The sequence below is a fragment of the Mesoplodon densirostris genome, chromosome 17 (assembly GCF_025265405.1).
Source record: "Mesoplodon densirostris isolate mMesDen1 chromosome 17, mMesDen1 primary haplotype, whole genome shotgun sequence".
Taxonomy (NCBI): domain Eukaryota; kingdom Metazoa; phylum Chordata; class Mammalia; order Artiodactyla; family Ziphiidae; genus Mesoplodon; species Mesoplodon densirostris.
Genome location: NC_082677.1, coordinates 8,870,523 through 9,156,768, shown reverse-complemented (window position 1 = coordinate 9,156,768; position 286,246 = coordinate 8,870,523). Strand labels below are relative to the sequence as shown.

Genomic DNA, 286,246 nt, shown 5'->3' with positions numbered 1-286,246 from the left:
ATGAGTGTCTCGACGCTGAAGAGGGGATCTGCGTGGTGCATCACAGCATCCTCTATAGACCGCGAGAATTAATAAAAGCAAACAAATTTGCAAGCCTAACAGCCAACTGGAACAGTAACTGACCATAAACAACACTAATGGAAGAAGTCTTGGAAAGTTTTTTAAAATTTATATTTTTTAAACAGTTCAAATTAATTATGAGGGAATGTTACTTATGCCCAGTCAAAAAGGTCTAAAATGTCCAAATTATCTTCCTTGTATAACCAGAAAGGAAACAAACCTTCTAAATATTATCAGAGATATGAGTTTCAAAATCTCAATACACTCATGTCTCAATAAATATCACAAACAGATAATTACATCTTATAGAGTATGTCAGAAAAGAGATAAGTGTTCGGAGAAAGGCCATGTGACCACACAGCTAGAACGTGTGTCTGTCTGTCTAAAAGCCAATATGTAGGCTCTTACCAGGACCTAAATCTGTCAGCACCTTGATCTTGGACTTGCCTGCCTCCAGAACTGTGAGAAATAAATGTCTGTTGTCTAAGCCACCCAGTCTATGGAACTTTGTAATAGCAGCCCAAGCAGGCAAAGACACTTATATTGCTGCAATTATTTGTGTAATGACAGAGTCCTTCACTTATATTAAAGGTCTCCAAGAGCTAGTCTTATTCACCTTTGCCCCTCATGGTGAATACCACAGGCACCTGACTGTATAGATGCTTATTAAATGTTTGTTAAACCTTAAAAAAGAGACAGAGAGATAAGTGCTATTAAAAAGAAAAAAACAGAGCAGGGTAAGGGCATTCCAGAGTTAGGGGACAGGAGTGCAGGGCAGTTTGAAGATTAAATAAGATGGTCTTGGTAGACCTCATTATGAAAATAAATTTTCAGACAAAGACTGGAGATTAAGTGAGGGAGTGAGCCATGATGAGATCTAAGGTAAGAGCATTCCAGGCGGAGGGAGCAGCCAGCGCAAAGGCCCTAGGACAGGAGCACGCCTTGGTGTTTCAGTTGCAATAAAAATGCCAGTGTGGCATACATCTGAATTCAGTAATTTGTACCCTCTCTCTCTGAATATATATATATATAAAATTAGGTGTTTATCAATTTTATTAATCTCAAAGAACAGGATTTTGTTCTCTTTTTTTCTATTTATTTCCATTCTTATCTTTATTATGTCCTTATTTCTACTTTCTTTGTATTCAATTTTCTTTTCTTAATAAATGCCTAAAATGGAAACTAAAATTGACTTAAAATCCTTTTCTAATATAAGCATTTAATGCTATAAATTTCCCTCTAAGCACTGCTTTATTTGCAGTCTATAATTTTGATATGTTGCAGTATTGTTATCATTCAACTCAAAATATTTTTAAATGTTTTTTGTAATTACTTCTTTGACCCATGTTAGTTAGAACTGTGTTGTTTGGTCTCCAAATGTTTGGAGGTTTTCTAGATATCTTTTTGTTCTTGATTTGTAACTTAATTCCGTTGTGATCAGGGGACATACTCTGTTAAATTGTCATCCTTTGAAATATATTGAGCCTTATTTTATGGTCCATTTTGGTGAAAATTCCATATGCACCCAACAGGATATGTATTCTGCAGTTGTTGAGTGTAAGGTTCTATAAATATTCATTAGTAGACTATAGAAGTCTATATTCCTATTTACGTTTTTGCTTAGTTCTACTGATTATTAAGAAAGAGGTATTAAAATCTTCAGCTATCTTTATGGTTTGGTCTGTTTTATCCTTTATTTTTTGCAGTTTTTGCCTCATGCATTTTGAAGTTCTCTGAATAGATGCATAAACCTATGTATTTATGATAAATTGACCCTCATCATTATGAAATGTTCCTTTTCATCTTTGATAATACTCCTTTCCATCCCTTTACATTCAATCTATCTTTGTCTTTATATTTAAAGTGCATCATTTGTACACAGCATATAGTTTAATCTTATTTTTCATGTAGTCTGACAATATCTTCCCTTAATTGAAATTAGCTATAGACATTTAGTGCAATTATTGATAGGATTGGTTTTAAGCCCACCACCTTGCTATTTGTTTCCTATTTTTGCTGTCTGTTTTTTGTTCCTCTGATCTTCCTTTCCTACCTTAGGTAACTGCATATTTTTAGTATTTCATTTTAATTCCTCTACTGGCTTTTTAGATATACCTTTTTTAGTGATCACTCTAGAGATTACGATATTTATCCTTAACTTAGTTCAGTTTAGTTAGAGTTAAAATTTTACCACTTCAGGTAAATGTATAAAAACCTTATAGTTGGGAGGAAGGTCCCTTTATAGCCTGTTCTTTGTGCTATTGTTGTTACATGTTTTTACATCTACATGTGTTATAAACCCCATAACACAATGTCATATTTTGTTTTAAACTGAGTTGTCTTTGAAAGAAACTTAAAGAAGAAAAAAAGTAGTCTTCTATATTTACCTACATAATTTCTTTTTTTTCATTCATTCATTCATTCATTCATTTATTTATGGCTGCATTGGGTCTTCGTTGCTGCGCAGGCTTTCTCTAGTTGCGGAGAGTGGGAGCTACTCTTCATTGCGGTTCGCAGGCTTCTCACTGCAGTGGCTTCTCTTCTAGCGGAGCACGGGCTCTAGGCGCGCAGGCTTCAGTAGGTGGCTCGCAGGCTCAGTAGTTGTGGCTCGCAGGCTCCGTAGTTGTGGCTCGCAGGCTCAGTAGTTGTGGTTCGCAGGCTCTAGAGCACAGGCTCAGTAGTTGTGGTGCGGCTCACGGGCTTAGTTGCTCCGTGGCATGTGGGATCTTCCCAGACCAGGGCTCAAATCCGTGTCCCCTGCATTGGCAGGCGGATTCTCAACCACTGTGCCACCAGAGAAGCCCTACCTACATAATTTCTTTTTCAGGTTGTCTACATTACTTTCTCTAGCTCCCAGTTCTGTTGGGTGCCACTTTACTTCAGCCTGAAAATACCTTCCTTTAACATTTCTTATGCAGGTCTTCTGGTGATGACTTTTCTCAGCTTTTGTTTCTCTGAAAATGTTTTTATTTCACAGACATTTAAGGATATTTTCTTTGGATATACAATTCTACGTTGACAGTTGTTTTTTTTGTTTGTTTTTTTCCCCAGTACTTTAAAGACACCAGTCGCACTGTCTTCTGGCCTCCATTGTTTCTGAAGAGAAGATAATTAGTCTTTTTATTGCTTTCCCTGGATGACTTTAAGATTTTCTCTTTATCTTTGGTTTCAGCTCTTTTACTTTAATGCACTTAAGTGTGATTTTCTGTGTATTTATCCTGACTGGGTTTTACTGAGCTTCTTGGATCTACAGGTTGAGCTTTTTCACTAAATTTGGGAACTTTTCAGCCATTGTTTCTTCAAATATTTTTTCTTCCTCATCTTTCTCTTTTCTACTTCTGGGGCCCCAATTACATGCACATTAGACCACTCAAAATATCATTGTGTGGGGCACTGAGACTGTGGGTCTTTTTTTAAATCCCTTTTCTCTATGTTCTTAAGATTAAATAATTCCTGTTGATGTGTCTTTTAGTATGACGACTAATATTTGGGCTATACCCCCAGAGATTTAATCTGCCTTGGGCAGGGCTGATGTTTAAGGACTTTTGAAAACTCTTTCTATAATTCTAATGTGCTGCCGGGGTTGAAAACCATCGGGGAAGACTCTGCGTACTACAGAAGGGACAATGAATCCAGTCTGGAGATGGTTTAGCTTTGGGATGCAGGCCCGAGTCCTATCATCACAAGGCAGTAGTGGTCTTCTTGCTGTAAAGATCCTAACTTGAGGTCCTTCTATCCCTTCTCAAGGACATTCAACTCCTGATTCTATTGGACCTATTGTTGCAGCTTTACCATGGCTAAGGGTCCAGCTACTATAACTTTATCAGCTCTTCTATAATTCTCTCTCAGTTCCCTTAGCACACTCCTGCTTATCCTCTGGCCTTCCAGTTTTATTTCATTTGTCTTTGTTTACTTTCAGGGATCCCATCTTCACGTGCTTCCTGCTCATTATCTCTCAACTCTGGATTCTTTGGACTCCAGCTATCACCCTCATTTTAACAGTTCATTTATCAGCCAAAAATGCTTTGGCGGTTCCCTCCATGGAAGTTCTCTGATACTGGCCCACAGAAACCTGTTCCTGCTCTGAAATAACTTATGTCTGACCCTTTATATTAAACTATTCCTCTTAAAAATGCTAATTATATAAATAAAAATTCATAAGGAACTGAGCATGAAAAGTAAAGATGGATCATCACGATTTCTAAAAGAACCTACAGACACCATTGCTTAGCCGAGGCCCTTTTAGAAATTTGATAGAAGGGTAAAGCATGACTTAGGCCACCAGAGAGATCTGGGTTCAAATCAAAACTCCACCACTTATGAGTTGTGCAATCTTGGTCAAATTATTTGTGATTTATGAGAATCAATTTCCTCATCTTTAAAGTAAGTAGGATAATACCTATTTCACATGGCTGTAAATATTTTAAAATTTAAATACATGCGAAAAGGAGATATTTATTTCTGGCCACAACAGAGTAATTGGTACTGAGCTTTACCCTCCTACCATAAACAACTATAAAACCAGATAAAACACACAAGGCAATTACTTTCAAGCACTGGACAGAGGTAAAGCAGGACTATAATCCTTGAGAGAAAGGAAGTACATAAAGTGAGCCCCACATTTATCCTGGCTCTCTGACTGGGAGCCATTTAAAAAAGTCAAGTAGAAATTATAATATTAAAAAGAAAATGGGGACTTCCCTGGTGGCACAGTGCTTAAGAATCCACCTGCCAATGCAGGGGACACGGGTTCAATCCCTGGTCCGGGAAGATCCCACATGCCACGCAGCAACTAAGCCCGTGTGCCACAACTACTGAGCCCGCATGCCACAACTACTGAAGCCCACGCTCCTAGAGCCCATGCTCTGCAACAAGAGAAGCCACTGCAATGAGAAGCCCGTGCACCACAACAAAGAGCAGCCCCTGCTTGCCTCAATTAGAGAAAGCCTGTGCGCAGCAAGGAAGACCCAACACAGCCCAAAAGGTTAATTAAAAAATAAATTTTAAAAAAATGAAAGGAAAATATCTAAAGTAAAAAATTAACTCTGTGAGCTCAATAGGTGACTGGAGACTGAGTGATTAAGTACAAAGTTCTAGGTTAGTACTTTCTCATATATTATCTCATTTGATCTTGAGGTCATCCATGAAAGTTGGTGTTATTATTTCTATATTTTTAGATTCACTCAGCCATTTACTTCGAATAGAAATAATTTTATCAGAACCAAACATCTGACTTAGGGTATGACATTTATCAACCCACTGTTTTAACACAGGGATAAATGTCTTTGTAGTTTCTTCATCAACATGCAGGACTTCACCAAACAGCAAATGGTGAAAAGCATAGTGCAGCTTGAGGCCACACATGCAGCCAGTACGTGCACTAAAGAAAGGCACTTCTGTACATTTTGAGCTGTTTCCTTAAAGTCTTCATATATTGCCAGGGTTTGCTCTCTAATTATGAGAAAGCATGATCCTGATTTCTAGAAAACAATAGCATGCCGAGAAAAATCACAGGGATCATCACAATTTCTGTGTTATACTGAAATTATTCCCCATTTCCAGTCACACTTGATGAAATTCTTATTAAAGAAATCAGCATTGAGGTAGAGTGGGCTATATCAACAAAATTCTATGAACATCCTAAAAAGGAGGCAATGGCTTGTCAGGAAACCAAAAAGGCTTCCCTAAAAGGAAGATATGACATCTCACTTAAACCTGGAAGAATAAACAGCAATTCAACAGCTGAGCTTACGTGGAAGTCCTTCCCCAACAACAGGGGAAAACAGGGGAGAGCCAGCCATGAGCCCAGAAACTAGAGTGAAGCCAGAGAGAGGAAATATCTGGACACTTTGTGGAATTTGGACTTTGTCCTGTGTGAAATGAGGAGTTTTCAGTGATTTGGGGGCAGGGAGTGACATGATTAGAAAAGCAACAGAAGCATGGAGAACTGACCAGAGAGCAGAGAAGTTAGAAACATGAAGAATTCTCCGGAAGGCATTACAAACTGATTTGATAGAGCGCCATTAAGTCAAGGCAAAAGATGTCAAGACTTGCACCTCTTTTACTCATACCCATTTTCCAGTGGGATTCAAACTATCTGCATGTGAACTTGAACTCGACACAAAGCTGCTGGTATGGGTTCAAAGGAACCCTCGTCAGCCTGACATTTATTCTTTTCTCTTACACCCCAGAAATATCAGATTAGAGTGTGGGATGGAAAATCCATTTTCTCAGTGACAGTCCATAAAGTATAAATACTCTCCAATACTTTGCATAATGTCCCGCATGGCCAGTCCTGAGCCTTTGGCACAGAGCATATTCTGGAATCCAGAAGTGCCCTGGAAGCAGTGGGGCATTTAATCAGGGAGCCACTAATACCCTTTGCTTTTCCACAGATGGTAGGCAGAGACAAGGGTTGCCAACTCCTTCACTTTGGGCACCCCACATTTTGGCCCCTACCTCTAAACTTAGTGTAAAATTTCACCAATTCTGGAAGGCATCTCAGAAATATGATCCAGTGACCTGGTATCAAAGGATCTTTACTCGGTAAGTATTAAGCACCTACCTTTCAGACTCCATCCTGAATGCAAAAAAATAAAAAGATCTGGTTGTCCCTGTCCTCAAGGAAGCTCAATGTCTAGTGGGGAAAAAACTGCAAACAAGTAATTACTATCCAGTATTACACATGTTCTGGTGCAGGTGTATACTGAAGGATGTGAGCCTGTGAGAAGAACACGTCTAACTTTTCCTAGGGCTGCCATAACAAAGTACCACAAACAGGGTGACTTAAATCAACAGAATTTTTTTTTAAATTTTTATTGGAGTATAGTTGATTTACAATGTTGTGTTAGTTTCTGCTGTACAGCAAAGTGAATCAGTTATACAGATACATATATCCATTCTTTTCTGGATTCTTTTCCTATATAGGTCAATACAGAGTATTGAGAAGAGTTCCCTGTGCTATACAGCAGGTCCTTATTAGTTATCTATTCTATATATAGTAGTGTGTACATGTCAATCCCAACCTCCCAATTTATCCCCCTTCACCCTCCCCCCACTTTCCCCCAAATCAATGGACTTTTAATGTCTCATAGTTCTGGAAGCTAGAAGTCCAAAATCAAGGTGTCAACAGGGCCATCCTCTCCCTAAAGGCTCTAGGGAAGAAACTTGTCTTTACCCCTAGCTGACACCACTCACAAAAATAAACTCGCACATAAGGCCCGACACTATAAAACTCCTAGAAGAAAACGTAGGAAAAAGCTCCTTGACATTGATCTCAGCAGCAATTTCCTGGACATAACACCAAAAGCACAAGCAACAAAAGCAAAAATAAATGAGGCTACATCAAACTAAAAAGCTTCTGCACAGCAGGAAAAAAAGTAATCAAAAATAAATAAATAAAAAGGCAACCTACAGAACAGGAGAACGTATTTGCAAATCATACAGATGATAATATGATCAGGGGTTAATAGACAAAATATATAAAGAACTCATACAACTCGGTAGCAAAAAACAAACAATCCAATTAAAAAAGAAGACATATAAATGGCAAACAGGTACAGGAAAAGGTGTTCAACATCACTAATCATCAGGGAAATGAAATCAAAAGCACAATGAGATATCACCTCAAACCTGTTAGAACAGCTATCATCAAAAAGACAAGGGACTAAAAGTGTTGATGACGTGGAGGAAAGGAACGCTTGTGAGCTGTTGGTGGGAATGTAAGTTGGTTCATCTACTATGGAAAACAGTATGGAGGTTCCTCAAAAAATTAAAAATAGAATTACCATATGATCCAGTAATTTAGCAAAATATTCAAAGGAAATGAAAACAGGATCTCAAAAAGATATCTACACCTCCATGTTCATTGCAGCATTATTCACAATGGCCAAGATATGGAAACAACCATCAATAGATGAACAGATAAAGAAAATGTGAGATAAATACACACACACACAATGAATATTATTCAGACATGAGAAAGAAGGAAACTTTGTGTTTGTGACAACTTGGATGAATCTTGAGGGCATCATGCTAAGTGAAATAAGTCAGAGAAAGACAAATACTGTATGATTTCACTTAAACATGGAATCCTAAAAAGCCAGTAGAGTAGTGGCAACCAGGGGCTTCAGGGTGGGGGAAATGGGAAGATATTGGTCAAAGGGTACAAACTTCCAGTTGTAAGATTAACAATTTCTGGGGATCTAATGTACAGTATATAATAATGCTGTATTTCATACTTTAAGGTGCTAAGAGAGTAGATCTTAAATGTCCTCACCACAAAATAGAAATGGTAATTATGTGATGGGATGGAGGTGTTAGCTAACGCTGTGGTGGTAATCATTTTGCAATATATAAATGTATCAAATCAACACATTGTAGACCTTAAACATACACAATTTGTATGTCAATTATAGCTCAATAAAGCTGGAAAATAAAAATAAAATAAAATAAAGCAAAGGCAACAAAGCCTTTTTGTTGCTCCATGCCCTTTGGTGCCAGAGGTGCTCTCCTACGGGGCCTCATGCTCAAGAGAGAGCAGCCTGGCACATGCCCAGGGGCAGCCGGCTCTGCTCTGAGCTGCTCCTTTAAAGAGCCAGCGGTGGAGAAGAAGGACAAACACTCAGGCTCCTGATGCTGGGACCCTACCAGTCATCCTGTCGTCAGAAGGAACAGGAGAAAGGCAAAATCGTGTGTGTCCTTCCTATTGAAAGAAGCAAACAAAAACCCGGTGGGCCCACCCAATACCCTCTGTAAATAATTCCTTACAGACATCCTAGCTTCCACCTAAACCAGCCCCGCGCAGTGCCCTGCCCCGTGGGATCTCCTGCAGGCCCCCCTCCCAGGCCTGGTCCGCAGCATCCCCACCTCCCGCTCGGTGTGCGGTGGGGGTTCACTACAGAGATCACATGGAGCCCTGTCTCATCCCTCTCAGGCCGCGTCACCTGTATTTTTTTGTTTTTTAGGCTATTTATAGATTGATTAATTAATAATAAAAATTCCATCATTTTATAATTCTCAGCGATGGCTTGTACCTAATTTCCATAATAAATTGTTTCACTGGAGCTTTGGAAAAAGAGCCACGTGAAGAATAGGTTATTTATTTATGAGAACAGTAGAAACTGTTCCTTCCTGCGGCTCCTAAAGGAGTCTTGATTGCTTGGCCAAGAGAAAGGTGTATTTAAATGACACAGGTGGGGAGCGCTGGGGCACCCTTGACATTTTGTCCGCGATGGTGAGCCGGCTGCCTTCTCAGGCAGGCGCGGAAGGAGAATGATGCCGCCGCAGAAACCCAACCCAAGGGCAGGAAAATGAAAGAGAATCCCATTTAGAATTACAAGGTCACCGACATCAACAAATAACTCTCAGCTGCCTCCCACTCTTTTCAAAAACTAATCTAGTTTCCTTAAGCTTTGATGAAAAAGTTGTCTTCCCAGAGGCCCTGCATGACTGATGGGGAAGCCTCATCCTCTCTACCAGCAGTGGAATAAAATTGGCTCTCCCCAGACAAAGGAGGGCCTGGCAGTTTGGACAGGCTCTGGCTTGTGTGGCCTCCCCTTGGAGGGGCTGAGGGTGGTTGGCCCTCCTGGGAGCGGTTCCACGAGCCGGCACAGAGTCTTGCATCTGGAAAGTGCTCAGAGTAGTTGCAGCATTGACCTCATTAAGTTCCCGTGTCTTCCTCTAAGATCACCAAAGACCATCCAACTCAAAGGCAAGCCTCAGGACTTCAAGCCTCACCACTCACAGTGTGGTCCTTGAACCTGCTACTTGCCTTGGGAGTTTGTCAGACATGCAGAATCTTAGGCCCTTCCCAGAGCCTGAGAGTCAGAATCTGCGTTCTAAAAGGAGGCCAGGTGATCTGCATGTGCTCAATGTGTGAGAAGCACTAGTACTTTAGAAAGCCTGCCCTTGACCTCTGAGTCACAGGTCAAAGGCCTTCACATTCCTTTACTGACTCAGAAGATATCTATGAAGCACTACATCCATTTGCTAGAGCTGCCACAACAAAACCCCAAGACTGGGGGGCTTAAACAACAGACATTTATTTCCTCACAGTCCTGGAGGCTGCAAGTCCAAGATCACATGTCAGCAGGTTTGGTTTCTCCTTGGCTGGTTACAGATGGCTGTCTTCTTGCTGTGAGCTTACATGGTCTTTCCTCTGTGCACATGAGCCCCTGGTGTCTCTCTGTGTGTCCTAATTTCCTCCTCTCATAAGGACACTGGTCATACTGGATTAGGGCCCACCCTAACGGCCTCATTAAAGGCCCTATCTCCAAATACAGTTGCATTCTGAAGTACTGGAGGGTTAAAGATTCAACGTATGAATGCTTGTTCAACTTCTAACAAGCATTACCATGTCTAGGCACTGTGCTAAGCCTGGGGTTACAACCATGAAGGAGACAGACTTGGTCCCTGTCCTCAAGCAGCTTATAATTCCTCACTGGTCACATCTCCACTCTCATCTTGGCTACTCTGACCGTAGGGTCCAACTGGCCTCTGGTCCACTGTTAGGTCCCACAGGTCTGAGAGGCCTACACTGTCAGCACTGACCACTCGCCCATCCCACCAGGAAGAACTGCTGGTTCCCTCACTCCTCAGCTGGAGAGAGTGGGTAAGCCCTGTATGGACACCAGCCATGAGGAAACCCCCCCCACCCCCCGCAAAACCAAAAATTATCTATAGATGCTAAAATATGTGGGCAAAGTATGTGGAGAAACAGGATATTTACAGAATCTAATTCCTTTTCAGGTAATCCATCTTTGTTCTCTAGTTTCTTTGACTATTTTTCTTGTGTTTGGAATCCTGAATCTTCAATATAATTTGTCTCAAAGTGGAATTATTCTTGTTTTATTTTTCTTCAGGCATCATTGTGCTTCTCGAAACTAAGGACTCATATGTTTTACCAATAATAACTTTCAAAGTTATTAGCTCTTCTAATATTGCTTATCCTTTTATTCCACTTCCCCTGTGAGAACCCTTGGTAGACATAGTTTATATATTCTCATTCTATCATCCATGCTTCTTAACATCACTTACATATTTTTCGATCTGTTTATCTCTCACTGTGCTGCATTCTTGGAAATCTCTTCAGATCTGTCTTCCTGTTGACTATTTCTCTATTCAACTATGTCTACTCTGCTGTTTAAACCATTCACTACATTTTTTCCAATAACATTTTTCTAAAAGTTCTATGCCCCTTTCAAATCTGACAATTACTTCCTCATGTCATCTTGCTCTATAGCTTTAAATCCTTCTTTTACATATTTAATCACTTAAATATGTTTATTTTAGGGCTTCCCTGGTGGTGCAGTGGTTGAGAATCTGCCTGCCAGTGCAGGGGACACGGGTTCGAGCCCTGGTCTGGGAAGATCCCACATGCCGCAGAGCAACTGGGCCTGTGAGCCACAACTACTGAGCCTGCGTGTCTGGAGCCTGTGCTCCGCAACAAGAGACGCCCGTGCACTGCGATGAAGAGTGGCCCCCGCTCTCTGCAACTAGAGAAAGCCCTCGCACAGAAACGAAGATCCAACACAGACAAAAATAAATAAATAAATTTATAAAAAATATATATATATATATTTATTTTATATTATCTTTCATATATTGCCATTCAATTATCCAAAGTTCTTAGGGGTCTAACTTGATTTTTGTTGACTCCACTATACAAATCTTTTATGTCCCAGGTTGGGAATACATCTCCCTTTCAGAACATTTTTGCATTCTTTCCTGCAGAGTCCTGGCTCTTTGTATCCCCAATCTGGGGACAGTTTTTATTAAAAAAAAAAAAAATGTGGTTTGGCTATTGCCAAACCATATGGATAGTATAAACTCACTACCCAAAACTCAGATCAAGCACAGCACAGTGGTTATGAATTTGGGCAAGGAGAGGGAGGAGGGATCTCTTTTTTCCCACCCAAAGACAGTCAAGCTTCCTGTTCTCTTCTGTGCCAGCGCACAGATTTTCCTAGTCCACCCTCTCACTAGGGTATAGCCATTTGAGCATGTGGGTTGAAGGAAGAGTTTAGTTCAGTTCCAGCTCTGTCTTTTTCATCAGCTCATGGCCTCATGTCCTATCGCCATGTGGGCATTAAAATCCGAGGTCCTGGGCTTCAGAGACTGACAGACGTCTTTGTGCTCTCTCCTAACCCAGGAGCTTACCACTCTGATTTTTAGTTTCCTGTTTCTAGAACTATGAGATTTCCTCTTTCTCTCAAAGGTAGCTAGTCATTCAAAATGATCTTTGCTATTCTTTTTTTTTTAATTAAAAAAATTTTTTTGACTGTGTTGGGTCTTCATTGCTGTGCGTGGGCTTTCTCTAGTTGTGGGAAGCGGGGGCTACTCTTCATTGCGGCACACGGGCTTCTCTTGTGGAGCACAGGCTCTAGGCGCACAGGCTTCAGTAGTTGTGGCACACGGGCTCAATAGTTGTGGCTCACGGGCTCTAGAGCACAGGCTCAGTAGTTGTGGTGCACGGGCTTAGTTGCTCCGTGGTATGTGGGATCTTCCCGGACCAGGGCTCGAACCCGTGTCCCCTACATTGGCAGGCAGCTTCTTAACCACTGTGTCACCAGGGAAGTCCAGATCCTTGCTATTCTTTGTCCAGAATTTCTGGGTATTTGAAGAAGGATTTGAGATTACCCAGTTCTACCTATTTCCAGAACCAGCATGGTCAGTGAAACAGGCGTGTTCACTCCCTGCCTGGTCCTCCTCCAGTTCCATTCAGTTCCTAACTATAACAATCTGGCTTTTGCTCCCATCTCTCTAAAGCACTCCATTCTAATAACACAAAAAATGCACACACCAAAGTGATCGCTCAACCTCAAATGCCCCTATACCCTTCTTGTTTACTTAACTCTTAGTTATCCAGTAACCTGGAGGGCACATTTCATCTTCTCTAAGAAGATTTTCCTTTGAACCACTGGAGTCCCACAGATGCTGGTGCTTATTTCTATCCCTCTCACTACATTACAATGAAAGTATATTTTAGTGTCTCCCTCCGCATTTAAGATCCTTGAAGTCTGGGACCATGATTTACTCGTTGTATCCCCAGAACCTAGTATCTGACACATAGAAGGTGTTTAATATATTAGTTAACTGAATAAATGAATACAGACCAGTTCCATAATTATTGCCTTTAAAAGGTTTTGTAGCAGTCCCCCCAGACCTGGAAAACTTCCAGTTTCCTACAAAACATTTATGCAAGACAATCACCGGAGGAAGAAGAGGGAAGTATGTAAAGCTCAGAACACTATACCCCAGGGATAGATGGCACATTGTGCTCCCTCGCCTCACAGGGGCAGCCTGAGATCTGAAAGATGTGAAATCCAATTAACTGAACGTTCATGTCTCTCCAATGACTTGCCATAAAATGTAGTACAAAGCTTCAGCCTGTCATTCAAGGTTATCCAAGATCTAACACCTAGGTGGCTTTTCCAGTGTTTTCTGCTTCATAAACCTTCACTTATTTCCCCCAAATCATTATGCATCTCGTATTATCACCCCTTGACCCAAACCCCTTAGTCATGCTACGTACAAGAGTTCAAAAAGAGACAATTTTGTTGCAAGCACAGTTTATCTTTGTTTTTCACTGCTGGCTTACTTTATGCCTTTTAGATACATATCAAAGGAAACAGAAAATATTTAATGGTGTTACTCTTGGCTGTAATAAAACCCTCTGCACCTTTTGCTACCCCACCATAAATTTCATATCAGAGTCTGGGAGCGACCCTCCCACACCGCACTCCTACAGCTCAGTTCCGAAGGAGAAAGAGCAGGGAGGGAAAAGAGGCGGATGTTTCAGGTCTACTGTGGCTCCAAATTGCAGAGTCATCTCTGTCTCTCTCCACCAACCCTAAGGACAAGGGTATTGATTGGTGAGCTCCCTGATGTGCGACACCCTGGAAGAACGCTGTTCTTAAGATGTCACTTTTCCCAGTGAAATCTGCTTTCCTGTTGAAAAGGATTCAGATGACCGGATTACTCCAGAATAGTACGTCATTATTTTTGTGGTCAACTGAGACAACATCGCATAGGAAATTAGAACAGATGTTGCCCAAAAAGGAATTCAGTTTGGCAGATGGAGAAACATGGTGGGGAGAGAACTTCCTCTGACTCCCTGGCTAAGAAACTGCACAAAGCTGGTCTGCACAAAGCTTAGACTGAGAGAACGTCCCAGCAGGAAGGAGCATTCGTGCTCCACGGGCCCCACCTTCTCCTGGAACAGATGAGGAGACTGAGGCCACAGAGAAAGTAGGGTCAGAAACCTCATCTCCTTCTTTCATTCTAGGATTTATTTTTCTGGAAAATGCAGGAAGAACTGATAGCCCAAAGAATTGTTTTCTTTGGATTTTCCTATATGAAGAGTCATAATGAAGCATTTTCAAATATTTTTAGGTTAGTGAGAAGCCGGCGAACTCCAAGAGTGATTGACAACCCAGAGTAGCTTCTGTCCTCAAGTGTGGCTTCTGCTCACTACACAGCTATGTGAATGTAGAGTGCTAAGTACTGAGCTCTGAGCACTGAGCTCTAGGCACCAAGCACTGAGTTTTGAGCATTGAGAACCAAGCACCGAACTGAGCTCTGAGCACTGAGGACTGAGCAAGCCCTCCTAAGCTCTCAAGCTCATTAGCCGTCCTGTGAAAGGAAAGCAATCATTCAGTGGATCCTGCCAGCTCTAATGGAACATGACCCAATGCTGGGAAAGCATATGGGTTTCCTCTATATTCAAAAAATATTCTGAATATCATTTCTACTCTCTATCACCAAATGGCAACAGTATACTGAATTTATTTCAGGCCCCTGGCGCATTCCAAAAAGAGTTCTGTTTCTCAAGGCCTCCCCCGCTTTGCCCTCTCAGAGGAGAGAGCGGGCATGGGCGACAGCCTCCTGCAAGAACTTGCCTCCCCTCTCCTCCTGCGTCTCTTTCTCCTCCTACTGCTTCTCCTCCTCCATGACGTCTTCCCTTCTGGTCCCGATACCATTACTCCTTCCTTCCTCTGGTTTCCCAAAGCACTTTCTAAAACCTCTATCATAACACAGCAGTTGTGTGTTCAAGAATTGGTGTCTTTGTCCACTCCCCAACGAGACTCTGAAATCCAGGCGGGAGGGACTGAGTCACCGACTGTTATATCCCACAGAGCCCAGCACATCACCGGTGCCTTCAAGATACTCAATAATAAAAAAGGCGTAGGTGAACACATGAGTCATCGTCTTTCTCCTCCCCCTCCTCTTTCTCCTCATCCTCACACCTTCCTCCCGAGACTCTGAAAGCAGGAGTTTAAGGACTGTAAAGAGCACAGCACTCCTGTAGGTGACCTGAGCCTGCGTTTCAAGTACTCATTTCCTTTCCAACCTTGGCTGTGACCCTGACCCACTGGAGATTTTTTAAATGATTTGCACAGATAGTTAACGATACTGTATTGCATACTTGAAATCTGCTAAGAGAGTAAATCTTAATTGTTCTCACACAAAAAAAGGTAAATATGTGAGGCGATGGATGTGTTAATTAACACTTGATTATAGCAAACATTACATTGTATATGTATATCAATACATCACATTGCACACCTTAAATGTATACCATTTTTATTGCCAATTTTTCCTCAAATAAAACTGGGGAAAAAAGAGATATTATTTGTACAGTTGATGAGAAAAATAATCATCCTCATGCTCTATTCTGTTCTGAATGTTTATGGACTAACAGATAGAGGTTTGGACCCTTCATAAAGCTCTTTGAAATTCAAATCTAGGGCCTCTGGAAGGTTCTTAGAAAGCAAACTCTGGGGTGAGCAGTCTCTCACAGCAGAGGGGAGCAACTGTTTTGCATAAGGGCCAATTTAGGGAAAACAAACATATTTAAGGGCTGCATTTTTCTCCCTTGGTGGGAAGTGCATAGTTGTACAACTTAGATTTATCTCCTTTATTAATTAGAAGAATGTCTAGGAAGTAACTGCCACTGTTTTTCTGCCACAGCCACCTACAAATGGTAATAACTGGGCTGATTTTAGGAATGACACCATAGACTAAGCTTTCTAACTTTCCTGCCAGCCCCTGGCTGTAGGCTGCTCAGCCCTGCTGCAGACAGGCTTCTAAATCCCAGCAAGCTACAGTCTGCATGGAAAATGGCTCTTCCTCATGCTGTCTGTTCCAGCTGTTACTTACTCTTTAGATACTAGTAGTTAGGGACTCCAGAATTCTGCTAAGAGCAAAATCCTACAGTCATTTGGCAGGTGTTAAAGAGCACAATGAATCAGAAACCTTTTGTCAGAGGCGATGTTCAAAGAGGCTGGTACACCCATTTCACCTGAAGTTCTAATCCTTTATCACCAAATTATCCCAGAGCTCAAGGCCCCAGGGTTCACATCCTGCCAGGGCTATGCCTCCTTTATAAGTATGCTCCACTGAGAGACAGGGGAGGGGGAGGGGGAAGGGGGAGGGGAAAGGGGGAGGGGGAGGGGGACGGGGAAAGGGGGAGGGGAAGGGGGAGGGGAAAGGGGGAGGGGAGGAGGAAAGGGGGAGGGAGAAGGGAGAGGGGAGATGGAAAGGAGAAGGGAGAGGGGAGATGGAAAGGGGGAGGAGGGAAGAGGCCACATTTGTGGTGCTTACCTTGACTGTTAGTTCTGGTGATAATCAAGGCATAAACATTCCAAACAACCAACTCAATGTTCATCTCTACCTCATGTGCACACACACTCACAAGCCTAGTGTCTTAACTGGAATACAGTTACAACAAGGGAACTTTCAAACGGTCTCTGCTCTTATTTGCATTTCTGGAGCTTTTCTTTCTACATAGGTATTGTTGAGAAGCAAATCATTTGTCAGGTGAGCCCTTTAAGTTAGGCAATTGTTACCTGATGTACACATTACACAAGGACAGACCCCGTGCTGCTGTCCGAGCTCTGGAACTGAGAAAGGCTTGGTGCTGAAGCGGTGATGCAGAGGAAAAAGAAGGAAGGAGGTTGTACCCATTCGAGAGGGACAGCCTCTGATCAAAGCCTCAACCGGCTGTTGAGTTGGGACTGTGGGATGCTGAGTGCTTCTCACTTAGTGCGCGGTGTTCCTCTCTGAGTACTACTGGGCAGCGTTAAGTACTGGGTTCATCCTGTACTGCTGCCCTCACCTAATGGTCACTCATTGCCTGACAGGATGTGCACCGAATACAACCATACAATCTGACATTCTCCTTCTCTCTCCCTGCTGTTTCCCTTAGATCAGGGTTGTCGGAAGGCTTCTGCTTCTGTGTCTGCTCCTGCCTCTGGCTCTGCCCCCAGAGACTTCCTGTGAGCAGCAGGAAACCTAGAAGACAGCAGAACTGAACTGGCCCCTCCCCAGGGATCAAAGCTAACTGGTGTCTCCTGCTCCCCAGAGAAACCTGCCTGTCAGGCCCTGGAAGTGAGTTTACAGACCAAAGGAGACTCGCTCTGTGAGGGCTTTGCCCTTGGTTCTTAGCCCTCCTGTCCTGTGCTTGTGGTAAGGACTCAGTAAATATTTCAGCTCAAGGTGCTGATAAAGGAGCAGACCCCATGCTCCATAATGTGGTCAGAACCAGAAGATTCTTGAAAGAGAAAATAAATCAGATTGTTCCTATAGCTCGCCCTTGATTAGCCACAAATGTGACTGATTATTTCATGAGTCAGACTCAGGCAAGGGTGAGAGCACTTGAATTTGGATCTGAAGTGTCCTCATAAACAAGGGGAGATGGACATTGTCTGCCCACTCTCAAGTGTCCCCTGAACTGTGAGCTGTCACTGAATCAGTCACAGATGATTTGAGTTATACTTAGCAAAAGGCTGCAAGAAAATCGTGAGTCAAGAGTTCAGCAAAGGAATTACAAAAAGACTAAGGCTGTCAGTAAAATCATATCCTGAGATTCAAGGTGATAAAGGGAAAGGGGAGGACTCTGCAGATGTGTTGTTGACAAGCACAGTTTACGTGAGCGGGAATATCCCCTCTGCACCGGGAGGTCTAATGGAACCATGGGGACCATGAAGGAGGTCCCCCACCTTCACCCCAGGGGGTAGCTACTCTCATGAAGGTGGGAACTGTCTGCCCCGCTGTGTATTTGCATCTCCACCTGCAGCCGGCCCAGTGCCCACACGCAGTGCCCTCCATCCACGGCACTGAATTGAGACCCACACTGGGTGGCTCCAAGGGACATGCAACCTTGGACGTCAGTCCAAGCAGCCGATGCCTTTTTACTTTAATCCACTGTGTCCTTAGCATTGTGCTTTGGTGCCCTAAAGAAAGAATAATTATGAGATTTGAGCCCAGCTTCTAGTTTAATTGAGAAGACAAGGTTAGTCGGTGAGATGTCAGAGAATGATATTCGGCCATGTTTAATTAATTGCTAAATTGTGTGGCACAGGGTTGACTGGCAAGGGAATCAGGAGATGGAGGTGAGAACTGAGAAACTCTGCTGGCTCCCACCTTAGAGCGTTCACCTGTGCGGTTCCCTCCGCCTGGTCCACTCTTCCACCTCTTCACCTAGTTAACTCCTATTCCTCCTCAGAGGTAGCCTTTTTTTTTTTTTTTTTTTTGGCCGACCAGGGATCGAACCCATGCCCCCTGCAGTGGAAGCACAGAGTCTTAACCACTGGACTGCCAGGGAAGTCCCAGGGGTAGCCTTAAATGTCGACCTCCTCAAAGGAATCTTCTCTGCTCCTCCATAGAGTTTTTGGCATGATTTTTGGTACTGACTGACTTCATGGTTTGTTTACTGTCTCTCTCCTCCTGCTGGACTGTAAACTCCCTGAAAGCAGGATAGGTCTGTTTTGTTCATGGCTGAAATTTAGACCCTGAGCACAGGGTAGGAGATACTCAAATGAGACCTGTTTCTTTTTTGTTGCTGTTAATTTTTTATTGGAGTATAGTTGCTTTACAATGTTGTGTTAGTAATGAGATCTGTTTCTGAGTGAAGGCAACAGCGCTTGAGCTGGGCTCTGAAGAAAGTGTAGTAGGATTTGAACAGCAGAGGCAAGAAAAGGCAGGATCCCCCAGAGGAGATTTCCACATGGGCAGAGTCTACCTCAGTGTTGGCATAAACGGGACACACGTGAGTGGTGAGACCCGCCTGGCAGAGTAGAAGGGAGAATGGGGACCAGATCTGGAAGGACCTTAGAGACGGGCCAACATGTGACTACTGATGGAGAAGAAGAAATAGAGAGCCACTGAAGGTTTTTAATAAAAAGAATCTCCTAGGGAAAGTGATATTGAAACATTAATTTTGCATCTTGCTTGAAAGAGAAAGTATCTGGAAGCAGAGAAGCCAGGTGTTGGGGGCCTGGCCTGAGACAGGGAAGAAGCCTTGCACTTTGTAAAGGCCTCTGCTTCAGGCACTCTGCTCAGGCAGGAAGTAGGCTGCATCACCAAGGAAAATGAGCAGAACTTGAGACTTGGAAATAACAAATGAAGGGGCAGGAAGAATGAAGCAGGGCTCCCAAGTCTGGAGGCGGAATAAATAGGGACGGAGGAGACACTAACTAAGCAGGAGGAGCTGGACGGCACTGGGGAGAAGGCAAAGAGTTCAGTGTTGACACACTGGCGACAAAGGTCACGGGGTACGTATCAGTTATCTATTGCTATGTAACAAATTACGGCAAAACTCAGTGGCTGCAACAACATGCATTCATTATCTCACAATTTCTGTGGGTCAGAAATGGGGCACAGCTGAGTTCTTCTTGGGGGTGTCTGTCACAAAGCTGTGCTGGAGGAGTTGGCTGACTCGGGTGTTCATCTGAAGGCTCGGGGTCGGGGGGCACTCCCAAGCTCACTTGTGTGGCCGCATCAGGATTCAGTTCCTCTGGGCTGTTGTGTTGAAGCCCCAGGTCCTTGCTGGCTGTCGGCCAGAGGCCACTCTCGGTCCCTCGCCATGTGGGCCTCTCCAACACGGCATCTTCACCAAAGTGTATAAGCCAAGAAGGCAAGAGAGAGAGTCTGCTAATAAGGTGGAGGTCACACTGTTTTGTAACCTAGTCACGGAAGTGATGCCCCTCAACGCTGCTATATTATATGTGTTAGAAGCAAGTTACTCAAGGGGAGTACAATCATACAAGGTTGTGAGTACCAGGAGGCATGGATCTTAGAGGAATGTGGAATTGAAGTTTGGAAGCAAGGGAGGCATCATCTAAATGTAGAGGAGGGTTAGGATGATCAAAGGAAAGTGTATTTCATATATATGTGTGTGTGTGTGTATGTGTGTGTGTGTGTGTGTGTGTATATATATATATATACTATATGTGTGTATATATATATATACACACACACACACACACATATATATATGTGTGTGTGTGTATATATATACTATATATAGTATATATATATTGCCTGGAGGATCGTTCACATTTAGAAATGAGAACAGAGGGACTTCCCTGGTGGTCCGGTGGTTAAGACTCTGTGCTTCCACTGCAGGGAGTGCGAGTTCAATCCCTCGTCGGGGAACTAAGATTCCATGGTGGCAAAACAAACAAACAAAAAAAAGTGAATAAAATTCTACAAATACTAAAAAAAAAAAAAAAAAAAAAAAAAAAAGCATTTTTAAAAAGATGAGAACAGGAATGAAGATAAAGACCACCCATTTTGTAGAAGGTGGAGATGCTAGCAACAGGGAAGACCAGATCAACAGGCTTATTAGAAGGATGAACTAAAGTACCTACCATGATTATTTTTGTAATCTGGTCAGTTAATAAACAGTGACTGCTTTCAAATTGAAAATAAATTAATTAATTAAATAAAAATTTTAAAAACGATGAGAACAGAGAGGTAGAGAAACCTACAAAATGGAAGAAAGGAAAATTGAGAGGATAATTTCACTAAATCCAAGATTATCACTTTCTTCAAAACCTAGGAGGAAAGTCATCTCCTCCAGGAAGCCCTCTTAGACTGATTTGGTTCTACCTGATCCTCCACTAGATACTAGCTCATCACAGAGTCTCTAAGAAGCTTACAAGTTAGGGAGTTAAGACAAATTCATAAAGAAGTTTTTATAAGATAAAAAGCAATAGTAATGGGAGAGTGGTACACACAAGAGAAGAGAGTCACAGAACAGCATAGTGGGAGAACCTGCTTCTGCTGCGGAAATAAACTTGTGTATGTATCAGGCCAGTCTGTGGTTTTTGTTTTTCTTTTTTTTAATTCTTATTAATGTGCACCTTAGGGCCTGGGTCGCAGGACATTTTGTCTGCCTCTGGGTTGCCTTTCCAGCTGGGTCATGTAGCTTAATGAAGGGAGAGCCCACATTTTCGAGACCTTTTCTGCACTCCTTGGGGCCCAGACGATGTCCTGCATTGGTCAGTTCTCTGGAACTGCCTGCTGAAGACAAAATTTCCTCTCGTGCCATCTAACTAGCAGAAACACGGGACACAGCAGACTGCCTGAGAATAACTGAAGCATTTGAAATACACATTCAGCATTTTCGAGTCATTGGGTTCTTAGCAGACAAAGGCCTTTACTGGAAGAAATGATTTACTTTCCCTAGCAGGCCGAGTGATGCTTTTGGTTAATCATTTCTTTACTTGGTTTTAGATTGCATTTCACAAAATCACCTCAGGAGCAAATCTCTCCAAATGAAACTGTTAATAAGACTAGATAAAACCGTGGCAGGTTTTCAAACCACCCCTGAAGGTCAGCCACATCACAAGCCCAAGCTCTAACTCCATTTGTAAATCTCCTGCAACAGTTCTAAGGGGTACACACTACCCAGCTGTTCTTCCTGCCTTTCTCTGGCTGGGCCCCCAGGTGCTACTTTGAAGAGAACAGTTCCTGGAAATAAACATAAGAAGGAAAAAACCCGGACAAAAGGAAAATAGGCATCCAGGGTCAAATTTCCTCTGAGAAAGGGGTTCCTGCTGACCCAGGGCAGAATTGAAGCAAGAGTCACTCAAGGTTCCACAGCAGAGGAAGGAGGGAGTGAGCAATTTGCTCTCAGCCCCAGGCAAGGCTGAGCAGACAGCAGTGTGACTGTCCCCAGCGAAGGCAGCCTCTGAGCTGACCACTCTAATGATCTGCTCCCTCCTGGTGGCCTGGATGGATGCTAATAAGAATCGGCAAGTTGCCAGCATCCCATTTATCAATTCACTGATAATTCCTCTGGGCTGCCAGTGCATCGATTTCACTCCCAATAGATCACAAAAATCAGCACCGAGATTTCTTTACCCCTTCTAACATTTCATGAGGGAGGAGTAGAAATTCACTCTTGACGGTCTGGGGACTGACTCTGGCGACCAGGGGTTAGTTTTCTCTTTCCTCCTAATACACAGGGGCCTAGTCCACTCCAACCTGCCTCCCAGAGGTGAGCTGCTGCACTGGCTGGCTCTGCCCCCTGCTTACCTAGGGCCTCGAGTCTCAAAGTGTGGTCCCTAGACCAGCAACATCAGAATGACCTGAAGCTTATTAAAAATGCAAATTCTCAGGTCCCACCCCACACCTGTAGAATCAGGTCCTGCATTTTAACAAGACTCCCCAGATGATTCATATGCACCTTAAAAAGCACTGCTTTAAACCAGTAATTTCATTCATGAGAATTTATTCTGAGGAAATCATGAGATGCACGCATACCTGTGTTCACTGCAGCATTGCTTATAAAGACAAAAACTGGAAACCCACCAAATGTATCGAAGCAATGTTTACTGAGGGCCTACTATGTGACACTGAGGAAATAGGAGTGACAAAACAAAGTCCTAAAAATACGGTTTGCTTTTTTTTTCCAGATGAAACAATACATAGCCATTTAAAAAGTACCCTTTTAGAAAACCACCCTACTATTAGAGCCCTATTTCCTGCCTTACAGCTTGGCTCAATTATTGTCATTCTCTCCAGACAAACAGCTCATGAAGGCTGCTAGGCTGGGGACATTTCCCTTTACTAAACAAATAAGCAAACACAGAAGGGTCTCAGCTGCCGGAGCATGTTGGAATTGCATGTGAAATGAATCAAGAGCCACTTCCAGGACTTACGATGTAGGAACATGACTGTTTGCTTTCACTTTTCCCCTGATTTTCCCATCCCCCAGGACGTAATCCACTCAATCTCAGCTGCACGTGGCCCCTCCACCTTATAGCCACAATGCTCAGCAGATTTATGTCACCGTATCCATTTTTTTTTCTAGGAAGACAGCTCAAGATAAGCATGTTCAGTTTAAGCAAACATAACTTGATTCAACTACAGCCATGAAAAGGGTAATAAACCCTGAAGAGGGGATCTTCCAGAGAATATAGCAATATTATCTTGCCAGCCCAGGGCTGTGGTTTACGGCTACTCTCAATAGTTGCCCGTAAATCCCTGCTTTGCTTAGTATTATCCAAACACAGCAAAGTCTCTCAAGCAACACTTCTTATAATAAGGTAAACTGTCAGTGGCTGCCTTTAAAACAAACAAACAAAAAACTCCTGACAGTACAGTCCCCAGCCAGAGCAAAGGCCCCTTGTCTGTATCACAGCCACAGCACAGGTAGTTCTACCTGCAGGGCTCACACCTGGAGGGGCCCCTGGAGTTGGGGCCCTGCCTTGCTTCTCAGGGAACATAGCTGCTGAAAATATTAGCCCAGCTGAATTTCATCTTGTTGGTTTCTTATCTAATTCCCTTCCTTGATCACTCAAACCTGTCTGGCCTGCTAGAGTACTTCCCATCTCTTTATTCTTTCTTCATTACCCCATCCTTATTGATTAATCTCGCTCGTTGATTAATTCAACAACAAAGCCCCTTACTGTGTTGGGTGTCCACAACCTCAAATGAGCCAAGGAGCTCACTTCTCATGTGCAGAGAAAGAGACGTGAATAGAGTCAGACTTCCTAGGTGTCCACGATGCCACCAGTATTGGGAAGCCACATTTATTCTGTAGTATTTAAATTAAAATGGCCTTTCCCAGCTGGGCCCCCTGCCATCCTCAAAGCTCTGTTTTTGTCTACTACTCTTCCTTGGCTCTGAGCTTCTACACCTGCTGAATTCTCTCCCTTCATGCTCCACCTGGTCCTGCTCCTCCTGTGTGAGCTGGCCCTAGTCTGTCTGCATCCTGTGACCCGCTCTGGATGCCACCCTGCCTATGTCACTCCCCAGAGGACCTCCACCTGGCTCCCCCTCTCTCTCTGGCAGAAAAACTTGATTTTTTTCCCACTTGATCATGAAGAGTTCTTTCCCAGCCTGTCTGTCTCTCCAGGTCTTCCATTATAAATCTGAAAGCTCATTCGGCTGACTAATAACGAAGAGCCATCCAGTGGAGTACCTCCAGTGGCTAGACGTCCAGAAAAAAGCCCACAGGAGAAAGTCAAGGTTTCAGTTAAGAGAAGAAAGGAGAAAAAAAATTCATTTATATATATGATCATCTCACTAAATGCAGTAATAGCATTTGACAAAATCCAACACCCTTTTATGATAAAAATACTCATCAAATTAGGAATAGGGGGGAACTTCCTCAACCTGATAAAGAGCATCTACAAAAAACCCACAGCTAACATCGTACTTAATGGTGAAAGACTGGATAATTTCCACCTAAGATCAAGAACAAGACAAAGATATCCATTTTTGTCTCTCACCATTTTTATTCAACACTGTATGGATGATTCTACCCAGGGCAATTAGGTAAGAAAGAGAAATAAAAGGATCCAGGCCAGAATGAAAGAATCAAACCATTTAATTAGTGGTTGCTTAGGGTTGGGGAATGGGGGTAGGAGGGTGATAGCCAAAGGTTTCTTTCTGAAGTAAAGGTTGCATATATTTGTGAGTATACTGAAAACCATTGGTTTGTATAGCTATTTTTTAAAAGTGGCCAGTGAAATAACAGAACTAGAAGAAAGGACAAAGGTGGAAAATTCACAGAGAGGGTAATTAACATTAACTCACCAGAGTTAAAGTTAAGGAAAAAAAGGTTCACTGGATGTAGTGATTATCAAGACAATTGAAGACCTGGTCTCAGAGAAAAACTGCTCTTCCATTTTGCCAAAGCCAGCTGCAAACCCTATGGTCTCAATCACTTTCCTTTCTCTTTTTCCTCGATCTTCTTCCAGAAATATTTCCTCTATCTCTTACATCTTTTTTTAAAATTTTTATTTATTTATTTTTTGTCTGCCTTGGGTCTTCGTTGCTGTGCACAGGCTTTCTCTAGTTGCAGCGCACGGGCTTCTCATCACGGTGGCTTCTCTTGTTGTGGAGCACGGGCTCTAGGCACACAGACTTCAGTAACTGTGGCTCACAGGCTCTAGAGCACGGGCTCTAGAGCACAGGATCAGTAGTTGTGTTGCATGGGCTTAGTAGCTCCACAGCATGTGTGATCTTCCCAGACCAGGGCTCGAACCCGTGTCCCCTGCATTGCCAGGTGGATTCTTAACCACTGCACCACCAGGGAAGCCCCTATCTCTTACATTTTTAATCACATCATTCATACCTTTAATTCTTTCACCCAACAAATATTATAGCATCTCCATGTGCTGGGCACTCCTCTGGGCATCAGTAGACCTCTGCCTGCACCTCGTTGATAAGGACTATGTCATGTGGTCATTACTAGCTGCAAGCAAGTCTGGGAAATCAAATTTTTTCATTTTCTAGCTTCCTTGGTAGAAGAACGACAGAAGAGAAAATAGCTCGAATTAGAATTGAATGAATCAACCTGTATCTTCTTCCATACATTTACAAATAAAATTTTGAATCAAATTTGAACACAGCCTGACAGCAAGAATTGGAGAGCCCAGATACCCTCCAGTGGTTCTCTACCATTTGCTTAGTTACTCAGGTGAAAAACTTTAGAGTCACATTTGATTTCTGTCTTTTAATCATACCCTGCATCCAGTTCATGAGCTGGTCCTGTGAAGCAAGATCTTCAAAATGTATCTCTTCATCTCCACTGCTACCACCCTCGTCCAAGCATCCCTCACCTCTCATCTGACCTATTACAACTGCTTCTTAATTGGGCTCCCCATTGTCACTCCTGCCTCCCACTGTCTAGTCTTCACATCACAGCCTGACTGGTCCTCTCAAAACACAGATCTGCTTATGCCACTCCCTTGTTGGACAGGCTCGAACAGCTTCTCATGTTGCACTTAAAATTAAATCTAGTGAAGAAAGGATAATCTTTCCAATAAATGGTGCTGGGTCAAATGGCTATCCATATGTATAAACTTGCAGCCTGATCCCTACCTCACTCCATACAAGGAAAAAAAGTCTAGACAGACTGTATACCTAAACACGAAAGATAAAATAATAAAGTTGTAAGACAAAAACATAGGAGAAGATCTTCCTTAGCTTTGAATAGGAAAAGATTTCTTAAAAAGAACACTAAAATCACTAACAATAAAAGAGCTACATTAAAATTAAGAACTTTCCCCCAAGAAGACACCAATAAGAGGATGAAAAGGCAAACTACAGAGTGAGAGAAGATAAATATCCAATCAAGGACCTGTGTCCAGAATATACAAAGAACTCCACAAACTTTTTTTTTTAAAGACATTCAATTAACAGAAAAAAAAATGGGCAAAAGATTTGAACAGGTATCTCACAGAAGAAGATATCTGAATGGCTCACAAACATATGAAAATGTAACTTCATGAGTTATTAGGAAAAAGCAAAATAAAATTACAATGGCATACCATTACAGAGACACCAGAATGGCTAAAACAGAAAAGACAAACCATCTCAATTGCTGGCAAGAGTATGAAGCAACTGGAACTCTCATAAAAGGCTAGTGAGAGTGAAACGTGATACAAGCACTGTGAAAAACTGACAATATTTACTGAAGCTAAATATATATATATATATATATATATATATATATATCTCCCATAAGCCAGTAATTCCACTCTTAGATTTATAACCAACAGAAACACATACAGATATACTGAAAGACTCATACATGAATAATTATAGCAGCTGAATCTATTATAGCCAAAGCTGGAAACAACCCACATAAATAAACTGTGGAATATTCATACAATGGAATACAGTAAGTCCCCTATATACGAGCAAGTTCCGTTCCGAGACTGCATTCGCAAGTCCAGTTAGTTCATAAGTACAACAAAGTTAGCCTAGGTACCAAACTAACACAACCAGCTATATAGTACTGTATTGTAATAGGTTTTATAATCCTTTTGACACAAATAATACATAAAAAACCAACACAAGAAATAGAGAAAACATTTTTAATCTTACACACAGTACCTTGAAAAGTACAGTAGTACAGTACAACAGCTGGCATACAGGGGCTGGCATCGAGTGAACAGGCAAGAAATAAAGATACTGTACTACTCTACTCAGTACTGCACAGTAAAGTACACAAAAGCACAACCACTTGTAGAGGATGCACGGACAATATACGCCAGACACACGAACCAACTTAGGTGACTGGACATGTGAACACATGTTCCCATCTTTGAAAGTTCTCAACTTGAAGGTTCGTATGTAGGGGACTTACTGTATTATACAGCAACTAGAGTGAACAAGCAATTATAACAAACAACAACATGGAAGAGTCTCACAAGCATAATGCTAGACGAATGAAACCAGACATAAAAGACTACATACTGTATGCTTTCATTTATAGGAAATTCAAAATCATTCTATAGTTCTAGAAGTCAGATAGCAGGTCTCTGTTGGGAGGGTAGAGTGACTAGGAGGGGGCTCTAGGGTGGGGTGGGGTAAAATTCTATTTCTCAACCTGAGTGCATGTTACACAGGGATATTCAAATTTTTATGTTTCTGTGTGTTCATTATGCTTCAGTAAAAAGATTTTCTTTTTAAAAATCCGATATGCTAAAAAAATTCAAACGTAGACATTAAAATGAAAGAGGATAAAATCCAAGTCCATAAGTGGCCTCCAAGCCTTGCATCGTCTGGCCTGGCTCTTTGACCTTCACCTCCTGCAGTTCCCCACCTTGCTCACTAAGCGCGGCCACTACTTCTTGTTGCTCAGACACCTCGGGGCCTCTGCACTTGCTCCTCTCTCTGTATGGCATGTTTCTCCTCCAGGTAACTGAGGCTCACTCCCTGATTGATTCAGAATTCTACCCACATGCCCACATTCTTCCTGACCACTCATCTAAAACAGCGCACACAGACTCTGTGGTTACCTGCTTTATCTTTCTTCCTAAGATGTATCACCACCATATTATTTGTTTCCTGCCCCCACTGTGATATGAGCTCCCTGAGGGCGAGAACTTCTTCCATTTTACTCATTATGGTATTGCCAGTGCCTAGAACAGGGATTTGTTGAATAAATGAATGAATAAAACTCAAGGGCAAGGATAGCTCTTTATTCAACTTTGTATTCCCTGTGCCCAGTGCAGAGTTGCCCACTATAGATGCTCAACAGATGTGTAATTGCTTTGGTGTTGAAATTACATTGCCAATAAACCCTTCCGTGGAAGAGGACCAGGTCTTTTGTGAGCAGTATATGTATGCTACCATTTCCACGTTGGCTCTGAAAAACACGGCAAGGTTCTTAAGATTTGCAGTAAGGCCACAGATCCTGTTCTCACTTAAAAGACACAAAACCAACTATAAGCAGGCAGATCAATGCAATGATTCAATATTGATAAAACCTAAGGGAGTAAGAAAACAATCCTTCTGCTTGGTTGAAATATTCCTGCAGAGATGAATCCTGAGTGACAGGCAGTGAGAACACACTGGAATACCTATTTGCAACAAAGGCTCCCTCCCTGCGGTGCAATACTTAACTCTCCACATCTTTAGAATGACAGAAAGCCAGTTTCTCCCCAACACCCTGGTGACTCACCCATCTTTCTTTGCGTGCCATCACTGGTGTGAATAAGACTTTGTGGGGCTGTGGAAAGATGGGTACAGCAGCAACTAGGCAAAACCCAGCGCTTCCAAGTCTTATGGCTGCAAGGGCCCTGCAGTGAGCAAAGCAATCAAAGGCAAGCGTAGGCTGTCCACTGCCCATGCACCACGGGCGCTTCAGCAAGCAGGTGCTGGAGATGGAGCCTGGCCCCTCACAGTCCTCAAGTCGCCCAGCAGGGCAGCCCTTGGCCACAGGAAAACCAGAGCAGGCCTGCACCTCTGCCTCTCCCTCCTGAGCAGCTTCAGGAAGATGTGAAGGAGCCCCCTGCCCTCCCCCCTCCCCTCCCCCAGCAGTGCCCCTCTCTCTCAGGGCTTCAGTGCTGCCCCACACCCACCCTTCTAAAAGTTGCTCTCCAAGCCACATAGCACAGGGAGATCAGCTCGGTGCTTTGTGATGGCCTGGAGGGAGGAGATGGGGGGGTGGGAGGGAGGGAGACGCAAGAGGGAAGAGATATGGGAACAGATGTATATGTATAACTGATTCACTTTGTTATAAAGCAGAAACTAACACACCATTGTAAAGCAATTATACTCCAATAAAGATGTATAAATAAATAAATAAATTAAATTAAATAAAATACAAGTTGCTCTCCAGAAAGGATCCCAGACTCATTCACACTGAGGTGGACAGACTGATAACAGCTTAAAGGGCTTCTTCAATTAAAGGTACATTGGTGCAGATTTCTTTGGGGACCCAGTTGACCTCATCCTTTACTCTTAAAATCATCTCTCTACCACATTTATCTACTTTCCTTGTGATCCTCTCCTGCTTCTTCAGACTCAAACCTTTGATGCTTCTCACTCCTTTAACCTAGGACGCAGAATACCCTACTCATGTCGGTACACATCAGGGAAATGTGCTGCCAGGCATCCATTCTTCACCAGCCACTGGTGTCCCCCCTCTGCCCCACACCAGGACGCCCTGTAACTGTGAGCTGGGGGCACACTGAAGGCCCTCAGGGCCCCACCCTTCTTCCCTTTAAGTAACTGCAGTGTCCGTGTCTTCTGTAAGCTGTGACAGGAACAATTCTTTACTACTTCCCTCATTTCAGAACTTTCTCAAACGGATTCTCATAGCTAAGTAGAGTTAAAACCATATTTTCACCCTGGCATTCAAGACAACCCCCCATAATTTGGATGACCTATCTTACTTTCTCCCCATCAATCCTAAAAGTGAAAGGCTTAGCGGTAGGAGAAGGGGACTGAAAAATTCAGAAGAATAACATTTTTAAACATTTCTATTTTTCTTGAATTTTTTTTTTTTTTTTTTTTTTTTTGCGGTAGGCGGGCCTCTCACCGTTGTGGCCTCTCCCGTTGCGGAGCACAGGCTCCGGACGCGCAGGCTCAGCGGCCATGGCTCACGGGCCCAGCCGCTCCATGGCATGTGGGATCCTCCCGGACCGGGGCACGAACCCGCGTCCCCTGCATCGGCAGGCGGACTCTCAACCACTGCGCCACCAGGGAAGCCCTGAATTTTTAACCTTGAAAAAATATACGTGTGGACTTTTTAAAAAATTGTTTGTTTGTTTTGTCCCCCCAAAACACATGTCTTAGAACTGATAAAATACAGTAAGTGAGGAGATTGAAGCAGTATAGTAGGGATAAGGAAGCACAAAGGATAATTTCAGAGACACAAGCTTTATTGGCCTTTAGGACAAGGAGAATTTGCTCTGACGTTACAGGCATGAGCGAGGCAAACATCTGGGCGCCAGGTGCCCTCATATCCAGCATCCTGCCCTTGGACATTTAGAGCCAAGGAGACTGGCACTTCTGCCCTGCTTGGGCTGTGCAGCTTGACCTGCCTCTGCCCCCAGAGCCAGACTGTAGCAAGTTTCTCATGAACCCCTAAATAGGGAGAGGTGGGAAGCTCAGAAGCATCACCTGCTGTCTTCTCCAGAGCAGAGAGCCCTGGCCCTGTTGATACACTGAGAGAGAGGGCTGGCCTGTTGGGCTGTCTTGTTTCATTGTCCACAGACTATGGAAACGGAGGTGGGCAATGAGATGGTTCTTAATGATGCATTTCCTAAGGGAACCCAGGGGGCTTTTTGCCCATTTTCATCCTTATGATAAAACAAGAACCTCAGAGCTCCAGCTCTGAAGCCCAGAGAGACCTACAGATTGAATCTTTGCTAATCATCAGTAGACAGAAAGGAGGAGCAAGTGAACCTTAATTTCAGATCAGAAAACATACCACATATCACACACACACACACACACACATACACACAACACACACACACACACACACACAGTGAGATGGTGAGACATCTGCAGGAGAAAAATGGATATTATTTTTAATTCTGAGTTTCTGTCATTAGATTTTCAGACACAATCTAGAAATGGTTGGTTTTCAATTTATTTTATGCAAGTTACTGCTGGCTACACATTTGTCTACAGTGACATTAGAAGCAGCAAACTAAGGACTTACATGCATATTTCATTAGTAGGTAATTATGTTCCTTATAATTGGTTTCTAAATCAGACCATTTCACACAATTATGATGTTTTCTTTGCCCATTCAGTCAATTGAAAAGATAGTAAGAAAGTTCTTTGTTATCAAAAGGGTATATTCTTAACCTCTATTATGGAGTAAAGGACATAAACTAAAATAAAAACACAACTATTTTGCATTCACAGAATACTCCCTGTTAAAATGCATCACAGATTCAAAAGGAAGAAGAAAAAGACTATAAGGACAGATGTTTCTAAATATATCAAGAGTAACAAAATACCAAAAGGGATATTTGACAGTGGGGGAAGATTAAAAATACCAATAATGAAGTCATGCTGTTTAAATGCCAAAATCATTTTTCACCCAAATGAGAAAAGAAAACTGGGTTATAGTGAAGGCCACGAAATAACTACTAATAACAAAGGAATAACACGAGCCCTACACTCAGAAAAATCTATTTAGTCCTTAATTAAGTTAACAAACATTTCCTAAGCACTATGCTGGGGAACAAGGGCACGATAGTGGGCAAAACAAAGCCTCAGTGCTGCCGGAGCTTAACACCAATCGCCAACCCCTGGGCTCTCAAACACACACACAGACACAGACACAGACACATACACAGACACACACACACACAAAAGACTTAGTGAGGCGACACGCTGGTGGGGAGTGGGGAATGTGCAGGGCAGGTTCTCAGCAAGACTGTGTAAGGCAGCAGGTAAGAGCACAGACTGCAAATCTCACCTCTACTAATGAACCTCGGGCAACTAACTCTCTCTCTGTGCCTCCGTCTTCCCATCTGTAAAGTGGAAATAGTACAAGTACACCTGCCTCATAAGGATGCTGCAAGGATTCCATGAGTTAATATATGTAAAGCACTTAAAACAGTGCTGGAATGAATGGATAAACAAACAAACAAATAGGGCAGGAGGTGATGGATGTGTTTATGGCACTGATTATGGTGATGGTATACTCATCTCCAAACTCATCAAGTTGTATACATTAATTATATCCAGATTTTCATATCCCAATCATATCTCAAAGTGGTTTTTTTTTTTAAAAAAAATAACAGTGCTGGGTGTAGTGTAGGCATTATTATAAGTGTTAGCTATTATTATCTTTCCCAACCTCTTTACAGCTTTCCTCCAGGGTAAAAATGCAATCATGGAACATCCTAGGGACCCACTGGCCTTTTTAAATTCTCTCTAGTCCTCTGGGCCCACCTGCAATGACACCTAAATTTTACTGTAAAGCCCCCAGCAATGATCCATAGCTGGTGTTCGATGCATGTTATTCTCTCTCCTTGTCCACTCCCTCCTTAAAATACTGTCTATCCCAACTGCCCACCAACTGGCTCTGCTGCCAGAATTTCATAATTCCCCAGTCTTCATTTCGAAGAGGGAGAACTATGTTCATGGATAAAATTTTCATAATTAAAAATTTCTCAGAATACATTTTTCCTATATTACTGGTATCGTTCTTCCTCTAGTCCGCCCACTAGAGACTAGTGTGAGATAGTGTCTGCTTTAGACCCAAATTTAGTATTTAGATCCTAAAAATTAAATGAATAATATGTCATCATTTTCCACACAGGTTTGAGAAACACTACTTCAAGTTCAAGGTGTAGTTGTGGCTATCACTGGTGTCACTCCCATGGGCATTCTGTGACGCAAAGGGAAGGAAACGAGGAGCAAGAGTTAGAACGGACTCTGAGGCTATGAACTGTGGTACGTTTGAGTGTCGTTTGATGGAGTGAGTGAAACGTTAGCAATCAACAGGGCAAGTATTTGGAACGAGGTGGTCTTCCAGAGCAGGGTTCTTTGAACAGAGAGCACTGATGACCTGACCTGGCTGGCCTGGCAGGGGAGGTGGAAGTCCAAGCGTCAGGGGCCAGGGACGGATAGGCCAAGGGGACAGTGGTGTAAGGGAGGGACAGTGAAGCTGGGCAGGGATGCATGAAGCTGGAGGGTTTAATACCAACTTCCAAGATGCCTTGTCCATCCGGGGCAGCAGCCAGTGCTCAGAAAATGCCACAGGCGCTGAGCATCCCTCAACAATCTACTAGCCGACTGTGTAAGGCAGGGAGGCTGCTGCTTGAGAACCGGAGGGGACGGCCTGTCTCTGTTCAGAACACCCTCAGGGGCCCCAGAGAGACTCACTCATAGGTTCTCAGTGGCCTGCATCCACACCCATGAGGACCCACCGAGAACAAAACAGGAGCCCCCTACTGAAAGGATGAATGAGTAAAGAATAAAGTTGTCGGGCTTTCCTGGTGGCGCAGTGGTTAAGAATCTGCCTGCCAATGCAGGGGACACGGGTTCAAGCCCTGGTCCGGGAAGATCCCACATGCCGCAGAGCAACTAAGCCCGTGTGCCACAACTACTGAGCCTGCGCTCTAGAGCCCATGAGCCACAACTACTGAGCCCGTGTGCCACAACTACTGAAGCCTGTGCGCGTAGCGCCCGTGTTCCGCAACAAGAGAAGCCACTGCAATGAAAAGCCCGCACACTGCAACAAAGAGTAGCCTCCGCTCGCTGCAGCTAGAAAAAGCCTGCGCGCAGCAACGAAGACCCAACACAGCGAAAAATAAATAAATAAAATAAATTTATATTAAAAAATAAGAATAAAGTTGTCGACTTTATGACATTTTTCTCCCAGAATCCAATTTAGAGAACATTTCAGCTGTTCAAAGAGAAAGTGTGAAATACAGAGAGAATAAAGGGACCTATAGGAACTACATACAAGCCATGCTTTGAGGGCTCACTTTAGAGAATTAACGTGGTCAGGACACCGAGTGGACTTTTTAACAAGATTTTGTACTGGCTGGGGCCATTCGCTTTTGGCTTCACCTTTGCAGAAGGCACTGCTAGCTACCAGTTGCCACCACTGTCCACTGTCCCTTTAGCTACCACCCAGCTCCCTGCCAACCATAATCCCACAGTTTGCCACATCGCTGCTGCCTTTACCTGACCTGCACAACACACCTTACCGAACTTTTCCCTACTCCCACCCTTCCATCCGTATGCTCACCTTCATTTGTTTCTCGGCTCCTGTTCTAGACAAGAGTGATAGTGAGACTCTGATTTTTTTTTTTTAAAAAAAACCACACCATGCTTTGTGCACTCAGATGGGTCCTATACATCATAGCCCTTTCGAGATTATACTCATTCTAATGATGGTGCATGGGCCTAAAGCAGTGTCAGCTTTCCTCTGTGGGTTTACCTTCAAACACTCATCATTCAGGAAAGAACACTGTCTCACTGTGTTTATCATAGACATACTCACCCCAGTTGAATGCAAAAAGCTCTGATCTTGGAATCAAATGACCTGGCTTTTTATCTTAGATTCACTACCTACCAACTTTGTAAGCTCAGACTTAAACCCACAAGACTAGATGTCTTCATACCTGCTCCAGTTTATAGGAATTTGTGAGGATCAAATGAGCAACTCTGTAAGAAGGCACATTTAATGCCACAGAGCATGGTATCAGATTTTTAAGTTGTTTTTCTCTCCTCATCTCCCATTTTACTCATTGGATACCTTATCAACTGTCCTCTCACCTCTACTCTCCTGAGAAGACATCTATTCATTCATTCAAAGAAGACGTATTGCATCCTCACTGTGTGCTGGGAACACAAAGCTGAAAAACTTTAACTCTCTGTCCTCAAGGAGCCCACTGAAGAGAGAAGTAAGCAGATCCCATTGTGAGTGGATGAATAACAGTAAACGAATAAAAGTCCTAAGAAAGGCATCTACATGTGCTAGGAAGTGACTAATTGTGCAAACGCGTAGATGGGGGCTGGCGATTTTTAAAAGAAGGTAGATGATAGCTGAAGTGAATTTATTTATTCTTCAATAAATACTGATTGAGCACTGACTATGTGTCAGGACTGTCCAAGGCATCGGAGACACAGTAGAAAACAAGGCAGGCAAGACAGCTGGCCTCACTGTACGATAAACAAGTAAACAAAACCTGAAGGGAATTTCTGACTGTGACAAGAGCTAAGATGGAGATAAAAGGAAGATGTGATCGAGGAACGGCAGTACTGAGTGTATGCGGCTGCTTCTGTCCTCCTCGCCAGGTTCCCTGTCAAGCTGTATCTCTATTCTGAAGATTTGATCCTGTCAGGAACTATAATATATGGCCCTCAGACCACATGACACTGGTGCCCATCAAGTACTAAGTCAGTCACAAGGACCTCTTAGCCTACTCTCCACTGAGCAGGCAAACACATGCTGTACAGAAAACCCAGATAGATAGATTCCTTCCTTCGTTCCTTCCTCCCTCCCTCTTCCTCCCTCCCTCCCTCCCTCCCTCCTTCCCTTGTTTCTTCCACTTACTCATTTATTTATGTATTCAACAAATTATAGAGTACCTTCAAAGCCCCAGCTGTGGTATCTATGCTGTGAGGAATAGGAAAAACTGAAGGCATGGTCCCTGGGCACTGAAGTTTACAAGCCAGGAGGAGACAAGAGCCCCAGATCAGATTCAAACAAAGAGTTCCCACCTTAACAGATGTAGTACAGACTGCATGGGAGCAAGATTACCTGGAAATCTTCTTGGCAAAGTGGAGTCTTAACCCAGCTCCACAGGGGGAGGTAAATAGGGATGAGCAGGATGCATGTGAGAGTACCTGAGAGAAGGACAGAGGCAGGTGGGAGCAGGATTGATCCTAAGTCAAGGCTGGAGAGAATGCAGGGGAAGTCCTGATCTGTGCCAAGGGTTGTGAAAACCTCTTCATCTCACATAATCTTTCCAGCAACCTTCTAGAAAAAATGCATAATCTCTAATTCATAGATGAGAAAAATATGGTCCACGGGGGTTAAGTACAGTTGATCCTCATTCCTTATGGACTCCATATTTAGGAACTCACCTACACCTTAAAATTTATTTGTAGCCGAAAATCAAAGCTTGCAGCACTTGCAAGTTCATTTGTGGTCACATGCTGAGCAGCGAAAACTGTGAGTCACCTGACATGCTGCACTCAGCTGAGATTGAACAAGGCAACACTCTGCTCTCCTGTTTTAGTTCTCATAATATTGTGTCCTTTTCACAGTCTATTTACTACCATCTTTTTTGCATTTTTCTGCTTTTTGTTGGTGATTTCCCTGTTTACATGCCCCCCAAATGTAGTGCTGAGGTGCTGTCTGGTGTTTCTACGTACAAGAAGGCTGGAATGTGCTTTACATAGAAAATACGTGTTAGATAAGCTTCCTTCAGGCATGAGCTACAGCATGTTAGCTATGAGTCCAATGTTAATGAATCAACAATATATATTAAATAAGTTGTCTTTAAACAGAAACACACACAAAACAAGGGTATGTATTGATCATTTGACAAAGACGTTGTGACCAGAGGCTCACAGGAACTTAACCTTGTACTTCCCCAGGAGCAGTGTTTAGTATTTGCTAATTCAGGGTTCGCAGCAACTTTGTAGAACAGAACTGCCATGAAAAATGAGAATCAACTGGAATTTGCTCAAAATCACAAATCTCAGACTAGAAATCTGCTCTTTCTGATTCCAGCGCCAATGCCCCTTCCACCTGCTTTGGAAGATGGGGCTCCTTCCAGGTCATCCCAAACGGAATACGTTACCACCAATTTACACATATGCTAGAGACCCATTTCTAGAAAGGGCCATTTTGGCCATTTTTTGCCGGCTAAAAAATGTTACTCTTATTTAAAGCCAAAAGAATAAAAAACTGCTACCTAAGCAGGAGCTACTTCTTTTTCCCTCTGCCTTACCGTATTATCAATGCAACGTGCTCAGAATCCACAGATGGCAGAGGTGCTTTCCAGTGAGTTCAGAGGTGGTTGACTCCACTACACAGAGCAATGTTGTTTGGCACTTGCAGTACTGGATAGTCCTTTGCAAACAAATGAACATTGCAGTTGGGTTTAAGTGGCTGCCACATGGTGGTCTGCGTGGTGTTGGGACATCTGGCCTGGCCCTGATCCTCTGGATGTAAGAATGTGGGTTTCACACAGCACCAGGAGGCCCAGAAAGGCAAGCCCCATGGATTCCCAGGGGTTGTCAGTCAACTAGAAATGGCTGAGCTCCCATTCAGAGGAAAACACAGGAGTAGGAATCCAGGAGAAAGGAACCCTTTATAAAGTATCCTTCACTCCTGGACCAGCCCAAACTATTCTGGGTATTTTTGTTTTCCTTTCCTGTTTTGTTTTGTTTTCTTTTGTTTTGCTTTGAGCAACGAAACAGCTTCGTAATGTAGTCCTCAGTGGTGCAAAAGCATAACTGTGTGGTTGTGCCTGAGTGATATATATGGAAAAACCTCCAGTACAAAGAGGATATTCATTCATGTATACCCTAAGATGCAATTTTACACTTTTATAAGTTTAATGTTTTCACAATTAGGTCCAAATTTTGCTGGAGTACTTTTCTCAGAAGGGGCATTATAATGTGCTATCTAGGAGGCCATTTTCTCCCATTAGCCATTATGAGCTAATTTAACTACATTAAGATCCTGCTGGGTATGTGTCTAGAAGTATAAAAGAAAATCACGACCAGAAGCAGAAAATGCTGTCTGCTCTGGATCCCGAAGTACCATTAAACACATTGCCACCTCCCCCAGTATGCACACACAATCACACACACGGCAAAGCACTTTTACTTTTACTTAATAAATACATTGCATAATAAATTCAATATTTTCAATAAACTGAAAGTTGAATTATAACAAAGGTGGATATGTGTTCCCAAAAGGTTTGTGAGTACTGATTTCATTATGATTAATATTTTACTTAAATCCTACATTAGATTTTGGAGATTAATCCTTTGTCAGTTGCTTCATTGGCAAATATTTTCTCCCATTCTGAGGGTTGTCTTTTCATCTCGGGTATGCTGTGCAGAAGCTTTTAAGTTTCATTAGGTCCCATTTGTTTACTTTTGTTTTTATTTCCATTTCTCTAGGAGGAGGGTCAAAAAGGATCTTGCTATGAGTTATGTCATACAGTGTTCTTCCTATGTTTTCCTCTAAGAGTTTTATAGTGTCTGGACTTACATTTAGGTCTCTAATCCATCTGGAGTTTATTTTTGTGTATGGTGTTAGGGAGTGTCCTAATTTCATTCTTTTACACGTAGCTGTCCAGTTTTCCCAGCACCACTTACTGAAGAGGCTGGCTCTTCTCCACTGTATATTCCTGCCTCCTTTATCAAAAATAAGGTGACCATATGTGTGTGGGTTTATCTCTGGGCTTTCTATCCTGTTCCATTGATCTATATTTCTGGTTTTGTGCCAGTACCAGACTGTCTTGATTTTGTAGCTTTATACTATAGTCTGAAGTCCAGGAGACTGATTCCTCCAGCTCCGTTTTTCTTTCTCAAGATTGCTTTGGCTATTTGGGGGTCTTTTGTGTTTCCATACAAATTGTGAAATTTTTTGTTCTAATTCTGTGAAAAATGCCATTGGTAGTTTGACTGGGATTGCACTGAACCTGTAGATTGCTTTGGGTAGTATAGTCATTTTCACAATGTTGATTCTTCCGATCCAAGAACATGGTATATCTCTCCATCTTTTTGTAAAATCTTTAATTTCTTTCATCAGTGTCTTATAGTTTTCTGCACACAGGTCTTTTGTCTCCTTAGGTAGGTTTATTCCTAGATATTTTATTCTTTTTGTTGCAATGGTAAATGGGAGTGTTTCCTTAATTTCTCTTTCAGATTTTTCATCATTATTGTATAGGAATGCAAGAGATTTCTGTGCATTTATTTTGTATCCTGCTACTTTACCAAATCAAAACTACAATGAGGTATCACCTCACACCAGTCAGAATGGCCATGATCAAAAAATCTACAAACAATAAATGCTGGAGAGGGTGTGGAGAAAAGGGAACCATCCTGCACTGTTGGTGGGAATGTAAACTAATACAGCCACTATGGAGAACAGTATGGAGCTTCCATAAAAACTAAAAATAGAACTACCATACGACCCAGCAATCCCACTACTGGGCATATACCCTAAGAAAACCATAATTCAAAAAGAGTCATGTACCACAATGTTCATTGCAGCTCTATTTACAATAGCCAGGACATGGAAGCAACCTAAGTGTCCATTGACAGATGAAGGGATAAAGAAGATGTGGCACATATATACAATGGAATATTACTCAGCCATAAAAAGAAACAAAATTGAGTTATTTGTAGTGAGGTGGATGGACCTAGAGTCTGTCATAAAGAGTGAAGTAATTCAGAAAGAGAAAAACAAATACAGTATGCTAACACATATATATGGAATCTAAAAGAAAAAAAAAGTTCTGAAGAACCTAGGGCAGGACAGGAATAAAGATACAGACAGACGTAGGGAATGGACTTGAGGACACAGGGAGGGGGAAGGGTAAGCTGGGATGAAGTGAGAGAGTGGCATGGACATATATACACTACCAAATGTAAAACAGATAGCTAGTGGGAAGCAGCCGCATCGCACAGGGAGATCAGCTCGGTGCTTTGTGACCACCTAGAGGGGTGGGATAGGGAGGATGCAAGGGGGACGCAAGAGGGAGGGGATATGGGGATATAAGTATATGTACAGCTGATTCACTTTGTTATAAAGCAGAAACTAACACACCATTGTAAAGCAATTATACTGCAATAAAGATGTTAAAAAAATAAAAAATAAAAATTCTACATTAGAAAAATATTTAATTTAATCTATCTCTCACCCTCAATTTAATAGGATATACCTACTCTTACACTGGAATGAAGCACTGTTAACATGGCACTTTGTCCTAAATAAATAGTCAAAATTCAAAAGAAAAAAAAAATCCTGTGAGAGATCTTGTCCCATGAGATATAAATTATAAGTTAATATATCATCAAGACAGTTTTAAAATAACTGCTTTTTGGATTATAATGACATGTATTGATTGGCCTACAAAACAACAATAATAAAGATACTTTCCACATTAATCTTGTTTAAGTTCCTTATTTTTTGTGACCAAATTTCCTATTTTATAATTTTTTTTTAATTTGACCCAACAAATTGATATAGCTTATCCATCTCTGGAGGGAATTACTACTTATGACCATGTCCTTTTCTTACCAGAATGTAACTGAATATTGCCTGTGCCAAAAATTCCATTTAATTATATGTGATAGACCCACTATTAAGGAACAAAGACTACATCTTTTGATACAAGTCTTCCTAGGAAAACCTGTCTGCTCTATGATTTATGACTTTCCAGTCTCACAGAGTAAAGAATTTCATTTCCTAGCAGGCCAGGAATATTAACAAACACGGGAATCTTAGAGAAAATAGTGCTGGTAACAATGATAAAAACTCTCTCACTGAAAAAAGTAATTTACAACTCTCAAGGCTTTACAAAGCCTCCAGACAGAAGTTAATTCTAAAGCTTTACTATCATGTCGTTCTAGCTCTGCTACATACAAAAAGTAGGTATTTATATATTACTCAACACCTCTTATTATGCCTATATAAATAAACTGGTCAAATAAAACAAAGTGTCAATTAAATGAGTCATGATAATTTTATTCTCTTACCAAGTAACTGGTAAAGGTATAGGTATTGATACATTCTGGTCAATGATGTACTAGCAAAAATCTGGCTGGGAGTGGGGAGGCAGTATGGAAAAGATATCTTTGCTAACAGAAAGAGACACAAAGAAAATCCCCCCCTTCTTCTGCTGATGTTATCACAGCTAGATGTGGTGACAGGAACTGCTGCAGCCATTCTGCAACCATGAAGACAAGCCAGGATGCTGAGCAGTATTAACCTGGGTCCTTACTTTAGCCACACTTGGGTTCTTGAGCCAGACTCCCTGTTATATGTGATACATTTTCTTTTCTGTTTAAGTCAATTGAACTGGGGATTTTCTTTTTTTGCAGCCCAAACCAGACGTTCTATTAAAGACCCCAATTAACTCTCCTATTACCATCAAGATTCTGGGGCTAAAAGTAATCAAACCAGGTAAACAGTGCTAACACTATAAAGAGTCCTGGACATTATATTTGCTCTTGGAGATTTTATAATAGGAGATATGTATATAAATAGAAGAGAGTACTGCAGGGCACATATACAGCATTAAAATAGTGGGGGCCAAAAGGTAGCCACTGGATCCAGATAGAAAAGATGCTAACAACCCCAAGGAACATAAGGGAGGTGAGGTGAACTAGCAAATGATCCCAAGGATTATAGTTAAAGTTCTTCTGATGAGAAAAATCATGAGAAGCATCTTCAGAAACATGTAATGCTTTAACCTGTGCCAAGGCCATGAGTGACATGAAACTGCATCTCTGTAACCCACCACACCTTAGTAAGTCAGAAGCCTGAGTTTCCTGCATCGTATGAAAATAGCTGTACTCCTCAAGATGGCTGACGGCACACTGAGTACCAATGGCAAGAACCTTAAGTCTAGAGGTGTACAGTGATATTCACACATATATTTTTTCATCCAGTGGGGTGAAGGGCAGTGGGCAATGCAAGGGACAAGAGTGGACATCTCATTAAAAGAGCTGCCCTACGGCTTATGTCTCAACACACAAGCAATCTTGTTTTATATGATGTGGTCATTTCATGTGCCATCAGGAGCCCTAGCAGTTCTTCTGTATTTGTATATGATGAAACCTCCTCATTTTTGTGTCAGAGAAATAACGTTCCCTAATGGAAAGACACATCAAAGATTATCGGGTCTAATCAACCATTTCACACATAAGGAATTTTGATGGCTGAGGAAAGTCTTGTGACTTTTTCAGAATCTCGGGCCAGCACTAGAACCTAGATCTTGTCTCTCACCCAAAATATACTCTTGTTCCCAATAAACGTAATTTTACTTAATTTGCCAACAATTCACCTTGTCAATATTATTTTTATTTTGAATTGCATATTCTAAGGTGCTAACAACTTTACTTACAACCTACTGGGAACTGACTTGGTTTCCAAACTTTTTTTTTTTTTTTTTTGGTTCAATGGTGGAGCAAAGAATAAAGACACCGACAAATAACCACAAAGAAGCTAAACCCTACGAAAGGTATAACTACAATGAAATGTGTATACTCTTTGCTATCCTCTCATAATGCCAGGGCCTTCAAAGCAATATTTTAGAAGGTCTGAAAAGTTTCAATATTAGAAATATTCACAGCAATTATTCTTATTAATATCAGAGGTGTTCTTACCACACATGTATTATTTATGATCATATGATCAGAGCATTAATTCTCCAGATCCACAGAGATCAGACAGCAATTAATATTTATATAATGTTCACACAAACCTAATCATATTCTGATAAGTAGCTCAACGGAGCTCATGTAATTAATGAAGCTGATGCTTTCTGCTAAAATCTAAGGATGTCTACAGACTTCCGATGGCAAAAACCTGACCTTACAAAATGCCAGTTTTATACATCCAGCTGTGATTGCTCTAAGGGTGAGACTGCCGTTTTGATGTGTCAATGTATTGATCTGGCAACCTCATTACAAGTTGATCTATGAAAAATTAACTGAGAACTATGGTGCCTGTTGGATAATCCTTACATTGTAGGACGACACAACTGCAAAATCTCTAAGAAGTGTTTGGAAAGCTTCATAGTTAGACTATTGCTTGGCGTAAGTGACTATTGTTAGGGCTTGACAGCTGTTAGCTATGCTAAGATTTGAGTTGTTGAATTGGCTTGGCTCGTCATAATTTGATTTCACTTACGCTTTCGCCCTGGGAATCAATTAATACGTGCTCAGTATCTCTTGGGTTCCGGCATCCTATTATAGTCTTTTGATGCGTAAATATATTTAAGAGCAAATAACATGCAACTTCTCGGTTTCCAAATAAGCTTACTCCGTTTTTGATTAAACTTCTCAGAGCAGTTTGCCAACCTTGGCATTTACACATAAAACATGAACAATTACGTAAAGATTCTTAAGAGATTTGTTTAGAATGTTTCGAGTTAAGAAGCACAGTGCCGGAGAAAGGGCCAAATTAAAGCACTAACGCAGTTGTGTTCACATCACAGCTCTGGAAACAAAAGCAGTGCAGCAGTGCATCCCACAGAAAGGAATCCTGTTCGCTCATTAGCCCCAGGGGGAGAGAGGGAGCCACGCTGAAAGCACGGCCAGGTACCCTGGCACTTTTCCTGGGGAACTCTCCTCTTTATTTCTGGAAAAGTACTTAGAAACCCCTGTAAGAACAAACCGTCTCAACTAGGGGCCTGTGCTTAGAGCTAGCGTCACGGGCAAAGCCCATTAACAATTCCTGGGAAATTATAGAGTCTGGGTAATAAAATAAAGGCTTACCTTTTTGTTTCCTTTTCCTCTGTCTTTAGTTTCACTGGCTCACAGGGTGCTGCAAGACGGGGCCCAGCACCTGACGCGAAACGACAACACCAACACCTCAACTCACCGGGCTGCGCGCAGAGACGCCGCACACGCCACATCACTTCAAGATGGCGGCGGCGTGCCGTGCGCAGAGAGGCTGCGCGCCGGCCCTGCATCTGAGGCGGGAGCAGCACGCTCTGGGGCTTCGGGGGAATCCCGCCCCCCGCCCCGCCCCTGCCCCGCCCCACCCCGCTGGCTGTCGGGATCCCCATAAAGCAGCTCCGGCCTCGGCCTGCCTGAGAAAGCGAACGCTCTGGGGTAGAGCTTGCACCTCTCCATTCTTTGATCAAAGAACAAAACTTTCCTTTGCTTCTGAACCAAATTTGGTCTCGTTCTACTGGCACGAGTGAAACCAGGCAGGAGGACCCTTGCTGGACCCCGACTGGAAAGGTCGCTAACACTAGCACGGTATTCCTATTAGCAGGATGCAGGGATATGGGGAGGGAGGGAAGCAGAGACAGAGAGATTCGACTAATGCTGATGCTATGTTCCAAGAAACAAAAATACAGCAGCTGATAAATCTCATTCTCTTAAAGAGAAAGATCATCCGGGTTGTGGATACAGATGAGGTCAGAGGAATAACCGTCACCAGGCAGGTATTGCAAGGCATTTCCAAGGCTCTCTTCTTGCTCTTGTGGACACACAGGTCTGTTCTCACGTGGGCTCCCGGGGCACCGAGCTTCCATTCACTGGCACCTTAAGGGTCCAAGGGGCACCGCCTCGTGGAAGAGGCACCAGGCCGCCTCCCCAGACCTGCGCCCTCCTGTCTGCCATCGCCTCGGAGCCCTCGCAGTGCACTCGGGGCTCTGCAAAGACGGGGAAATGGCTTCCTTCCCTTTCTAGGTGACATTCAGTCAGAGGTGTTCCTAATCAGGGCAGCTTTCCTCCCAGGGACTTGTAGGGTTTGGGTCACAGAGCTGTTGCTGTTTACTTCCAGGCCTCTCTTTAGCACACAGACTTGCGTCAAGAGCTGATCAAGTGAGAGAAACTACAAGCCCTGCTTAGAAGGCCTCGCCTTCTGGAAACCAAGGCTCCAGGGCGAGAGGGAGCTGCTGCCTTCTTCTTCCCTGGGTTGAACGGCCTTGACTCCAACACACTGGGTTCTTGTACTGCCCCCCACCCAACCCCAATCCACCAGATACACACAGAGACATCAGAGTCCAGAATTAGGACAAGCATTTGTCGTGTGTTTCTCCTCTATATCTCATTTTAATGTCCTTACTACATAAACAAGAATAGATGTAATGTGTCACACAGCATAATAATAAATGAAATGCCTGTTATAAAACCACCCGACTTAAGAAGTAGAATAGACCCACTACTACTGTGTGTGTTCCTTTCCTATCCCAGCCTTGTGCCCCCAGCAGGTGAAACCTTTCTTGAATGTCAGGTTTCTCATTTCCTTGCTTTTTTACATATACGTATATGGTTTTATCACATATGCATATGTGTCTTATTCCTAATTTTAAAGCAAAATGCTTCTAATAATTCCTTATGGAAAATCATATTTGTGATTGGTAGATATTCTTTATCAGATTAAGGCAGTTCTCTTCTGAGTTTTTATTTAGAGTGTTTAGTTTTACCAAATGCTTTTTCTGAATCTATTGAAATGATCATGTGTTTTCTTTTTCTTTTAATCTATTAAAAGAATTCCTGGAATAAACCCAGGAATTAAAGAAACCCCATTAGTTTTTTCTTCTTTTTAAAAATATATGGCTAGGGCCTCCCTGGTGGCGCAAGTGGTTGAGAGTCCGCCTGCCGATGCAGGGGATACGGGTTCGTGCCCCGGTCTGGGAGGATCCCATATGCCGCGGAGTGGCTGGGCCCGTGAGCCATGGCCGCTGAGCCTGCGCGTCCGGAGCCTGTGCTCCGCAACGGGGGAGGCCACAACAGTGAGAGGCCCGCATACCGCAAAAAAAAAAAAAAAATATATATATATATATATATATATGGCTAGATTCAGTTGTTAATGCTTACGATTTTTAATCTACGTTCATAAATGTAATTGGCCTGGGGTTTTTCCCATGCTATCTTTGTGTTGTTTTGATATCTAACTTATAACAGTGTCATAGCTTATGTCATGATTTAGGGAGTAAACTCTTTTTCTGTTCTCTACAGAGTCTCCTGAAACTTTGATAGAACTTGCCTATAAATAATCGGGGCCTGGTTGTCTCCTTTTAGGGATATCTTTACTGATTCTCTATAATTCAAACTTTACTTTCTTCTTTCCTCAGTTTTTTTTTTAATTTGTCAATTTTATCTAGAATATCAATTTAACTGGCATAAAGTTGTGCATAGTATTCTTATCTTTAAATCTTTCTGTGTCTATACATATGTCCCCCTTTTCATTCCTAACCTTATTTGTGACTTTTCCATTACATGTATCTAATAAAATCAATAGATTCTTTATAAAGAATCAATTGTTGGCTTTGTTAAGTCTGCCATGTTTGTTTTCTATTTCTTTGATTTCTGCTCTTCTACTTTTTTTTGTTTTAAGAAGACGTTGGGGGTAGGAGTTTATTAATTAATTTATTTTTGCTGTGTTGGGTCTTCGTTTCTGTGTGAGGGCTTTCTCTAGTTGTGGCAAGCGGGGGCCACTCTTCATCGCGGTGCGCGGGCCTCTCACTATCGCGGCCTCTCTTGTTGCGGAGAGACGCGCAGGCTCCAGACGCGCAGGCTCAGTAGTTGTGGCTCACGGGCCTAGCTGCTCCGCGGCATGTGGGATCCTCCCAGACCAGGGTACGAACCCGTGTCCCCTGCATTAGCAGGCAGATTCTCAACCACTGCGCCACCAGGGAAGCCCTCTTTCTACTTTTTAAAGAATTATTTTATTTTTATTTTCTAATATCTTAAGTTAGGTGTTTCACTTACTAATTTTCAGACTTCTTTTCTAATGTAACATTTAATGCTATAAATCTCTAAGTACTGCTTTTGCTCCATCTCATAATGGTTGATATGTATTATCATCATGGATGATACTAAAATTTTAAATTTCCCTTATGATATATTCTCTCGGTCTTCAGATGTATGGAAATTTTAATCTTATCTTTATGGAATTGCAGTCAGAAAACAAAATGTGGTTCACATAATATCAGTTCTTTGAAATTTGTTGAGAATTGCTTTATTGGCTAATACATGGTCAATCTTTGTAAAGTATCCATGTGTGCTTGAGAAAAATGTGTACTATCAAAGTTTATGGCCCATCACACTAATTGACCAACATATTGTTTTGTTCAAGTATTCTGTATCTTTACTGATTTTTTGTTTAACTTAATAATTGAATGAACTGACCTATTAAAATGGATTTGTCCCTTAGTCTTTATATTTTTTATGCTATTTTATTAGTGCACAAATTTAGAATATATATTCCCAGTAAAATGATCCTTTTATTATTATGTAGTGATAATGCTTTTGGTTTTTTTTTATGTAGTGATAATGCTTTTTTGTCTTAAGGTATCTCTTCCTCATACCTTTCTCAGCTTTCATTTTGTTATTATTTGCCGGGTATATTTTTCCACCTTTTAATTTTCAACGCAGTATTTTTTAAAGCATGGGTTTCACTCTGATATCAGGGAAGAAATGAACTTTTTTAGCATTTAAATCAATCAAAATTTTAGTTTGTGGGGTTTTTTTTTTAAGAAAACATTTCCAATTATTTTTTTCTTTATCTAACATAAAGGAGTTCCTTATGGTTTTACATGTCAAATGAAGTCAAAGCTACATGGAAATTGATCCAGGACAACAGGTCCATAGCTCACTCAGCATAACACTCTTGTCTGAAAACACCTGACACTGTCTTCCAAAGTCAGTTACTCCCATCATCTCCACCTTTGCTTTGATCACTTTCCACAGACTCTTCATGTATCAGTTTTATCAATTAAAAAACTTTGTGAATTATCTGCTCAATTATTTTTAAAACCACCAATAGTAATATCTATCCCCCAAGGTTAAGATGTCGAATTTCCTTTTGAACTTTATTCCATGCATACACATATATGTACAGACAATATATGTATCTCTGTAGAAACAGAGAGAGACAGATCAGATTAGGGACCCAGACAGACCTAAATTTAGATCCAGCCTTGTCATTTTCTGTGTGGCACTTCCAAGATTAATGGGTTGTTAAATGCCTCTCTTACAGTTGTCCTGGAATTTTGTCTCGGGCTCCGCGAAAGAACAAAACAATCCGTGACACCCACGCAGAGTAGAAGATGAAAAGCGCCCACTCAGGAGGCACCCAGACGGTGATTTCACCCGCGGTTCTGCGCGCGCCCCCTGCCGGGCGGGGAAGGAACACTCAGCTCTGCAAGTCAAGTGGGGAGAGGGAAGCAGGGAGGTCGGGGGATCATGGTGTGACCCGGCGGTACCTGGAATCCGGTATCCGGGGTCCAAGGCACGGGAACTGGGCCTGCAAGGTGAAAAGGAGCCTGTCTGTGATCACCCTTAAAGGGATCCTTCCCGAAGGGCCCTTGAGGGAGGAGTGAAGTCTGGAGCCCAGGGCGTCGGGTCACCTTCTTCTGTGGTCAGGGTCCCCCATGTCCCGGGGGGCCAACACCAGAGGCCATCTGAACCAGATTATAAATTTGGTACATTTGTTATCAGAATCTCTGAGTCTCGGTGGGTTACCTCATTTGTAAATGTTGATAATAATAGTAGCGCTACCACAGTTTCCAGGAGGACTCAAGAGGTAATAATAAAGTACTCCTTCTGGGTGCTCTCCGGAGTCCCCTCCTCACCTCTGGCTCTTGGAATCCCCCCAAACTCTGACTGATGAGCAGTCCTTACCCTGGCAGGCCACTTTCTTGGACAAAATCTCTTTTTAAAAAATGACCCCAAGGGCTTCCCTGGTGGCGCAGTGGTTGAGAGTCCGCCTGCCAGTGCAGGGGACATGGGTTCGTGCCCCAGTCCGGGAAGATCCCACGTGCCGCAGAGCAGCTGGGTCCATACTGCAAAAAAAAATAAAAATAAAAAATAAAAAATGACCCCAAGCTATTCCCTTACCCAAGTTCCACATCTGGTGCCCAGGATTCTGTGCTGTGGACCAGCCAGGCCAGCAGAGCAGAGGGTATCACTTCTCAGGCACTGCCCAGGCGCCTCTGTCCAGCTGTCTTGGGCCTCTTCAGCTCCCTAGCCTGGGCTAGGACACCCAGCAAGCCCCTCACGACGGTGTGATGGGGTGGCGCTCGAAGCATGGCTTTTGATCCGAGAAAATCAATCCTCTCTCCCTCCCCACACAGCTATTTTACATCTTCCCTTATATGTAAGATCGCTTATATCTTTTCTGACCAGTTCTCAAACCGCACATTCTATTCACAGCAACACCACTTCTGGGCGGGGGCGGGGAGGGGGGCGGGGAGAGGGGGGAGTCTGTCTTTTATTTAGTCTTCCTCTGGTCGTGGCTCCACATCCTTGAGCTCTAAACAGCTCTGCACCTTACTCACTGATGTCTAAACACATCAATCTACGAAGGAAGCTCCACATTTTTTTTTTGCGGTACGCGGGCCTCTCACTGTTGTGGCCTCTCCCGTTGCGGAGCACAGGCTCCGGATGCGCAGGCTCAGCGGCCATGGCTCACGGGCCCAGCCGCTCCGCGGCATGTGGGATCCTCCCGGACCGGGGCATGAACCCGTGTCCCCTGCATCGGCAGGCGGACTCTCAACCACTGCGCCACCAGGGAAGCCCGAATCTCCACATTTGAAATCCTTCTGCCAAGAAAATAAGCCCCTTCAAATGCAAAACATTTTCTTTTAAATTAGTCACTCTGCATTTGAATGCTCTAGCTTTAGTGAGATTTGTTTTGTTTTGTTTTTGTTGTGCAGCAGAAAATTGTGTAGACTGGAGTGGAGAAGAGGGGAAATATAAAACTTTACAGGCAAAGAGGGATAATTACTTCTGTTGTATTTGGCTTTTGGATTGGATTACGGTAACTGCAAGCATTATTTCTCCTTCTTAAGCTCTACAGGCCTATCAAAGTGTCAGGGATATGTGGACCAAAGGTAGCAGTGAAGTACAAAAAGAAAGCCAAGGGGAGGAAAACTGACACGCATGGAATAGGAGCTAAGGATCAGCGGTTGGAAAGGTCAACATTTCCAAAAGCTCTAGAGCTCACAGGAAAAATGGAACTGACAACCAATGCCAAGAAATGGAGGAACCAGAAACGAAAAGAGGCAAGCACACCTGTTGCTAAGTCACTCACTGTGGCAAGTGGAATTTCCTGGAGAGCCACACCAATACATATCCCTTTCTCAGGCTCATCTTACAGTGCCACTGACACTTCTCCAACAAGAGGTGGGAGCTGTATTCAGAACAAATGACAAATGTGAATGTAGAATAAATATATTTTCAGACATTCAAATACTCAGTTTCCTTCCCATAACCCTTTGTTTCTTAGGAGTTTACTTGAAGGTGAATTCCAGCAAAGTAAGGAAATAATCTAAGAGGATGACATGAGATCTAGGAAACAGATTCTAAGAGAAGGGAAGTCCAGAATGAGAGCTGCACAGAAAGACAAAGCTCCAAGAGAGAGGTTCAGGGGAAAGCACGGGGGTGGGGCTGGGGCTGGGATTCAGGAGATTTATTATTCTGAGAGTTTGGGACATTTTATTGAAGGCCACTCCATAATACTAGACTTTCCCAACTATGTACATTATTTATAAAAATTAAAAATCATTTTAATATAAAATAACACTGATATTCTTTGTAATTTGTGGTATACACTTATGGCTGTTTCTTTGCGTAACTCAATATGAGGTTTTCTTGTTTTCTACTTATTTTAATTCTTTTCTTTTCAATGGTTGCACTGGTATGGAAAGAAAAAAAGTCTTCTGGTTTTAAACAGTGGGATAAATAAGATTCCATGAAGGTCTCAAGTTGGGCCATTTAAAAGGAAAAGCTAAAGTTTAACAAGTCATAAGCAGAAGGCACAGGGCTTAGTCTCAGATTCAGGTTTGGTTTGGATTACAGCAGAGATATAATAAATAGGAATCAAAACAGAATCAGTGGTGTGGAGAAACCAGAACCCTGTGCACTGTTGGGAATGTAAGATGGCACAGCCATTGTGGAAAACAGTATGCAGGCTGCTCAAAAAATTTTAAACAGAATTACTACATGACTCAGAGATTCCAGCTTCTGGGTATATACCCAAAAGAGCAGAAAGCAGGGTCTTGAAGAGATAATTGTAACACCCACGTTCACAGCAGCATTACTCACAATAGCTAAAATGTGGAAGCAACTCAAGAGTCCATTGATAGATGAATGGTGGTTGCCAGGGGCTGGGAGGAGGGGGAAATGGGGAATTATTGTTTAATGGGTATAGAGTTTCCGTTTTTCAAAAAAAAAAGTTTTGGAAATTGATGGTGGTGCTGGCTGCACACTATGAATGTAATTAATACCAGTGAACTATGCCCTTAAAAAATGGTTAAGATGGTAAATTTTGTTAAGTGAATTTTTCCACAATTTTTAAATATTGGAAAAAAAATCCAACAAGATCAGTGGGCAATATGAACTATAATTTGGACAATGAGCAATGGTCAGGATTTGAGAAACCACCAAAGGTGGACAAAAGATGGCAACATAGTTTGTATATTCCCTACCTCTGTTCCAAAGCAGTAAATATAATATAGATACCCTAACATACACCCACCCACCCACATATAACTCTCAGTTCCCCATGACTCTATCTTGCTTTTTCAGTTAAACATATTTTCTTTAAGGACCAACAATTACCCTCTTGTCCAAAAGTGGGTAAAGATCCCAATAACTGAATTACTGATAACTGAGGACTTTATCACCCACAGATTTTTCTTTTTTACACACACTATTTTAAATAATTTGATTGACTACACTTTGAGGGTTTTTTTTTTTTAAGCTATTTACTCCCGTTTTACAGATGAGGAAACTGCAGTGCAGACATGTAAGATAACTTGCCTAAGATCATACATCTGTTACATCTGCAGAGCCAGTAAAACGAAAGCTCTATTATAGCTATTTGTCTACACTTTCCTTTACACCTGGAGTATCACATGGAATGAACAGACCTACATCTACATAAAGTTTCAATAAATGTATTTTCCATATATGTAGTAATATCATTCAAATGTATGTAGATAGGGCTTCCCTGGTGGCGCGGTGGTTGAGAGTCCACCTGCCGATGCAGGGGACACGGGTTCGTGCCCCGGTCCGGGAGGATCCCACGTGCCACGGGGCGGCTGGGCTCGTGAGCCATGGCCACTGAGCTTGCGCGTCCGGAGCCTGTGCTCCTCAGCGGGAGAGGCCGCAGCGGTGAGAGGCCCGCGTGCCGCAAAGAAAAAAAAATTTTTTTTAATTAAAATGTATGTAGATAGGAATAAAAACTTACTGACTGTGGCAAATCTAAAGTTGCCATATAAACTTGCGTATAGCTGAAAGTACCCTTAAAAATCACTTACATCTCCCATGATTTTACATACTTAACCCCAAGCAGTGATTTCCATGCACACTAAAATTTAAGAATCAATGCCCTAAACCTATGAAAGGCACAAAAGGATGTCAGGGTATCCAAAAACCTGTGCCTTTAAGATAGCTATGAAAACACTGGTGAATGGAAAATAGGTAGATATTGCTTCTTGCAATATTTACTTCATCTTATTTAAATATTTGCATTTTATACACTTATTCAATCTTTTTTTTTTTGGCCACACCACTTGGCTTGTGGGATCTTAGCTCCCCGAACAGGGATTAAACCCGTGCCCTTGGCAGTGAAAGCATGGAGTCCTAACCACTGGACCACCGGGGAATTCCACTTATTCAACCTTATTATATTATATGCTGCTGAGGAGATTAAAGAAGCTAGTAGAGTCATATCTTTCAGGGGGAGTATGTTTTAAAATTAGTGTGTAAGTTAAATATATTTGTGATATGGCTCTACTTATGACTTCATATAAATTTTCTCAATGGATACTAAAAGTACAATTTCTACTGTGCAGAATTCAGCAAAACTGTTTTTTGCCTTTAGAAAGAGGACAGAAATTTCATAACTCTTACATTAAGTTACAATGCCAATTAAGGAGTGGGTGAAAAGAAAAACCACTAGTGAAGATAACAGACATTCAAAAGGGTAGGAAGAAAATCCTATTCTAACAGTGTCACAAGGGCCAGTCAAAAAGCAAGTGATATAGGGAAGTCCTGGAGAAAGAGGATTGAGAAGAAAGGACTGGATTTGGTGATTGGTGATCTACAATAACAATTCTGTAAAATTGGACAGCAGAAGCCCCCAAGGAACTGAAGTGATGCCAACTTACAGTGATAAGCAGCAGTAGCATAACCAGACTTGCTAAATTAAAGATAGTTTTTGTTCTGTTTTCTTTAAAGCGGCCCTGGAAGGCTCAGTCAGAGATGATGCATTAAGTATAAGCTTAAGAAACTTTCATTTCCCCAGCAAACAAAAAGAAAATGGGTAGGGACACAACATAAGTGCTGGAATGAAGATGGGATTCCACTGGATCCAGACAGAAGATTAAGTGCTGGCAACTATCTTCCCTCATAAAATGAAAGCGGATAAGAACACACACACACACACATGCACACACACTCCAGATAAAGTCACAAGAGAAAGATACATAAAATTTCGACAAATTCTGGAAAGAAAAACAAATCTTTTAAGAAGAACCATAGCCCAAAACACATGCTAGAGAATAGCATTGCAAAGGTAAAGTTTAGATGTGGAAGACAATTCTAAAAACTCTAAATATCTAAAAAGAATTCCAGAAACAGAACAGAGAAAATGAAGGGGAAAAAAACAAACAGTAAATATAGCTATATGCTGTTTTAAAATCAGATGTAAAACAAAATGACAGAGGGAAGCTTGAAAAAAGGGATATCAAATATTTATATCAGTCACACAACTTCTAAGACCCGAACTCTGAAACATATTAAGTTAAAAAAAAAAAAAAACTATCTCCTAAACTAACAGGTTTGACAGATGATAAAACCAAGATATATAAATTTAAATAACCCAATAAACAAGCTCAATCTAAAACATACACACAAGCTGGTACACAAAACACCATGAATAAACCTAAATAAACCTCCTTTTCAGGCACATATGGAAACACACAACAAAAATCTCTCAATACAGACCAAGAAGTAAAATTACAAAAGTGACATTCTTAGCCTACATTCAGTTAAATTAGAAATTAATCACAAAAAGATAACAAAATCACCACCACCATGCCCAACCCTATCTACCCAAAATTTTTTAAAACTCTGCTGGGAGAAAAAGTCCCACTAAGCTTAAGACTCAAAAGAAAAATTATAAGCTATTTAGAAATTGAATAATATTGGGGAACACTACAAAACAAAACCTTTGGAATGTAATCAAGCTGTAGTCAGAAGAGAAATATATGTATTATTAAAGACAGACTACAGGTAAATGAACTGAGTATATACCCCAAGACACTAAAAGAAGAATTAATAAATTCAAATAAATTTGAAAACATGAAGATTATTGCAGAAATTACAGAAATAACGTGCAACAACAACAAAATGCTCAATCAATAAAAACTAAAGCTGGTTCTTAGTCAAGGAAATTCAAGGATAGAGGGGAAAAAAAGATAAAAAAAATTTTTTTGAACCAAGAAAATATAAATATATAAGAGATGCTACAGAGGAGATTTACGAAATAAAGTAGCCTACTTGAACCTTTTACCAACAAATTTTTAAATCTAGACATGCACAACTGCTAGGGAAAACATGAGTTACCAAAATTTCACTTCAGGAAGACTGAAAAACTTGGATTAACTAACCATAAAGAAGCTAAAGAGATAATAAAAGTTTCAACTCCTAAAAAAGCTTTTAGGCCCCAAAGGAGGAAGGGAAAAGGAGTGAGGATAGACTGAGCCAGTGTTCCTTATCCAACAGCAACAATGAGAAAAAGTAATTTTAAAGAAAAATAGAGTTTGCAAGATTGTTGTGAAGTAAACTTTCACTTATGGATATAAAAGACACCAACCAACCCAATTCATGGATGGAAAGATTTCAATATCATAAAAATGACCATTCTCTCGAAAAAAAAAATTTTCTTTAATTCAATGCCATTCTAGTAAAAATCCTAAGGACTTCTCCCAGAATTTGGCAACCTGATTTTAAAATTCTAGTTGCAGGAGTACATAAATAAACTAATGGAACACAAAAGAGAGCCTAGAAACATTATAAACATACATATTATATTATTTTAAATACATTCTCAACATATAAAGGCACTTGGTATATTACAGCTATGGCATTTAAATCAAAGTAGAAAGAATGAACTATTTAATAAGTAATAGTGCTGAGGTGAATGGCTATGCATTGGAAAAAGATACAGTAAGACCCTAACTCACACCACACACGAAGTTAATTTCAAAGGGATTCAAATCTAAAAATTAGAAGCAAATAACAGCTCTTATACACTGCTGGTGGGAATATAAAGTAAGACAACCACTTTGGAATGTAATTTGGCAATACCTAGAAAGTAGAATACCCATATTCATTAAACTCAACATTCGCATTCAAAATAATCATTTATGAGACAGGAAGGATGCTCGCTTTGGCCCTGGTTGTAATAATGAAAGTGTAAACAATCTGATAAGAATAAAAATAAAAATATGAAAAATGATTAACTGCTATAAGAATGGATTAACTGTGGTACAGTCAAACAATAGAATACTTTACAAAAGCAATTAAGAGGAATTTACAGAACTTCATCAAATTTAATATGACATGATGATTTAAGAAGCATCCTAATTTCAGAGTTGTTAAATCGTGAAAATATAGAACAACACGTAACAAACATGGCTATACCTATACCTCAAAGACACAGTACTGAGTAAAAATAGGTTTCAAAATTATAGATACAATGGATTTTTTCCCATAAAATTTAAAAATATACAAAATACTCCTATGCACTTTTTAAAATACACATATGTAAAAGAAGGATGAAAACATGCATGGGAATGATACACATTAATATCAGGATATTTACTGCCTAGTGAAGAAGGCAGGGAAGAATGAAGAAAGGTTATAAGCTTTAACTATATCTTTTAGTATTTTATATCTTCTTAAAAAAAAAAACAGGAATGTAGTTTTTACATAAAGTGAGTTTCTCCTCCCCATGAAAGGACAGACACAAATGTAATCACTCCACATCATCTATGACACAATTATGGAACGCTTATTCTTAAAACACAATAAAGAAACACTGCTTCCTAAACATTCCTGAGAGATTTTACTGCTCACTGGCAGAGGGAGCAAAGTGTGTGTGCGCGCGCATGCGTGCTTGTGCGTGCACGTGCATGTGTGTGCGTGCATGTGTGCGTGTATACACGCGTGTTGGGGGTGGGGGGAGTTATCGAGAATTTAAACAAATATGGTGAAGTATTAACATCCTTTTTTTTTTTTTTTTTGTGGTACGTGGGCCTCTCACTGCTGTGGCCTTTCCCGTCGCGGAGCACAGGCTCTGGACGCACAGGCTCAGCGGCCATGGCTCACGGGCCCAGCCGCTCCGCGGCATGTGGGATCCTCCTGGACCGGGGCACGAACCCGTGTCCCCTGCATCGGCAGGCGGACTCTCAACGCCACCAGGGAAGCCCTTAACATCTTCTAAACTTGGAGAATGAGATCATGATGGTCTGCTACATTATTTCCCGGATGCTGGAAATATTTTTTACTTGAAAATTGAAAAAATAAACCTAAAAAAAAAAAGCACCATGTATAATGTAAAATGTGAGCTCTATCAAGATTTCAGAAAGTAACTAATTCCTACATTATATAAACTGTTTCATAGACAAATAGAGAGACCTTTCCAACTTATTCTAAAGGCTGGAAAAACCCTTCATACCAATACTGGAGTAAAGAGAGCACAACAAAGAAAATCACAAACCAATCTCAATACTCAACATGAATATAAGGATAATGAGTAAAATGTTACCACGCTGAATCTAATGGCATGACCAAGCTGGGTTAATCCTACCAAAGCAAGCAAGGATGATTCTATTTATGAAATCTATGTAATTCATTACACTGACAATTATATATTTTTTAAAACATAAACTGCCATGCAAACATGGAATTCAACACACATTCCAGATTTTATTTTTTAATAACTCTGATTAGACAGTCATAGAAATCTTCTTAAACTGAAAAAAGACAGGCTGCTTTCTATTTAACAATGCTCTGGAAGTGCCAACCAACACAATTAGACCAGAAAAACATGATAAATAAGTATCAGAACATCTGAAATACTGACAAAACTCTTTGCAGAGAGTGTTATCTATCTAACAAATCCAAGACAATTAAATGAAAAAGTCTTACAACTAATAAAAAGTTCAGCAAACTGGCTGAAAACATAACACAGTGGGTATAACCAGTTAGAAAACAGAATAACAACGTTAGCAATAACAATAAAATTCATAAAATATATTTTTAAAGATGCAAAGCCTATTCTTATGAAGAAAATAGTAAAACTATATTGAAAGGAAGGACTTTAAAAAAAATCTCAGTGGGCAGGCTCAATATTGTAAAGATGTTGATATTTTGAGTAAGAGAAAATGACAAGAATAGCCAAGAACAACAAATAAGACATTGTTAAAATTAAAATTTAGGAAAATTTCTCAGGCCAAATATAAAAACTTATTATATAGGTATAGTACTTACATTATATATTGGTTATAGGCAGAGACAAAGAGATCAATGAAACATGAGTCCAAAACCAGGTCCAGGTAGATAAAGATATTTACATCATGATACCTGTAGCATTTCAAACCAGTGGAGATAAAAGAAACTACACAATAAACTATGTTAAGAAAAGTAACTATACACTTAGGAGAAAATTAAGTTAGACCATAATTACACACAATATACAAAAGTAGTCCCCAGATAAATGATTTAATGTTAAAAAAAGTGTACATATTAGAAAACAGGAAAATAATTTCAAAATCTTGTAGTAAGCACAAAACTCAGAGGCCATAATGAAAAATACTGACAGGTTTGAGCTCACAAAGAGGAAAAACTCTCAAATTATATGACAGAAGACACCACTAAAAAAACCTTAAAGATGGGAATTCCCTGGTGGTCCAGTAGTTAGGACTTGGTGCTTTCACAGCCTTGGCCTGGGTTTAATCCCCTGTGGGGAACTAAGATCCCCCGCAAGCTGTGCGGTGTGTGGCCAAAAAACAAAAAAAAAGCTCACTGATAAGTGACTCACTAGAAGATATCTTCCACGGACTTAACAAGCAAGTGAATAATGTGAGAATATGTAAAGAGCTCATGGAAAGATCGTAAGCTCACTTTTAGCATATATGCTAGCCAAAAACTACAGTATATTTTTGTAACAAAATGTAACTTGGTGTGGCTAAAGTCCATAACCCATCCCTACCTCCTTCCTTTTTACCCAGAGATAAACAACAACAACGATAAAAAGACAAACAGCTAAATAGAAAAATGCGCAAAGAATATGAACAAGGAAATCTGGCACTTCAGCACAAAGACATTAACAGGAAAGATCATTTACTGCATCATTTGTAACAGTGAAAAATGTAAATAACCCAAATGCCCATCAACAGAACAGTGATTAAATAAAGCATGGCATACGTATACAATGAACCTTATGCAGCTGTTAAAAGGGTGCAATAAACTCATAAGTGCTGATAGCTTTATAAAAACATTTAGTAGAGGAAAAAGTTGTAGAAGGATATAGTATGGTCCCACTTACATAAAAACAAGATATACAGGTATACATACGCAAGGAAGTGAGACTGAAATCCTGATCAGGTGAAACGAAGGGTGATTTTCGTATTTTGCTCTGAATGCCTGTGTTGTTTCTACCTCCTTTCTATGGGAAAGGATTTAGGAAGTACCTGTGTAAGGTTTTAAATCAAAAAAGATGTTCAGCTGGCTGTTACTTACTGTGCACTTTGTCTGTTTATTTGAATAATGGAACTACAGAACTCAGGTCTAACAATTACTAGTTATGAACAGTTAGAGGCTTAAAGACAAGGTAATTGCTTCTTCAGAGCACACTACTAAGCTAATCTTACAGTGAACTAACTGGACTAGTTTAGTAGTCCCTTAAACTATATTATAGTCCCTTAAACTGTATTACACACCCTTCTAAAGCTGTCATGTGAAAAGTCCTAATAATTTCCTAGCTTCCTTCTTTTGCTCTAAAAATCCATCGGTAGCTCCCTTAACTGGCTTTGTAACTCAAAGCCCTAAACTATGTTCTCCCAAAATACTTCTGCAAGAGCATCTCCCCACTACCCCACCACAACGCAGATAAAGTTCTCCCCTTCAGCCAAGTTGATCTCAACTCCCAAATGAACATGTGTGGTATGCACCCAAGCTCCAAATATCCACATACTATCTATAAGGGGCTAACAGTATTATCACCTCTCCAGGATTTTTTTCATAACTAGGGTCATCCAAGGGGCATAACGCAGAAGACTACCTAGTGAACCAGTTAAACCCATCCACCAAAGAATGTAAATTATGTAAAGTAAATAAATTTACATTTTTATCCATCACCATCTAAGATTTGTCTGAAGCATTTTATATGCTTTCAATAAACAGAAAGCAGTCTGGGTTTAAATAAGTTATTTAAATTCTAGTCCAAACCAATGGCATAAGTATTACTTCAGACCATCAACTCTGGCTCTACTCTGTGACCTTTGGGCAAGTCTAGGTTTCTTTGTAAAATGTTGATAATACACATTTCTCACAATGGGAGAAAATGTAGGGAAACAGGTAACAAGAGTATCCAATAAAATGTGGCCAATGCTATGTTATCACCTTCCAACATAATCTGAGAATTATGTCACTACTTCTTTAAAACTTATTAATATTTATTCAATCAATGTTGGTTTGATGATTAATATTTGAGGTAGTACCAAAAGGGCATAGCTTTGGAGTAAAACACATGTGATCGACCCCTCGGTCATCACTTTAGAGATGAGGAATCTTGAGTAAGCCATTACAACCTCTGACCCTCAGTTCCCACATCTGTTAAAGGGCATACCATCAATGACCACAGAGCTACAGTGAGGACTACATGAGATGACAGTGTATGTAAAGCTTTTAATAAGGTTATCTGGCACAATAAATTAAGACTTCTTTGTCTAAAATTGAACAATTTTTAATGTCTTATTTATCTACATTTTAATAAAGTAAAGTTAATTTATTCAACAAACGTTTTTTAGTACTATGTACACTAGGCACTGTGCTGTGTGCTAGAGATAAACTAGTAAAAAAAAAAAAAAAACACCACCTCTGCCTTCATGTAGTTTACAATGCTGGAGGCAGTGGGACAAGCGTTAATCAAACAATTCAAATGCCAACCGTGCTAATGAGCTCTATAAAGAGGTAGACTAAGGGGGCGGATAACAGTGGGGTTTGTCCTGATCACAGAAATCTAGAAAGGTTTCCTAGGGAAAATTCTTACTTGTAGTGTGAGTACGAAACAACTAGATGCAGCAGAAAAAGGAAGAGTGCTCCAGGCATAATGAATAGACTATATTTTATCTTTTGAATGTCTATATACCTTTATATGCACCCTAATAACTTGTACCTCTGGCAACTAGGTATAAGGGGACTGAAAGAATAGCCTAGCTGACAGAGACTAAGAAGAAAAGACTGGCTAGATAGGACTGACCAAAGATGCAGAGCTTTGTAGGGCACATTATCCTAAATGCAATGGTGTAGTGTTATGGGATTGTAGGGTTTATACTGTAGGGTTTGTTGTTGTTGCTGCTGCTGACAGGATCACTGTATTTCACAATATAGTCTGGCTACACTGTGAAAATAAATTTGAGGTCAGGCAAGAGCAAATGTGAGCAGACAAGTTTGGAGGCAAAGAAATGAGAACTACTTTTTTTTAATACACTGATGAAAAAAAGAAGAAAAATTCCAGGAATAATCAGAAGGTAAAATCAACAGGACTTGATGACAGACTGGATAGGAGCATAAGGAAGAGGAGGAGTTGGGAGGTAATTTCTAGATTTCTGATCTGCATTGCTAGCTGAATGCTAGTTCTATTTTCAGATATATAAAGATGACCAGATCCAGGAAGGAAAGGTTATGCACTCAGTTTTAGACATGTTGAGTCCAAAGTATTTTTTTTTAATTAAAAAATAAGAAAGAAAAACAGGTCCAGATCTTGCCACTCTCCTACTCATCAAAGCCCTGCAGTGGGTTCCCATCAAACTCTGAACAAAAGTCCCAAGAGGCATATAGGTATGATCTGATTCTTTGCTATCTTCTGAATTTCTCTCCTACCCTTTTATCCCTTGGTCACTTTCACTCCAGAAACACTGCCTTCTTGAAATCCTTGATGTACTCTTCTTCCCTAAGGACTTTTGTACGTACTCTTCCCTCTGCCCGTAATACTTTCCCCCCCACCCATATGGCTTGATTCCCTCACTTAATGGAAGTCCATGATCAGATGTCACCTTCTGAAAGAACCTTCTTTGCCTGTCCTATGTAAAACAGTCTTCCTGCTGAGAGGCTGGGCTGGAGAGAAAAACTGAATGAAATCTCTGGTAGTCTTGCAAGGCCTGTCACATAATACAAGTCTTACTCCCAAGACTTTTGAAACAAGTTTGAGTCTAACAAAAGCTGCAGCCCAAGCCCAACTCCATGGATTGAGGTAACCAAGCCCTAAAATGCCTAATAGAAAACAAGGCAAATTCTCTCCTGGTGGAAAATGACATCAACTTCAATCTTTCGGTTCTTTTATAAACATTCTCCTGCAGAAGGGGAAAAAATTAAAAGCCCTATAAAGTGAGAGAAGGAAGTGTGACCAGGAAAAATGTGACTGGTAATAAAGAAAAAAAAAGAACTAGGCAATGGGATCAGATCCACAGATGATGCAGATGTTAGACTTAGTTATATAATTCAAATGTTTGCCAGCTGTATTCTTTTTAAATGGGAGGAAAGAGTAAAAAGACAGAGACATTGAAAAGAAAAATGAAATCTATAAAATATAACTGGACATTCTAAAACTAAAAAATACAATATATGAAGTCAACTAATTGGGTTGGTGAAATGGAAGACTGCACAGTGCAGAAGCCAGGCTTGATAAATCTGAAAGATGGGTCAACAGAAAACATCCAAACTGATGCACAGAGAGAAAAAAAAAAAAAGCAGAAAGATCAGGGAAGAAAATAAAAAGCACATGGGACACAAACAGTAAAGTATATTTATAACTGTAGTGCCAGAAAGAGAGAAGTGAGAATAGAGTAGAAGCAATATGTGAATGGATAATTTTTCGCAACTGATGGAATACATCAACCCACAGATTCAAGAGCTCAGTAAACCCCAAGCATGATAAATAAAATGAAAAACATAAGTATGCTCAGCACAGTCAAAGTGCTAAAAACAAAGAGAAGATCCTAAAAGCAGCCAGAAAAAAACCACACATTACTTACAGAGAGCAAGAAGGTTTTAAGCTGACTTACAAAAAAAATATGAAAATCAGAGGACAACAGAATGCTAACTTTTAAGTTGCCAAATAAATAAAACTGCCAATCTAGAATTCCATATCCAAGGAAAATACCTTTCAAAAATGAAGGTGTGATTAAGACCTTTCAAACAAACACTGAATGAGTTAACTGCCCCCAGGCCTGAACCATAAGCAATATTAAAAGCTCTTCAGGCTTAAGAAAAATGAATTAAGATCGAAGCACAGAACTACCAAAAAAAATAATAAAAATGAAAAAAGTGCAAAGAAAAGAGAAAATGTATGTATAAACAAGTAAGAACACTGACTATTGAAAGCATAGATATTTCCAACATTTATAACCAAAAAAAATATAACTATAGCACAAAGAGTAGAGGCGCAGCAAATGGAATTGAACTGTTTTCAAATCCTTGCATTGTTCAGAAGGTGGCAAAAACATTAATATAGCACAGACTATAATAAGTGAAATACAGATATTATAATCTGTAGGGTAACCACTGAAATAATAATACAATCGGGTGTAACTAAAAAGCTAATAAAAGAGATAAAACAGAATAGTAAGAAGTACTTTACCTAGCCAAAGGAAGGTAGAAAAAGGAGAAAATAAAGGAATAAAGAAAAAATTGGCAAAAAAATAGCAATAAAAGCTACTTTATCAGTGATTATACCAAAAATAAATAGTCTAAACACTCTAATTAAAGAACAAAGATTCTAAGATTGGATAAAAGAATAAGACCAAAGTATAAAATGTTTACATGACATGCGCTTTTAAACATCAGGACATAAACAGGTTGAAAATAATGGAACAGAAAAGGTTTTGTCATGCGAACAATAGTTAAAACAAAAGTGGTATGGCTATATCAATTATCAGACAAAGTAGGCATGAAGTATTCATACAGCTAACAAATGATGTTTTATAATTATAAAAGTGTCACTTCATCATAAAGACATGAACAATCCTAAATTTTACTGAATAACGCAGCTTCGAAGTACATAAAATAGCTTCTTCTCCAATCATCTCTACTCTCTATCCTGCTTTCCTTTTCTAATCTCCATACTTTTCACAGTATGACATTATATATTACTTATTGTTTTCCTTAGTCCGCCACCTCTTTGTGGAGAATGTAAGCTCCCCAAGGGCAGAGACTTATTCTATCGTGATCACACTATATCCCCTGTAACTAGCCTAACACATGGTAGGTACTCAATAAATATTCGTTGAACAAGTTAAAACTGTCACTACAGTAACTTATTTTCTTAGTGTTTACTTTTAAAGTTTATATGATCCATTTCTTTTCTTCAGTTATGCAACCTTTTAACTTAAATAATACTTAGTAAGTCTCTGCCAGCCAAGATGTTGCATGAGAAGTTTAAATAAGAAGTCTGAAAAATGTTACTAGGAAATATATTTCCTCTTTATGAAACAAAGCCTCCATAATTAAAAATCACTAAAATGTGCCTTCCTCCATTTAGTAAACATATTTAAATATATATAGATTCACATAAATAAAATAATACAGTTATATATTAGCTTTCATGTTTATTCAACTTCACAGAAAATCCAAAACTGTGTCTGAAAATTGGTTATCTATCTAAATACCAACTGTTCATTACGGTGACATAATACTATGTGGTAGGGGAGATATGCCTAAGTTAAACAAATTCTTAAATTCCTGACATTCTTTAAGTGGGCAAAAGGAAAATCAAAAATCAAACTTACAAGTTATAAGAAAATACAGAAAGTAATGTAACCTTTAATACCTGGAACAAGTTTTACAGCCACATTTGTAATTTACATATACAGTGGAGATCACTGAAAAAGCTTCCTGTTGCACTGCAGCAAGAAATTTTATTATAGTGTAGATTAAACGGATTTGCTACAGAGTGCAGCAAAGACAGCCTCACTGAAGAATCATAAGATCTTCATAATGGAACTTGTTACAGTGAGTTAAATATTTTCTTAATTTTTTTATACAGTATATATTTTCAAAATGAACATTATCACCGAAGAGTCTGCTAACCACTGTTAGCAATTAACGTTTTACACATACTTAATTTTACTTTAGTTACAGTATGTGGTTCTCCAAATGTTAGTACATGAAATGTTAAGTTTCAACATAATGAGATAATCCCCTAAGATGACTCAGGACATCAAAACTTTGATCATTATTGCACCTATTTTTTCTACAGAAAAATGGAAACTTTACATCATAATCCTCCCCAAAAGTGAACAGACACGTTATAAAATCACAGACTCATTGTCATTGAACAAAATCTACAATGAACATTTTTTGTGAACTGATGTACAGAATTAAATGTGCAATGAAATTTGGTTAACTATGATCATGCAAATAAAAATCCTCCACAATCATTTTTTCACTGTTTTATAAAATGGTCTTAAAGATATACTCCCATAAACATTTCCGGTGCAATTTAGTCAACGACAAAAATACAAAGCTATCCCTTATTCTTTATTTTATAGACTTAAAAACATGCCTTTGTACTGCTGAAATAGAAATAGCGTGTTTGGGAGAACTGAGCTAATGACACATTTAAAAACCAACTGTATCTTGGTCCAACATTAGCTGCCTTGATATACAGCAGCCTCCCATAATCACTGGTGTCAGTACTGTTGTAGATGAAGAATAGTTAAATATCGAGAGATTAAGACACAATTCAAAACTTTTTTTTAAAAAATAAAAGGCCGTTTCATAAACATGAAGAAATCTTCAAAAGAAAAATAATCACATCAATTGTGATATACACTGGAAAACAGTAAAATGTCACTTTCCAAAATAGTAGTTTCTTTATTATATCCCCCATCTATTATAACCAACTTGGAAATATACCTTAAACATAATGGCATATTAAATGAAAATGCTCCATTATCCATTGTGATAAATTTAATAAGTTAGAATATGATTTTCTTTTCTGATGGTAACCATGAAAAAAATGAAAGAACAGCACCTGAAATACTAAAATGAATTTAGGAAAGCATTAAGTTGTAACCTATATGTTTTGGTTGAAAATACAGTTCATAAAACTGTATAAAGGATGCTGCCTTTGTTTCTATATTTTGTAGATTACAACAAAGAAAAGAAAAAAGATATGCTCTAAATCCAAATATATTTCCACTTCTCCCAATCTGGACAAAGTGGAATTCCATTCAAAGTTCATAAGACTGTGATACCTACAGTAGCTCATATAGTTGGATATATCACTCCCACCCTGTCCCTCCCCCGCTGAAACAATTTTTGGCTCCAAAATAAAGTACAATAATAAACTCTTGATGAAAAACTATGTTATGGGGCAATCTATCATATACTATGGCTAAATACGAATTTACAGAAAAGAGCACATCCCATTTTCAGCACTTTTTTTCATAAACATGCAACTCACTATAAAATACAAAACACTTGCTTTCAAGAACAGCTTTATAAAGACACACTGCATCAATAAAATTTTTTTCTTTCTGATTAACTTTACACTGTTATGGAGAACTGAAACACTTCTAATGTGTATATATCAGATTTTATATTATAGTGTAATAATTTGCATTTTCTGAACATAATGTTCAAGAGGAAATATCTATACACAATAACATTCTAGACTATTAAAAACTAATTCAAACTGCAGAATTTTATTGATACAGTAGATTAATAAAAACTGAAAAGGGATGATAAAATGGGATAAAGAATTCAGTACATTATTTTATAACACACTCTTTAAAATTATAATATTTTAAATCTCTTTTTAAAATTTTCCTTGCCATGAAAGGCCAGAAAATTCTGGGACCAATACTGAGGTGTAAAATAATCAAACAACTTCAGGACTATTCCACAGTTTGCGTGGCGTCCTCCCATCAGAGGCATTGTTCAGGTGTAATGGCAGACAATTTAGCACCTCTGAAGATTAAGGGTGCCCAGGAGTAAACACTAGGTAAGATACACAAGGGAAAGAGATCATTTTAACTCTCCAACAAATTGTGACATCAAGAAACTGACACCATTTGTTGAAAAAAAATTTTCACAGTAAAACTGCAGAGAATACAAATTCAAACACTGACAGATTACTGCTTAAGATCTATCCTAACGAACTCTTTTCAAATCAATAGATCCAATAAACAGCTGGGTACTGTCAGTTTAAAGCCGCAGATAAAAGCTATACAAGCACTTTAGAAGTCAGAAACATTAAAAAAAAAAAAAAAAGAAGAAGAAGAAGAAAAAACATATTTACAAGTTTCTTCTTTATGTCTACATAGCCATCGCACATTAGACTTTTTCACAAGACTCCAGTCAATGTTATCACCGTGCGCGTGGCTAAAGCATGTGACCACAAATACATGAGGTCATCAGAGTAAGGTCCAACTGTCCACTCTTCAGCAGTCCCATTTTGTGCATCAAAGGCTTTACTCAGCCTGAAGCTTGACAAAAAATTATTTTTTCAAAGCTTTCACATAGAAAGTTATTAATGACATTTGTTCATCGCCTTTCTCTTTTAGAACTTCGCCGCCGTACCTTGAAAGAAATATCACCAGATGCTTAATTAAAATGGGTACATATTAATTAGACACAGCAGTAATTATTATTATTTTTTAACCAATCATTATTCTTACATGTTCTTGATTTTCTTTGCTTTTCTTTCCTCAAAACCTTTCTCCTGTGTTAACTTTCTGCCTTGACATCACATATTTAGATGTACATAATACATGAATGCCCATAAACAGCCTTTCCCAGGATAGCAAAAGAGAGAACTATCTTACTTTTCTATTTAATAATTTTAAAGAGAAATGAACAGAAGTCAATGCCAACAGCAAGAAAAACAATTGCAAATATCACCTTTTTACTTATGTTTCTGTAGTAAAAGAAAACATTTGATATGTATGAATTCAGGCTTACAGCTGTCTTTCTCAGAAAACAGCTATTGAGTTTGGATCATAACAACTATCAAATACATATAAATAATCTGAAATTCAGACATATTACCACTTACTGGCAAGTACTAATGAAAACATAAAACTTTAGTTCAAAAAAGATCAGTATTAACAAGAGGAATACAAATAGAACAGGATTTTAATTTAATTAATTTACAGTATAGTATTTCTTTGATGAAGACATCAGTCACTATGTACAACTCTTCAGCCTTATTTTTACACCCCCCTAAAACCCTTTACAAACAAGCCCAACTAGTTTGAGACCATAATTCAACATATTTTTCTGTGGTCTTAATTCATTCACATAAATGCATCCTGATGCAGACAGAAGTGCTGATTATATTAAATAGAACAGAGGGGCAGGGATCAACCCTGGGACCTGATCAAAGAACACAGGTTTCTCAAACAAAGATGGCTGGCTGAGCTGACCCAAAGATTCAGCATTAATGTTAGGAAGATGACAGCTCTTACTTAAATGTGTTAATTATATTTCTTCCAAAGGGAAAAAATCTGAGATGTAACCAACAAAACCATTCATTTCTTTTAAAAAAAAGTATCTCAGGAAGCATCACATTCCTACTTCTGTAAAAGAAGTGTCTATTACCAATGTTATGAATTCCAAAAGCTAATTTTAGTTAAAGACATGATTTTATTCTATATGACTAACTACTAGTAGCTAGTGGGAAACTCCAACAAATACTTACGAAACATAAACAAGAGTATATATAACAGATACAGGGAGAACTTAAATGCGTAAGGTGTTGACATCAGACTGCCACTTGTTCCTCTCTGCATTCAGTTTTAAACTGGGCATTTACACATTCACTAGGCTACATCTATTATTCTCACTTGGTTTCAGGTTTTCACAAAGGATATAGTCTCCACTATCTAAGCCGGTAGATGAAACAACACTATAAACTAATGAAGAAAAATATATAAATATTTAGAATTATTAAGTAACAGCAAGTGCTAAATGGATCTGACCAAATATTTACCAACTCTAAGTCTATATTCCATACTATTACACATGGCACTTTCATAAACACATACATTTACTGCAGAAACTTCTTCTTCCTCTGTTTCTTCCTGTGGATTATCATCGACAGGAGAGCTACCCTGAAACACATCTACTTCTTCACTTGAATCATTTTCTTTAGTAGCAGCTTGTTTGGAGCGTCCTACACGGCTAGAGTAAAACACATGTAAAATAAAATGAACATTCTGATCCTTAAGTGGTAGGTTACTTCATAACAGGAAATGCTTTAAATATTTCACAGGCTTTCATTTATTATCATTTTTATTCTCAATTACCTTGTAAGCCAAGAAATATTTTTCTTACATTCTGAACCCTAAACAAGCACTTAATCCTAGAATCTTATAAAAAGATCTACCAAATAATAAGTCAGTGTGACTGAGACCAATACCATAAAGGATTTTAAAACATAACCCAAAGTCTACTCTTCCTTTTACCTTTCTCAACTCAGTAAAAGGCTGAGTTGCTCAAAGCAGAAATTTTAAGAGTCTTTTGTCATAGTCTACAACTCTTTATCTGGCCCTAAGATTCTACTTATAAAGAAATCTCAAATCCATTCACTTCTCTCCATCTTCATTGTTACTACGTATTTCTAAACCATTCTCATCTCTTGCCTCTTCTCTCTACAAGTAATCTTTCAAAAATGTAAAAACAGCTGATGCCACGCCCCCTAGAGAGCCCCCTATGTACTGAGAGTAACTGCATAAACCTCCTTAATACAGTATATAAAGCCCTGCAGACGGGCCTTGCCTACCTGTCCATTCTCATCTCTTTCCACTCCCCAGTTCCCCACAACTACAATTCAGCAATATCCTTGCCTTCCTTCAGCTCTCTGAATTTGCCAGGATTTTTCCCACTTCAGAACCTTCCAAAACAGTGTTCCCTCCACCTGAAATGTTCCTCTCCCTACTCTCTATCAGTCTAACTCCTACTACCCTCAAGGAATCAGCTGGTCACCTTCCAAAGAGAAAACTTCCCCAATTCCCCAGCCCTGTCCTTACATTCTCTTACAGCACCCTAACTTTATCCTTCAGGGCACATATCACAATTTACTATTCCATATTTATGTGTGATTATTTAATGACTACATGCCCATTTAGATGGTAAGTCCTATAAGGATAAGAATCGTGCCCGTTTCGTGCCACTATATTCCCTAGCACCTAGTACTCTCTGAAACAGGAGACACTCAAAAATATGTAACAGATGCCACCATTTAATTAAATGTATCTCTCTTGATAAATATTTTTTTAATTAAGAACATAGCCTATCATTTCTATAAGCAATCGAAAATAGATATTGTTTAATCCATACTCAAACCAATTACTCAAACGTACTTGATTCAGTTTTTCAGAATTAATAGAAGAAAATACAAGGAAAATAACACAATCTTTCTCAATTCCACTGAGGTCAGAACAAGAAAACAGACAAATCATAACATATGTTATTACATTACCTCTAAAAAGGGGCTTCCCAGTGAAAGGAAGTTAGGCTGTTAAGACAGAATACAGAATCTCTTTCTGTATTGATTTTTTAACAGAAATGCTTGTTTGATTTAGAACACTCATGTGAGGAACTTGTGTAATTTTAGGAGGTAACATGATAATCATCTAAGCCCTTAATTTTATGAGGCCCAAACAGAAACAAATTAAAGTTACAAGCATTAAAGATATTCACCCCGTTATATTCTTGTTATAAAATTAACCATGGGAATTTAAGATGCCTTAAGAATATTTTTTATCAAAAAAACAATGATTTTCCATGGTTGAATACAAACACATTTATGAAGCTGCCACAAAAATGTACTTACCTTACTTTTTATCTGAGGGAAAAATTATATGGAAAAAGGCAGGAAGTACTGGCTAGACACTCAGGTAACTTTTCCTCTTCCTATGGAATACACAGGAACAGGAAAAACTTTGAAGGTAACTGAGTATTTAACCAAGGTCTGTTGGCAACTCTGAAAAGTCAAGCTACTCAAGTATGGGATTACTTTCAGAAAAACTGCAAAATTTCTAGTAGAAGACACGCTATTCTATTTCCACTTTGAGGAGAAAAAAGTGCCAATTTACAAATTACAACACTGATGCCCCCATCACTTTAATAAGTTTGGACACAGATTTGTTATTGTAACTCTCCTATAAACATGTACTTGTGTGAACATCCAAAACTATCTATAGATACAGATGTGTTAATGTGATTAGAAAACAAACAAAATCAAGACATCAAAAACTTGAGATCACCATGTGATCATTTCCACAGACGTAATTTAAGAAAAATGATGCCTGTTACTTTCCGACATGGTTCAAAGAATCAAAGCAAAAGTGTAAAAGCTATTTTTTTAAAGCTGTTGAGGAAAGACATGAAGAAAAATTGTAGCATGGAATGACAAGGTAACGTGGTCTATACTGTAATTATTTAAAAATACTTCATCATCTCTTCAGGTACCATGAAGTGTGTATTGGAAATAATAAACTATTTGGTATTCATTTACAAAGTTTTGTCTAAAACCTGTAAAAATGTACAAATGGCACCAAAGGTTGACTGGGTATCAATCACCTAGGTAAGTTTACAAAAATGTTATCTTACCTAGTGTAATGGGGCTAAATATACGGGATTTAAATATAGCCCTATGTATATTTAGAAATTTATGAACCCCTGCAAAATAATTTGAAACTGGTTTGAAATTTAATATTATTTACAACTTACACATTTTTGGGGGGTTGTGATGGTGATGGCGTTTTTGATGGTCTTCCTCGTCCTTTCTGTGGTGTGGATTGTGTGGATTCAACTGCACTAGTTTCAGGAGATTCTGCTCTGCTTTGGGGAAGACCCAAATGTGGATAGCATCAAATTATGATTTATAATATAGTAACTAAATGCATGCAGTTTAGAGTTACACGTACTTACCTCTGCTGTGCTCTCCTTGAAGTTCGGTGCTGTTTACTCTTTGACTTCTGCTCTGTGCTTCCGCTTTGTCTTTCTTCTTCTTCCTCTGCTTCTGCTGTTGAAGGTCCAGGTTTTTTTTTGCTTCCTTTTTTACAAGTTTTCATGGTTGGCTCTTCTTTGGGTGTACTTCCACCAGGAGGTTTTGGTGGTCGGCCTCTTTTACCTTTTTTTGGTGGACTATTCTGTTCATCCTCATTTTCTAATATATCTTCTTTGAGCCTCTTTTCCTCAGGCCACTGCTGTTCGTCTGATTCTGAAGCCGTATGGCCTCTCTTCCTTCCACGCTGACTGCCTTTAGGTTTCTGTTCCTGTACCAACTTAGTCAGGTCATCCATCCCTAATTTCTCCTCTGAATCTGTTACAGGTGTTTTTTTCCGGCTTCTAGGTTTGTCCAATTCAGACTAGGAATAAAAGCCACAATTTCAAATATAAAACTTAGTATGCATTGTTAGTATATGTATTTTTAAGAATCAAAAAAAAATCTGTTATCCACTTCAGTCATAAAACTGTACCTAAATAAGGTATAGAGTTCTGAAGTACATCAGAACCATAACTACTTACTTGCTTTTATTAATAATTTTCTAATTTAAAACACTATCTGGGGGTAAGAGGGTAAGTTTTTATTCTTACTCAAGCTAGAGAGCCTCAAATGAAACCCCTCAAGATCAGTATTTGATTAGATTATAAATTTTTGGTGAAGAGCTATTTCATAAAAAAGAACATTCTAAATTGAATGCTTAAATAATGGACAACTATACTAAAGTATAATGGATCTGTTTTGATAGTCAATTTAAGTAATCCTAATTTTACCACACAATATATAATAAGACATAAAATATCAACTATATTATATATATATCATGCATACACATCATAAAAGAACTATTTTTATTTTATAAAATGTAGGTTGCAAGATACAAAAGTTTAAACATATTCATCATTTATTAAAAATTCTGAAAACACTTCTGAATCAAAGATACCACTTCATCCCAGATACAACTAACAAAAAAAATAATTTAAAAATCAGTGACTTTCAAATTTAAAATAAAATACCAGTCTACATTCACAGAATTTAATCACTGACCAGCAGATGGAGACTGAGGAAATTCTTCAAAGAAACCAAGAATAGTGATATGAATTTAAAATGCTCTCCACAGATATACACATGTACATAAAACACATAATATTTATAGTACTAAGTTAATTTCCAAAAGGTTTGTTCCAGTTTACATTCTTAAAAAATCAGTGAAAAGAAAAATTATCTAATTACTTATAATTTTTTAATATGTTTAATTAGTCATTTGTGTTTCCTGCCTGTGAACTGCCTAATTATATCCTTGGTATTATGCCCTTTGTCCATCTGTTTATTAAAGTCTGAGTTTTCATCTAAATATTCTACACTTTTGTGTATATTTAAATTTTATTTCCTATTTGTTATGAACTGAATTGTGTCCCCCAAAAATTCATATGCTGAAGTGTTATGATACGATACTACTTGGAGATGTGGCCTTTGGGAGGTAATTCAGTTGAGATAAGGTCACGAGGGTGGGGCCTTCATGATGGGATTAGTGTCCTTATGAAAAGAGACATCAGAGAGATCTTGCTGTCTCTCTCTCTACCATGTTAAGAACACTGTAAGAAGGTGGCCATCTGCAAACCAGGAATAGAGCTCCCACCAGGAACTGGATTGGCCCACACTTGATCCTGGACTTCCCAACATCCAAAAATGTGAGAAAATTAATTTGTGTTGTTTAAGCCTCCCAGTCTATGATATTTTGTTATGGCAGACTGAGCAGACTAAGACATTATTGTATCTTGTTTTAGAATAGGATGCTGAGTTGAGGTTCTAAACTTTTTCCTACTTCCACTGCCAAACAGACATCTAATCAATTTCAAAATCACCGATTTGTAATGCTTCCTTTATTTTGCATTATTTTTCAAAAAATAATAATGAGGGCTTCCCTGGTGGTGCAGTGGTTGAGAGTCCGGGTTCGTGCCCCGGTCCGGGAAGATCCCACATGCCACAGAGCGCCTAGGCCCGTGAGCCATGGCCGCTGAGCCTGCGCATCCGGAGCCTGCGCTCCGCAATGGGAGAGGCCACAATAGTGAGAGGCCCACATACCGCAAAAAAAAAAAATAAAATAATAATAATAATGTTTCTGGGCTAATGTAACAACAGCGCAATATTTTACTAATTATAACTAAGTATGTTTGTGTTTGGTTGGGCTGATCTTATTACTCTTCTTTTTTGCATCCATTTTATTCTTCCACATGGACTTAAAATCACACTGGAATTTTACAATGATATCTTCATTTAGAAAGAACTGTCATCTTTTTAACTCAGTTTTTCCATGAAGGAATATGGCATGTCTTCTCTCTCTTCTGTTTCTCAGTTTTGGTATTTTCTCCACATAGGTTCCCCCTACCTCTTTTTAAGGTTATGTTTAGATCCATCTATCTAATTTCGTTGTTGTAATGGTCAGTGTTGTAAAGTAAATCCCCTTTCCCCCAAGTGTACATCTGATATAAAGTAAAATTACCAGAGTAAAATTATAGTTACATATATACATACATACATACATACGCCTACACTCTTAGTTTTTCAACTGCTTCCCTTATTTTTTTTAAGAGTACAAAAATAAAAATAAATTTGTCTCTTCTTTTTCATTGTCATACTTTTGGCTCCTATTTAATGTCTTTCAGAGCCGGTCAAATATTCTAGAACAATTTTAAATAACAGGTTGTTTTGTTCCTGATTTTTTTTTTTTTTTTTTTTTGCAGTACGTGGGCCTCTCACTGTTGTGGCCTCTCCCGTTGTGGAGCACAGGCTCCGGATGTGCAGGCTCAGCGGCCATGGCTCACGGGCCTAGCTGCTCTGCAGCATGTGGGATCCTCCCAGACCGGGGCATGAACCCGTGTCCCCTGCATCGGCAGGCGGACTCTCAGCCACTGCGCCACCAGGGAAGCCCTGTTCCTGATTTTTAATAAGAATGTTTCAAGTATTTTGCCTTTAAGAATAATAATTTTGACTAAATCACTGACTACTGATTTAAACAGATAAAACTTTTAGCATGTTAATGAAGTATCTTTCTAGTATTAATTTACAAAGAGTTCATATTTGTCAAGAATGAATTCTAAATTTTATTTATGTCTGCTTGGCATGATCTGAGATTATCTTGTTAGTATTTTTATTTGGGATGTTGATTTGCTTTTCATTCTTTTTAGCGTTTAAATTATCCTTGAAATCTAGGGGAAAATAAAGCCCTATAAATAATTGGTTTTAATTTGTTAGTATTTATCTAGAGTTTTGTACACAAATTAAAAATTAACTTTCATTACTTAGAGATGGGAAGAGAAATATTAAATTAAAACTAAACCCTCCAATTTTAAATGCTACAATTCATTCTGACACCCAAAGATCTGAAAATGAATTCATTTATGCTCTGGAAAAGGTTGCTGGCAAACCCAAAATTCAATGCCTGTTTTCCTGAGAATATCATAAAATAATCTAAGCTTCCTAAAGCACTATATTCTCTAATTTTTCATTTTGTACCATATTGTTTTCAGAACAGAGGGGGTATAAAATTGAGGTTAGAAGCAGGAAATGGGGAAAGTATGTTATTTGTAAAACTAAATATTACTGTACAAATGTATATGAAGAATAATCCCTTTGCAGTGAAATTTCAATGTGAAGCTCGTAGTATATAAAAAAGACGATACTCTTTCACCATAATCTATTGGTCTTTAAATTGAACTTCTGTCTCATAATGCTCACCTCTTTGAGAATATTTCAGTTGAAACGAGCTTATTAATAAGGTTCTTCTGAAAATGGATGCAATGTTACACAAAAGACAGCCAAAGGCCTTCATTAATTATATAAATAAATCTCAAAAGCTCAGAAATTCAAAACTGTTCTATAAAAAATAGACTTCATTCTGCATTGCTCCAAAAGGTAGAACTAGATATGGAATTTATAGGCTAGCAAAATATTAACCATGCTTCCTAATTAAGGGGGTAGTGGGGAGGGAAAGGAGGCAGTATATGTAGGTATGGGTAGCCTAGTTGAGGTTTCCAACAAATGAGAGAAATTATAAGCTCTCCACTTAAGGCATTTTCAAGCACCAACTCTCATAAATGATAATGAAGGAATTTCTGCACTAAGTGAGAAGCAGGACTAGAAGACATAAATACCTTTTCCAACTCAAGGATTCTTCCATAAATCAGGATAACAGGATTCCTTTCTGGCTAAGCAATCAATTTTTAATTCTGTTTGGGTGAAAATTTTAAACAGCCAATAAAAATCCGAATTTATAGTATAGTTAGGATTTAGTAAGAATTTTAGAATTTTAGTTTTTTTAAGTGGAAAGAGAAACAATCTGCTAAAATAAATTACTGGAGAAATCTGAAAAAAACTGAAAATAATTTAAACTTTTTGGGATATGTAAGCTTGGGCCAGTGGAAGGCAGGAGGGCAAGTTCTATGTCAGAGAAAGCAAATGTTTTTATTAATAACCTTTTGTCTCTATTAATCGAGTAGATTAAAACACATTAACTTTCATTATTATGATAATCATTAATCAAAAATATTAATCTTTATAACAAAACAGCAGCAATAACCATTCATTTGGGTTAATTCTTTAATCTGATAAACCTTACCAGCTAAGTATCCACACTTCACTGATAAAGGAACTCATTCAGGGAACCTAATGGGTTATTCAAGAAATGTTTAGAGCTAACCTCGAAAGTCAAAATATGCTCAATTAATGCCATCAGGTTGTGTTGCAATACATAACTGTATTCTGTATCTGTACTAAAAGTACCAAATTTGTCTTCAAATGACATTTATAAATTATGCCTATCACACACACATCAATATCATTGCTATTAAGATTTTAAAACTAAACAAGGACTTTATGAAAACAGTAGCATTTCCTACATTTACTAGAAACTTATTTAGTAATTAAAGGCTCAAGAAATCAACTAAAATGAAGGAAACTTTAAGGACCCTCATTCTAGCCTCCTTCTCTAAGGCTAAGCCTAAATTTACTGTGTTTAAAAAAAACACAAAAGCCAAGCAGTTCTGAGTATGGAACTGGCATGTTTGATTCCAAAGCTCTAAAGAATAAAGATTGCTTACTATAATGACAAGAAACACAAGAGGTTCAATATACTTAAATTATATGGTAGAGGATAATTATGAACTCAAATTTGTGAGTAAAATCAGATGTCAAACTTGAGAGTAAAATTAACTGGTTTCAGTGTAAAAATGACTATTTACATAGTAAAAATTATTATTATTGTACTTATTATAAAATCAAACCAAATATCTCACCCTTACAAGATCAGAGTCGTCTCTCTTGTCACTTTTTTTCCCCGGCAAAGGTGAAGACATTGTGTAATCTTCATTTTCACTGTGATCCATTTCAGAACTATCAAGCCTTTTAATACAGACATTTGTAATTGTTATTACAATCAAATAACCTTAAAAGTTTTTCCTTTTCCCTAGTATAGCTTTATAACTTTATGAGGAGAAGTTTCATTCTTTTCAAAAAGTATCCGTTTTAGTATATTTAACACCATTTGGCTATTTTCCATCATCTTCCCTTTTCATCCCTTCCCTAGATTACTATTAGCTGACTCCAAAGTGGCATTCCCTACCTCAATTCTAGTGCCTCTATTCTCCACCAATAATCTGGGCAATCTTATAAAAGCACAAATTAGACCACTAGACTCCAGAACATCTTCCAGTTTTACTTAAAATCAAACCCAAATTCCTTACATTACCCACAAAGTCCAAACATAATCTGGGTATCTCACACCTTCATCCCTGACCATTATTCTCTCATTCCTACTCTCCAACCAAATTGATCTCTCAAACACACCTAGCTCATTCCCTTAGAAAGAATCTTAGTGAACCGATGGGATTTGGAGAAAAAAAGCAACAAAGGCTGAAAGAAAGTTTAACCAAAAGTAAAGTAGGGAAACTACGAGTCATTTGTTGTGAATAACAATGGGAGATGAGGACTGGGTAAAAGTATATAATGGTCTTGAAAACAAACAAGGGAAGCCAACTAAGATTTCCAAGCAATGGAATAACCTGAAAACGTAGCATTTAAAAAAGATTATCTAGCAGTGATATGATATACAATACATAGACAGAGGAATAAGAAAGGGAAATAGCCAAATACTACAGTAATTAAAGAAAGGGAATGAATGATATGATGATAGCAGAAAAGAGGAGTATTAAATAAACACTGTAGAGAAAAATAACTGGCAAAACTTATTAGCACAGGGGAAAAATCAAAGACAATTTTGAGGTTCTTAGCCTAGATGGGTGAATTAGATCATCTTTGATTATAACCAGGAATTCAAGGAGAAAAGCCAGTAATTTAGGAAATGAGTTGGTGGAAATGTTTTTGGTCATGTTAAATATGAGGCCATCCAGTAGAAAAATGTCTAAATGACATAGGTGAAGAAGGGTCACTTAGGTATCAGCCACTAATATGCATTAAAACAGGAATCTAGAAAAAACAAGAACTTTAGATGTAATTTTTGTTTTAATTCGATTATACTATATATCATTTAATAATTTATTCATTACAAGGAAATTGATAAGACATTTTAGAATGTCTCCTCCCTTCTTTACTGATTGGTTATGAATAGTGCAAAAGACAACGTAATCTTTCATAATAACTTAGCAAAATGAATAAATGGTGGCAGTTTAGCCTTGTACAAGGCTCTGCTGCTGACAAATGGTACGCTAAGCCCCATGCTAAAATCAGTTAAAGTGTGAATTATTTTCCTTTTTTCTTAAAGAAGAAAAAAAAAATCTCCTGCAAAGCATAATTCAAAAGTACGTTTTTAAAATATTTTTTTAAACAAAAAGTTTATATGCGTACATGGTAAAAGAAATTCAAACCCTATCAGAATATAAAATCACCTCCCTCCTATACTAGATTATTGTAAACACTATTAAGACGTTGTGTACTCTTTCCAAAATTTTCTATGCATATACAAGCAAATGAAAATACAAACCCTTCTTAAAAATTCAAAAATACTTTACACTGTTCTATTCTTTGCCTTTTTCACTCAATAATATATTGTGGAAACTCTTCATATGACCTCATACCTCATCATTTTTTTAATGACTATGTATTCCATTGTATGGATGAACTAGACATTTAGTTTGGAAACTAGCTTATGTCTACCAACAATGATTGCCCCAACAACCTAAAATATGAAAGGCTGAGATGGAGTACATACCTAAAGGAGTAAGCAAATACATTTAACTTGTAAATGGCTACCAGTATTAAAATAGGAATGTTCAGATATGCACTGATTTTCATTCACTGACATTAAATGTAAATGATGTTATTTTAGGTCTCATAGCCTTGATGGAGTCCTTAAATGTTAAGTATGGTATTTCTTATGTACTTACCTTCCTTTTATTCTTCCAGGAGAGCTTGGATTTGAGCTGCTGCTTGCATTGCTTACAGTTTCCATTCGTGATGATTTTGTCTGAGATTGTTTGCCTGCTGATGAAAGCGGCTTATTAACAGCTCCTAGAACATTGGTTGTTTTAGGCTGAAATGAAAAATGCATATCTATTTGATTAAAACCAAAAGAAGTTTAGATGTAAAGAATCATAAATAACACCTGTCAAAGTATTTACATATACAAATCATGAAAAACTTGCCTATCCTTAAGCAAAATAAGAATAAGAATTATAAACTGAATATCATTGAACAAATATAAAACTATATAAACAGAATAATAGTTAAGTTTCTTAGTTACCTGCAGTAAAAGGCTTACATAGGAAGTGAAAGCACATAAAATGTATAGTCAAAAATGAAAATTGATAATTAGACTCTTGCCAGGGAAGGACATAAGAAGACGTCTTTTTACTTTAATATTTTTATCTTAATATTACAAGACAAGATATTTGAAAGAAGGTCTCCAGGGTTTTACCATAAGCTAAAAAACAAGTTCCATATCTCAGCTTGCATCTATATAGTAAATATAACTATTCCTTACTAGTAAATGGAAGATATCTAATACTTTTGATGCATCAATTTTTAAAGAAATACTAAGTAATATAATTATGCCAACAGTCACACTAAAATAAACTACCACATAAAGATTAAAACAATTTTCAAAACATACTTTTCCAGGAGTGAAAAACGATTTCATTTCTGGAGGCAGATAATTTTTGGTGTTACTGAAGTTCTACAAGCAAGGGAGAAAAATAATAGTCAATGACTACTGAAGCACTGTATCTACAAGGTGATTCAAAAGCCAACAAAGCATAGAGCAGCTTTTGTTTTAAAGTACATTATAAAATACATATTTGTTTAAACTAAATAGTCAGTTGAAACACAAAATTTTAGTCACTGATCTTAAATGCTGTAGTAAGCTTAAACTAACCTCGTACTAATTCTAGTACTAACACAACATATTTGAGCTCTAACATGCTAGAACTCTAAGAGCTCATCAGCAAACACATGCTTATGTAATAATACTCTCCAGGGAAGAGACCTCATATACTCCTATTATCTTTTTTTTTTTTTGCGTTACGCGGGCCTCTCACTGTTGTGGCTCTCCCGTTGCGGAGCACAGGCTCCGGACGCGCAGGCTCAGCGGCCATGGCTCACGGGCCCAGCCGCTCCGCGGCATGTGGCATCTTCCCAGACCGGGGCACAAACCCGTGTTCCCTGCATCGGCAGGCGGACTCTCAACCACTGCGCCACCAGGGAAGCCCACTCCTATTATCTTAATCACAAAAAGGTGAATGCTTAAAAGCAGACAGTCCCTTTTATTGGGTGAACTTACAGGACTGTTCTGATCTCTGTACACTGGGTAAGACGTTAACCGGTATTTTGCTTTAAAAAAAAGAAAAAGGTAGTGGCTGTTTCCTCTCAGTTACTTTAACAGGCTTAGATGCACTATAAAACTCCAAGAGAGATTCTAAAAAACACCTTTTTTAGTATCATACAATACTTGAGTTTTCTGAGAGTGGTTTGGGAACATCCCTGTAGTGTTCCCAGGGTCTTGGGCCTGTTTAGTGTCAGTTCTCTGCTTGTTTCCTCATACCAGTTAGAAATCTCAAGGGCTTATAACTTCAGACTATCTCTATCAGCATTCTCCTTCCCATTTTGGATCAATGGCCATTATCTCATAGATTTACAAGCTTTGATCACATTTTTGCCTGTGCTCTTAGACTAGCATAAAACTTGGAATACAAACTTTACATCATCCTAACTCATCTCGGAACCTATTTGTGTCCTCCAGTTTGGCCCATATTCTGGTCTTGAACCACACTGTTAAGACTCACGGCAACCTTTTCATGACATTAGTAGTGGGTCACTTCTTGATACTGATTCTTCGTGATCTTCCCACGACCTAGTGCTGAGAATATATTTTATTTCAACTTATACAAACAAATCCTAAAATAACTACCTTGTCAGGTTGGGTGAAAAAACGAGCTGGCAGTACTGGGTCTTTAGGAGATTCCAAACTATAGGTGGTGCTTTTTGACATGATGATATTCATGGCAACATCACACACAGTATACAGTTTCTGCAATGGTATTAAAAGAAAATTAGGTACTTAAATCAGTATCCTAGACTCTTGAGAATTAGGAGTAATTCTAGAGCATGCATTTAGTATGTAGTTTTCAGGACAAAGGTGTAAGTTAAAAGACTTACTCTATTATTTTCATTAGTTTACTAGTAACAGCATTACTACTAATTCTATATTAATTCGATGTTAGTAAGTCTAATTACTACTAATATGAATACTACTAACTATTTATTATACTACTAACAGAAAAGACTGATGTTGTCTACAGAAGTTTCATACCCTATATTCAAATGCTTGAAATCAACATGGAATCATAACTATTTACAAAGAATTACATACTTCATTCATTTTTGCATCATCTGGTCCTTGAGCATCTTTTGTTTGTTTAATATTTTCTACCATCTTTCTGATAAATGCATGACTGTTATTTTCATTTTTAGCCATTAATATTTCCAGAACAAACCAAAGACACCTAAAAAATACCAAGAAAAAAAGAAAAAATTCACTGTTAAATATAGATATAATTCTAAATATAAATACAATGAACTCCAGGAGCAGGAAAAATTAAAAAGAAACAGCTGTGCATCAATAGAGAAAAAAAAATATGTCACATACGTATCACAATGTATCGGCAATGTACCTGCGAGTTCGTAATACCCCTTCTCAAAGTCTCACTAACTTTCCTAGGGAGGCAGGTTAAAAAGAAACAGAAATGGTGCAAAGAATGAAGTGATCTTAATCCCTGGCTATGACAGGAAGGGAAGACTGCCTAAAGGAATAACTGGGCCATAGATAAAGTGAAGCCTCAAATATTCAAGACTGACTGTAGTCCTGAATGGAAGTCTTCAAGAAAATCTAACCACCTTACTCAATGGTAAGAATCTTCATCAATAAATCTGAGGAAAAAGTCATGGCTGACAACTCTACATACTGTTTTTGCTTAAAGAAAGAAAAAAATAAAAGAAAGTTTCAGTACCTCAGTTTTAAAGTTAACCACATTAAATTCTACTCAAGAAAAACCTGAAAGTGCTTTGTCTCTGTGTTATGTAGACAGAATGGGACAGAGGGATAGCCCAGAGGAGAAAATGGGAGAAGAGAGAAATGTGAAACAAGGTATCATTCTAGAAGGGAAAAAAGTAACCTTTGAGACCTCAGGCACAGGATAAGTTCTTCTGGTGTGGCTCTCTGCTGGAATGGAGATCACTCATGGCTATACTAGGGCAATTTACAAATACCGCCCAAAATCTTTAGTAAATTCCAAAGAATATTTTATCTATTTCAAAAACTAATGTGTTCTGAGAGGAGGAGTGGCTAAAAGTTGTCATTAGTTATATAATCACTCTAACACAGAATTCATTTTGGGAAAACTAACTGTTTTTTTTTTTAAAATAGAAACTGTGGCAAAAAGAGGGTAAAATCTTTTTCTCTTGTCATGAGAAAGTTATCAATAATTTAATTTTATTCTCTTGAAGCACCTCAAATATTTAACTATAAAATATTTCTATGAATCAAGAAACCAAGAGTTATTTTCCTTTAATAAGAAGCTAAAGGCATAAGAAATTAATTTATTCAAAACCACAAAGGTCATTCTTTATTGTAACAGAAACAGGGTCTCATCCATATTTTAAAGAACTCTGGTAGTCTTACAAAGACTTCTCTAAATACCGTTATATTCCCCTATCCCACACCCAGGCATATACAGTCTTCTGGCCTCTCAACAAGAATCTTTGAAAGAACTGTTAACTGTCATAAACTTTAATTAGAGAATCACCAATGAAGTAGTAAGTGGGATCAGTTGCCTGGTTATCAACTTGGCCCATTATTAAATTAGACTATTCTCTATTCCTTATAGAGGAAGATAGTAACTGCAAAGAAAATGTGCTTACTATGTGAATAAAAGAGAATATTAATTCTCCCCACATGAAAATGTATACAGTGTTTCAGAAGAAAGTAGGAAAAGATAAGAACTGGAATGGAAACTCTTAATGGGTTGCTTCAATAAAAAAGAAATGCCAGACTGGTAGAGAAATATGTCAGTAATACAGTAATTATGCAAAGTTGTTTAGGGAAATTATATAAGAAATGAAACATGAAGAGATGGCATGAAAAAAGAAAAATAAGAGAACAAATAAGGTAAAGAACCTTAAACTCCTAAGAAATGAAATAAATTTAATATACTAATTATAACTGAGATTCCATTATCAGCAAGAAAGGGAAAAAACTTTCAGAAAATATGAAAATGGGATGGAAAAAGTCTTACTCTTTAACATCTTTAAGTTGTTCAATATCCTGTACTTTGACATAATCTGGGTCATGTGCCAAAAGGTGAATTGTATATGGAACAACATACTCGGGTAGAAGAGACAATAATTTTTCTGAAAAAGAAAAAGAAAAAGAAAAAACAAAACAAAACAAAACAAAAACAGCCAGGTTAGAAAACCAAATCTTACTCATTCTCTTTCTCTCTCTCTCTGATACTATGTTTCCTGCATCCCAATAGTTTACCACAATATGACTGGAAGAAAAATATATTGAAATGTCCAGTGTTGAGGTACATCATAAATTAAAGTTTATTCATTCATCCACCATGGCCAATATTGATTTGCCTACTAAATGCACCATGTGCTGAGGCTACAAAGACAAATATTTCAATTTTCAATAGATATGGGAAAAAGTGACCCAAACTATATTCAAGACTAAGGAACATACGATCTATTTTTCTTATTATTAGTAACTCTATGTTCAACACTCCCTTGTAAGCTGCATAGCAAAATGAAAAAAACTAGTAAATTTTTCAGTTAGTATGACACAAAAACAGGAAGTAACGGTTGATACTATTTGATATTATTTGTAACATAAGAACAGATATAAAGGAATAGACATTGTTTCTAGGGCATTTTAAATAACAAACATCTTTTTAGTTTAAATTCAAATATGTTAATATTTTGACTGAGATCAGCATATTCCATTAGAGGTAGAATGGAAGTCCTAACTAGTTTTTTTTTTTTTTTTTTTTTTTTTTTTTTTGCGGTATGCGGGCCTCTCACTGTTGTGGCCTCCCCCGTTGCGGAGCACAGGCTCCGGACGCGCAGGCTCCGGACGCGCAGGCTCAGCGGCCATGGCTCACGGGCCCAGCCGCTCCGCGGCATATGGGATCCTCCCAGACCGGGGCACGAACCCGTATCCCCTGCATCGGCAGGCGGACTCTCAACCACTTGCGCCACCAGGGAGGCCCATGAAGTCCTAACTAGTTTTAATAAAGGTTACTCAAAAGACCAGGATTCACATTCTGAACAATTCTTTTTATATTTCCTACTCTCAAAATTTTAAATCAGATGTTCAATCTAGAGTATAATAATGCATGTGTCAATAAGGCACCAAGTTTTCTTTATTTCTATTGCTGAACTCAAAGAGAATAAGTTTGTGTGTAATATCATTCATTTCAAGGTAGGTATAGAAGAAAAAAGTAACAAGGTTCAAAAGTCAGTGAAAAAGTCTGTCAAACATTTATTGAGTGCTTACTCTTTTCCAGGCCTTCTATTTTTATTGGGGCTTACTATTTTAAATATAAAGATGCATAAGACTAGATAAAAACCTCACACTAAAGCATGGACACGACAGAAGCTATACTTCAATGTGGAGAGTGCCCTAAAATAAGAATACCTAACAACTACTGAGTACTTCTTTGGACCATGCATTATGCCAGGTGCTATATACACATAACTTTTTCATCATAATCATAACCACCATAAGCTATGAGTGAAACTATACCAGTCTTACAAAAAGGAAACTAAAGCTCAGATTGCACAAGTAACCCACCCAAACACAACCAGTAAACGGCAGTGGTGGGATTTGACTCCAGAGCCCTCATTTTTTCTAAGGTGAGGTAGGAACAGAAAGAAAGAGGGTCCTAGTGATGAGGCAACAGCAAAACTGTATTTTAAAGGATTCAAAAGGGGCAAACCCCTCTCCTTGGTTTTGTTTGTTTATTTGTTTGGACAGAAGGGGGACGCAGTTTCCAGACAGAGTTGACGACAGAGAAAACAGATGGCTGTACAAATTTCAAATAATCCAGAGTACAATGAGCACAGAATTTATAGTCAGGAGTAGCTAGAGAGAAAGCGTAAAACTCAGGCTGAGAGTGAACTATAAAGGGCCATGCTAATGAGCTTCAACTTGATCCTATGAGCAGTAAGGAATCGACAAGGGTTTCAAGCAAGGAAGTGATGTGATCTGATCTGTTCTAGAAAGATAATTTTGACAGTGGTGTGGCACAGCTGGAGGTGGGTCAGAGGCAGGGGAACATTTACAACAGGGAATTAGTTAGGAGTATATAAAATAATCCAAGTGAAATATAGCAGTGTAGGAGAGTTGAGGAGAAATATTCAAGATATCCAGAAGAAGAATTAAGAGGATTTAGTGACCAATGAGAGGAAAAAAGAAGGCGTGAAGAATGCCTCTGATTTCTGACTTGCATAACTGGATGGATTTTAATGCTGTTGATCAAGTCACAGAAGTCAGAGGGGCACAAAAACTAATAGTGTGGATGGGGTAAAGTGAGCAGATTTTAAAAAGGCACACAGGAACCTGCTATTAATGTCAGCTACAGGTGAGGGCAACCAATAAAGATCAAAGACCTGTACTTTTTTAAACTAAAAGATAGTACTTAGACAATCTACATAAATGTACCGCTTACTGTTTTATTTACCTCCAAAGTCACTGATTTTTTCCCCTTGGCCTTTTAGTCAGTTGCATAAAGAGCTATGGGTTGATATTTAAATACCCATGCATTTATATTTTAAAATGACCTATGAAAAGGAAAAGCTGCTACTGAAAAACAGTAACAACTTCTTATTTAATGAGGGCAAATTAGAATATAATAAATAACAGTAACATCATTTTGTGTTCTATGAAACTGAAACTGGCAGGATGGGAATGTACACTTTTCATTTTCATATACGCTTACCACTAACAGCTGCATGCTGTTTCAGATACTCGCGTCTCACATTGATATTTTTTACCAGACACTGCCTGGCATGAGCTCTTCTTTCTTTTACAGGATCTTTTGCACAAAGTGCACAAATTGCCATATACTCAAGTGGAAGCCGTAATCGGGAAAGACCTTTGTGCAGTTTCTGAGCAAACACTTGTCTTACTTGATAGCATTCATCCTGAAAGACACAATTATTCAACATATTATCCACATGGTACCAAAGAGAAACAACTTTAGATATGAAATTCGCTAGATCAAGTAACCAGAAGGGTAAACATAGCAAGTTTACCCACAATCACTGCTTCTGTTCACAAGACTGAGATGTGATAAGTTAATATCAAGGCTGGAGTGATCACTTGGACCCTAATAACTACCAGCTACCTGGTGTTAGAACATATTTGAATGTAATCTTAAAACAGATAACACTAGTAAATATTAATCCATCCTAACTTAAATAAATGAGATATGTAAAAAAAAAGTTTGAACACTATCTAATATTTAGCTTTTTCATTTGCTGAGCAAGATAAAACTGTCCAATTTATATATTTTAGTCCTATCATATAAAAAACTATTCAGATTAAAATGGACAACTCTGAAGGCAGGAGTTACTAATTTCAGAAACATCACATTACTTTTAGTTCTATAAATGAACCAATCTGTTCATTGCCACTGTGCCGGCTTTCTTCACACTACTCACTCTCCTAGACCACCCACCTCCACTCTCCTAGTCCTCATCTTTAACGACAGCTCCTGTATCTTTCAGAAATCACTGTGGAATCTGTATCCTGCATCCACTTCTGGCTCCCTTAGCACTCTGCATATTTCCACCATAGCCTTTAGTATACAGTATGAAAACGACTGGTTTATCTGTCTTACCTAGTGCTATTCCTTGAAGATGAGAACAACGCCTTTATTTTTCTTTGTGCCTCTAAACCTAGCACAATATCTGGTACACAGATTATGGGAATTTTTTCTAAACTACAGGGAAAAGCTCATATGACTTCTGAGCCATATATGAGACATACAAAGACCTTCTATGACATAAAAAGACTTTCATTATTACACCTAACACTCCACCAATGAACATAACATGTAGTATGTTTCATATTATTGCAACTTTATGTTTATTTCTTCTATTGAGAATATAAATTTTGTTTTTCTTTGAAACCTAGGTCATAACATCTTGCCCTTATCATTAAATCCCTATTTTGGGTATCTTCTTTCATTTAACTTAAACTTCAGTTTATTATAATACCAAATACCCACTTTTAAAAAAGTAGTCAAGTGCAGCCACTATGGAAAACAGTATAGAGGTTCCTCAAAAAAACTAAAAACATAGTTGCCATATGATCCAGCAATCCCACTCCTGGGAATATACCTGGACAAAACTATAATTCAAAAGGATACAGGCACCCCTTTATTCATAACAGCACTATACACAATAGCCAAGATATGGAAACAACTTAAATGTCCATCAACAGATGAATGGATAAAGATGTGGTACATATATACAATGGAATACTACTCAGCCATAAAAAGAATGATACAATAATAATTTCATTCTTTTTTATGGCTAATATTCCACTGTACATATATATATATAAAACATATCTTCTATCAGAGTTTTTATCTTTTCCGGACATATGCCCAGGAAAAAGTGGGGTGGGGGAGGGATGGAGTGGGAGCTTGGGGTTAGCAGACGTAAACTATTATATATAGAATGGAAAAACAACAAGGTCCTACTGTAGAGCACAGGGAACTATATTCAATATCCTGTGATAAACCATCATGGAAAAGAATATAAAAAAGAACATACAGACAGACACACACACACCTGAATCACTTTGCTGTACAGCATACATTACCACAACACTGCAAATCAACTATACTTCAATTAGAAAAAAGAAGTAGTCAAGCTTTCACAGAAATATTGTCTATTATCTACCCTCATAATCCACAAAAGGAAGTTAAACTTATCTCATTACTTCCTCAGTATTACTCCTATAGGGAGAGGAATTTTCATTATTCAATTATTTATTATAAAAATACCCAATTACAAACTGTGTAAGTAAAAGTCAATATATCACAAATATATTCACAAATGAACAGACCATTCATTAAAATATTAAACAAGAGGGAGAGGAACAAATTAGGAGTATGGGATTAATAGATACAAAGTACTATACATAAAATAGAAAAGCAATAAGGATTTACTGTATAGCACAGGGAATTATACCTAATATCTTGTAATAATCTATATAGTGGAATATAATCTGCAAAAGTCAACCTGAATCACTAAGCTGGTTACACCTGAAACTAACACAATATTATAAATCAAATATACTTCAATAAAGCAAACAACAAAAACACTGAATAGCACTCAAACATCCCTCCCCCATCCCTATCCCCTAGTTAGATACACTAGGGGGATAGACCATGTCATTCTCTCATTAATCATCGAGGATCCAACAGTACAATGCAAATTCATTACAAAGTCAATTGTGAATCATAGCAAAGGTAGGAGAGTTTCAAAAAGTGATGTTAGAAAAGAACTGTCAAATCATGCCTGGCAACTGACACATTTAACAACAAAAGATTAGAAAATTGACCACGATGATGATACAATATGTACATCAAAAGAGAATCATGTGAATAAAGATGAAAAGATGTGCTCCTGAGAACTGAGGAAGTCTTCCAATGTTTGTTTTTTGTTTTTGGCAAAGATTTACCCTTTTCGTTAGGTTATAAAAAAAATATGAAGGACAGATTTATCCTTTTGACTAGGTTATTAAAAAATGTGAAGTAAAGATTTACCCTTTTGACTAGGTTATAAAAGCATGTGAAGTAAAGGATAGAGTGATACAATTTTTATCAGGAAAAATACACTCTCAAAAAAGCACACTTCATACTATCATGGTTATACTTATAACCAATCATTGGTTCAACATAAAGAAGATGGTGTCTAATACTACAAAATATTTTTTGCAAGGATAAAGTTCTGATCAAAGCTTTTATTCACTACTAAGAAATTAATTTTAGCCTGCATCTTAAATTAAATTTTAATGTCCTTTTTCAAACTGAAATATAGTTGATTTACGATGTTGCATTTATTTCTGCTGTACAGCAAAGTGTACTTTTTAAGTATAAATTATCCTCAGAGCTACTTCTAGTATCTTGCAAATAGTTCAATTACTCTGTGTACTGCACTGTGTTATCAACGCTTATTTATATTTTCTGTTCTCCTAAGAGGTTATCTTCTTGAGGGCTGTAGCCATGACTCATCTTTGCATTTACAGAACCTAGAACAATGCATAGCACATAGCAGTACACAGCAAATTTTCATGAATTGCATTCAAATTCTAAAATACCTAAGTAATTATTAAATAATTTTATTATTATTGAATTTCTATTCCTCTTTATTTACTTTCTATTCAAATACATGACAAAGGTCACTGAGACACAATATTGCCTTTAAAGATCTCAACTCAAGCAAAGAGAAATAAACCATAGGTACATAACTAAGTACAATGCATGTATGTACCGGAGGACTATATATAAAATCTGTAGCTATAAGAATAAGAGCAAGTTGTGTGGAGAAGGCTGTGCCTGAGCCTTGATTTGCAGAAAGGGTTGAATTTGGATGTGTAGAAATGAGAGGGTGAAAACAAAATTAGAGGCAGCAAACCACAGGTACATAAAAGAAAAAAATGTTTGGCTTCATTGAAATAAGCATGGGTAAAGGGCAGTGTGCTAAACAGAATTTTTAAATGTATATTTGGGTCCAAATATTAGAAGGGTTTGAATGGCAATGTAAAATATATGCGATTTTTTCTTTCTTACGAGTGTAAGCGCCTAAATATTTTTGATCAGGGGAATAACATGATCAGAACTGTCACAGGGAAATTTAACCAACTACAGAGAATAGCATAGTTGAGAGCTAATGATGGGTACAGCAGTAAGAATGGTTAAGAAGATATGAATGGGGGCTTCCCTGGTGGCGCAGTGGTTGAGAGTCCGCCTGCCGATGCAGGGGACGCGGGTTCGTGCCCCGGTCTGGGAAGATCCCACATGCCTTAGAGCGGCTAGGCCCGTGAGTCATGGCCGCTGAGCAAGCGTGTCCAGAGCCTGTGCTCCGCAATGGGAGAGGCCACAACAGTGAGAAGCCCGCGTACCGCAAAAAAAAACAAAAAGATATGAATGAAAAGAGATATAATAGATATCAAAGGACAGAATTATCTGTACTTTTGCAACAAGATGTAACTACAAGCAAATAGTCAAATATAAATCATGATTTTAGGTCTAAGAAATGCCAACCAGTTTTATTTAATGCTTATTGAGGCTCTCTGCATGTCAGGAAAGAATAGATTTGGGAAAGATTCAGGCTTACGTTCACAGAACATGAAAGTCTGAAATTTCTGTTTAGCACTGGAAGTGGGACCAGAAACTTGAGAAGGGCCAGAAAACATAGTCGAGAAGCATAACAAAGATCAGGAGACAAAAAACAAAGAAGAGCGTTTCAAGAATAAAGGTGCAATGAGCTGTGTCAAATGATGCAAAAAGGACATGTATAATAAATATTAAGATCTTTGGGGCTTCCCTGGGGGCGCAGTGGTTGAGAGTCCGCCTGCCAATGCAGGGGACACGGGTTCGTGCCCCGGTCCGGGAAGATCCCACATGCCACTGAGCGGCTGGGCCTGTGAGCCATGGCCACTGAGCCTGCGCGTCCGGAGCCTGTGCTCCGCAACGGGAGAGGCCACAGCAGTGTGAGGCCCGCGTACAGAAAAAAAAAAAAAAAAAAAAATTAAGATCATTGGATTGGGGGACTTAATTAGACCATTTTTGGAAAACAGTGAAGGCAAATGGCAAAATATGAGTAGTGAGGAGTGAGAGGATCAGAGAGACAAAGATACAGATTACTCTTTCCTGAGATTTGGAGGTTTAAAAAGAAGAGACAAGCATGTGGTTTAAAGGAAAAGCAGAATTAGGAAAAAGTTTTGCATAGGATAGGGTAATTTCATGTTTGTAAGTTGTGAAAATGTGCTAATAATTAACTCTGAACCATTAACACATGTTCCACAGTCAGAATTTCAAAACAATCTTTATTTATTTATTTTTTTTTGCAGTAGCGGGCCTCTCACTGTTGTGGCCTCTCCCATTGTGGACCACAGGCTCTGGACGCGCAGGCTCAGCGGCCATGGCTCACGGGCCCAGCCGCTCCGCGGCATGTGGGATCCTCCCAGACCGTGGCATGAACCCGGGTCCCCTGCATTGGCAGGCGGACTCTCAACCACTGCGCCACCAGGGAAGCCCCAAAACAATCTTTAAACTTGGGTAATCTGAACTTGGACCTACTAGGAATCTGGTGATTGAGATAGTAACATAAAACAAATAGTGTGCTAGAAAAGAAAGTCTCTAGAAAGAAAGACGCAAGTGTGGATGCTTTTTGCACGTAGTAGACATTTAACTAATGATCTGCACATACTTACTACACACAGTGAGTTTCAAACAAAGCCCACTCTTTTAACATATTTTCATACATCCCTTTAAAAAAAAAAATTTCTACTTCACAACCGACAACACCAATAACCTAAGAAATACCAGACCAAGAATCCAACAACTCAATGGACTGCAAGTACTACCAATTTGAAAAAATAATTACATAGTTTGTTTTCTAAGTAATTTAATATATACTTTTAAACAATTTTCATTTTATTGAAAAATAAGATTATCTCCAAATTAAAGGGGGAAAACTAAACCAGGAAATTATGGGCTCCACAAAATCTCATTTCTGCTATTGTTTAGTCTAATATCTGAATAACAACAGCAAAAACTAAAACAAATCATAACAAACAGAATTTGGAATAGCTGTTTTAAACACTGAAGTACTATAAAGTGATAAAATAATTACAATTAAAAAAACAGATGACTGTTTATGTCTAAGGGTTATACATAAGCAGCAATTTTTTAAAAAGCAGTAGAAGGAAGCAGAGAATGGAGAGAAAAATTGCAAGTATCCCTACAAAGTACCAAATTCTTATACATAAGACTGCTTGGAAAAGAACAGGAAAATCAAGTGTAAAATAACCAAATTATGAAAAACTCATACTGGAATATCATATTTATTACTATAGAGGTCCTTTTTCTTTAATTTTCTCAATGATGCTGAAAACTTGTAAAGTTATAGAGTTCAAATATTATGGTACTCTAATATGAAATCTGCAAGACTGGAATATGAATTCATTAGTATCACTGTTAATAACTTGAAATTCTAATTCACTGAGTAATAAGAAATGCTTCTGCCCTAAAATTAAACTCTACCACATCTTCATAAAACTATACATTTCTATATATTTTCCTTCCTTTTAAGAACTAAATCCATTCAATCCTTATTATTCACACATTACAAATTTGTGAATTCACCTACTCACTAAAATTTATTTGTAAACCCAAATCAATACTTGCAGCACTTTTTCTTTCTCAAGATTGCTTTGGCTATTCGGGGTCTTTTGTGTTTCCATATGAGAAATGGAAATAAACACAAAAATAAACAAATGGAACCTAATGAAACTTGAAAGCTTTTGCACAGCAAAAGAAACCATAAACAAGACGAGAAGACAACCCTCAGAATGGGAGAAAATATTTGCAAATGAAGCAACTGACAAAGGATTAATCGCCAAAATTTACAAGCAGCTCATGCAGTTCAATATCAAAAAAACAAACAATCCAATCCAAAAATGGGCAGAAGACCTAAACAGACATTTCTCCAAAGAAGATATACAGACTGCCAACAAACACATGAAAGGATGCTCAACATCACTAATCATTAGAGAAATGCAAATCAAAACTACAATGAGGTATCACCTCATACCAGTCAGAACGGCCATCATTAAAAAATCTACAAACAATAAATGCTGGAGAGGGTGTGGAGAAAAGGGAACCCTCTTGCACTGTTGGTGGGAGTGTAAATTGATACAGCCACTATGGAGAACAGTATGGAGGTTCCTTAAAAAACTAAAAATAGAACTACCATATGACCCAGCAATCCCACTAGTGGGCATATACCCTGAGAAAACCATAATACCAAGAGTCAGGTACCACAATGTTCATTGCAGCTCTATTTACAATAGCCAGGACATGGAAGCAACCTAATTGTCCACTGACAGATGAATGTATAAAGAAGATGTGGCACATATATACAATGGAATATTACTCAGCCATAAAAAGAAACGAAATTGAGTTATTTGTAGTAAGGTGGATGGACCTAGAGTCTGTAATACAAAAAAAGAAAAAAAAAAGGTCCTGAAGAACCTAGGGGCAGGACAGGAATAAAGACGTAGACGTACTAGAGAATGGACTTGAGGACATGGGGAGGGGGAAGGGTAAGCTGGGACAAAGTGAGAGAATGGCATGTACATATATACACTACCAAATGTAAAACCAATAGCTAGTGGGAAGCAGCTGCATAGCACAGGGAGATCAGCTCGCATAGCACAGGGAGATCAGCTTGGTGCTTTGTGACCACCTAGTGGGGTGGGATAGGGAAGGTGGGAGGGAGGGAGACGCAAGAGGGAATTGATATGGGGATATATGTATATGTACAGCTGATTCACTTTGTTATAAAGCAGAAAATAACACACCATTGTAAAGCAATTAATACTCCAATAAAGATGTTAAAAAAATAAAAAAGAGTAAATGAACAGAGATGTCAAAAGTTTGAGTCACCTGACACACATCCAAGCAGAAGTCAAACAAAGCAACGTTCTGCCTCCCTGCTTCAGCTCTCATTATCATAAACAAATGTCTGTTTGGTGGTCTCTGTAGTGCCACATTTTTTGCATTTTTATACTTTTTATTGGTGATTTTGTTTAAAATAGCTCCCATGCATACTGCTGAAGTGCTGTTTCGTGTTCCTAAGAGCAAGAAGGCTCTATGTGTCTTATGGAGAAAATCTGTGTCACATAAGCTTCACAAGCATGAGTTACAGTGCTGTTGGCCATGAGTTCAATGTTAATTAAACAACTATACACTAAAAAAGGTGCCATTAAGCAGAACCAGACAAAAAACAAAGTTGTGTTCTAGTGCAAATAACTAGAATCAACTGTACTATGTCAGCAACCCATAATTCAAATGACAGTTTTAGAACTCTGAAATGTTTCACATACATAAATTTTCCAAGAGGAGACACAAACATTCAAGATTTTTATCTCTTTATCATAGTGGACTTTCTCCTTCCTAAAAGTCAAAGACCATAGAAAGTCATGTTCTATATAGCCATTTTCCTTACATTGATAGCTAAAGCACATAGCTGATATTGTTCTAATGTGATAATTTCATGATAACAGGGTTCCTGTGCCAGCTTCACAATAGCACTCCCAGCAGCAAGTCTCAGACGTGACATATCTGGTTTACTGAAAAATAAGCAAGAAAGAATGTGAATTAGATTTCTAAATGTCTGCACAAAAACATTCCTACTTTGAATATTTAATTTTATAAAAATTCCTCTGGCCAAGAAAAATAAAGGGCAGAAAACAATTTAGTGATACTGAACACCATATTATGTTTCCTTAACTTCTCTAAGATGGTGTGTAATGCCACAAAATTCTTCTCTTGAACATAAGTCTATGCTAGTCATTGAATTTTCTTATCCCACACAAAACAGCTTTCAGCCAAGCCTAGAACAAATATATTTGTATGTTTAGTTGTTAGGTCTTAAGTCTTCCATTACAGATTTTTTTTTTAATATGTGTTTACGTATATATTAGGCATAAAATATCCTAACTTCCTAATCAGTCAACTAAAACGATGGAGCTAAGTACAAAAGAACTGGAATGAAAGCAGGTGTAGTGGTAAAACATTACTACTTTTAGCTAGTATTCAATCTTTGAAATATCCCCAAGAGCCTATATTTAAGTTTAAGGAAAGAAAATTTTTGCTAAATGGGACATACTTAAACAATTAGGAAACTCCTGACTAGTAAATATATTTAAACAATCCTTCCTAATACAGTGACATGTTAGATGAATTACTAATGTAACTGGACTAATGTAAGGAGGGAAGCTGTAACTCCTTAATTAGGATCCCCTATGTAGTTCCATAGTAAAAGATTATTATTTAATATTCATACTGCTTTTCAGTTCATCAACAGCAATATTCCAAGTAGTTATTATAAGGTAAATCACCCAACCACTGCTAAGAAAAGTCTGATTTTTCTTGTTGGAGTTTTTTTAGTATAAATAAAAAATAAATAATTACAATACTTTACAACTACGTTTTTGAAGACCCGGTTTAAAAACGGAGACCCAGTGAGGGCTCCCGCGGCGGGGACACATCAGGTCTTAGCAGCTGCAGGCTCTGTGGGCACATACACACGGGGGCTGGGCCGGGCTAGGGTCTGAGCTGCCTCCATAGCTCCCACAGCGGGTCCAGGTGCACGACTACTGCAGTCCTGAGACCTGACTTCAGTGGATCTGCACTGGTGGCCTTGTGGAAAGAACTCCTGAGAGACATCAGGGATGACTGCTGGCATACCCACAGTTGAGGTGGGGCCAAGGGCAGTACCAACAACAGTGTATTTTGTGAGTCTGCACAACAGGTGAAAGGTGACACAAAAGAGCACACTCAGTTGACCAGCTCCAGTGGAAGAACACTCAGTGGCTCCTCTCCCAGTGGGAGCATTCCAATCCCGCCTACCTTGCACCACAGCTTTAGAAACATTATCTGGGGCTTCTACTCCAACAACTAGGGGGCAGACCCTGCCCCGACAAAGCAATGACAACCACAGAGCAAAGAGAAGGCCCTGGTCAATATCCTGTGCAGGCTCTGGTCACTACAACATCAGTCACACCTCCTATCAAGGGGATAATGGCCAGCATACACTGAGGAAAGGGGTGGCAGGCATCCATACTAAAAACAGCCCTCACACCAAAAAATATTAAACCCACGCAGGCTACACAGGGACATTCCCACATAAAAATACCCTCCAAGTTTCTCCTAAACTCATAGAGCAAGAGAAACATAAGTAAAATGAAGAAGCAGAGGAACCATTCCCAATTAAAAGATCGAGAGAATTCCCCTGAAAGAACAAACAATGAAACAGACTGCTTCAATCTAATAGACACCAAGTTCAAAAGGAGATAATGAAAATACTGAAGGAATCAAGAAAGGCGATAGACAGAGATGCAGATTACTGTAAGAAGGACCGAGAAACTATAAGGAGGAGCCAAGAAAAAATAGAGAATTCATTGGAAGAGACGAAAACTGAACTAAAGGCTATGAAGAGCAAAATGAATACTGCAGAAGAAGGAATAAGTGATGTGGAAGATGGAATAATGGAAATCACCCAGTTAGAACAGCAGACAGAAACCCAAATGAAAAAAAATGAACAATATAAAGCGTGTCAATCTACGCATAATAGGGATTCCAGAACAAGAGGAAAGAGAAAAAGGGATTGAAAATGTATTTGAAGAAATTAAGGCTGAAAACTTCCCAAGCCTAAAGAAAGAAACAGATCTCTAGATACAGGAAGCAAAGAGGGTCCCGAACAAGATAAACCCCAACAGACTTACACCAAGACATATTATAATAAAAATGGCAAATGTTAAAGATAAAGAGAGGACTCTATAGGCAGCAAGAGAAAAACAAAGTGTTAATTACAGGGAAACCCCCATAAGGCTATCAGCTGATTTCTCTACAGAAACGTTGCAGGCCGGAAGGGAATGGCAAGATACATTCAAAGTCCTGAAAGGGAAAAATCTGCAACCTAGGATACTCTACCCAGCAAGATTATCACTTAGAATAGAAGGAAAGATAAAGAATTTCTCAGACAAACAAAAGCTAAAAGAATACAGCAATACTAAACCTATCCTAAAGGAAATACTGAAAGGTCTTCTCTAAGTAGAAAAGATGTAAGAATCTATAGGAAAGAGAAAGTCATAATTGGAAAGTAAATCACTTAAATAAGCAAGTACACAGATTTAAAAAACATCAAAAAATTTCTGTGAAAGCGATGATTACCACAATGAACAGCAAAAGTGTGAACATGAAGATGTAAGAGGACATCAAAATCATAAAATGTGGCAGAGGAGAGTAAGAAAACATACATTTTTTTTTTGAATTTGTTTGAGCCTGTATGACTACCAGTCTAAAGCAAGGAGATATAGGAAAAGTGTTAACATATTTGAAAAACAGGGCAACCACAAATCAAAAACATACAATAGATTCACAAAAACAAAAAGAGACCATAAGAATAACACAAAAGAAAATCATCAAACCACAAAAGGAAAAAGGAAAAGGGACAAAGAAGAAATATAAAATCAATGGGAAAACAAGGTTTAAAATGGCAATAAATACATATCTATCAAAAATTACCTTCAATGTCGATGGACTAAATGCTCCAATCAAAAGACATAGAGTGGCAGATTGGATTAAAAAAAAACAAAAACAAGAGCCTACAATATGCTGCCTACAAGAGACCTACTATAGGGCAAAGGACACACACAGATTGAAGTGAGGGGACGGAAAAAGATATTTCATGCAAACAGAAATGACAAGAGACTGGGGGTCAAAATACTCATATCAGACAAAACAGACTTTAAAACAAAGGCTATAAAGAAAGATAAAAAAGGACACTATATAATGATAAAAGGATCAGTACAAGGAGAGAATATTACACTTGCCAACGTAAATGCACCCAATATAGGAGCACCCAAATACATAAAACAAATACTAACACACATAAAGAGAGAAACTGACAGGAATACAAAAATAGTAGGAGACTTTAACACCCCATTCACATCAATGGACAGATCTTCAAGACAGAAAATCAATAAGGCAAGATAGATCCTAAATGATACAACAGAACAGTTAGACTTAATTGATATCTTCAGTATATTACATCCAAAAAAAGCAGAATACACATTCTTTTTTTTTTTTTTTTTTCCGGTACGCGGGCCTCTCACTGTTGTGGCCTCTCCCGTTGCGGAGCACAGGCTCTGGACGCGCAGGCCCAGTGGCCACGGCTCACGGGCCCAGCCGCTCCGCGGCACATGGGATCTTCCCGGACCGGGGCACAAACCTGCGTCCCCTGCATCGGCAGGCGGACTCTCAACCACTGCGCCACCAGGGAAGCCCTACACATTCTTTTTAAGGGCACATGGAACATTCCCTAGGAGAGACCACATACTAGGGCACAAAACAAGCCTCAACAAATTTAAGAGTATAGAAATTATTTCAAGCATCTTTTCTGACCACAACGGCATGAGACTAGAAATCAACCACAGAAAAAGAATGAGAAAAAAAACAATTACATGGAGACTAAACAATATGCTACTAAAAAACCAAGGGGGCAACAATGAAATCAAAGAAGAAATTTAAAAACACTTTGAGGCAAATGACAATGAAAACACAACCATACAAAATCTACGGGATACAGCAAAAGCAGTTCTTAGAGGGAAGTTCATAGCAATACAGGCCTTCTTTAAGAAACAAGAAAAATCTCAAATAAACAACCTAACCCACCACCTAAAAGAATCAGAAAAAGAAGAACAAACAAAACCTAAAGTCAGCAGACTGAAGGAGATAATAAAGATCAGAGAGGAAATAACTAAAATAGAGATTAAAAAAACAATAGAAAAAAAAATCAATAAAACCAAGAGCTAGTTCTTTGAAAGGGTAAACAAAATTGACAAACCTCTGGCCAGGCTCACCAAGAAGAAAAGAGAGAAGACATAAATAAACAAAATAAGAAATGAAAGATGAGAAGTCCCAACTGATACCACAGAAATACAAAAAATAAAAATAAAAAAAAGAGAATACTATGAACAATACTGTGAACCTAGAAGCAGCAGACAACTTTCGAGAAACATACAGCCCATCAAAACTGAATCAAGAAGAAACAGATAACTTGAACAGGCCAACCACTAGAATGATATAGAATCTGAGAAAACAAACAAACTCCTACAAAGGGAAGTCCAGGACCAGATGGCTTCACTGGGGAATTCTATGAAACATACAAAAAAGAACTTATACTGATCCTTCTCAAACTCTTACAAAAGACTAAAGAGGGGGGCCTCCCTGGTGGCGCAAGTGGTTGAGAGTCCGCCTGCCGATGCAGGGGATACGGGTTCGTGCCCCGGTCTGGGAGGATCCCATATGCCGCGGAGCGGCTGGGCCCGTGAGCCATGGCCGCTGAGCCTGCGCGTCCGGAGCCTGCGCGTCCGGAGCCTGTGCTCCGCAACGGGGGAGGCCACAACAGTGAGAGGCCCGCATACCGCAAAAAAAAAAAAAAAAAAGACTAAAGAGGAACACTCCCAAAGACATTCTATGAAGCCACCATCACCCTGATACCAAAACCAGACAAACACACCACCATAAAGCAAATTATAGGCCAATATTTTTGATGAATAGACACAAAAATTATCAACAAAGTATCAGCAACCTGAACCTAACAACAAATAAAAAAGGTCATACACCATGATCAAGTTGGATTCATCCCAGGGTCACAAGGACGGTTCAACATACGCAAATCAATCAATGTGATACACCACATCAACAAAAGAAAGGACAAAAACCACATGATCATCTCAGTAGATGCAGAAAAAGCATTTGATAAAATTAAACATCCATTCATGATAAAAACCCTTATGAAAGTGAGTATAGAGGGAGCACAGCTCAACATAATAAAAGCTATTTATGACAAACACACAGCCAATATAATACTCAACAGTGAAAAGCTGAAAGCCTTCCTGATAAAATCTGGAACAAGACAAGGATGCCCACTCTCACCACTTCTCTTCAACACAGTATTGGAAGTCCTAGCCAAAGCAATCAGAGAAGGAAAAGAAATAAAAGCTATTCAAATTGGTAGGGAAGAGGTAAAATTATTGTTAAACACACATAATGATAATTATCAGAGAGCCCAGAAATAAATACACACACCTATGGACAATTAATCTTCAACAAAGGAGACATGATATTATTATATGTAGAAAACTCTAAGGACTCCACACAAGAAGTACTAGAACTGATAAATGAATTCAGCAAAGTAGCAGGATACAACATTAACATACAGAAATCAGTTGCATTTCTTTACACTAACAATGAAATATTAGAAAGGAAATGTGAACAAACAATCCCTTTTAAAACTGTACCCCCCAAAATAAAATACTTAGAAATAAACCTGACCAAGGAGGTTAAAGACTTATATGCTGAGTACTACTAAACATTAACAAAGGAAACAGAAGATGATTCAAACAAATGGAAAAACATCCCATGCTCTTGGATTGAAAAGAATTAATATTGTTAAAATGGCCATACCACCCAAGGCAGTCTACGGATTTAATGCGATCCCTATCAAATTACCCATGATATTTTTCACAGAACGAAAATAAATAATCCTAAAATGTATATGGAACCATAAAAGACCCAGAATTACCAACACAATCCTGAGGGAAAAGCACAAAGCAGGAAACCCTCCCAGACTTCAGATAATACTACAAGGCTACAGTAATCAAAACAGCATGATACTGGCACAAAAAGAGACATATGGATCAATAGAACAGAACAAGGAGCCCAGAAATAAACCCACACACTTAATCTTCAAGAAAGGAGGCAAGACTATACAATGGGGAAAAAGCAGTCTCTTCAGCAAGTGGTGCTGGGAAAGCTGGACAGCTGCATGTGAATCAATGAAGTTAGAACACACCCTCAGGCCATACACAAAAATAAACTCAAAATGGTTTAAAGACTTAAAGACAAGATACCATAAAAACCCCTAGAAGAGAACAAAGGTGAAACATTCTCTGACATAAATCGTACCAATGTTTTCTTAGGTCAGGCTCCCAAGGCAATAGAAACAAAAGCAAAAATAAACAAATAGGACTTAATTAAACTTAAAAGCTTTTGCACAGCAAAGGAAACCACAAACAAAATGAAAAGACAACCCAGAGGCTGGGAGAAAATATTTGCAAATAACGCAACTGACAAGGGCTTAATCTCCAAAATATACAAACAGCTCATAAAACTCCACAACAAAAAAACAAACAACCCAATCAAAAAATGTGCAGAGGACCTAAATACACATTTCTCCAAAGAAGACATACAGATGGCCAATAGGCACATGAAAAGATGCTCAACATTGCTAATTATTAGAGAAATGCAAATCAAAACTACAATGAGGTACCACCCCACACTGGTCAGAACGGCCATCATTAAAAAGTCTACAAATAACAAATGCTGGAGAGGTGTGGGGTGGTACCCTCTTATGCTATTGGTGGGAATGTAAATCGGTAAAGCCATTATGGAAAACAATATGGAGTTTCCTCAAAACACTAAAAACAGAGTTGCCATATGATCCAGCAATCCCACTCCTGGGCATATACCCAGACAAAACTATAATTTGAAAAGATACATGCACCCCTATCTTCACAGCAGCACTATTTACAATAGCCAAGACATGGAAACAAGCTAAATGTCCACCAATAGATGAATGGATAAAGAAGATGTGGTGTATATAATGGAATATTAATGGAATATTACTCGGCCATCAAAAAAGAATGAAATAATGCCATTTGCAGCAACACAAATGGACCTAGAGGTTATCATACTAAGCAAAGTAACTCAGAAAGAGAAAGACAAATACCATATGATATCACTTACATGTGGAATCTAAAATATGACATGAATCAACATTATCTATGAAACAAAAACAGACTCACAGATATAGAAAATAAACTTGTGGTTGCCAAAGGGGAGGAGGTGTAGGGGAGGGAAGGATTGGGAGTTTGGGATTAGTAGAGGCAAACTTTTATATACAAGATGGATAAACAAGGCCCTACTGTATAGCACAGGGAACTATATTCAATATCCTGTGACAAAATACAATGGAAAAGAATATGAAAAAAAATATATATATATATATATAAATGTTTACCAGAGTCACTCTGCTGTACAGCAGAAATTAACACACCACTGTAAATGAACTATACTTCAATAAAATTTTTTTAAAAAGCAGACCCAATGTAATTCAAATACATGTGCAGAATTCAAGTACACACATGATTTTATTAAAGAATACCATGGATAAAAACAGGTGAGGGACTTCCCTGGTGGCACAGTGGTTAAGAATTCACCTGCCAATGCAGGGGACATGGTTTCAAGCCCTAGTCCAGGAAGATATCACATGCCACACAGCAACTAAGCCTGTGCACACAACTACTGAGCCTGCACTCTAGAACCCACGAGCCACGACTACTGAGCCCACGTGCCACAGCTACTGAAGCCCACACGCCTAGAGCCTGTGCTCCACAACAAGAGAAGCCATTGCAATGAGAAGCTCGCGCACCGCAACGAAGAGTAGCCCCTGCTCGCCGCAACTAGAGAAAGCCCGCGCGCAGCAACGAAGACCCAACGCAACCAAAAATAGATTAAAAAAAAAACAGGTGAGATCTAAATATGCACATAAACAATGTAATTAATAAATTTAAGACAAAAACGTATTAATACTAAGGAAATTTTTCTCTAATTATTATGTAAATCTTGAACGCTAGCATGTAATTATAAGAGTAGAAGGTGAAGACAACTAATTAGACTGAAGGAAGGTAAATAAATGAGTTATACATGTGGAATGTTTTACAGTTTTCTTATTATTTGAGTTGTTTGAGAAGAATGTGCTACTGTTAATATTCTATGCAAAAAGTACAGCATGAGCAAAACATATAAGAAGAAAAGAAACAAAGATGGAAAAGTATTAAGCAGCTGGCAATCACCATTTATATTTTGTCCTAAAGACTTGAAGCTAGATACGTATGTTAAGGTGGGGGAAATTATTCTCACATGCTTTATTACCAATAAGAGACAATAAATGGCACTTGTGCTTTCACAGAGGACAAACTTCTAAATTTTAGCTAACCTTGACATAATAACCACTACCACCATCAATACTTCTAATTACTATGTGCTGGGCAGTGGTTTTTTTTTGTTTTTTGTTTTGTTTTGTTTTGTTTTTTTGCGGTATGCGGGCCTCTCACTATTGTGGCCTCTCCCGTTGCGGAGCACAGGCTCCGGAAGCGCAAGCTCAGCGGCCATGGCTCACGGGCCCAGCCGCTCCGTGGCATGAGGGATCCTCCCGGACTGGGGCACGAACCCGTGTCCCCTGCATTGGCAGGCAGACTCTCAACCACTGTGTCACCAGGGAAGCCCTGGGCAGTGTTTTAAATACATTAAATATACTAACTTATTTGATTATCGTAACAGCTAGATGAGATAGGCGTAATCATTATCTCTGTTTTATAGATGAGGAAACTGAGGTACAGAGAGGTTAAAGTAACTTGCTGAAAGGCACCTCGCTGCTAAGAGGTGGTGCCAGGATTTGAATCTGGGCTCCAGAGCTCATGTTTTCCGTCACTATACTATACATCTTTCAAACAAAACAAAATAAAACAAACAAAAGGGTATGCGTATTTTTAAAAATTTGCATCAAGTGCATTTTTTACATTTGCATATATTTATACTTCTGGAAACAGATTCAGTAAGTTGCCTTCTATCCAGTCCTTTTAGCTTTAGACATTAACAAGAATGTAAAACATCAGTTATTGATTGGTACACTAACATTTTCACATTAGATATTCAAAAAAGTAAACATCTATTTTTTAAAATACTTAAGATTGTACAGCAGTACCTTGCACTAGACATGAGACTGTCATTTTGAAATAACCATTATAGAAAAGCCTATTACAATAAAAATATATGCATACCTACAAAGCAATATTAATTATCTTTTAAAAAAGAAACCATCATTCAACAATTACACCAGACATTAAAATAGTGTGTAATCCAAAGAACTCTGAAGTTGTAATTACATACCTAATTTTCCCCTGTTCCGTCAAGTCTCCATCACTATGCAGTATTGTTGTGAGCAATCTTAAAGTAGAAGTTCCTGATTTACTGTGATTATTTTTCATTCCAAGTAGCCATCGAACCATCATTTTAATAGCCTGAATCTATTTAAAATACAAGTTGACAAATAAAACATTGCTACCATTTAAAGAAATTCTAGATCAGCCCTGAAAAAAAATGAAGAAATGTTTTTAACAGGTATTTTTTAAGAAAAGGAAAGAAAAAAATTATTTTTTTCTGCATGTGTGAAGATAACTTTGAATGTTTTAAATTAAAGATGTCTCACCCCCAGGTAGTTGACAAATGAATGATTTATCTAAAAACTGGTTCTTTTTGCTTTTTAAAAAATGTTTCCCCAACAAACACTTTACCCTTTAGAACCCACAGTAAAATTGTGCTAACTTCCCTAGTCCAGAAAGATCCCGACTGAAAATTATATTCGATCTTTTGTGTCTAAGAGTTGATACCACCTTACATTTGTACTGCATTTGACAATTATGAAGTACTTAGTACTTTAAAACCTGTTACTGCCTCTAAGGCTTGCAACAGTCCTTTCAAAGGGGTGCATATTATCTCTTTTTCACATATTATCTTAATTTTTACAGATCTGAGGCTCCGGAGCTAAATGGGTTTTGAACAGTGGCACGTGGCTAACAGTCTTAAGATCCTCTTCCTGGGCCACTCTGTAACCATGAACTTAAGCACAGGCGGCCAGCCTTCTAGTGCAGTGCTGCCCAATTATACAAAACTGCTGCTTGAGACCAATGCTGAGAAAACAGGTTTATACTGGAACTCAAAAGTTTCAAGCATCATTCAATGACGCTAAAGGAAAGACTGCCCTACAGGTCTGGAGAAATAGTATCAGAATCTGAAGCTGCAATAATGTGACAAAGTAGTTCACAATATGAAACATAAACAAATACACAACGAAATGATTTGCAGGAAATTATAATTAGAAAAACAATATTTAATATATTTGTTCCTGGCCTTTACACCTTGGGCAGTGGCTTGATATGAGGTCTACATTACAGAGTACAGACAGTTTTAGTAAAGCAATACTTTACAGCTGTGATGAGCAATCCTTTACCCATAACTCCTAATTCAAGAAATTACAGATTGAATATTTTTTAGTAAAAATAAAAAAGTATATCAAATCCCATGGAAAAGATGAATAGTCTTAAAACCTGGACGACCATCTTTGCTGAATAGGAGAATGTACATAAGAAAACCAGCACTGCCTTTTCCCATTAAAAGGTGGATATCTAAGAAGCAGCAACATGGAGAAAGTTTTCAAACTTTGTTTTCCAGACTAGATTATGTGCAGCTGCCCACAGGCCTCAAGTTTCTCATTATTGCCCTGCACTCTCACAGCACAGAGGATAATGTCATACAATAAATATAAAAACCTGAATGATTTTAATAGCCGTATCTTTATAAGAGGAACAGACATTTTAACACCTATAATAATAATAATACAGTATATTAAATATATTAAAATCAACAGATCTATGCATATCACTCACTTTGACCATTGTCTCAGGTGAAACTTCTTCATCTGGAACCCAAAGCTTAGTTGTCTTTTTTCCTGGAAGCTAAACAAAAATTAAGGACTTTAAAACACAAATACATATTCTCATGTGTAATTAATATTTAGTGAATGAATGAAATTTTTATCTTCTGCAACAACAGTCATTATACATGACTATGTTTTCTGTTACTTACTCAAAAAGGTTGAAAGACCTGTCTTCACTAGCACCACAAATGAACCTTATACATCCATCACCAGCTGGTTCTTTGTAGGTGTGAGATAGGACCAAATTTAACCACTTATATATATACTTCCTTACTCAATCCCCTTTAAGTCTACCGTTTCAATTATTTAAAGCAGTTGGCAAAGACTAAGATAAAAATCAATGGAGCCAAAAAGTATACAGATGACCCTTGAACAAGACAAGTTTCAACTGCACAGGTCCACTTATATGTAGATTTTTAAATGAACACCTGCTACAGTAATACACAATCCACAGTTGATTGAATCAGAAATGCCCTGTGGATAGGGAGGAACCACATACAGAGAGCTGACTACAGATTACATTAGGATTTTCCACGACACAAAGGGTTGGCACCTTTAACCTCCATGTTGCTCAAGGGTCAGCTATAGTTCATAAATGCTGAAGGAAAAGGTATCTGCAAAAAATCTTGAGCAAGGAACAATTATAAAGGTTTGCAGAAGTAACAGAAAACATACATTAGTGTCTTCCTATTTAAATTCCACCAAAATGGCAACACACACACACATGCATGTAAACACACACCAGTTAGCTGGGCCGGAAAACAAAAGGGGCCTCCCAAAAAACCAAAACCAAAGAAAAATTTCAAAAAACAAAATATACAGTAAAAAAAATTAACAGAGGTAAGAGGGCTTACAACTCCAGAAAAGCACAGAAGGAGACACCCTCCAAAAAGACATTTTTTTTTCCAGCACAATCATAGTATAACCCTGAGATGATAAGCTGAAGGTATTAAGAAATGTGAATTTACAGTAGCAGCCAGGAAATTAAATAAGGTGACAAAAGAGCTGAACCCAATCTTGGAACACTGGAGATCCCATTTTTACCTCGACCTGACATGAGTCATTTCCAGTTGGAAACAGAAATCAAAGAGCAACTCAGGTAACCCTTTGGCAACAGGATAGGTAGCTCAAACATCCAGAAGGCAAACTCCCCAAACACACAGAGCTATTTACAAACAGCTTAAGAATTAATTCTTCAGCTGAGAAATGCCTTCAAAGTGTGAAGTGAAAATAATGAAATAAAGATCTCATTAGAAACATACTGATGAAATTTCTGAACTAAGAATATCCAAAAAATCTCAAAGCTTGCATGGAGGAACCGACCAAAAAAGAAACAAGAACCATATCAACTTCAGATTTCTTTACACGCCAAAAAACAATATTCTGAATTTTCTGTTAGCCAAGTGACTTGAAAAATAGAATTCTAATCTTCAAAAATGAGGAGGAAAATATTTTCAGAAATCAGAGAGAAAGCTTCCAGATTACGAGCCATTCTGAACAAATTATTCAAAGATGCACTCCACTAAAATATTTAATTCACAAGAAAATTCAATCAGCATAAATTATTACAAATAGAAAATAAACAAAAAAGTTATCATAAGTAAGACCAATAGACAGGTTCAAAAATAAATGAAACCACAACAGATGCAACACAACCAAAGACAGAAAAAATCTAAAACTAATGGACAAATACACTAGTCAAGATCTAAAAGCATTTAAACAGGATATGGATTTATATGGGATACTAATATAAAAAGGATATTGTTGTACTTTTCTTTAATCTTACATAAGATATAAAATTCATGAACATCTGTAAAACTAGCAGTATAATATCAAAACAAACCAAAACAAAAATGATTTTTTAAATAAAGAACATCGAAAACTTCATCATCACAGCAGTAGACTTGAATATACCTCTTTCAAAAACTGACAGATGAAGCTGAGATGAAAAAAGGTAAGTACAGGAAATACATATAGAAATATAAGGAAATACATAGAGATAAAATATTTAAGGATAAAAAAAATCAAAACTGGCCTTTCTCATAATTATGATGAAAAGTAAAGAGAGAAGAGTTTAGCAAGACAAGATGATATGAGATTAAAAACTATAAAATAATTCCCCAAATCCACCACAAAATAATTTTAAAAACTGAAATACCTAACAAAGTTGTGTAAGAGAAATATTTAAATTTTCTTTACAGAGAAAATTATAAAACTTTAATGAAAGACAAATTGTAGATGAGCAAACAAATGGGAAAGAATAGAGGCTGTGTATGATATGAATGTTAGCACTGCAGATGACTGGAAGAAGGAGAGATCATTCCATAAATTCTGCTGGGAAAGTTGGTTACCCTAATGGAGAGTAGAAAGAAATGGAATCCTTAAGTCACAGCATACAAGAAAAAGCAAACAAATCAATTCCAGATGGATTAAAATTTTTATGTGTGAAAAGAAAACTTTAAAACTTTTAGAACATATGGAAGACTATTTTTATGACAATGGCATAGGAAATGATTTCTTAAACAAGATATAAAAGCATTAACTACAAGAGAAAAGAATGATAAATGTAGTTAAATTAAAATTAATAACTTTTGTTCAGAGGACACAAGGAAGGGAGTAAAAAGACACACCATAAATGAGATTTTATGCATTTTACGAACATACTTCAACATGTACCTGAAAAAATATTAGTGTGTGTAAAGATTATCTATGAGAAAAAGACAAACAACCCAAGAAAAAAAAGCAAAAGACATGAAAAGGAATTTCAGAAAGGAGGCAACATGCATGATGACTAGACATATAAACTTTTTTAGAAACCAGGGAAATGCAAATTAAGACTATACTGAGACACTGTTTTATATCTAATTAGATGGCAAAAATTAAGAAATCTGATGATAATGTGTGTTATACACTGCTGAGAGGAAAATAAGTTTTAACAACCATCTTCAAAAATAATTCAGCAATAAAGTGAAAAGTTAAATATGTGTATAAACTGATGTTCATCATTATATCGCTCTTGTGAATGTAACCTGGAGAAATTTGTGCTCATATGCATCAGAAGGCCTCTATAAGAAATTCACAGGAGCACTGTTCAAAAGAGGAAAGAAATGGAAATACTCCAAATGTCCATTAGAAGAATAAGAGACATTTCACACAGTGATATAATACAGAGTAATGAATGAATGAACTACAGCTAGACTTGACAACAAGGGTTATTCTAAGAAACATATCCATAATGATAATATCAAGTCACCCAAGAATATATACAGTATAACTCTTATAAACTTCAAGAACAAACAAAATTAAACAAGTACATGTTTAGAGATACATATATGGTAAAATGGTGTTTTGTTTTAGTTAGGGAATAATAAACCAAAATTCAACAAAGTGGTTACCTGGGGCAGGAAAGAAACAGGAAGAAAAGTTTGGAGAATAATAAAACCAGGTGCTAAGAATTCATGGGTGTTGAATCTTTGCAGGCAAAGTTTCAAAAGAGGAGAATAATCAAGAAATTTGAGTCTGGCATTAAAATTGCTTTTCTTACATAAATGATGGCTGATTCTGAAAGTGAAAAAGGTTAAAAGGTTGAGCAATGTTTTCATCACTGTCACAGAGGTAGAAGGAAAAAAAAGTGGAATTCTGAGTTCAATAAAGAGTAGAGTCCTTGTTAGACACCCTAGACTTGTGGGGGGATCCCAAACAAAAACATCCTAGACATAAAAGTGACCAGAAGAAGAATAAGCCTGTCAAAAACTGAAGCCTAGCCTCCAATCACTGCAATCTTGACTGAATGAATGTGATCTCACAGTAGCTCAACTGCCTGTCAGAAGCAAAAATAAATCCTGTTTGGAAGAACTATAAAATCATCCAGAGCCTCAAATTATCTCTACAATTTTTTGTTCACAAAGTCTACAGCTCAATCAAAAATAACGTGTGCAAGGTAAGACTTGACCAAAAATCAAGCAAAAAACAGACAAGAGAAAAAGAGCCCCTGGAGATCCAGATATTGAGGCTAACACACATAAACTTTAACATAATTAAAGATGTTCGAGGATTAAATGATAAGAAAAAGAATTTCGGCAGGGAACTAAAAACTATATTTAAAAACTAAAGGAAATTACAGAATAAAAATATATTAAAACTGCAATTAAGAATTCATATTTATAGGTTTAACATAAGAGTAGACAAATCTGGAGAGAGTGAGTAAACTCAAAGATGGGTCAGAAGAGAACAAAACGGAAGCATGAGCAGGCTGAAACAGGTATACCTCTGAGATACTGCACGTATGGTTCCCAACAACCACAAGAAAGCAAGTATTGCAATGAAATGAGTTACACACATTTTTTGGTTTCCCAGTGCATAGAAAAGTTATGTTTACACTATAACATGGTCTATTAAACGTGCAATAGCATCATGTCTAAAAAAACAATGAACATACCTTATCAAAATACAAAACAATACAAAAATAGAATAAGAAAAAGCTATTACAATAGCAACTATTAATAGTAATGACTATCTGGGTCTTTTGCCCATCTAAAAAAATTGGGTTGTCTTTTTGTTGAGTTGTAATCATTCCTTTATAGAGTCTAGATAAAAGTCTCTTATCAGATATATGATTCGCAAATATTTTCTCCCATTCTGTAGGTTCACTTTTCCCTTTTTTTTAAATTGATAATTCTTTTTTTAAAAAATGAGACATAATTGGCATATAACATACTAGTTCCAGATGTACAATGATTCAATATTTCCATATACTATGAAATGATCACCATAATAAGTCTAGTTTTCACCCATCACCACAGTTACAATTTCTTCTTGTTGTGATGAGAACCTTTCAAATCTACTCTCTCAGCAGAAACTTTCAAATAGACCATACAGTATTAATAGCTATAGTCACCATGCTGTACATTACATTCCTTGACTTATTATTTTATAACTGGAAGTTTGTACCTTTAGAAGACTCCCTTTACCCATTTTGCACATCAGCCATCCCCTGCCCCTGACAACTACCAATCTGTTCTGTGTATCTATGAGTTTGGGGGGTTTTGTTGTTGTTATTTGGTGTTTTTTAGATTTGATTCCATGTGTAAGAAAGATCACACAGTATTTATCTTTCTCTATTTCACTTAGCATAATGCCCTCAAGGTCCATCAGTGTTGTCACAAATGGCAAGATTTTTTCTTCTTTTTTATGGCTGAATAATATTACATTGTATATATACACCACTTTTTCTTTATCCATTCATCCAATACATGGACATTTAGGTTGCTTCTAAGTCTTGGTTATTGTAAATAATGATACAATGAACGTGGGGGTGCAGGTATCTTTTTGAGTTAGTATTTACATTTCCTTCAGAAAAATACTCAGAAGTGAAATTACTAGATCGCATGGTACTTCTATTTATAACTTCTTTTTCCTATTTTTAATTTTTGGAAGATCCTCCATACTGTTTTTCATGGTGGCTACATCAATTTACATTCCCACCACCAGCAATTTATATTCCCACATCCTTACCAACACTTGTTATTTGTCTTTTTTATATTAGCCAATCTAACAGGAGTGAGGTCCTATCTTACTGTGGTTTTGATTTGCATTTCCCTGATGATTACTGATGTTGAGCACCTTTTATATAATTGTTGATGATTTGTTTATCTTCTTTGGAAAAATGTCTCTGCCTATTTTTTAATCAAATTGTTTTTTTTGCTATTGAGTTATATGTGTCATTTATATAATACGGATATTAACCCCTTATCAGATACATGATTTGCAAATATTTTCTCTCAGTAGGTTTCCTCTTCATTTCGTTGATGGTTTCACTTTCTTGATAATGCCCTTTGATGCACAAGAGTTCTACATTTTGATGAAGTGCAATTTATCTGGTTTTGGTTTTTATTTTTTTGGTGTTTGTGCTTTTGATTTCTCATGCAGGGGTACACTGCCAAATCCAATATTAGGAGATTCTCCACGATTTTACTGTTACTTTTGTTCTAAATCATATGTATATAATCTATTATGTTTCATACTTTCTTAATTATTGTAACAAGGTATGATATCTAGTAGCTTAAGTCCTCCAAATGTCTTTAATGATGACTTCTGCTGCTGCTGTTCCTCCTACTACTACAACTACTTCATCATCATCACCATGTTCTCTTCTTCTTCAAGATGATTTTGGCCATGCCTTTTGCATATCTATTGAAATTTTACAATCAGCTTGTCTCTTCTCCCTATACCACTCTACCCCAACATATACACACACATCTGGCTAGACTTTTGATACATATTGTATTGAACTGTAAATCTGCAGATAATTTTCATCATTATAGTAGCACCATCCCATTCCATGGTATTATAATCCTGACCTTTTCATTTCATGAAGACAGTACATACCTTAGGTGGCCTTGAACTTCACTGAGGAATGTTTCTTAAACATCTGTGTAGAGGTATTGCTTACCTTTCTTAAGTATATTCCTAGGCATTTAATGCTTTCTGATGTTACTGTAAATGTAATTTTTAATATTTATTTTCTAATTTTTTATTATTGGCATAGAAATATAGTTACTTCTTTTTTACATTGACTTTGAATCCCGGGACCTTGTTAAAGGCAATTTTTAATTCTGTTAACTTTTGCATTCTTTTAGGTTTTCTCTGTTCATAGTAATAACACCTTTTTTTCCCCCTTCATTCTTAATGGTTTTTATTTCTCTTTCTTCCTCCTAGAATGGCCAGAACCTTCAAAACAACACAAGTGGTGATGGTGGATATTTTTATCCCATTCCCAATCTCAGGGGGAAAAGACAGAGTAACAGTAACAAATATAAGACTTGAAGACTTCTAAATGTCATATATAGAACTGTACACAACCCAGTTCTAACACACTTTCTGTCAACTTTGTATTTAATTAGCATATTCTGCTTACATGTTATGTAAATAGTGATTAGGATTAATTGTCACCTGAGGAACTTCCCTGGTGGTCCAGTGGTTAAGAATACACCTGCCAATGCAGGGGACACGGGTTCGAGCCCTGGTCCAGGACAATCCCACATGCCGCAGAGCAACTAAGCCCGTGTGCAACAACTACTAAGCCTGCACTCTAGAGCCTGCGAGCCACAACTACTGAGTCGCGTGCCACAACTACGGAAGCCCGCATGCCTAGAGCCCGTGCTCCGCAACAAGAGAAGCCACCACAATGAGAAGCCCACGCACCGCAACGAAGAGTGCCCCCGCTCGCCACAACTAGAGAGAGCCCGCACGCAGCAACAGACCCAAGGCAGCCAAAAATAAGTATTTTTTTTAAAAACTGGCCAAAAAATAAAATAAAATAAAAATTTGCTACCTGATGTTTTTTCAGTTTGTTCTATCAGTTGTGTTCATTTTCATCTTCTTCTTGCCTTATTTTTGGTTAAATATTTTTATTCCATTCTCCTCTTTACTGGCTTATTCATTTTATATTTTCCTATTCTTTTAGTAGTTGTCCTAGAGAGTAGTGGTCTTAACTTACTGAAGGCCAATTTCAATTATTCTGTCTTAAACTTTCAGAACAGTAGTAGGTTCAGTATTCTAAGAAAACTTAAAATACGTCAACTCCCTTTATACTCTGATGCTTACTGTGCTCTTGTTCACACAGGACCATTACTGTTCTAATTTTATGCAGTTAATATTTATTTAGATTTACCAACATATTTTCCTCTTTCTCTTGTTTTTCACTCTGTTTTGTCTCTGTGATAATTTGCTTTCTACCCAAAGAATTAAAGTAGAAATTCTTTTAGCTGGGATAACTGCTAATGAACTCTTTCAGTTTTTGTTTGTCTGAAAATGTCTTTATTTTGCCTTCCCCCTTTTTTTTTTTTTTTTTGCGGTACGTGGGCCTCTCACCTCTGTGGCCTCTGCCGCTGCAGAGCACAGGCTCCCAACACACAGGCTCAGAAGCCATGGCTCATGGGCCCAGCCGCTCTGCAGCATGTGGGATCTTCCCAGACCGGGGCGCGAACCCGTGTCCCCTGAATCGGCAGGCAGACTCTCAACCACTGCGCCACCAGGGAAGCCCTTGCTTTCCCTTTTTATTTATTATTTTTTTTATTTTTATTTTTTTCTTTTTGCGGTATGTGGGCCTCTCACTGTTGTGGCCTCTCCCGTTGCGGAGCACAGGCTCCGGATGCGCAGGCCCAGCGGCCATGGCTCACGGGCCCAGCCGCTCCGCGGCATATGGGATCCTCCCAGACCGGGGCACGAACCCGTATCCCCTGCATCGGCAGGCGGACTCTTAACCACTTGCGCCACCAGGGAGGCCCGCTTTCCCTTTTTAAAGGATACTTGATCCAGGTTTAGAATTCTAGATTGGTACATTTCTTCCACTTGATAATTTGAAGATATTATTCCATTATCTTCCATTTTCTTATCTTTTCTTTTGAAGTCAAGTGACAGTCTTGTCCCTTTGAAGGTTTTCTGTCTTTTTGCTGTGAATGCTTTTAATCTTTTCTATTTTGATTGGTTCCAGTTTTACTATGATGTATCTGGGTGTGCTTTGTGTTATATTTATCCTACTTGGGGCTTCTACATGATCTTGAATGTATAGCTTTGACGTCTTTCATAAATTTTGAAAAATTTTCTGGCATTATCACTTCAAATACCATTTCTGTTTCATATTCTCTTTCCTCTTTTGCTGTAGTTCTAATTACACTCTAAATATACAATTTTTTTTTACTGTGACCCAGCTGTCTGACATACTTTTTGTATACATACAAAAATTGTTTCATTAGGCTTCACAGATACTGCATTTTTTTACAAATTGAAGGTTTGTGTCAAGCAAGTCCATCAGTGCTATTTTTCCAACAGCATTTGCTCACTTCATGTCTGTGTCACATTTTCATAATTCTTGCAATATTCCAAATGATTTCACTAGTATTACATTTGTTATGGTGATAAGTGATCAGCAATCTTTAATGATACTATTGTAATTGTTCTGAGGTGCCATGAATCACACCCACATAACACAGCGAACTTAATTAGTAAATGTGTGTGTTCTGACTGCTCTACAGACTGGCCATTCCCCCATCTCTCTCCCTCTCCCTCAGGCCGCCCTATTCCCTGAGACACAACAATGCTGAAATTAGGCCAATTAATAACCCTACAATGGCCTCTATAAAGTGTTCAAGTGAAAGGAAGCATTGCACATCTCTCACTTTAAATCAAAAGCTAGAAATGATCAAGCTTAGTGACGAAGGCATGTCAAAAGCTGCAATCAGCTGAAAGTTGCACCACTTGTGCCAGTTAGCCAAGTTGTGAATGCAAAGGAAAAGTTCTTGAAAGAAATTAAAAGTGCTGCTCCAGTGAACACGTAATGATAAGAAAGCAAAACACCCTTATTGCTGATATGGAGAAAGTTTTAGTGAACTGGAGAGGAGATCAAACCAGCCCAACATTCCCTTAAGGCAAAGCCTAATCCAGAGCAAGGTCCTAACTCTCTTCAATTCTGTGAAGACTTGGCGAGGTGAGGAGGCTGCAGAGGAAAATCTGAGGCTAGCAGAGGTTGGTTCATAATATTTAAGGAAAGAAGCCATCTCTATGACATAGAAAGTACAAGGTGAAGCAGCAAGTACTGATGCAGAAGCTGCAGCAAGTTATCCAGAACATCTAGCTAAGGTCATTAATTAAGATGGCTATGCTAAACAACAGATTTTCAACGCAGAAAACAATCTTCTATGGGAAGAAGATGCCGTCTAGAACTTTCATAGCCAGAGAGAAGTCAATGCTTGGCTTCAAAGCTTCAAAAGGACAGGCCTACTCTCTTGTTAGGGGGCTAATGCAGCTGGTGACTTCAAACTGAAGCCAATGCCCATTTACCATTCTGAAAATCCTAGTTTTAAGGTTTTCTTTTCACACATACGTGTATATATCTAAAAACACAAAGACGTGCATAAAACTCCACGTAACTGTAAGGGGTCAATTCTCCAAGACCCAAACATGCCATGCCCTACCCCAAATACTCACATACTGGAGACAGAGAAAATCACTATTTCTTTCCCAGTGTTTTCTCCCAAGGCTCTTTTAATTCTCTCTTGTATGTATGAAATGCAACAACTACTATCATAACAACCATACTATAAACTAACCTGTCAGTCTTCACATTTTTAAAAAAAGATGTCATTATAAAAATTAAACCCTACAAAGTTGAAACAGACAGAATCAGGTGATATTCTGTATTTATGAAGGAAAATATTCCAGGTCATAGTCCTATGCTCAACTAAAGAGATGTTACAATGTTGTTTCACTTACAATGCAGATACAGCCTATTAAAAAGATAGGAAAACCTTTAAGTTAAACCTTTAAGTTTAACCTATAAGTCAGCCAAATTGAAGTGTTATTTACATCATTTCACTTCTCTTTGATGCATAAAATTTTAGAAGATAGCATTGTGAAGAACACACAACTAAAAAATAAAAATTACCCGATCATTCATGAGAAGATCTTTCACAATGAAAGTAGCTACCAAAGACTTCAAAGGAGCAGCAAACTGATCCGGTGCAAGGAGAGCAATATGACCAATAGTAACCAGCGGTGTTATGAGATGTTCCAGGTTGCTTGGATCCAGGCTCTTATGCAGAGGCTGAAAATGAGGAAAGGAAAATGATCAACTCCATAAACATGCAAATAAGCTGTTCACATATTTCACCTTCAAATTTTAAAAACTACAGAAGTTCCAATACATGGTTTAAGTAGTAGCTCAAGCTTACATTTAAACTTTTATAGGTTATTTATGTAGAAGGCATCATATTTAAATATTTTCAGTTTTGCCCAAGTTATATTTTAGAGGTTAGGTAAAGAACATTTCAGCATGAAGAATCATATTATGTATCACATATTTTATGACCACATATATAACTATGTTAGAGACTGCTAAGGCTCACCAATATCCACTTCCATTCAAGGATGCCTATATGTGCAGTTAGGTGAGGATGTGAGTAAGTTCTGGTTACCAGAATGGGAATGAAAGTGAGGTATGCCATGCCTGTACTGAGGCAGATATGAGCAATGTATCTTCTCCACATTCTCTCTCTTTACTCACTGGCTGTCTTAGTATCAAGGATCCAGTGGGACTCAAAGAGAAGCCACTAGTCAAAAAGGGTCTGTGTGCCTAAGCCACTGATTAGAATACAATCAAAGCACCCAATTAGGCTTTTTTCAGGACCAAGAAATAAGTTTTATTATGTATAGTCACATGGATTTTTGTGGATTTTTATAGCATCAAATATTAAGTACCATAACTAATAAAATTATTTTTATTATTCTAATAGGAAACCCAGCCATTAATATTCATTTTGCCATGAAAAAAGAATGAGGCTCCTTATATACTCACATAAATTGGTATCTAAAATATATTGTTAAACTTTTTAAATAGGAAAATCAGAAGAGTGACTACAGTATACTATCACTGGCATAAGGAGAGGGGGAAGGGACAAAATATGTGTGTATTTTGTGTATTTATATTACTTGCATATGAATAAAATCTCTCCAGAAAAGTACATTAGAAACTGATAACATTGGCTGCCTCTAAGAAACTGGGTGGCTGGGGATATGGGGGTGAAGCAAAAAAGAAAACTCTTTACTCTTTAGTATTTACTACTGGATATTTGTTTTGTATCTTTTGATTTTGAAGCAAGTGAATATATTACCTATTAAAAATTTTAATGACACATTTTAATGAAGAATTGATGCTCTATCCTCCTACACTGAACACCAAGAGTTCTAGGCTTGAAAAACAACACAAAACTGTTCTTCCCAACACACTGGGGCAATATGAGAGGCTTCGTTTAGTCAAAAGTATATTTAAATGAGTTTACTTCTTGCTATTCTCAATGACCTCCCTCAGTACCTCCATTGCACATCTAAGTGATAACTTGTTGTTTACATTATAAACAAATACCTGATAGTGTACTTTTTTCAATTCATTTATTATAGTGTGTGACAATTTTCCACAGTAAGATAATAAAATCATTTCTGAAAAAGCAAAATAAATGGCCAGTCCCTGGATTAACAGTAACCTCATAAAGGCCATATGTCTCTACGAAACCTTTTCTCAGAAAGCCAGCCAATCCTGTATGTCATAGTAGAAGGATTACCAGTTAGGTTCTCGTAAAGATAAGTAACAGATATCAAAAATGAAAATAAAAGTACCCTAAAAATTCAAGTTATTATCAGCATTATCCTCCTCATCATCATCACTGGAAGGAACAAAAAGGAGATTATTCAAGAAAAACAAAAGCTTTCTAGAAATCAACATTGAGTTCACTGAAGTCATCCTCTTATTAAAAAAAAAGACTATAGAAAGTATTTCCACCCCCAAATTTAAAATATATTACTATTTGCTATCTATAGCAAAGATGCTGTTTAATAAAGAAAACTTTTTTTCCTCCTTTAGGTCTTTAACATAATATATGACAAAATTAGCATAAATATTTCTAAAAGAGAGATAACAAGTCTAAGTATTTATGGTGGGTTAGTTTTCAGCATAATTTCCAAATTGTTTTGACTTCATTCAAAGCTCCTAAACTAAAATTATAAGTTAGGATTTTATAGATTTTCTGCTTAGCTTCTATTTGCAGGAAGAATGCTAAAGACAGCCCCTGATTATAACAGCTTGTAATGAAATTGCAATGCTTAGAAAGGGTAATAGTAAATCCAAGTAGAGAAAAAATAATATAAAATACATATTGAAAAGATGGTCAGTAGACATTTGGTCCTATCCAATACATCCATAAGACACTTGGTCTACACACAAAGGTCCTCGATATTTGTTCATATTTGGTCCTGTCCAAAACCATTTGGCATGGACCAAATATGCCCACAGACATTTTGGAGAGCACCAAAATATCAAGGACCTTTTGGTGTGGACCAAATGCTCTGCAAGAGAAAAGGCACATTTTAATCTGACATAAAATTATGTCAGTCATTGAAGTACAAACTTATACTTATTTACCTTACATTACAAATTAGTATGGATTTATAGAACTCCACACTTCAGTAGTATCTCACATATAGAAATCTAACTTTCAAATCTGTAAACTGATAATCATCTACTACCTACTATCAGTAAGTAGGATTTTATATGTAATTACTTACTAATGAAAAATAGTTTACTAATACTAAATGTATAAAGTAATGTCAAAAAATATTATACAACTGTTTGATTTCTGAATCTGAGTTAGCATTAAACATCTGAATAATCAGATATTTTCTGATTTTAACTGCCCATCAATACTGATTATACTAATTCAAATTCTGAAAATAAAATATAAAATGATACATTTCCAAATGTGAACATCCTATAAAATCATTCATATTTGTTTTTTAACTACAACATGAAACAAACAAAAAACTTTTCTCTTTACCTCAAATATCTGTGCAAACTGTGTCTCTTTACTAGAAAATATTGCATGGATACAATGAATAGCATATTTGGCTTGACGGGGGGGTCCTTTTTTAGATTTGTGATGTAAAACAGGAAGCAAAGCTCTAAAAAAAAAAAAAAAAAATTAAAGAAAAACAATTAACCAGAAAACACAACATGACTTCCACTAGATACTTTAATGCTTGTATTTTTTAAGTAATGTTTTGTAAGAACAAAAAAAGTCTTAACATCTACTCAGACATTTTCAATCTATAATTTCACTTTATAAATATCTATATTAAAAATATAATCCAAATACAAGTATTTTTTACTTAACAATTATAAAAACAAACAAGGATGGTGACCCATTTCTTCTTTTTAATGTCATTCCTTTAGCCTTTTCTATTTCATTCTCACTGGTACCACTTCAGCTAAGCTTCTGCCACCTTACACCTTCTTTCTCCAGGCTCTTCCTCTTCCAATTCACCTTTTACTTTGTGCCAAAACAACCTACATGAACAGAAATTTGATCATTTAATCAATGCAACTTGAGCACTTACGATAGTGCCAGGCACTATTAGAAGTCCCAAATCCTTGCCTTCATGCTACCAGCATATTAGGGATAAGACACATGGTTATACGTAAATTAGCAAAACATATGTTATGTCAAATTGTGGTAACTCCTGTAAAGGGAAAAAAAGAAGCAGAAGAAGAAAAAGAGGACAGGAATAGGGAATGGGGCTAAGTGTGTGACCGTGTTACAATTTTAAACAGGGTGCTTATAGATGTGCTTATAAAGTAACATTGGCACAGAGCTCTGAAAGAGGTAGGGAATGGGTCATCGAGCTGCCTGGAGGAACATGTATGTATCCTATCATTCCACTATATAAAGACTTAAAATCCTGAATGAAGCAGAAGCTCTTAGCTCAACTATTATGAATACATCTCACAGTGAAAGCAACTTCTGAATCCTCTTCCTTCCCCAATAACAACCCAGTGTTCCAGTAGAAAAAAAAAATTAGAGATGAAATAATTCATTCTAATAATCTCAGGGTCTCAGAAAAGACACCAACAGCAAAATATATAAAAAAATAATAAATGACAAACTGAAGGGAAACTTTGCATTTCATGTTACAGAGAAAGGGTTAATATCTCTAAAATGTAAACACCTAAAATAGAGAATGAAAAGACCAACAATATCACAGAAAAATGGGTTGGATTTAACAGAGTAGAACGCTCTTCAAAAGAAGATAAACAGATTACCCCATGATGTGTGAACAGATATTTATCTTCACTCCTTTAAAAACAGATATAAATACAAATTAAAACTATACTCAGAGGACTTCTGCTTCAGATTAGGACAGTATACCTGAGACTGGGTTTACTCTTTTACCTTAAACAAGTAGAAAACAAGATAATATGTTAATGGTTTCAGACAGTGGACAGTAGGAAGCGCAGTGCGAAAATCTGTAAAAGATGGGAAACAAACTAGAAGAGCCCTACATCTGCCCCCAATTACTGCAAGGAAGTAGTTTCCAGACTGCAGTACAAGGAGGAGTAGAGACCCAAATAGAGCCTGGTGGCTGCATGCAGTTGAGGGAGACAGGAATGAGAATTCAGGGAGGCCAAGAGAGCTATACTTTCTACAGCAAAGCACCACAGAGGAGGGAGCTACAAAGAGAGAAAGAGAGCTAGAGTTCCGTAGACCTGAAGAGGGGTATCCCTGAGTCTTTGGCTGAATAATGATCAGCGTCGTGCAAGAGCAAAAACTACCTAAGACCAGGAAAAGAATGTCAGAAAGAAGCAGGCCAAAAAACTCCCTACCACACACAGGGCTGGGAGCAATTCATGTTTCCACCAGCCACAGCAGAAAGACCTTCTAATATATAATCAGGACAAAATTAATCAACAGACACAGTCCCAGAAATGGCACAGGTGACAGAATTAGCAAAGACATAAAAACAGTTGTTATAAATATGCTCCATATGCTCATGAAGGTAAGAAGAAAACATGAACATGAGGAGGACAGAAGTGAAATGTATATATTAAAAAGACCCAAATGGAACTACTAAATATGAAAAATATAATACCTCAAATTAAAAATATATACATAGAATAAAAGCATATTATATATATTATAGAAGAAAAGATCAGTGAACTTGAAGACATAGCAATAGAAACTATGCAAAATAAAACAAAAGGGGGGGGACAGGAAAGAAATAAGAATGCACATCAGTGACCTCCAAGACAATATTAAGTAGTCAAAAATACATGCAATTGGAGTCCCAGAAACCAAGGGGGTGAGAAGGGGAAAACATTAAAAAAAAAGAAAAGAAAAGAAAGAAAGAATTACCAAAAAAACACTCCAAATATGATGAAAATAAACCCACAGTCCCAAGAATCTCAATAAACCTCAAGCAGAAGAAACATTAAGTATATACCATTCCAAGGCACATCATTATCAATTTGGTGAAAACAGCGATTAAAAAAAAACCCTCAAAACCAGTCAGAGAAGACGTATTATGTATAGAGGAACAAAGAATGAAAGATCACTTTTCATCAGAAACCATGCAGAGTCCAGAAAATAAGAGAGTGACGTCTTTCAGGTACTAAAAACCAAAAGAACTCTCAACCTAGAATTCTAGTCCGAGCAAATTTAAGAATGAAGATAAAATAAAGACTTTTTCAGACAAAGAAAAGCTAAGATAATTAATTATAAGCAAAATTATACTCTAAGGAACATTAAAGTTATTCAGGAACAAAAATGATACCAGATGAAAATATGGATAGATATCCAAAACATGAAGAATGGCACAAAAAAAGGTAAATATATGTGTACAAATCAAAGAAATATGCTATTGTTAACCTGAGATATATCAAAGTGTTTAGGGCAAAAATATCAGTAACATATTGTAGCATTTATAACACATATAGAAACAAAATGTACAACAACAAAAGCACAAAAGCCTGGAGGGGGAAGGCATGGAAGTACACTGCTGCAAGATTTTTACAATACACATTAAGGGGTATAATTTTATTTGAACACAGATAAGCCAATAAAATAAAATCATTAAAAATAGTCAACCGCCAAGAGGGCAGAAATAGAAAGAAGTGGGAACATATATTAAGATGGCAGCTTTAAACCCAACTGTATCAACAGTTACATTAAATGGTAAATGGTATAAACATTCCAATTGAAAGAAAGAGTGTGTCAAATTGGATTAAAACAACCAAAATCAAAACAAACCAACAAAAACAAAACAAAGACCAAACTCAAACTATAGGATATTTAAAAGGTATTTATTTTACATATTAAGTCCCAGGAACATTTACAGGGAAGGAACGAAGGGAGGGAGGGAAGAATGAAAGAATGAGAGAACTGGGACTTCCCTGGTGGCACAGTGGTTAAGAATCCGCCTGCCAATGCAGGGGACACGGGTTCGAGCCTTGGTCCAGGAAGATTCCACATGCTGCAGAGCAACTAAGCACGTGTGTCACAAATACTGAGCCTGCGCTCCAGAGCCCGCAAGCCACAACTACTGAGCTCGCACGCCACAACTACTGAAGCCTGCGCGCCTACAGCCCGTGCTCTGCAACAAGAGAAGCCACCGCAGTGAGAAGCCCACGCACCACAAAGAAGAGTAGCCCCCGCTCGCCACAACTAGAGAAAGCCTGCGTGCAGCAACGAAGACCCAACACAGCCATAAATAAATAAATAAATAAAATTTTAATGTTAATTAAAAAAAAAAGAATGAGAGAATAAAAGACCACAAGAAAGAGATATGCCTTGCAAACACGAATACAAATGAAAGTAGATGCTGCTCTCAAAGACTGCAGAACAAGGAAGATAACCAGGGACAAGGAGGAACATTTCATTAACAACATAGTCTGTTGACAAGGCTATGGGGAACCAAGTACATTCATACACTGCTGGAGAGAATGCAAAATGGTATAACCACTACAGAGGGAACTGTAACAATATCTAGTAAAATTATGTATGTACTTATTCTATGATATATCCACAAAATAAATATTTAAATGTGGAATAACTGCTAGTATATGTAAAGAGAAAAAAAGCAAGGTGGAGAAAGGCATGTATAGTGTACTTTATCATTCTTCTATCAAAGAGGTCATGTGAACACACATACATGTACACATATGCACTGAAACACAACTAGACTGACATGCATGAAAAGACTTCTTTTACGTTTATCTGTAGGTAAGAAGGAACAGGGGAGAGTGCTGAGGAGTACATGCTAGACTGCTTAGAATATATCTTGCTTTTTCAGCTTGTCTTTAAAACCTGTGAATACTTCATATAATTAAGAAATAAAAAATTTTAAAGTAACCTCAAAAAATAAAAAGAAACAAATGAACAAAAGTATGCATCCATTTGGTGGCATAACCACACAAAGAATCATTCCAAGTAACTTTAAAACACAAGAATTTGACTGTAAATCCTTAATGTGATACACCCTAAATACAAAAGAGAACTACATAAGGCAAACAAACAGCTGTTTTTAGGAATCACACTGGTGGTGCTACTACTATTCTGAGACCGTTCTGTATTTATTATGGGATAATTCAAATGAGTTATTATGTAATATCATAGCTTTATCATCCTGTATTATCTCAGCATAGGGGAAAAGATAAAAATGTAAAATTGAAGAGGCTCAATAAAAACCCAATTTGAACTGGAATAATCAATATAAACATACAATGCATTTTATCTTCCAAAACCCCCTTTTTTTTTTAAGCTGTATCCACAGAATTGTCCTAGAAAAGTGACCCACACATTAGTAATTAGTACACACAAGATTGACATTCTGATTTCTTAATACTATTCCCATTAAAAGGAACCAGGGCTCCTCAGAGAAATGGCTGAATCTAGGTCGGGGGCAGGACATGTACAAGATGGGTCTGGAACATTTTGTCATACCAGGTTGCAAAGACATTACAAAGATTAGTGGACTTATTCAAAAGGATTCAGAAGTCAATCTGAATAGCCTAGAGATGGGACAATGTGAGCATCGAGTGATCACTGTAATTGACTGAAACACAAATATGAGTAAATCCATCAGTTTATAATGATATTTTTAAAAGACGACAACAGAGGATACTAGTAAACTCCTCACTCTTTATTTTGAACTCTGTTCAATACATAAAAGAATCACCCATTACTTACAGATATGGAAAACAAACTTATGGTTACCAAAGGGGAAGTGTGGCGGGGAGGGATAAATGAGGCGCTTAGGATGAACATATACTCACGACTACATATGTATAAGACAGATAACCAACAAGGACCTACTGTAGACACAGGGAACTCTACTCAATATTCTGTGATAACCTATATGAGAAAAGAATCTAAAAAAAAAAGAATATATGTATATGTATAACTGAATCACTTTGCTGTACACCTGAAACTAACACAACATTGCAAAACAACTATACTCCAATAAAAAAAAGATTATTCATGATGTTTTAAATAAACTGATAAATAAATTAAATGAAAAAAAGCATTTTAATTTTTCTTTATGTGCTTTAAAGTAATGCTTATGTTTCTGCAAGTTAATTGACTTAGAGCAAAATGAATAATATTAGGTACAGAAAAAAAGCCTGAATAAATAACTTCTGATGCTAAAAAAATTAAAAAAGGAAAAAAAAAAGGATCAAGCACTTATCCTGCCGAAGAATAGATGAGAAGCTCCTCTTTATAAAAGTATTCAGCTAACAAGTGATAAAGGAATGACAGAGTATCATTACTGATTACTAAATATGACCAGCTGCTAACATCATAAAAGAGAAACAGCCGGGTATTACATTCCTCCTGACAGAAGAGCATACCACCACCTACAAAGTGGTCCTGTGACGACAAAATTGCTGAAGCAGAATCCAATCAGGCCTCTGGATTCAACTATCACTTTACAGAAAACACAGGAAAATGTTAAAGCATGCCAAAGGCATACAATTAGCAAAAATCAAAAATCAGTTTATGTGAAATTCTTCAAGATAAACAACCTGGTTTCTTCATCAAACACAAAGAGAAGAGCTAACTGGAGGGGTAACCGACGGGAAAAAAGGGACTTCAGAGACCTATCAAGCAATAACAATGTAGAAACCTCACTTGGATCCCGATTCAAAAAAAAAAAAAACAAACTATTAAAAAAATTACTATATTTTTGAGAAAATTAATTGGATATTATTATTAACTGTGTTTACAATAAAAGCATTGTGATCATTTTTTTAGAGTTCTTATCTTTTGGAGATACTGAGATGTATAGATGAAAATATAGAGTCTGGGATTTGTTTTCAAATATAAGGGGAATGCGGGGAGTGGGTAGAATTATAAACGAAGTGGCTTTTAGTTATTTATATATAAATGGGTTGGTGGATACATGGGAGTTCACTATAATATTCTACCTCTTCTTTATATGTTTGAAAACTTCAATAATAAACTATGTAAAAAAACAATTCGAGCCTCACCAAAATGCCCTCTTTTTAGTCTGTGGTTTGTGGCTTCTTTGTGAAATGAAAAATTATTATTTTCTGGTTACTTCAGTAACTGAAGTCCCCAGAGAAGACCTATCTTCTCATAAGTCAGTCTTTACAATACAAACATCCATAATCTCTTTTCTTAGTAATCAAGAGAAAAATTACACACAAGTAAGAAGCAACTATGGTGGAGACTTTCAAAGATAGCAGGAGAAATTTTAAGTTCATCCAGTATTCTGCATACTCATTTAAACAGAAAACAGAAATAAACCAAAACAATAAGGAAGGAAAAAAAAACAATTTCAAGAATTCTAAAGCCCTAGGCAGACCGAGAAGTTAATGAACGTAAATGAAGCAACTACCTTCTGACTGCTTTTTATATTAATAAGTTTCTATTAAAGGAAATCCTTTATTCCCTCATTAAATTGATTTTTCCCCTTAAAATTCAAGGGGAAACCCCCCTGCCGCCCCGGTTGCTAACAAAACTGAAAAACATATTAAAAACACTAAAGAAAAAAACTCCAAATCCTACTACCCTGAAATAATTAGTGTTAACATTTTTTAGAACTACTTCTAAAATTTCTCTGCACATACATACACATATTAAATAAGTGAGAATACAAAATATATATTATTTGGAAACGTTTTTTTTTTAAAGGTCACACAGGTCTTCAGTGGCTGGCTATACCACAATGAATCTAACCAATCTCCTACCACTGAGCATTTAGATGTTTTTGTTTTTTTAAATCTTGACAACAAAACAATGAACATCCCTGTGCTAGACCTTTATCTAGCTCTTTATCTGAGCTATATATCCTATAATCTGCTCTGAGATCCTGGAGCTGTAAATCTGCAAATTACATTTCCTAGACTCCCACAAGAGCTGGTAGGTTCTTCCAACAAGAGACACCACAGCTTCTTTAAGGCCTTCTCTGCAGTAGCTGTGCTGCCCTGCAGCAAGAGCCAGGCCACCCCTACTCTGATAGTTAGTTGGCACGATTGGACAGGCTCTTCCACCCATTGGGCAGTCCTTAACACTGCTTATTCCCAGTTGTTCCACCAGCCCTAAGGGTGGTAACTGCTTCCAGCAAATCATAATCTCTGAGCTGCCAAAGCAACTTTTTGCTCTTTCAAGCTTCAAACATCTGTATTAATTAATTTATTTACGTTTAAAATACCTGGAATGGTTTCTGTTTCTGACTGGACCTTGAACCATATACCCACTATGTAGACATATTTTCTAATTATCTCTGGGATAAATACCTCAAAGTGAAACTACAGTATTAAACACCACACACATTTTAAGTTGGTATGTATTGCCACATTACCAACTCAGAAAAGCTGCATCAGTTTATATTCCAACTGAGCACAGCACTGGCATGCTAGCTAAAACTGGTTATACAGCATGTGGGTATTGTATTTGCCTCCAGTACTCTTAGCAGGCATAAATGTCCTTTCCTAATGTGATGAAGGACTTCCTGTTTGTAAATTTCTTATTTATTCCCTATGTTAGTATTCTACTGTGAGACATGTCTGTTATTCCTTTGTTAAGAATCTTATTACAAATATTAACCTTTTCTAAAGTCATATATATTGAAAATAGCTTCCCAGCATACCAGTTCTGTTTCCAATTTATTTCATGATTTTTGCTTCTGTCTAAATAGTATTCTCTCTCACTAAAATATAAGGGCAGAGACCTAACCTGTCCTTTTCATTTTAACATCCTCAAGTACCTCATACACAATGAAGGATCTACAAATATTTTTTCAATAAATGAATTTTTAAAAATCCAATCCATCAATATTTCAATTGTGACTTGGCATCAGTGTCCCTTTCACCACAAAGTAAGAAGTTACAAAAAATGTACTGGTTACTAATATGTTTATTAATTAATTTTATATATATTTAAAATCTTAGATATATGAATAATCTTTGACTCATCTGGAATATATGTAAAAGCAAGTAAGCAGTCTACATTAATTTTTCTTTTTAAAACAGCTTGCCAATTATTTACTCAATAATCTAAGTTTTCCTAATTTCTTTGTCAAATATTATACCCCTCACTATTACAGGGTTGTACAGGGTTACAAATTTCTTATACACTTTACTTTTAAATCTTCTGATTTCTACTCGTATAATATTTTCTAAATGATTGTTAATGGTATATAAAGAAAGCTTTGGATTTTTACATACTTATTTTGCCCATCTTATTTTTTAGTATTTTACTAGTTCTGCAGTTCATTCTCGTGAATTTTTCTTAGAATATGATAACTTTGCTTCCTCCTTTCCAACGCCTGCACCTCTTATTTTCTTATGTAATTATATTGGTTAATGCTTCCAAAACAATGTTAAATCATAGCAGAGCTAGTGTATTTTCTCATCTTGCTCCTGATTTTACTGGGAATGCTTCTAATGTTTTACCATATGATGGTGCATACTGGTTTGAGAAGTATGAAAGCATTAAATTGTATTTTATTGGGTTTAATTATAAATAGTTGATTTTTTTATCAGAAACCCTTTCAGCATCTGTCAAAATGATCTATTGTGTGCCCTTTCCTTTTTACTCATTTATATAATGAATTATAACATGAATATTAGGCTTTTTAGTAGTAACCCTTTTTGTATTCCTGGAATTAACCACATTTAGCCATAGGATATTCTTGTTTTACTGTAGTAAACTCTCTTTTTGATAATATTTTATGTACAATTTCTGCATCAATATTAGTAAGATTTGTCTTAGTTTTCTTTTGGAGGGATATCTTTTATCAGGTTTTAGCATTCCTGTAGTTACACCTTGGCTTTATAAGAAGTAATCTAAATGCTTTCTTTTTCCCCCTATGCTCTGAACAATTTTAAAGAATTAGAATTCCTGTGTGGTTTTTTTTTTTTTTTTTTTTTGCGGTATGCGGGCCTCTCACTGTTGTGGCCTCCCCCGTTGCGGATCACAGGCTGCGGACGCGCAGGCTCCGGACGCGCAGGCTCAGCGGCCATGGCTCACGGGCCCAGCCGCTCCGCGGCATACGGGATCCTCCCAGACCGGGGCACGAACCCGTATCCCCTGCATCGGCAGGCGGACTCTCAACCACTTACGCCACCAGGGAGGCCCCCTGTGTGGTTTTATATATAGATAGATAGATAGATAGATAGATAGATAGATAGATAGATAGATTTGAAATACCTCCTTTAACACACACCTTTTATTGGCCCTTATTATTATTATTAGAAGGTAATTTTCTCTAATTCTTTTATAGTTATAGTCTATTAGGTTTTCTTCTTCCCTCTACTTGACCCAATTTTATTTATTTACATGACCCTTAAAAAAATTCAGGTTTTCAAATATCTAAGACATAGATATAGCCACATCTAAAATTTAAATAATGAAAGGAAAATGATGAGAAAAGACAAATCAAAGATATGCAAACAAGAAGAAAACAAAAGTTTGATTTAGGGGCATAAGCTAAACTGAATGCAAAGAGAAAAAATCACACAACTTGGTAGACAGAGTGACCTCACAATAAAAAGGGGCTAGGGCATCCCTGGTGGTGCAGTGGTTGAGAGTCCACCTGCTGATGCAGGGGACACGGGTTCGTGCCCCAGTCCGGGAAGATCCCACATGCCACAACGGGAGAGGCCACAACAGTGAGAGGCCCACGTTAAGGGGCTAATACATTCCTTAAGTCCTTGAATCCTAAATAATATCCTTCATTTCCCCTTATTTAAGCACAACTTGGCTAGTTAGGAAATGCTTTAGATACATTCTTTTTGTCCATCAAAACTCTCTACTTGTTGAATCATTAACTTTGGAAATCTTTTGTGGTTGAAAAGAAATAAGTCAGCCTCATCACCTTTCCGTTGTACATGATCTACCTTTTTTTTTTTCCCTTGATGTTTATGAAATCACTTCTGTAATCTCTGAAAATTCAGTAAATTCCATCACAGTATTTTCCTAAAACATGAGCCCTTTTAATCTCCAGATTCGTGTTTTCATTCGTTCCAAACAAGTTTACTACTATTTTTAAAAAATGTTTTCCATTTCCCATTATTCTGTTGTCTTCTCCACAGAAACTAATCATGGCTTTTCACTATCTGCAATTCTCTTTTTTAACTGCCTTCATTTCTTTGCCCACTATATCTACATTCTATGCAGTTTCCTCAAGTTCAACAGAACCCTTCCTGATTACATCTTCAATATTGTTTACTCTGCGCTCCTTGCTGTTTATAATAAATTACTTACTATAATACAAATATGTTCCTGCTCTTCTTTATCCTTAGTTCTGCCATTTCTCTTTTTATGTTATCTTATTTTTGTTCTTTTTTTCCAGATGTCATTTGCTGTTTAATTTTCTTGGCAGTTTAGAACAACTGTCTAAAATTTTCTTTTTTCCTAGAAAAATACAACTCTTCCAAAGTGCTGATCAGCTATCTTTTGAACGCTCAATTATCCCCACAGGATTCATGTTTGTTAATTTATTTGTATTCTGTTAATTCATCTTTGAGTAAGAGAAATTCTCTCTGGCTCCACCATTTAAACAAAAATGTAGATAGTGTTTCCCTGATGACTGAAGGTTGGGCACTTGTTTTAAAAAATTAACATAAGAACTCCCAACTCAAACTACACTTGCTTAATTAGCTGGATAAACAGCATGGAGGAAGAAGTTGGGACTAAAGGTATCAAGTCCTTTTTTTCTGTGTAATTTCTAAGTCTGCTTAAGCTCCTCCAATTGAGAACCAGCTCCACTTGGACTATGACCATAACTTATGCTATAGGGGACTCTCAGTTTTGGCATATCTGCCTACTTTGGGATGAGCCAGATTCCTGAGAGACTTACTGAGTCATAATGGAACCCATAATTCACCATCATTTTAGTTTAGTGGGTCAGCACATAATTTTTTCTGTTCCTGTAAAGTTGGTGAGACATTTGCTTCACAATTCTACTCTAGGCCTTACCTCACCTATAAGCTTTGCTCCTCCTGTTAAGCCCAGAGACAAATGGTATGACCGAAAAGTCTCTCCTTTAGCTCTATTCCAGCTGAAATTAGGTTTTTGCTATTTCTCTCAAAGCTGCCCATAGCTCAAACTCCTCCCTCTAAATGAGCAAATGAAAGAACACTCATTACACATTCCCTTAAACATCTGATTCAGGGATACATTTATCAACTGTCAATGTTCTCACACTCAATTCAGTCTAAATGGCTTATCTAGCACCAATTCTGTCCAGCTCGTGGTAGCTTCTACTTAGATACATTTTTCTTTTAAATTATTTTAGGGAATTCAAGGGAAGATAATTTACTAAACATTCATTTAACTCTATCGTTTTTCCTCAACATCAACTCACCCAATTTAATAATTTAAAATATAAAACCTGCATACATATTTTATCTCCTGGAAGACATATACTATGAATTACTTCATCAAGAACAGTGTGTACACACAGTAGGTATTCAATATCAGCTGAATTAATTCTCCTCATGAGAGATATCCGAAATATACTCAGCATACATATCAAATAACTCTAAGTACTTCAGTTCCATATTAAAGCAGAGTATGTTTTAAAATGCCCTCGTGTTCTAAAATGTCCACCTTTCGACCTTGTTCTCGTAGTTCTCCTACAAATATATCAAACAGTGTTTCTTTAAAATATAAAGGGTACTAGGAAAGACAGTCTAGAATGAAAACTAAAACCTCCACTGAATAAATCAAACTATAACTTGTTTAAAGCTCTAATTAAGAAAGGAACTGTGCCATAATGGATATGGTACCATAAGCACTGCAAACAAACAGGCCTATATTCAAATCTTCACTCTGCTATTTACTAGCTATGTGACCTAGAACCATTTACCTCAAGTAAACATTAGATTCCCCATTTGGAAGATTAGGATAATTCCTACAAATCACACTGAATTGTTACAAGGTTTAAGTGAGATAATACAAAAAGTGGGCATTCAGTATATGGTAGAGTTATATACAGTTTATACATATAGTGTGTGTGTATACGTATTATCTCCAAACTCTGATCTCTGGTCTGGATAGGAGAGTCGCAGCTCCATTCCAAAGGGAAGTTTATGTTCTAGGCTCCCTTAAAAATTAAGAAGCCAGTTCTAAACAATAAAGTTTCTTACCCTTGCCAAAAAGTATACTGTTACAAAATTCTTTTATGTTTCAATTATCACTTAAATAATGCTTTTGTCCTATATATCAATAGTTTCTAGAATTAAGTTCATGCAAATAGAAAGTAATAACAGAAAGTATACCTGAGCCTCTAAAAGCTAGCTTTGTCCAAATCTCTTTCTAAGGAAAAGAGCCGCAGGCAATTCTTCAACATGAAGAAGCACAGTACCCCAACCACAACTAACTAGACCAAAAGTAATGAGAGCTGGATGTAAAACCAATCACCATTGACTATGGCAATATCAAGACCAACTATCAGCTATGCTCTCCAGGAACAGGGAGGAGAGATGCATGCAGAGAAGCAAGCAGGGATTCATAAAGAATGAAGACTTATTCGTTTTGAGCTATTAGAGAATTTGAGCTATTAGAGAATCTTGAACAATAATCAACCACTATTAGAGATCACCAGGATAACCGCACAATTTCCAATTCTTGGAAATACTAGAATACACAAACACACACACATAACACACTGCTGTTAGGATGCTTATACCATTCTTCTCTGTTTCCCTGTGCCAAATAAAGCAATACTTCTGAAAATTTCCGAGCCAATACTCATAATCACCGAAGAAAGTAAAGAGTGCTATGGACAATCCTGTTGAAATGCCTTTGGAATTTCCCATTGGACCTTAAATTTTCATGAATTACTTATCCTATGCCATAATATGTCAAGGAACTGTTTTACTATAAAACTGCTTTCATTAAAATCTTTAAGGGCGGGCTTCCCTGGTGGTGCAGTGGTTGAGAGTCTGCCTGCCAATGCAGGGGACAAGGGTTCGAGCCCTGGTCCGAAAAGATCCCACATGCCACCGGGCAACTAAGCCCGTGCACCACAACTACTGAACCTGCGCTCTAGAGCCTGCGAGCCACAACTACTGAGCCCACGTGGCACAACTACTGAAGCCTGTGCGCCTAGAGTCCGTGCTCCACAACAAGAGAAGCCACCGCAATGAGAAGCCTGTGCACCGCAATGAAGAGTAGCCCCCACTCACCACAACTACGGAAAGCCCGAGTGCAGCAACGAATACCCAACGCAGCCAAAAATAAATAAATTAAATTTTAAAAAAAGAAAAGTATATATACAATTCAAAAAAAAACCTTTACGCAAAACTGATGCTTCAGAAAGAAACGCCATGCTCACCCTACATTTTCATGAATCTTCTAAAACCAATCAATGCTTTCTCCCAGGAAATGAGAATCTAAACTGAATATTTTAGACTTAAGATAACCCAGACATTATTTCCTCAAAACTTAAAAGATTCCAACTATTACATAAATCAAGAAACAGTAAGTTATTTTTCTGTCTTCCAGAATATTTATCAGAAAAATCTCAACTCACGATCTGATGTGTGGGAAATCCTCTTCAATTTTGCTTCCTGTGTTTTTGAAAATTTGGAGTGCAGCTTCTGCTACTTTTTCATCATCCATTTTCAGACAAGCCAGGAGAGATTCAAATGTTTCAGCAGAATGAAATGAGATGGGATGTGTAAATGAGAGTACCTAAAAAATGATCATAAAAAATGATCTGTAATCCTTTTCACCTTTATAAACCTGAAATGTTACATATTAGAAATACTACAAATCCAAGTAAATACAAAAATAATTATGCTAAAAAATCAATAAGAGCACTATAAATAAAATTTAAAACTTACTCAAATATATAACAGAAATGTTCTTGTGTAAGAAGACTGTACAATCTAAAGAAACAATTACCTTCAAAATTAAATTACATGTTAACATAATTCTACTCAGAATAATCTGGATTTGGTTAATGTTTAGGGAGGGGGGTGGAGGAGAATGAATGTAGGAGAAAAGGAAAATGAGAAGAGAGAATTTTTTTAAAAACCTCTATGATTCTAAACAAAGATCGTTAGAAGAGACCAGCTAATAACATTTTTGGAAAAAAGTAATCTAAGGAAGGGGGTAAAACACCAGACAATAAAAGATATTGTAAGGTTACAATAATCAAATTAACATGGTACTAACATTAGAAGCAACAAAAAAAAAAGAAAAAAGAAAGCAATGAATAGAGCTTACCATATATAAGCACTTAAGATAGGGTGTAATAGATTATAAAGATGGTAACAGAAAATAAATGAGAATGGATGGATTTTTTATTTTTAATAAATAGTCCTGGTAAAGGTGGATAGTTATTTGGAGGAAATCAAATTAGACCCTCCCCTACAATACACAATTTCAAAATAAATTCTAGCTGCGTTGTTTCAAATTTAAAAATCACAAACAATAAAAATCCCTCTGAACATGACAGGACTTTTAAGCTTAAAATAAATTAGACTCAAATGTAAAAATAAGCAAGTAGTAGAAAAATGTATTAGCATAATGCCATATTTATAAGACTGAGAAACAAGCAAAATAAGTGATGTTATTTAGAGATATACACATAGACATAAATGGAAAATCTATACAGAATAGTTAAGAGAATAATAAACTCCAAATTCAGGACAATCAGACCTGGGAGATGTGGGGCAAAAAGACACTCAGTGAACTTCAACAGTATTAATATTCTATTTAATTTGAGTTAGCATTCCTTTTACTTTCTATTAGTATTCATTTTATTACTATACTTTACAACGTACATATAACAGAATACATTTTATTTTTTTATATATCAAATACGTCCTATAGGGGCTTCCCTGGTGGCGCAGTGGTTGAGAGTCCACCTGCTGATGCAGGGAACACGGGTTCATGCCCCGGTCCAGGAGGATCCCACATGCCGCGGAGCGGCTGGGCCCGTGAGCCATGGCCGCTGAGCCTGCGCGTCCGGAGCCTGTGCTCCACAACAGAAGAGGCCACAACAGTGAGAGGCCCGCGTACCGCCAAAAAAAAAAAAAAAAAAAAAAAAAAGTCCTATAAAAAGGCCAAGGAAGTTAAAAGCTCACTTAAGTCAGTTAAAAAAACAAAAGATTGAGATGTCAGTAGAAAATGAACACAGGATAAAAGTAATGAATTCACCACAGAGAAGACACTAATGATCAACATATGAAAGGTGGATCTCACTAGCAATAATTATATAAATTAAAACATTATTTTTCGCTTATCAGATTAGTAAAACTCTTAAAATTTTATACTATTCCAAATTTGTGAAGATAGGAGATAGGCACCTTCATACACTGTTGACTGAGTTATATATACTGTATGAGTACAATTTCTCTGTAAAGGAATTTGAATATACATATATCCAAGAATTTTGAAAGTGGTCATTCTCTTTGACCTAGTAATGTCCTTCTAGTATTAAATTAAAAAAAAAAAAGAAAGACATTAGCAGGAGATCTTAGATATATTTACCTTAGCAGTAATAAAATGAGAAAAATCTAAATATCCAACAATATGAAAACAGTTGGGAACACTATGATATCCCCAAAATGAACTAATCACCATTTCAAAAAATAATGTTTATTATTATTTTTAGTATGAGCCAGACACTCTGCTAAGACATTAAGTACATGATTTAATTTAGTCCCTGTGAGAGAACTACTGTTACTAACTCCATTATAGATGAGGAAATGGAGGCAATTAAATTAAAGCATACATCTAAAATCAGATCTGTTTTTTGACACTCTTAAAAATACTGTCTTAAAAAACATTGAGAAAAATGCTTATAATTTATTATGGGAAAACAGTCAAGATACGAAATTGTATTTTCAGTCTGATCTCAACTATATAAAAGTGTACATTCTTCTAAAGATTAAAAGGAAACAAAAGATATTTATGAATGATAGGCTTCTCAATGTTTTCTTCTTTATTAGTTTATATTTTTAATGTATCAACAATTAACTGATATTTTTGTAATCAGTAAAAGGTAGTAGTATATTTTAGCTAACAGAATAACACATAAAACGGACTTTAAAATTTTGGTTCTTCCTGTGGTAGGGGTAAGCAAGTTCTTTGTTTACTAATGAAAGCTTCAAATTATAATCCTTAATATAATTAATACTAGGTTATATTATACAATTTAAACCTGAGAATATTTAGCTTACATGTTAGAATAAACATGCAATTTCAAAATTACCTAAAAATGATTAAGAAAATTTTACTTCAGGTTCTATAAACCTAAAGAAGCAAATCTCAAGTCTAAAAAATCCAAACTATATATGTTTAACAATTGTCTAATTAGGCACTTAATTTCACCTTAAGCATATTTACCTTAAGCAGTTCAAGACCTGCCCTGATGGCTTGATCAGTTGGAACACCCTCATCTTCATCATCTGCTGTTCCATCTATTGATTTGTTCACTTGCTTTATAAGAGCACTAGAGTATGAAAAAAAATTTTTTTTCATTTTTTTAACTCTTCTATTAGCAATGTCTAAGAAAAATAATCCTGAATATTTTCTATATAGACCACAACTAAACCACATAAAATTTGATACAGCTGTTCCCCAACCATTATGGCAAATCAGAAAGCTATAGTAAATATAGCTTCTTTTTGAAATGATATTTTCCTCTGTCCATTCAAATGAGGTCAAAATGTTATCTGATTTGCTGTTTATTAATGCCATATTTTTATTCTTGTATTTTCCGTGTAAAGTTTATGCCTAAACATGTGAATGATAATAGATGTTTTCTAACTATCTAAAGTTCATTATTACTCCAGTAAGTAATACTTACTGAAGATTTTTATTTGGGGTAGTTGGAGCTATGAGAATCAGTTAATCAGGGAAAATGGGCAGAAAAGGACATTATATAATTTAGTATTTATTAATGTCAAGCACAAATTTAAAAGGCAATCAAACTGTGTTACTAGCCTTACTTTATAAAGCATTCATATAATCAATAAGAAAAAGACAATTCCTCTAAGCCACTCACAGAAAAATAAAAAGAAACACAATTAGCCAAGAAACACATAGGGAAAAAAATGTTCAACTTTATTCACAATTTTTTGGGTTTTTTTAAAATAGTACCATCATTCACCTATAAAAAGGCAAAGACTGAAAAGGTTAAGTCATTATCAGGAAGAGTTAGGTGAATTGGACACTCATTGACTACTGGTAGAGAACAAGAGTGGAATCTTTCTGCAGCATGGTGGCTAAAGCAAGAGGGCGCTGGAGTCAGACTTCCTCAGTTTAAATGCCCCTAGCTATTTCCCAGCAGTGGAAAGTTACTCAAACATCTGTGTAGCTCACTGTTCCTTACCTGTAAAATGGGAATAAAAATATTTCTTGCTTAACCTTACTTTCTTCTGTGATTATGAGTATTGACTCGGAAATTTTCAGAAGTATTGCTTTATTTGGCACAGGGAAACAGAGAAGAATGGTATAAGCATCCTAACAGCAGTGTGTTATGTGTGTGTGTTTGTGTATTCTAGTATTTCCAAGAATTGGAAATTGTGCGGTTATCCTGGTGATCTCTAATAGTGGTTGATTATTGTTCAAGATTCTCTAATAGCTCAAATTCTCTAATAGCTCAAAACGAATAAGTCTTCATTCTTTATGAATCCCTGCTTGCTTCTCTGCATGCATCTCTCCTCCCTGTTCCTGGAGAGCATAGCTGATAGTTGGTCTTGATATTGCCATAGTCAATGGTGATTGGTTTTACATCCAGCTCTCATTACTTTTGGTCTAGTTAGTTGTGGTTGGGGTACTGTGCTTCTTCATGTTGAAGAATTGCCTGCGGCTCTTTTCCTTAGAAAGAGATTTGGACAAAGCTAACTTTTAGAGGCTCAGGTATACTTTCTGTTATTACTTTCTATTTGCATGAACTTAATTCTAGAAACTATTGATATATAGGACAAAAGCATTATTTAAGTGATAATTGAAACATAAAAGAATTTTGTAACAGTATACTTTTTGGCAAGGGTAAGAAACTTTATTGTTTAGAACTGGCTTCTTAATTTTTAAGGGAGCCTAGAACATAAACTTCCCTTTGGAATGGAGCTGCGACTCTCCTATCCAGACCAGAGATCAGAGTTTGGAGATATACGTATACACACACACTATATGTATAAACTGTATATAACTCTACCATATACTGAATGCCCACTTTTTGTATTATCTCACTTAAACCTTGTAACAATTCAGTGTGATTTGTAGGAATTATCCTAATCTTCCAAATGGGGAATCTAATGTTTACTTGAGGTAAATGGTTCTAGGTCACATAGCTAGTAAATAGCAGAGTGAAGATTTGAATATAGGCCTGTTTGTTTGCAGTGCTTATGGTACCATATCCATTATGGCACAGTTCCTTTCTTAATTAGAGCTTTAAACAAGTTATAGTTTGATTTATTCAGTGGAGGTTTTAGTTTTCATTCTAGACTGTCTTTCCTAGTACCCTTTATATTTTAAAGAAACACTGTTTGATATATTTGTAGGAGAACTACGAGAACAAGGTCGAAAGGTGGACATTTTAGAACACGAGGGCATTTTAAAACATACTCTGCTTTAATATGGAACTGAAGTACTTAGAGTTATTTGATATGTATGCTGAGTATATTTCGGATATCTCTCATGAGGAGAATTAATTCAGCTGATATTGAATACCTACTGTGTGTACACACTGTTCTTGATGAAGTAATTCATAGTATATGTCTTCCAGGAGATAAAATATGTATGCAGGTTTTATATTTTAAATTATTAAATTGGGTGAGTTGATGTTGAGGAAAAACGATAGAGTTAAATGAATGTTTAGTAAATTATCTTCCCTTGAATTCCCTAAAATAATTTAAAAGAAAAATGTATCTAAGTAGAAGCTACCACGAGCTGGACAGAATTGGTGCTAGATAAGCCATTTAGACTGAATTGAGTGTGAGAACATTGACAGTTGATAAATGTATCCCTGAATCAGATGTTTAAGGGAATGTGTAATGAGTGTTCTTTCATTTGCTCATTTAGAGGGAGGAGTTTGAGCTATGGGCAGCTTTGAGAGAAATAGCAAAAACCTAATTTCAGCTGGAATAGAGCTAAAGGAGAGACTTTTCGGTCATACCATTTGTCTCTTGCCTTATAAAGTTAAGAAGTGAGTTAAAACACGTAAAACACAGAGAATCAGCCCAGGCACGTTATAAGCGCTAATGGCTACTACCTGTTACTATTATTATGTTTGAACATTTCTTCTGTAACCCCATGACTTACTAACTGCTAAAGTCAAAGACCTGTTTTGGTCCTCAGTCTTTCTGTTCATCACACATATTACTGCTGGAAACTTTTTCTATCTTAAGTTTCAAAATACTGCAATAACCTGGTTTTCTTACCTTTCTGTAATTTTTCTACTGTTAAAAAAAATTCCAAGGTTCTGTCCATCATCTTTTGATCTTTTTAACTTTTTCTACATAATCTTGCTCAGGGAGCTATCTATTCTCAGTTTCACTTTAAATTCAATTTACCTTGATTAAAAAAAAATTGCGTCCAAATAAGCAGCACATCCTTTCTTACCAGCTCCTTTCATTCTTTTCATGGTAATACTATTCATCATCTGGACTTGACCCCGTATACTTGTGACTCCTCCCTTTTATTCCCCATTTCCAGTAAGATGACCCATTTTTTACGTTGTTCTTTTAAAACCTTCCTCAAATATGTTCTTTCCCTTCCATCCCACTACCACCATCCACAGACAATTATAACACCTTAGCAGTCTATCTCTTTGACTTCCCTTCCTCCTATCCATCATCAATCATTCCTGGTTCTCAACAGAGCAAAGAACAAAGTAAAAGCTCTAAAGTTAGATCTTAAAGGCTTTCCACAATCTGATCCCAAATGTTTTTTTAGAATCACCTCATAACACTTTTACACTTCTCCATATTGTACTTTAAATAGATGGCAATCATTTTCTAAATATCCTTGTTCTTTCCTATCCCAGTTAGCTTGGCTTATATTAATCTCAATACCTAGAATACTCCTCCCATTTCTGTAGAAATACAATCTTACCCCATTCTTCCTCTTAGGTGAAATACTACCCCCTTTGAGAAATCTTCTTTCAGTCCTCTGAACACTATCTGCACCAATTTTATAGAACTATAATATAACTTCCTGATTAAAACTCTTTATTCCCTTACTCAACAGAAGGTTGATGAAAAGCAGAAAATATGCTTTGCCAATACCTAACTAGCATCACTTCAAATATACTGTAGCAGGCATGGGATTATTTATTTAATTAATGAATTTCAGTCTGATTCAGATTCTTCCTTGTACTAATATAGAAGGTTCTGGTTTTTTGTTCTGTTTCCTTTTGTTTTTCAAACTGAAGGACCCTATCTTCAAATGAAAAATGATGCAAGAGGAGTCCAAAGTGACAAATGGGCATCCAAAGTAGGGTCTGTCTCCCTACTCTATGGAGGGTCACAAGTGAAAAGCTACACCCTATGCCCTCCTCAAAAAAAAAACCCCAAAGGGGCTTTACTGAGTACAGAGTGTACCATTAGTATTATTTATTTTAGATTCCAATATACCTCTGAAAGGCAGTACTGATCACTAATATATCAGTATGCTCTCTATATATTTTATAAGTACTTTCTTTTTTCAACCAGTTGAAAGATTTTAGGAAAAGCTATTAAAAAAAAAAAAGAAAAGGGGACTTCGCTGGTGGTCCAGTGGTTAAGACTCTGTACTCCCAATGCAAGGGGCACAGGTTCGATCCCTGGACAAGGAACTAAGATCCCGCATGCCACATGGTGCAGCCAAAAATAAATAAATTAATTAAAATAAAATAAAATAAAAACTAAAAATAAATAAATAAATAGAAAAGAAAAGAGCTCTTCCCACATTTTACAAAACCAAGTACAGATATAAAAAGAAAGTATTTTCCAAGATATCACAGTCAGGTGATAAAGTTTCAAACCTGAAACTTTAAATGAAGGTTGTTTTAAAAATAACATTTTCAGTTCTCAGATATCTGTGAAAATGCATCGTATGTTGTTTTACAACATATTCACTTAGTTTTCTTTTCCTGAGAACAGAACTGCAATCTGTTTCTATTAGTTAACTTATGCAAGCTAACTAACTAGTTTACTAGTAACAGACAAAAACTAGGCTTGGATTGACAAATTCTCATCCAAATTGAAAGAGTACCTAAAACAAGATAAACTAAATACATACACACATATATATACAGAGGAGTGTATGTATATATACAAACATATACATATATATGAATAGATCTATTTACAGATACCTACAGATTAGGGTATAGCCATTATGTATATACATAAACCTATACTATGAGTGCCTTACTCAATAATGAGCACAGGTACCCAATAATGATTGACTACTAAAGCATGAATGAATTAATAGTAATGAAAATTCAATATTTTAATATACAAATACCTGATAGATTCAGTATCTATGTGCACAGGTGCTATCCTCTCCAAGAGAAACTTGATCATTTCCAGAAAAGGATTTGTAGGCTGTTTGGGGTTGCCCAACTTCTTAGTTATTTCACGCTGTAATGTAGATTTTTAAAATATTAAAAAAGTATTTTAAAATAATTCATTACATTAAAACGTTAAGAACCTATAATAATTAAAACCACGTAGTATTGGTGCTGGAATAAACAAATCAATAGGAATAGACTAAGAATTTATCATAGGAGAAAGGTAATATTTCAAGTAAGTAGGAAAAGGTAGATTATTCAATATATTGTTATATTGAAATACCCGAACAGACATTTAGAATAAAAGCAGAGCTATATCCCTATCTCACACCTTACACCAAAAATATTCCAAAATGATGAAAACAAATACGAAAGAATAAAACCAAGGGTCAGTGGATACACAAACTTCAACAAGCAAAATTATTACGGAAGCTCATTAAAACTACAGATTCCTGGGTCTCGTTGTGAAGATTCTCATTTAGTCAACCTGGCGTAGAGCCAAAAATCATCTTTTTTAAAAAAGAATTTAGGATGATACATGGACAACAGATTAAGAAATACTGACATGAGGGACTTCCCTGGTGGCGCAGTGGTTAAGACTTCATGCTCCCAATGCAGGAGGCCCGGGTTCAATCCCTGCTCAGGGAACTAGATCGTACATGCATGCCACAACTAAAAGTTCGCATGCCACATCTAAGGAGCCTTCAAGCCACAACTAAGGAGCCCACTGTTGCAACTAAGACTGAGCGCAACGTAAATAAATAAATAAATAAATAAATAAATATTTTTAAAAAAAATCTGACATCAGTAAACATTTTCATTGACCTGCAATAGAATGGGATTTCATAAGCAGGACTCCAAAGGCAAAAACCTTGAGGAGACTGCTGACAGACTTAGCGAGATAACAAAACTATAGTATGTAAAGGACATCATAAACAAAATGAAAAGGGAAAACTACAACAGATAGAAAACTATATCTGCAGCTTAATTAACATACTGTGCCATGACATACTAACAAATCAGTAAGATAAAGACAAATATTCCAGAAAAATAGGCAAAGACTAAAAAACACACAATTTACAAAAGAAATAAGAATAACTAATATACTGAAGGAGAAAAAATGATCAGATGACTAGCAACCAATTTTACAAATCCTATCAAAATAATGATGTTTTTGTTTGAGTTTTGCTTGTTCCCAACAGTGATAACTGGCCAATAATGAATTTATCCTAAAGAAATGAAATCAAGACTGTGTAAAATTACTTAGCTGTAAAGATTAAGTATTCTTTACATTAATCAAAAACTGGGAACAAATTTAAATGTGTAACACAAGTGGGCTGTTCAATAAATTATGGTACACATATTCAGTGGTGTGCTATGTTGCTACTAAATATAATACTGCAAAAGACTAATTAACGAGAAAGTAAAATGTACAAAGATACATGTATAATATAAACTTACACCATAATATTAACAACTGTCTCTATAGAGGAATTACAGTATTGTATTGTTATTTTTGTGATATTTTCTAAATTTTATGTGACAAATTACAAAAGGGGACAAAAAAAGATTTGGAGGTTTCTCCAAACGTGAGCTCTTTTTAAATTTCTCTCCTTACCACACAACCTTCAGCCTGTTTGCAGGAGCACGTTGGACTAACAAGTACTTCTAACTGTTTTCTTATTTTCTCATCATCTTCTAACACCTGTGTGAATTTCTTCATGAAATCCTGAGCCTTACCAGGATCTGGCAAATTTCCTTAAATTAAATTAAAATTCAATTAAAATACAATTTTAGAAATTTCTCAAAATAATAAATGAGATCAACATTTTTCATTCTTTTTATTACTTTGATGAATAATCTTAACTTACAAATTCATTTAATTTAATGTGATAAAAATCGTAGAACACCTTCAATAATAAATTTTCACAAATAAAAATCTGTTTCCTAGAAACATAAAATAAGATCATTGTGAAGGACCATCTATGCAGAGAAAGACCAAACTGGCTATTTCTAAATAACTCCTTATAATACTTAAAGGCATTACATGTCTACCTGAGTAATACCATTTTATTACTATTCCTTGAGCTTGTTGTATACCTTGTTCTTTTGCAATTCAGAGCAAAAGATGAAGATCAATCAGTTTTACCTAGAAGAAACCATTTTCCTGTACTGCACTGTTTACTGTTCAATCATCCAGAGATAATGCACACACACACGCATGCTACTTGGCACCAACACATGCTGAGCAACACGTTTCAGGTGTTACTGCTGGGTAGGCCATTATCGCATGAGAAAGGATGAGTTCTTGTAGAATCACAGATGAGTTTTATACTACTCTCTTAATACATCATGTATCAAAACACTTATGAAAGCTAATAAAATATTCATCCTAGAATCTTTTTTTTCTGGCTACTCACAACTGTGAGGGAGAACAAGACTAGGTAGGATCCTTTTAATAACAGAAATTATAATACAAAACTATGGACTCTAATAAAAGTAGTAGAAATGTGTTGAATCTTCAAATATGAATACAGTAAATGCAGTCTTCAAGTTCATATACAACTCTGAAATTCCATTTTAAGTCTTGGCTAGATGACTGAATATAGTAAGAACAAATTTTCCTCCTAACTACTTGACTGTATGACATTTCCATATTTCTAGAATACAAAAATTCTACTGTACTGTTTGTCAACAGTTTTGGAAAATGTCACTTTACAGCCCCTCCATAACATATAGGCATCATATTTAAGGCTACAATAAAGCATACCATTTAAGAAACAAAACAAAAAGAAAGTGAAATGGGGATAGAGGGAGGAGGAGGGAGAGAGAGGAGGGAAGGACAGAGATAGAGGGAGAGAGGGAGGAAGGGAAAAACAACAACAGAAAGCCCCTTTAATTCAGGATTCTACAAACATACTAGACCATGGAACTCTTTTTTCTGATGATACTATTAACACCTGCAGTATACCGGCATTCCTCACAACAGAATTTGCGAAATACTGTACTTGTTGGAAGAAAATGGATAGGGGGTTAAAAAAAGAAAGAATATAGGGGACGATCTCCTTTAGGGGACAGTGTCTGCAGCCAAACAACTAGGGAACGTTGTTAAAAAGCAATAGCACAAAATCACTTTCTTTAAGTTATCCAAAGGGACTGAAAACTAATTTATGTTTAACTGCTCAGGACTAAAAGATATTTTGGTCTTTTTGGGAAATTTCTACTCATGCTAAAACTTCTATCACTTAGTCTAATACCCAATGAATTAGGTTACTGTTCTCTTTGGTGTCTTAGCATTACTTCCACACACATCTTGGAATATTTGTTAACATCTCAAAAATCCGTCTAAGAACTCTTCATTACTACCACATGGAAGCTCAGTAGGAGCATTCCTCCAGGTGTTCCTGATTTTCCCTCCATCCATATGCTATACACAGTGATCTTTGAGGTGAGAGGAAAAGCAAATGAGCTACAAAAACCGCTACTTTTCCCTACCCCTGCCCTGAACAAAGGTGATGTGCTACACAATCCTTTAGTATTTACTGTTAAAAGCAATTAAATAACATTTTATTTAAAATCACCGAAAGCAAAAAAGCAAATTAACTTTTTTTTCAAAGAAGCTCTTTTGTAGTTATTAGGTATATCTTTCATTGTAAATTTCGGTTCAGGATGAAATTAACTTCAGATAGATTCACATTAGACCAAGCAATACCAAAGCACAGATGCAGTTTTTAACAGCAAGGTTATGCAGTAATTTGAATGTATTCTTAAAAATAAATTTATGTAATAAAACCCCGCTTTTGCTCATATCAACACACAAAATAATCCTGTGTAGTATGCAAAATAAATGAAAATCAGAAAAGGAAAGATGAGCGTGTTGGGGGAAAAGAAATCAATCAAAAAACTTTAATATTTTCCTATATTATCATAGCCTAAAATGGAACTCCAAGAAACACTTTATATTATCCGAAAGAAATGTTTCAAATAAACCTTAAATTTTACATATAATATTTGAAATAACTTACTTGTAATAACCATCACTTTTGAAAATATGGCCTTGACACTGGCATCTGTCTGTAAATCACACAAAAAAATGCAAAATTAAAATCTCCTGTACCAAATGTACCACACTAAAACAAGATGTAAATAATAGGGGAAATGGGGAGAGGGTAGGGGTATATGTAAACTCTGTACTTTATGCTCATTTTTCTGTAAACCCAAAACTACTCTTTAAAAAAGTCTTTTAATTTTAAACAATTAGTAAATAGCAAAAAAAAAAAAAATTCCTAACAATAATCTTCATTGTATTCTTCAGAAAGTTAAGTAAACATAACCCACTCATGCTCTTGGCCCACACCCTGACCACCACGATATGCTCCTTCTTTAGCCATGTTTAAACTCCAGATGAACCAAATGAAAGGTAGAAGTGAAGTCATACTCCACTGTCGTCGCCTCTTCCCTTGTCCTGTTTTGTCAGCCTCCAAAACAAAAACAGATGACTGCTACATCAACCTTTTGGGACACAGAGACATTTTGTTTTTCTTAAGTACTCAAAGAACAGGACAACTAAGTTTAAAAAAGGAAAATAATCTGGAAATGTTGGTTTTCACATTTTTAGCCTATCTCAAACAAAAAGTTGACAATTAAGTATATAATTCTGATTGAACTGAGGTATTCCTAAAATTGTTAAGCCTGAGGATTATAAGGCATAGTCATGAAGCCACTGGGAAGACACTGGTTGAAGACAATGAAGATGCCACTGACAGGTACAAAAGTTTTCTAAGAGTGCTAGTTATTTGTTGCATCAGGGAAGTATTTCAGTGAATGAATCTGTTCATCACATCGTGCTGCATGTAATACACTCTGTAAAGTCACATGTATAAAAAATGTTTCTAAGAATACTAGTTATTCATTCCATCAGGTTAGCGTTATTAAAAAAAAAGTCACTGAGCAACTCTGCATAAAATACTGAGCTAGAAAAACACTGGGGTGAAAGCAACAAATCAAAAAATAAACAAACAAACCCTCCCTATTGAGAAGGAGCTTTCTAAAAGGAAGGAGAGGGCCTCTCTGGTGGCACAGTGGTTGAGAGTCCGCCTGCCGATGCAGGGGACACAGGTTCATGCCCCGGTCCGGGAAGATCCCACATACCGCGGGGCGGCTGGGCCCGTGAGCCATGGCCGCTGAGCCTGCGCGTCCAGAGCCTGTGCTCCACAACGGGAGAGGCCACAACAGTGAGAGGCCCGCGTACAGCAAAAAAAAAATAATAATAAATAAAAGGAAGGAGAGACAAAGAATAATAGAATAGCGTACAAGAGCTAATTCCCAAATATTTGGAACTTAATAGATCTGACTAGAAACATAAGATTTCTATTGTTGTTCAATTTTGGGGGAAAGAGGTGGTGCTGGCCTTACTAGAAGTTGATCCACATGAAAAAGAAACATCACCAACAAAGTACAATACTGCAAACTACAGAGTCACTTTGAGTGACACTGAGCAAATCAATTTAGTTACATGAAGTAGAAGGGCTACATTACTAAGAAAGAATAAAAACTACCTTAATCAGAAGGAATAATGAGGAAGCCAATGAAACATGTACTGATTATTATATCTAAGAGCCTTCCTGGTAAAATAGTCAGAATTATAAACAGCCAAAAGTTAAACACAGCTTTGTATTTTTTTTTCTAACTTTATAATATCTACTACAATTCTCAGTATAAAGTGAATATTAAGTAATGAGACTATTAATTCTCCTTTCACTAGAATTCCACTTTAGAGTACTATCCTCCTCCATTCTGCTTCTTCTTCATCCCCACCACACATGAATGGGAATTCCGTCTTTGATTTGGATAACTTGTTAATTATTTTAAGATTATTAAAGGAAAATACCATGAAGTGGAAGGGAATAAAACACTGTAATTGAATTGAGATTGTATTTTATTTCATGTAGACTGAACAGGAATGTCATGAGACCCTCCCAAGTTTTTATGAACAGGCAAAGGGAAGAAGCCCCCACTAAATAAAATTTAAAGGGACAGTGAGAGTCAAAAACAAAGTTATTTTTGGTTACCGTCTCATACATCACACTGTTCAACATATGATCTACACACTTATGCTATTCGGCTGCTAATGAATTCAATAATGCCTAAAATCAGGAATAATTTTATACACATGCAAATAAGAACATCTCACATTCTCACAACTTTACCTAGAGGAAGTAAATTAACAAGTCTCTAGGTGGCAAAAAAGGGTACTTTATCCAGAGCTTATTACCTGAAACACACCAACACTGCATTATAACACTGACTAACACACGTTTATTTGGCTGAAACACACTAACTTAACTGGGATTTTCCAATTTTCCTCCTTCGCACAGAAAGTACTGAAATAGCAGAATCTCTAAAATTAGTTTTAAGTCATTGACTATAAGGAAAAACTTTTTCTAGCAGGTTCAATATACTCAGGAATCAGAGAAGGTTAAATTATGTTCAATAAACCATAAACAAAGAGGTCATTGTTAGCCTATAAAACAAAAATACTACTCAGTTGTAAGCTTCAATCAGGCAAACAAGTGGTATGAAATGCCTTATTACTAGTGATCTAGAGGTTAAGAAAAAAGTGAGGTCACTATAAACCACTCAAACAACTACTGTTAGTTCACTGATTTTTAGGGCAAGCGGCAAGATTTACACCTAGGAAAACTGGAAATTTTCTCCCCTTAGATGAAACAACTCCATTCTGTTGACCTCTGTCCTACGAACATGAGGTGTATGTTGTGGGGGAAGGGGAGGGGGGGTCCACTGTGCTTGAAAAGGAAACAAAAAATAACACTACACTGTTTTCCCTGGACACAATTTAAAATGACCAGGCACACTGATTTTTAGATGAATTATACTTTTTATAGGCCTACATACAACATTCTCAAACATCAACTGGATGAATAACCACCATTAAATTATAATTATGAAGACCAGGTAATACATTAAAATTACCATATTAACTGTAAAAATATCATGATACTAAACTATAATTACATGATATTAAAACTTTCTATAACCACAAGACTATATAAAGATGATGGGAGTATTTTAGTGTAGCAACATTAAGTGTAATTTTACTCTGTTTTCTATGCTTTCAATAATGCTGAGTTATTGTTTTGGTTTTATTTTTTTAATTTTAAAGCTACCAAAAAAGGCTTCATTCTGTGTACACAGAAGCACATTCCCTCCCCTTCTTGTTGGGTATCACCTTTTGCAGATACAGTAAATTTAAATTTTTCTAAGCAATAAGTTTCTTAAAAATTTCAGTGTTCTAAGTTAGAGATCATAGGTTCCAGAGTCAGAAGTGTTCCACACAGAAATAGTTGTTCAACACATAGCAAAAATGGTGATAACTTACTTTGGGTTGCTTAATTAAGTCAAGCAAATCCTTTACTTGATGTCGGAGCAGATTCTGACATTTCCACATTTCATTCAGTGCTCTGAAAAACACATACATAAATTTAAATAACAAAACAGGATAAACATCCTTCCAGAATATCCCAACCATGTTAATTTTTTCTAAAAGTTCAAATTACAAATGGAGATGACAGAGAAGGGTAAAATTTACAGGACTAAGCAATTGATGATACATGAAGAGAAACAGAGAAGTCAAATATAAGAGATAATAACATTTGAGGAGATGGCTATATCAAAAGAAAGGGATTAGTGGTGGTTGTTTTTTCTTTTGTATAAAAATAGTGAAAATCTATCATTAACTGGAACATATTTGTAGGCAAGGGCAGAGCAATGAACTGCAGAGATTTCAAACTTAAGAAATAAAGCAATATTTAATGGAGTAAGGTCTTGTATTCAATAGCAGGCCGGATGAAAAGGAATAAAAGACACAAACGGAAAAGACTGAGCCCTGAGAGAATGGAGATACTTTTTCCTGAAACAAAAATATTATAATTTTACATAATATATATTATATACTTTTATTTATAAATTACATTATATGTATATAAGTGAACATTCATTTTATATGGCAAAAATTTTGATATCACCATAACACTTTTATTGTTCTCAGGCAGAAATTTAAATCTAAAAAAAATTATATAGGTACTCAAGAAAATATACATAAATCATAGACAGCAGTTAATGTTATTTAAATATTAAGTTATAGAATATCAGAACCACTCACATTTAAAATTTTAAAAAGGAAATTTTCCAAAACCAAATAATACTTCTCATTGTTTTCAATTATCTATATTTCTATTAACCTCCATTATCACACATATGAAGCACTGCCATAAGAGTAATTTAATATAGAAGCATATAAAACCATATAAAAACACACTTTTTCTTTCTTTTTGCATTACACGGGCCTCTAACTGCTGTGGCTCCTCCCGTTGCAGAGCACAGGCTCTGGACGCGCAGGCTCAGCGGCCACGGCTCATGGGCCCAGCCGCTCCGCGGCACACGGGATCCTCCCAGATCGGGGCACGAACCCGCGTCCCCCGCATCGGCAGGCGGACTCTCAACCACTGCACCACCAGGGAAGGCCCCCCGCAAAAATACACACTTTTTCTTTTGATAGACAAGGCAATTGTTTAATATTTTCACCCTCCTCAGCAGTATGTTTTTAAAATACCTTTGCATTTTTTAAAAGAGACAAATTATCTTAAATTTGGACAATTCCTTTATAGTAGTCCCTTCAACATGGTACTGGCAAAACAACAGTACTGGGGCATTTTCATCTTAAAATAGCTAAACTTTACTGTCTTCAAGTTACTAAAGTTCCATAAAGTTTAACTGGCACACTTTAAGAATGTAAACATTAAAACAAAAATGACCATTATCCAGAGGACTGTAAATAATTTTCAAAGAAACAGAGTAGTCATCTGTGAAATTACTTGTGAACTCCAAAGTCAATGAATTCTCTCCTTACCTATACATTTTATCACTACTTAAAACTTCTGAAGGCCTTGGATTTTGAAACTTGCTTTCACTTAAAGCAGAAAAATAAAGCAGAAATTATCTTATTTATTAACTTAAAGATGAAATCTTAAGCAATTCTAAAGCTTATTATAAACTATTATGGCTACAGCTTAAATCACAAAGTGACCATCACTGACTAAGAATTTGTATTATAACATTCAGGGGGAGCATCCTCTTGAGCATTTCAATTAGATTATATTAAGCAGCAAAGACAATTTGTCCTTGTGCTTTGCCTTTCTAAACAGTACTTAAGGAAAAAAAGCTGTACTAGTAGAAGCAGTATTACTACAATAGGAAGACAAATATCCATTTATTTAATATTAGCCTGAATTCCAGCTCTGTCACTAAATAAACGTGAAAAATCTGGTTAGAGCCTGGATACTCTTACATTTGTTAAGTGACATTTTAAGTAGACAACTAGTTCCCTCACTATGGCTTTTCCTTCTTTGCACCAACATACCACAAGTTTGCATCAGTTCAAAGAAAAAGACGACTACCATTGGGCTGCAGTCAGAAACCTGTCCAAATGTTGAAGAGAACCTCTCCTCCAACCTTCCGCTCCCAATTGGCAAATTACCATCAGACTCCACAGTTCAAAACTGTCTAGATGAGAGCCTGATCAATGAAAGAGAAGATCAAACCAGGACACCTGATACTACCACTTACTCTTGTCACTGACAGTTGTTCTGGGGAACTTGGGGGAGGTGGAAATACACACCATGATCAGACAGTACCCAAGCTTGCCTCTATTCTCCTTTCCAGTAATCAGTATACTTAGTTAACCTAGGGACTTACCCAAAAGTGGGTACACATCAAAAAGTCTAAAATATAGGAAGTATTTGGTCTTCCCCAAAAGAACACAGATATAGAATAAAACATATGCCTCTTTCAGTAAATAAGAAAAATCCTTACCAAACAAGTTCTTAGCAGGAACCCACCTGCCAAGCAGCTATTTTAAAATATTTTTCAAACTAATTAGAGGTCACAAAAATTCAAATGACTTTCTGGGCTAGAATGGTAATGTAAATGAATGAAGTAGGACAGGTGTTATAATACAGAGTATTATATACAGAGGACTGTGGTGAAATTAGAAACATTAAGTAAAACATCAATATTATTAGTATTCAGGACAATGAAAAAAATGAGAAAAATTTGATACCCAAAAGATTGGCAAAAAATAAGATGCCTGATAATGTTTTGGAGTAAGAGTATAAATTAGTATAATCATATTGGGAAATAATTTGACTAGTTTATAATGCTGAAAACGTGCATTCTCAGCAATTCCACTCATAGATGTATACCAGTGATCCTAAACCCTGGTTGCCCATTACAATCTCCAGAAATGCTTTCCTAAAAACCCCAATGCCCACACTACACTGCAGACAAATTAAATGACAATCTCTGAGGATGAGATACATGTGTCAGTATTTTTAAACCTCTCCACGTGATTCCAATATGCAGCCAAATTTGAGAACCATTCATAACCATACATTAGAGAAACCCTTGCATGTGTATACTAAATTGAAAAATGTTCACAGTAGTACTATTTGTATTATTAAAAAAATGGAAACACACAAATGTCCATTCTTTCCACTGACTCAGATTTGCAATGCCAAGATGATGGAGTAAAACTGTGGTTTAATGACAAAGTAATTCAGTACCACAGTGAAAATGAATGACCCACAAGCTATATATAGAGAGTAGATGAAGCTTAGGAACATAATAGAGTGGCGTGAAAAAACAAGTCACAGAAGACTATACCCACAATTATTCCGTTTTCATAAAGTTCAAAAACAAGCAAAAATTAAAAATATATTATTAAGGGATACATACATACACACGATAAAACTTTTTTAAAAGGAAATGAGAAACACAAAATTAAGGCTAGTGGTTTCCTCTGGGAGGAAGGTAGGAGGATGAAAGAGAGGAGTGTTCACAAGTTGGGTGGTAGATTCATATAGTTTTATTTTATTACTATGCTTCAAAACTCATGATTTGTGTGCATTAAATACTTCATGATAATAAGTGTAAAGACTTTTGGAGAAAATAATCACAGATAAATGTAAAGTTAAAGTGTAAGTAATAAAATGTTAAGAAGCATTAGGTGTATAGTTGGTCACTTAATTCCAAGAAGTTGATTAAAATAAAAAATAATTTTAAAACCATTCTCTCTAAGTATTTTAATTTAAAAGAGATAAATACTCATTCACCCACCAACCATTTCTGTAGAATCAATTGATCCACAGGTTGGAAATTACTTTCAACTTTTCCATGACATTATTTTCCAGTATATCTCCTATGTCACCATTTTTACTTTTTAATTCAATCTTGTCATTTAAGTGATGAATGATATCTGATAAAAATATTTAGTTTTGAAACTGCTATTTATGTTTTGTGTATTCTATTTTCAATTATTTTTTATTTTCTTTTCCACTTCTGGTATTAAAGTTTTCATTAATTTTTTGCTCCTATGAGTTTAGAAGTTATACATTCGAATTCTATTTTTTTAGGGGTGACTCAAAGTTTTAATATGCACACTTGATTCATGGTCTAATTAATCAACATGTCTGTCCTCACTCTTACATGACAAAAGAACATTAGAACACTTTACCTGCCATCTTAACATGTTGTTATCTGATAGGGTCCACCCAGGCATGGGGCGGGATATGCCAGGGACTCTCAAGAAAGTTCACATATCATTGCAGTGGTGTACACTGGCACAATATCAGCCAGGATGATAACCTACTTTTTAATCCAGACCCCAACCCCTTGTAAAGAAAACTTTATCCTATTCCTTCCTTCTGGATTCAATTTCCTTTTTTATTCTTTAGTCATTGTTTCAAGTAGGATTTATGAGTGGTGAACTCTCATTTTTTGCTTGCAAGTGTCTTTAATTCATTTTTACTCCTGAATGAGTTGAACTGAGTCAAGGCGTCCAGAGTGGGTGTGATTTAAATAGGTTGTTTCAAATGGGATATATACATATCCTATCTCATCAATTCTAAGAGGCCATCAACTGCCCCATGAAGAAAAGGATGCATTCCAATTCCACAGACGCTAGCATATGAAAATTTTATGTTTTACAATTAATTATAGAGGTAACATATTTTACTATATGCAGTGGAAAAAGAATGAGCTTTGGAACCAGGAAGAACTGAGTTCAAATTCTGGCTTTGGGGCTTCCCTGGTGGCGCAGTGGTTGAGAGTCCGCCTGCCGATGCAGGGGACATGGGTTCATGCCCCGGTCTGGGAAGATCCCACATGCCACGGAGCAGCTGGGCCCATGAGCCATGGCCACTGAGCCTGCGCATCCGGAGCCTGTGCTCCACGACGGGAGAGGCCACAACAGTGAGAGGCCCACGTACCGCCAAAAAAAAAATTTTGGCTTTGTCTCTTATTACTTGTGTAATTCTGTGCAAGTTCATTGATCTCTGTAGGATTCAGCTCATCATGTGTAAAACAGAAAAAAAAATCATTTATACTGGGAGTTGCCAAGCTTTTTCTATAAAAGGCCAGAAAGTAAATATTATAAGCTTTGTGGGTCATAAGGTCCCTGTTGGAACTACTCAACTCTGCCAATTATAGCAGAAAAGCAGCCACAGTTAACATATATTCCTGTGCCTGAAGTACAGTGGGTATCAAGAAATGTACATTTCTCCCCCTACAACCCTTTTTCTCAACATTCCTATGAAAGATATAAATAGCATATATAATAATTTCCATGTGGGAAGTGCAGTTAAAAGTCCCATTAAGCTGCGGGAGGAATGAAAATTATATACAGCTCATTAGACTTGTAATTTCTGAATATTTAATCCCCATTAGGTGGGGATTAAGTTACACATTCACTGGAATACTGATGATCTAAACTTTCTGAAACCTAGAGCATATCCATCTCTAGGCCTCAATTTCCTAAGCCTCAGTATGATTCAATTAGCAATGCCCCTCCCATGTCCAAAATGCCAATTCCCTACAAAGCCATACAAAAGTAGCTTTTGAATGAAGCATGGTCATAAAAATGTATTTGTGCTTACCTTTATATCAAACTATAACACTATGTTGAGGCTATGCAGCACAAAAATATGTATCCTACTGCCCTACACTATAATTCAAATCAGTATCAGGTGAAAATAAGAAAGTACTAATTTCACAATATGGACCTTTCTAATGCCTTAAGGAATACAAACAAAAACAAAAGGTACATCAGCATTGCTTGAGACAACAATATGAAAATCTGGAGAGAGAAAAACTAAATCCTAAAAGATTCCATGTCAATCAGCTCTGTTTTTTAATTAGTTACAAAAATCCTTGTTAATCTCATGTTAATAGCAGTACTTTCTGAAAAAATATCCTATCCAAGTATTTTATTGTGTCTGACCATTTAAACAATGTTTGCATTACATAAATTGTTGACATTTAAAAATACAGTTGTTTTGTTTTCCATAAAATCCAACATACTGCAAAAGATGGAAAGAACAGAGTTTAACATTTGAAACATACTTCACAGCATTTAAATCCAGTGTGGCATACAAATAATATAAGCATTTCATCCGTTCTGTAGTTTCCAAATTGTGGGGGACCATGTATTGAGCAAAGATCCGTTCAACAAGCAATCTAAGAAAAAACATAAAGTACTGTATTAATTTCTTTAAATGTAGGTATTAAATATAGGTAAATATAGGTAAATTAAATATAGGTAAATTAAATGTAGGTAAATTTCCAAAACACATAAAGAACACATATAAAAGAGCTTCTTCTTTCTGAGTAGAGATGAGATTTCCAAATCAAAGATTTCTTTCTATAAGAAGAAGAGCCAAAGAAAGAATTTTAGCTGGATGTACTGGAAACAGTCCTATACCTAACTAAGATTAACTACTTCTGCATGACCTTGGGCAAGTTATATACCAGGGACTCAATTTCATTGGCTAAATAATAAAGGGTTAAAAAACTACACCAGAACCTTCCAAGTGACAAATTCTAAACATCTATAAGTTAACCATAAAGAAATGTTTAAGATTCTTGACTTTTTGTAGTGATCATCATGAAAAGAGACCTAGATAAAAGTAAAAAAAGAAAAAAAGGAAAAAAAGAAAAATTAAATGGTGGGGGGTGGGCTATGAAACCATAACGCACATCTCTGTGCACTGATGCCACACACTCAAAAAGCTTAAAAATGTCAATTTTCTAAAAATAATAACTATAAAGTCTCTTAGATAATATCAACCTAAGATACTCAGTTTCTACTTCCCATACCTCTTAAAACTGTAAGATGTCCTACTGGTTCTTAATTTTCTCATTCTCACCTGTTAATAAGCAAGATCATTTGGACCCCACTAAAAATTCATCAAATCAATGCAGACTGCAAGCAGAATTTACAGTTCTACTAACTACTAAATCGCTAGGTTCCATACAAGATCTAACCTTACACACTGGAATAGAAAAATACAAAGATTATATTCAGGTAATGTGTTTTTATATAAATTTATAAACTATTTTTTTAGCCTTGAGTAGGAATTGTTTTTATTTAAAATGTCTAAATCCAAAGGGTGTATATTTATTTTAATTTTATTTGAAAAAATGAATGTGTATCCTTGTAACACAATTACCTATGAAACAAAATTTAAATCATAATTACATACACTCCTACTTGCAAATATTACTCTGTTAAAACATAGTATACGAAAATGACCATAAAAGACGTATCCATCCCTAAAGTTATATGTACATTACTACTTCCATTTATGGCTTTGGTGGGAAAGCAACTAGTCACTCACTACCTTTAATTTGCAGTAAAAACTGAGGAGGGAGTTTAAAGTTATAAAGAAAATAGTTAGCCTAAAACAACAGCTCAACAACAGTTATATAATACCAACAGCACCGAACATTTTACGTGTGGTGTCTTTAACTTACCTATCATCAATACTATTTTGGTAATATATATGTAGCAATTTGTCTTTGATCCATGAAATCTGTTTTGCAGCATCTTTCCCAGCTGCTGATTGTAAAGCGTATTTCTTATAGATCTGGGCAAGTCCCATCATGGCTTCTTTGCGCACTCTCCACTTAAAGAAAACAAGAAAATTTTTCTCGTAATTTAAAAATGCCTCCGTTATATTAATTCAGTAAAATCTAGTTTCCCAGTTTTTAAATTTACTTTACACAATTTATTTTCATCATACCTCAGTTCCTGGATGTCAATCTGTAATGACTGTATGAAAAAACACAACTATCATTTTAATATATCTACTATGTCAAGCACAGACATCTATTAACATGTATAAAGAATTTTAATGCTTTGATATCTTATACCCATTACCAATCCCTAGAAAACAAAACTCAATCACAATCTACATAATGTCACTTAGAATGAGTGAGGGAAAGCATGCTACCAAATTGTAAAAGGCAAAGACAGTTAAGTAGATAAACTGTGAGCTATTCCTTATAGATTTTTTTCCAAATTATGGTCTATATTAAGCATACCTGTATTAAAGGTATATATGACAATGGCTTTATCAGATGCTGAATGCAAAGACACATCAGTGGTTCATTTTGTATATCTGGCAAAGATGTTCAGGTATAAATGTATTCAACTATTTTCTAAAATAAATACATATCTGTTATAGTATACCTACCATTAATTATCTTGGTATGAGTTTAATCTTAAATTTTACATAAACACAGCACTATAATCAGTAGGATGTAAGTAATATTTAGAACTTCATGAATCTGCAAAGATTATTAATTTTTCCTTTGCAGTCTGTCACTCACAGCAATATTTTTCTCTTGGTTTCTCTTTCAATTAATTACAGTAAATAATAGTCCTTATTTCATCCATCTACTGCATACATATTGAAATAAAAGACTTCAAAAGCTTTACTCATAAAATAAGAATTCAATATGTTTGTAAAAACTTTATCTCCAATTCCCTATCTTATCTCTAATTCCCAAAAGTGCTACTTTAGGGAAAATTTAAAGATATAGGGCATATTCTAATACTGACAGTAACATAAATATATTTAATTATTTTTTGGTACTCAATTAATATTTATATGAATGAACCAAGCAGTCATATGATGAACACAACATGATGATCAAAACCATACATGAATTATGATCCCAATAATACACAAATACTTAGCTTAAATTCTAAGTGTAACTATGAAAAAGTTTACTTGAACAATTAGAAGGCTGTTATCCTACCATGATGCAAACCTCCTTCTCCTTCTTTATAGCTTTTGGCCTTTTCATTGTTTAATACCCTACTGAAATATTCAATAACATCAAGTCTAAATTTATCAACTAAAATAAGTTGCTCTGAATACCTATAGATTTAGAGGGAAAACCATGCAATTCCTGTCCATGTATTCTCCATCCACAACCCACATGATCAAAGAGAGAATTAAATGATGGAGATAGCACAATCGACCATACAAGTGACTTCCAAAATGTTATGAAGTTTTTACCTAGTTAGAGCTATTCATATCTACCAAGAGGCCTCCCACTTTCTTTGCTTATTAACCCCTAAATACACCAAAGGTTTTCATCCTTCACCAAAATTACTCTTAAGTCTAAGTCTGTAAAATCCATGCCATCAAGGAAAGGCAATGGGGAGGAGGGGAGAATAAATATTCACTGAAACACTTACTGAGTGCCTAATACATTCCAGGCAACATGGAATACAAATGTAAGACACAGTGCCCTCTTCAGAAGCCACTAACTAAAGAGTGGAGCTGTTCAGTGCTCTAGAAGGAAGGTTTGGGGTCATGGGAGATAGGCTCGAAGCATGCTGCTCTGCTGGGGTTAGCTTTGCCATGTTGAAAACATTTTTGGGACTTCCCTGGTGGTGCAGTGGTTAAGAATCCGCCTACCAATGCAGGGGACACAGGTTCGATCCCTGGTCCGGGAAGATCCCACATGCAACTGAGCAACTGAGCCCATGTGCCACAACTACTGAAGCCCAAGCTCCTAGAGCCCGTGCTCCACAACAAGAGAAGCTGCTGCAATGAGAAGCCTGCACACCACAACAAAGAGTAGCCCCCATTCACCACAACCAGAGAAAGCCTGCATGTAGCAACAAAGACCCAACACAGCCATTAATTAATTAATTAATTGAAAAAAGAAAACATCTTGTATTTTCTATTCCATAGAAATTATAATACAATCAGCTAGAGGACTATGAACTGATACCCATATGAAAGGAAAAAGAGAAAAGAGAAGTTGTGTTCAGAGGCCTTTTCAAAAGTCACTTACTAAAATTAGTGTACAGGTTAAATATCTGATTTAGAGCTGGCCCATTCTGAGAATGAGAACAAATAATCCTAATAAAGAAAAACTAATAAAATTTAATGTAACAAAAAGTAAAATCTTCTCATAAACATTATTTTAGATATTAAAATGCCTCCCCCAAAAAAGGGCTAATTACATTTAAATCTCAATATTTTCAAATGAAATACTATTAAACTTCAAGTATTCAAAATGCAAACCTACTAATAATTATTAATCCTACTTACCCGTTTGTCTAATGTTCTCTCTCTGACAAAATTAAGTAAGTGATCATTGACCAGAAGAATATCCTTTTTAGCAGCTGTAACTATAGACACAATAACATCATGTCTAATAGCTTCCTCAGGGTCATGTGACCTCACTTTAAGATACTCTGAAAGATAAAATTTTATTTGATTAAAATGAAACTTTGACAACTAAAATGTTTTTTTTTTTTTTTTTTTTTTTTTTTTTTTTGCGGTACGCGGGCCTCTCACCGCTGAGGCCCCTCCCGCTGCGGAGCACAGGCTCCGGACGCGCAGGCTCAGCGGCCATGGCTCACGGGCCCAGCTGCTCCGCGGCATGTGGGATCCTCCCAGACCGGGGCACGAACCCGTGTCCCCTGCATCGGCAGGCGGACTCTCAACCACTGCGCCACCAGGGAAGCCCCAACTAAAATGTTTTAAAAGATTGCATAAGACCTTTGAAAGTAAACCACAACAAAAACAAAACCTAAGTAGAAGGTTCAATATTTCAAAAACATTAGGAGTGGGTAAGAGAGAAAGGGAGAAAGAGAAGGAAGAAGGAAAGAAGGTCAGTCCTTCAGGCAGAATACAGTAGTTTACATGCAACTGAGTAGTAAATCCCCTCCCCATTTGTGGGACAGGGTAGTTAACTAAGGAGTTCCTAAACTCATTAATTCAACAAACCATATAAATGAACCAAGAAGTATATCAATGTTAAATATTTCACTTTTGTTTTTTAAATGGTTAAAATATTCAAGTCAAGTGGTTCTAATCGGAAAAGGTTAGAGAATTCAAGTTTCTATCCCTTAACTAGGTAAACCCTTAGTGAGGTTATTGAAAGAGTAAAATTAAGGTAATGGCAGCCAAGAAATAGGATTACAGGAAAGACCGTAAGGCAATTCTGTTTAACTGAACTAAAAGGAAGGCCAAAGGGAAGACAGAAGAAATGAAACATTTAACAATTACAAGTGACTAGAGGAGAATCTTAAAGTCAAAAACATGGAAGTTCAGATCTGGCACTGAGAAAGCTGAAAGAAAAAATTAACAATCTTCAGTAATGATATATTAGGTTTAAAGAAGAGGTACCACAAGTGAACATAAACTATTATTCAGCTTTTTAATTATATGACGAATAAGATAAAATTTCGTTGTTTGGATCTGGAGTAACATACATAGCCATGTCTATAAACAACAAACAGAGCTTATGATTGTGAATGGATTTACTTCTCAATAAATTAACAGTTAACAATATAATGCAAAAGCTCATAAAATCAATGCCCAGGTCCTAAGCCCCTCCACCTTGAGCATTCTCTACTAATAGGAACTATTTCAAAAAGTGTTTAAGACAATATGTCGCTAAAAAACTTCTGAAGAAATGGAAATATTATTTTATGTATCACAGAAAACAAGGTTATTTTTAGTATTGATTTCAAATGCCCCATGCTAAATATATCTCAAATTCATTTACCCATCAAGATAAAGACAGGAGTTTTATCTTTCGCTGTACTTGTTTCAAATGCAATATGTATTATTATTTCAGGTGTCACTAAAAAATGGAAAAACCAATGACACACCATCAATTTTCAGATACATCCTCATTTCACTAAAACAAATCATTCATGTTAAACAGGTATACACAAGAGCTATTAACGTATAGATATTAACTGTGCAGAGGAAGAGAAAACAGGACAAAGAAGAAATTCTCAACAGTTAGCATGATGCAGCATCTAACAATACTCTTCCCAATATGGCTACGTCCCTCAAAACTTGGCTGAAGGCACAGGATGAGGCTCACAAACACACTATGGAGAAAAGAAGATAAATATATGTTTTTAACATATTTATTTCAGCTCACTCCTGAAATCCTGAGAAAATGTCTTTTAAAAGGGACAAGTAACAAGAGAAGAGATCATAGCAGAAGAGATTTCTCACCAAAATTTTGGCAGATGGATGACTGGTAAATGCCCAGGGACAAAGGAGAAGAATGAAACCTAAAAGGGAAAGAAAAGCCATAGACAAGCTCATTTCCAGGGTAGAAGAACCCTGAAATTCAAGGCACCAAGCAATGAGAAAGGCAGAGATGAAGACAGCAGCTGAAAACATGGAGTGGAGTGGTTGAAAATCTGCATTAATAGTTAGACCCCTAGATTTTTCAAATCTGTCTTTTAGCCAACTCTAAAAATTAAAATGTGCCAGGAGGCTAGAGACTAGGAAATACATAACATAACAAGATAAATGTTTCATAAAAAATGAAACTGTACACTATCCTTTGATAAAGCAAAACATTCAAAACAATGATAAGGACTAAAAAGGTTATTGGTGAAATTATTCACATCTAAAGTATATTTCAGACAGCTATAAAAAAACAAAATATCTATTATTTAGCCAAGAGTAAACAATGCATTGAAGTTCTAACTATGGAAAAAATACTTTAAAAAGATACAGACTATGCACAGAACTACTACAAATCAACAAGAAAAAAAAAAAACAACGAACAAGCCAATTAAAAAAGGATGGGTTTAAACAGATACTTCATAAAAGAACACATGTATCGGGCCTCCCTGGTGGCGCAGTGGTTGAGAGTCCGCCTGCCGATGCAGGGGATACGGGTTCGTGCCCCGATCTGGGAGGATCCCATATGCCGCGGGGCGGCTGGGCCCGTGAGCCATGGCCGCTGGCCAGGCCTGCGCGTCCGGAGCCTGTGCTCCGCGGCGGGAGAGGCCACAGCAGTGAGAGGCCCGCATACCGCAAAAAAAGGAAAAAAAAAAAAAAAAAAAAAAAAAAAAGAACACATGTATCAATATGCACATAAAAAGATGGCTAATCTCATTAGTCATCAGGAGAGTGCAAATTAAAATCACAACAAACATCAAGACCTATGAGAACGGCTAAAACCAAAAAGACTGACAATACAAAATGTTGACAAGGATGCTGAACAACTGCACCCTCAAACATTTCTGGTGCAAGTGGGAAATAGTATAACTACTATGAAGAACTTGGTCATTTCTTATAAAGTTAAACATACGTTTACCCTATGACCAGCAATTTTACTCCTAAGTAGTTCCAAAGAGAAATAAAAACATAAATCCACAGAAACACTTACACAAGAATACTCACTGTAATCTTAATCATAATCGCCCCAGACCAAAAACAACCCAGATATCCATCAAAAGAAAAAAAAATGGATATAAGCAAATTATGGTGTATTCATACAATGAAATACTACTCTATAATAAAAAATAAAGTAATAATACTTGGTGTCCCAAAGACACAAGCAATTAAAACTAAACTCCTGGTAGGATACTCTTTTCTGGGGAATCTGAATAGCCAAAGAGAAAGTATCTAAACTAAAGGTTTTCCAACAAACAACCCACCCTGATCACCCTACAGTGAAGTTCAGAGTCAACAATCCCATCCATACGCTCAGGGCTTTCTGAACAGCTTTTAGTTTAGTCTCCCACTCTTAATAAAAGCCAACAGCCATAGATTGCCAAGCATTTGAGGAAAGCCTCTAACATGGAAAATACAGACAAAAGCAAATAAAAAGTGGGAAAAACAAGTGGGTGAAACAGACATTTTTAAGAAAAAGAAAACTCTAAAATACTATCATTAATATTCTCAGAGAATACTGCACCCATAACACAAGAAAAGGATGCTCCAGAGTAAAAGAAACATCCAGGATAAAAGAGAAGGAGGAAGAGAAAAGGAAGAAACAGACAGACATACACAGACACTCCCATGCATGCACATGCGTGCGCGTGCACACACACACACACACACTCAGGGTCACACAGAAGAAAAGGGGGGAGAAAAGAAGGGAAGGAGAGGGGGAAGGCAAAAGAGAGAGGAAGAACGGATCATCTTAAGATGAATGCTATAAAGCAGAAGCTCACACACAGCGAGCAGTCCAAGTTCAGGTGTCAGTAGGTAGACAGAGGGTTCTCCAAGCAGGATATCTCCCAGAAAAAGCAGTTTAAAATGTACTACAAGTTGGTAAAATTTTAAAAAGAGTAAATAACTAAATAATAACAAGCAATAATATGAAAGATGGGAAGGTAGTGCTCAGAGGTAAGCCATTCAAGGGTCCTGGATTGCTCAGAAAGAAGCTAGTGTTCTGATTAACTTCAGACTTTATTAATCAACTATGCAGTAAAAGCAAGAAGAATGTAACTTACAAGCCCATATGAATAAAAAAGGAAAAATGAGAAGAAAAGTAATCAGTTGAGCAGAAGAGAAGAAAAATAGAAATAAAAGAAGCAAAGAATAGGCATGCAAGAAAACACAAAATAAGATAGTAGGAGTAAGTTCAACAATATCAAATTCAAATTATTTCAATAAAATTTTCAAATCACGTAAGAATACTATATATAACTTATGTACAGATACACATGTGACATAGATAGAAAAACATGAACAGAATGCAAACAAATTTAATAGAGAGGTTACCCTCTACAGAAGTGGGAATGAGAGGAGTTTGTGAACAGCATTTCAACTGTATCTACAATTTACTGTTTTTTTAACCTCCTAAGCTAATACAGCAAAATGCTAACATTTCTGAGGAAGACAGTGGCTGCCGTATTCATCCGTATTCTCTGAACTATTTCATAACTTTAAAAACCTTAACAGAGCAGCAACAGTCAGATACACAGTATTCTCATTACTATAAAAATGCACAGTTCTGAAATACCTCATCAATATACAGATTTCAGAAAAGTTACCTCCATTAAGCATGGTTAAATTAGTTCATAAATTAATGACTCTCACCTAAGTTCTCAAAATATTAAAGACGACTGAAGTCCCATAATCTATTCAAAGTCAAGACCTGTTCAAATCCAAATGCCTGAAATACTTTTAGAATTGTTCTTAAATTAAGAAACCAATATTATCTCTGATAACGCTACTTTTTATGTAAGTGCTTCTAGCCTATGTAGGTACTAGGAGGTAAAAACTGTAGCTTCACCATGATGATGAACTGAAACAAGAAGACTTCACCGACAATAATCATAAAAAACAACCAAAAATAAAAAGGTTTTTTTTCCTATATATAAAACCAATTTTTTTCACCAAAGAGCATCCAGGAATATTTGTCATTATGGGTATACAGTACCTGTTAAGTCCTTTGCTAAATCAGGATGGTTCATGAGACAATGGCTAGCAAATTTCACACATTCCAGGCGGATTGGTACATGGATATCATTAAACCTGATAAAATATAAAGTCACAGAGTAATCTTTAAGAGAGACAGATAAGTGTTTAACCTGCACTTAATTTATATTTATTTCTTTAATTAAAAGAAAAAACAATTTATACAGGATAATTCAAAGCAGAACCAGACTATTTTAACAAAGATTTTGATATATTATATATGTAAGAATGCTTTGGAACCTCTATATTAAACTAGGTCAATCTCCTGTGAGAACTATGTACTTTTAAGGAGGATGTTTGAACAGTATACATTTGGCTCAAATACAAGAACTGGAATGACAAAATTTTTCCTATAAATAGAATACTTTCTTTTTTGTTATATATAAATTTATTTATTTTATTTTATTTATTATTATTTTTGGCTGCATTGGGTCTTTGTTGCTGCGCGCGGACTTTCTCTAGCTCAGGCGAGCGGGGGCTACTCCTTCATTGTGGCACACAGGCTTCTCATTGCAGTGCCTTCTCTTGTTGTGGAGCATTGGCTCTAGGCATGCGGGCTTCCGTAATTGTGGCATGCAAGCTCAGCAGTTGTGGCTCGCAGGCTCTAGAGCACAGGCTCAGTAGCTGTGGCGTATGGCTTAGTTTCTCCACGGCATGTGGCATCTTCCCGGACCAGGGCTCAAACCCGTGTCCCCTGCATTGGCAGGCGGATTCTTAACCACTGCTCCACCAGGGAAGCCCTATAATTTCAAATATATCTGTTTATGCAAGTGTATGTGTATACATAATGCACATATATACATTATTAAATCCCACACTGAAAAGAAAGCTTTTCCTCAAATTATTCTTTCTTAAATACAGAACATTCACAAATGTTTGGTAGATCTTGCACTAAACCCTGTATTACTTTATATGACTCTAAAACTGTGCCGAAATTACTCCTATCTATCATAATTATTTCCACTAATATCAAAGCCAATTTTTACATGTATATGTAAATACCTTAGTATGTATCTCTAAAAAGTTAAAACTCTTTGGTTGACAAGTCATTTAACTATCTTTTACTCATATTTCCCCTATCTTTTTCTTTTCCTTTGTAATCTGGTGAAGCAACTGTTTTGTGTTTGTGTGTGTAGTGTTTTTCCACAGTTTAGATTTTGATAATTTTATCATTCTGATGTCAATTAACAGGTTCCCCTCTCTCCTAAATCCTGCACATTAGGAATCAGGTCTAGAGACTTGATCATATTCAGGTTCATTTTTTAGCAAGACTACTGATAATGGCATTGTGTTCCTCCATCAGGAAGCACATGATGTCTAGTTGTCTCTAAACCATTGACGTTCAAAGTCTATATACATAAGTTCATTGTGGACTACAAAGCAGTGGGTTTGTTTTTAAATCTTAAGTAACAACAAGAACGTTAAAGTGAACCAAGAATTTTCCATTTGACATTTTCATAAGTCTTAATTCTCGAAGATCAAAAAGTCTCCAAATCTTGTATCACCTAATACCATAAGAAACAAAATTTAGCATCAAAAAGAAAAAAAGTCTTCTGAAGGAGCAACAAATTACTCATAAAAGATTATTATTAGGAAACAAACTGCTTTATGAAGTACACTCAAAAAAATCTAGTCTATAAAATCTAGTCTCTGGTCTCATATTGTTTCCTGAGTGTTCTGAATCCAAATACTCAATCCCTGTACACTTTAACCTTTCTCAACTAAACATGTACCAAATAACCATTAAAAGACATCTTTAAAAAAATACTCTAGCTCCCTAAAATTGGTAATAATGTGCAAGTTTTATGTCATTAATAAAAAAAGGAAAAATTACAATATAATCAAAAGGTAAAAAATTTAAATTAGAATTTTTCCTCCTAAAATCCTATAAAGTCTGGCTAATCCAAGTCCTGATTTAAAGATATATTAAATGTCTATATGTAAAACTGTATTTATTTTAGCACATTAAATAAAACAGATTTTTATTTTAGTTGCACAGTTTAATTAAACAAACTATTTTGCCCTCTTGCTCATTGTATTTAAGGGGAAAAAGTCTAGAAATCAAACTCAAAATGACAATGGGTTAATATTTATTAGTTTAACACACCTTGTTAAATATTATTATTGAGCTACATAAGAGATAAGAAAACAGAGTAAGAATTTAGGGCTTAACATATAAAGGCTTATATGATTTGACAAATTAGAAAAACAAGACCAGAAGAGATTATCTTTATCATAATCATTGATAGTTCTGGTAACAAAATGGAAGGAAAAGTGGTGATGACAATGCAAATATTTCAATACAAAGAAAATAACAGTAAGAATCTCAATCCTATTTACTTGTTTATTTACGACTTAATTGCATTATTTGTTATAAGCATAATTATAAAAGGGGGAAAAAAATCCTCCTCTATCCTCAGAGTCAAAGTAGGTTTCAGCCAGGGCACTTGGAAGTGGTTTTAACATATTCAAGGTCGGGATATCTTTAGAAAAGTAATAAAATAAACCCCTCTCACAGAAAAAATATAGAAACACATTCAAAATTTTGCAACCGATTTCAGGAGGTTTTTGGATCATTAAAAGCATACAAGAAGCTCAGGTTATCATTTCCTCATTATCATAAGAAATGTAGAAAGGAGGTCAGTAGGAGGAATATACATAATCATTTATTTATTCATTCTATGGATACCCTTTTATTTTTACAATGACTCCAAATAATCTAATTAAATATAATTTCTTTGTGGAGAGGCTATATCTCACCATGATGTACTTCTGGTTGGAATTAATCAATCACTGCTATGTAATAATACACTTCAATTTCAGGATTTTAATACTTTGTGAGAGTTTTTTAAATGTATCATCTTTTAAAAATTACTGAAGACAAAATAAGAAGGGGAAACTGTAAATATGGCCAATCGCCATCAGCATTCAAGAATTTCAAAATATAAAACCCCTCTTTTTATGATTTCAGAAAACAATCTTAAATGTGGGTGCTGTTTTAAAATAGTAAGTAGATATAAACACATATTACTTTTAAACAGGACACCAAAATCATATACCTGCCCAAGTAACACTGCCAAAGTGGTTTGTTTTGAGAAGCCAATTCTGAATCCTTTGCCCCAAACATTTTTGCCAGTAGTTTAACAACTTGAAGGCGTTCCTCATTATCATTGCTCTAAAACAAAACACAACCACAGCTTTAAAACCATGAGGTAGATATACTGAGAATAATTTTCCCCATGATTTCCCTTAATCTCTAATTCCACAGAAAATCTTTTATGAACTTCAGCTGAAAAATTATACATAAAAATGTTTAATATATTTTTCATAAAATTAAATGTTACCTTAAATATTCTAATCATCTCAAATTATATTAAAGGAGTACACTCCTACATGAAAATTCATCCCAAAGTCTGATTAAAATTTAGTGGCCCCTCCTACAATTGAGGCTTGTTTCCATTCAAAATCAAAATCAAAAACTAACTTGCATCAAACCTACTTGGGACCCTTGAAAAACTATTTGTGGTCTTTAAGAATAGACACTGATAGAGGCCAATCCTACAGTAAACAGAGACTTATATATGAAGGTACTTGTTAAGCCCTTTGTAGAAATAAATATGCACTAAATCTCCCAACAGGAGAGTCAGTTCATCTACATACACCAGATTCATAATGGAGTTCAACGACGTGATGAAGCCTTACACATGCAAAAACTAAAGTTTCCACTTTATATAGAAAATGGGTACTCTGGGGATAAGAACTCAAATTTTATTACTGCTTTTGGTACCTCCAACCAATGACAATATTTAAATGAATGAGCCAGCCACAATACTAGACTTGAACACAAAATGTGACAGAGATTGTTAAAAGCACTAATATTCAAAGTACTTGGATGGCACTGTACAGATTTCTTTTAAATTTTAAACCAATGCCAAAGCCCAGCATTTAAAGCCCCCATGATATGACCCGACTCATCTCTATTATTTGATTATTCCTCTAAAAAAGTACGTTTTAACCCTGGCTGCACATTAGAATGACCTATAAGGCTTTTAAGAAACAACAAACAAACAAACAAAAGCTCATGTCTAGACTCCACTGCCAGAAATTCTGATCTGGGTTAATGCCTGGACATCTGCTTGTTTATTAAGGCTCCACAGGAGAAGATTCTAATGGGCAGCCAGGAATGATTTACACTTCCTTTATGCTACCATGCAACTGTAATTCTTTGTGTTCTGCAAATTCACCCAGCACCTTCCTACCTCTATATGATTCTGCATGCTGTTTCCTTTGCTTCAATTGTATGCTGTCTGTATCTTTTATGATACTTATAATATTTGGCCTCTTATTAGATACGGATTTTTTCCTCTTCCTCCCATAATAGATGTTAAATTTGCTGAAAGCAGGGATGATAATTCTTATTTTTGGATTTCTTACAGTATTCAATATTTTTATTAGAGAAAATCAAAGCAACAAATAATTAAAGGTATAACTGCCTTTTGCCTCATCAAAATTGCTAACTACATGAAAAAAGGGGGTAGAGGAAGGCCAGTGAATCAAATGTCTCACTTGAGAAATACACCAAAAATATGCCTCAGAATAAAATGAGAATAATTATTTGCTGCATTTTGGGGGTATTTATACTACCGACATAAACTGTTTATTTTGTAGTTTTCAAAGAGACAAATTCAAATTTTTAGAAACAAGAAATACAACACAGAAATCATTTAAAAACTTTTCTGGGTGGTACAGTGGGGTTCATCAAAGAGTATTAATTATAACCAGATTTATTTAATCTTTATGTAATAACTTGAAAGAGAAAATATGCCCCAAATCTGCAAGTGAAACTCAATTTTATGGCATAATTTAATGCCAAGGCAATAGGGACGTTACCGAAAGAGTCCAGAAAAGCCGTGTGGAAAGCAAAGGAGCTTTCAAGACAGGCTAGACAAGTACAGGATAATGTTCATAAAGGGAAAATATTTCACCCTATGTAGATAATAGATCCTAAACTATTTTTATGGCACATCAAGGGGTCTTGGGAACCACTATAAACCACGCCTTAAAAACGTAAAAGTTTGATGTATAGCTATGACCTCAAAAGTTAGTCACAACCCAGAATTTATCTGGAAAATATTTGAAGGAAAATATCATCCTGCTAATCATTAATTCATCAGATTTTATCTGCTAGGCACCGTGCCAGGTACTGGAGATACACAAATATGCAAGGCACAAACATGTAAATAAATAACTAATACACCACCACATGTGTAACATCCAGTTAAAACCACTATAAGGATTAAAAAGCCACAAATAATGCGCTTTGCTAATCTGGTTGATAAAACCATAATATTTTTAGAATAGTTACCTTCAATTTAAATTCAAGCTGGGGTAAAACTGACAGCAGCAAATGACTATCAATATTATAGAGCTCCAAAATTAAGTCAAAGACATGCTCTGACAAATCGCTGATAGATGTTTTCCCAAGCATCAGAACCTGATTAAAAAACTTTTGAGAAAGAAAATTTATCATTAATAGAAACACCATAGATAAAGTGAATTTTCTGAAATTTTATTATTCAATTAAGTTCATTATCATTCTATACAAAGTCAAAACAGGCATACCAAAACATTTTCTAAGAAGGTGGGAAATCACTACTGGCTACCTAAAAACATAAAACATGGAATTCACCTCGTACATAATAAAAGACAAGTAATTTGTACTGACTCATCAATTAGCATATCAATAAATACCCTACCTACCAAATATACTTTATTCCACATTATGGTATTTACCATATTTTATCCTATAGTACACTTATTTGTACACATGTCTTAGTTTCTCTACTAGATAAATTTCTTAAGGGCAAGGGATCACATTTTGCTCACCACAGCAGTACGGGAGACAAAGCCTTACACCTTCATAGTAGAAACCAATTCCATTTTTAAAATACGTAATTTTATATTTACAAGGCAAAACAATATCTTTCTAATACTTTCTGTTTTCTTTTATATTCTGATAAACAATGTATACATACATACAAAGTTTATAGCACTAATTAAAGTCCAATTAAAAGCACATACAAACACAAGGAAAATCCAAGTGTGAACAGTTTTTTTCTATAAGCAGCCAGCACTAACTAGTTTCTGCACTCAGATCATTCATCATGTTACTACTGAAAATGGTAAAAATACGTGGCATAATGATCAAGTTCCTTTCTATTTAAAGTCTTCCAAATATGTAAAAAATTAACCCAGAGCATATCCCACATATTCTCCACAGTATCTTTTATCTCCTTGAAGAAGGAATTAAGGATTCTTTACACCGCACAAGCTGCTCTGATCTCTTCTTTCTGTGACAGTTAACAAACAACTTGGCTTAATCAGGTTTTCTATCTGGAAAGTAGAGTCAGGACTTTACATTTCAATGTCTCCTCTGCTTACTTTTAGCTCCTGTGTTGTTCTTAAGTTTTTTAGATCTATGAACCTGTACCAGCCACCTAGCCATGAAGGGAAAAAAAGAAAAAAATTCTATTCTACTATTCTCTCTTTATTGGTTTTAAAAATAACTCGTCTGTCCTCCATGTTCATCAATTTTGTGGGAAAAGAATTTCATGACATCAAAGGTTAAATTCTCATTCAAGTTGAAGATGAAGTGGCTTCATTGTTTCCATTCGAAAATTTTATCCTGTTTCAAAATGATAAATCTACCTTTCTTAACAGAAAATAATCCTTTCCAATCTGGCCATCTTGGTGATCAAACCATCCTCTTCTTCTATCAGTCTGGGGAAAACTCATTTGAAAATGGGAAAAAAACAAAACAACAACAAAAAAAACCCAGTGTAACTTCCTACAAATTCCATCAAAAACATTTATTGTACACTTATAATCTCCATCTATCTCCAAGTCAGTCTTCACTGTATAACAAGAACCAGGTACACTGCCTGACAGAGGGGTATCCAAAATAGATTCAATAAATGAATGAATGATGTGTAACAGGTACTATAATACAACTATAGGTGAAACAACCTTCCTGAGGGTATACAATTCAGTGAAGAAGCAGATATAGATTTGAATAAAGTATTTCCTACCAAAAAACATTAGTCTTTTACTTACAAATGGTAACTAATTTTCACATAACAAATTAAATTATAACAACTGCCTCCTAATGAAAGGAGTAAGAGGAGTAAGTTAAAGGTCGATAAATTCTATCTTAGATTTAAATGATCAATTTTAATTACAAAAGTGTTTTCACATCAGTTAACACATTCTCTACCATCACCCCAAGCATTATGAACTCCAATAACTAAGGCTAAGTGAGATTAAGCAAATTAACCAAATTTTACCTACATCAAGACAAGCTTGATACATTTTTTCAATCCAACAAAATACTTCTGTGCTATCCCCTAAAACTTGTGATTTAAAAGATCTGTTAAAAAATAACAACGTTACCAAGAAGTGATCCATGTAGGAAATTTTTTAAATTGTCACTACATACTTTTTGTTTTTGATACTGTTGTACCTTTTATATATATATATATATATATACACACACACACACACGTACATACACACACACACACTTTTTAGTTTCATGAGTTGTCAAGTTACAAAAAATTTTATTTTAAAAAGTAATCTATAACGCCACAGTGACTTAAGTTCTATATATGTAAACAACACTGTATATAAAGAGGAAACTTGAATGTGTCTATAGGCATGAGTGAAAAAAGACACAAGTAAAAACGAGACAGAAGTGGGGTTATTATTACCTTGACATCCTACCTCTATTTTTCCTTGCTAATTCTCTACTAGGAAGATATATGAATAATGGCTATTACATGTACAAATCCAAAAAGGCTGAGAATGATTTTTACACTGTACTAAAATCCCACAGGGAATTAAGCTCACCAGAAGGTATTTTACATGTAACTGTAGATTTATAAGGGAGAAGAGGAGAAAAAAAAAAGCAATTCTTAATGACTTCTTAGCTAACTCTCAAATAAGTCAAGGGACAAGAAAATAGGGAAAACAGAGAGAGATAAGAAAATAATGACAAAGTACCGGGAATAAATAAATATATAACTGAAAGTGTGCTCAGACTATTCTACTAATCCTGTGCCTCTTGCCCCCAGCCCCAGCTTCTGATAAAGACATAACCAAGTATGGATGGGGCTGTCTATTTCTGTAGGTAAGAACTAAGAGCAGGAAATTAACATGAGGTGTAAGTGACAGGGAAATGTTTTTACCTTGATTTACCTGGGATTGCTAGAAGTATTTCCTTCGTCCTTCTATCTTTCTTTTAACTTTTATTATAAATATTTTCAGACATACACAGATGTTGAGAGAATAGTATAATGAACCTAATCACCTCACTCTATCTTGAATTTTTTTTCTTTTATTACCCAATCAAATATTTATTTTCCCAATCCTAGAAAATATATCAACGTAGTATAGTGTTAATTTCTTATTTTTATGCCAGAAAAAGGCATCAGAAAAAGGTAAGTGTTCCCCTAAAAAACATCTGGCTCAGCAACATCAACTTAAATAAATGACCACCAGGAGGAGCTCACCTAAGTGTATCTAATGGCCACAGAAACAGTCATTCACAGGCACTTGAAGCAAAGGAAAAGGGAAGGGGCACTTAATAACAGAATGCTTAAATCTGGTTCTACAGATTTCAAGTGCCACTACGTCATAACAGAAAGAACTCAATCCACTCAGTCTAACCAATTTACTGCAGCCAATACCCAAGACTCACAAAACTTGCAGAAATCAATATTTAGAATTCCCTGGCAATCTGACTGGAGCTATTAAGATAGGTTACACAATTTAATTCTCCAGATTCTGTAAGTCCACCCTCCAAAACAATTTCTTTACAAATTAAATACATTTTTCCAAATCATCATGTGCTCACAACTATTTAAGGTCATAAGCCAGTAACAAAAACTGGAATTTACCATAGTACTGTTCCATAAAGTATGTTAATTTTCAAAGTACATCTTTTCATGATGTATTTTTATATACTAAATTAAATTTTGTATTACTTCAAGAAAAATTCTCCTTCAATAAACTTCAGGAAAATTAAGTACATAAGTAATTATAAAAGGCTTTCTTTCTCACTTTTTTCAAGAAGACAGATTTACATGTTTAGATGTGGGTAAAAGTGGAAAGCAGGTGGAGACAGACCTGCTACACAATTCCAGAGGCCAACATCAAGACTGCATTCTAGATTTGTTCCAGTAGGTACCATTCACATGGAAAACAATGTGAATGGTGCCACCTAGAGTTGTGCAACTCAACAGAACTATGGGGGAAAAATTAAAACTTATAGTAAGCTTCTATCAGTGAACCTATCAGATAAAGTACATTTCTTCTGAAAATAAATAGAAGATCGTTAACCATAAATAAGTAGATTTGAGATGATAATGAAAGGGCTCATTTCATTGCAATTCTTCCCCCTTCTCAGAAAAGGTAGATTTATATGGAATCTACCCCAGGGAGAGCAAGACAGGCAACTTTCACCACACCACTGTCATTCACACTTGCCTTCAATTTTTAAATCTTGATATTAGTTCATATCTTCTTCTTGTACAAATCAATTTAATTTCCAAAAAGCTGTAAGCAACTTCTCTGAATAATGATAAGTTCCATATGATTTATCTAATTACATTTAACTCGATTTCCAAGAATAGAAACAGTATATCTTGCTAACCAAAATAAAAACTGTTTTAGTTCCTAGGCAATTTGAAAGAGAGAAATAAATGAACAAAGAATATGAGAGCTAATTTTCTAGAAAATATTAACCAATAATAATTTTAAATAAGGAGAAAGAAAATACACTTAATTATTAAAACAATATGAAATGTTAAAGTATGTACCACTTGCTGAAATTCTGCTTCTAGCTGTCTTTAAAATTTTGGCTAATCTTTCTGACAACCAATTGGACAAGTAAAACTTACATTGGTAATATATGGTTCAATAGCTTGAGCTGTCCTCTTCAGTAAAGCCTTTGCCAAATCATATGCTTGCTTGTTTAAATTCTGAAGGAAAAAAACAAAAAACAGTACCTATATTATACACCACTAAATATGAAAAAGGAAATATTACCTGTATTCAAAAAGCTACTGTTAAGTCAATGAATGAGAAAACTGTTTAAGATTCAATTTGAATAAAAGGGCGACGGCAAAGCCACTTTTCTCCTCAGACTAACTGGTCTAGTAGATCTTAAGATTCCTTCCAAGCAAGGATAATTATATTCTCTTCATATCTTATTCATAGCATAAGGTAAATCACATAGAAAAGGTCAATAAATGTTTATTAGACAGAAAAGGAGATACTGAGTCACTGTAAAGCTAGTTGCAAAGTCAAATCAGTTCAGCTGAGTACAAATACAGGCTATTTCATTCCAAGACCAAAAGAACCAAAACATCATAAGAGAATGAACTGGGTCCTAGTGCGGGCAGAAATGAGGAATCCACAGGTGGCGAAAGACAAAAGAGTTTGGGGCAGCTATGGGAAAGCAGATTTTCCTGAACCACATCTCAGAGCATAGGGAAGTCCAAGGATAGAAACATAACAAGGGAATCCCCTGGCCGTCCAGTGATTAGGACTCAGTGCTCTCACTGCCGGGGCCCTGGGTTTGAGCCCCGGTCAAGGAACTAAGAAACCACAAGCCATGCAGCACTGCCCCCAAAAAAAAAAGAAACATAAATAGTCAAGTATGAAAAGAAAAGAAGCACAAGAAACAATACCTTAAGAAAATATGTTTCTAAGAGATTTTGATGATGGAAAGAATCATGACCAAAGATCTAAAATGGAATCACTATTCCAGTTTAAACATATTACAGAGAGCAGGAGAATTGTATATATCCTGAAACTCACATTCAGAATATTTTTAGATTTATCTGCATTGATGCTTTGTATTGTATCATTTCATTAATATCTAACTGCTGTTTAGTATTTTCATATATAATATGCTACAGCTTATTTACTCATTCTCCTATTCATAGACATTAAATGTTTTGTATTGATACATGCCTCCTTGTGCATATAAGAAATAATTTTCTATAAATACCTTTGCCATTTTTCAAATGAGCTGTTTTGTCTTGCTCTTATTTGTAGAGTTTCTCTGTACACTAAACATTTGCCAATTACATGCACAACATATCTTAGAGCCTGTACCTATGTTTTTACAATGCTTATGGTATCTTAGGACATACAAAAGTTTTCATTTTAATATAACCAAATATATCAATCTTTTCCCATTTGGCTTGTGCTCTCTCTATATTTTTTAAATTCTTTTCCATATTGAGGTTAATTTGTTGTTTTATATTTTCAAATAAAATTTCAAAGATTTGCTTTTCAGATTTAGATCTTTATTCTGCCCATAATTTATTTTCATGCATGGTGTAAAATAAGAATCTTATATTATTTTCCATATGGATATTCAAGTCCATTATTCCCTCCAATGACTTCCCTGTAATACTCACACTCTCAAGTTTCTATACAACCATGTACCCATTTGTAAATTTTCCATTACTTCCATATGTCCCTTTGTCTATTACTGCCTGATTACAGTCAAAGGGACATATGGAAATAATGTCTTAACACCAGGTAAGATAAGTACCCGCTTTCTTATTCTTCTTCAAAAACCAATTTGTCAAACTACACACACATGCACGTATACACATGCAATACACATTCACAATTTCTATTTTGATTAGGTTATCTATTAGTATATAGAGGAATGAATTTATTGTGATACTGAGTTTCCCATCACATAAACAATTATAACAAATCATGCAACATATTTAAGTCGTCTCTTACACTTCTCCAACAACTGTAATAACTTTGAACATTAAGGTCATGCACATTGTTAATAAATTTCTAAGTAGCTCAAATCTTTGTTAAAGCTACAAATAAAAATTTTTTGAAATTATACCAACAGATTTTTATATATTGATCTTATATCTAGCGACTTTGCAGAATTTTCTTATTTTTTCTAGAAACTAATCTGTACACTGTTTTGTGTTTTCTGCACAGGCAGTCATAACATCTGCAAATAATTTCAGCTTTGTTTCTTCTTTCTAATCCTTTTATCTTTTGTCTTGTTTTACTCCACTAACTTAAGGCTTGTAGTTTAATGCCGATTCGAAATAGCATACTTGACTTTTTCCTGAGTAGAAGTGACCTCTTGACAATGTTCCTAACTTCAAAGAAAATCCTTCAGCATTTCACCATTAAGTGCAGTATCATACATAACCTTATCAATTTAAGGAAGTTCCTTTCTATTTCAAATATGCTAATAATATTTTTTATCGTAAGTTATACTGAATTTTATCAAATGGTTTTCTTACACATCTATTGATTATTTTTTCTCTTTGTTCTGATAATTTCCACAAATATTTTTTAATGTTAATCCATCTTTGAATTCCTAAAATTTAGCCAATTTGCTCATTAGCAATATTACTTCGTATCATTCTGGATAGTGTCCACTATTATTTTATATTGGATTTACATAAATGTATTATAAATTAAATTAGCCTATTAACCTCCTTTCCTGAACTTGGTTTTCTCTAGTTTTCCCTATGAAAACTATATTCTGCTCATAATGTGAATTGTGGAGCATGCCTTCCCCTCTTCTATAATCTTAAAAAGGTTGCTGAATATCAGGATTATATGGCACTTAAATGATTAATAGAAATCTCCTGGTGATGTGTTTAAATTCCTTCATGCTTGGTTTGAGTTCTGCTGCTGTTGCTATTATTACTGTCATCGTTGTTTAGGAGGAAAGATTTTTGTTTGTTTTATAGCTATAGTTTTTAAAACCAATTAAATTTCTTTTATTGGTTAAAGGTTATTCAAGATTTTCTCTCTTGAGAAAAATTGGCAAGTTTTATTTTCTAGAAATTTGTTTTGTCCAACTCCAAATATGTTAGCATAAAATACTGTTCATGGGGCTTCCCTGGTGGCGCAGTGGTTGGGAGTCCACCTGCCGATGCAGGGGACGTGGGTTCGGTCTGAGGGGATCCCACGTGCTGAGGAGTGGCTGGGCCCGTGGGCCATGGCTGCTGGGCCTGCGTGTCCGGAGCCTGTGCTCCGCAGCGGGAGAGGCCCGCGTATTGCAAAAAAAATAAATAAATAAATACTGTTCATGGAATTGTTTTTTGATCTTTTTAATGCCTGCTGTTCCTCATTTCATTCTAAAACTATATACTAATACCATCTCCCTTTTTCTGATTCAAACTGCCAAGGGCATGCCTATTTAATATACTTTTCGAATTACCAACTTTAGGTTTTTCTGAAATGTCACTGTGTTTTCTATTTCATTCATTTCTGTTCTTCATGGTTTACTTTCTTGTACAGACTATATATTCTAATGATACTTTTATAATTTCTTGAACTGGACACTTTAACTATAAAGTTAGATTAAAACATTTAAGTTGAATCCCACAGGTTTTAATATGTATCATTTTAATTATCATTTCTAAATTTCTTATAACTGCCATCATGATTTACTCTTTTGACAGATTAATTATGAGTGCTAGAGGCTTGTTAGTTTTGTGTTTTAAAATCCTCAAGAACTGTTGGTCTATCTGACTTATAATCAAATGGAAATGTATTAAAATGGCCCACCAAATTGTGAGTTTGTTTCTCCTTATAATTCTTTCAATGTATGCTTTATATATTTTGAGCCTATGTGAATACAAGTTTAGGCATCTTCCTGAGAACTAAAACTTATCATTGTATAACTCCCTTCTTTACCTGGTAAAGACTATAACATCTAAAATCAAAACAAGTTACTTCAGTTTTCCTTCAGTTAGTATGTGTCTGGCATGGCAAATCTTTTTTCCATCCTTTTAGTGACAACCTTTTTGTGACAGTATTTTTGTTATCTCTTATTAACAATGACCAGTTGGATTATTTTTAATCTAATCTGACAACCTGAAGTAGTAAATTTGGGCCATTTACATTTATTGTAATTCTTCCTTGTATTGTAATCCTTAAAATTTTAACATGAATACTTCATTTAAAGTTCAAAGTAGGGCTTCCCTGGTGGCATAGCGGTTAATAACCCACCTGTCGGGGACTTGCTTGGTGGCGCAGTGGTTAAGAATCCGCCTGCCAATGCAGGGGACATGGGTTCGAGCCCTGGTCTGGGAAGCTCCCACGTGCCGCGGAGCAACTAAGCCCATGTGTCACAACTACTGAGCCTGTGCTCTAGAGCCCGTGAGCCACAACTACTGAGCCCGCATGCTACAACTACTGAAGACCGTGCACCTAGAGCCCGTGCTCCACAACAAGAGAAGCCACCACAATGAGAAGCCCACGCACTGCAATGAAGAGTAGCCCCCATTCACTGCAACTAGAGAAAGGCTGCACACAGCAATGAAGACCCAATGCAGCCAAAAATTAATTAATTAATTTTAAAAAAATAATAAAGTTCAAAGTAAATCAATAGCTCTATACTCCTGATCATCAGCAAGATCATATCACTCCTTGACTCTATTAGGCCATATAATCTTACATGTTATTTTTATCCAGTGGTTTAGGACCATTTTGTTAAAATCCCTTTAATTAATCATTATAATTATTATTGCTACTGTTTTTGTTTTATATGTCAGTTCTTACTTAGAGCATTTCATTGTTCACCAATACTTCTTACATTTCACTTCTTTCAAGTTCAATTTCCATTATTCTAAAGTACTCAAATAGTAGTTCTTTCAGGAAGGATCTATTGACAAGTTGTATATTTAAAGTCTTAATTTCACTCAAATTGGATAGCAACTGTGTGCATGCATATACAGTTATTTTATCTCAGTACTTTGGAAATATAGGTCCATTATGTTCTGGCATCTATCCTTGCTACTGAGAAGTCAGCAATCAGTTTAATGTTTATTCCTTGTTAAGGGCTATGTCTTTTCCCTCTGGATGCTTTATAGATTATTTCTATTTTGTCATTCTACAAATTCTCCAGGATATGCCTACACTGGGATTTATTTTTATTTATTCTGTTCATGACACTTCTGTTACCTAACTCATACATTTACGCTTTTCATCGGTTCTAGAAAATTTGAAGCAAATATCTACTTGAATATCATCTCTTCTCCATTCTTACTCGGTGTTCTGCATCACTTTTAAATATACTGGACCTTTTCATTCTATCGTTTATGTTTTCCTTAACTTTATCTCACTGTATCTGTACAATTTCCTCAGATCTCCTAGTTCTCTAAATGTCTTTTATAATCCAAAAAATATTTTGATTTCTATGAAAACTTTTCATTTCTACATTTTTTTCCTAACCGTACCTTCTTCTCCTTTCATATGTCTAGCTATCATACTTTTTAACTCTTATGCTTCTAGAGATTAAAACATAAAATTGTTATCTTTAATCCTTTTAAAGGTATTTAATATTTTTATCTAATAAATATATTATCTGAATTTTTACTTAGTGTCTGATTTTCAGTATTAATGGACTTCTTAAAAGTTTGGAAATTTTACATTATGAGGTCATTTTTAATGAAGCATTATTTCTGTGAATGCTGTGTAGCTATAAATTTAAGTTATATCTTTCCAGAAAGGTCTTAATTTTGCAGAGACCTTTATACTGGTGAATCACAGAACCATACTTCCAACTGCTTACTAAAGTGTTACTCATTTTCAAAGAATGAAACACACAAAAACACACACAACACACACACAACTTGATTAATATCACCCACGCAAGAAATACTTGTGTCATCACTATATCCTTTTCTCCAAGTTAGTAAAAACTTCCCCTTTTTTTTTTTTTTGCGGTACGCGGGCCTCTCACTGTTGTGGCCTCTCCCGCTGCAGAGCACAGGCTCTGGACGCGCAGGCTCAGCGGCCATGGCTCACGGGCCTAGCCGCTCTGCGGCATGTGGGATCTTCCCAGACCGGGGCACGAACCCGTGTCCCCTGCATCAGCAGGCGGACTCTCAACCACTGTGCCACCAGGGAAGCCCAAGACTTCCCTTTTAATTTCACCCCTCCCAGCCATCTACACTATCACTGTCTTTTACCTAAGGCCTATTTGGTTGTGTATCTCCCAACATATAAAGTTATATAATAGCATCAAAGTAGCTATTAATGTGTTCCTTGAAACATAATCCTATACAAAACTGAGTTATTACAGATATTTTATCACATGTACTAAATCTGTTATCTCTTCATTTAATTAGTGACTAATAAGTGTATCATGTTTTATTAAACACAAGTGATGTTCATTAATATTAATCAATAAAAGTCTCCAAAACTATAAAGCAGGATAAATTGCATTTTAAACGTAAGCAAATTCTGGACCCTAATATTAACAGGCTTTTGATACATTTCAATATATATTGTTACTTACCTTATGGGCAGGTACCAGATTTACCAAAACTGTATCCAAAAGCTCCTGAGATACTGTATCACCTTCACAAATAATAGAACTCATGAGATCCACCATATGCATATGAACTTTCTGATTGTGGCCATTGCTGAAATTCAAAATTGATATTTCATTTAAAGTATATCTGAAATTTATAAGATTTAATCATAACATAGAACATTGCACTGTATTTTAAAATGATACTCGGGCATTAATTAAATCAAATTCTACATATTCATTTAAAGCTTCCCTCTCTTCCAAATCTTACAACATCATCCAAAATATTTTTTAAATTACATTTCCAGGATTACTTTTTCCTAATTTTTACCAGTCTCACAATCAAAAGTAATTAAATCAAATGTAACTTTAGTTTTGCCTTAAATTCAGAAAATCAAACTACTTTGCGGAGGTTAATTCTAGTAAATTTAAGGAATACACAAAGAACTCAACTATTCACATGAATTAAGGAGTCAGTAGTATGTGATTTAAATAAAAGAAAATAACAAAATCCAAAAAATATTTTTATATTGGCTATAGATTACCTTATGCCACTCTTATATTATTCTCTACAGTACAGAATTAAATTGTATTCATTGTCAAGACATCTATAAAAATCATGTTAATGAGTTCTTAAGTTATAACTCTTAGCCTTCCAATATTCATCATAGTAAACACAGTTTATGCAGATTCACCTGTAAGTTAAAAATTCTTTTTTTTTAAATAGATCTTTATTGGAGTATAATTGCTTCACAATACTGTGTTAGTTTCTGTTGTACAACAGAGCGAATCAGCCATATGCATACATATGTCCCCATATCCCCTCCCTCTTGAGCCTCCCTCCCATCCTCCCTATCCCACCCCTCTAGGTCATCACAAAGCACCGAGCTGATCTCCCTGTGCTATGCGGCTGCTTCCTACTAGCTATCTATTTTACATTTGGTAGTGTATATATGTCGATGCTACTCTCATTTCGCCCCAGCTTCGTCCTCCCACACCTGTCCTCAAGTCCATTTTCTATGTCTACCTCTTTAATCCTGCCCTGCAGCTAGGTTCATCAGTACCATTTATATTTATTTATTTTAGATTCCATATATATGTGTTAGCATACAGTATTTGTTTTTCTCTTTCTGACTTACTTCACTCTGTATGACAGACTCTAGGTCCATTCCCCTCACTACAAATAATTCAACTTCATTTCTTTTTTTTTTTTAAGTGGTTTTTTTTTAATTAGTTTCTGCTTTATAACAAAGTGAATCAGTCATACATATACATCTGTTCCCACATCCCTTCCCTCTGGCGTCTCCCTCCCTCCCACCCTCCCTATCCCACCCCTCCAGGCGGTCACAAAGCACGGAGCTGATCTCCCTGTGCTATGCAGCTGCTTCCCACTATCTATCTACCTTACGTTTGGTACAGTATATATGTCCATGCCTCTCTTTCGCTGTAAGTTAAAAATTAACCTGTAAGTTAAAAATTCTTTACATTTAAAAAAAGATTATATCCTTTGTAAAGTAAACTTACTTTATAACTGAAAATAATGTTCTGTATAATTGGGTAAAAATTTCATTGCTGTCTTCCAACTCAAAGCATATGTTATATGACTTGACCCAAGCAATGTTCTAAAAATAAGACATAAAAAAGGAAAAGGGTAAAATTTTAATCAGTAAAAATATACAAGCACAAAACTCAGTTTAAAATGTCATCTCAAGATAGAATATATTGCTTACCTCAAGTAAATAAAAATACCTATTGAACTGTGGGCTCTTTGTATCCTCTAGCCCCTTCAACTGCCTTGTTATAAACATAAATATATCCTTTAAAAAAAAAAGACAGTTTTGTTTAGATTATGAAAATATCCACTAAATTCCTAAAGATAATTCAGCACTCATGTGTATCTATCATGATAAATTGTAAAGAACCAGTTTAAAAAAATTCTACTTGGCTGGAATTTTTTAAATGTGCATCATCATGAAAACACCAAATATCTTACTGCCTGTTAAAGGAAAATGGTAAATCATTTACTATGATCTTAAAGTAGAGAAAGAAAAACACCTTACTGTAGGTTAAAAAAAACAGACCTGAAAATGGAGTAAACTAAAATTTATGCTGTCATTAAAACAAACAGCTTGCAATGACTGAGAGCTGAACTGATCAGGTTTGCTGGAACAGCACTATATATGGTAATTATATAGCAGGAACATGGTTTAGGAAACTTGAAATTCCAAAGTAAAATCACCAAGTGAGAAGACAATAGATTGCAGAAGCTCCGAAATTTTAAAAAGACCCACAGAAGTTAACTCGTCAAGCTTCCTACCTTGTCATTGTAACTACTTGTTTTTCCCTACCATTTATCAATCAATCCCCATCTCTTGCTTTTGGTTTTTTACTGCACACCCCTTTATACCTGGGTAAAGATAAGTTCAATATCACTTTGAGTCAAATTTTTATGACAATAGTTTTTGAAAAATTTGGAAAAGGTTAAAATTATTAAAGCTAATTCTACAAAGGAAGCATGCTAATCAATCAAAAAGAAAAAAGAAAAAAATGTTTCCCTTACAAGTAAAATGATAAACAAGCATTTCTTAAAAGGGAAGAAACAGAATATGCAGATTACTGAGTAGCTTTTCAAGAAAAATACTATCACAAGTACATCCTTCAAAAATGGTTACTTTAAAAAAAGAAACAGTTACTTAGTTAGTAGTACTGTATAAAATATGCCCTACATGAAGGAACCCTTTCTGGTTTGACTAAGAGAGAACAACTGCTGTACTGACTCTACCTGGAGATGGAAAGACAATATTCATTGATCATCTCTCTAACAAGCACTGACCTAAACATGAAGCTGGGTATATAAAAAGGGTTTTCTGATGACAATAACTGACAGTAGAAAGGTAAGGATCAAAGTGTCACAATTTTCTATTATTACTACTGTAGACAAAGAAAAATACAAACTTGATACTAACCAAAATAGAGTGAAAACTATTCTATAAGTATTCAGAAACACCCTCAAATAATTTTTAATACTACCCCAATAAAAGGAAAAAGTGGCATTTAAAATATGAGCCAAAAAAATTGACCAGAGGGAGAAAGTGGGTGGGGGGAAGAGGGGTGGTGGGATGAATTGGAAAATTGAGATTGACATATATACATTGATATGTATAAAATGGTAACTAATGAGAATCTGCTGTATACAAATAAATAAATAAAATAAAATTCAAAAAAAAACTGACCAGAAAAAATAAAATACTTAAAAATTTTAGGTTAGATTCTAAAAACTCTAATTTAATCATATCTCTTCAATATTCTTCTCAAAAACTGTCCTATTATTAATAGAAAAGATTTGTAGCTATTCTTTTGGGAGGACTTTCATTACCCCAAAGCCTTGAGACAGATCACTGATAACGCAAACTGAGAAATCCACAAGAGAGGTAGAAGAAATCATGTAGCAGCACTCTTAAGTTAGACTTCCCTCTTCATGAGAATGCCAACAAAACACCTAGTGAGGAAGAGCCACAGCCCACAGTCAACCAAATACAATTACTCCTTAAACCAATTAAGTACCTCAAATTAAAGGTTCACAATTAGAAATCAAGATATACACCTGGGTACACAACGCCACAGGCCAGCTCATATTATCTACTTTAACTCTCTAACCATTCTCAAACCTTACAATTCAATTTTACTTTTAAATGACAAATATTATCCCCTACCTCCCCCATCCTAAGATATATGAAACAAGCACGTCCACAGCAGTTTTGGGCATTCCTTACTGGAATCTTGGCTGACTTGATCAAATGAGCAGGTTCCTCACTCCAGTTTTTAAGAAGCAACTCCCTAAGTTCAAGAACCAAGTCTGGGTTGTTTTTCACCAAGGTAAACCCAGTTCCTGACATATAACTAACATCAATATTTGTTAAATGAAATAAACCTAAATTGCCTTTTGTTCCATACTGGGTAATCTTCCTAAGGACTCATTTCCCAACCAACAGTTTCCACAATTATCTTTTATTATTCTTTGCTTTTCTAATTTTCTTCTAACTTGCCTCATTCAATAAATTTTTGCACAGCTCTACTTATTTTCATGCTTTCTACCCACTGGATTAATCATGCTATTCTTCTTTTCTCATCTTTTAAAAATTATTTCATTCACATGCCTTTACTTACAACTACAATAACCAAGTACTAAGTGTGCTTTCTACCTTTCATTAAAATTTTGTTAATTGTATTTTCTTCAAAACAATTCACATCACACCTTACATTAAGTGAATTAGGATTCATATATTATAAATTCAGACTTACACTAGATACTGTGTTTTAAATAATGAACATGGTCTTCAATATGAATTTTTAAAAAGGAAAAGCAAGTGTCCCCAACTGATAGTGAAATACCACTAATGATGACATAATATAAAAAGTATAGGGAATTCCCTAGCAGGCCAGTGGTTAAGAACTGTGGCTGAGGTTCAGTCCCTGGTCAGGGAACTCAGATCCCATAAGCTGTGTGGCATGGCCAAAAAAAAAAAAAAAAATGTATAGAAAACACTTTACTAATCAACTTCTTCTTCTGAAGATCAGAAATTGTTTTACAAAATTAAATACCAATGGGGGGGAGGAAATTCTACAGAAAACAGAAGTACAATAGTTTAACAAAAGACTGCTGCAGCTAATGTCAAAGAATCTAAAGAAATAATCTAAATACTTTAATTCCCATTTTAGTCAGAAAGATAAAGTATCAGTCAATCTTGGCAGTTCTTTTAATCAGTACTTGCCTTTAATTTATCAGGGGATGTGTAAGGAGCTTCAGGAGCATAAATCCTAAAAATATCAGCAAGGCAGCAGGCTACCAGTAATCGAACATCTTTATCAGGATGCTTGAGGAAAAAATCTGAAGCAAGATGTAAAGCTAGGTTTAAATAGAGCTCCTTTTCTTCTTCAGAGTCCTGGTCCATATCCATGAAAGTTTTCACAACCATCTATATAAAAACAAAATAATCAAATAATGAAATCCTCCATGTAAAAATATATTCATTTGAAATAAAAACCATATTAATTACAAAGGTTAACTTCCAATAAATACACTTTCATGTTTCCCCTAAAAGTATCTATCTGAGAGAACAAGACCTTTCTGAACTATAGGGTAAATACAACTTTTCTTTAAAAGACTAAATAAAATACTTTTCATTTACCCATCACACCTGCTAACCAGATTTTAAACGTTTAAAAGTACCTTAACATAGTACTTCTAGTCTCACTTTTACAACACTGAGCTAAAAAAGAATATATAAACAGATTCAAGAAGGGATGACAAAGATGAATCCCTGAACATTAAAAAGCTACCAACTACTGTAACATTCAATTAAATATTTCTTGTACCATAGTTAAAGAGAATATGACATGGACAATTCATTAGTAGGACTCAATGGCATGTATGGAGTGAGCAGAAGAAAGCAAACATTTACATAAAAGAAGTGGGATGGAAACAATAATGGTGAAAAATCATATAGTTTGAACTCTGTAAAGAGCTTTCTCTAATATTAGTATCAGCAGTCACAAGGAAGCCTCAGTCTGTACTATTCCTACTTCACACAAGACTTGACAAAATTGCTGAACTCGTCAGGGACATTTAAACACAACTCTAATACAAAGGTGACCACCTGGCATCCACTAGGTGGCGCTACAAATACTAATCAACAAGTAGGGCTGGACTTGGTCTTTGAGACATAACTGCATGGATTTCCACTCTGCTGTAGAGTTAGACTTCTGAGTAATGAATTGTCCAATGTATTACTGAATTCTCAGAGCAGCTGTGGGTAACAGTGCTCCTCACAGAGAAGACCCTCAGTTCTACTACACCAGAGGCCAGAACCATCAGTAGACTAATCTTTCCAGTCTGACACTACAATTAGTTTAAGGGTACAATGTCCAGGGCTACTCTCCTAACTTTTTAATTTTATTACTTTTAAGATATATGCTTTGATGGCTTTGATGTATTATGAAAAAAGACAAAAAAAGAGCTATATGCAAGGAACTCTTTCTTTCCCTGGAATCGCTTCACAAGAGTGAGAGATTCAATATATTTTGAATAAAATGTTATAAGAAATTCTAGAAATTACATAAACAATGACACTTTACATATTAACAAGTTTTTATAACTTATAAAACTTATACCTGTACTTGTACATATCAAAAATTACCATCATCCCACATTAAATCCTTCCTATATTTCTCCAAGACGGTTGCTAAAAACAGTGGGAAGTGTAAATCAGGAAAAAAAAAAAGAAGAAAAGTAACCAGATTATTGCTGAGCAGAAATGTCTACAAAATAATGAAAGCTTACTACAAGCACTAAATGTGAGCACTGTGGAAATCATTCCACCAAAACTATCAATAAAGTTTATTCAAGGGCTAGATAATGGGAATTCCTCAATACCGTGACCAACGCAAATGGTGTTATAAAACTCACGAATAACTCATACATGAGTCCTCTAAATTAAAAAAGATGTCTGAGAAAATAACATCCATAAAAGACACTAAATGCTAAAAGCCTGTAAGTATAGTCTCTGTTCTGTGTTTAATGTTAATTTCTTAGCAAACAATAAGGATATCATTGCTGAAATATTAACAAATCTGAGGAAATAAATGTATTCTTTCTCTAAAAACTTAATAGGTCAAGAAAATCTAAATACACAGAAATGAAAAATGTCATATCTAAAGTTTGTAGCTTAACCATTTTTTTTTTTTTTTTTTTTTGTGGTACGCGGGCCTCTCACTGCTGTGGCCTCTCCCATTGCGGAACACAGGCTCCGGACGTGCAGGCTCAGCGGCCATGGCTCACGGGTCCAGCCACTCCATGGCATGTGGGACCTTTCCGGACCAGGGCACAAACCCGTGTCCCCTGCATCGGCAGGCGGACTCTCAACCACTGCACCACCAGGGAAGCCCTGTAGCTTAACCGTTTTTAATAAAATATACACAATTCCCAACTAGATAAAATATCCACATATTGGTAAATTTAATCTGCTCAAAGATGTCTTTTGCTTTGAATAATAAACACCTTATATCTGACATTCTAATACTTTATGCACAGGATATAATACTAAGACTTTATGTGAAACTTATAATAGTATTAGGGTCTTTTTACTCTAATAAATAAACCATGCAACAATAAAGTAGTACTTCAAGGCTCCTGGGCCTTCAATGATTAATTAAGGCAAATCTTTTACACTTGAAATACAGGTAAATATTGATACTAATATAACAAGCAACATGTCTAGGTAGATACAACATTGAACTGAAAAAAATGCTCAAAAATAAAGACCATCTGAACTAATCAGCTTAACAATCTTCTTGGCCACTCTGCTCTTTTAACCATTTTAATCACGGAGACTATCACTACCTTGAAGCCAAAGATGAAATATTATTCAAACAAATATGAAGAGAGTCTAACCATACAGTGACTGCCTCACGAATGGAAGTTCACCATCAGTCTTGACTCACTGCTGCACATCAGAAGCAGAGAGCTAAAAGTAAAGCTCTTTAACCTACTTTCAAAATACAAGAAAGTAAAATACAGCCTTACTATTCAGTAGAATTAAAATTTCTTTTCTCAAATTAAAACAGCTGCTTTTATAAAATAAATGAGATATAGGAGAAGGAGACAACTTTCTACAGATAATAATGAGTATAAGCGTATTGTGGATTTGTTCTTTATACCCAAGTATAGACACCCTAGAAAATCTAAGCTTCACCTTTCTAATTGCGCTCCCATTAACAATAGCTAAGGAATCCCTAAAGTTCTTTATCTACTCCACTCTCTTAGCTCCTAATTAGAGCTAATTAGTTTTGGCCATGAGACATTTTCTGCTTTGATTTGAAGTTGCCCTAACAAGATACAGCTCTATGTGATTTCCACAGGTGTCCTCCCCCAACTCTGCTTATCCTAAACGGATGTCCAAAGGACATAACCCAATTTTACTCACCTTTAACCGTCTCACCATTTCCTCTTTAGATATTTTATCTGAGATTTCCTTGACACCAGGAGGATAGGTAATTTTTCCATCATTGGTCCTTGTCTTTGAATGAGCCATGATGGAAATATCTTTACCCCTAAAACGAGAAAACTATTAGATGCAAACCAAAAAATAAGTATCAACAACATTCATAATAAACATTAAAAGGAACCTCTCCCTACAAAAAATTATAACTACTTCCTAATTTATAATAATTCACTTATCTAATTAATGAAAATCATTTTACCGAATATTTCCCCAAGTTTTAAAATTTTATTTTTACTTTCATTTCCATTAGCGGCAAGCTAGGTTATTTGCACTGACCTTCCAACAAAAAAACTGTAAGTGACTTTATTTATTTATTTACTTATTTACATATATATAAAATACACACAGCATTTTAATAGCACCACAAATTACTTGGGCCAAAATCTAAGGGAATTCAGGAACCCAGAGAACTAAATGGAACTTTATATCCACTTACACCCTGAAGGCATCTGCCAACCCTGACAAATCTAGAGTTCAGTTTTGGTGATCTTACGGAAAAAGAAGGACAGAGCTCTGTCAAGGAAGAACATCAGAGACCCTCCTGACATTAATGTAGAATACCACCCCAACCCAAAAAAGATAATACCTGCAAAGGAGAGAATTAAACCAAGTCAACATGTGCCCATGCTGCCATTACCACCCACAAGGGACAGCAGAGAAGGCTGCCTTGGTATTAAGCAGAGCAAAGTAATAGCAGATACAAGGGAGGAACAGCTAATTAGTTTTGGCCATAAGCCTACACATTTGCTAAGGTTCACACTGCCTACGTAGTCCAGAGAACCTCAACACAAGAACTCAGTGACCCCCAACTGGTAGCACCCCCAAGCACCTAATATAAGTACATTCAAGCCCTCCTAAAGGAGGGCACCTTCATGCTACACTTCAAATAATCCCCATATGATGTTTCTAGGACAATAAGCATTATCAAGTCAAAAATAACGAAGCATCTAAGCAAGCAAGGCACAATGAGCAAGAACTAGCAGAAATACCAGACCCCCCAAAACTTCAAATATTACAATCATCAAATGGATTATAAAACTACTATACAACTGTATAGTAGCCCTTGAACAACATCGGTTTGAACTGCATGGGTCCACTTATACACAGAGCTTTTTCAATAAATACTACAATACTACACAGTCTATGGTTGGTTGAATCGTGGATGTTTGTAACAGTGAATACAAATGGTCAAGTATAAAGTTATACATGGATTTTGAACTGTGGTTGCGGGGCGGGGGTCAGCACTCCTAACCTCCATTTGTTCAAGGGTCAAATGCATTTATAATTTTAAAGAAATAAAAGATAAGTTTAAAAATCTACAAGGAATAAAAAAATTATACAGTAAATTAAAAGATATGAACAAAAAAGACCTACTAAAAATGAAAGAATACAAAAATTGAAAGTAAAAACTTAATGGATGAGTTTATTAGCAGATTAAGAAAAGCTATGAGACTTAATGAACTACAAAAGATGTCCAAAGAGGGCCTCCCTGGTGGCGCGGTGGTTGAGAGTCCGCCTGCCGATGCAGGGGACACGGGTTCGTGCCCCGATCCCGGAGGATCCCACATGCCGCGGAGCGGCTGGGCCCGCGAGCCATGGCCGCGGAGCCTGTGTGTCCGGAGCCTGTGCTCCGCAACGGGAGAGGCCACAGCAGTGAGAGGCCCGCGTACAGCAAAAAACAAAAACAAAAAAAAAAAAAAAAAAAAAAAAAGATGTCCAAAGAAATTATCCAAAAATACAGAGCTGAGAAACATAGAAATGCAATACACAAAAGAAAAAGTAAAATAGCTTAACTTATGATTCATGGGAGTACCAGAAGAAGAGGAATAAGGAAGAGGCCTCTAAGAGGTGAATATCATAAATACCAATTCACAAATTCAAGAAGCCAAACAGAATTAAGTTCAAAATAATAATTCCCAAAAAACAAACAAAACCTTATAGCAGACATATTACCTTCAAAGGAACAGTATTTAAACTAATAGTGACTTCTCACTAGCAACAATATAAACCAGAAGACAGCAAAATGTCACCCGCAATGTGGTTAAAGAATATAATTGCAAAGCTGAAGTTTACATCCAAGGAATATAAGTTTTAGGAATACAGTGAAATAAGGACAAAGAGCCAGACAAAACTTGAAATGTATAATAAGTTACTATATATCGTACTTAGAACAATATTTAACATATATCAGTATATTATAATATGGTATATATGGTATACATGATCACATTAAAAGATCAAAATTTTTAAACTTCAATATAGAGAGCTTACAAAAAAAATTTTAATAATGATATGAGATACTGAAAGTAAAAGGATGGAAAAAAAGGATGCAAACACTAAAAATAAAGCACTTAAGCTAAACATAAATTAACAAGCATAAATAAGTAGGCCCCAAGATACACTCCTTGGTATTTACTCAACAGAAACACATACCTGTGTCCACTACAAGACATAAAAATGTTCATAGCAATACCATTCATACTAGTCAAAACAGAAAACAAAAATACCTATCAACAGTGGAATGAAGATATATTGTAGTATAGTCATACAATGAAATACAACACAGTTATGAGAGTGAATAAGCTACTGCTTCACACAATATGGATTAACATTACAAAGAAAGTTATGTGAAAGAAGCCAGATATAAAACACTATACATAAAATATGACTACATTTCCAGAAGAATTCAAAAATAAGGAAACCTAGCCGATGATGTTAAAAGTCAGAATAGTGAATTCCTTTGGTGGGAGATGTAACTGAAAGAGGAGTAAGAGAATATTTCTTGGGTACAAGTAATGTTCTACTTATATATCTGGATGTGGGTCACACTATTGTTTTCACTTTGTATAAAGTTACAGAGCTAGCCATTTATAACTTTTACACTTTTCTGAATTATGCTATACTTCAACAACAAAAAAGAAAATCTCCAAACATTTAAAAATTTAAAGTGCTTTCTAAGAATCAATGAATCAGGGGTAAAGAAAAAAAAATAAGCATAAGATCAACAAAGTAAAAAATCACAGGCCCGTCTTACAATTTTTGACATAAAAACATTTAAAAATTTAGACAAACTGGAGAAAATCTATACCTTACCAAAATTTACTCAAGAAGAAAAAATGCCACTAAGAAAGAAAATCAATAATCAATAAATCTTTCCACAAGGACAAATACCCAAGGCTACATGACTTTACTAATGAGTTCTACCAAATAACTGAGGAAGAAATAATTCCAATGTCATATAAGTATTTCCAAGGACTAGAAAACAAGGGAATCCTTCCCAACTAATTTTATGTAACTAACTAGCATAACCATGATACTAAAACCCAATGAAAAACATAAGAGAAAGGAAAACAAATCACAGACCAATCTTTTCTGTGTTTACAGATACAGTATTTTTAAATAAAATATGGAGAAACCAAATGTAGCTACATATAAAAGACTGGGTTTAATCCAAGGAATGCAACGTTGAATTCACCATATTAACAGATTAAAAAAGAAAAACCATGTGATAATGTCAAAAATGAAGAGGCAATGATAAAAATTCAACATCAATTCTTGACTATAGAACAAAATAGAAGAAAAAGCTCAACAAACTAAAATTTATATGAAAGTTTCCTTTATCTGAGAAATGTAGGGTGCTATAAACACCCTACAGCATAAATCACATTTATTGATGACCTTTTGAAAGTGTTTTACTTGTTTTCAGGACCCGTAAAAACATATCTGCTATCATGACTTCTATTTCACACTGTAATAGAGACGCTAGTCAACACAGGAAGAAAAAGGTATCAAGTATAAAGATACAAAGTAAGGAACAAAACAGTCATTACTTGCAGATTACATGATTATGTACTCAGAAACTCCGAAGATTTATAGATAAAACATCAGAATTAATAAAATTGAGTTTAACAAGGTTGTAGAGTAGAAAAATCAATATGCAAACGTCAATGACCTATAGCTAACAAAATACTTCACGGCAAAAGACTGAATAATTCCTCTCAAAATCAGAAACAAGACAAGGATGTCTGCTGTCACCACTCTTATTCAACATAATACTGGAAGCCCTAGCCAGCACAACATGGCAAGGAAAAGAAAATAAAGGCATACAGATTGTAAAGGGAGAACTAAAATCATCCTTACTTCCAAATGACGTAACTGTCTATACAGACGATTCCAGGGGAATCTTAAAAAAACAAACACTAGTTCATCAAGATTACAGGATATATTGGACTTCCCTGGCAGCACAGTGGTTAAGAATCCACCTGTCAATGCAGGGGACACGGGTTCAAGCCCTGGTCTGGGAAGATCCCACATGTTGCAGAGTAACTAAGCCCGTGCGCCACAACTACTGAGCCTGCGCTCTAGAGCCTGCAAGCCACAACTACTGAGCCCATGCGCCACAACTACTGAAGCCCATGCACCTAGAGCCTGTGCTCTGCAACAAGAGAAGCCACCACAATGAGAAGCCCACGCATCGCAACGAAGAGTAGCCCCCGCTCGCTGCAACTAGAGAAAGCCCATGCACAGCAACGAAGACCCAACACAGTCAAAAATAAATAAATAAAAATTTAAAAAAAGATTACAGGATATAAAGATCAACATAAAAAATCAATTTTATTTCTATATACTCCCAAGAAACAGAAACCAAAGTTAAAAGCAAAATACTACTTTCAATCACTACCCCCCCATTAATAAAACGTTTTAGTGCAAACCTAACAAAACATATACAGAAAAAAAAACATATACAGGACTGATATGCTGAAAATTACAAACCACTGATGAAAAAAACCCACAGATCTAAATCAATGGGGATATATACTATGTTCATGGACTGAAAGACTCAAGATTCTTCCCCAGATTGATCTATAGATTTAGGGATTCTAACAACATCCCAGCAAGATTTTTCATAGAGACAAGCTTATTCTAAAGTTTACCTAGAAAGACAAAGGAACCAGAAGAGGTGAGCTAATTTTAAAATGAAGTGGGAGGAACTCATTCCACCAAACTTTAAAATTTCCTATATAGCCAGAGTAAACAAGACAATGTGAATTTGGCAGAAGAACAGACACACAGATCAATGGAACAGAACAGACAACCCAGAAAGAGATCCACACAAGCACATCCAACTGATTTTTTTTTTTACAAAGATGCAAAAACAACTGAATGGAGCAATAATAGACTTTTCCACATATAATGCTGGAGCAACTGAATGTAAAGACTAAAAAAACAAAATAAAAAAACGACCTAAATACCTCATACTTTTTTTTTTTTTTTTTTTTTTTTTGCAGTACGTGGGCCTCTCACTGTTGTGGCCTCTCCCGTTGCGGAGCACAGGCTCCGGATGTGCAGGCTCAGTGGCCATGGCTCAAGGGCCCAGCCACTCCGTGGCATGTGGGATCTTCCCGGACCGGGGCACGAACCCGCGTTCCCTGCATCAGCAGGTGGACTCTCAACCACTGCGCCACCAGGGAAGTCCCCTCATACTTTTATACAAAAATTTTAAATAGATCATGAACTTAAATATAAACTGTAAAGCAAAAACTTTTAGAAAAAAAACAGAGAAGAAAATCTTCAGTACTGAAGCCAGGCAAAGAGTTTTTAGAAATGACACCAAAAGCAAGATCCATAAAATTAAAAATTGATATATTGGACTTCAAAAATTAAAATCTTTTACTCTGTGAAAAACCGTTGAGAATGAAAAGATAAACTACAGAATGGGAAAAAATATTGAAAATACATATATGACAAAGGACTTATATCTAGAACTCTCAAAAGGATACTATAAAAAAACCAAACAACCCAATTACAGGATGGGCAAAAGACATGAACAGACATCTGAATAGGATATACAGATAGCAAATAAGCACATGAAAAGATATTCAACATCATTAATCATTAGGGAAATGCAAATTAAAACCACAATGAAATATCATTATATACTATTAGAATGGCTAAAATTAAAAATAGTGATAATATCAAACATAGGCAAGGAAGCAAAGAAAATGGATCTATCACACATTGCTGGTAGAAATGTAAAATAGTACAGCCATACTTAAAAACAGTCTGGCAGTTTTTCATAAAACTAAACATGTATTTACCATACAAACCAGAAAATGTACTCTTGGGCATTTATACCAGAGAAATGAAAGCTTCTATTCAAACAAATCTGTACAAGAATGTTTATAGCAGCTTTGCTCATATACCTTAAAACTAGAAGTAATCAAAATGCCCATCAATGGGTGAATGGTTAAACAAACTGATAGATCTGCATAATGAAATACTACTTGGCAATAAAAAAAAACTGTTTTATTGATAAATGCAATAACTTATTACTGAAAGAGCCAATCTCAAAAGGTTATATACTGCTATGCTCCCATTTATTTAACATCCTCAAAAATGACAAAACTATGGACATTGAGAACAGATTAGTGGTTGCCAGGGAGCATGGATGAGCATGACAAGTAGCACAGGGGAATTCCTTTACAGTTCTGTATGTTGACTGTAGTGGTGGTGAAATGAATCTATACACGGGATCAAACTACACAGAACTACACATACACATACAGGGAGAGAAATAGCGAGAGCAAGAGCAAGAGCAAGAGCGAGCGAGCATGCAAAAAAGTGAGAAAACTAAGGTCTGAAATCTAATCAACAATACCATGCTAATGTTAATTTCCTAATTTGATATTGTGCTACAAGTTACATAAGATGTCACCACTGGCAGAAGATGGATGAAGGGTTCATGAGACTCTAGGTAGTATTTTTGCAACTTTATGTCCATAATTATTTCAAAATAAAAAGATTTTAAATGCAAAACAATCAATTATATTTATATAATAGCAACCAAAAACTTTAAAAACACAATTCACATTGAAATGCATAAACTACACAGGAATTAATCTAACAAAAGATGTGTTTTACAGAGAAAAATCATAAAGCTTTATTGGTAGAAGTTAAAGAAAATTTAAATAAATAAAGAGATATCTTGTTCACAGAAGTCTCAAATATTATAAAGACAGCAAATCTTCCCACACTGATTATGGAGTCACTACAGTCCCAATCAAGCCCAGGTCTTGATATTTAAAGAAAGATGACAAGTTTAATTTTTTTTTTTTTTTTTTTTGCGGTATGCGGGCCTCTCACTGTTGTGGCCTCCCCCGTTGCGGAGCACAGGCTCCGGACGCGCAGGCTCCGGACGCGCAGGCCCAGCGGCCATGGCTCACGGGCCCAGCCGCTCCGCGGCATATGGGATCCTCCCAGACCGGGGCACGAACCCGTATCCCCTGCATCGGCAGGCGGACTCTCAACCACTTGCGCCACCAGGGAGGCCCGACAAGTTTAATTTTTTAAACTCGTAAATTTACATGACATGTAAATTCAAAACGCCAAGAATAGCAAGATATTGAATACTTAAGAAAAACACAGTGAATGGACTTTTCTACCAGATATCAAATCCCTTTAGAAAGCTAAAGTAATTTAGATGGTGTGCTATTGGAGTAGAAAAAGATCAATGGGAAATATTAGCCCAGAAACAGACCCACACAACGTGAAATGTAATATATGAATACAGTGGCATGGCACATCAGTGAGAATAGGAGAAAACAAAATTAGTTGCTTAATATTTTAACAATATTAAGTCTTCCAATCCATAAACACTGGATGTCTTTCCATTTATCTGTCTTCTTTTATTTCTTTCACCAATGTACTGTAGTTTCCAGTATGTAAGTCTTTTACCTCTTTGTAATTTCTACGTAATTTGTTCTTTTTGATGCTATTATGAAGGGATTGCTTTGTAAATTTCTTTTTCATATAGTTCATTGTTAGCACATAGAAATGTAACTGATTTGTTCATTTTGTATCCTGCAACTTTACTGAATTTGTTTATTAGTTCTAAGAGTTGTACTAGGGTCTTTAGAATTTTCTACATATAAGATCATATTATCTGCAAACAGATTAAATTTTACTTCCTCCTTTCCAACATGAATGCCCTTTATAGTCAGCCCTTCATACACGAGTTCCACATCCTCACAGTCAACCAACTGCAGATTTAAAATATTCCCAAAAACATTCCAGAAAGTTCCAAATGGCAAAATTTGAATTTGCCACATACAGGCAACTATTTATGTTGAATTTATGCTGTATTAGGTATCATAAGTAATCTAGAGATGATTTAAAACATATGGGAAAATCTGGTTATATGCAAATACTACACCATTTTATACAAGGGAATTAAGCATCCTTGGATTTTGGCATCCAAGGGGGATCCTGGAACCAATCCCTGACGGATACCGAGGGATGACTGTATTTCTTTTTCTTGCCTACTTGCTCTGGCTAGGGCTGCTAGTACTATAGTGAACAGAAGTGGCAAGAGTGGATATCCTTGTCCTGTTCCTGATCTAAGAGGAAAAGTTTTCCATTTTTCACCACTGAGAAAAGCAAATCAAAACCACAATGAGGTATCACTTCACACCTGTTAGGATAGCCAAAAAAACCCACAAACAAAAGATAAAAAAAGTTTTGGCAAGGATGTGGAGAAATGGGAACCCTTGTACATTGTTGGTGGGAATGTAAAATGATGCAACCACCATGGAAAAATAGTATGGAGGTTCCTTGAAAACTTAAAAATAGAACTATTATATGATCCACCAATCCTAATCCTGGTTATATATCCAAAAGAATAGAAATCAGGATCTCTAAGAGATAACTGCACACCCATGTTCACTGCAGCATTATTCAAAATAGCCAAAATGTAATGATATGTAATGAATGTAATGAATGTAATGTAATGAATGTAATGATATAATGATATTTCATTGTGGTTTTAATTTGCATTTCCCTAAATGTTCAACAGATGAATGAATAAAGAAAAAGTGGTGTATACATACAATAGAATATTATTCAGCCTTTAAAAACAAAGAAAATCCTACTATTTGCAACAACATGGATGGACCTGGAAGACATGCTGAGTGAATTAAGTCAGACACAGGACAAATACTGCATGATTCCATTTACATGAAGTATCTAAAATAGGCAAACTTATACAAGCAGAAAATAGAATAGTGGTTGCCAGGGGATGCGAAGAGGGGGAAATGGGAAGTTGTTATTCAACAGATATAAAGTTACAGTTATGCAAGATGATTCAGATCTAGAGATGTGCTGTACAACACAGCACCTATAGTTAACAAGACGGTATTATGCACTTAAAAATTTGTTAAGAGGGTAGATCTCATGTTAAGTCTTCTTACCCCTTCCCCACCCCCAAAAAAAGGCAAAAGGACACAAGGAAACTTTTAGAAGTGATGGCTGTGTTTATTACCTTGACTGTGGTAACAGTACCATAGGCGTATACATATTATGCATACGGCTGTATGTCCAAATTATGTGTATGTCCAAGTTGCATACATTAACTATGTGCAGGTTTTTCTGTGTATCAATTTTACTTCAATAAAGCTGAAGAAAGACGTGAGGGGAAAAAATGAAGAAAGGAGGAGGGGGGAGAGGAGGAAGAAGAAGAAGAAAAGAAAAGAAAGAAATGGCCAGTGGGCAGTTAGATCTCCAGAGAAATGTCTGAGCTAGAGACAGATTTGGAAATCCTCACTGAGAGATAAAACCAGGGGCACATGACAGCATTCAGGAACGTTTTTATAAAATGACAAGAGTGATAGGCCAAGAAAGAGATGAGAGAAGACCCATCTTTGAAATGGGAAGAGGAAAAAGAGCTTGCAAAACAATCTGAGAATGATCAAAGAGGTGGCATGAGGACCCAGAAGGAAGCCCTGTCAGAAAGGAAGGAGCACACCAAGTTTCAAAAAAGGAAGTGGCCAAAAGTACTGGATACTGCAGAGAGCTCAAGATGAAAGCTTAAAAAGAATCCAAAAACAAAAAACAAACAAACAAAAAGAATCCAGTGACAGATTAATTATAAATTGGCATGAGAGATCTTACTGGACTGATAAAAATGTTCTAAAATTCGATTATGGTGATGATTGCACATCTCAGTAAATTTTATGGTATGTAAATTACTCCTCAATAAAGTTGTTTAAAATTTTTTAAGTTCTGAGACACTTTCATATCTCTATGGGAAAAAAATGACATTGTACCCATTATCTCACACCATATACAAAATGAATTCCAGGTCGATTAATGACCTAAATGTTGAAGCAAATGTAAAAGCTTTTAGAATATAATGTAGGAGAACAACTTCATGACCTCAGATTAGGAAAAGCAAGAATCAACCCCACAGCCGTGTTCCTTCAACCAAAGAAGATATTCAGCAAATGCAACAAATCATTCCACAGGAAGGTAAATATAAACGTGACAGGATTCCCAGTTTTCCACAGAACCTGGAATAGAAGAAAGTCTCGCTGCCTTACCTCAACAGAAGCAAAAGCTGTTCATCTTCCATAACAACAGATATACGACTGTGACCACAGTCCGCAGCTAAATAATGTAGACATGGTGCCTTTGTAGAATACACTGATCCATATAGTCAAAACTTTATCAAGTGCCTATTACTTGCATGACTTCTTAGCAGTGACTAGAGAGCAAAATGAGTTAAGACAGATCTCAAAATCTACAAAGGAAATAGACATCCCCCCTAAATAATTAAATCACAATAAATTCTGAAGTTATCAACAGAAATAACAAAAAACGAGCTTGGGGGAAAAAAAGATTGAAAGAAAACCCACTTCCATACGTAGATGGGGATGAAATAATAATATACAGAACAAAAAGGACAGAGAAAACAATTTGAATAAATCTCAGAGAAGTTCAGAATTTGTTACTGGTCTAAAACCATGACAGAAGGAAAAAGTGGAAGGAAGTAAAGAGAGCTAAGAAGGAAAAGACAGAGCCAACAGAGAAGCAGGTTACTCAGTTTGTACTTCAGTTTTATAAACAATAGTATTGTAAGCAGAGGTTTGAAATACATCTGTGAATATACACAGGCTGTTTCCTCAGAGTAAGGAGGAAAGAGTAAGTAAGATATACTTACTGGCCTCTCTCTACTAAGCAAACTCCATGTACATTAAATTCTCAAGTCTATGTTTAAACTTCCCCTGACCTCTCCAGGCAGAGCTAGGCTCCTTTCCCTACAGCTAAGCAAACTAAGACTATATCATAATTAGCATTTATCACATCATATTTAGTAAATTTATTTCTATGTCTGTTTCTCCTACTAGACTGTAAGCTCCTTAAGACAGAGAGAGTATATATCATTTTAGGCATCCTTACAGAGCCTAGAACAGAGTAGGTGCTCAGGAAATACTTGCTGAATCAATGACCAGAACTATTTTAAGAGATGGTGGCTCCAATAGGAAGTACAGATTAGACAGAGGAGAAATCAAATACACTAAAACCAGTTAGGAAATTGCTATGAAGTTCCAGGTAAGAACTAATAACGTACAGAGTGCAGGCAATGACTGGAAAATAAGAAAACTGATGCAAAGACCGTGAATGATTATTTGAGAGAAGTAGAAGATGATTACAAGCTTCAAAGCCTTTGTTCCTGGAAAGTCAATTACTTAAATATTTACCGAGATTTTACTTGGTGTGATATAGCACTCTAGGCACTAGGAATACAATGGTAAGCAAAACACATACAATATATGCCCTCATTATAGCACAGGTAGGGAAAACCAGAGAGAGATCAATCCTTTGGAAAACTTAAGTTTGGAATACAAGGCAACTGGAGATGTAGCACTAAAGTTCTAGAGAAAAGTCAATTACAAGATCAATTAAAAAAAAATGTGTCGGGTGAGCTGAGATACCAAGACTGAACTTTGAACTTTGAGAAATATCTATATTGATGGGGGGGAAGGGAATCAGGAAAGAAAAGAGGGTCAAGAAAGACAGAAAACTATTGGGTTTTTTTAAAACTAGAAAAAAAATGAAGATGAAGAGGCGGTATATAGGGCTAGTTACTTTAGAAATACACATCACTGGCACAAAATAACCTCAGCAAATACTCCCTTGGACTTGATAAGTTGATCTCTTTAAGAACTTTCTGGAGAATAACAGGAATGAACACCAAATTATAAAGTAAGAGAAAAAAGGAAAGGAGAAAGAGAGAGAAGAAGGGGAGCAATGCAGAAGAAGAACGGAAGGTTACAGGAAAGAAATAGGATCTTCAATTGTTATCTGAAGTCAAAGGGAAAAGATACATTAATATACAGCTGCTCCTCTGAGGTTAAATAGTGTCAAAGAAATTTTTTGACATTCATCTTTGTGGAATTTCAATAATATATATTATGGTAGAGCAGATACATTGAAAATGAGAAAATGATAACTTAAAAAATTATTTATATAAAACTGACCTGTGTCAGAATCCATTTATACATAGCATATAAATGTATGTAGTATATATATGTATATATTAATTTCAAATATCATTATATGCATTGTTATAAATATTTATATTTTGGGGTCTGGAATGAATAAGTAAAACACAAAATATTCTAATACTAAACAGTTTACACAACCACTGAATAAGTTCAAAGAAAAGGATCATTAATTAAAAGAAACATCAGTAATTTTAAAAATCATACTAACAATCCTAGAAAGGAAAAAAAAAAACAATGAAATCATCATTCTTCCCTCTGATACTACCAGATGTAAATAAATGTTCACAAGATGAAACTAATCAAGACTGCGGTAAAAATATTTAAGATCCTTTCAATGAATGGAAAAAAAGAACAAAGCATTCACTGGATTAAAGAGCAAGGGTAAGAGCAATAGCAATAGTCATTTTTTAATTGATCTGGGAATAAAGACAGGTATCTGCCATTTTCATGATGATTTTTCTTAAAAATCCAATATGTGACATGTTCAGAGACACAGAAATCAAATCAAGCCAATACTAGAATCTCTACTTGGCCACGTTTATGAAAAGCTGTTTTTCCTCCTGGGACTTTACTGCAGGTTTAAGGTGGAATTAGAAGGAAAACAAGATTTTGTGAAGAGTCGGACAATTGCAAAAGGCAGGCTTCCCAGAACTGGTACCTCTTATAACCAGCAGATGGTGCCCTCCATAAATACAACGCTTCCAGTACATAGTCATTACATAGTATAAGAAGTTGGGTTTATTCTTGGCCACAGACAACTAAAAAACTAATGAGAGTGTGTTCTAAGAAAAGAGACAAAATAAATTACGTTATTCTCCCCTAAATATATAACCTTAAGACTACATTTACATATTTTCCAACTATTATAACAAAAAGCTTTTTTCCATATAAATGGAAACTCACCATTCAGCTTGAATTATCTTTATTAATTCAAATTAAGTATATTTAATAGTTATTACTATATGTTCTGGTAATACAAAGTAATTTTTAATGCTTTAGGAAGTCCTTTTAGAAAGCAGGCCCATTTTGTTCATATTTTTAGTAATGTTTATTTATAAAAGGTTAAACATATGGTTACTCTCTTGCCTACATTCTTTTTAAGGACCATCAATATTACAGACAGGAGTAGTATTAAACTAACTGGTTCAGACAGAAAAAGAGCCTCAGGCCCTAGAACTCCTCAACTAGCACCAGTTTCTAACTAATAACACAAAGTGTTGTGTCAAATCCCTTTAAAGTAGTATTTTTATATAAATAATGATAATATCTCTCATTTACTGAAAGATTGGTATTTTGGAGTTAGTAGTCAGCTCAATGTCCCATTCATTGACAGGATAAAATTCTGTACTTTCTCTATGCACATCAAACCCCAAGCACACATTCTTGTACAACCCCCCACTATCAGCAGACTGCCTCTACTTCACTGAGAAGACAGAAGCTCTGTCAAACTGAAACTTCCCCAGTCTCCCATTACTAAATCTACTTGCCTATCTACTACAGTTGCACCTATTCCCTCCTTCCTTTATGTTACCAAAGAGTTTGTAAGCCTCCTCACATCAAAAACTAATCCCTTCACAAGTGCACAGAATCCCATCCTCTACAGGTCTCTCAAAGACTTTCACTTCATTAGTTATCTCCTCTTTCCTCAGCATCAGCATCCTCCTTCCCTCAGTATTCAGTATAAGTACTCTGTTCTTGAGTGGACGGAAGCCATTCAGGCAGGAAGGGAGAGAAAGTACAACATGCCTGCTTAGACTACAAATACCTTCCAGCTACCGTCTTCTCTCTCAAATTACCTTCATAGCCAAGCTTCTGAAAAAGTAATCTGCACTTCTTCAGTTCCCATTAGCTTTTCATACTAATCCAATCTTGTTTCCAGGATCCTCCATCACCAGCAATAATGCTTTTGCCATAATCAGTGTGACCGACTTCAAAAACGACGCAAGATTTTTCTCTTCCCTGTATCTACACCCTTGCAATGTGATTTTGTGGCTCCTCCCATCAAGAAGAGTGTTTTTCCAGCCCTTGAATCTGAGATGGTCTTATGACTTGCTTTGGTCACTGGGACACTGGCAAGCTTAAAAAGTGCTTGTGCTTTGGAGTTTATTGACTTACTGTTCTTGGAACTCTGCTCCTACCAAGTGCACAAGCACACAAGTTATCCCACTAGAAAATGAGAGGTATAGAGAGAGTCCCCAGTTATCCCAGCCATGATCATCATGAACGAACCCAGCCCCAGACAAACCATCAGGTGACCACAGACACTTACCTGTAGATATATGAGCAAGCACAGGTGAATCAGCTAAGGCTAACCCAGATCAGTAGAACTACCCAGCTAAACCAAACTCAAGCTGCCACCCTGTAGAACTGGGAGCTTAATAAATGATGGTTGTTTTAAGCCATTAAGTTTTGGGGTGATTTGTTATGCAGTAATAACCAACTAAAAGTCATCACTGCCCTCCAAGTTGCCAAATCAAACGAACACTTTTCTAATCCTAATTTTATTGATCTGAGCAGTATGACACACAGTTGACAGCAGCTTCCTTCTTGAAACACTCTTTTCCTTTGATTTCTACTACACTTTACCTTTTCCTGATTTTTCTCCTACCTTACTGGCCACTGTCTCCTTTCTTTCTCCTGTATCCAACCTCTACATATTAGCAATTCATCAGAGCTCAATTCTGTCCCCTCGATTCACTTTTTGGTCTATGTGTTTTTCTTCCAAGGCTTAAGCCCTAAGCTTTCTTAAAGCTACTCCAAAGACTTTACCCCACCAAGAGCTCTCTTCTGAACTCCAGTCCACATATACAACTGCCAACTTAACATTTCCACTTAAAGGCATCTTGAACTTAAAAAAACTCAAAACCAAACAACAAATCATCTCCCAATTTCTTCCCCCTCCAAAAAACACTTCTTCGATCTTCTCTCTGTGTATGGTGTCTTAGTGTATCCAATTTGTTACCCCCAGAAAACTGGCAGTGACCCTTGAAAATTCTCTTTCAACACTTAAGAGCAATTATCAAGTTCTGTAAATGCTACCTGAAAACATAAATGGAATTCACCTTCACTTGTCCATTACTTCACCACAACCTAATCGAAGCCACCTCCAATTCATTCTTCATACAGCAGCCAGAATGATCTTAATATGCTAATCTCTTCATATCACTGCCTTACCTAAAACTCTTAAATAGGTTCCCACTGACCTAAAAATAAGTTCAACATATACTAATCTGACCACTTTCTCACTACACTTGAGTCATACCTCTATTCCTTAAAGGCTTCAAACCAAAATCCTTCTGAGTGTGTGCTATTCTTTTCCTCCTCCTCCCTGTCACTCTTTCCCCTCATGCCTGACTAATTTTCCAAGTCTCATATGTCAATTCCTCAGGGACACTTTCCCAAATCCGCCCAAGCTAAATTAAATCTCTACTACATGATCTCACACCACCCCTGTACTTTTCCTTCAAAGAATTTAATCATTAACTGTAAATATTTATCCTCTAATGTCTGTTTCCCCTTCTAAACTACAAACTGTAAGAGAACAAATATCCTATTTTGTTCACTGCTCTATACCTAATGCATAACACGATGGGCAAAAAGCACTCAACAAATATTTTTTCCCCTAATATTCTTAATAATAAGATGAATTATATATTATGCCCATTTTATAAATGAGGAAACTGAGGATCAGAGAGATCAACTATGCTGAAGTTATCCAGCAACTAAACTGGAAATAAGCTGTATCTGATTCCCAACGCCTATTCCCTTAACCTAATAATTTCCAATCTTTGGAGCACACTGAATCCCCTAGTACTCAGGCCCAAACCCCTACATTTGAAAAAGTTCCATGGCGATTTTTACTAAGTTTAGCAACAAGCACCCTAATAACCAAAAAGTGTAAACAATCCAAATATTTATTAACTGGTAAATGGATAAACAAAATGTGATATATCCATACAATGGAATACTAATCAGATGTAAAAAGAAACAAATTACTGATATAGAAGACAACGAAGACAAACCTCAAAAACATTATTCAAGTAAAAGAAGCCAGACACAGAAGACTATACATATATGATTACATTCACATGAAACATCCATAAAGAGCAAGTCTGTAGAAACAGAAAATTAGTCTTTGGCTAGGGGTGAGAAATGAGTGACTACAAATGGACATGAATGATGTTTGGAGGGCAGTAACTAAAAATCACTGACTTGTACATATAAAATCAATGTTTTAAAGGAAACACAAATGAGGGAACAATTCATTCTATCAAAGACAGTAGAGAAAGTTGTCAGCAGCACATCACAGAGAGTTGGAATTTAATCTAAGCTGTGGAAGACAATAAGGTGTCTAAGTGAGGATTCAGGGCAGAGGAAACTCTGAGCCATGAGCAAAAGCATAAAGACATGCTAGGTCTGAGAAAAAGACAAGCACGGGTATCTGTTACAACATAAGTGTGTTCCTAGAAAAACCTCACATTCTGCAAAATCAACACTTAAAAATAATGGTTATAACAGAACATTAGCAAAACAGCAACAATCCTAGTAAAATACTAGCATGGTCAGTATCCACTGGCAATTGTTCCCAGCATCATAATCAAACTCCTCAGCCTTAAACCTTGGAGCTCAGGCTTTCCCCTTCCAATGTAGGCTCTTGAAGGTACTTACTTCTAACAGGAAAAAATTTAGCAAAATTAAAAATGCAATCCAGTGACAACCTTCAATTTTTTGTTAAAAGTGAGGAAAATAGCCTCACAGATATTTCACCTACATTTGCAGCTGTAGCAGACAGCGTAACAGAAAGATTAGGGATTCCTGATACTGTTAAATCTTCTGCTTATAACAAACAGAGGCAATTTTTCATCTGGATTTTCAGCTTTTTTCTTTTTGCACTCCACCTATGGATCACTTACAGAACATTTTCCTTCACAGCACAAAAAATTTAAACAATCTTTTTATCAAACATCTAGATCTAATATAACTTCAAACATAACATCATCCCACATTTGAAGATTTCTTTTTTTTAAATTTTCACTGAGATATAATTGACATATTATATTAGTTTCAGGTGTGTGTAATGACTCAATATATGTATAAACTGCAAAATGATCACAATAAACCTAGTAAACATCCATCACCACACAGTTATAAATTTTTTCTTGTGAAGAAAACTTTTAAGATTTACTCTTAGAAACTTTCAAATATACAATATGATATAAGCTACAGTCACCATACTGGGCATTGCATCCCATGACTTATTTTTTAACTGGAAGTTTGTACCTTTTGATCTCCTTAATCCACTTCGTCCCCCTCCCCATCCCCTGCCTCTGGAAACTATCAATCTGTTTCTTGAATCTATGAGTTCGAGGTTTTGGTTTGTTTTCAGATTCCACATGTAAGTGCGTTCATACAGTATTTGTCTTTCTCTGACTTATCCATCCATCTTGTTGCAATGGGAGGACTTCCTTCTTTTTTATGGCTGAATAATATTTCTGTGTGTGTGTGTGTCTCACATTTTCTTTAATCATTCACCCATCAGTAGACATTCAGACTGTTTCCACATCTTGGCTATTGCAAATAATGCTGCAAGGAACATGGGAGTGCATGTATCTTTTCAAGTTAGTGTTTTCATTTTCTTGGGATAAATATCTAGAAGTGGAGTTGCTGAACCACAGAGCAGTTCTAGCTTCAATTTTTTGAGGAATCTCCATACTGTCCTCCAAAGTGGCTGCACCAATATACATTCCCATCAACAGTGTACAAGGGGTTCCTTTTCTCTACATCCTCACCAAGAATTATTTCTTGTCTTTTTGATAATAGCCATTCTAACAAGTGTGATCTGATCTCACTGTGGTTTTGATGTGCACTGAGGATTTTCAGCTCTTATCTGCATACAATGTTAAAATACTATCTTTGGAGAAAGATTGCCCTTGAATGCTTCAAAACACTAATGTGCTAGAAAAAAAGACATTTATGACCAATGATACTTCCACATCATACTTAAATCATTCCTCTATTTATCACAGAACTAATTTATGTTACAGGAACATGTACTGCAACAGTGATGTTAACAGAGTGATTTAACTGGAATGTGCATGTGGGTATGGACATATGTGCACATATAGGTGAAGAGAATTATAAAAGAAATTGAGACCAGTTAATCTCAGGTTCTTCTATATCCCTGATAAGGAGTTTGGTCTTTATCACATAAGGCAGTTATTGTCTGTTTTTCTTTGTTCTCTAAAGAACACAGAGAACAATCAGATTTGTATTTTAGAATTTCCAAAAACAGAGACATACCGTTTAGAACATAAGAAGACTGCTAGGGCTTTCCTGGTGGCAAAGTGGTTAAGAGTCCGCCTGCCAATGCAGGGGACATGGGTTCAAGCCCTAGTCCAGGAGGATCCCACATGCCGTGGAGCAACTGGGCCCGTGTGCCACAGCTGCTGAGACTGCACCCTAGAGCCCGCATGCCTGGAGCCTGTGCTCCGCAACAAGAGGCCACCACAATGAGAAGCCCACTCACAGAAATGAGGAGTAGCCCCCTCTCACCTCAACTAGAGAAAAGCCCGCACACAGCAACAAAGACCCAACACAGCCAAAAACAAAATAAATAAATTTTTTAAAAAAAGAAGACTGCTGGAATATATGAGAGGCTCATAGACACAATACAGGAAGAGAACAAAACATTCAAGGGAAGGATATGATAGAAAACAGGAGAGAAGTATGGTTTAGTGGGAGAAACTGCTTAAGACAACAGCACACAAGCTTTACCCCTGAATAGACAGCATCCTGATCCTTTCTCAGACCAAGATAGCTACGGTCATTTATCTCCATGGCATCCCTGTTACTGTCCCTAAACCTTCCCTCACCTAGAGAACTCAGATTGAAAAACTGTTTACAAAGAGTCCCTGTGTTCAGTAATAAGGTGCTCAGTGTAAGTAAATTAAACAGTGCCAACTCAGAGAGACCTACGCTTTCCATCCAAAACCCAATATATCGTGCATAATGCTACACTTGTATCTCTTTGTGACTACAATGAAATGGGCATAAATGTACCATCCATACTGATACCTATGGACCATACCATTTGTGTATGCATAATGAAGTATAATTATTAATTCTATTTAATTAAAAGTAATAGGACATCCAGAATAATAATTAACAAATTTGCTTCAAAAGTTATGTACTTCCTGTACTGTAAACTTAAAATTTTAAGAAGGTAAATTTCATGTTAACTGTTCTTACCATGATAAAATTTTTTAAAATGTTAAGTTATGTATTTTGTAGATAAAACATAATGAATAAATTGGGCAGGGGTGGGGGAAATTGGAAGATAAGTCTGGATGTAAAGTCCACCAAAAAGTTCAACTTGATAAATTGCTCAGTAAATTTCTCTTAATGGTAAGACATACCAAAACCATCATAGTACATAAGCATTTGAAGATATTCCTGAAGATATTAATTTTGAAGGTATGCACAAGCGTTTTAATCTAGTCTCATTAATACTTTTTTCAGTGATTAACTGAATTATGTCTTATAATTCCAGATTTCCACATTTCTTTGCCTATTTAGGATATTTTCCAACTGCACCATCCTAACTGGGAAGCTGCTTCTCATTCCATGGGAGAATTACAAAGATTTTTCTATGATTATGATATGTAACTGCCAACATCTATCTTATATTCTTCCTGGCTAAAATCAACCCAACTCTGTTCTGTGGCAGTGCTGTCCAAACAAGGATGCTTGTTTTGTTTTGTGTTTATTTGTTTTTGTTTTCCTAAAACAGCTTTACTGAGATATAATTCACATACCATACAATTCACTTTCCATTTAAACGCTTTCTGGTTGAAACAATTTTTGTTTAAATTCAACAGTTTTAAAACATTATTTTTTATTGTGGTGAAATACATATAACACAAAGTTTTCCATTTTAGCCATTTTTATTACATTCACAATGTCGTACAACCATCACCATAAATCCATTTCTAAAAATTTTTCATCACCCCAAACAGAAACTCATTAACCATTAAGCAATAACCCTCCATTTTCTCCTCTCCCCAGCCCCTGATAACCTCTAATTTCCTTTCTGTCTCCATGGATTTGCCGATTTTAAGTATCTCATATAAGTGTAATCACACAGTATTTCTCCTTTTGTGTCAGGCTTATTTCATTCAGCATAATGTTTTCAAGATCCATCCATGTCTTATCATGTATCAGAACTTCATTATCTTTTCTGATTGAATATATTCCACTGTATGTATATATACCACATTTTGTGTATTCATTCATCTGTTGATGGACACTTGGGTTGTTTCCACTTGCAGCTATTGTGAATAACATTGCTATGAACAGGGTGTACAAATATCTCTTCAAGACCCTGGTTTCAATTCTTTTTGGTATATACTTAGGATCTTGTAGATACTTTACAATCTATAGATTCTAGAGAAATGTCTGTTCAAGTCCTTTTCCCATTTTTAAATTAGGTTGTTTGTTCTTTTATTGTTGAGCTGCAGGAGTTCTTTAAATATTCTGGATATTAAGTCCTAATCAGATATCACCTGCAAATTTTTCTCCCATTCTGTACGTTGTCTTCCACTTTCTTGATAATGTCCCTTGAGGCATAAAACTTTTAAATTTTTATGTAGTCAAATTTATCCATTTTTTCTTTTATTGCTCATGCTGCTGTTACCATTTCTAAAAATCTATTATCACACCTCCAAAGTCATAAAATTTTACCCGTATTTGCTTCTAAGCATTTATGTTTTTAGCTGCTTAGGTCACTGATCCACTTTGAGCTAATTTTTACATGTTGTTTGAGATGGGGTCCAACTTCATTCTTTTACATGTGGAAATCCAGTTGCTCCAGTATCATCTGTTAAAGACTATCCTTTTCCTGTTTATTTGGTGTTTTTTTTTAATTGAAGTATACTTGATTTACAATGTTGTGTTAGTTTCAGGTGTACAGCAAATGATTCAGATATATATATCCATACACACACACACACACACACACACACACATTCTTTTTCAGATTCTTTTCCATTACAGATTATTACAACATATTGAATAGAGTTCCCTGTGCTATACAGAAGGTCCTTGTTGTTTATCTATTTTATATATAGTAGTGTTTATCTGTTAACCCTAAACTCCTAATTTATCCCTCCTCCCCCATGCTTTCCCCTTTGGTAACCATAAATTTGTTTTCTATGTCTATGAGCCTGTTTCTGTTTTGTAAATAAGTTCATTTGTATTATTTCTATAGATTTCACATACAAGTGATAACATGATATCTGTGTTTCTCTGTCTGACTTACTTCACTTAGTATGCTAATCTCTAGGTCCATTCATGCTGCTGCAAATGGCACTGCTTTGTTCTCTTTTATGGCCGAGTAATATTCCATTGTATCTTGTAATATTCCATTGTTTACTTGTTTCTAATAAAGATGTCCTGATCTATCCTCTAGAAATTTTGAGTCAGTAGGTTTGGGGAGGAACTTCAGATTCTACATTTTTAAGGAGCGTCTTAGATAATTGCCATGGTCAAACAAGTCTGGAGAGCAATACAGAATACAACTTCAGGTACTTGATTCATATTCTAGAGCAGCTAAAAAACAAATTTATTTATATTTTTAATCCTGGCTTAGCCAGCAGATACACTCGTAGCTTATGCTACCATCCAGGTAAGGACTTAGGTAAAAGCCTTAATTTTCACAAGAGGTGGTCAACTCTACCATCTGCACATCTGATCTCTGAAACATAGGGCTTTACCAAAATAAACACAAATTGCCACAACACAGGCTCATGCCATTCGCTCTTTCAGCAACAAACATCTGAGCATCTGTTATCATACCCCAGCACTGTTCTAGCCACTGGGGATACAAAAGTAAAGAAAAACAAAGATTCTTGTGCTCATGAAACTTATTTAAAGTTGGAGGGAGACAGACAACAACTAAGTATGTGTGTGTGTTAGGCAATGTGAATTGTTAAGAAATAAAGGGTAAGTGGGAGGTGACAATTTGAGCAGAAACCTGGAAAAGAGTAAGAGAATAGGGCTTCCCTGGTGGCACAGTGGTTGGGAGTCCGCCTGCCGATGCAGGGGACATGGGTTTGTGCCCCGGTCTGGGAGGAGCCCACATGCCACGGAGCGGCGGGGCCCGTGAGCCATGGCCACTGAGCCTGCACGTCCGGAGCCTGTGCTCCGCAACGGGAGAGGAGGCCACACCAGTGAGAGGCCGCGTACCGCAAAAACAAACAAACAAAAACTGAACTTTCAAATGAAGAGTAGGCAAAGATATTCAATGTTTTAGACTGTGGCAGGAGCCAAGAATGCAAACATTCTTAACTGTCAAAGACACCTCTGCCTGTAAGAAGAATAAAATCACAATCTCTCTCTCACAAAGCATTCCTCTTCCTTCCTCCCTCGCTCCCAACCAATCTCCCTCCACCTCCCACTGCAAGATCCTAAAAGGAAGTGAACTGAATTCAAGTCAATTAGATGCAATGAATTCCATCAGATGACCCAGTTCTCATCTCCATCCTCATTGCACCTCTCTTCCGATCTAAAACTCTACAATTCTATTAACCTACTGTATCACATACTCCTAGTTATCTGCAATTCTTACTATTCAGATCTCCAACAATATCAGTTAAATATGACCTGTTCTTCACAGATCCATTAATGCAGTTACTCACTTACTTACTTGAAAATTAATTCTTGATCTTTCTTTTACATTTTCTCAGGAAAACAAGCTTTCAACAGAAAAAATGTCAATACAGAAAATGGTTTTATTATCTTTCACTTTGAAAGAAGATACTTCTTTCCAATCCCCTGGCAAACCAATTCTCTTCCACTAAAAGGATAAAAACTCACAGAAAATGAACTACATTTTTAAAATACCAATCAGAAATAAACTTTAAAATACAGACTGTCTTATTAGATGCACATAGCCAGCTCAGTAGATTAGCCTTGTGCAAAATATCTATAGCTTATCCTACAAAGAGGGCTCCATTTTCTCTTATAGAAGATGTAGATAGTAACTCTTTGCTTAAACACTATATAAACTGTAAAGCACTACACCTATAGTTACCAAACCGTGCACCAAGACATCTCAAACACCCTAGACTTCATAGCAAACTCACAGGTACTGTGGGATATTTTTAATTACCAAGGAAAACAAAGCTATGAGAATACAAGAGCTGTTAGACACCATGTGAACTACTAGTTCGAAGGAGTTCTATTTCAACATGAGATCATTCTAAATGTATTTTGATGGTTACCATATCTTTGAGAAACTGGGTTTAGGGCAGTGGATGTGATAAAAAGTACTGCACGGAAATCAATGTCAAATAGGAAATGCAGGTGGCAGTGTCTAATCTAATTCTAAGACTTCAGAACTTGCACATGCCCAACAGACACACATAATCCATCAATAAGTAACTGTCGTTATTTAATAATAAAAAGGAAATGTTTTTTCTTTCAATTAAAAAATCAATTCTTAGGCCATAAATACTTACTAAACTATCGGTACCTGTTAGATATTATTTTTTGCCTCTATGAAAAAATAATGAAATGCTAAGGGCACCGTGAACCAAGAACTTCTGGGAACCTCTCACTGTATGTTTACAGGGGATTTTCACAGACGTTTGTAGTTGCACCAAGGTGCAATATCTTTATCCTATCTTCACTGGTGTCAGGGTGAAGAAAATAAACTGTGAAGACTGAAAACACGGCAAAAACGACTAGGATGATGACAGGTTGCTCAGTGTCACATTTCATTCTAGAAAAGCAGGAGACAAAACTAAAGGTTGAATACAATGATTAAATAAGAAAAAAATATCCAAATGTTGCCTGTATTATGTTGGTTTATTTAAAGACAAGTGCTAATTTAGTTTCAAAACCTTGGTTCTCTATCAATGGTTTTCAAACACTCTTTAGCAGCTGAGCTCTATTTTCAAACAAAATCTCCCACCGTATATTCTAAGTTACAAAATATCTAAAAAGCAGAAGTCTCTGTTTGTAGCTGATGAGTAGCCTAGGACCACAGTCTGGCCTACCTCCTCCATACCTGTAACAGTATTCACTGGAACCACTAGGCTTCAACAAATAGTTTTAGGTTGCTGCAGGGAAGAGGGAAAGGCCTTTCCTGACCTTCAACCTGTTTACTGAAGATCTCATTTAAATAATGGATTCAAGGATGCACAGGGTACAATCCATAGCCTAAAGCTAAGACAATGACTTTCAAACTTTTTTTTAATTGCAATACAACCCAGTACATAAATACACTTTCTTAAAAAAAAATCTCATTAAATAATATTCTTATGTGTAATTCATTCTGAGATTTTCTATACAAATTGAAACTTGGTTTACAAAACTCTGACCTAAGAAATTACCTCAATGACTTCTCAACCTGCAATAAATAAATAGATAGATAGTTTAAAGTGAGTTAAGAGAGAAGGAGAAAGGAAAGAACAAATTTCTTACTCGGAAATAATACAACAAACAAACAAAACCCATTAAGATTTCCACCTCACAGTGCACGCTGGAAACCCAACAAAAACAACAGAAAAGACGTGGGGAGAAAGGAGGAAATAGGAAGGAGTGAATCTGCATGAATAAGAGCTGAATGTAAAAAAATAAAATCATCAAAATCTTATCTCTAGTTAAGAAAGAACTTTTCAACCTGAAAATAAGAGTAAACCTTTAAATATTTTTTAGTAGTTTCTGATTTTACAGTGGTCAACTTCATAATAACATTTCTCTCTCCTCTTCCCCAAATCCATTAAAATGGCCAAAGAAATGAAAACTAACGGGAAAAAAATGACAGCAGTGTTAGAAATCAGAAGATCACTGACAACACTGATAGTCAACACAAGCAAAACCAGGACTCAGTAAACCACCCCAACTCAGAATTAGGGGGTGGGGGACTGAATGAAGACAAGAAGATAAAAGTTCCCTAGGTTTGGGCCACAGTAATTAACAAACAGGCAAACAGAATCTTCCAACAGCATACTCTTAGCTCTACAGCAACTCCTTTCCTAATTCCTGTTAATAACCTCAGCTCAAAGAACACAGAAAACAATGGGATTTTTTTTTTTAAGAAAATTTACTTATTTATTTATTTATTATCTTAGGCTGCGTTGGGTCTTTGTTGCTGAGCACAGGCTTTCTCTAGTTGCGGCGAGCAGGGGCTACTCTTCATTGCAGTGCGTGAGCTTCTCATTGCAGTGGCTTCTCTTGTCACGGAGCACGGGCTCTAGGTGCGCGGGCTTCAGTAGTTGTGGCACGCAGGCTTCAGTAGTTGTGGCTCGTGGGCTCTAGAGCGCAGGCTCAGTCGTTGTGGCACACGGGCTTAGCTGCTCCGCGGCATGTGGGTCTTCCCAGACCAGGGCTCGAACCCGTACCCCCTGTGTTGGCAGGTGGATTCTTAACCACTGCGCCACCAGGGAAGCCCCAAACAATAGGATTTTGAAAGTCCACCAGAAACCAAAACAAAATTAAGATAGGTAAAGACTTTGCACCTGAGCTTTTCCTGACTTGGCATAGACTACGAGATAAATCAAGTTGGGATTTTGTGACCCAAATGCTCTCACAGCCATCTGTCTTGTTCACAGGAGACACAAGCCCTACCAATGTGCTCCCAGCCCACATACCCTAAAAATAACCCTATTTTTAAAGCCTGTCTCAATTCAATTACAATACTAGGGATAACCCACAGAGAAAGAACTACGGCTACCAATTCCCTTGGAAGGACCCATCCAGACAAAATAATCCTAATTTGTACAACTGCTAAAGAAGCCCACACCTGCTACCAATAATGACTAATGTAGAATTCCATTTACAAATATAACTGCATAAAGAAAAATCAACAAGCACATCAGGAGACTCAGAGTCCAAAAGAGGTACACAAAATGAGAATCAGAGCAAAAAGGCCAAAGTTAATATAAATACACAACAGAAATACATTTTAAATTTTTAATTACTACTGCCAATGAAATGTGGATACGTATGTATAATAAACAAAGTAAGCTTGTATGAAAAGTAGCAACAATAAAACAAGAGAATTCTAGTGACTTGAGAGTATGATAGTCCAAACTGGAAGGGATGAGGGGAGAGAGAACTAAATATCACCAGAAGCAGTGAAGAGCCCAAAAAGCACAACTGAAAAAATTGAACATCCATATCAATATATTCTATATATTATGAAGGACCCAACTGATCCAGTAGAAAACTGTGATCATATTGCTGAACTCATACAAAGAAAAACATACAAGGACATTTCCATGCTCCATCACTTCCATGCTCCCCACCTCTCCATCCCCATAAAAATGGAATGAGTTGAAACTTGGGCAGTGGGCAGTAGGCAGTATGCACATGGAGATGCAAGAGGGTAAATGTCCATACCAGCACTATGCCAGTTATAAGGAGGAAAGCTGAACCTGAGAGTCATCCTTTAAGCATGAACCCTAGAAAGTTCCCAGAATATAATAAATCCTGTATCTTAGCAGATACAAAAGCAAATCCTCTGTGGGCTTAAAAAAAACCTTCTCAATGTAGTCTCCCAAATTTCCCAAGTATTAAGCTCAACAAAACTTGAGTCCTACTCAAGGATCACCAAACACATAAGCAAATGAACACCACATGTGAGATGCATGCACCACTGAATTCAGATATTAAAATTTAATCACCAAAAGGTAAGACATGGATGAAATGTTGAAGAAGTTTTTAAAAATGAAATTACAAAATATGCTAGCAAGAAGAGGCTGCTGAGAATAACCAGAAAGACTGGGGCAGGGGGAGGAAACCACAAAACTGTAATGAAAAGTAATGGCTGATTTCAAAATCTCACTGGACCAGTTAAACAGATTAAAGATGGATAGAGTCATAAAAATTAGCAATTTGAAGAAACTACCTAAAATGCAGGGCTAAGAGACAAACAGAAAAGAAATTTAAACGGAAATTAAGAGATACTGAAAGATACAAAGAGAACTGTGAAATCCTGGTAGGAGAAATTTTTTTAAAAAAAGAAATTGTAGGGGAATTCCCTGGCAGTCCAGTGGTTAGGACTCTGAGCTTCCAATGCAGGGGGCACAGGTTCAATCCCTGGTCGGAGAACTAAGATCCCACAAGCCGTGCAGCACGGCCTAAATAAATAAATAGAATCTTAAAATCACCTTTAACAAAAAAGAAAAAGAAAGAAGAAACTGTAAACATGAAAGCAGAATACAAACAAGCACTGTACACAGTAACAAGTCTCATTTGCCTAAAATGCTGGGCAACATTATCATGAAAGTTGGGGGGGGGGGTGTTGATCAGAGTAAAAGAGACTTTTTGTGTCATCTTTGAAAAAGGCTAAGGCATTCATCTTAAAATTAACTTTAAGTATGCAAGATAGAATTTCCAGGGTACCAATTTTTTATAAAAAGAGACTTCCATACCAAAAAGAAATAAGAAATGGAGGGTGACATCAGCATCGTGGTGGCATGAGTCATTCCTCTTATCACTCCCCTTCTATTTACAACTAATCAGAACATCCATAACCCAAAAAAAGCACCTCTGCACAGCACAGCAGGACATCCAAGAGATCCAAACATCCGTTCACCCAACAGTGAGTGGACAGGACCTTGCAGGAGGCTGGGAAGCAAGGGGAGTGGCAGCAGGTCCAACAGAAGGTCAGCAAGACCTTTCTGGCAGAGAAGGTAAAGGTCTGCCCAGCCTCTGCAGCTGGAGGAACCCATTGTTCTGAGGGGAGACCACAGTGACTGGGGGTAGGGACACAAAAGGGAAGATGGCAAAGAAAACTGAGGGAAAGTGTATCCTGCTATCTGCCCTGAAATTCTGGCAAGATATGTGGACCCATGGACCTCTGTGCAGCCCCCCAACCCCTGCTACCCCAACTCCAGGATCACCCTACTGGGCTGTGGGCACCCTCAAAGCCCCAAGTGCTGAGCACACACCTCTTCCCACTCTGCTGCCACTCCTTTTTCTCCGCCAGCTTTTTTTATGCACAGGCTTCCAACCTTAGCCAAGGATCAGTGGTGGTAAGAAAAAACAAAAACTTGTGCTATATAGCACCACCTAGAAAACAAAAGACTCCTAATTACCAACCTACTGAACTGTCAGACTCAAAATAAACAAAGCCTTGCCTAAATAAGGTGTTCACTACTTCAAATGCAACGACAGAAACACTTGTCATCAAACAATATGAAAAAAAAAAAAGGAACTCTGTATCACAAAAAGAATGACAATTTTCCAGCAACAAACACAAATACATGCAATAGTGTGATCTGACTGATAAAGAATTCAAAACAGCTATTATGGAGAAATTTGACAAGCTATAAGAAAACGCAAAAAAAAAAGCAATATTAACAACTTGATGAATAAAATTGATGAACAGTAGTACGTTACCAAAAAAGACTGAAATTCTAAAAAAGAACCAAACAACTTCTGGAGCTGAAGAACTCAATAAATGAGATGAAGAATGCATTAGAAAGCAATGGAAATAAAGCAGATCAGATGAAGAGAGAGTAAGTGACGCTGAGGTTAGGAACAGAGACAATTCAGGTGAAGAGGAGAAGGAACTAAGATTTTTAAAAACTGAAGAAACCCTATGAGAAATATCAGACTCGATTAGGAGAAGCAATGTAAGATTAACAGATATACCAAAAAAACAGAAGGAAAAGGTAATAGAAATTATATTTGAAGAAATAATAGCTGAGAACTTCCCAAGCCTGGGGAAAGAACTGGATAAAACAAGTCCATGAAGCTAATACAACACCTTATTATCTCAATGCAAAAAGACCTTCTCCAGACACATTATGTTAAAATTCTCAAGTCAATGATAAAAAACTTAAAGGGCAGCCAGGGAAAAAAAAAAGATGGGAACCCCCTCTCTGACCCCAATTAAGCTATCAGCAGATTTTTCAACAGAAACTACACAGGCCAGGAGAGAATGGAATGACAAAGTATTGAAACATTAAAACTGCCAGCTAAGAATACTCTATCCAGCAAAATTACCTTTCAGATATGAAGAAGACATAAAAGCTTTCCCAGACAAACAAAAGTGAGGTCACCACCATTAGACCTGCCTTACGAGAAATGTTGGGATGAGCAATTTAAACTGAAACAAAAAGACAAAAGTACACAAAACTCTAAGGTGATAAACAGAATTAGAAAACTTTTACTTTTTTTACAAAAATATATAAAAGTCTTGATTATAGCATCAAGGTTAAAGGAAAAGAACATTAAAAATAACTATAGCTACTACAACTTGGTAATGAAATCACAATATGAAAAGATAATTTGTGACATCAAAATTATAAAGAAGAAAGAGTAAAAGGCTGAAACCTTTATAGGTGAGTGAAAATAAGTTGCTATCCTCAGAAAAAGGACCATTTACTTAAGAAGTGGGTTACGTAAACCTTATGGTAACCACCAAGCAAAAATCTAGAGCAGAGACACAAATCATAAAAAACGGGGGGGGAGGGGTGACTGAGCAAATCGCCATGGAAAACCACTACATACAAAGGTAGACAAAAACAGAAAGACAGGAAATGGAAAGACAAAATAACCAGAAGGCAAAACATAAAATGGAGGTAGTAAATCTTTACATTTCAATAATCACCCTAAACGTAAATGGAGCGACCTCACCAACCAAAAGACACATAATAGCTGGATGGATAAAAAAACAAGACCCAGGGCTTCCCTGGCAGTGCAGTGGTTGAGAGTCCGCCTGCCAATGCAGGGGACACGGGTTCGTGCCCTGGTCCGGGAGGATCCCACATGCCGCGGAGTGGCTGGTCCCGTGAGCCGTGGCCACTGAGCCTGCACGTCCGGAGCCTGTGCTCCGCAACGGGAGAGGCCACAAAAGTGAGAGGCCCACGTACCGCAAAAAACAAAACAAAACAAAACAAAAAACCTCCCAATACAGAACCAGACATCTTCACTGAAGAATTAATACCAATCCTCCTCAAACTCTTCCAAAATACTGAGGAAGGAAAATGTCCTAACTCATTCTATGAAGCCAGCATTACCTTGATACCAAAACCAGATAAGGATACCACAGGAAAAAAATATATAGGCCAATATTCCTGATGAATATAGAGAAGCAAAAATTCTCAACAATATATTAACAACCAAATTCAAGAATACATGCAAAGGCGTACTACACCATGAGCGAGTGGGATTTATCCCTGGTATGCAAAGGATGACTTAATGTATGTACATCAATAAGTGTAATACATCACATCAATAAAATAAAGGGCAAAAATCACATGATCATCTCAATATTTGCAGAAAAATTACTGACAAAATGCAAAATTCTTTCATGAGGAAAACCCCCAACATATTGGGTATGGAGGACTATACCTCAACATAAAGGCCATATAGTCAATGGAGAGAAATTGAAAGTGTTTCCCCTAAGATCCAAAACAAGACAAGGATGCCCACTCTCACCACTCCTAATCAGTATATTACCAGAAGTACTAGATAAAATAGTTGCACAAGACCAACAAATAAAAGGCATCCAAATTAGAAACAAAGTAAAACTGTTGCTATTTGCTGATATGATGTTACACATAGAATCCAAAAAAAAAAACCATAAAAAAACTGTTGGAATTAGTCAACAATTTCAGTAAAGTGCAGAATACAAAATCAACATACAGAAATCAGTTGCAGTCCTTTACGCTAATGATGGAGCATTTGAAAAAGAAAGAAAACTATCTAGGTTACCATAGCATCAAAAATAATAAAATATTTACAAATAAATTAAACCAAGGAAGTGAAAGATCTGTATAATGAAAACCGCAAGACTGCTAAAAGAAATTAAAGACATAGATAAATGGAAAGATATCCCACACTCATGAAACAAAAGAACATTGTTAAAATGGTCACACTAACCAAAGCTATCTACAGCTTCAACACAATCCCCATCAAATAAAAGGCCATTCTTCATAGGAATAGAGGAAGTAATCCTAAAATTTGTGGGACCCACAGAAGATCCCAAACAGCCAAAGCAATTCTGAGAAAAAAAGAGCAAAGCCAGAGAGATCACACTTCCAGATTTCAAACTATACCACAAGCCATAGTAATAAAGACAGTATGATACAAGCACAAAAATAGACACAACAGCCAACGAATAAGGAGCCCAGAATTAAATCCCAGCATATAAGCTCAACAGATATTCACCAAGGGACCTGAAAATACCCAACAGGGAAAGAACAGTCTCTTCAACAAATGATGGTGGGAAAACTGGAGAAATACATGCAGAACAAAGAAACTGGACCTCAGTCTAACTCCACTCACAAAAATTAACTCAAAGTGGATCAAAGACAAACACAAGACCTGATACCATTAAACTTCTAGAAGAAAATGTAGGGAGGAAGCTCACCAATAATGGTTTTGGCAATGAATTTTTAGACTTCACCAAAAACACAAACAGCAAAACCAAAACATCAACAAATGGGACTACATCAAACTCAAAAGCTTCTGCACAGCAAAAGAAACAGCAAAATCAAAAAACGTACAGAGAGAAAATTTACCCAAACCATATATTGGATACTGAGTTAATATACAAAATGTAAAGAACTTAATAACAAAAATAAATCCAATTAAAAAATGGGCAGAAGAAATAGATATTTTCCCAAAAAGAACATCAAAATGGTCAACAGGCATATGAAGAGATGCTTGATATCACACTAATCATCAGGGAAATACAAATCAATACCACAATGAGATATCCCCTCACACATGTTAGAATGGCCATCACCAAGAAGACGAGACAACAAGTGCTGGCAAAGATGTGGTGACAAGGGAACTCTTATAAATTGTTGGTGGGAATGTAACTTGGTCCAAGCACTATGGAAAACAACATGGTTGTTCAATAAAAACAACATGGCTGTTCCTCAAAAAAAATAAAAATAGATCTACCATACAATCCAGCAATTACACTTCTGAGTATATACTCAAAGGAAACGAAAACAGGATTTTGACGAAATTCATGCACTTTCATGTTTATCACAGTATTATTCACAATAGCCAGGATACTAAAAAACCCCAAAGGCCATCAATGGATAAATGGATAAAATAGAGGTGGTATATATACACAAAGGAATATTACTCAACCATGAGAAAGGAGGTTATCCCGCCATTGCAACAACATGGATGGAACTTGTGCACATTATGTTAAGTGAGGTAAATCAGAGAAAGACATGTTACCACTTATAAGTGGAATCCAAAAAGTTAAACCTACAAAAAACACAGTAACATGGTGGTTGCCAGGGGATGCATGGGGTAGAAAGAATGGGGGATAAGACTAATGGTGTTCAGGGGTACAAACTTGTAACAAGTAGTAAATAAGCCATATAGATCTACGCACAGAATAATACAGACAATAATGCTGTACTATAATTACGCAATGTGATTAGTACCACTACTTCAACAATCATATTACAATATATGAATGTATCAAAGTAATATGCCGTACACCTCGGACTTACACAATGTTACGTATCAAATTTATTCAATTAAAAGAAACCTTAATAAAAAAGAAAAAAAAAGAAATGGATTGTGGTAAAATAAAAATAAATCTTTAAAAATAAATAAAAGCAAGCAGTGGCTTCCCTGGTGGCGCAGTGGTTGAGAATCCGCCTGCCGATGCAGGGGACATGGGTTCGTGCCCCGGTCTGGGAAGATCCCACATGCCGCAGAGCGGCTAGGCCCGTGAGCCATGGCCGCTGAGCCTGCGCGTCCGGAGCCTGTGCTCTGCAACGGGAGAGGCCACAACAGTGAGAGGCCCACGTACCACACACACAAAAAAAAGCAAGCAAAGAAAAGGGAAAGGTTGGGCAAACAGAAAATGGAAAATACAAGAAAAAGAAAAGTGGGTACCTACATTATTGTCAGACCAAACAGATTCTAAAACATAAAGAGTTATAAGACATCATCATAAAGAAGTCATTACAAAATAATTAAAATAGTGAAATCACCAGGAGGGTAATTTTAAATTTATATGGACTATTAAATGACTTTAAAATACAGCAAAAATTGATAAAACCACAGGGATAAACGGACATATCTATGAACAGAGTACAGAGAGTTTTAACGCCTTTTCCACTACTGATATATTATACACTAGAAAAATTAACAAAGATATAGAAAACTTAAATAAGATAATTAACAAGCTTGACTTGTTGGTCATTTATAGAACCCTGCACCCTTACACATTCTTCTCAAGCACAATATATAACATTTACAAAAATTAAGCACAATCTGGCATACAACAAGTTCAAAAGAATCCAAATCTCACCGACCACATCATTCTGACTAAAATGTCATCAATCAGTAGAAAACAAAAAGATAAATATGTCCATGTGTTAGGAAATGTAAAAACACACAAGTAATAATTATAACAGAGATGTAAGAAAAAATAGATATAAAACTTGTAGTAATTAGGGAAAGTAGTATAGAAAGGAAAATTGAGAGCCTTTTATGTTTATACTGAAAAGAAAAATAGGGTTAAAATAAAGAAGTTAAGCATGAAACCTAAGGAGCCAGGAAAAGAAAATAAGAATAAAACAAAAATGAACCCAAAGAATAGAGAAAAAAAATAATAAAGAGCAGAAGTTAATTAGGAGAATACATCTAAACAGCCAAAAATTGATAAGGCTGATCCAGAATAGAAATTTGTAAAATTAACATTAGGAATAAAAAAAGAATGTAACTACAGACATTAGTATGGGTATTAAAAGCATGATAAGAATACTTTAAGCCAAGGATTGGCAAACATGTTCTTAAAAGACTAGACAATAAATGCTGTTGGATTATGGCTCATACCTTCTTTCCTAACTCTGCACTTACAGCACTAAAGCAATCACAGACAATATGAATGGGTGTGGCTGTATTCCAATAAAACTTTATTTACAAAAAGAGGCAGGCAGTCCGTGGGCAATAGTTTGCTGACCCCTGCTTTATACCAATAAATCTGGCAACTCAGGTGACATAATTTCCTAGAAAATCAACATAAATAACAAAACCTTATTCTAGAAGAAATTAAAAAATCTAAATATACCAGTAATCATTAAAGAAACTGAAAACTGAAATCTTCCCAAAAACGAAACATCAGGCTTAACGAGCTGTTTCAAATTTTCAAAGAACAGAATGGTTCCATCTTACACAAAAGCTTCCAGAAAACAGACACAAAGAGAATATTTTCCATCTTTCTGTGAAACTAATAAAACTCTGACATGAAAATCAAAAAATACTACAAAAACTCATAAGCAAACATACATACATGGATTAACCACATAACTCCAGCAACGTATCTTAAAAGACAGCTATATCACAGCACTGCTCAACAGAACTTCCTGCAATGGAAACGTTCTATAATTTGCACTGTCCAATATCATAGCCGCCAGTTACAATTAACACTTGAAATGTGGCTGGTATGCCTAAGAAACTGGATTTTAATTTTGCTTAATTCTCATTAAAATTAAACTGCCACATGGGGCTAGTGGCTTCTATAGTGAACAGTGTAGCTATCTTATGACCAACTTGGGTTTATCCTAATAATGCAAGGTTGGTTTATAACCAGAAAAATCTATCAACATCATCTACCACATCAACACACTCTAGGAAGAAAGAAAACTGTCTCAACACATGCAGAAATCAATGCCCATTTGCTAAATATACAAAAAAAGAAAATAAGCTTACCTAAATAAAGGTTATCTACCAAAAACCAACAACAAACATCATTCTTAATGGTGAAACGTATCAAGTATTCCCTCTAAAGCCAAAAAATAAGAATTCCACTACCACTACTGCTCTGTAATATTTACCAGAAGATTCTAGCTAGTACACTAAGAAAAGGAAATCAGTGTATAAGGATTAGAAAGAAACTAGTCTCATTATATGCAGGTGATATAATTTGCTATGTAGAAACTCATAAACAGCAAAATATTGGAAAACAAAAAGCTTAATAAGGTAGGCAGATTAGTATGCAAAAATCTACTGCATTTCCATACACCAGCCAAAGCAACTGAAAATGTAAAATAAAAAAAATAGTTCAAGGTACATTTTAAAGATCTAACCAAACATGTTTAAGACCTATATGATGAAAAACTGTAACACCTTACTAAAAAACATAATATAAAATCTAAATGCTTACAAAGATATACTATGTTCATATCATAAAGACAGCAATTCTCCCCCAAAGTATCTTATAGATAAATAAGTCAACAGAGCACCTGAAAGACCTTAGCACCAGATTTTAAAATTATTCAAATGTGCAAAAAGCTAAAACGCACATGAAAAATGAAGTGGGGAGGAATTTGCCCTAACAGAAAGCATAAGTTATTACAGTGAGGACAGACATATAGATCATGGAACAGAAATGAGTCTAAAAATAGACCTATACACATATGGTAACTTGATTGTGATAGAGTTAGTTTTGCAGATCAATGCAGAAAAGATGGACTCTTTAACAAAGGAATCTGAATATTCATAAAGGAAAAAATGGATTTCAATCCCTATCTCACTACTGATGAAAAAAAAACAAAAGCATCCCCAGTGAAATGAAATGAAATGAAAGACAAAGGTTTAAAACAAGAGACATTTTTTATTACCCAAGTCTGGAAAGATTTCTTAAACCAAACTAAATATAAATTAAAAAAAATAAACCATGAAATAAAAGATAAATAACCTTTACTACATTAAAATTAATACCTCAATATGGGAGAAGGTATTTTTACAACTCAACTTTTTTTTAAAGTTAGTAACCAGAATATACAAAGAACACGTACAAATAGGGAAGAAAAGCACAACCAAACAGAAAAAAGTGTCACTATCAGGTGCATTACAAAAGACGAATAAATATCCATTAAACATTTGACAAGGTGTCCCCTCTCTCCTTTGTAATGAGAAAAATAAAAATTAAGACCACAATAAGGAAGGATTTTACACACAATGAACTAGCAAAAATTGAAACAGGTAATAACACCATTAGTAAACCAGATGCCAGCAAGGGAAATGAAACTGACACAGTTGGTTTAAACTACTCTTATTTAACCCTTGTGGTTCACTAGGGACTAGCCTCCTCCCAAGCACATGTAACAAACCTGAGCTCCATTTGCAAGAAAGAAACTAAGCACAGTTTGCCACATTGGTCCCTTCCTTTCAGATGTTTATATCGCTTATCTCATATTTTCACACTGTCAAGATACCCAAAACAATGTGGGTATGTGCCTGCCTCCCCTACAACCATTACACCCCTCTTTGATAATGTAGCTGCAATGAATTTAGGGTAGCAGTAATATCTAACTCCATTAAATAGGCCCTAACTGCCCTAATCAGAGTAACTCCATCTCCCTAAAGAGTAAATACATGGTTTACAGTAAAACAGATTTAAGCTGATGGGGATATGGCAATTCTCCAAGCCAGAGGTACTGATACACAGGTGGTTCAACCATAAATCAGGAATTTGTTTTAGCTGAGACAAATAATAAATATGCACATGAGGGCTTCCCTGGTGGCGCAGTGGTTGAGAGTCCACCTGCCGATGCAGGGGACATGGGTTCGTGCCCCGGTCCGGGAAAATCCCACATGCCGCGGAGCGGCTAGGCCCATGAGCCATGGTCACTGAGCCTGAGCGTCCGGAGCCTGTGCTCCGCAATGGGAGAGGCCACAGCAGTGAGAGGCCCGCGTACCGCAAAAAAAAAAAAAAAAAAAAAAGGCACATGATTTCACTTCTCACTAATGTACAATCTCTCTCTTGCAAACGAGTTCTCTCTGCAAAGACTGTCAACATCAGAGAATCTATTAATGAATAAATTATATTGACAGGCAAAAGAAAAAAAAAACACAAGATCATCTAAATTAAACTACTCCCTATTCCTGATTTATATAAATCTCTCTTAGAACAAACAGGAAAAGAGGAGAGATTCTTTAATATAATGAACAGTACCTTTCAGAAGTAAAGAGCAAATAATTAAACTTAGTTAACAAAACACGAGAGCATTTCCACTTAGACAAGTGCAAGATAAGAGTGCTCACAGGGACTTCCCTGGTGGTTCAGTGGTTAAGAATCCATCTGCCAATGCAGGCGACACGGGTTCGAGCCCTGGTCCGGGAAGATCCCACATGCTGTGGAGCAACTAAGCCCTTGGGCGCCACTACTGCTGAGTCCTCGCGCCACAACCACTGGAGCCTGCGTGCCTAGAGCCCGTGCTCCGCAACAAGAGAAGCCACCGCAATGAGAAGCCCACACACCACAACCAAGAGTAGCCCCTGCTCGCTGCAACTAGAGAAAGCCCACATGAAGCACAAAGACCCAACGCAGCCAAAAATAAATAAATTAATAAATTAAAAAAAAAAAAAAGAGTGCTCACAGTATCCATTTGGATTCATGAAGTGTCAAGGAACAAAATTTCCTAGTCCAACTACATTCAACAACAAAAAAGATTTTATTGTCTTGGGGAAATAAATAGTAATCCCAAAGTAGAGAAGGCTTTCGGTATGGTTCCATTACTGCTCTTGACTCTAATTCTATCCCAGTTCCTTGACTGTGTCTTCTCCACATGCCAGTGTGAACCCCAAGACACCAGGAAATGGCAACATGGGCTACATTTTTTTAAAATATATTTACATTCAGAGATCAGTGTGACAGAAAAGTATGTAAAATTACATGGCCTACAACAGTAAAGTTAAGCAATTTTTGGTATAAACATACAAAACTAAAAGTGATGATGCAATTTATGTGCTGACCCAGATCAAAGTCCAAAATACATCATTAAATTGAAAAGGCAAAACAATACATACAGCATGATCTCCATCTGTCCTTTTCAGGACAAATCTTAAATAAAAAATGTAATTGCCAGTTCTAGCTTAGCATTTTGAAATATTTCTAGAACTCAAGATGTAACTACAAAGGAAGTCTTTGGCTGCAGGCAAGTACATTATGAAAATAGTATTTTGAAAACAAAAGTCTACTTCTAGATTGCCAAATTATTGTATTTACTACATAGTAAATGAAAGAATAAAACTAACATTCATTGAGCATCTAGTTGCCAGGAACTACATAAATTACTTTTACGTATTCAGTACTTGGTGTTACTCATCTTTCTAGCAACCCTGAAATATATGAGGTTCATGCTTATAAAGGATTAACAGAAGCAACATGTCCACAGCCCACAGGTCATAACTCTTGTAATTGACAAAGCTGGAATTCAATTCCAAATTTAATTCCAATAGAATATTATTCAGCCATTAAATGAAAGAAGGAAATCCTGCCATTTGCAACACCACAGTGGAACTGGAGGGCATTATGCTAAGTGAAATAAGTCAGAGAGAGAAAGACAAATACTGTATGATCTCACTTATATGTGGAACCTAAACAAAACAAAAAACTGAATTCACAGATAGAGGGAATAAATTACATTGGTGGCTGCCAGAGCTGGAGGGTGAGGTGGACAAAATGGGTGAACATGGTCAAAAAGTACAAACTTCCAGTTACAAAATAAGTCATGGGGATGTAAGTGCAGCATGGTGACTATAATTAATAATACTGCATTGTATATTTGAAATTTGCTAAGAGAGTAAATCTTAAAAAGTTCTTTCCATAAAAAAAAAATGTGTAGGTGTGGTGATGGATGTTAACTATAACTAGACTTATTGTGGTGATCATTTCACAATATATACAAATACCAAATCATTATGTTGTACACCTGAAACTAATATGGTATATATCAATCATATCTCAATTTTTAAAACATTTTTTAAAGATTTTTTTTGATGTGGACCATTTTTAAAGTCTTTATTGAATCTGTTACAATACTGCTTCTGTTTTATGTTTTGCTTTTTTGGCCGTTAGGCATGTGGGATCTTAGTTCCCTGACCAGGGATTGGACCTGCACCCCCTGCACTGTAAGGCAAAGTCCCAACCACTGGACCGCCAGGGAAGTCTCAATTTTTTAAACATTTTAACTTTACTAAGCAGCCCTTATCTTCCATTAATTCCCCATATATTGAACTTTCCACAGTTTGCCACCCTTAGAAGCTCAATGTCCTTTTTCTTCACCTTGTCGGTTCTCTAAAAACGCATTGTTCTTTTGTCAGTCTAATTTGTAGGGTCCCAGCCAATGAATTTAGGATGGATAGAGGAAACAGATTTTTTCCTCCCATACAAGAAATTAGCAAAAGACAGATTTTTATTCATGTATGGATGTATAGGAGTTCACAGAAAAATGTGACTCAAGGAGACATTTAAAATCTGAGGCTTATATAGCATCTTAATAGGAGAAGGGCATTGATAGGAAAACAAATGACTTTTTGAAAAGATAAATGGGCCCTGACAAGAACAAATGGGAGACAGGGAAGTTTTGTGACAATGTCTGTTTAGGTGTGGTGTGGAGACTTCTCATCTCCAGTGATAAGAGTCAATCTTCCCTGGCTGCTCCAGGAAGGGTATTTATGACAATTGAGTTCTTTGGGGAAGCTATGCTTTTAGGCAGATAGGAGATTTCAGGAACTCAAATGCCTTCTTCTCAAAATAATTTTTATGCCATGATAGCTTATTCTGGACCCCTTTAAGTGTCAAGACTATAGCAATAGAGGAGAGAGACTGGGCTCAACTCTGAATACAACAAGGGTAAGTGGGGATTTATAACAAAAACAAAAAACATTCGCGCTTCAAAGGGTAACATCAAGAAAGTGTAACAGCTACCAACAGAATGGGAGAAAATTTATGTAAATCATATACGTATCTGCTAAGGGGCTTGTATCGAGAATATACAAAGAACTATCACAACTCAATTTTAAAATGGACAAAGGATCTGAATAGTTTTCCAAAGATACACAAGTGGTTAATACATACATGAAAAGTTGCTCAACATCATTAACCATCAGGAAATGCAAATCAAAACCACAATGAGATACCAGCTCACACCCACTAGGATGGCTATAATCAAAAAGACAGACAATAACAAGTGTGGGCAAGGATGTAGAGAAATTAAAACCTTCATACACCAATGGTAGGAATGTAAAATGGTGCTGTAGCTTTGGCTTTTCCTCAAACAGTTAAACCAAGTTAACATATGATCCAGCAGAAATAAAAACATGTCTGCACATAAACTTTTACACGAATGCTCATTATAGTATTACTTATAATAGCTAAAGTGAAAACAACCCAAATACCCATCAACTAATGAATGGATAAAATATAGTCTAGCCATATAATGGAATATTTGGCAATAACAAGAAATGAAGTACTGATGTATACCGCAACACAGATGAACTTTGACAACATTAAGTTAAAGACACCAGTTACAGGGCTTCCCTGGTGGCGCAGTGGTTGACAGTCCGCCTGCCGATGCAGGGGACACGGGTTCGTGCCCCGGTCCGGGAAGATCCCACACGCCGCGGAGCGGCTGGGCCCGTGAGCCATGGCCGCTGAGCCTGCGCATCCGGAGCCTGTGCTCCACAACGGGAGAGGCCACAACAGTGAGAGGCCCGCGTACCGCAAAAAAAAAAAAAAAGACACCAATTACAAGGGACCAAATATTAAATGATTCCACTAATATGAAATGTACAGAATAGGCTGATCTATAGAGACAGAAAGCAGATTAGTGGTTGCAGAGGGGAGGGGAAGGGAGATGAGACGTTAGGGGGTGTTGGCTAAAAGGTGTGGGTTTCTTTGCGGGGTAATGAAATGTTCTAAAATTGACTGTGGTAACAGATGCACGACTCTAAATATACTAAACCATTGAGCTGTACACTAAAGTAGTGAACTGTATTGTATGTGAATTATATCCAAAAAAAGGATGTTTAAAAACACCAATGGGATAAAAGCTATAATAAATCATATACCAATCCAGGCAAAAAATCAGGAGTCTGAAAGTATGTAGTAAGGATAAGGAAACCTTCCCTGAAAAATCACACAAGCTAAATCTTTAAAAAGATGTGCAGTGTGCCAACAGAACAAACATATGCAGAGGATTTCACATGAAATTAAAAGCACACGCAGATGCACAGACATGCAAGAGAATATAACAGTCCTGGATAATTTCACACAGCAGAAGTCAGAAATTCTGTTGCAAAGTAACTAAAGATTCTGATGGAGAGGGAAGCAGAGACAGATGCATCAAGAGCCCTGAACGCTCAACTTTATTTTTTCTTGCAAGCAATGTGAAGTTAACATTTTAACCAAACAAATAAAATGATCAAATGTTTTTTATATAAACTATTTTGACAGTCCCTGGAGAATGGATTGGGAAAAGTTAAGAATGGAGTTAAGAGACTGATCAGGAGGTTTCTAAATTAATTTAAGAAAAAAATGATGAGCTCTTTTTTTGCAGAACCTCGGAACTGGTCAACTGCTTCAGGATGAAATTGAACATCTCTTTCCCAGCCACTAGATGCCAGAAACTCAGTGAAGTGGACAATGAATGCAAACTTTGTACCTTTTATGAGAAGCGTATGGCCACAGAAGTTGCTGCTAATGCTCTGGGTAAAGAATGGAAGTGTTATATGGTCGAAATCATTGGTGGGAATGACAAACAAGGTCTCCCATGAATCAGGGTGTCTTCACCCATGGCCGTGTCCATCTGCTACTAAGGGGCAGTCCTGTTACAGACCAAGGAAGACTGGAGAAACAAAGTGTAAATCTGTTCAGGGTTGCATTGTGGACACCAGTCTAAGTGTTTTCAACTTGGTCATTATTTTTTAAAAAAAAAAGGGAGAGAAGGATATTCCTGAAGTCACTGATACTACTGCGCCTCGTCGACTCGGGACCAAAATAGCTAAAATTCACAAACTTTTCAATCTCTCTAGAGAAGATCATGTCCAGCAGTGTGTTGTGAGAAAGCCCATAAACAAAGAGGGTAAGTAACCTAGGACCAAGGCACACAAGATTCAGTGTTTGTTATTTCACGTGTTCTGCAACACAAACATCAGCATATTGCTCTGAAGGAACAGTGTGCCAAGAAAAATAAAGAAAGGCTGCAGAATATGCTAAACTTTTGGCCAAGAGAATGAAGGAGGCCAAAGAAAAATGCCAGGAAGAGACTACCAAGAGAGGGAGGCTGTCCTCTCTGAAAGCTTCTACCTCTGAGTCCAGTCAAAAATAAGATGTCTAAGAGTAACAAATAAGGTCAGATATCACAAAAAAAGAGAGAAGAATCTACACTAAACCAAAAGCAATAAGCATAAAGGAGAAGAGTGTGAGAGATAACAGAAATAGTAAATTTAATAACTAACTGGAGAGAGAAGAAAGAAAAACCAATTAAGGAATGAAACTCAGGAGTGAGGTCAATGTTGATTTGAGAGTAACCAACATTAAACAGAAGCCACAGAAATGAATGACATTGTGCAAGAAAAGCTCAGAAAGGAGATGGAGAAAAAAAACAGACAAAGTACCGTGGAATAGTTTTTCCTCAAATTGAAATGTCCCCATATAACCAATTCACATCAGTAAAATCCATAATTACTATATTAGGAAACTAACCATAAAGATTAATACTACTTCATGAAAAAATTAGATGGCTCTAAAAAGAAAAGGGTGATAACTTCAGCCTCATTTAATATTTTCAATAACAAAGGCTTTTAAAGGTTTGGACTAAAGGCAGCATAGTGTAATAAGAAGAAGAAAAGGAATAACATACAGAGTACCTACCTAGCCTGTGCCTGTAGTTCTAAACAATGTATATTAATTCATTTAATCCTCACCAACAATGGTGGGAGGTAAGCAATCTCCTTTCCTAGAAAGTGAGACACAAAGAGGTTAAGTAATGTGCCCAAGGCTGAAAGGCTAATAAGGTCTGGGACAAGGACTCTAACAGTTCCAGAGCCCCCATGTTTTACCACTGTACTGGCTCTCAAAGGCCAGTATTAGGTTTTCAAAGCAAAAACAAAAAACCTTGGTTCAACGTTGGGTCTACCACCAACCTTGGCATATTGGTAAGTTAAGCAATTCAGTCTGTCTCCTCAGCTATAAGAAGGAAATAATGACAGCACCACAGGGCTATTACCAGGATTTTAGTCATGAATATAGAACACCTAATCATTACAAGTAATAATAATAGACATTTACTGAGCACATACTGGCATATATGAAGGCACTACCATAGACACTTTACACAGTTTATTTTACCTAATCTTCAAAATTGTCTCAAAAAGAATTGTTCCTCTCCTAGCCGTTTTTACAGGTTAGGAAACAGATTCAAAGGGATGGAGAGACTTGTGCATCATCATGTTGTATGGTAAACAGCTTATACAATGGCCCCAATTCTCCACCCCTCCGAGAATCCATACCCCTAGCAATGTGACACTGCTGCTCCTGCCATCAAGACAGAGCTCATTTCCCCACATCTTGAATCTTGTCTGGCCTCATGACTTGCCTTGAACCAACAGAACATGGCAGAAGTGATGTGGTGCCAGTTCCAAGTGTAGACCTCAAGAGGCCTTGCTTGTTTCTACTACCTAAGAATCCTGCCACCACCATGTGAAGAAGTCCAGACTTGCCTGATAAATGATGAGACATGTGCCTCAGTCACCCTCCATCCTCCAGCAGAGAGTCAGCCAACAGCCAGAAATGTGAGAAGCCACCATAGACCAGTCAGCTTCCCGACAATCTGCCAGGTGACCACTGATGTTATGAGCTATCCTAGATGAAATCTGCCAAATCTAGCCCAGATGATCAGAACCATCCACGTGATCTACAGATTCATGAGTAATAACGCATACTCATTTTAAGCCACTGAAATTGCGGGGGCGGCGGGGAGGTTGTTACAGAGCCATAGTTAATAGAAATTCATGGTAAGCAGAAGAGCTGGAATTTAAAGCCAGGTGGTCTGACTCCAGGCTCACCCTCCTTCCAGTTTCAGAGTGGATATGACAAGCAATGCTACTGTAGTATTTTCATTTGTGAAAATGAAGTCATTTATGTTCACTCTTCTATATTCTTTAAAATTAACTTATAAAAACTCAAAATAGTAAATGTAATTCTTATTTCCTCCTTTAGGTAAACAAAAAACCCAAGAAGTATATCAGATCTAGATTCAAAACTTGGGACTTTCCTGGCAGTCCAGTGGTTAAGACTCCATGCTTCCAATGCAGGGGGTGTGGGTTCGATCCCTGGTCGGGGAACTAAGATCCCACATGCCGTGTGGCCAAAAAACAAACAAAAAAACACATAGATTCAAACTCAACTGCTACCAACCATCTGCCCATTATTAAATATGGGATAATAAAAAAGAAAAAACTATATGCACTTTCTGAATATATTTACACTTCTTTCAAAGTAAATATTTCATATAGGGTACCCTACTAACTCCACAAGTATTGTGAAATGTACTATATTAATTTGTATTAACTCATTCTCACTCTAAATAGATTTACTTTGCTTCCCAATTCACTGACACATACAACACACCACATCACTTACCCACCTATATCCATCTATGCCCATATAGTTCCTTTGGAAGATCTTAGTTTCCACCAAGGGATGCAGAAACGATTCCATGAAACTGGAAGTTGAGACTGCCACCCAGCCACTTTGGGTTATTCGTGCCAATGAATCAACAGACAAAGAAGGGGGTTACAGAACCACCTAGGGTTCTGATCTCACAATCAAGGGGAAGTCAGGTTGCTACCACACAAGAGGGGCTAACAGAAAGTATGTCTGGAATGCAGGAGTTCCTCTGGGAGGCCACTTAGTATTTCCATGTACTGTGATTAAAGTTAGTGGAAACAATCCAGGCAGGACTGCTAATGACCCAGACCCTTAAGGAATGAAGATTTAGGTCACCCCATCAGGCAAGAAACCACAACCAGCTGAGGTATTGCCAAGAACAGAGGGACTGTGGAATGACAGCAGAAGATAATTATAGACAGCAACTACAACCACATGACTAGTTGCAGAAATGAAAATTCTAACGAGTATTTCTTCCTTTTATGATATAAAAAATTTGTATATATATTAACCAACTTATTTCTTAGCTCCCTTTCTACAACCATCTGATAGTAGCTAATCTCATATCTCCATATTTAAGTTACAGGATGTTAAGGAGAAAATGTGACATAGGTAGAAAAAAAATTAACCCACCTATGGATAAAGGGATTTTGTATCCTCTCTTAAGAAGAGCGTTTGTATGTTATCAGGTGAACAAAGAATAGGTGCATTATTTTCACCAAAAGTATACTTTTGTAATTGTCTTTATTTATAAGGTAAATATGATAAAAAGAGGTGTGCATTGGTGCCGTGGTGACAAGTGATGGTCTGTGATGGCTTTTTACCTTAGCCGGGTTGCAACTACATTTTCCCAAATACGACTCATTCCCTGCATGGTTGTGGGTTAGGGTTGGCCTCAAAAAGAAAAAAAAAAAAATTCCCATGAGATTAGAAGACAAAAGTGAAGCAGCCACCAGGTTCAGAATGTCAACCTAAGGCCAGGTGTTACCACAGTAATCACACAGTGTCATGGAACTTTGGGCTCACTGGCATGGGGCAGCAATTGAGCCTACAGCTCTTCCAGCTCCTGTCAGATCTCCACCTTTGCTTTTCGAAATAATACTGGGGCAGGTTTGTGTGCAGCTCCATGGGGAGGTGTGCCACACCTACTGCAGATTACCTACAACATCAAGGTTGAAGGTTACCTACATCATCAAGGTTGAAGGTGTGGAAGCAGTGAGAGCCATGAAAGTTCAAGTTTGGGCTCATAGGTTCTAACTCATTGCTAAAAGTTCCAAGAATTTGCAGATTCCAGTCTAACTTTCCTCTCACCCGTTCATGTCCATGTTCACTTCCCAACTACCAGCCCTGCTAACTTCAAGCCTAGCAGCAGATTCAGGTGCGTATAACTAGTTCCTACAATTGGTAAAAACCAATCACAACAATAATCTTACTTCTCTAATCAAATGCTAACTGACAAAGACAGAAATGTTATTTAGAGTTAGACTACTGTAGAAAGGTCTAGATGCTTCTTATCTACTTCTTATAACACTGAATTAAAGATAAAAACTCAGGGGCTTCCCTGGGGGCGCAGTGGTTAAGAATCCGCCTGTCAATGCAGCAGACATGGGTTCGAGCCCTGGTCTGGGAAGATCCCAGATGCTGCAGAGCAACTAAGCCCATATGCCACAACTACTGAGTCTGCGCTCTAGAGCCTTCGAGCCACAGCTACTGAAGCCCATGCGCCTAGAGCCTGTGCTCCACAACAAGAGAAGCCACTGCAATGAGAGTCTGTGCACTGCAACGAAAAGTAGCCCCCACTCACTGCAACTAGAGAAAGCCTGCACACAGCAACGAAGACCCAATGCAGCCAAAAATAAGTAAGTTTATACAAGGGAAAAAAAAAGTCAAATAGCACATATTCGGGTTATAATATACCTCATTTACCTTCCATCAGCAAAAATATTTAAGGATTTACCCGAAGTATGTTAGGTTTGAACGCACTTACGTTCTAAATTAATTCTTTTTATTTATTTGTTTTTAGCTGCATTGGGTCTTCGTTGCTGTGCCCAGGCTTTCTCTGATTGCTGTGAGTGGGGGCTACGTTGCAGTGTGCAGGCTTCTCATTGCGGTGGCTTCTCTTGTTGCAGAGCAGGGGCTCTAGGTGCACAGGTTTCAGTACTTGTGGCATGTGGGCTAAGTAGTTGTGGCTCGCGGGTTCTAGAGCACAGGCTCAGTAGTGTGGCACACGGGCTTAGTTGCTCCGCGGCATGTGGGATCTTCCCGGACCAGGGCTCGAACCCGTGTCCCCTGCATTGGCAGGCGGATTCTTAACCACTGCACCACCAGGGAAGCCCTGCACTTACTTTCTACAGAAGCCAGCAAAAATTGTAAAATCTGTCTCTTACTAAATTATATTTACATTAAGTCAACAAAATAACCTTGTTCAATTTAAAGAGAACAATTAAAAATCAACACATCTTGGGCTTCCCTGGTGGCGCAGTGGTTGAGAGTCCGCCTGCCGATGCAGGGGACACGGGTTCGTGCCCCGATCCCGGAGGATCCCACATGCCGCGGAGCGGCTGGGCCCGCGAGCCATGGCCGCGGAGCCTGTGTGTCCGGAGCCTGTGCTCCGCAACGGGAGAGGCCACAGCAGTGAGAGGCCCGCGCACAGCAAAAAAAAAAAAAAAAAAAAAAAAAAAATCAACACATCTTAAAATATGTATTTAGACTATATTAATGTTAACCTTAGACTTACACTAAATGCACAAAACAATCAATTTATTAGATGTATGTGCCATCTTTACAATCAACGCATCCAGTTCCCTCCTGGACACACTTTCTTTTTAAATATATTTTGCTTAAAAGTCAGAGCCATCAGGCTTCCCTGGTGGCGCAGTGGTTGAGAGTCTGCCTGCCGATGCAGGGGACATGGGTTCGTGCCCCGGTCCGGGAGGATCCCACATGCCACGGAGCGGCTGGGCCCGTGAGCCATGGCCGCTGAGCCTGCGTGTCTGGAGCCTGTGCTCCGCAACGGGAGAGGCCACAACAATGAGAGGCCCACATACCGCAAAAAAAGAGTAAAAATGTCAGAGCCATAAAGTCAAATTTTTGTAGAATGATTCTAAAAAGTTCTCCGGACCAGAGCTCATCCTACTAACCATTTAAACATAAACAGATGTCCAACAGCCCTATCATGAAAATGAATTTTGAGACAGAAGCAGCTGACACAAACATTTACATTTTACTACTTTTTTCTATAGAGTAGAAATACCAAGAAAAGTAAAAGTCAAAGACAGGTGAAAAACAACATTTTCTTCCAGTATTATCTGGTCGCATGTGTCTCACTGCTATCTATCAGAGGCTGGCGCTAATAAAGGGGAAAAGAAACAGCAGTAGAAATATGGCTGTCCCTTTCACCAGTCTTTATAAGCATTTTTTAACTCTAGGCTTTTCACTAAATAATTATCTACTTAAATAAAACACATGTAATTGAATTAACAGTGAGTTTCTGGGGCCCTGAACCAAGATGGCGGAGTAGAAGGATGTGCTCTCACTCCCTCTTGTGAGAACACCAGAATCACAACTAGCTGCTGGACAATCATCAACAGGAAGACACTGGAACTCATCAGAAAAGATACCCCACATCCAAAGACAAAGGAGAAGCCAAAATAAGATGGTAGGAGGGGCGCAATCACAGTAAAATCAAATCCCTTAACTGTTGGGTGGGTGACTCACAGACTGGAGAACACTTATACCACAGAAGTCCACCCACTGGACTGAAGGTTCTGAGCCCCACGTCAGGCTTCCCAACCTGGAGGTCCAGCAACGGGAGGATGAATTCCTAGAGAATCAGACTTTGAAGGCGAGAGGGATTTGACTGCAGGACTTCAACAGGACTGGGGTGAACACAGACTCCACTCCTGGAGGGCACACACAAAGTACTGTGCACATCAGGACCCAGGGGAAGGAGCAGTGACTCCAGGGGAGACTGAACCAGACGTACCTGCTAGTATTGGATGGTCTCCTGCAGAGACTGGGGGTGGCTGTGGTTCACCGTGGGGACAAGGAGACTGTCAGCAGAAGTTCTGGGAACTACCCCTTGGCGTGAGCCCTCCCACAGTCTGCCATTAGCCCCACCAAAGAGCCCAGGTAGGCTCCAGTGTTGGGCTGCCTCAGGCAAAACAACCAATCTACAAGGAGGGAACCCAGCCCCACCCATCAGCAGTCAATCGGATTAAAGTTTACTGAGCTCTGCCCACCAGAGCAACACTCAGCTCTACCTACCACGAGTCCCTCCCATCAGGAAACTTGCACAAGCCTCTTAGATAGCTTCATCCACCAGAGGACACAGAGCAGAAGCAAGAAGAACTACAATCCTGCAGCCTGTGGAACAAAAACCACATTCACAGAAAGACAGACAGGATGAAAAGGCAGAAGACTATGTACCAGATGAAGGAACAAGATAAAAAGCCAGGAGAACAACTAAATGAAGTGGAGATATGCAACCCTCCAGAAAAAGAATTCAGAATAATGATGGTGAAGATGATCCAGGACCTCGGAAAATGAAGAGAGACAAAGATCGAGAAGGTGCAAGAAATGTTTAACAAAAACCTAGAAGAATTAAAGAACAAACAAATAGAGATGAACAATACAATAACTGAAATGAAAATTACACAAAAGGAATCAATAGCAGAACTACTGAGGCAGAAGAACAGATAAGTGACCTGGAAGACAGAATGGTGGAATTCACTGCTGCAGAACAGATTAAAGAAAAAAGAATGAAAAGAAAGGAAAACAGCTTAAGAGGCTTCTGGGACAACATCAAACACAACGACATTCACATTATAGGGGTCCCAGAAGGAGAAGAGAGAGAGAAAGGACCAGAGAAACTATCTGAAGATTATAGTCGAAAATTTCCCTAACATGGGAAAGGAAATAGCCAGCCAAGTCCAGGAAGCACAGTGAGTCCCATACAGGATAAACCCAAGGAGAAACACGCCAAAACACATGGTAATCAAATTGGCAAAAATTAAAGACAAAGAAAATTTATTGAAAGCAGCAGGGGAAAAATGACAAATAACATACAAGGGAACTCCCATATGGTTAACAGCTGATTTCTCAGCAGAAACTCTACAAGTCAGAAGGGAGTGGCATGATATACTTAAACTGATGAAAGGGAAGAACTTACAATCAAGATTACTCTACCCAGCAAGGATCTCATTCAGATTTGATGGAGAAATCAAAAGCTTTACAGACAAGCAAAAACTAAGAGAATTCACCACCACCAAACCAGCTCTACAACAAATGCTAAAGGAACTTCTCTAAGTGGGAAACACAAGAAAAGAAAAGGACCTACAAAAACAAACGCAGAACATTTAAGAAAATGGTCATAGGAACATACATATCGGTAACTACCTTAAACATGAATGGATTAAATGTTCCAACCAAAAGATACAGGCTTGTTGAATGGATACTAAAACAAGACGCATAGATATGCTGTCTACAAGAGACCCACTTCAGACCTAGGGACACATACAAACTGAAAGTGAGGGGATGGAAAAAGATATTCCATGCAAATGGAAATCAAAAGAAAGCTGGAGTAGCAATACTCACATCAGATAAAATAAACTTTAAAACAAAGAATGTTACAAGAGACAAGGAAGGACACTACAAAATGATCAAGGGATCAAACTAAGAAGATATAACAATTATAAATATATATGCACCCGGGCTTCCCTGGTGGCGCAGTGGTTGAGAATCTGCCTACTAATGCAGGGGACACGGGTTCGAGCCCTGGTCTGGGAGGATCCCACATGCCGTGGAGCGGCTGGGCCGTGAGCCACAACTGCTGAGCCTGCGCGTCCGGAGCCTGTGCTCCACAACAAGAGAGGCCACGACAGTGAGAGGCCCGCGTACCGCGATGAAGAGTGGCCCCCGCTTGCCACAACTAGAGAAAGCCCTTGCACAGAAACGAAGACCCAACATAGCCAAAAATAAATAAATTAATTAATTAATAAAATATATATATATATATATATATATATATGCACCCAAAATAGGACCACCTCAATACATAAGGCACCTACTAACAGCAATAAGAGAGGAAATCGACAGTAACACAGTAATAGTAGGGGACTTTAACACCTCACTTACACCAATGGACAGATCATCCAAAATAAAAATAAATAAAGAAACAGAAGCTTTAAATGACACAATACACCAAATAGATTTAACTGACATTCATAGGACATTCCACCCAAAACCAGCAGATTACACTTCCTTCTCAAGGGCACATGGAACATTCTCCAGGACAGATCACATCTTAGGTCACAAATCAAGCCTCAGTAAATTTAAGAAAACTGAAATCATATCAAGCATATTTTCTGACCACAATGCTATGAGATTAGAAATGAATTACAGGGGAAAAAATGCAAGAAACACAAACACATGGAGGCTAAACAATACGTTACTAAATAGCCAACAGATCACTAAAGAAATCAAAGAGGAAATCAAAAAATACCTAGAGACAAATGACAATGAAAATATGACGATCCAAAACCTATGGGATGCAGCAAAGCAGTTCTAAGAGGGAAATTTATAGCTATGCAAGCCTAACTCAAGAAACAAGAAAAATCTCCAGTAAAGAATCTAACCTTACACCTAAAGGAACTAGAGAAAGAAGAACAAACAAAACCCAAAGTTAGCAGAAGAAAAGAAATCATAAAGACCAGGGCAGAAATAAATGAAATAGAAACAAAGAAAGCAATAGCAAAGATCAATAAAACTAAAAGCTGGTTCTTAGAGAAGATAAACAAAATGGATAAATCATTAGACTCATAAAAAAAAAACAGAGAGAGGACTCAAATCAATAAAATTTGAAATGAAAAAGAACAAGTTACAACACACATCACAGAAATACAAAGGATCCTAAGAGACTACTACAAGCAACTCTATGCCAATAAAATGGACCACCTGGAAGAAATGGATAATTTCATAGAAAGGTATAACCTTCCAAGACTGAACCAGAAAGAAATAGAAAATATGAACAGACCAATCACAAGTAATGAAATTGGAACTGTGATTAAAAATCTTCCAACAGGGCCTCCCTGGTGGCGCAAGTGGTTGAGAGTCCGCCTGCCGATGCAGGGGATACGGGTTCGTGCCCCGGTCTGGGAGGATCCCATATGCCGCGGAGCGGCTGGGCCCGTGAGCCATGGCCGCTGAGCCTGCGCGTCCGGAGCCTGCGCGTCCGGAGCCTGTGCTCCGCAACGGGGGAGGCCACAACAGTGAGAGGCCCGCATACCGCAAAAAAAAAAAAAAAAAAAAAAAAAAAAAAAAAAAAAAAATCTTCCAACAAACAAAAGTCCAGGACGAGAAGGCATCAGAGGTGAATTCTATCAAACATTTAGAGAAGAGCTAACACCCATTCTTCTCAAACTCTTTCAAAAAACTGTGGAGGAAGGAACACTCCCATACGCATTCTATGAGGCCACTATCACCCTGATACCAAAACCAGACACATATACTACAAAAAAAGAAAATTACAGACCAATATCACTGATAAATATAGATGCAAAAATCCTCAACAAAATACTAGCTAACAGAATCCAGCAACACATTAAAAGGATCATACACCATGATCAAGTGGGATTTATCCCAGGGATGCAAGGATTCCTCAATATATGCAAATCAATGTGATATACCATATTAACAAACCAAAGAATAAAAACCATATGATCTCAACAGATGCAGAAAAATTTTGACAAAATTCAACACGCATTTATGATAACAACTCTACAGAAAGTGGGCACAGAGGGAACCTACCTCAACATAATAAAGGCCATATACGACAAACTCACAGCAAACATCATTCTCAATGGTGAAAAACTGAAAGCATTTCCTCTAAGATCAGGAACAAAACAAGGATGTCCACTCTCACCATTATTCAACATAGTTTTGGAAGTCCTAGCCATGGCAATCAGAGAAGAAAAAGAAATAAAAGGAATACAAATTGGAAGAAGTGAAACTGTCACTGTTTGCAGATGACAAGATACTACACATAGAGAATCCTAAAGAAGCCACCAGAAAACTACTAGAGTTAATCAATTTGGTAAAGTTGCAGGATACAAAACTAATGCACAGAAATCTCTTGCATTCCTATACACTAATGATGAAAACTCTGAAAGAGAAACTAAGGAAACACTCCCATTTACCACTGCAACAAAAAGAATAAAATACCTAGGAATAAACCTAACTAAGGAGACAAAAAGACCTGTATGCAGCAAACTATAAGACATTGATGAAAGAAATTAAAGATGATACCAACAGATGGAGAGATATACCATGTTCTTGGATTGGAAAAATCAATACTGTGAAAATGACTATACTACCCAAAGCAATCTACAGATTCAATGCAATCCTCATCAAATTACCAATGGCATTTTTTACAGAACCAGAACAAAAAATCTCAATATTTGTATGGAGACACAGAAGACCCTGAATAGCCCACGCAGTCTTGAGGGAAAAAAACGGAGCTGGAGGAATCAGACTCCCTGACTTCACACTATACTACAAAGCTACAGTAATCAAGACAATATGGTACTGGCACAAAAACAGAAACATAGATCAATGGAACAAGATAGAAAGCCCAGATATAAACCCACGCACCTAAGGTCAACCAATCTATGACAAAGAAGGCAAGGATATACAATGAAGAAAAGACAGTCTCTTCAATAAGTGGTACTGGGGGCCTCCCTGGTGGCGCAAGTGGTTGAGAGTCCGCCTGCCGATGCAGGGGATACGGGTTCGTGCCCCGGTCTGGGAGGATCCCATATGCCGCGGAGCGGCTGGGCCCGTGAGCCGTGGCCGCTGGGCCTGCGCATCCGGAGCCTGTGCTCCGCAACGGGAGAGGCCACAACAGTGAGAGGCCCACATACCGCAAAAAAAGAAAAAAATAAATAAAAAATAAAAAAATAAGTGGTACTGGAAAATCTGGACAGCTACAGGTAAAAGAATGGAATTAGAACACTCCCTAACACCATACACAAAAAACAACTCAAAATGGATTTGAGACCTATATGTAAGACCAGAAACTATAAAACTCTTAGAGGAAAACATAGGAGGAACACTCTTTGACATATATCACAACAAGATCTTTTTTGATCCACTTCCTAGAGTAATGGAAATAAAAACAAAAATAAACAAATGGGACCAAATGAAACTTCAAAGCTTTTGCACAGCAAAGGAAACCATAATCAAGACGAAAAGACAACCCTCAGAATGGGGGAAAATTATTTGCTAACAAAACAACCGACAAAGGATTAATCTCCAAAATATATAAACAGCTCATGCAGCTCACTATTAAAGAAACAAACAATGCAATCCAAAAATGGGCAGAAGACCTAAATAGACATTTCTCCAAAGAAGACATACAGATAGCCAAGAAGCACATGAAAAGCTGCTCAACATCACTAATTCTTAGAGAAATGCAAATCAAAACTACAATGAGGTATCACCGCACACCAGTTAGAATGGCCATCATCAGAAAATCTACAAACAACAAATGCTGGAGAGGGTGTGGAGAAAAGGGAAGCCTCTTGCACTGTTGGTGGGAATGTAAACTGATACAGCCACTATGGGAACAGTATGGTGATTCCTTAAAAAACTAAAAATAGAATTACCATATGATCCAGCAATCCTATTACTGGGCATATACCCAGAGAAAACCATAATTCAAAAAGACACATGCACCCCAATGTTCATTGCAGCACTATTTACAATAACCAGGTCATGGAAGCAACCTAAACGCCCATCGACAGATGAATGGATAAAAAAGTTGTGGTACATATATACAATGGAAAATTACTCAGCCATAAAAAGTAAAGAAATTGGGTCATTTTTTGAGACGTGGATGGATTTAGGGACTGTAATACAGAGTGAAGTCAGAAGGAGAAAAACAAATATCGTATGTTAACGCATATATGTGGAACCTAGAAAAATGGTACAGATGAACCAGTTTGCAGGGCAGAAATTGAGACACAGATGTAGAGAACAAACGTATGGACACCAAGGGGGGAAAGCCACGGGTGGTGGTGGTGGTGGTGTTGTGATGAATTGGGAGATTGGGATTGACCTGTATACACTGATGTGTACAATATTGATGGCTAGGGCTTCCCTGGTGGCGCAGTGGTTGAGAGTCCGCCTGCCGATGCAGGGGACACGGGTTCATGCCCCGGTCCGGGAAGAACCCACATGCCGCGGAGCGGCTGGGCCCGTGAGCCATCGCTGCTGAGCCTGCGCGTCCAGAAGCCTGTGCTCCGCAATGGGAGAGGCCACGACAGTGAGAGGCCCGCATACCGCAAAACTGATGGCTAACAAGAAACTGCTGTATAAGAAAATAACATTAAATTAAAAAATTTTTAAAAAGAAAAAATAGTGAGTTCTGTCTTACTCTAAATATGCGTAAGCCTGACACAAGGTGTGCATTAAGTCAGCAACTGTACTTAAAGGGCCAGTTTGAAATGAATGAAAATCAGTCTGAAGAGTTCTAATAATGGTGGAGTAGTTTCTGTCAACTCATTAAATTAATGCTTCCACATATAGCAATTACAAAAAAACAAATAAAACCTGTGGATAAAACACTTTTAAGAATGACTTGAAGGCAGAGCAAACCACCGAGAGCAGGAAGAAATTGGAAATTTGACCACTGAAAGAAGGGAAGTACAGTGGAAAAGGTTCAAATTTACACAGCTTTTCCCCTGAAGGCACTCCTAGTCTGCCATAGCACAGGGCTACTAGAACTCAAGCAGAAAGTTTAAGTTTTATTAAGTTCATGGCCACAAAGTGGCTAGAAATAGAGAACAAATTCAGGAAAGGAGTGAGTCAAAGCAGCAGAAGCCTCAAAAACTAATATAAACTCCTTCAAATTCTTCACTGAACCCTGAGGTGAGTATGCTCAGGGAAGATTTCAAGGAGCTCAATGGAAAACAATAACTGGAAATCTACAAGAACTCATAAGCAATCTCAGCTGCTGCCCACTGCAGAGGAGACATGAGCCTGTCCAAGTTACAAGGGCTTAAAAAACACCTCAGGCTTTCTACAGACCCATCTTAAAGTATAAGACCAAGCCTCCACAAGTTCAAGGTGATCAACCAGTTATTTAACTATGCTCATCAAAAGAAGATAAAGAGAATTTAGAGATATATCGCCAAGAATGTCCACTCTACAATTAAAATTTTCTAGACATGAAAAGCAGCAGGGAAGTATGACCTACTGTCAAGGATGGAAAAAGACCAATAAATGGAAAAAAAACAATGAAATAATTCAAAGGAAGAAATTAACAAGCAAAGACTTTAAAGAAGCTACTATAAATTTGTTCAAGGACTTAATGGGAAACATGGTCACAATGGGGAATCTCAGCAGATAAATGGAAATAGTTAAAAAATGAAATACTAGAACTGAAGAGTATGTTATTTCAAAGTGGTCTTAGAGATATCTGCAGCACCACCATGTTCACCGCAACATTACTCACAACAGCCAAGACATGGCAACAACCTAAATATCCATCAATGGATGAATGAATAAACAAGATATGATGTACATATTCAAGAGAATATTATTCACGATATAGAAGGAGATACTGTCATTTGCAACAACATGGATGAACCTTGAGGACGTTATGCGAAGTGAAATAAATCAGAGAAAGATAAATGCTGTATGATCTCACTTATATGTGGAATCTAAAAAGTTGAACTCATATAAACAGAGAGTGGACACGGGCTGAGGGGGGTGGGGGGGAATGGGGAGATTTTTGTTAAAGAGCATAAACTTTCAGTTATAAGATAAATTAAGTTCTGGGACTCTAGTGTACAGCATGGTAACTATAGTTAACAATACTGTATTGTGTACTTAAAAGCTGCTAAGAGAGTAAATCTTAAATAGTCTCACCACACACACAGTATGTTAACTGTGTGAGATGACAGATGTGTTAACACACCTTATTGCAGTAATCATTTAACAGTACATACATGTATCAAATCATCACACTATACACCTTAAACTTAGACAATGTTGCTTATCAATTATATCTCAATGAAACTGGAAACTAAGTAAATAAATAAATGGGGGGGTGGGGAATGGGCTTGACAGCATATTAGAAGCAAAATAAAAAAGAATCAGTGACCTTGAAGACAAATCAGTAGAAATTATTCAATCTGAAGAACTGAGGGCAAAAGATTGAGAAAAAAATTAAAAATAACAAACTCACAGAGCTATGTTACATTTTTAAGCAAAAGAACAAGAATCTCAGAAGGAGAAGAGAGACTGGAGCAGAAAAAGTATTTTAAAAAATGGCTAAAAATTGGTGAAAAAAACCAATCTGCAAATCCAATGAGCTCAACTCTAAGCAGAATAACAAAAAAAAAAAAAAAAAAGAACACATCAAATTGTTGAAAATTAAAGACACAAAGGAGACCAGAGACAATTAAGAAGAACCTTTAAGTCAACCAGAATCTATGTCCAACAAAAATATTCTTGAAAAATAAGAGTAAGCGTATATATATATATATATATACGCTTACTCTTTATCTGTGTGTGTGTGTGTGTGTGTGTGTACACATAAGAGTAAGCGTATATATATATATATATATATATATATATATACGCTTACTCTTTGTGTGTGTGTGTGTGTGTGTGTGTGTGTGTACACATACACACGTAAGCTGAAGACTTTAATCACTAGACCTGGACATCACGCAACGTTAAAGGAAATTCAAGCTGAAGGGAAATGACATCAGGCGAAACTTAGATCTACACAAATAAAGAAAATCCAAAACAACTATGTAGTTATATACAAAACACTCTCTTGTTTCTCTCCTTAAATTCTTTAAAAGGCAACTGAATATTTAAAGCAAAAACAGCATTGTGTTGAAGCAAAAATTAACACACCAATAGCAAAAAGGTTAAATGTAATTATGCTTTTTAAGGTTCTTTCATTTTACATCAGGTGGCATAATGTTAATGCTAAATGAACTGTAAAAGTTAATCATGAATACTGTAATCCCTAGAGCAGCCACTTATACAAAGCAGTACAGTTTAAAAAGCCCATTAAAGATATAAAATATTTTTCAAAATTTGACCGACATAAAAGAAGGCAATAAGAGAAGGAAGAGAGGAGACAAACTGACAAAACACAGAGCAAAATGGGAGAATTAAACTTATCCGTATAAATAACATTAAATGTAAAGTTAACAAATCCTCCACTCAGAGACAGAGTTTGTTAGATATGTTTACTATTAAAAGAAGGGAGGGAGGAAGGAAGGGAAGAAGGAGAGAAGGAAACCCATTAAATACATGCTGTCTAGAAGAGACACACTTTAAAAACAAAGACACAATCACATTAAACATATAATAAAAAATTATACAACATAAATATAAATAGTAAACATAAGGGAACTGGTATAAGTAAACTAAAGTAAGAAAAAGTTTACTTCAGTAAGAGAATTTTCAAAGGTAAAAAGGTCAACTCATCCAGAAGGCATAACAATCCTAAATGAGAATGCATCTAATATCAGAGCTTGAGGGGAAAACTACATGGAGGAAATACATGAAGCAAAAGCTGAAAAAGTTACAGGAAGAAACAAACAAATGCACAGGTGTATTTGGAAACTTTAATACCCCTCTCTCAGCAACTGAAATGGATAAAAAGCAATCCACAGGCATATAAAACAGGGATCAGCAAACTGCAGGACCTCTGCCCATCTTTCTAAATGAAGTTTTATTATAATACTGCCATGCCCATTCATTTACATATTGCCATGGCTGCTTTTTGCACTACAAGGGCAAAGTAGTTAAAACAGAAACAGTATAATTCACAAAACCTGAACTACTGTCTATACAGCCCTTTGCAGGACATTTTCTGACCTCAGATATAGGCGATTTAAAGAACACTACTAACCAACTTAATTGTATGAGACTACATACTACACCATACAATATGTCTCACATTTCAAAAGACAGAAATCTTACAGAGTATATTCTGTGACTATAACAGAATTACATAAAAAAATCAATTTCAATAAGCTATCCAGGAAAACCCAAAATATTTGAAAATTGAGCAACACACTTCTAAAAAAATCCATGAGTCAAAGAAGAAATCACAAAGGACATTAGAAAATATTTTGAACTGAAAACGAAAATACAACATATTAAAATGTGGGGGAAATTATAAATTTAAGTGCTTATATTTAAAAACAAAGTCTTAAATTTAAATATCTAAATTCCCTAATTAAATACCTAAATTTCCAGCTTAAGAAGCCAGGGAATAAAAAGAACAAATTAAACCAACTGAAAATAAGAGTGAAGGAAATTATCAAGATAAGCATAAAAGTCAATTAAATTACTGAAACCAAAAGCTGTGGAAAGAAAATTGCTAAACCTGTAGCAAGAATGACCAAGGAAAGAAGAGTGTAAAGAGGGGTCACTACAGATCCTACAGACATAAAAAGGATCACAAGGGAAAATTACAGTCTTTCTGCCAAAAGGCTTGATAACTTAAATGAGACAGATATACTGCTTGGGGGGAAAAAGACAAAACAGAAAATCCATGTAACCATATATTTACCAAAGAAACAAAACCTGTTACCAAAAATCTTCCCACACACACAAAAAAACCTCCATGCCTAGATGGTTACCAAACATTAAAGAAATTATATCAATCATATACAAACTATTTCTGAAAACAGAAGAGGAAACATTTCCTAGTTTCAGAAGGCTAGTCTAACCATGCTATTAGAAGGCATTACAAGAAATGGCAATCATAGACCAATATTCCCCTTGAACACAGACACTTAAATCCTCAACAAAATATTAGCTGACCAAATTCAGAAACAGATAAAAGGACAATACATCATGACCAAATGAGATTAACCCAAGAATGCAAAATTGGTTTAACTTTCAAAAATCAATAAATATAATACACAATAACAGAATAAAGCATAAAAGCCATAGTCATCTCAATAAATACAAAAGGGGGGGGGACATCTGACAAAATTCAACACCCATCCATAATTTAAAAATTAAAATCTCACTAAACTGGGAATAGAAGGGAACACGCTCCATCTGATTTCTTTTAATCTACAAAACAATCACTGCTGACATTCTACTTAACGTTAAAAGACAATGTTTTCCCCTTAAGATGTGGAATAAAACAAGAATGTCCATTCCCACCATCTCTTCAACATTAAACTAAAAATGCTAGACAGTGCAATAAAGTAACACAAAGAAATAAAAAGCTTATAAAGATGGGAGAAAAAAGAATAAAACCGTCACTCACAGATATGATTTTTTTTTGTAGAGAAAATCCTAAATCTACAAAAAAACTACTGGAACTAAATGAATTTCAGCAAGGTCAAAGAATACACACACAATTTTTAAGACAACTACTGTATCTGGATATATTATCAGAAAAAAATTAAAAAATAAAATTTAGTAAATAGCATCAAAAAGAAAAATCTTTAGGAATAAATTTAAATGCAAGATCTCTAGGAAGAACATTAAAATGTTACTTTACATTGTATGTACATATGTTAACAAAATCATATTACATAATTGACATAGTAACATAACATTAATATGGAAAAACCTATTTCATTGAGCTGACGTAAAGATCTTGCATAGATACGTAGATATGTAAATATAAATTTGTTTATAGTACATATCAAAAAAAAGATGACCTAAATAAAAGGAGAGGTAAACAACTGTACTAATAATCTACTGCTGTGTAATAAACTACTCCAAAACTTCAGCAGTTGAAAATAACATTTATTTTCTCACACAGTTTCTAAGGGTCAGGAATCCAGGAGCAGCTTAGCTGGTGGGTCTGGCTCAAGGGTCTCTCATGAGGTTGCAAATTGTAGTTAGGTCTACAGTCAAGTGAAGGCCAGAGGATCTGCTTCCAAGTTCACTCAAGGCTACTAGCAGAAGGCCTCAATTCTTTGTCATGTGGACGTCAGGAGACAATATTCCATTGGTCTCTTGCATTTCTGCACATCTTGCAACTGAGGATCTCACTGCCCTTTGTTCCAGACTAACTTCCCAAAGGTGTTTATAAAGTGAACTGATGTGGAAGATAATGTCTCCTCCAGAGCAAAGAACAGGTATGCTTACTGCCCATTAAAAAATATCCAGGTTCCCTATGTTCGGAATTCCTCTCTTGTAATGCAAGCACTGCATGTGCAGTTGTCATCTGACCCTCTTCACATCAAGTGTGATTTGGAACTTGAGGAACTGGTGCAAAAATGCTGACAGTACCCCGGCTACTACTATAGCTGTGACAATAACCTGTCTTTTGACGCAGACCCAAGAGTCTCATGTCTTCTATCAGCATCCATGAAACTGCAGTAGGCTAACTTGTTAGCTTGCAAGCAGGGTAAAATCTCAGCTCCTTCACAGGCTTGACAATGGGCCTCTCTACAACGTGGCAGCTGTTTTCTCCTAGAGTGACTGATGAGAGAGAGAAAGAGACTAATACACAAGCCACTGTGCCTTTTATAACCTAATTTCAGAAGTGACTTCAACTATATTATATTGGTTACACAGACCAACCCTAATATAATGTGCAAGGTGACTACAAAAGGATACAAATACAGCGAGGCAGAGATCAATGGGAACCATGTTAAAGGCTGACTACCAAAGTCAATATTGTTATAGGTCAGTTCTCCCTAAATGTTTTATAGAGCAACACAATCCCAATCAAAATCCCAAAAGGTTCTTTTTTTTAAAATAGAAATTGACAAACTGATTTTAAAACTTATATGGAAACACAAAGGAACTAGACTGGCCAAACAATATTAGAGGATTCACACTATTTGATTCCAACACTTAAGGTAATAGAGACAGTATGATACTAGCACAGGAGAAACAATTAGATCAAAGAAACAAGAGAGTCCAGAAACAGATCCATACATATGTGTTCAAACATTCCGGGACAGGGCTTCCCTGGTGGAGCAGTGGTTGAGAATCTGCCTGCCAATGCAGGGGACACGGGTTCGAGCCCTGGTCTGGGAAGAACCCACATGCCGCGGAGCAACTAAACCCGTGAGCCACAACTACTGAGCCTGCACGTCTGGAGCTTGTGCTCCGCAACGAGAGGCCGCAACAGTGAGAGGCCCACGCACCGCTATGAAGAGTGGCCGCCGCTCGCCGCAACTAGAGAAAGCCCACACACAGAAACGAAGACCCAACACAGCCATAAATAAATAAATAAATAAATACATGCATACATACATACATACATACATTAAAAAAAAAAATTCCTGGACAAAAACACAAAGGCAGTTCAGTGCAGGAAAGAAAACAAAATTTTTCAAACAATGGTGTTGGGATTAGATAAATGCATTTGTAAAAATGAACCTTAATACCTATGAAACTTGTAAAAGAAAACAAGAGAAATTATTTTCAAGACTTGGGAGTAGGCAAAATCTTCTTAAAACTCAAATCTATTAAAGAAAACAATTGATTAATTAAACTTCGTCAAAATTAAAAACTTTAGCTTATCGAAATACACTGTTAAGGAAAACAAAAACTTACAAACTGGAAGAAAATACTCTCAATACATTGATGTGACAAAAAACATATCCAGACTATATTAAGAATTCTTACACATCACTAATAAAACGATAACCAATTTTTTTTAATGTGCAAAAAACAGGATATTCCACAAAAGAAAATACACTAATTAGTGACAATTGTCAATAACCATATGAAACATCATCAGGTCGCAAGGAAATCCAAAATAACACAAGATACCATTTCACGTCCACTAAATAGCTAAAATTTAAAAAATGATTATCCAAATGCTGGCAAGGATGTAGAGCAACTAGAACACAGAGTCACAGTGAGAGTATGTAAGAGAAAACTGAAAAACTACACAGCCGTTTTTTATATAGTAAAACACACATCTGCCTGTGAACCAGCAATTCCAACCCTAGGCATTTACTCAAGAGAAATGAAAACACATGTTTGCAAGAAGATCCCTGCAGGCCTTATTCTTAACAATAAGAAACTGGAAACAACTCAAGTATCCATCAACAGAAGAAAAGATAAACTCCGGTATATTCATCTAACAAAATACTACTCAGCAATAAAAAGAAGAACTCTGACACATCCAACCTCATAGATGCATCTGGAAATATATGTTAAGCAAAAGAAGCCAGATGCAAAAAAGCACATACTGTATGAAGACCAAACAAAATAATCTACATTGTTAGAAATCACAGTGCTTAGGAGAGAGGAGAACGGAATGGAAAGGGCAACCACTAAACTTTCTGGGGTGATGAGAATGTTCTTTATCATCTTTTGGTTATCAGTTACACAGGTATAACTGTCACAACTAAAAGTGAACAGCTAAAATCTGTACATTTTATTGTATTTAATTTACATCTCAATATAAATAAAAACAAATTTTAAAAATAAACTTAAGCTCATAGTATTAATTTTCCATTTTTTCTTTGTCCTGGGTTGTCCACATATATACTTAGTGTATATATATACACATTTATGGGTTATTGGTAATTGTTACTCGTCTACTATGTGCCAAACATGATGCTAGATTCCAAAATAACTGTTAAGTCCATGCCTCAAGAGGATAACAATCTAAAGCAAGGAAATACCCAATAACAATACACAATGTAAGGGTTTCCATTATAAAGATATACACAGGGGGGACTTCCCTGGTGGCGCAGTGGTTAAGAATCAGCCTGCGAATGCAGGGGACACGGGTTCGAGCCCTGGTCCAGGAAGATCCCATGCTGCGGAGCAACTAAGCCCTCGAGCCACAACTACTGAACCTGTGCTCTAGAGCCCTCGAGCCACAATTACTGAGCCCGCGCGCCTACAGCCCGTGCTCTGCAACAAAGAGAAGCCACCACAGTGAGAAGCCCGTGCACCCCAATGAAGACCCAACACAGTCAAAAATAAAAATTAATTAAAAAAAAAAAAGATATACACAGGGACTTGTGAGAAGGAGAAAAGGGCACCATACACTGCCTGAAAGAAGAGTTAGGTAACAGAAAAGGCTTTTCGTTAGGTGAAGGATGAAAAGCAGGACTTTGGACATGCAGACAAGCAGGAATGGATCATTATAAGCAGAAAAATACCACGTGCAAAGACACAGAGGCAAAGGGTCTAACACAACAGGGAGCTAGGAGCAGTTCAGTGTTTTTGTAGTTTGGAGAACCTATGGATAAAAAGGAAATGCAAGGAAGGTAGGTAGGTACCATTCTAATGTTAAGGCATTTGCATTACAGAGGCAGTGAAAAGCCACTGAACAGCTTTAAGCAAGGGAACGACACATACAAATCTGCAACTAGAAGTATCACTCTGCTAACACTGTGAGAGAAAGCCTAAAAGAAAGTGAAAAATGAAAGCAGAGCTAGCTGTAAGAAGGTACCTGCAACAAGCAAGTCATGTTTCCTTTTAGTAAACCAACCACTGCACATGGACTGAAGAGAAATTCAAGAACCCTCAAAATGGACAGAAAAATGAGTAAAGATTAAGATCAGACTGTTTACAGAAAAAAAAAAAAAAGAATGATCAAAATGGCCCAAACATATGAAAGGACACTCATCTTCACTCATAGAGAAATGTAATGACATAAATCACAGCAAGATCCTTTTTGACCCACCTCTTAGAGAAATGGAAATAAAAATAAACAAATGGGACCTAATGAAACTTAAAAGCTTCTGCACAGCCAAGGAAACAATAAACAAGACAAAAAGACAACCCTCAGAATGGGAGAAAATATTTGCAAATGAAGCAACTGACAAAGGACTAATCTCCAAAATTTACAAGCAGCTCATGCAGCTCAATGTCAAAAAACAAAAACACAATCCAAAAATGGGCAGAAGACCTAAAAAAACATTTCTCCAAAGAAGATTTACAAACAGGCAACAAACACATGAAAGAACGCTCAGCATCACTAATCATTAGAGAAATGCAAATCAAAACTACGAGGTATCACCTCACACCAGTCAGAATGACCATCATCAAAAAAATCTACAAACAATAAATGCTGGAGAGGGTGTGGAGAAACGGGAACCCTCTTGCACTGTTGGTGGGAATGTAAATTGATACAGCCACTATGGAGAGCAGTATGAAGGTTCCTTAAAAAACTAAAAATAGAACTACAATATGACCCAGCAATCCCACTTCTGGGCATGTACCCTAAGAAAACCATAATTCAAAAAGAGACATGTACCACAATGTTCATTGCAGCTCTATTTACAATACCCAGAACATGGAAGAAACCTAAGTGTCCATCAACAGATGAATGGATAAAGAAGATGTGGCACATATATACAATGGAATATTACTCAGCCATAAAAAGAAACGAAACTGAGTTATTTGTAGTGAAGTGGATGGACCTAGAGTCTGTCACACAGACTGAAGTAAGTCAGAAAGAGAAAAACAAATACCGTATGCTAAAATATATATATGGAATCTAAAAAAAAAAAAGATTCTGAAGAACCTAGGGACAGGACAGGAATAATGACGCAGATGTAGAGAATGGACTTGAGGACACGGGGAGGGGGAAGGGTAAACTGGGACGAAGTGAGAGAGTGGCACTGACATATATACACTACCAAATGTAAAACAGCTAGCTAGTGGGAAGCAGCCGCATAGCACAGGGAGATCAGCTCAGTGCTCTGTGACCACCTAGAGGGGTGGGATAGGGAGGGTGGGAGGGAGACGCAAGAGGGAGGGTATATGGGGATATATGTATACGTATAACTGATTCACTTTGCTAAACAGCAGAAACTAACACACCATTGTAAAGCAATTATACTCCAATAAAGATTTTTTTTTTAAAAAAAGAGAAATGTAAATTAAAACTACACTGAGGTACCATTTTTCACCTATCATAGTGGGAAAAATCCAAAAAGTGTCATTGTATGCTGTGGTGGCAAGGCTATAGGAAAACAAGTACTCTTGTGTATACATTACCGTACCACCCTCATGAAGGACAACAGAACAATATCCATCAAAATTATATCCTACAACCCTCATGAAGGACAACTTAACAGTATCTATCAAAATTGTATCCGCTTTATGCTTTGACCCAACAATCCCACTTCTAGGAAGTTAATCTACAGACACACCTGCATGTGTACAAAATGATATATGTACAAGGTTGTTCATGCAGTATTTTTATAATAGCAAGAACTGGAAACAATTTAACTGTCCATCAGTGGGCTAGTTAAATTACGGTCCATAAATGAACACTCTGCAGCTGTTGAGAAAGAGAGCACACATACTAGCACTTTATATACTAATACAGAAAGATCTCCGGGGTATACTGTTAAGTGACATAAATAAATAAATAAAAGGCAAAGCAGTTAAAGTTTCCAACATTAGTGTAAAACATGTGTTGGGGTGAGGGGAGGCATGGGGTGGGATACATATACTTGTACAGGGTTGTATTTTTTAAATCCCCAGAAGGATATATAAAAAACCCAGTAATACTAGTAAACTATTGTAGGAGTCTGGGAACTATACAGGTGAGGATGGGTATGGAAAAGAGACTTTTTTTCTCTTTTTTTACTTTTTGAAGTATCACTGTGCAGATAGTGTTAAAAAAAAAAAACAAAAAACTTTGAACTACTGCACCAGAATCAACAGGATTTGGTAACTCATTTGATTTGAGAAGTAAAGGAGACAGAGAGATCAAGATGACGCCCAAGTTGCTGACTTGATTCAACTTAAAAACATTCAACTTAAAAAAAAATGTGTATTAACCAATGCAGATGTTAAAGGATAAAGGAAGGCAGCTCAGTTCTGGACATGTACTGGAAGTGTCGTGTCTGACGGCATATGAGAAAAAGATGATAGGAAACTGAGAAGACACGTTAGGGACGTGGCTGTTAGCAGAAGCCCTGGAGAAAAATAAAGGAAAACATTTTATATGAGCCTAATTTACCTAGGAATTATTTATTCTGTAAACCCAATTAACCCAGAGAATAAAACTAAAAAGGCAACTAACTCAAAGTGACAGCATAAGGCCACATAATCACACCCTTTTCTCACAGACACCAGGCTCTCACTAAAAGCTTATTTATTTCTTACATTTAGATAACTTCCCAAGTTCTCAACAGATTAGAAACATCAAAAAAGGGTGCGGGTGAGAATTCCCCAGCTGTCCAGTGGTTAGGACTTGGTGCTTTCACTGCCAAGGGCCCGGGTTGGATCCCTGGTCCAGGAACTAAGGTCCCTCAAGCCTCGAGGTGTGCCAAAAACTAAATAAATATTTTTTTTAAAAAAAGGGTGCAGGTGTAGCTACCAGAGGCAACCATTTGGCAGCAGCATGAGGCAGCAAAAAAAAAAAAAAAAAAAAAAAAAGATGGGAATACCACCAATACCTCAAAAAAGCACAGCATTCTTCAAGTGCTCTTCACAGAGCCAGAGTACCATATTTTATCATCTAAGACTTGGCCAAAATGGTCCCTCCTTTAAGAAGTCTTTCATGGTTCCTGCACTCTTAACCTAAGTAATTAATCTCCCTTTAACAAATTTCCAATTTCAAATATGTTGTTTACACCTTCCTGAAAGCACTTTATTCTGCCTCGTTTTATAATTATTTTACAATTATAACTGGTATAACTGGTATTTTGTGATACCAGTCTCCTTCTTCCCACTTGAATATAGATCTCTTAAATAAAGGTGTATCTTTCATCTTTGTATCTCTGAGCACAATTTCCTTACATAGTATAGCATGCAAATATCCATTCAACAAATATCCACCTTTGCCTTCTCTAAATGTTGTGAATGGACCTGCCACAAATAGAGTCTCCCTGCCCCAAGTTATAATAGTTTTCTGTTAAGTACTTACATACTTGTCACCAAGGGAAGCATTTGGCCTGGCTTATATCAAAAACTAATTTAAGGGGTGACTGGAAGTGACCACTAATGGGTTTAGGGTTTCTTTTATAAGAGACAAAAATATTCTAAGAGCAGATTGTGGTGATGGTTGCACACACCTGCGAATGTACTAGAAGTTGATGAACTGCACAGTTTCAATAGGTGAACTGTATGGAATGTGAATTATATCTCAATAAAGCTAATTTTAAAAATGAGATCCCTGCTATTATTCCCCACTTCACAGATTTAAGAAACTGAGGCTTGGCAATTAGGTATTTATCCATGGTGACACAACTAGCTAGTGACAGAGGCAGGATAAAAACCCAAGCAGTCTTGACTCTATGTCTATATGCTTGGGCTTCCCTGGTGGCGCAGTGGTTGAGAGTCTGCCTGCCGATGCAGGGGACACGGGTTCGAGCCCTGGTCTGGGAAGATCCCACATGCTGCAGAGCAACTGGGCCCATGAGCCACAACTACTGAGCCTGCGCATCTGGAGCCTGTGCTCTGCAACAAGAGAGGCCGCGACAGTGAGAGGCCCGTGCACCGCGCTGAAGAGTGGCCCCCGCTTGCCACAACTAGAGGAAGCCCTCGCACAGAAACGAAGACCCAACACAGCAAAAATAAATCAATTAATATGTCTATATGCTTAACCGCCACGCTCTTCTGCTTTCCTCAGCAAAGGACTTCACTTATCAAGCATCATATTAAATGCCTAAATATGCTGCTATTGCCGTTCAAGTCTTCAATGCTAGTGACCTTCCAAACTCCAGGTAAGACTGCAAAGCCTTGACCTAATTATGTTACACCATGAAGGTAGAGGAGAAGGAAAGCAAAACGCTGAAAAGAAAGGGACCAAAGAGACAGAGGAGAGGGGAAAAGAGGACTCAAGATCTATATTTCAAAGCTTTCCATTCTGAGCATAAGACTACATGAAACATTACTACTGCTTGACTGCTATCATCAAAGTTGGTGGGCAGGCCTAATTCACCTGAGCTGGGGGCTTCCTGGACTAGGTCTGCTGAATCCAGGGTTTCTTGGCAAAAGAGACATTTTAGGCCAGATAATTTTTTGTTGTGGAGGGCTGCCCTACACATTGTGGGATGTTTAGCAGCATCCCTGCCTCTACTCACTAGATACCAGTAGCACCACTCTTCCCGCCCCCCTCACCCCGCCCCCAGTTGTGACAACCAAAATGTCTCCAGGCATTGCCAAAGGTCCTTGGGCGAGGAGCTGGGGAAGGAAGGGGTGTTCAAAATCACCCCCATTTGAGAACCACTGGCCTAGACTAAAGGTAAAGTTGAAAAAGGGCCAGCCATTTGATATTAACTCGTGTATATAATAACTGGAGACAAACAAAAACTTTCTTTTAACCAGCTTTACTGAGACATCTTTGACACATAAAAATGTAGATATTTAAGGTATACAGCTTGTCTTTTGATATATGTATGCATTGTGAAAAGATCACCACAATCAAGCTAATTAACACGTCTCTACATACTTACCATTTGGGAGGGGTTGGGATAGGGGGTAACAGACAAGAGCCTTTTAAACCAATTGCCTCCCAAGCCTACTAAGAAAAAAAACTTATTTCATTAAAAAAAAAAATGTGAAGCTGGGGTGGGGGCAGCATGTAGGGATTAAATAGGAACAAAGCTCATGTAGTCACGCCAACTTCTGCACAGGTCAGCATGTAAGGCCCTGACACTAGCAGAATATCAACTATAAAGAGGGACTACTAAAGATCAGAAAATAGATCTAAAGAATGTTAGAAATGAGAACTGCTCCCTTTGGTTTGAAGAAAAATCAGTTTCCCTTATAATAAAAACTAAGTGGCCCTCATCTCTGGAAGAAGTGAAATATCAAAGTCAACGCTGCCACCCCACCAGGGAAGAGGAGCAAGTCAAATGACAGTAGAAATAAAAATGAAATGACATAGGAGACAGAGCTTACCCTATATGAAACTACTTGCCCTGACTCTCAAATCTCCCTGCCTGCCTTTACATAATCTTCCGTTAAGTCCAAGTTAAGGGCTTTCAATACTTAACCTCTGGTTATTGTTCAAAGTCCAGCACTGCAGCCTCTCCATGCGGAGCACTGCTCCCCCTCAAGGTGCCACGGGCTCTGAAACCTTATTTCTCTCTAAAAGTTCCATCTCCCTCAAACCATTTTACATGGGGGGAGGGGTGCACAGCTAACCTAACCTACTCAATCTAAAGTGTGTGCTGCAAGTAACCTCTGCCCGATAAGCATACAGAACTGTCTTCCCCTCCTCATAATCAACAAAATGCAAACCCAAAACAAGATACAAAACTTCACATATCAAATCAGCAAAAGGCATAAAGTTTTATAAAGCCCAATGCTGGCGAACATGTAACAGTCATAGTCATATACTGTCGGTCTGTGTAAGTAGTTACAACCTACATACCACTCAAAAGGAGTCAGAATAAATTGTGGTGACACATGCGTATAATACTCTAATCATTGTTTAAATGATGTTGATCTATATCTGCCATTATGAGAAGAGCTACATGACATCAACTACAGAAAAAAGTAAATTTCAGAAAAAAGTAAACAATATAGCTTTTAATAACAACAAAAAAAGCAGTAAGTATAATACTATTTGCATAAATTTTCTGAAAAGTAAATTTTCTGAAAACTGTTAACAGTGGATTACCTTTTAGGGGGAAGAGATAAAGTAGCTTTTATTTTTATTTTCTGTACCACAAGAATTTCCTTATCATATACATGTATAACTTTTAACTTAAAATACACGATTCTTTAAAGTACTCTGTTCCCGCCAACCTTAACAACTACTCTCACTACTAACTCTCCATACACACCCCAACCCCCATCCCCAAATCTGAAGGCTAACTGAAATTGCCTGACGGAATTTCAACTATTTACGGATGCATTTTGTAAATACACTTGGATATATATCTGGGACTTTTCTTTAAAAATCTCTTCCCTTACTTCTCTAAAACCACCTCTGAGATGAAAGGGAAAAAGAATCCCTACACTGCCCAGGGAACCACAAACTCTTGTTTCCTTTTGGGCCCCCTAACCATTCTCTCCAAGAGAAAGACAATGCTTGTGGTCATAATGTCCCCTCCTTCGCTCTCCCACATAAAGAGCAACCTCAACTGTCACTGAAGAGGGAGGAAGGCCTGGCCCTTGTAGAATCACTTAACAGCAGGGATCCTACTCTGGTTTTTCTCACCTCTCATCACCTTGGTGTAAGTGGCAAACCACCACTCGAAACTTCTATAGGGTAGAGTCTCAGTCCTGTTTATTACATCATCCATGGTACAGTATATATATGAAGCTTAGTATTTGTTCATTTTAACTGAATCAGGTCAGAACAATCTCTGTCAAAGGGAAGCAAGTTAGTGGAGTACTTCTAGATCATGGTTCTTTAAAGATGCCTCAAATTAGCTTCCTGCTTATCAGTCTTTCCTCCACTCCCCTTAGCTGACTTGTAAGTTTTACACAGCTAAACCAAGTATTTCTAATTACTGCTTATTACTGATGTCTAATCATTAGAGCACAATAACTATCATGGATATTTTTAAACATCTCAGAGTAATGGCTTTAAGATTTACTTTAAACAACTAAATTTAACTAATGTGAGTTTAATCTTCACGATTTTCTCACTGAGCACGATCACCCCTATCAACTGAAACAATTACAGCAAACTTATCCTTAATTTTGAACTAATTAGTGAGAAAGAGTTATAAAACCTTTTTCAAGTATTGGGGAAAATGGTTATAATCAGGTGGTTCATGACAGTATAGTGTGAGGAAGAGCTGACCTCTACACTCCAAGGAAGCACAATTTTGAACCATTTGGCAACTTCTTAAATAAGCTTTAAAAGTAAATATGTTCTCAGAGAAATTACTGGGTTTATTGTTAGACTAAGTATTTTGGGAATTTTTAACATTTCCAAAAAGGAATACCCAAACCAAATACAATTTTCTCCAAACACCTACTGTAACTGGAAGCAAACGACTTGTGTAGCAAATTGAGTTTATAAGTAAAAAAAAAAAAAAGTAAAAAAAATAATAATAACACACTCATGCACACATGCATCTTATAACAAAATAAAGTTCAACACTAACTTCCAAATTACTCTGGCTTACAAGTTTAACAAAGAATAAATAAATGCCTTGTCAAGTATTATTACACAATGAAAGATCAAGCAACTCCAGGAGACAGAGACATGCAAGAGGTTATCTTCTGAGACAATTTAAGTGGACCGAATCCTGGATAGAAATTATTAAAACCAGACTCTGAAACAGATGGTTAACCTCGAAACTTTATTTCTTGGTTGAATGAAAAAAAAAGGGGGGGGGGGGGAGGAGAAAGAGAATAATGTGCTACCTGGCAATAATTTTAAATATTGCTTAAGTCCTGAATAAAACAGTACAGACCACGTGGATACTTCTAAGCCTCCAGGAGATCTAAGGGCTGCCTCAATTCCACCACAAGAATATGACTGTGACTTTGAATAAATCAATCAAGTTACAATCTGAACCTAATTTCTCATGCATATAATGAGTGAGTTGGAGATCATCTAAGTTTCCTTATAGCTCTCTAACACTAACAAAGGAAATACAAATTTATTCTTTTCTAACATAGATTATATACAGTACTTGTCATCCGAGCGAAATCACAGTGAGCTCTCCTGTTAGTTCTAGGCACACATGATCAAAAAAAAGTAGCACTGGAAGCCACAGGACAATCCTAATCTCCAAGAGGGAGAAGCAGAAAGAACACAATCTCCCAAAATATTCCCCTCTACACAAAGTTTTGGGTACCATTCAGTCTTCACCAGGGTAAGCCCTGTCTAATACAGCGTATCACTTTATTTTAGGCTTAACAAATTATTGACAGAGCCTGGTCCTCAAAACATGACTCTCTGTATCCGTTAAAGTTGCAAACCGTTTTAAAATAAATTTAAAAATTAAAACTTTTATCCAACAGCCAACTCAGTGGAACTACTTGTCAAATATGCTTAGTACAAAACATTCCACGACAACAAGGATCACTATCTTCACCACGTTATCTCCTCTAATTCTTGGGAAAAGTGAGGAAAAAGGCATAACCAGACAAGAATGAAAGTGACAGGAAGAGTGCAAAAGCTACTGTAAAAAAACAAAGTTAATACAAGGAGAATCAACCTCAACAAAAAAGGAGAAAATAAGAAAGGGCACAAAAGTTCTTTAAGAAAAAATAAAGGCCAATACAAACACTACCTTGTCATTTAAAATACTCACACATTCAAGTAAAACCCAGAGTATAATTTTTTAAACCATCAAAAAAGCACACACAAAAAATTACTATTTCAGTAATCAAAGAATATCTAACGTGCATCTTTTCTATATACATTCGTACATTTATTTTGAAAGAATAATGTTCTCATTTAAGGTTTTTTTTTGAAAGAATAATGTTCTCACTTAATATTTTTTTTTACAGTTAAGGTTTTCCAAATAAATCTACCTTTCTATAAGAAGTTCCATGTTGAAACTGTCACCTATATATTCATCACTATAAATTTTAATTAGGTTTTCTGCTATCACCAGACGATAACAGATTAATCGTTCCACAAACTGACCTGCACACACCACAGGAATGCTCATCTTATTGTCTAAAACTGCTAACATCTCCGACATATGTATTGCATAAATAAGTGTCCTTTCTAGCCCATATTTTGCTTAATACCATTTTTGTGCTTTTAACTATTTTACTTGACTACTGCTTACGTAAGTATAAAAAATGCTCTATCTTGTAACTTCATCTACATGTGGTGAGAACAATGATTATACTGCCATTCAAGTTTTAAATAATTATGACTTACTTACAGCTTGCCTCATATATAAACACACTTGAATTTTTAGAAGTTATTAGGAAGACAGGAGAAGACCTCCAAAACTCATTCAAGACCGCAGACCAACCTTCGAAAGTAAAGGCTACATCCACAGTCTCCCAAACGGTTTAACAAACAGGGTTGGGTAGGGTCGTTCATGACAGTACTGCCCATCCATCATTTCATAACAGAAGTGTGAGAAGAGCGTTCAAAGCACGTCCTTCAAAATCAAATAAAGGGTTCCCTTTCGGGGGTTGGTTAGGATGCCTAAACATGTGTCAAGTAGGCAGGGACCTGCTCTTTCAAACCCTACCCCGAGTTTACACGGGCCGCGAAGGAACGCAGGAACAGGCAACTCTGAAGCCGACGAGGTGCAGCGTTTCAGGGTTCCGACTCATTCCCTCGAATAACTGTACCGCGGCTTAGCGTAGCTTTAACGTGTATACCAAAAGGCAACAGCAGCAAGAAACCACAAACAAGCATTTCCTCTCGACCAGAAACTTTTCAGGTGTCACTAAGATAAGAGACTGCAAAAATGTCAACTGTACAGCTGCACACCGTTTGCATGGTCGCTCCGACTCCGAGGCTTCCGAAAGGAAAGCTAGTACTCAGTGGTGGCCCGGGAGAAGCCACTCCAGCCCGTGCTGGACTCTTCCTCAACTAGGTCCTCGGGTGCTTCCAAGCACCAGCTCCAAGAGGCGCGGTAGGCGCGCTTTATCTCCCGCGACTGGCAAGTAACAGGATAAAAATGTCACTCGGTCGGCCCGTTGTCGTCGCCCGGAGCGGAGGCTGCGCGGCACGGGCGACCCAGCGGCGGGGGCGAGGGCGCCGAGGCCCGCACACCGCCCCGAGGTCAGCCCCGACCCGCGCTCCCCGCCCCTCGCCCGGAAAGGGGAAAACCCGCCCGCGGGAGGATTCAACAGGAGCGCCGCGCCGCCCGCCTGCCGCCCGGGAAACAGCCGCCGGGCGGCCGGGCGCGGGGGGAGGGGCGGCGGGGCGCGGGCGGCGAGGCGGCGGGCAGCCGGCGCGGACCCCCGGCCGCGCGCAAGGTCACCGCCCGCCGCCCGCCGCCCTCGACGCCGCGGGCGCCCCAGCCCTGCCAGGGCGGCAAGTTTAATTTCCAGAGACTGCGGCTGAGCCCGCGGCGTGGAGGGAGCGCGCCGGCCGCGGGGCCCTCCCCACCCCCACCGCAGAACCCGGCCCACGCCCCCGGCCCGCGCCCTACTCCTCCCGGCCCCGCCACCGCCAGGCAGCCAGCGGCTGCAGCCCCCGATGCCGGGAGGCGAGTCTCGGCTGGCAGGCGGGCGGCGCTTGAGCCCCGCCACAGACTCAGCCGCGGTGGCGGGCGCTGAAAAATGGAGCGCGGCGACCAGAGGGAAGAGACATTTTCTTCCCGTTAACTGAATTGCTTCCTACCTCCGGGTGGCCGACTCGCTACTCCTCTCACTCCGCTGCTCTCCGGGATCCGCCGCCGCCGCCGCATCCAATCGCCTCCTCCCCCCCTCCCCTTCCGCAGCCAGCCCGGCCGTTCCTCCTCCTCTCCGCTTCAAAATGGCGCCAAGCGCTATTCGGCGGCTGCTCCAATCGAACCGCCGCGGACAGCACCCGGGGGCAGGCAGAGCGCCGCGTGGGTGCGCAGCGCCCCCTGCCGACCGGACAGCTGCGCGCGCGCGCCCGCCGGCCCCTCCGCCCGACTCCCTTCCGCCCCGCCCCGTGCGCGCGCGCGTGCCCGCCTCCGCTCCGCCCCGCCCCGCCCGTCGCGCGCGCACGCAGCCACACGGGCACGCAGCCACACGGGCACGCCGCCGCTGTAGCCGCGGTGGCGGCGAGACCGGCAGCTGTCAATGCTTTTTCGCTTCCTTGACTTTTGCCGAAAACCACATAAATTGTTATATATCTCTAGCCTTACGGATAAAAGTTGGGAATTTTTTAAAACAGTGAAATTGAGTACTAATGTTGTGCGAAGTAAATAAAATTGGTGTTTACTTTGCTCCTTACTTGGGAACTCTGACCTAGTCACCTCAAAATGCCATAAAATAGCTTTTTTCTGCACTGTGTGTGTAATGTCTTTACTTAATCCCACAGCTTTCCCGTTTTCAGGTATTGTTTAGGTAGCGGGTTAGGGGACGTAGTAATTCCATCTGTAACAAAGCATTCCATTCATTCGTTTTATCACAGTTGTCCTTATCGGAGGAGAAACAATCTAAAGACCACAAGGACGCTTTCCAGAAGGTGGGTTTCTAACCCTCTTCACCTCCAGGAGGTGCCACTCCTCCCTGCTGCAGCTGTGAGGGAATATGTTAAAAGTTGATCTGGCGATTACTATTAGGATGGAGAGAGGCAAAAATCTTTAAGGCCTCAGTGAAGTATAGCTGCTAACAAAAGAAGCTATGCTTCATGCAACAGCAAATGGATTTACAGAAACTAGTAATCTAAACCTTCATTTAAAGCAACAGTTTAGGAAAACTGGAACCTGAAGTTGTTAATAAAAGAAAAATAAATTTCTGTGTTTAGGGCTTTAAAAAAACAACCAAATGTGGGGGCAGGGTGTACATGGGAAATCTCTGTACCTTCCTCTCAATTTTGCTGTAAACGTAAAGCTGATCTAATAAAAGTGCAAAAAATAACCAAGTTGTAATTCATCAGGAACAGTATGTGGCACCCATCAGCCCACACTTCTACTGGCTTTACACTAACAAAGGATTATTTTCCTTTCCGTAGAGAGAGGCAGATGAAAGAGACAGGAATGAGAAAGGCACTGGGATTTCCAAACGGGGAGAATAGCAAGAAGGGAAAGGATGCCACAAAGGGAAATTAGGGTGAGGGTTCTGAGATGACCTTTGCCTACAACACAGCTCAATGCCAGAGCCAGCAAATGTAAGCCAAGGCAGTTTCCTGCTGACTTTCTTTCTTTTTAAACATTGTTTTAGAGGTCTCATCTTGTTAAGCATATTTAGTTCCTTAAAGAGTTCTTGGACCATCTTCTTACCTACCTAATAACTAATGGTACTCCCGATCTTCTTTGCAGACACTAGATTGAAATTCTTAACTTTTTTTATTCTGAAGAACTCTCTGGGATCTTTGGGGATATGTGTGTATGTGTGTTATCAAAGATCATTTGGGTAAATATACAGACTTGTTAAAGTTTTCTTGGTTTCCTTGGAGTTATAACAAATAGCATAGGTCACCATTGTGATTGAGGTTCTGAACTGCTGGCTGAGAATTCCTGAATGCACTGGGCAGAACAGCCAAAGCAAAGACTGTTCACTCTTATCCATGGTCAGCACTCAGCAGTGTGTGCAGTCCATGGGCCTGATCTTGGTTAACAGGAGGAAATTGCATTTAGTTACACTGTAAATCCACACTGTCCAAAAGAAATATGATGTGAAACAGGTATGGAACATAAAATCTTCCAATTTTAAAAAGTGAAAAGAAACCAGTGAAATTAATTTTAATAACATGTTATTAAACAGTATATCCAAAATATTGTCATTTGCACATATCAATATAAAATTTTATTAATGAGATAATTTACATTCTTTTGTTCATCTTGTGAATTTTACACTTAAAGCACATTTCAATTCCCATTAGTTATGTTTCAAGTGCTCAGTAAGTACATGTGGCTAGGGGCTTCCTATGGTGAACAGCACAGCCAGTAGACTCTGGAATCAAAATGCTATTTTTTAACAACTTATAATAAATATCCAACATTGTTTCATAGTGTCTTCTTGGCAACTGTTGAAGTTTGTTAAGAATTATGCCAGTACCAGTTGAAGTGCATGTATTTAAATATATATGAAAAGAAATTAGGACAATTTGAGACCCCTGGGACAACATCAAGTGCACTAATACTCTCATTATATGGGTCCCAGAAGGAGAAGAGAAAGAGAAAGGGCCTGAGAATATATTTGAAGACATAATAGCTGAAAAATTCCCTAAGCTGTGAAAGGAAACAGTCACCCAAGTCCAGGAAGCACAGAGTCCCATACAGAATTAACCCAAGGAGGAACACACCAAAACATATTGTAATTAAAATGACAAAAATCAAAATATATGTATATACATATACTCATATAATATTTTATATATATATAGTATAGTATATATATTGTTATTTTATGCTCATGTTTTTATTTTGATATAGAACAATGACTTATTCTAAATTTCATATTTATATCAAGTATATCATTGGCTCAGATATGTAAGAAAGCAAATGAGAACTGATTTAAAGAGCATTATGGGGACTTCCCTGGTGGTCCAGTGGTTGAGATTCCACACTCCCAATCTGTGTTCGATCCCTGGTCAGGGAACTAGATCCCACATGCGTGCCGCAACTAAGAGTTTGCACACCGCAACTTGAAGCCTGCATGTCGCAACTAAGGATCCCACATGCTGCAACTAAGGATCCCGCACGCCGCAGCTAGGACCTGGTGCAGCCAAATAAATAAATATTTTTAAATAAATAAATAAATAAAGAGCATTATGATTAGCCATTAGAATGAGCCATAATTCTCAGCAAGCAGTTTAACTTAATACCAGAAGCATACTTATAGTAATACATGAGCTCCTTTAAACACAGTTTCATCTAGAATAAAATTTCTTTATATGGTGTTAGAAGTCATAAGTAATAGAACAATCTGGCCAGATGACTGAATGGAATAAAAGTGAGGACTCTCTCCCTAACAGCTTATTTACATTTTGATTTTAATGAACTGTCTGGTATCCAGGGCAGATCCTGCTACTGTTGATTAGGTAGATCTGAGGCTATGCAGCGGCCTACCCCTACTTATTCAACAAGACTCGTTTATTTAACTTAACCACTTTAATTTACTTCTCATTACTCCGTACTTCCCCACTTCCCACAACCATGCTGCTTTGGCCCATGACTTCCTATGCCTGTAGACTTAACCTTCATCTTAATTTTCTTTTCCTCTCCATAGTCTTACTGCCTATTTACAACTGTAGAAAATGTTTGCCTCACTATTTTTAAAAAGGGCAAAAAAGGAAACACTCTATATTCTTTTTTTTTTTTTTTTTTTTGTACAGGCTCCGGACGCACAGGCTCAGCTGCCATGGCTCACAGGCCCAGCCGCTCTGCGGCATGTGGGATCTGCCTGGACCGGGGCATGAACCTGTGTCCCCTGCATCAGCAGGCGGACTCTCAACCACTGCGCCACCAGGGAAGCCCCACTCTACATTCTTTTCCAAAGATTTCAAACTTCTCCCCAAGCAGGGTATGGATACTATATTAATTCCATATGTATATGCATATTTTAAAAGTCTGCTCTTTGTAAGTTCATATCACATCTATCCATTGAAGAGGGGAGATTTCCTTTATATAGGATCAAACTAGGTGTGATTTCTTATACAAAATATACCTAAGAGTCCTTTAATTACTTGATAGTTGCTTTTTAAATTTTATTATCTGTTTGCTTATATATATATTATTGCATTAGAGCTGGTTAGGAAAGGGTGTCAGAAAGCTGCCATGAAAAGATTTTGAGAATTTTAGGGTTCATAGAGCATAGAAATGATCACCTCTTTCAATTCATTTTACATTAAAAAACTGAGACAAATAGCTAAGTGATTTGTCCAGTGATCCATAGTCAGGGGAAATTTTTTAGTGAATCTCATCATCTTCCAATTAATTTAGAAAGTATGTAATTTTAAAATCGTATTTCATCTTACAATCATGTTTGAATCTCTTTTTAAATTAAGTCCCATGTAAATCACAAACAAATATGATAAATTTGTAGAAATACTAATTGACTTATGAGGAGACAAGAAAAATGGATCAGCTCGAGGCTATGTGATGACCTAGAGGAGTGGGATAGGGAGGGTGGGAGGGAAGCTCAAGAGGGAGGGGACATGGGGATATATGTATACATACAGCTGATTCACTTTGTTGTACAGCAGAAACTAACACAACATTGTAAAGCAATTATACTCCAATAAAGATATTTTTTAAAAAGTATAGTGCATGGTTGCTTCAATATGTTCTCTCAAACTTGTTATACATATAAATATATAAAATATATATATATATAAATATCACAATATATATATATTTTTTAGACTTTACTTTTTTATCGTGGTAAAAAAAAAAATCATTGGGGCTTCCCTGGTGGCGCAGTGGTTGAGAGTCCGCCTGCCGATGCAGGGGACACGGGTTCGTGCCCCGATCCCGGAAGATCCCACATGCCGCGGAGCGGCTGGGCCCGCGAGCCATGGCCGCGGAGCCTGTGTGTCCGGAGCCTGTGCTCCGCAACGGGAGAGGCCGCAGCAGTGAGAGGCCCGCGTACAGCAAAAAAAAAAAAAAAAAAAAAAAAATCATAAAATTTACCATTCTAACATTTTTAGGTGCCCAGTTCAGTAGTATTAAGCATATTTACATTGTTGTGAAACAGATCTCCAGAATTTCTTCATCTTGCAAAACTGAGACTCTATACCCATTAAGCAACAACTCCTTTTCTCCCCAACCCGTGGTAACTCCCATTCTACTTTCAGCTTCTATGAATCTGACTACTTTAGACACCTCATATAAGTGGGATCCTACAGTACTTGTCTTTTCATGAATGACTTATTTCACTCAGCATAATGACAGATTTTACTTTTTAAGAGTTCCAAAGCTAGATGACTGAGAGATTTTTAAACAAAATATAATACCTACTGTTACCATAAAAAGAGAAATTCATGTTTAGGAAAGCATTTATCATCAATTCAACTACAGGAAATAATAAAGCGATATGGAAACAAGAGCAGTTTCACTTCAAAATAATGAGAATGACATAGGAGAGTTTAGACTGCAGCTCTGAATGAGTGCAAAAGTATATGAATTCCTACAATATGATATATTTCATACATATCAATATTCAACCACTAATCAATGTTTTTATTTTACACAATCAACAAAATCAGCATGCCAGTGTAAGATAGCCAAAAACACCAAACCGATTTTTCAATGTAATGTTTCTGTTCTAGGCAAACAGTCTATTTTTGTGTATGGGGTAATAGCCTACTCTGTATCCAACCAAATGTGTATCAGGTGAATTAATGTGACTGCAGATACTTCTCTTCATAGATATATAAGAAGCATCCTTTGTTTTAATAGAGGAATTCTATTTCTTGTCCTGGCTACAGTAAAAACAAATACAGTAATATTTGAAAATTAACTTTATTCAGCAGCCAGCAGATGGAGCTGTTGAAAAATATTGCCGTTACTAAAAAAAAAAAAATTAATTTACTGAAATAAAACCAGTTTAGGGGCCTCCCTGGTGGCGCAGTGGTTGAAAGTCCGCCTGCCGATGCAGGGGATACGGGTTCGTGCCCCAGTCTGGGAGGATCCCATATGCCGCGGAGCGGCTGGGCCCGTGAGCCATGGCCGCTGGGCCTGCGCGTCCGGAGCCTGTGCTCCGCAACGGGAGAGGCCACAACAGTGAGAGGCCCGCATACCGCAAAAAAAAAAAAGAAAAAAAAAAAAAAAAAACCAGTTTAGGTATATTGTTTTTTTAATGTGTAAATAATGTGTTTATTGTAGAGAAATCTGGAAATACAGTTAAGATTAAAAGGGAAAAGAAACCATTTATAATCATGCCACCAGAGAAAATTACCTTTAATGCTTTAGCATATATCAGTCCAGAATATATTCTATTCATATATTTACACTTACATATTATAAAAATGTAATTTTATATGTATTTTAATATACATTAAATATATATTTATAATGTTTTATAATCTGCTTTCTCTCCTTGAAAACATCAGATGTATTTGCTTATATAGAAATCTCCACAAGCCTCTTAGATAGCCTCATCCACCAGAGGGCAGACAGCAGAAGCAACAAGAACTACAATCCTGCAGCCTGTGGAACAAAAACCACATTCACAGAAAGACAGACAAGATGAAAAGGCAGAGGGCTATGTACCAGATGAAGGAACAGGATAAAACCACAGAAAAACAACTAAATGAAGTGGAGATAGGCAACCTTCCAGAAAAAGAATTCAGAATAATGATAGTGAAGATGATCCAGGACCTTGGAAAAAGAATGGAGACAAAGGTCGAGAAGATGCAAGAAATGTTTAACAAAGACCTAGAAGAATTAAAGAACAAAAAATAGAGATGACCAATACAATAACTGAAATGAAAACTACACAAAAGGAATCAATAGCAGAATAACTGAGGCAGAAGAACAGATAAGTGACCTGGAAGACAGAATGGTGGAATTCACTGCTGCAGAACAGAATAAAGAAAAAAGAATGAAAAGAAATGAAGACAGCCTAAGAGACCACTGGGACAACATTAAACACAACAACATTCGCATTATAGGGGTCCCAGAAGGAGAACAGAGAGAGAAAGGACCAGAGAAAATATTTGAAGAGATTATAGTCAAAAACTTCCCTAACATGGGAAAGGAAATAGCCACCCAAGTCCAGGAAGCGCAGCGAGTCTCAAACAGGATAAACCCAATGAGAAACACGCCAAGACACATAGTAATCAAATTGGCAAAAATTAAAGACAAAGAAAAATTGTTGAAAGCAGCAAGGGAAAAATGACAAATAACATACAAGGGAACTCCCATATGGTTAACAGCTGATTTCTCAGCAGAAACTCTACAAGCCAGAAGGGAGTAGCATGATATACTTAAACTGATGAAAGGGAAGAACCAATAACCAAGATTACTCTACCCAGCAAGGATCTCATTCAGATTCGATGGAGAAATCAGAAGTTTACAGACAAGCAAAAGCTAAGAGAATTCAGCACCACCAAACTAGCTCTACAACAAATGCTAAAGGAACTTCTCTAAGTGGCAAACACAAGACAAGAAAAGGACCTACAAAAACAAATGCAGAACATTTAAGAAAATGGTCATAGGAACACACATATTGATAATTACCTTAAACGTGAATGGATTAAATGTTCCAACCAAAAGACACAGGCTTGCTGAATGGATACAAAAACAAGACCCATAGACATGCTGTCTACAAGAGACCCACTTCAGACCTAGGGACATATACAGACTGAAAGTGAGGGGATGGAAAAAGATATTCCATGCAAATGGAAATCAAAAGAAAGCTGGAGTAGCAATACTCATATCAGATAAAATAGACTTTAAAATAAAGAATGTTACAAGAGACAAGGAAGGACACTACATAATGATCAAGGGATCAATCCAAGAAGAAGATAAAACAATTATACATATATATGCACCCACCGTAGGAGCACCTCAATACATAAGGCAACTGCTAACAGCTATAAAAGAGGAAATCGACAGTAACACAGTAATAGTGGGGGACTTTAACACCTCACTTACACCAATGGACAGATCATCCAAAATGAAAATAAATAAGGAAACAGAAGCTTTAAATGACACAATACACCAAATAGATTTAACTGACATTCATAGGACATTCCACCCCAAAACAGCAGATTACACTTTCTTCTCAAGGGCACACGGAACATTCTCCAGGATAGATCACATCTTGGGTCACAAATCAAGCCTCAGTAAATTTAAGAAAATTGAAATCATATCAAGCATCTTTTCTGACCACAACACTATGAGATTAGAAATGAATTACAGGGGAAAAAAACGTAAAAAACACAAACACATGGAGGCTAAACAATACGTTACCAAAAAACCAAGAGATCACTGAAGAAATCAAAGAGGAAATCAAAACATAGCTAGAGACAAATAACAATGAAAACACAATGATCCAAAACCTATGGGATGCAGCAAAAGCAGTTCTAAGAGGGAAGTTTATACCTATACAAGCCTACCTCAAGAAACAAGAAAATTCTCCAATAAACAATCTAAACTTATGCCTAAAGGAACTAGAGAAAGAAGAACAAACAAAACCCAAAGTTAGCAGAAGAAAATCATAAAGGTCAGAGCATAAATAATGAAATAGAAACAAAGAAAACAATAGCAAAGATCAATAAAACTAAAAGCTGGTTCTCTGAGAAGGTAAACAAAATTGATAAACCATTAGCCAGACTCATCAAGAAAAAGAGGGAGAGGACTCAAATCAATAAAATTTGAAATGAAAAAGGAGAAGTTACAACAGACATCGCAGAAATACAAAGCATCCTAAGAGACTACTACAAGCAACTCTATGCCAAAAAATTGGACAACCTAGAAGAAATGGACAAATTCCTAGAAAGGTATAACCTTCCAGGACTGAACCAGGAAGAAATAGAAAGTATGAACAGACCAATCACAAGTAATGAAATTGAAACTGTGATTAAAAATCTTCCAACAAACAAAGTCCAGGACCAGAGGGCTTCACAGATGAAGTTTATCAAACATTTAGAGAAGAGCTAACACCCATCCTTCTCAAACTCTTCCAAAAAACTGCAGAAGAAGAAACACTCCCAAACTCATTCTATGAGGCCACCATCACCCTGATACCAAAACCAGACAAAGATACTACAAAAAAAGAAAATTACAGACAAATATAACTGATGAATATAGATGCAAAAATCCTCAAGAAAAATACTAGCAAACAGAATCCAGCAACACATTAAAAGGATCATACACCATGATCAAGTGGGATTTATCCCAGGGATGCCAGGATTCTTCAATATATGCAAGTCAATCAATGTGATACACCATATTAACAAATTGAAGAATAAAAAACATATGATCATCTCAGTAGATGCAGAAAAAGCTTTTGACAAAATTCAACACCCATTTATGATAAAAACTCTACAGAAAGTGGGCATAGAGGGAACCTACCTCAACATAATAAAGGCCATAATGACAAATCCACAGCAAGCATCAGTCTCAATGGTGAAAAACTGAAAGCATTTCCTCTAAGATCAGGAACAAGACAAGGATGTCCACTCTCACCACTATTATTCAACACAGTTTTGGAAGTCCTAGCCACGGCAATCAGAGAGAAAAAGAAAAGGAAGACAAATTGGAAAAGAAGAAGTAAAACTGTCACTGTTTGCAGATGACATGATACTATACATAGAGAATCCTAAAAATGCCACCAGAAAACTACTAGAGCTAATCAATGAATTTGGTAAAGTTGCACGATACAAAATTAATGCACAGAAATCTCTTGCATTCCTATACACTAATAATGAAAAATCTGAAAGAGAAATTAAGGAAACACTCTCATTTACCATTGCAACAAAAAGAATAAAATACCTAGGAATAAACCTACCTACAGACACAAAAGACCTGTATGCAGAAAACTATAAGGCACTGATGAAAGAAACTAAAGATGATACCAACTGATGGAGAGATATACCATGTTCTTGTATTAGAAGAATCAATATTGTGAAAATGACTATAGTACCCAAAGCAATCTACAGATTCAATGCAATCCCTATCAAATTACCAATGGCATTTTTTACGGAACTAGAACAAAAAATCTTAAAATTTGTGTGGAGACACAAAAGACCCCGAATAGCCAAAACAGTCTTGAGGGAAAAGAACGGAGCTGGAGGAATCAGCCTCCCTGACTTCACACTATACTACAAAGCCACAGTAATCAAGACAATATAGTACTGGCAGAAAAACTGAAACATAGGTCAATGGAACAAGATAGAAAGCCCAGAGATAAACCCACACATCTATGGTCAACTAATCTATGACAAAGGAGGCTAGGATATACATTGGAGAAAAGACAGTCTCTTCAGTAAGTGGTGCTGGGAAAACTGGACAGCTACATGTAAAAGAATGAAATTAGAACACTCCCTAACACTATACACAAAAATAAACTCAAAATGGATTTGAGACCTAAATGTAAGACTGGACACTATAAAACTCTTAGAGGAAAACATAGGAAGAACACTCTTTGACATACATCACAGCAAGATCTTTTTTGATCCACCTCCTAGAGTAATGGAAATAAAAACAAAAATAAACAAATGGGACCAAATGAAACTTCAAAGCTTTTGCACAGCAAAGGAAACCATAAACAAGATGAAAAGACAACCCCCAGAATGGGGGAAAATATTTGCTAACAAATCAATGGACAAAGGATTGATCTCCAAAATATATAAACAGCTCATGCAGCTCAATATTAAAGAAACAAACAACGCAATCCAAAAATGGGCAGAAGACCTAAATAGACATTTCTCCAAAGAAGACATATAGATGGCCAAGAAGCACATGAAAAGCTGCTCAACATCACTAATTATTAGAGAAATGCAAATCAAAACTACAGTGACTTATCACCTCACACCAGTTAGAATGGGCATCATCAGAAAATGTACAAACAACAAATGCTGGAGAGGGTGTGGAGAAAAGGGAACCCTCTTGCACTGTTGGTGGGAACGTAAATTGATACAGCCACTATGGAGAACAGTATGGAGGTTCCTTAAAAAACTAAAATAGAATTACCATATGATCCAGCAATCCCACTCCTGGGCATATACCCAGAGAAAACCATAATTCAAAAAGACACATGCAAAAAAAAAAAAACACATGCACCCCAATGTTCACTGCAGCACTATTTTCAATAGCCAGGTCATGGAAGCAACCTAAATGCCCATCAACAGATGAATGGATAAAGAAATTGTGGTACATATATACAATGGAATATTACCCAGCCATAAAAGGGAACAAAATTGGGTCATTTGTTGAGATGTGGATGTATTTAGGGACTGTCATACAGAGTGAAGTAAGTCAGAAAGAGAAAAACAAATATCATATATTAACGCATGTATATGGAACCTAGAAAAATGGTACAGATGAACCAGTTTGCAGGGCAGAAGTTGAGATACAGATGTAGAGAACAAACGTATGGACACCAAAGGGGGAAAGCCGCGGGGGTGTGGGGATGGTGGTGTGATGAATTGGGCGATTGGGATTGTCATGTATACACTGATTTGCATAAAATTGATGACTAATAAGAACCTGCTGTATAAAAAAATTAAATTAAATTAAAAATTAAAAAAATAGGGAGAGTGAGAATGAGAGAGAGATTACATTAATTATGCTTATTTGGTACATTAAAAAAAATAAAAAGGAAATCTCCGGGGTTAATATATAAAATATTTGCCACTGTACAGGACAGGCAAGGACCTATCAGAATGGCTACAGCCTGTAACTTGAGCAGGATGCTGTATTCTCCCTGCTGTGCCAGGCATTCACCCTTAAGTTGATGGATAGTGGGCAAGGTCTGCAGGGTGACAGGGAGGGGCCGGAGTGCCCAAGAAGGAAGAAGAGTACTCAAGGGGTCAGGAAAGCGACCATGTAACAGCCTTATAGAAGTATTTTATTATTTTAATAACTGATACAGCCACAGCAATGCACAGCAGCTGAACTATCAGCTCTAAAATATTTGGAAGAAAATACAGACAGTCCCTGACTTAAGATGGTTCAACTTATGATTTTGAGTTTGCATCTTTTCCCAGGCTAGTGATATGAGGTACAACATTCTCTCTAGGGATGCTGGGCAGTGGAAGCAAGCCAGAGCCATACGATCATGTGGGTAAATAACGAGTATACTTACAGCCATTCTGGACCCATACAACCATTCTGTTTTTCATTTTCAGTATAGTATTCAATAAATTACATGAGATAGTCAACATTTTGTTATCAAATAACCCTTGCGTTACATTATTTTGCTCAACTGTAGGTTAACATTAGGTGTTCTGAGCACATTTAAGGTAGACTAAGCTAAGCTGTGATGTTGGGTAGGTTAGGTGTATTAAATGCATTTTTGACTTACGATATTTTCAACTTATGATGGGTTTATCAGGATGTAACCCCACTGTAAGTAGAAGAAGATCTGTACAAGGATACACAAACTTAGTGGACCTCTAGGAGGGAATCTGAGTGGCTTGGGAACCATGGTGGAAGAGCAATATTTCACCGTGTTCCCTTTGGTACCATGATTATGTATTTAACACTAAAAATGACTTAAATAAAATATCATGAATAACTTTTAGGTGAATAAATACACATATATCATTATTTTTAGGACTATATACTACTATTTCCTGTGTAGCTATACCATAATTTTATTTATTTATTTTATTTATTTATTTATTTTTGGCTGCGTCGGGTCTTCATTGCTGCGCACAGGCTTTCTCTAGTTGCGGTGAGCAGGGGCTACTCTTCCTTGCGGTGCGTGGGCTTCTCATTGCAGTGGCTTCTCTTGTTGCAGAGCACGGGCTGTAGAGCGCAGGCTCGGGAGTTGTGGTGCATGGGCTTAGTTGCTCTGCAGCATGTGGGATCTTCCCGGCCCAGGGCTCGAACCCGTGTCCCCTGCATTGGCAGGTGGATTCTTAACCACTGCACAACCAGGGAAGCCCCCATAATTTATTTAATGAACCTCTATTGTTGAACAGTTCAATAATGAATCCTAACATAAAATATGTTTAAATCCATGCGTTCATATATTTTTTTAAATTTATGTTTTAAATTAATTTTTATTGGAGTATAGTTGCTTTACAGTGTTGTGTTAATTATATATATATATATATATATATTTTTTTTTCGGTACGCAGGCCTCTCACCGCCGCGGCCTCTCCCATCGCGGAGCACAGGTCCGGACGCACAGGCCCAGCGGCCTCGGCCCACGGGCCCAGCCACCCCGCGGCATGTGGGACCCCCCCCAGACCGGGGCATGAACCCGCGTCCCCCGCATCGGCAGGCGGACTCTCAACCACTGCGCCACCAGGGAGGCCCAAAATAATATATTTTTAAAATAGAAACACTTAGTCACTGTTGGAGAGATCTATTTTGAGATCCGGCAAATAAAGAGAAAGAATCCATCCTTGTTCTGCACAAACTATAGCAGTAAATAATCAAATAGTTTTCTGTGAACAGAAGTAGTCCAGCTAATAAATGAAGAAGGAATGATAGAATTAGAATATCATCTTTTTTTAAAAACCTGAATGAAAATAATAGATCCAGACATTGAACATAAATACCTGCTAACATTACACAGAAAGACAACTGAACATTAGATGCTCCCTGATGGAAGAACAAAGCAGCACCAATGCAGTAATATTTCCGTAATAATCCAACCTGAATCTGATCAAGTCTCTAGATGCAAGTACCAATTTACAAGAAAAATGGAGGGACATGACATGGTTTCTTAAATAAATTCCAAGGGTCACACCAAAACCAAAGGAAACAAAGGCAAAAATAAACAAATGGGACTACAACAAACCAAAAAGTTTCTGCACAGCAAAGAAAACCATTAACAAAATGAAAAGGCAACCTACTGAATGGGAAAAAATATTTGCAAATCATATATCTGATAAGGGATTAATATCCAAAATATGTAAAGAACTCAGACATCTCAATAGTAAAAAATTTTTAAATCTGATTTTAAAATGGGCAGAAATTCTGAATAGACATTTTTCCAAAGAAGACATACAGATAGGCAACGGGTACATGAAAAGATGCCTACCATCCCAAATGATCAAGGAACTGCAAATCAAAAACACAATGAGAGGGCTTCCCTGGTGGTGCAGTGGTTGAGAATCTGCCTGCTAATGCAGGGGACACGGGTTCGAGCCCTGGTCTGGGAAGATCCCACATGCCGCAGAGCAACTAGGCCTGTGAGCCACAACTACTGAGCCTGCGCATCTGAAGCTTGTGCTCCACAACAAGAGAGGCCGCGACAGTGAGAGGCCCACGCACCGCGATGAAGAGTGGCCCCCGCTCGCCACAACTAGAGAAAGCCCTCGCAAAGAAATGAAGACCCAACACAGCCAAAAATAAACAACAACAACAACAAAAAAAACACAATGAGATATCACCTCACACTTGTTAGAATGGATATAAGAAATATTAAAAATAACATGTTGGCAGGGATGTGGAGAAAAGGGAATCCTTTTGCACTGTTGGTAGGAATGTAAATTGGTGCAGCTGCTATGGAAAAAAGTGTGGAGCTTCCTCAAAAAATTAAAAGCAGAACTACCATATGATCCACCAATTCCATTCCTGAGTATTTATCCAAAGAAAACAAAACCACTAACTTGAAAGGATATCTGCACCCCAATGTTCACAGCAGCACTATTTACAACAGCCAAGATATGGAAGCAACCTCAGTGCCCATCGACAGAGGAATGGGTAAACAAAATGTGGTTCATATATATACAATGGAATATTATTCTGACATAAAAATAATGAAATCTTGGGGCCTCCCTGGTGGCGCAAGTGGTTGAGAGTCCGCCTGCTGATGCAGGGGATACGGGTTCGTGCCCCAGTCTGGGAGGATCCCATATGCCGCGGAGCGGCTGGGCCCGTGAGCCATGGCCGCTGAGCCTGCGCGTCCGGAGCCTGCGCGTCCAGAGCCTGTGCTCCGCAACGGGGGAGGCCACAACAGTGAGAGGCCCGCATACCGCAAAAAAATAAATAAATAAATAAATAAATAAATAAATAAATAAAAATAATGAAATCTTGCCACTTGCAACAACATAGATGGACCTTGAGAGCATTATGCTAAGTGAAATAAGTCAGAGAGAAAAAGACAAATACCACATGGTCTCACTTTTACATGGAATCTAAAAAAACAAAACAAAACAGACAAACAAAAAACCAAGCTCCTAAACACAGAGAACAGATTGGTGGCTGCCAGTGGTAGGGGTTGAGGGGGTGGGTGAAATGGTAAAGGGGGTAAGGGGTACAAACTCCCAGTTGTAAAATAAGTCACACATATGTAATGTATAGTTGGTAATACTGTATTGCATATTTGAAAGTTGCTGAGAGTAAATCTTAAAAGTTCTCATCACAAGAAAAAAAATTCTGTGACTCTGCATGGTGACAGATGCTAACTAAATTTATCGTGGTGGTCATCTTGCAATATATACAAATATAGAATCATTATGTTGTTCACCTGAAACTAATATAATGATGTATGACAATTACACTTCAATAAAAATAAAAATAAAATAAATTCCGGACTTCCCTGGTGGTGCAGTGGTTAAGAATCCACCTGCCGTCTACTGTATTTCTGGCCCTATGTAGGGACTGAATAAACAGAAATGACTAAGACATGGTCCCTGTGCTCAAAGAAGATAACCTAATGGTGTACTTTCTTCTGAAATATGCTGATATTGTTACCATACCAGAATCATGATTATGGTTGGTTAAACACATTGGTTAAATGTAGTCATTCTTTTGGTTGAAGCAACAAAAGTTGAGCCTCTTTAGTCAGAGGATAATTTTTAAATGAGGTGGGACCTGAAGGAAGGATCTGAATACATCAAAGGGAGAAAGAGCATTTCACATGGATAGAAATATGGAAGTGAGAAAGAATCTAGTTTTTAGAAGACAGCATGGCATCTGCCTGACCTGACAAGGAGTCAACGTCATTCACTGAAATCAAGTGGGAGAAAAGAGGATATCTGCAATGCTTAAAGTGTAAATAAAGTCTTTGGAAAGAGATTTGGCCAGGAAGTCAGGAGACCTGGATTTAGTTTTGTAGTGTTGAGCCAATCAGCCTTAATCTAGCAAGTATTAACTCTCCTATTCATAGAATGAGGGCAAAAATACATATTTGTCTATCATGTAATGCATATCTTCGTCACAGAAGGGTTTCTAGACTGAATAAGAACATAAAGCAAATTGCTTTAAGCTCCTGGAAGAAAGATGCTCTTCAAATCTAGGGAATTATATTAAGATTTTATATTCATTCACTTTTTTGTTTGTTTGTTTGTTTATTTATTTATTTATGGCTGTGTTGGGTCTTCATTTCTGTGCGAGGGCTTTCTCTAGTTGTGGCAAGCGGGGGCCACTCTTCATCGCAGTACGCGGACCTCTCACTATCGCGGCCTCTCTTGTTGCGGAGCACAGGCTCCAGACGCGCAGGCTCAGTAATTGTGGCTCACGGGCCCAGCCGCTCCGCGGCATGCGGGATCCTCCCAGACCAGGGCTTGAACCCGTGTCCCCTGCGTTAGCAGGCAGACTCCCAACCACTGCGCCACCAGGGAAGCCCCCTCATTCACTTTTATATGTGGTTTTGCTAAAAGAGAAAGATTAGTTTGAAGTTTAACCTGCTCTTTGGGTAAAATGGTAAAAATGTCTTCCTGATTATTTTCTGAGCATAAAGTAAAACTTATTGTCCTCGGCTAAGTAGATTACCAGCCATTTTCTTTGAACATCCAGAGCTCAAAAGTAGCATCTGTCTTATTCATATATAACCTAAAAAATAACATGTAAACTTTTTAATTTAAAGTTAAATGCATGAAACAGTTTTTAGTTCCAAATTTGTTTTTTCCTTTCTGTGCAATAGAAACTAAATCTTTCTTAATGTTAATTTTAGCAGTTTCCAAAAAGGTTAATACAAACAAGTTTCTTTCAAGTATAAAAAAAAAAAAAAAAGAATCCATCTGCCAATGCAGGGGACACGGGTTTGAGCCCTGGTCTGGAAAGATCCCACATGGCGCGGAGCAACTAAGCCCGTACACCACAACTACTGAGCCTGTGCTGTACAGCCCGTGAGCCACAACTACTGAAGCCTGTGTGCCACAACTTCTGAAGCCTGCACGCCTAGAGCCCATGCTCCACAACAAGAAAGGCCACCGCAATGAGAAGCCCGCGCACTGCAACGAAGAGTAGCCCCTGCTCACTGCAACTAGAGAAAGCCCGTGCACAGCAACAAAGACCCAACACAGCCATAAATAAATAAATAAATAAATAAATAAATAAATAAATAAATAACTCCAAGGGGGGAATAAATGAGAGATGGAAAGGGAACCTAAACACTAGAAGAGGTTAACCAATCAAACAATTGCAATATGTGGACCAACTTGCATTCTGATTCAAGAAAATAAACTATAAAAAAAATTATGACATTTATGAGACATTTGGAAATTAGAACACTGGATATTTAACATTATTGCTTAATTTTTCGATATAATGGTTATGTTAAAATTTTTAACTGATATGAAGTATTTTGTTTCTTTTTTTTTTTTTTTTTTTTTGCGGTATGCGGGCCTCTCACTGTTGTGGCCTCCCCCGTTGCGGAGCACAGGCTCCGGACGCACAGGCTCCGGACGCGCAGGCTCAGCGGCCATGGCTCACGGGCCCAGCCGCTCCGCGGCATATGGGATCCTCCCAGACCGGGGCACGAACCTGTATCCCCTGCATCGGCAGGCGGACTCTCAACCACTTGCGCCACCAGGGAGGCCCAGTATTCTGTTTCTTGATCTACGTATTAATTACCCAGTATGTTTAATTTGTGAAAATTTGGTGAGCAGCACCTGACTAAAAAATGGGCCAAAGAATTTAACAGACACCCCACCAGATAAGGTATACAGATGGCAAATAAGCATATGAAAAGATACTCTACATCATATGTCATTAAGGAAGTGCAAATTAAAACAATGAGATACCACTACACACTTATTACAAAAGCCAAAATCCAAAATGCTGACAATACCAAATGCTGACAAGGTTGCAGAGCAATGGGAACTCTCACTTATTGCTGGTAGGAATGCAAAAATGGTATGGCTACTTCAGAAGACAGTTTGGTAGTCCCTTACAAGACTAAACATATTCTTGCCATATGATCTAGCAATCACACTCATTGGATTTACCCAAGGGAGCTGAAAACTTAGGACCACATGAAAACCTGAACACAAACATTTATAGCAGTTTTATTCATAATTGCCAAAACTAGGAAGCAATCAAGATGTCTATCAGTAGCTAAATGGATAAATGAACTGTGGTACATCCAGATGATGGATTATTAGCCAATGCTAAAAAGAAACCATCTATCAACTCATGAAAAGATATTGTGGAGGGCCTCCCTGGTGGCGCAAGTGGTTGAGAGTCCGCCTGCCGATGCAGGGGATACGGGTTCGTGCCCCGGTCTGGGAGGATCCCATATGCCGCGGAGCGGCTGGGCCCGTGAGCCATGGCCGCTGAGCCTGCGCGTCCGGAGCCTGCGCGTCCGGAGCCTGTGCTCCGCAACGGGGGAGGCCACAACAGTGAGAGGCCCGCATACCGCAAAAAAAAAAAAAAAAAAAAAAAAAAAAGATATTGTGGAACCTTAAGCGCTTATTACTAAGTGAAAGAAGCCATTCTGAAAATGCTATATACTATATGATTCCAACTACATGACATTCTGGAAAAGGCAGAACTATGGTGACAGTGAAAAGATCAGTGGTTACCAGTGGTTGGGGTGAGTAGGGAGGAGGAACAGGTGGAGCATAGAGGATTTTTAGGGCAGTGAAAATACTCTTACAATACTGTAAGAATGGATATATGTCAACATTCATTTGTCCAAATCCAGAGTGTACAACACCATGAGTGAACCCTAATGTAAACTACAGACTTTGGGTGATTATCATGTGTCAATGTAAGCTCATCAATTGTAATCAATGCACCACTCTGGTGGGGGATGCTGATAACTGGGGAAGCTATGCATGTGTAAGGGCAAAGATCATATGGGAAATCTCTATAACTTCTCTCAATTTTGCTGTGAAACTAAAACTTCTCTAAAAATGATCTTTATTAAAAAATTTGATGAGCAGCCATGTGTATGTATATTACACTTCAACATAAAAAATATAACTACAAATAAATAACAATGACATCAAATGATTTTCTTTAGAAAAAAGAAATAATATGATATCTAGGATTTGCTTCAACATAATACAGACACGGGGAAAGTGGATGGAGTATATATGTAACCAGATTGACCCCAAGTTGATAATTGTTGAAGTTGGATGATGAACACGATACTTCATTATGTTCTTCTGTCCACTTTTGTATATATTTAAAATAGTCTAGAAAAGTATGTTTTTAAATGTATAGATTTAAATTTTTTGATACATATTGCCAAACTGCCCTCCAGAAAGATTGTTCCAATTTTTACTTTACTAGTCATGTATATCAACACGCACACATAGCAGTATTAATGCAATTTTATAAAAACAAAATTAGAGATAATGACATCACTGGGTATCTTAATTCATACACCAGTTAGCTTGGGTTTTTGCTTAGTACAATGTTATAAAGTACCATAAGTATTTTAAATGATCATATTATTTCTTTTCATTAAAGAGTGGCTAGTGAATTAAGTCTAATGTCTAGAGATAGCCTGAAATAAATTAGAAAGAGGCCTAATTAAAAAGATGAGTTAGCACCTCAAAGTGAAAAGACCTACTTAAAGTACATGAGGACATACACATCTACATACAAAGGCATGATAGGGTTGTGTAGAGAGAGTGGATTTTGATATCCCATGAACCTAAGTTAGATCCCAACCCCACACTGTAAACTTTGGGCAAGTTACTTAACCTTTCAAATACTCAATTTAATCATCTGTAAAATCTAAATAATATTATCAGCCATCTTTCAGAGATGTTGTGATAATACAAAATATTACATGTGAAGCCCCAGATACTATTTTTGGGGTGTTGTAGTCACCTAATAAATTGAAAATATTATTAAATTCTATCGGTAAGTAATTTTATGTTCTATAAGAAACCTCTTAAAATAAGCTAAGATTCACACATTGTTATCATTATTTACAATATTTTGTAAACATGGCAAAGAACAGGAGTTGGTAACCTTTCAAAGATGGTATGGAAAGTCTTCATTAATTCAACTCCTTGGCAAAGACGCTGCGGTTCTTTTTTATGACTTGACCAGGCTGCTGAAGGCACTGCTAGCATTTCAAAGGCATTTCCTTTGAAAATGCAGAGCTTGAAGTAGAGGGGATGCTGGGGATGCGGAGGCTAAGTTTAAGTCAGCAAACAGCTTATCAGTTGCTGAAAAAAGAGAGACAAACTGACTGCCAGTGGAAAGGAGACAAGAGTGAGTCAGAGGCTAGGCACCAGGGGGAGAGTCAAATACATAAATTATTTTACCCAAGATCCGCATTTCTATGTCTTTACCTCCTACCATCATCAATGCAACAGCCTCCCCTTTCCAGCCCCATCTCCTTTATAACCAAATCCTCACAAAGTTAAAAAAAGCAGTTCTAATCTTGCCCATTTCCCTGCTTCCTTCCCCTACCGGTCAAAGCCCAAACTCTTCTGTATGTTTTTTGTTCGTTTGTTTGTTTGTTTGTTTTTGAGGTACGCAAGGCTCTCACTGCTGTGGCCTCTCCCGTTGCGGAGCACAGGCTCCGGATGCACAGGCTCAGCGGCCATGGCTCACGGGCCTAGCCGTTCCGTGGCATGCGGGATCTTCCCGGACCGGGGCACGAACCCGTGTCCCCTGCATCAGCAGGCGGACTCTCAACCACTGCGCCACCAGGGAAGCCCCCCCTCTGTATGTTTTATCGAGTTTTCTGTGATTCTTACCCTGGCTTACTGTTCTAATACAATACAGGGTCTATGCTATGCGGCTCTGGCCATATAGAATTACATGCAAGGTCCTTTCTCTTGCCTTCACTACTTTGAATGTTTTGTGCTTTTCTCCTCTAGAAAAACTCCCAGACATTCTTTAAGACTCAACTCAACTGCCCCCTTCTCTGAGAAGCCCATCATAATGCCCAGGGAGAGTTAGGTGGTCCTTTAACTATGCTCTCCACAATCCCTGCCTAGTACAACTTTATTCTCACTCTAATTACCCTTCATTTTGTTATTTATTAATTATATATTTATATCCATTACTAGAACATGAGTTCCTTGAAGATAACCATAATTTATATTCGCATTCTCAACTGTTAACCCAAAGAGCACTTCATATATATTACACAAATGAATGAATGTGAATGACTATGGGATATTAAAGATGACTGTGGTAATATTTGTGTACTATATTTGTGAACAACAGACTAGACAAAGCTGGGTTAGAAACTGGACTCCAGGCTTAGTAGCTATATGATCTTGGGAAATATATTCAACCTTTTTGACTTTCATGTTTCCTCATTTGTGAAACGTTTTATAACTTTCACAACAGAACCCTATCATTTTTCTCTACATTGAGTAAATTCCAAAATGAAAATCTGACTGAATGACTTCCTGGCAATAGTAATATCTAACTGCCTTCAGGATAAAGTCCCACTTAGAATCATTACAAGATCCTTAATGATCCAGTGCCTGCTAACCAGATCAGCCTCATATTTTCCCCTAAGCCTTGATGTGGCTTGGAGTCCTTTGAAAGACCAGCACACTAAACAGCCACTACCGACTAATTCCAGTAGTCCCTTGAGATGAAGTCTATTCAACAACCTCGATTGAGATATTGCCTTCTCCAACCACTCATATCTCAGTTAAGTGTCCCTTGTACAGGCTTCCATAACACCCTAAACTCCCTGCATTACAGTACATATGTATTTGTCAGGGTTCTCCAAAGAAACAAACTCAGTAGGGAATATATATATATATGTACATATAGTGTCATTAAATTTGAGTAGCAAAACTAGCAAGAGGAATGGGCCCTGTCATGGAGGATACATCATGGTGAATTCAATTTTGTACATGGCGCATACGATTTGCCTGGAAGATCTCCAAATGGTAATGCTGAATAGATATATTTGGCTGCATTCACAAGAGGGGCAGAGATGAAGATACTGGAGGTTTTCAGTAAGGAAGAAAACTAGGGGAAGCATTAGACTTGGAGGAACTCGGTCAAAGAAAATATGCGGACTAACAGAAAAGTCAAAGGCTGAGGTCAAAATCTTCAAGATCACTGATAATGGACAAACGGGAAGGAAGAGGAGTCTGCAAAAAAGGAACAGAGAGAGGAGGGGAAAGTATCAAAAATAAGGTCGAGGTCAACGATGTCGAATGCCACAGGGAGAGAAAGACAAAACAGAATCCATGGAGCTGGGGATGAAGAGCTTACAGGAGATATTAGAGAAGGTTTTCATGGCACAGTGGGAGGTGGAAGCCGGATCACAGCAGGGTTCAATGTGAGTAAGAAGTGAGGATGTTTTCTTAAAGCACGGCTATAAGATTGTTATGATGCCTGTCATTTACTTTAAAATAGTTCACACAGACACTGTGATATAAATGTGTTCAAGTAACATTCTAGGTGCAGCTAGCAATCTGATCATTCATATGACAACGGGGAGGGAGTCAAATAGCCTTACACCAAAAAGGGTGGTTCCCACCACACTGCTGGCTCTTCATACCTCCATCAATACTACTTTGCTAACTAATGTGAGAAATGAGTTTTCATAGTTAGTGGCTTGTAAATATCATGAAGGATGTTAGAAATGGATTCTTACTGGTGGGATTAAAAATATTCAGGGCCTCCCTGGTGGCGCAAGTGGTTGGGAGTCCGCCTGCCGATGCAGGGGATACGGGTTCGTGCCCCGGTCTGGGAGGATCCCATATGCCGCGGGGCGGCTGGGCCCGTGGGCCGTGGCCGCTGAGCCTGCGCGTCCGGAGCCTGCGCATCCGGAGCCTGTGCTCCGCAACGGGGGAGGCCACAACAGTGAGAGGCCTGCATACCGCAAAAAAAAAAAAAAAAAAAAAAAAAAAAAAAAATATTCAAACATGTATCTTGGAAACACTCCCCACATTTACATGCACTAGCAATGAGAGTAAAGTGAGACCTGGAGTGTGCACCCTCTGGGATGGTATTCAGTCATAGGTCACGAGGATTTCTTGTTGTCTAGTGCCAACTACAAAGAGCAACAGAATTTTGCCTCTGAAACACTATTGTATCTGCTTCAAAGGAACCTTTCAAGCAAGGTGGTGGTCAGAGTACTAAAAGAACAAAGAACAAAATTACAGAAAAAGCTCTATGAATTCTTCTGTGACCACTGTCTAAACAAAAATGTTTGTTAGCAAATGTCTGTAAGTGAGACAGAAACGTGCTTTCAAAGTTATGGGGGAGCAGGTAACCCTTTATTGACTGACCATTGAAGATAACTGTTACCTATGAAAAAATAAGCTAAGAGTTAGGTATTACTAAATTTGCTTAGGTCAGCTCGCAATAAAAATAAAAAGAGGGCTTCCCTGGTGGCGCAGTGGTTGAGAGTTCGCCTGCCAATGCAGGGGACACAGGTTCGTGCCCCGGTCCGGGAAGATCCCACATGCCGCGGAGCAGCTGGGCCCATGAGCCATGGCCGCTGAGCCTGCGCTTCCGGAGCCTGTGCTCCGCAACAGGAGAGGCCACAACAGTGAGAGGCCCGCGTACTGCAAAAAAAAAAAAATTAATTAATTAAAAACAAACAAATAAATAAATAAATGAAAAGAAAGATGGGGGGCCCAGTAGTAGGGATTTTAGGGCTTTGAGAAGGCTCCATCTCTATGGTACCAGCTGCTTTGCCTCACCTGACTGTCATGGCCTTACCATTCTCAAAGGCATAACCTGTTCCACATGAG

General features: G+C 37.3%; 1 protein-coding gene and 1 pseudogene across 6 annotated transcripts; one reads left to right on the top strand and one right to left on the bottom strand.

Annotated features, from left to right (window-relative positions):
* Positions 1-65,758: 65,758 nt before the first annotated feature.
* Positions 65,759-262,533, bottom strand: PDS5B (PDS5 cohesin associated factor B). Of its 6 annotated transcripts, none has more exons than XM_060079876.1 (35): positions 262,454-262,533; positions 187,408-187,534; positions 184,198-184,401; positions 181,156-181,242; positions 180,950-181,047; positions 179,411-179,537; positions 172,998-173,078; positions 168,407-168,547; positions 166,101-166,216; positions 163,004-163,098; positions 157,900-158,045; positions 155,300-155,451; positions 153,890-154,003; positions 147,813-147,894; positions 144,439-144,487; positions 142,032-142,171; positions 140,368-140,483; positions 135,259-135,364; positions 132,434-132,594; positions 118,432-118,555; positions 115,491-115,649; positions 104,997-105,065; positions 103,441-103,577; positions 93,866-93,989; positions 85,555-85,759; positions 82,849-82,963; positions 80,928-81,060; positions 80,466-80,585; positions 79,173-79,235; positions 78,448-78,593; positions 76,342-76,447; positions 70,972-71,411; positions 70,771-70,881; positions 68,082-68,217; positions 65,759-66,615 (listed from the first exon to the last, which is right to left on the bottom strand). In XM_060079876.1, exons 2-35 carry the CDS (start codon positions 187,513-187,515, stop codon positions 66,580-66,582), a joined length of 4,347 nt encoding a protein of 1,448 aa, XP_059935859.1. In that variant the 5' UTR covers positions 187,516-187,534; positions 262,454-262,533; the 3' UTR covers positions 65,759-66,579. The 6 variants fall into 6 exon arrangements, with proteins under 6 accessions (XP_059935859.1, XP_059935858.1, XP_059935861.1 ...); XM_060079875.1 differs by lacking the exon at positions 262,454-262,533 and adding an exon at positions 261,596-261,741; XM_060079878.1 differs by lacking the exon at positions 262,454-262,533 and adding an exon at positions 261,596-261,741 and having other exon boundaries at positions 76,348-76,447.
* On the top strand, positions 229,197-229,939 carry LOC132477503 (small ribosomal subunit protein eS6-like; annotated as a pseudogene).
* Positions 262,534-286,246: the final 23,713 nt, after the last annotated feature.

Excerpts from the sequence above, each read along its gene's own strand:
- PDS5B (XM_060079876.1), bottom strand. The coding sequence starts at position 187,515 with ATGGCTCATTCAAAGACAAGGACCAATGATGGAAAAATTACCTATCCT. Across the intron at positions 158,046-163,003 it reads TTTAGCAAAGGACTTAACAG|AGTATCTTAAAGTGAGGTCA; the intron begins GTACTGTATACC and ends TTTATCTTTCAG. Across the intron at positions 132,595-135,258 it reads CAGGTCTTGAACTGCTTAAG|GTACTCTCATTTACACATCC; the intron begins GTAAATATGCTT and ends ATCATTTTTTAG.